The 288358-nt window shown below is 41.6% G+C and overlaps 3 protein-coding genes and 1 long non-coding RNA gene across 11 annotated transcripts; 2 read left to right on the top strand and 2 right to left on the bottom strand.

Annotated features, from left to right (window-relative positions):
• Nucleotides 1–17540: 17540 nt before the first annotated feature.
• LOC126049149 (uncharacterized) lies at nt 17541–72255 on the bottom strand. 3 transcript variants are annotated; one of them, XR_007509118.1, is made up of 10 exons: nt 66047–72255; nt 65791–65928; nt 62969–63190; nt 43062–43313; nt 42392–42709; nt 41950–42050; nt 39801–39972; nt 39186–39294; nt 35683–39095; nt 17541–19814 (listed from the first exon to the last, which is right to left on the bottom strand). It is a non-coding gene; the product is annotated as an uncharacterized LOC126049149 (long non-coding RNA). The 3 variants fall into 3 exon arrangements; XR_007509117.1 differs by lacking the exon at nt 39186–39294 and having other exon boundaries at nt 35683–35766; nt 38930–39095; XR_007509116.1 differs by lacking the exon at nt 39186–39294.
• A 22503-nt stretch (nt 72256–94758) lies between these two features.
• On the top strand, nt 94759–212168 carry SNTB1 (syntrophin beta 1). Of its 2 annotated transcripts, XR_007509079.1 has the most exons (8): nt 94759–95422; nt 154689–154905; nt 170829–171036; nt 198741–198880; nt 205546–205742; nt 207526–207716; nt 209077–210557; nt 210588–212168. XR_007509079.1 is itself a non-coding variant. In XM_049824792.1 (7 exons), exons 1-7 carry the CDS (start codon nt 94894–94896, stop codon nt 209167–209169), a joined length of 1575 nt encoding a protein of 524 aa, XP_049680749.1. In that variant the 5' UTR covers nt 94759–94893; the 3' UTR covers nt 209170–212168. The 2 variants fall into 2 exon arrangements, 1 of the variants encoding a protein (XP_049680749.1); XM_049824792.1 differs by having other exon boundaries at nt 209077–212168.
• A 345-nt stretch (nt 212169–212513) lies between these two features.
• MTBP (MDM2 binding protein) lies at nt 212514–248612 on the bottom strand. 4 transcript variants are annotated; one of them, XR_007509063.1, is made up of 23 exons: nt 248381–248612; nt 247836–247916; nt 246712–246785; nt 246445–246590; nt 245893–245951; nt 244849–244993; nt 243212–243329; nt 242500–242634; nt 241623–241717; nt 240793–240865; nt 239056–239173; nt 234237–234410; nt 232946–233059; nt 231446–231610; nt 230989–231082; nt 229460–229615; nt 226774–226869; nt 223231–223497; nt 221709–221955; nt 220475–220588; nt 218690–218755; nt 216456–216616; nt 212514–213667 (listed from the first exon to the last, which is right to left on the bottom strand). XR_007509063.1 is itself a non-coding variant. In XM_049824654.1 (22 exons), exons 1-22 carry the CDS (start codon nt 248472–248474, stop codon nt 216581–216583), a joined length of 2667 nt encoding a protein of 888 aa, XP_049680611.1. In that variant the 5' UTR covers nt 248475–248612; the 3' UTR covers nt 212514–216580. The 4 variants fall into 4 exon arrangements, 2 of the variants coding, with proteins under 2 accessions (XP_049680611.1, XP_049680625.1); XR_007509066.1 differs by having other exon boundaries at nt 212514–213170; XM_049824654.1 differs by having other exon boundaries at nt 212514–216616.
• On the top strand, nt 248561–286649 carry MRPL13 (mitochondrial ribosomal protein L13). Of its 2 annotated transcripts, none has more exons than XM_049825000.1 (7): nt 248561–248663; nt 249438–249561; nt 253609–253702; nt 255345–255405; nt 266223–266309; nt 266785–266906; nt 286585–286649. In XM_049825000.1, the coding sequence occupies exons 1-7, from the start codon at nt 248637–248639 to the stop codon at nt 286607–286609; spliced, it is 540 nt and encodes a 179-aa protein (XP_049680957.1). In that variant the 5' UTR covers nt 248561–248636; the 3' UTR covers nt 286610–286649. The 2 variants fall into 2 exon arrangements, with proteins under 2 accessions (XP_049680957.1, XP_049680967.1); XM_049825010.1 differs by lacking the exon at nt 248561–248663 and adding an exon at nt 248870–249051.
• The last annotated feature ends 1709 nt before the right edge of the window (nt 286650–288358 follow it).

The raw sequence follows: 288358 nt of genomic DNA, 5'->3' as shown, positions 1-288358 counted from the left end.
ATGATGTTTTGGTCTTAAATAATACATAGGTGCAGTTCAGAACTGAGAAATGGGGCTTAACCTCCTTAGCTGCTTTTGGAAACCTGACTAGGAAGTCATTTGCATTTTTCACTTTGCATTTTCATTTGCATCATTTGCATTTTCACTCAGATTCTTTCAGGATCTGGCTACGAGGCATTTTTAAACATGTTATCCATGCACCTTTTCACTATGAAGACCAATCCCAAAGCACAGTGTGCCAGGACAAAGGTGCTCATGTTTGCCTACGTGACTTAAAATGCATGAAGATTGCCATACCTGGCTGGCTGCAGCAGGAAACCTTTGCTTTCTGCCTCCATTATCTTACCACGTATTACCTTACTGGCACCTTTGCCATCAGTGCAGTTTCCTACCTATTTCAGGTAGAGGTGAGGTTGAGAGATTAGGCCGCAAAGGGAGTAAGTCTTCCGCTCCATTATGCAGATTTACGTGAAGACAAATGTTTTGAATGCCAAGTTAACACACTGATTTTTATACACAGAGGCATGAAAATGAATAGAGGTATTCTACCTTTCACTTCCACAGCTGCTGTTCAAGCTAGCATGGGGACCTTCATGAGAGAAATGTTTGCTGTGATGATATTGTTGCTCTTAACTAACTTTGAGTTATTGGAATCCTTCCTCTTGTTTCATGGAATGTTATCTCCCTCTGCCTTGCATTTCATCTCCTTTTGTCTGTATTTCTTAAGATTTGCCATCAGCAGCCAGAGGGTAGAATTGTTTGCAGTATGAATGAATCTCCAGTGTTAGTTTTATTTAGCTCTGTACTGCTGTGTATTTAGTCTGATTGTTTCTTTTTTTAATATGCTTTTAGTTTGGTCTTATTATCCAGTGCTTTGTTATATATAACTATAGGTATCATAGTTAAAATCACAGAATCATAGAATCGTTGGTTGGAAGAGACCTCTGAACTCTGTGGTCTGACCTTCCACCCACAGCAGGAGTATCACCAAGTAGATGAGGTCAGCTGTAGCTTTGCCTAACACAGCACAGCACTGAAACCCCTCTAGGACAGACTTCATAACCTCCATGGATAACCTGTTCCACCTCTGCACTACCCTCCCAGTAGAAGAGGGCAGTAGCTTCCCTTGATCTGCCGACCAAGATCCTCATAATGTATCTCAGTGCGAAGTTTGCTCTGTTTGCATTGAGAGTGCAGCAGTGGCTCGTGTTCAGCCTGGAATCCACCACCACGGTCTGTCATTGAGCCTGTCCCTTCCCGAACTACAGCAGAGCAGGGGGTTCCTCCTCTAGATGCACAACTTTTCTTCACTGATCCTCATGGGGGCTTTGCTGGTGCAGCCAACTTTACTGAGGTTGCTGGACTGAGGGGTCGTGTCAGCCGTTCCCCTCAGCTGAGTTTCGTCGCACGTTTGCTGAGGGTGCACCCGATGTCCAGGTTGCTGATGATCCTGAACAAGCGTGTGCCTGGGTATCAACCCCTGGCACACTCTCCCATTACTGATACAACAAGGCACATTGTGAGACTTCACCGTGGTAACCCAAGACAAGATCCAAAGCCTAGTGAGGCAAATGGGAATATTTTCAATGATTCTGCCAATGGCTCAGTGGTTGGGGTCCTTAGATGTGATTAAGCTTTGACTTGCAGCTCCAATCTGCTTGAGCACAGTCAGAAGCATTTTCAAGCAATTATCCTCATGATTGAGCCACAGACAACAGCGTTATAACACATTTGGCCAGAAATTTTACTTCTCTGGGCTAAGGGCCAGGTATTTAGTGACTAGAGGCAACTTGTGCCAAAACACATCTTTACCTATTATGGAAGGTGATAGAATGAATATTACACTAGAGCTTTGCTATTCCTGAGTGAAGTGTAGAATACTCTAAGATTACATTTTGTTCATTAAAGTACTATGTTACAATCACCAGTAAGAGTTTTGCTACCCAGTTAAAAGTGAGAGCAAGACCGCATCATAAATTAATACGGTAACAGCTAATGCATCATATTCCAAAGTGTATTTTTTTCATTTATTTTCAAGAACATGTTGGTTTTAATTCTTCATATGTATGGATAAATCTGAACTCGTATATCTTGCTTGAAGTGATAAAATTTTACTATAAGGAGACATCGTTTAGGCATACCTTTTCACATTTTCCTGGAAATAAATCCTTTTTTTGTGTTGTGAAAAACCTCGTTCAGTGGGGACAGCCCTGTGCTATGCTAGGGACTATGAGTTAGCTCTTCCACTTCAATATTCTCTACACTTAAGCTCATAAGATTTGAAAAGGTGTCTAAGTTTAAAAGAATGAGGCTCTGCTTTTCTGCACGTGAATACATCCATAGTTGTTACTCATTTGCCGTTAAAAGGAGCATGCAGCAGAGTGCAGCAAAACGGTAAATGCCCACTTGCATTGTGAACCCCATTTTGTGTGGTAATTGCTTGACCCCAATAATAACAATCTTTTCTATTCCACCATGGGGGAACAGAGAGAGGGGGACACCTAATAGTGGATTAACAACACGAGTCCTATCAGGGCCACCTTGAATAACTCAGAAACCGAGCCAGTTCTGAGGACAGTGATTTGTTGGGATGGGTCCATCTGGTGGCTGAAATTCAGCTGTGTAAAAGTTTGGCAAAAAGGTCAGCAAAAGAGAGTTAAATTCAGGAAGGAAATCTGACTGACAAAAGAGACCATCCAGATTACATGCCAGAAGACCAACCTGGAGGAAGAAAAAAGAGAAGCGAACCTGCCAAGCCTAGGACACTCTCCAAGGAAAGACTCACAGGAAGAATGAGGTCAGAATTGGAGCGAGGAGTGGGGAGTCTAGGAAAGGGGTCTGTAACTTTTCTAGCACTTTTTTTTAAAAATTATTAATAAAAGTGAATGTGTTTGAGAACCTCTTCTGATAGTACTGCCTGCCTCATATATTCGGCACACAGCTGCTGAATGTGCTGATCGAGAACAGGGAGATAACACAACACAACACTTGCCTTAGGGTCGTGAAGTCCAAAAAGGGCACAAACTTCCACATTCCAAAAACACCTTGGAAACTTGGACTAAGCAAAACTGACCTGGCTTTTCCCAGGCCCACTTGGCTCATGAGTACATGGGCTTCAGCAATGATTCACAGAGCACTGGTATTCATCCAAAGCCAAGCTGTGACTTCTGCACATCTTGTTCTCTGGACAGATACACAATCTACGCCAGTCAGTTAACAAACTGAAAGCATCATTCAGCTCGTTATTACACTGCAGCAAAGTTGGGTGAGGCTTCGTGAACCTCTGCCAATTTACAGCCACTGCGCTCTGGTCCCACTGAGATCACCAGGGTAAAAGATTTTCTTCTATTGCTTCAAATCAGCTTAAATTCTCAATTTTCTTATTAGAAAGATTAACTACTGTGAACACTTGGGCCTGAAGCCAGAAACTCTTAAAAAATATAGCTAAAACAGAATATTTCAGAGTGCTGCATCAGCATCACAGGCAACCACAACCACATTAGCATGTATTCCCCTCTCTATACTGTCTTTTCTTAGAATATAATCTCAACTTTAAGATTTTAGCACTTATTAAGGTTCCCCATAATCTGCTTCCTCAGTACTTTGGTACTTTTTGGTAGTGTGGTTCAAAGGGCCACGTTCTAGACCATAATCAATACCATCACACCAGACTCTTTGCTTTACAATAAGTTTATCCATGCAGGAATGGACATTTCTCAGGACCAGATTGCAGAATAAATCTTGAAAGATGCACTGAGCTGCAGGTATTCTTAAATCCTATTCTGTGGAGCTATTCATGGAGTAAAGGAGTTGAAACTGGCTATGAGTCTCCCAATTTAGTTTTATCATCGGATGAGTGAGGTTGCTTAGAATATTTTTGTTGGGATTTCCTTTTTCAGTTTTTATTTTGTACATTTCCTTTGGAACATCATAAGCAAGGCTGCAAAATACTGCTTATATACTACACAAGGAAAAAATACTCTCCTCTTTGCATATTTTTTCCCATTTTTAAACCATCAGCAACATTAAACTATATCTACGGCATCCAGGTGTTTCCTACAGCAACACATACCTGAGACAAATCTCCGCTCCCACAGGCTGTCACTTTTATATCTGTAATGGAGAGGAAAGTATTTTTTCCTGATCTGGACATAACAATACCATTTTGCGCAATGCTAAAATCTGTGCCCTGGAGAAGAAACAACTGCGATATAAACACCAAACCGGCTGCCAGTTGGCTCTGCTTGCTGAAAAAACAAAAGCAAATCCTTTCCAATGTAATCTTTACCTCAGGAAGGGTAAAAAAAAAAAAAAGACACAACTAACAGCAAACAATGTGAAGTATCCCTATGGTGTACTTTCGAGCTAGCCAGGGAGCAGCACTGTAAAGTTGGTTGTTAGCCTTTCAGATTTAAATACAGAGACTAAATTATAACACTACAAGCATGGAAAAGGAATGCTTTTCCATATTCCTTCTCTTGCCTCTCAAAGGACCACAGAAGCGATTGCCCTTTTCGTTCAGAAATAACCTGCAATGGGCAATTCCAGGCAGGCAGCAAAAGCATCTTGGTTGACAGGTGGTTTTGGAAGGGACAGAAAGTGTTTATAAGAATGATGAATAGCTGAAAATAAGGACATCGGTGCTGAATATATTTAACGGATTTTCCTTCTGACCAGCTCCAGGCTGCCTGTGACAGCTGAAGGACGCTAGGTGTACCCTCTGTCACCTTGCACCCCGAGGCCACTCTGATGTAAAGCAGAGTTCGATTTGCTGGACAAGCAGGAGATACCCTTCAAACCCTGCTCCTGACACTGAGCTGCTGCTGCTGTGCCGTAGCAGGATGAGGCCATTCATCCTTAACGCTTCCTGTGGTGGAGTGAAGCTAAAACCTGGCCTGTGAAACATGATGCACAAATACACTTGCACCCTGAGGGGGAACTTGCAAGAAAATTTCTTGGGAAGTTTATCTGTTGCGACTCAGTGAAAAAGTTAGGAAGAGGAAGCTTTCCCCGCTTCCCCCCGCTCCATTTCATAATCTTTTGCCTCCTTTGCTTTGTTTTCTTCATATTTGTCATAACAACAAAATTAATGATGTTCTCTTTTTCCTTAACAAAGAAAATTACTTTTTTTTAACAAAGAAAAGGACTGTGAAATTAGATCTTGACAGATGACTAGGTCTTCTTCTGTACAAAGGGGACACATATGGCTAGTAGTGATTTTTAAATAAAATCTCATTTGAAAGATTGCATACAAAGGGGAAGAAAATGCATATTTTCTTTGAGTTGAATACCTTTTTTTTTTTTCTTTTCAGGCACTTCATTTCTCTTTGTGTTTAGCAGGGAAAAACAGTTAGCCTCTCTGCAAAGTCCTGTATAGGCCATTTAAAGCTGGCCAGAGATAGTGGGAAAACCAAGCAGAGCAACACCAACATTGGTCTGCAGTTGCTCGGGGCTTGACACCTCTCTGGTCCATTGCTGCAGCCTGGCAGGAGGTCCAGGGACCCCTGAAAGCTTCAAGCACCAGATGATGGAGACAGAGCCAGAAACCCAGCCCATCAGTACCCCAGCTACTGCTGAACCCAGAAGAGCAGCTGACAGAAATCAGCCTCTTGGGGCAATCTCATTTTGAAAATATAATTCTTCATATACCATGGTTTGGGTTTGACAAATCTAAAAACCTCCAGAGAATAAAAATGGTTTTCCCTAGACCTATCCCAACTGACTCGTACTTTTAGCTGTGACACAGACATTGACATACATGCTGGTTTTCTGTCACAAGCAGCAAGAAGTCTGCTGCCTCTCCCCTCTTCTCCTGCAGCTTTGTGTTATCATTTCCACCTTTTGGGGCCTCTCTTAGCAGGAGATTTCCCATACCTTAAGGAAAATGAATAGATAATATCAACCCCAAAATAATGAAAGCAAATTAAACAGAAGGTGGCACTCATCAGTGAGGTTCAAAACAAACCGATGATTCACGTCTGATACCTACAGCTTGAAAAACATTTTCAGTGAATCCTCAGAATAAGTTATGAAGACAAGACTCCTGACAAGGTCTCATTGCTGAGGGGATTCGGCAGCAATATCAGCTTAAGGAACTTCATTTTCTCTCTCACAAAACTTCTTACAACTCTTCTGATTTCAAAATAGTTTTGGAAGACATGGAAATGCCAGAAATGGTTTTCATTGGTAATTGTACCCTAAATACCTGTTGCAGTGATGGACTTGCTTAATGTGAAATAGCCTGTCACATGCAGTGGTGGATACTATTCTGCTGTATATTCATGCATGCACCCGGTTTCCTTTTGGAAAACAATTTTTCTCACAGCACTAGCTGGTCAGTCAGCCACTGGCCTGAGTAAAGAGCTTTCTAATGTCTTTAAACAAAATTGCATGTAGATTAACTCAATTTAAAACAGAAAAAGGAAGAAAGAAAAAAAGGAAATTGCTACCAAGGCCTCAAAGCTTTTGTTTTGTGCGAGCCCATTGAAGTCATTGTTGCTCAATTTTCATCAGGTTGCCTGACAGGGCTCTCGCTGCAGTGTGAAGCTAGCTATGAACAGGCCGTTTGAGGCAGTTTGCCAAAATTTTAAATGCCACAACAATCATTAGTGCAGTTGTGAGTGGGTAAGGTGGTGGTGGTGGTGGTTATGAGCCCTTCCACTCTCTAATATGGTTCATATGCCTGTTGCATCAAGGGGATTCATTTCTCCCTTTTGCAGATTTATACCTATCTGAGCAGACAGAACTAAGGACCTTTTTTCTTTAACCTTCTAGTTCTACTAAACTGTCCAAAATCTAAGGTACCTCTTTATTTTCAAAGTGCAATGAAAAAAAATGGACAAAACATAAAAGAAACTAGACTTTGCATGGCAGTATTCAGACTACATCCACCTCCTTATAATTCCTAGGCCACAGAATCACACTTATCTCTCCGGTCCCCATGCTTACACCCCAAAGACCTGCAGAGTTTGGTTAGTGAGGCTTGAGGTAGTGGTGGTTGTGATAGCCCCAAGTGTGCCAGGAGAACCCAAGGAGACTCTGGCCATTAGAGACCATGGCACAGTAAACCCCTGCCTTGGAATTAAAAGCAAATTCATAATTTCTTTTTTTTTTTTTTTAAGGAATTAGGATAAAGAAATATCCTGCATTTAGGAAACTACAGGAGGCTATTCAACAGCTGTTTCCTACTGGGAACTTTAATCTGATTGAAAAATTAAAGCATTAAAAAAATAACATGCAGATATGGAAAAATGACAGAATTGTGGACTTCATGACTTTTCTGCTCTTATGGCATAGCCTTGTCTGGTTGTGGTCACTTGAATGCAATGATACAGAGACAACCTACTGCGAAAACATGAGTATGACCTCAGTGTTTCTTCTTAAAACCTTGCTGAAGCAGTCAAGTCAGCTGGGCAGCTCCAGTCAGCCACAACTGTACTGTGTCTTCCTGCAGAGCCCTCGCACCTTTACTTACAGACATTCAAATGGATTTTGAATTTCCCCATGAGATGCTAAAATTTGACATGTTGTGACTTGTGAGCACCAGAAAAAATGCAAAACACTGCATTTAAATGGCATTTCTGAATTTGATCTAACTAGAAGAGAGAAGTGTCAGAAAATCTGCTCCTAGGAAGCTTATGTTCTCTAATCCTGTGAACTCTGGAGGAACATCAGAAATTGTGAGCACTTTTACAAACACTTTTCTTCCATGTTTTGGTTACATCTCACGTATTCGTTATACTTGAAGTCCATTTAAAGACTAGACTCTTCCTCTCCCTCCCATGCTGTGCTCCAACCCCTCCTGCAGCATCCATGGGCTGACATGTATCTACTACCCTGGTGTCATGCACTGAGGTAGAGCTGTGGTCTCACATACCACCACCACGGTCATACTCAGAGCAGTCTGCTGTCAGCTCCTGAGTCAGCCACATGGACAGAAAATGGGTGAGGCAAATAGACAAAACGATGCTTACAGCTGCTCCAGAGTCATCATCTTCTGTGCAGTTTATGCCTAACTGCCACGACATTGTGCTGCACAAGCACAGGAGAAAACATTGCTGAAACTTTCTAGCACAATGCATACTAACGTAGAGAGCTATGAGGAGACAGGATCACTAGGGTCTGCTGTGTTTTCAATAGCATCTGAGTGTCTTCCATGTACAATCAGCAGTAAATTCAAAGTTCCTGGTGGACTTCACATAATCAGCAAAAATGTTTGGACTGGCTAAGGTATTAAAAAACTTCCATCTGTACAGACTTGATTCTCACTATCTTTCACTGGTGGAATATGCTTAGGAATTTCAAGATGTGTGGTGTGATTTATCCGCTGCAAGAGTTGTGGGGGTATTCACTAGTTAACAACAATTTATTTTACTCCCATATGGAAGAATAGAATTTGGAAAGAGATAAGAGAAGGATGATCTCAGAATGGGGCCTATTAGAAGATAAGGATCATGAATCCTCATTCGTCTCCTAGGAGATTTTATTCAGACCTGCATTTTGGATATAACTCACAGAATATGCATAAAATTAGGGCCAGTCCCATTGAAGGAGAGGAAGAGGGAATTGGAGTTATATCCCTGGAGTAAAATTCAATCGCTCTGGACTTCTATAGCTTCATTGTACGTGGCAGTCCCAGCCATCATTGATCCCAGCAGGAAGGGGAGGATGAGTATTTCAGAGCAAAAGGGGAAAGAAATCAAATCCAGATAGAACAAGATCACACATTTCCATTTGCATCTGTATCATCTTTGAAGTTGTGGTTGCAATTATTGAACGGAGATGGCTGGAAATGTCTTTCATACCAAAATGACTTGGTTGCACTGAGTTTCTCTTTTAGCATGTCAAATCAATTAGCTGGTGTTTGGACAATGCTTTGAAAAGAGGAAGCAAGACATTACGTACACACACACACATGCACATGTGTATCTCCACAACCTTCTGTGCAATTAGTATTTGTAAGAAATGGAAATCGATGTTTTAACTAGCAGAAGAAACATACAAAGCAGATATTTAAGGCTTAAGTTAGTTTGCGGATTTTATTAAACTTAGCAGAACAAAGAAATCAAATCACTTCTGAAAAAAAAAAACCAAAAAAAAAAAACCCAAAAAAACAAAAACAAAAAAAAAAAAAAAAAAAACAAAAAAAAAAAAAAAAACAAAAAAACAAAACAAAACAAAAGGAGTGAGATCAATATACTGAAAAAGAAAGGATTTTGAAAGTTTTCACTTTAAACCAAGTTTAAAATTATACAGGTACCAAACTAAATCTGCAGCTCACTACAGCCCACTACAAGCATTGGGAAGTAATGCCTGTGCATTTTATTTCATCCTTCCATTGTGTTATATCAAGTTGCAAGTCTGGTAGTACCAAGGCAAGTGTTGCATTTTGCTTTACTAACCATGTCATAGTTAAAAATAAATGGCAGCTTGGATAACTATTAATCCATATGTCAGCACAAGTCAAATAATGAAAGAAGAAATATGTAACAGTTCTTGATGACACCTACATAGATACCTCTTTTTTCCCCTTCTCTTCTCTCCAGTTTCATCACCATTCACCACTGGCTATGTAAGTGGCAGAATTTAGCTAGGGGAAAAGTATGGTGAAATTTTAAAAGAATAAGATGCTGTAGTGCCAGGTTGCTCCAAAATAACTTCTGATTCAAGAAGACTAGGCAGATCTTTGAAATCTGTTACATCCAAGGTGCTCTTGGCTGGCACACTTTAGTGTCTTCTATTGTAGGTTTAAACTAAACCTCTGGCTCCAGTGTTATTCTATAATTTTCCGTAATGCTCCATCCACTGGGATCTATAAAGCTACTCCTGTCAGTGCAAACACATATATAGAAGGAAATCGTTTGTCTCTTCTGACAAATCACTCTAGGCTGATGAACATAAATTAATAATTCAGATCTCAATCAGAAAAAAAATTATTACCTTGGAGTAATATTTCTGCACTTTCCCAATTTGATGTCATAATGACAAATTGTACTGAAGATACAGAGACAATGACGGTGTGCCTACTAGAGCTAGCTGGAAACAATCCCCCTCCGTAATGTACACACCTCATACAGCCGATCCTCAGCACCATTTCTCTGCTTGTCAGCTCCTGCTAGGCACCACTACAGGCTAATGCAGAGAGCCCAAGGATGTTATTTTAGTTCTTCTCACTTTGCCATCCCTCCGCATGACACTGTTTTTACTAAATCATATTTCATTAATTTATAGTTTCAAAGAGCCTAGGGTCCCCAATGGGATCCCAAGGTATAACTGCATTAACTGCCAACACAGAAAAGAACAGCTTCTCCCCAGAGACCTTCTAACGAGCTAAATAGGAGACACAGGATTAGATGGAGGAAGATAGATGTTTTGGGTTTGTGTGGCGGGGTTTTGGTAGCGGAGGAGGGGCTGCAGGGCCGGCTCCTGTGAGAAGCTGCTGGAAGCTTCCCCGGCTCCAAGTCGGGCCCACCTCTGGCCCAGGCCGAGCCCATCAGCGTCGGTGGTGGCGCCTCTGGGAGAACAGATTTAAGAAGGGGAAACTGCAGCAGAGAGGGGAGTGGAATGTGAGGGGAACCCCTCTGCAGACACCGAGGTCAGTGAAGGAGGAGGGGAGGAGGGGATGCCCCCCCAGCCCGTGGTGAGGCGGCAGGCTGTGCTCCCCCAGCCCATGGAGATCCACAGTGGAGCAGATGCCCACCTGCAGCCTGGGGAGAATCTCACGCTGGAGCAGGTGGGTGCCCCCCCAAGATGGCCGTGACTCCATGGGGAAGCCCTCGCTGGAGCAGTGTGGTCCTGAAGGACTGCAGCCCGTGGAAGGGACCCACGCTGGAGCAGTTCATGAAGAACTGCAGCCTGTGGGAAGGACTCGCGTTGGAGAAGTTTGTGGAAGACTGTCTCCCGTGGGAGGGACCCCATGCTGGAGCAGGGGAAGAGTGAGGAGTCCTCCTCCTGAGGAGGAAGGAGCGGCAGAGACAAGGTTTGGAAAACTGACCTCAACCCCCATGCCTTGTCCCCCTGCGCCACTGGGGAGGAGGTGGAGAAAACTGGGAGTGGATTTGAGCCAGGAAGCAGGGAGGGGTGGGGGCAAGGTATTCTAAGGTTTGGGTTTAATTCTTATTATCCTTGTTTTGATTTGATTGGTAGTAAATTAAATTGATTTTGGTTTTTCCCCCATGTTGAGTCTGTCTTTTGCCCGTGACCATAAGTGGGGAGTGATCCCTCCCTGTCCTTGTCTCGACCCATGAAAATTTCTTTATATTTTCTCCTTCTCATCCCACCAGGGCCGGGGAGGAGTGAGAGAGTGGCTTCATGGTGCTTTGTTGCTGGCTGGGCTTAAACCACAACAATAGACCAGTGACTGTGAAGTGACAGTGGGACACCATGAGCCAAACTGGGCTGATCACAGACAGAAATCACCTTCTCAGTACTGGAATGCAGATAGTTAGGGGAGATTAGGCCAAGAAAACCTCTAAGAACAAAGACAAAATTGCATTTGATGTGACAGAGAAGTAGCAGAAGAGAGGAAAGAGAGGTCGAAGCTATGGTTTAGAAAAATGCTTTTTGCAGCAATCATCTAGATAGATATAAATGGCCCAAAGCTAAAAAAAAACCCAACACTGTACCCAAAGTGCTATCCAAGTTCTGCATGACCTGAACTAAGCGTAAGGCACAAACCTTCAGCATGTGATAACAATTCCTTCCTCTATCCAGAATCACTTCAGAGATGCAAACATCCCCTTTAACACTTCCATTACCACACATATTCCATGTCAACAGCGGAAGCATAATCTTAAAATAAACATGGAAACGTCCTTTTTCACTTGAAATACATGGACAGTGGTGCTTTCAGCTGGAGAAGTCTTGTGACATAAAGGGACCTGTGAATACTCAAACAAAAAAGACTATGTAGCAGACAAGTGAAAGAGGATATTGATAGTACTGTTATCACCACAGTGAAGTGATTTAGAAGGCATGAATTTAATGTACCAGCTGTTCCATTTACTTTTCCTGCTTTCAACACAGCACACATAAGTGAGGACACTGGGGAGCTGTCTTGTCCTGCCCAGAACAGGAACAGGTCCTGATCTATGAGCAAGAGAAAACAAGAACTCTGATGACACTGAGCTAGCTTGCTTTTCTTCTGGTGACTGAGTCTCCCTTAAACTCACAGCTCTTCACCATGACCTAAAGAGATCTTCAGAAAAATGAGCACTTGCTCCAAGTGCTCAGTATACTTCCTGACTCACACAAAAGAGCCTTAGTGCAAACAAGAATCAGGACTGTAAGTGCAAAGCACTTTACTTGGCAGAGTATTTCTTATTTTCAGTGCGCATCAATGAAGAACCATATTATCTTGTGCATATTCAGCACAGGAAACAATCTTCAAATGGCCAGACAGGTGCCAAAAGGAAGTAACATTATTGCCCATTTTGAGTCCAGACAATATATATGGTCCATCTTTTACATCTGGAGAGGTATCAGGTTTATCATTTTGGTTTTCGTTTTGCACTTTGTGGCAAGAACTATCAAACTGAATTTATGAGATAAGGATGAAAATGAATTTTGTCCCATAGTTACAGCTGCGACGTAGCTGGTATCAAGGCTGTGCCTGGGTGCACACCCTGTGCTTTTAGGCATTAGTTCCCTGGGTGGTCCCAGAGCTCCCAGCTAGTCTCTGTGGAGGTGGCACAAGGGACTGATCTGAGACAAGGTGATTGCCTGAGCTCCCAGACACCCTCACAGCAAAGCCTTTGCCTAAGTTCTGCAGGATGTGTCAAGGTGGGAATTTTGTGCAGTCCCGGATTGTTCATCAGACGGTTCCTGCTGTGCCTAGACCATTTGACAGGCTCTACTTGTGTGCTTCAATGTGTTATCATCTTGGATGGAGAATCTGGCCAGGCTGGGGACTCCTCCAGGCAGCTCCTGCTGTAGAATTAACCAAAGTGTACACAGAGGTTTGTAAATAGTCAACAGAAACCATTCCTGTAGGTGCAGAAAGGGTCATGTAGGGCAGTCTTTTGTACATAGCCAAGACAGAATTTGTAAGTACTTTACTACAATCTATAGTGCTGGCTCATGCCTGTCATGGAGCGGTCATGTAGGACCACGACCCAGCAGGATCACATGAACTGAGCAGAAGAGTGGTTCAGGGAGTCTCACTGTCCAGCTGCAGATGCCATTGCAAGGACCCTCACAGCAGAGACTCCCACCACCTTCTAGGCAGCAACTGACCATCTTGTTCAACAGATTTGTTTTCTCAGGTGAGTGTTACCCTGTGTAAAGATCCCAATAAGTCAGTTTGGCAAATGCTTCATCCATGAGTGTCAGTGTAACAACCTACAGTCATTCTGCCTGTGCCCACTCTCATCCTGGCAGCCCCAGTGATTCCCAGGAAGGGCTGCTTTCCCTGCCGCCTGCTTTGCACAGTCAAGCTCTACCAGACACCTCTGCAACAGGGCAAAAAGTATCAGATATCTTTCTTTTGCTACATCCTTAGCAATTTCTACTCTTACTTATTCTACAATATTTTATGTACACAAAGTGTGCCACCCAATCCACTCACTGCCCCTAAACTCACAAAAATAACCATGGAAAGACATGTATTGTGGAACTGAACTCTTAACTCTAGCTCTGTATCTGGTCTGAGTTTTGAACAAAGGTGATTACTGCTTTTACTGAAATTTGATGAAAGTGTTTATCTACTTTCTGTATTCATCCTGAATGAAAACATACAGTACTATTATGCAAGTTTCACCCAGTTCCATGACAAAAATTCAATGAAAAGCCCAATACAGAATTTCTTGGCCAAATTACAGTTAACATTATGCTGTTTTACTTTACTGTATTATTCTATTAGACAAAGGATAATGCATCAAGTTGAAAAATTAACGACTAATCCTGAATTTGTTTGGCAGCTTTAGCTGGAACATACCAAAGGTGTTTGTTGTCAACATTAGATCACTATGGATTGTTATTCAGGTTAGATACAGATGCAATTCATTGGACTCTATTGTATAGGACATGGCTGCCCAAAGCAACATTTTAGCTAAACTAATGCAGTAAAAGCCAGTTTGCCAGTGGAATTTGCTTGTAAAGCAACAGGGTAAGAGGAATTCTTTTGTGAAGTTGTCTTTGCATGGGAGGATTAGGTTCACCCCACTCATCTCTGCAGCAATATTAAAGGCTCCCTGTCCAAAAATCTATGCTTCTCCAAAGCTCTCGCTAGCCCTCAGAGTCTGCAGAACATAAAGCTTTCCCAGAAATATCTTTTTGCCATCACACTTGCTAATTACAGCAGTAGTTTCACAGTTAATAGCTGTATAGCTGTATGTCTATTGCCATGGCAGTTCTTATCAATAGCTCAGTGGTTCCGGATCTGTGTTACACTGTCCAGCATAAGAAGACACCAATCTTTTAAATGCTAGTGCCATTAAAAAAAAAAAAAAAAAAAAAAAAAAAGGCACAAGTTTCTCTAATGTTAAGGTTTAAAGGACAAATATACGAAAACTCAGTACACAAACATGACATAAGTAGCACAGAAATACCTCATCGATGACTGAATTCCTTCTGAAATGACATTCACATAACCTTTATTTATCACCTGACATCAAAATGACTGGCTTCATTTTTCTCTTAGAAGCCACTGTCTAATTTAAAATCCATTTCTCACTGTTTCATTTTACCTTTTAGAGGGTAGTCACACAAAAATAAAACTGCCAATTAATAAGATCCTACATAATCTTTTTCTGATATCTCTAGACAGCATATGTATCTTATCTTCCTGAGCACTCTGCATCTATTATAGGAGGCGAAAATCCATATACCTTCAGAAGATCCCTTCCTGTATCAGTTAGTGTAAAGTCACAAATATTTCAAAAAAGAAAGTAAAAAGAACTGGGATCTGGTAGAAATGAAGCAGCATAACAAGACCTAAAGCTCTGTCCCATGAAGAAGACAGGAACGATATCAACACAACTGCCACCACCACCCACATACTGAGGGAGTGTACATACTTTTATAACAATACAACTAATCACTGCAACAGCCAGTTGACCGACAATACTGTAATTAATAACAGATGATCACACAAAACAACTATCGCAAACAAACAAAAACTCCAGGGTGCTTGATACATGTAGCTTTAAAAGAAGCTTTAGAATAACTACTAACATGCCATGATTAGTTCACCATTGAATTTTTTAACCCTTAAAGGATAGCAAGCACTAAGCCAAAATGAAATCTAAGAAAATAGTTACCTGATTTTTCTTATTTCATCCTTGTAGGAAGTAATTTTCCTACCTTGAAGAACTAGTCAAAATTTTAATTAACAAATGAAGCATTCTGCAATGTGACAAAAACAGGATCTTTCACATTGTTTAATGAAAAAGTAAATATCTGCCCAAATAGCAGGTTACAAAGGAATTCACGCTGGATTTAAATTAGCAGCAGATTCAAAACATGAACTCTGAATTCTCATATTTTCCCCATGGGTGCTATCTCCACTGGACCATGCTCTGTTCTATTGTCCTTATGTTGCTGTCATCTCTGGTTTAGACCAGAAATTTCATCCTGAAAATAAGCACCTTTTCCGCAAAAATCACTTCTTCATATTGTTCTATTCCCACACACAGAGGTGAAAAAAAAGGAAAAGAGTATTGACTTTATTGATTTCACATTGCAAAGCAATTTCCTCAGAAAAATCTGACTAGTTCCTAGAATTAGTTCACAGCAGGTGATAAAATAGCATCATCACCATTAACTCAGGGTCTTCCTCTGGGCTTAGCAAGCAGCCTGGAAGAAAGTATACCCTTTTATAACTAAGCTATAAATCATCAAGGCAGGCAGCTTGGTAATTGTTCACAGCTGATCATAGAAACTAGCTATTGCTCTGAAGAAATAGCAATTTTGTATTACTAGAGAAACAAAGAAAAGGGAAAATTTTTTTCTAAATATAAGGCATACGATGTGACACTGTGACTTTATAACAGTTTCATACTGGTGTGACTGTTTATGTCAGCTAGCTGACAGTGGCATCAAACTGGTATACTCTAATAAAGAATGACCTAATAGAAAAGACGCCAGTAAGTATGGGGAAAATCATACACCGGCAACGTAAACAGTGGCATACAGCAGTTAAGGGAGCTGTTGTAGGCTCTACCTTCACCCCGTTACTGGTATCCAACCAGAAATCATATGACCATTTACTAGAGTCAGATTTTGTTATGGTCATAGAAGAAGGGAAAGGAGGTCCTCCTCCATTTTGTGCACCAGGACACAATGTGTCTTTGTTGCTGATGGTCATCATAACACAGGATGACAGCACAGTAATGAGTTTGAAGCACAGACAACCCTGCTTATGGTGCAATTCAAAACCATTTAAGGCCATGGTGGCCAGATGTCCCTGCATGGTCCTCATCTTCCTATTTCTCTAGCCCAGGGGCATGCATCTCCTCTTTAAAGGTGCTTTCCACACCTTCATGCTCCATCACTATTTATTGCAAGTGAAGGCTCAGAAGTGTTGGCCTGGAAAGTGCTCTCAGTCAGACATGGCTGAGTGCGTATCCTTGAAGTGTGTTTCTCAGCTATCACACTTCCTTCTTGGTGTGGAAAGTGCAAAACAGCTCTCAGGAGCCGAACTATAAACTTTCATGAGCTCATCAGCCACTCCACTAACTCTTACCTTCTTTCCAAATACAGGTCAAGGTCCTGTGCCAAAAGTCCCTTTTGTTTGCAACTCAGTGCTATTTAAGTTGGAAAGGGAGGACAGAGGGGTATCCACACTATAATATATGTTGCTGAAGAAAAGGGTATGAGATGAACTCAACAAAGACTCAAACATTCCCAGCCTCATGCTAGCATGAGGTTTTATTAGTACAAGGAGAATTTAAATTGGGAAGACTCAGAAGTTCTAAATGAAATGTTAAATAAAGGATGTGAAAGCCAATCTCTCTTGTGCAGTATGTTCCTGCATGGTATGTCCTTTCCTCATATTTGCTCTGTATTCCATCATTTTTCAGCACTCTCTTAGCTTGAATAAGAGTCACACAATCTTCTCTGTGTCCCTAGGAAAATTTCCTCCTCACAATCCATTTGGCCCAAAAGAGTGCCCCTTCTCCTGAAGGCTTTCCAGTGCTCCAGGAACATTAAGGCAAATAGGAAATAGAAAACCCCACCGCTGCAGGCAGCACCATCTTCATCAAAGCATCCAGAACACGGTACCTGCACAGGAGGCTGCAAAACAGCATGTGAAACAGCTACAGCAAACGTGGCAATACCTTCTTTCTAATAGCACCTTCACATCATTTTAAAGGACTGTAGCCAGCTATTTCAGAGGTAGCTGAAGGACCACTTTCCTGGGTTCAGTACAGAAATTGAGATAATTTTACATTTTACATGATGATGAAGCTCAGATATGTTGCCCATTTGCAGTGATTTAGAAGTCACTAGGCAGGAATGGACACCACTTATATGTGCTTGTCAGAGACAAATAAAGCTTGCTCTTAAGGAAAGAGAATTACCTAAGTCACATAATTTCATAGTAGTTTCTGCTACATATGCAGGTAATTACTACTTCTCAGCTGACCTGTAGTAACTTGTTTAGACCATGGTAACTTGATCACACATCTAGGTCTTTACACAGCATAAGAAGTATGAAAAGGCTTGTAATCCTTGCTGGTATAAAAGTGAGGAAAAACTACAGAAGTCACTAACACAAACATTCAGGAGAAGTATTGAAATTTTACTCACTCTCTCATTGTTCCCCAAGCAGGAGCCTTGCAATGACTACATCAGGATGAAATTAGGAATTTGGAAATTGTACAGTGAGTTTTTCAGAGAAAAAATGAGATGACGAGAGAGATGGATAAGATCCAGTGCTATTAGACAGTAAAATAGGATCTGCAAACATATAGCTCTGTAAAATAAACATTGAGAGTGTCTGAAAATATATGTGGCCAAATTAGACCCATTGGCTAAGCACTGAAGGAAGTTTAATACAGATAAATTATTCTTTCAGAAGACAGGCTTCAGTAAACAGGTATACTTACAACTAATTAAAAATCCAGTTACACAAGATAAAAACAAATAGAAAAAAACCTACTACTATTCACTCAAACAGGCTCTGCAGAGCTGAAACGATGCCCGTTATGGAGGCTATCTGAATGCTGTCAGTGTAAGCAGTGTGCCATGTCCTAGAATGGATCCCATTGCTCCTCAGTTCCTACCTCTTTCCAGATGTTCCCCTGACTGCTCCTTCTGGCATGCTGTAAGGCAGCATTCACTCTCTGCACTTTGTCTTGTGTGCAGCCACGGTGAGCATCACCCAAAGTACCCCTTCGCGCTTTGCCTCCTGCCCAGCTCACCCTGATGACCCAGCAAGCGGGGCAGTGGGCTGTAAGCTTAGCTTGTCTATAGGAAACTTTATGGGCAGGTGACTTTAGGTGGAGGCAGCACTGTGTTAAAATAATATTGCTCCTGATAAATAAGCTGGTAGGTAATTCAGAATTGTTTGGAGTATTTGCCTGATGTTGCACTGGGCCATGTCACTCAGGTGCCACAGCACACCTCAGGAGGCAGGTCCATCCCTGCCTCTAAGGAGTTTTCTGCCTGGATGAGGCTGAATGAAGGTGGTAATGCCCAAGCAGAGAAGTTGACATGGAGGTAGGAAAATGTGGCCACTTCTCAGGTTGACTCCTTTCTTCAACTCTGAAGCAAAAGGGCAAGCATCTACTTGTGGCAGGTTGGAAACAGCTTACAGACAAGTTTTCAAATAGACTGGACATATTTTAACAGCAAGGATAACTAATACCTGGTACAACGTATCAAGGCTACTGGTGAATCCTCCCCATGTGGGAATTTTTTTAAATCAAGGTTTTTGTAAGGGGCAGGCAAGGATTCAAAGAAGAATTCTGTTCGAGTGGACAGGGACCCACCAGCTATCCTCGCTGGTCCTTTTGGGCCCTCCCGGCCATCAAATCCAAGAAGCTGCTTAACATATTAATGGCAGAAGCTCCAAGATTGTGGCTCGAGTGTGGTGTCAGAAGAGCTGAAGATTCCCCTGCAGCCCGTGGGGAAGACCCTGGTGAGGCAGGCTGTCCCCCTGCAGCCCATGGAGGTCCACGGTGGAGCAGATCTCCACCTGCAGCTCATGGAGGACCCCACGCCAGAGCAGGTGGGTTTCCAAAGGAGGCTGTGACCCCATGGGAACCCCGTGCTGGAGCAGGCTCCTGGCAGGATCTGCGGATCTGTGGAGAGAGGACCCCACTCTGGAGCAGGTTTTCTGGCAGGACTTGTGACCCCGTGGGGGACCCGCGTTGGAGCAGTGTGCTCCTGAAGGACTGCACACCGTGGAAAGGGCTAACATGAAGTTTTCAGGGCACTCCCAGTAGAAAGGCAGGTGGGTTCAGACTGGTTGCTGACAGGTGGAGTGGCTTGCAGAAATATTCCTTTGACCCCCAAAACTCCACCCAAAAGTTCAGTCCTCGAATCCCATCCTTCCAGCTGCTCACATCATTCTGGCATTTGAGATAAAGTTTTTTCTTCTCTAGGGACATGTCAAAGTTAGCCTCCTCCCTCCTTTCCTAGTTTTCTCTCTCTTTATTTTATTTAAAGTTCCACTTTGAGATGTTGTTTTCTCCAGGACAATCTACGGCTCCATCTGGCTGCGCCGTTTGACTAAACTTCAAAATGAAACACACTAGGCTGGAAATGACTTCCAGGCTCTCCAAGAATCAGGTGGCTCCAGCGCATTCAGGGGACTCTGGCTAGGACTGAGTCAGCAGAAGCACCCGCGATTCTTCCTGGGGGGAGTGCAGCTGCAAAGCAGAACACAAAAACAAAAACACCAACAATAAAAGCTTCCATGTCAGCCAGCTGACTAATAGGAACATTTCCACAGCACAGAGGACACTCTGCCCTCATTTAGAGTGTCCAAGAAATGTGATATTCAGCAGGTCTCCGTAACTACCATGTAATACCTTTGCTGCTTGGTGTTGTTTTAAAGACAAATGAGTAGGTTTTTGCTGTTACAATTAAAAAGAGGTCCTTAAAAGTGTGGGAAAATTGTATCTTTTCCTCTGAATTTGCAGAGAGCCTGAAAGCCAACCTTTGACATGTACAAGCAGGTCCTTTTTTTAGTTAAGTTTAACTCAGATACCTCGATGACTCTAATGAACTTTTGAGTCCCTAAGGGGAATCATGTCATGAAGACCGACACAAGTGAACAGCATTTGGTCTTGATGCCTTGAGAAGAGGAAACCCAGGTGAAACTTCTCTTTTCTTACCACTGAGTACTGCCACTCAGCTTGCCAACAGAAATATTATTGCCAAAAGAGACAGAGTTGCCACAGGACAGCTCATGCCCCCAGAGACTTCAAATCAAACCTAGAAGTTCCTCTGAGCTAAATCCATACTGGTGTGTGAATAGCCTGACTTTTTGGACATAGGCTCAACTTTGCCTCTTTGTCCCCACTTCTTGCTGGGGGCATCTTACTGCCCCTTTTCTTTTCTTGAGGAATTCTGGGGGGAAATGTGTATGCTTAGCTCTCTGTTTCTTTCCAGAAGCAGAGTAACTCTGCTAAGGCATCATCCTTTCCTGCCTCCTTCTTGATCTGCCCAAAGGCCAGGCAGCCAATCACCAAGTACACAGATTCATCTTGGACCACCGCATGGACGAGTACTTCATTCTCCAATGGCAGTAGTCAGAAAATGCTCATATAAATCCAATTATTTTTCCTCCAAAGCATCTGAAAGCCCCAGCACCTATTCACCAGACTAAAATTTCATATCACATTTCATTATTTCTCCCATGAGAAAAAAACCACCAACTGTTATGGGTGTCATAATTCCTGTAATTCCCAGTGAAGATCATCAATAAGTCAGTGGAACTCATGAAAAAATACATATTAATAAAATCATTGGGCTAACCAGGCTGTTGGCTTGCTCTGTCCAGAGAAAAAAGAGATTTCTGTGTCTGTCTCCTCACAAAACATGTTTTGGCTTCACCTGAGCTGATATCATAAACTACAGGGTAAGCCACTGCAATGATGAGAATAAACAGTAGATCCAAAGGACTTAGGACTGCAAGTGTTTTGACTCTCCTCTGTATTGCTAAAACAATGCAATTTCTTAAAGCATAAATTCTTTTACTGTGTCATTAGCAAAACTAAAATTTATTGACTGTCATAGGACTATCTGCTATTCTGCATGTTACGTGCAGTAGAACTGAAAATATTTCAAAATACATGTCTCTGGATTAAATTCCTTTGTGTTGTATTTCAATAAGAATATTTAATTATTTACTGTTCATACTATATTCTGGATGTTGTTAGCAGAATAATAGCACATATTCAGGCTCCTCTGAGCTGTATCTGTCCCAAAATCCATTGATGGCACTGTGTGTTCTTTGGTCGCAGTTACAGAACTGTACAATAAATTACTTGGTTGTAGAAAACAAGCAAGTTAGCCTACTGCCTAAGTTTGAAGTGGGTGAGAAAAAAACAAGGCTGCAGCACAAATGTTTGTTCAGCTCCCATGGTTTTTAAAAACATCGACCTAAAAATGAGGCGTTTGCACTGGAAACAACAGCCAAACCCCACAACAGAACACAGCATACATAGCGGTCAGACTGCGTATCGCTTTCTTGCGAGGTCATAACTGCAGACTGAGGGAGCCAACATCTGTAATGCAAGATAGATCCCTTGAAACACAAATGGCTTTGGCATATTTTAGGAAGAGAGAGACATCTCCTGGATGAACTGTAAATTTGCTATTCACTCTTCTGTACACTTAATAACACATGAAGAAAGTTGCAATTATCTGCAACATAGTGGTATGCTAGGTAAGAGAAATTGTCCTCATTCCATATCTTATAATTTCAGATTAATTTAAAAGTACTGTGTCATTGATATCAAGGGCAAAATAACAGTGTGTCTACTAAGAAAAGGAAAACAAACTTTAGGAGCATGGCCTTAGTACCCAGTGATAAGACAGGGAATTAAAATGTGTTTTTTTCCAGACCTTTCTTTTATAAACTCATTTCACTGCTTAAACTCCAAAATCCTCTTATGCGTCTGTAACTTCTTAGATTACCAGCCACATCATATTGCTATTGCTTAGAGCTAAGTTGGTTTCCCCTTTTATTCAGAATAAAATTTATTATGCCGTATTATGCATTGCTTCTCATCTTTCCAGTACCTCACCAGTTTCATGAGATGCAGAAAATGAGTACAAAATCTATTACTACGTTTTCTATTAGTAGCAATTCCAAAGGTGATATGTGAAGTGTTAGCTATGCAGTTCTCTAAATAGTATCAGATTGCCTGAGTGTGAAGTCTCTGGCTATTGCTCTTTCAGAAGAAGAATAGCCAGTGTAGTTCATCTTTATGGTATATTTTTGTTCCTCACAAGGAATTTCCTAGATAAATTCTCAGTGACACAGAAGCTAAATCACACATTTGATACAGAGGTAAGGTTGTTATACCTTATCCAGTTTTCACTGGATATTTTGTTTCCTGGTGTTATGTTAAGATAAAAAAATAAAATCAACTTTCTAAGTTTATCAGCAGTTCCTCTTAGAGGAATAGAAGGGAAACAGAACCAGTAGACTTTCTGTTGCACAGTGAACAAATGCCTTCTTCTGTGACTGACTGCCCCAAGAATCTCATATGGATCCTTGAAAGGAAATCCTAGGTCCATGCCCTGTCTGAATTGCCTGGTCTCATGGCCAGCATTACTGCAGAATATGAAGGCAATATTAACATTAGGTCTGGAGACAACCAAGGAGCAACAGGGAGAAGTTTTACAGCTGTGTGTGGTGATTACTGCAGCATTTCCAGAGGTTTACACTGGAAAAAATGAACAGCCAAAGACAGATGGACAATGAATGGAAAGTCATCACTGATCAGTTGTGGACAGCAAGGACTTGCACCCAGATCCCTCCCACCAGGCTTTAGATACAGAATTGAGATGCTGCACTTAAGGACCCTCAAAATTCAAGCTATCATTGTAGGCAAGGGAGACAGAGACATGGAGACAGAGACATGATTCAGCCTATCTATGTACCAACTTGTCTCCCTGAGGTGCACTGGTGTGTTCAATCATCCTCCATTGACACCCCCTTGCCTTCACTGGGGATGTAGCCTGGGAATCCTCCTTCTGCATTAAGATACTTCAATTACACATCTAAATCAAAGTATGATATATCTCAGCTTTTGCTATCAATCCAGGAAAAAAGGCACACAAAATGCAGTGGCAGTAACAGCTGCAAACAAAAAGCTATCGCATCTTTCTTTGACGTTTAGGTTGATTTTAATGTTTCTTTATACTGCCAGGTGATACCATTCCTTCACCTCAAAAAGCATTCCCTAAAGCCAATGATTAGGTAAAAACATGGTAAGACTAATGCAGTGCTAGTCATACCACTCATCAGACCTGAGTGAATCTGGATTCTAGATGTTTAATGTATGAAGCTGTTTGCAGCGAGTTCACAATATCATAGTGGGAATAATTTCTTAAGTAACAGCCTATTTTTCCAAGTGCTTTCAAATGTATGTGCAGTCTCAGATTGCTTTGAAATTTTCTGTACCTAATCAAACTTCCAGTTAGGCTTCACAGCCTTGATTTGTTTTTTTCAATGACTTCCCAAGATACATTACCCTCTCAACCTATTGGATATCAGTTTCCTGCTTATGGCTTAAATCTCTGCAGTTTAATCACCCCCTAAGCTTTGATCTTGGCACTCACTGCCACTCAGCAAAAGAAATATTTAAAAGGTCATAAATGCATTGGTTGCAGAAGATGACTTTCCAGTACCTCTTCGTACAAATTGACATGACAGAACCAAGACAGTTTGTGAGACACTGATTTCAAGGTGGTGTGTTGCAGCCTCTGAAAATTATATCTATCTGTGAACTGACAGTACAATTCCTACTCTGCCTGTATCTGCATCCTTGTAAATTCTGGCCCTGGATACACCCAAGCTGATACACCCAAGCAAGGGACTCAGGCTAGACCCAGCTGCCTGCTTGTCACCCAGGGTCCTGAAAAACCCCTTTCTTCTAGCCCTGTATGCAAAACCAGGCTTCAACACAGCAAGGCCATGCTGTGGAACACCAATGAGACATATAATCCTTTTAAGAAGCTCTTGGTCCTACTGATTCCATTACCTTGCTGCCATTAGTAAACAGGGGATTTACCCTCATTTTAGAGAATCCCAGAATCACAAAATGCTTGAGGTTGGAAGGGACTTCTGGAGTTCATCTAGTCCAATCCCTTGCTCCAGCAGGGCTACCTAAAGCAGGTTGCCCAGGACCATGTCCAGATGGCATTTCAGTATCTCTGAAGGTGGAGACTCTACAAGTTCCATTTATTGGTTTTGAAATAAGAGGTTATTTTAGCAAGGACTGTTTCCATGTTTATGACCTCAGGAACATCTGTACCAGCACAGCTGAGAGGGCAGTTAATTGCAACAGGGAGAGAAAGACAGTAATGTGTAGCCAGTAGGCAGGAACTTTTAAAGCTAGCTTTTTCCCCAGCGTGTTATTTAGCTACACTATGAGTCTGAATGGGAGCCAAGTTCCTGAAAACAACAAACACACCCTCTGTCCAGGTACAGAGGTGGAGTTACACAGAGAAAAATGTGTATCTAGGAGCCTCCAGCATGCATTCAGCCTGTTGGTACTGCAGGCTGTGACCCTAAGCATTTCTAGAGGTAAGAGAGATGATGGGAGCATCTTGGGAGGGAAGGAGTCAAACTCAGGAGGGACTATTCTTTGGGCGCAGTGGCTGGAATGAGCAGGCACCAAGAAATCTCTCTGTCAGTATGCCTTAGCTCTTCTTCCCACCTCAGTCTCCCTAAGAATCCTCCTGAAAGAAGAGGACTTGGAAAGGAAAAAGAAAGCCCAGGGCAGAGGTGGGGAGTAGGAACGGAGTATCTAGTCCTAGCCCTTCCCCTCTTTGTTGCTGATGCCATCAAAAAGACTAGCTTCCCTTGCAGCCTGTCAGGTAGAACATGAAGCAAGAAGGACTCCTCCTATGAATCACAGTAAATTCTTCTGACCCCTCCTCCCCATCCAGTTTTTTGCAGCTTTCCAGTATATGCCCTTTCAATGAAATTAACATCATTTTTATACCAAGAGCAAGGTACATCTATCTTTGATGCACAAAGTAACTAGTAGTTTTACGTATACTTTACTGTGGGGAAAAACCCAAAAGACTGACTCATTCCAAGAGTAGGCAGAGCTGAGGCCATACATCAGGGCAATCGTACTGTAACTCTACCTTTTTGGTTTTCATGAGCTTGAAATCATGACCTGGCAGAGCACAAGGCAGCATGAGGAAGTACAAGGCCAGTATAACTCCTGGCTATGTGATATAGCAGCTGTTACTGAGTGTGACGGAAAAGGACTTAACTACAAGGTTCAAGCAAACGACTTATTTGAACTTCACTTACAGACTTAACACGCCACTATTGCAGGTTTTACAGATACAATGGAGGAATGCACTATTGCAATTTTTAAGGCAAGAGTAGTACATTATTACAACCACAAGCGATTCACAGACAACCACAAATGCATTTACAAACTTAAAGCATAAACAATATTCACTTACGCCTCCAGGTAAGCACTCTCAATCCCAGGGAAGGTACCTTGACTGGTGTCCCGATCAAGGGGGGGAAGGGTTTCCTTCACAAGCCAACTGTATAGCTGGAGAAGTGACTGCCCCCCATTTCCAACCTCAATCTTAGAGTTTTTATCCCCTGACTTGTGGAATGGTGTGTATGACTATGTCTGAGTGGATTATGATATATGCCTAAACGGATTATGTATATCTGAGTGGAGTTTCCCCTTACCTTTCCTTTGCTGGTCTGTGATTGTTTGAATGCACAAGGTTGTCATTTGAAACTGAAGCTGAAACCATTTTTTTTTTTTACCTTGCTTCCTCAGGTAACTGAATAGTGGTTGGATTGAGACTCAGGACTACTATTATTAAGGGATTTCAAGGCTCAGCTCAGGTTTTGGTTCTTTGAACAGTGCAGCCACCGCCCTGTTTAGTTTAGGGTTTATCCGACAACCCAGGCCTAAGCTGTCTACACAGCTCCCTGTGAGTCATCTCCGCAGAGAGACAGGGCCCCAAGGCAACCCAAGGCTGAGTCACTTTTGTAACCCCCTGAGCTGTCTGTGTGCACTAGACATGGTGAACCTCGTTTGTGAACTATGAGCCGGACAATCCACACACTGAGTCCAGGAAAGAGCTGCATCATCAGGCTTGGATTCTGCCAAATTTTCCAGGCCTGACCCTTCTTTTACCATGCACAGGTTGATTGCTGGCTTGCCAAATACATTTGGTCTTCATGGATATTCCTTTATTGCTAAAGCACGTGCCATGGTTTAGTCAGACAGACAGTAAGGGACAGTTCTTTGTGGGCACAAGTGGTATATTTACCCTACAGGACAGAAAGGGCACTACCTACTACATAGAGCTTTTTCCCTTCCACTTTAGCACACCCCCAAACCTTCCCAAAGTCAAGATTCATTTTTCTGCAGTGGTCCTTTTCCCTCTATTGTAGAGCTCCCCATTCCCAATAGCTCTTGCACTATTCTTCCTGGCCCATTCCTGTTGCTGCTATTTACCAATCAACAAAGAAAAATCAAGGTCCCAGATACTGCTCACTTCTTATCCTTCCTCCTAGGACTTCAGTCTTTTTAGATCTGTTCAGTTGTAACAGTCCTGATAGCAGTTTTGCTAACTGTAATGATTGTTGGTTTGGGGTTTTTTTGCTAGAGGAATAGAAGTGTGAAGGAAGTAGCAGCGACACATGTGGTTTGCTTTCTTGCGTAACCATTTATCATTTGCACTTTATGACCTTTTTGATTAATGTTTTATTCTACTTGGCTTGTAAGAAGTTGCAGCAGTTTCCAGATTTTATGTCTCTATATGCCATTAAATGTCATGCTGGCTTTCCACTTCTGGGCCTGATAATGATGGATTATGGTAGCAAAGCCTCATAGTGAATTAATGCATTGGCCATATTGGCTTGTAATTCTTAACAGGCCTGTAAATGGAACAATCTTGTTTTTCAAGACTCTCTAAGTGACAGGATATTTTTAAACATTATACAGTCTATGGGATACTATGTACGTAAGTTTCATAAAGCCATTATATGGGACTGCCACATTTTTCAGAACTCCTGGTTATGAATAGTCAAACCCTTTTCTCTTCTCTCTGGGAACATACAATAAAAACTCATGTTCTAAAGGACTTGTTGTCAGTTATTTCAGAGTCAAGCCTGGAAAAGTCCTTAATACCAGAGGTCCCATTGCTTTCAATGGTCAAGAAGGATATTTGGTATTGCTCAGGATGGAGAGTGGCAAGCAAATCTCTTTCCTTAAAGTGCTGTCAGATTTCATCCAGATGTGATGGAAGTTCAGTCATCTGGAAACCACAGTCCTGACCACCTATAAACAGTAATGCTCTCCTAACACCTTTTGCAAAGAGATAGATTAATCTCAGTGTGTGACTGTGACCCTATTTTTTCATTCAGGTTTGTACACTGAACTGACTAGTTTGCTATATCTTACAGCATGACTTAGCACACCGAGTACTGCACTAAGTAGATGGGCTTAGGCATTATCAATGCATTGGTATTTTAATCCATTTCCCATGCAAGCCTCTTTGTCCAAGTGTCTTCTTGGAGACTAGGTAGAGTGCTAATTATCTTTAAACTCAGAGGTTTGATTTCCCCCTAGCTTTCTCACCAACACTCATTCTACACACGTCTAGAGTCATCGGTCACTAGGTTGGGCCAGACGAGGACAAGAGTAGCCCTACTAAGGTAGTTGTGCTACTACCACCCCGTGAGAGGTGGGCTGTATAGGATGGTGGCTGGTTTTGCAGGCAGAGGCAGGTGGTACTCCAGAGGCACTGCCATCATTTCTGTCATCCACCCAATAGCAGCAGGAACAGCAACAGTTATTAAACACTCGTGCTCCCCCGGCAGGAATGACTGAGGCCCAGCCCCTTGTCCTTGTAAAATTCAGAAGTCTGAAGCCAGCTTCATTCTCCCCATAGGCAAGCCCTGACTCACTATATATAATTGAAACCATTCTAAGGAATATAGTGTTGCAATGAGAAATAGCATGAAATATTTTACCAGTAACACTGAATACACTTTTCTGAAGTAGTCCCTCTGGTAATTTTGCAAGGGCGTTTGCTCTAATCGAGGTGATTCTTGGGCCTGGTTGCACCCAAGGAAGCACGCTTGGACATTTGGCTCATTAATTTCATTTCATGAAAAAAATGGCATATCACATATCATAGAAAGAGAATATCCCTTTCAAATCTGCTTTAGAGTCCATCACATAACTGAGAAAATACTTCATGGGAAAGTATTTCTTGAGGCCTAGCACTTTCCACCTAGGACCAGCAAAATCCCACTGAAGCTGATGTCACTCTGAATTGATAAAGGGCATGTTCAATCACGAAGCTACAGTCTCATCACTGAAGCCTTCCTATCACTGGCTAAATCTCTGGACCGGCTGCTTTAATTCTGCCTCATTGCAGTGGAATCTGCTTTCCAGGCTGCACTTTTTTCCTAACGGCTCTTCTTTGCTAAGTGTTAGATACAAAGGATCAAGAACAACAGAAACCATGAAGGAATACTGCCCAAAGCCTGTTCTGGCCAAGCATGACCTGAGAATTTGACAGGTTTTCTGGTAGATGTTAACTACTTCTTTTCATTGCAAACTCACGGAAACTGAAATAACAGTTTTCTACTTACAAACTGCTCTCATTGGACAGTAAAGAGCAGTGTCCGCATCTGTGTGTCAACAGCCTCCTGCTCCTGAAGCAAGGTGTCAGGCGGTGGCTCTCCATAGTGCCTCTCCAATGCCAGTGTCAACTGGCTAATTCAAAGCTGTGGAACCACACTCATGCAGCAGCACGGATGTGGGCTCATACTTCCCCAGCTACTGTGCCACAGGCACAACATATCAAGAGCTTATTTCTGAAGTTGAAAAATCTTAGTTATTTCTTTTAACTTAACAGCACCTTGGAGCAGGGGTTTCAGGATACCCTTGACAAAATATAAATAAAACCATGTGACGAAATATAGAAGAACAAATGCAATAGAAAGAAAAAGAGAATTGATCACAACCTTGAATTTGATACACAGAAACAATGCCAGACAATGCTTAATATATCATCATGAGTAGGACATAAGAAGATATTTCTTTGTGCATTTGTCATGTTTCCATATATACTTATCTCTATGTTATACATAAGGGATCTGTGATGCCCAAGTCATAGAAGAACCATGAGTGTAGTAGTTACAAAAGCATATTGCAGAGTCGCATTTGTTTCTATACTGTGCTCCAGGCTTTTGACTGGCTTTCTAGTTCAGTTGAATGCTATATCCACACCTAGCCAAAGCAAATAAATTAAGCTGTGCCCAAGCCGCCTGTACAGAACCATCTGGAAGTCTCTCGAAGGTGTTCCCTTGTGGGCTTTTTCTGCTCTGGCTTTGTGCCAGGATATAAAGTATTACTGGACAGATCACCTGCATTTCATGGCACTGCACCTGGGTACATACATTCTGCAGACCACACCTGACTCTGCACAAAGCCAATTTATGTCTTTTCATCTGCAGCAAATTAAGCCAAAGACTGGATAAACTGTCTGCTGATAATCATATCTTAACTGTATGACAAAATGCAATTACATCTTCACTATTGATAGCCACCAGGGACAGAGATGGAGCTATTTGGTGGTATTGGGTTTCAAAAATGTTGGTACTTGATAATAACAATCTTATTACTTACTTTCCTATGTTTGCTTTTGTTGATACAAAGTCAAAAAATATCTTTGAACCCCCAGTAGGCTGTCTTTTTCAAGGATATTGAATATAAAGAAGCACATACTAAATCTCAGATGTAATGTAGCTCTAGTCCAGGTCCTAGTCTTTTGAAGAATCAAATATTTTGGAAATGAGAAATGCCACTTTATACCAGAGCATGAAACTGCAGGTTTGACTCCTTGATAAAATGTGACTATCCAGGTGTGTCAACATTTCCCCTCTGCCTGAGGCAGGACCTATCAATTCTCTGTATCACAGCTGCCCGAGTCACTTGCCTAGACAATAATACGCGTCATATCTGATTTAGTTCACATTCACAGTTACATTTCTGCTTCACTGTTTTGGACAGGCAACAGGATACCTTTGAATAGAAATTATGACTTGTAGTAATATATTTTTGCAGTTATTTGGGCAGTTTTAATACACAGTGTCAACAAAATTGTTATGTACAGGACAGAAGAATAAATTCCTCATTTTCTCAAAGTTTCAACCATATGCAATAAATCTTTCATGGGAGTCACTAAAGTATCTGTCTCCACGGTGTCTCAGTATAATTTAGAATTATAGCATGGAAATTAACTAAGCAAAGATCATCTCACTAACTGCTGATTAATGCCTTCTCATTGACAGTACCAGCACCATCAGGCACAACAGACATTTAATATTATCACCTGAGCAGTCTTAACCAAGTTTAGCAGAAGCATTGCAAAATCTCCATCCTGCCATCTAGAGTTTCTCAACAAAAAAGAACACCTGAGCATGCAATAATTCAATAAGATTAATTTATACCTCATTATGAGTCAAATCTCGGTGTATTTTAGCAGTTTTCTTAAAAGGAGGCACTGGTATTAATGTCCACAGAGTGAAAGACTTACTCCCACTGTCCCTTATGGAAAGAATCATATCCACAGGGTATTAAGATCTCTGACTACTACAGAAACCTTTAGAACAACTCTGTTTACCAAATGGTAAAGAAAATGGCAAAGATAGAGCGCTTTCTATTTCTTTTGTGGGTGAACACAAATCTGTGAGCCCAGGAACGAGGACACTGAAGTAAGCTTGGTCTCAAGCTTTCCCAAAATGCTTACTTTAGAAATTTATTTAGTGGCTTCTATTTTGTTTTTAATGCTAAGTGTACAAAACAGTCAGAGAAGCAGGGACTGGAACTAAGGTGTCTCTCTGGCCACATGATTCTCGTGCTGTTGGCAGCATTTCAGTCTAGCTTCAGCAAGACTGTGAATCTCTAAGATGCTCATTTGAACTTAGATGGTATCTGCATATTTAAACTTCTTAAGGCTGAACAAAGAATAGAAGACAAGCCTTCCTCCTCTGGGGTGTGTACCGTAACTACTAGGTCAACATATCAGTGTCAGGCATAACAAAACATTTTAAAACGGTAAGTCATTCTTCTACATCCAAAACCATGATTTAGACCTCAAAGTGCAGGAAATGCATTGGACCTACCAATGACAGTCTCATACAGACACCTAATTCATAACCCAGGGGACAGACAGACAACCTCTCTCCTGTCTGTTGGTCAGTTTAGATATCTGCCCACCAACTGGGCTGTCTACTGAGACTTCAGACAATTAACTTTCCTAGTTGCAGCAGTGACATAGGCACCTAGCTGGCACTGGACAATTCTGCTCTGAAAGCAGAACAGGTACAATTCAGGGAGGTGTTTGTTATAATAACAAATATTAGCAGAAAAAAGATGAAAGTATATTTGGCAAATCTTAATGCTAAGCTTCCTTCAACCAGGAGAACATACCTCTCAAATTTACCAAGACTGTCAAGATATATGTGGCCTTTTTTATCCTCCCCATTCTTCTGCTCATCTACCAAACTTGGATGCAGATGTGCTTTCATTATGTTGGACTCTTTTCCATTGGCTTTCCAGTCTTTGTCTTCTTTTCTACTTTGAGTTCAGCCAAAATCCACCATAAACTACAGCGTTATCAGCTGGGGAAAAGTCATGTGGTATAAATGTGTTGATGGCTCTGGTGACTCTATCACATTACAAATCAATTTGCTTCACTCCTGGAGTTGAACCATTAGAGCACCAAGCCTAAAACCCCTACCGTCAAATGCCTCCCTGAAAGGCACATAAATTTCTTATGCACTGCTAAAACGTTATTAGTCACAAAGTGATTTTAAAAAATGGTAAATATGTTTTACAACATGCATGGCACTTCAGTAAGATGCCAATCCTTTGTCACAGACTCAGTCTGCAGATTTTCGTGCCATTTTGCATTTAAAACTGCAAACCTGATCACAAGCCAGCAGTGGTGGGGTTGTGACAGAGTATTTCACTGCAGTCAGTTCCTTCTTTCCTATTTTCCTTCAGTCTCTGTGAGGTACTTACCTATCATCTCCCACTGTCATCTGTACGCTGCCTACAAAGGCGAGGAACTGTCTGGTGAGAGATCATCTTTGTATTTTGTATTTTTCTGTGTTTCTGTACAATACCTAATCCATTTGCTCTTGATCTCAGAATCAGATCCTTCTCATTTTCCCAACTTTTAGCCAAGCTCCAATGTCAGAAACAAATGCATATAGTGCTTTTTCAGTTTCTTTGAGCTGAAGCATGGTCTGAACAAGAATTCTTGTATTGTGCCTTAGAGAGTTTTGTGCCTGACATTTCCAGCTGGCTTCCTATCCAAATTCCAGAGACACCTAGGGCTGCTGGGGCTGCAGGATCAGGAAAGGCCAACATACATTTAGCCTGGTGTGGCTACAGTGCTAAGTATGGCAGCTAAACAAGCTATTTAAGATAGCTGCCAAAGGTCTACACTAATACCTGACTCCTTATCAAAGCAATTATCTTTGCTAAAACTGTGTCTGTCTTTTCCTGCCACCTTGCTGTAAAGGAACATAAACTTTTGAAATACCAACAATGAAAGTTTCTAAGTCTTTCCTTGTACCCCCATGATAAATGGGGGACGGGGGGATTTTTAACAACAGTCTTCCAGTGGATTGATGTTCCTCAATCCCTTACATGCTTTGGAAATTCTCTTTCCACCATGGACAATATGACAAACTGACTGAAGTTTACTTCTCCCTGTTCCTATTCCTCTGCCAAATTTAAGCTGTGTGATATGCACCAAGTCCATCTGAGAAATGCTTAGAAGTATTATCATATGGTGGCATGATCCCTTGGAAAAAAACAGAAATTTATGTTATAGCATATTCCTTTATAATTTTCAGCATATTCTTCAGAGAAAATACACATCAATACGTTTATTCATTTCACTTCTTTTCTTCCGACACCATTTAGCAGAGTTAAAAGCACCATTATTTTTTGCAGCATCTCCAGTAGAAAACATACAAACTTACCACCAGTGTTTCCCCACAGCACAGGTGGTGAAACTTGACCCTGTCAAAATTTTGTTCGCTCTCCAGCTGATGTCTATAAAAGTTCTCTACAGACAGAGCTAACAGAATAGACTCAAGTTTCCCACATAAATCTGCCCTTTGTGCTTTGGCATACACTTCACGTTTGGGTCTAGGTCTGCCAGATGAAAGGGTTGTACATATTCTGGCCCTTTATGTGAGCCTGGTATGGCCAGACTGAAAATCACATGGGAAATTAGCATCTATATGCTTATGAAGAAATTGTGAAGCTCTGGGCCAAGTTGGGGGTTTTTTTCCTCCTGTTCTGTCAGTTTGTCTGGTGTTACCAAATGAAGCAAGCCTCTTCTGCAAAAAGAAGCTCATACAACTTTCCAAATGAGGAAAAAAATCTCGGTCAAAACGCAGGGTGAATTTGTAACATCTGCAACAATCCAAACAGGCCAAGCATAAACTGAAAAGCAAGCCGTGGAATGATTTATACTACCACATTGTTGCTGCAGAGGACAAAGAAAGCATGTCCCAGCAGTTGGCCCTGTGAGGAAAGGAGGTCACAGATCTCTGCTCATACTCTGGTGGCCTCCAGGAAGGGACTTTCCTAACGGTCCGTGTCAAACAGGAGATCCCAGGCAGGTCACGGAGCCTGTGATGAAAGCTTAGCAGCACGCCGGCCTTTCAGGAATCACAGTAAAGGCACAGGCTTTTACAAAAGCTCTGCCACAGCTGGGCAGTGAGTTAGCTGGACTCCAAAGCTGTTATCCTGCCGATCGCAGCCGTTCTCAAAGCAGCGGTGGGTAGCGTGTGGGAGGTCACTCATGCCCCCCCAGGTGGCCCTCAGAGCTGTTTCTGGCACAGCGATGAAGGACCAGCTAATCTTTAAGCTGTGGTACTTCCCACTGGTGGAAGGTCAGGTGAGGACTATTTTGGGGGCTTCAGAAAACCCTCTGCTAACTACACTTGTCAGGTGTTTCCAGGGTGTAAATTCCCCTAGAGCTCCACTTTTTAAAAATGCCACAACTTTACAAGAAGTAATAAAGTTATAGGAGAACAGAACTAAGCTGCAATGGTATGCCCAGAGGTATAGCACAGCATGGGCTGCAGGCAACGAACACAGGCTAAATACTAGAAAGATAAATATACCATTATACCAATACGGTCAATAGTATATATGAATATAAACAAACAGCTGCAGCCATTTGTCCTAAACAACCTGATATTCCACTGACTTATTAGGTGTCCAAGTGCAAAAGCTACAGTGGCTACAAGGGCAAAAAGGGAGCGATATTAAAAAATAGCCTGGAAGAAGACTAACGGGATGTGGATTTTCTCCTTTCCTTTATGAACATAGGTGTGTTAGAACAGGAAAAGTGAGAATGGAGCCTTCATATAGGGTGCTCCACTTACTATACGTGAGGTGGGACCGGTGTTTTTGTGTAGTAGTATTACAAGGCAAAAATTTAATTTGGTGGGAAATGACAGGAAATTACTAAAAGTCTTCATTCTTTATGGGTAATTATGTTTTAGTTCTAACTTCGTGATTTGGAGGAGATTTCACTTTTGGGGGGGGAATCTCTGCAGTCAGTGTTCCCACTCTGATTAAAAAAATTACACAGAAAAGTAAATAAATAAGTGGAGTCTTGTTTAACTACATGCTGAAGTATCACAGGGAGAATGTTCCTTGTGATTAATGGGTTTTGGCCTGCTGAATACTTCCATTCAACAACTTATCAGCACAACTTGCTGTCACTTTTCTCTGCATTGGTTTCAGATGCATATGCAAACTAATTGCCATGTAGAACAACAGCTTAGAGTGCAGAAACTGAGACTGTCTAGGCTAATTCAGAAAGTTCCATCTAGTTTTTACATCTATTTTTTAAAAGAAAAATCTCACTGTTGTGAAAACCCTTCAGGTCCCAGGGAAAACGTGTTTAGAAAACTATAAAGAACATTTTAAGCCACTTTTTCTGCAAGGAAAAAAAAAGCTGGAAGTTTAAAAACTATCCTGTACCCACTGTAAGGAAAACAGGAAATTAAATATTGGCCACAAGATATTTTTCCAGGGTTTATTGATGTAAGGGTTTTAACAATGTGTTTAACTGCTTAACGCATTCAGCAATTGTTACCATGAAGCTTCTGCTTTTCTGTACAGTATTTGCTGCCCCCACTTTAGAAGTCTCCACATCACAAGGGGTGTAAAAGTTCTTTTAAAATTTAAATTATGCTTATTAAAACTTCAGAATTGCCAGGAGAGCCACTGTGATGAAAACTCTCTTATATATTTTTCCAAGAAGATTTACAACCTACATCAGACACAGCGCTCAGCCATAAAATCAAGTGAAATGTGCAGACCTGACACACTTCCTCTGTGCAACAGAAATTAAAATATATATCCCATGAATGTTGTCATAGTAACATGTGGGAAACATTAAAAGAAGTCAACATGATGAACAGGTATAATATATATTTCTCTAAAATCTTACCCCACACATGGCTCATAAATCATCCAGCTTGAGTCTGTAGTAGAGAGATGTTCAACTTTCCATCCTGTGGCCATACTGTTCCAACTAACAAAATAAAAATAAGTGCTGGAAAAAATGACTCAACGTCAACTGGGTCTTACAGTCTGCTCAGTAATAGAGATATACAAACTTAAAAACAAAAACTAAAAAAGGCTGATATCACTTTTACAGTTTCTAAATGGATGCTCTGTATATTGACATAAATAGAACTTACTTGTATCTTTAAAATTAAACACAAGCACAAGGTTTGCAGGGCTGAAACTTAAACAAGTACTTTAAGCACATCTGGGGCAATACGTTTCCATGCAGGCTTTTGGAGCCTTCCATATTCCCTACATCCCATGCTGCACACTAATGGAAATCACTGTGAGTGCTTCTTCCCCCTGCATTACGGACTACTGCTACCTACCATTTGGGATGACAACTTCCAGCAAGGCCTGTCAGAAAAGGTTGGTGATCCTAAGCATTTCTGGGTTTGGCTGTCCTTTCTGAAATGCCATAAAGCTGGCTATTCACATGTATATCTGCAAGGTTGCTCCTGCAAGAGGGGAACTGAAAACCTGCAGCACTTGAAACATTAGTGAGCAAATCTTTCCTAAATGGTTTAGCTAAAGGATTTGTTTCTTTAGAAAGCCTTGGTCTAATTAGCTGTTTAAAATTTTCCTTTTTTCATAAAAGCCCTGTGGTTCACCCACCTGGAAAATGGAAATAAAAAAATTAGTCAAAACACCTGTACCCTAGCCTTATAGGGAGTTTCATATGGTCCTGTAACTTCAACAACCATCAATACATTGACAGGATCCAGTTGGGGTCTATAATGCCCCCTTCTGGAAATTAAAGCCCACTACCTATCTTCATGCCTAAAATAATTTAGTTCAATTTTAATGTATTTTATAATCTATATTGAAAGTAAAATAACTCCGTACAGTCAATTTACATAAAAAATACTTCCTAGACTATCAAGTGAATGAAAGATTTTAAAATATCCAGCCATTATTTCCCAGGCTGTAACAGTTCCTAAGAAGCGATCAAGCATTTGACACATATACACAATTATTTGCACAGCTTTGTGGAGGATACTTTGCATATTATTTGATGTGTAATGATAGTTACGACATTTTTTTCAGTTTTTAAAAAGCTGTGGGGCTAAAAAAAAGAAAGGCAAAGGAAATAACACCACCAGAGATGCAAGAAAGTAATATAAAAGGTCTTCCTTAAACCGACTGAAGTCTGGCTGTTCAAAGCTGAGCATGAGAATCCAAATTTAACTCACCCCGTTTGAGTTAATGTCATTTTTACAGCAACAGAAGGGATGGGGTACGCGAGAAAGGTGTCTGGGCTACCTCCATTGGAGCTAGTGGCACAGCAATGGAGTATCCGCAACATGAAAATCTTGTGGAGCTGCTGACCAGGCGCCGGACCCAGGACAAGGGAAGGTGGGCACAGCCCAGGCAGGTGTGGGGTCAGGAGAGGTCGGTACTGGAGTCATACCAGTTATAGCCCAGTGGCAGGCATCTGGGGGATTTACACCAACCTGGGGAGTGAGCTCACAGGTGATTTTGCAAGGAAAGGAGACACATCTGAATTTTCTTTCAAATGGGAGAGGAGAGGACGATCCTACGTTTGTCCAAGAGCAGCACGGTTACGCTGCTGCTTGCTTGTGGCGCCAGTAGCATTCAGCTCGTATCGTATCCTGAATGCACAGACACCCCAGAAATCATCCCAGGACTACCGGAGAGTTCACCTACTCTGTCTGGGAATTTTAACACTGACCTCGGCAGGGCCAGGAGGTCCGTTGTGCAGAAATCAACACCGGTCAGATCAAGACCTATTTCATCTGGTGTCCTTTCTACCGTAGTAGCCATCAGCAGATGTTAAGAAGTGTTTAAGGGTATAAAAGCTTAGGAGTATAAGAAGAAGGGTTTTTGTAAAGATACTCCCTGCATTGCAGTGATCAATTTTCTGAGCAAAACCTTAATCTTCTTTAAGAAGTTTTTAGCTTAAGATTGTAATATTTTAATGTGACCGAGCATCTTTAGATGACCTGAAAGGCCATTTTCCCATACAATACAAAGATTGCATGCAGCAGTCAAAGAATATTATAGAAAAAGTCCCGAGTAAAGTATCATCTCAGGCTTTTAAACATGAGCTTAATATCATTTTGGTCTCTCCAAAAAAGGCATATGCTAAAATAATCTGTAAAATAAGTTTGCCATAAAGTTACTATGCTTCTCAACAGAGAGACCTGTATTTCTATTCACAGTATTCTTTTGGAGTTTAAAATATAAATTGCTTCTGCTGGATCAATATTTAAAGAAAAAAAAAACACCAAACCTCAACAATTTTCAACGTAACTACAAGCCTTCCTTATGCTTTTCTGTAGCGTCTTTTACCATAAGAGTTTAATTTCATGGATGGTCTTTCAAAAAGGATTATTTTTGCTTTGGAAGCACACTGTTCTGCTGGTTTGTTTACTGTTTTCTTTATGCAAATGCCTCTGAAGAATAGGGCACTTCACAATGTTTTATATGAAAGTGCAAGTCTTTCATGTGGTCCTTTTCCTATATTCTCCAAAAGAATCATCTTTTCCTGCCAATCCATATTGAAATGAAATTATTTCCTGTGAATTTAATTATGTTGAAAGCATTTGAGCGCAGCACTTTTCTACCTATTAAAATGAAAATCCTAGAAGACCACATCACATATACGTGATCCAAACCATTGAGCCATATTGATTTATATAATCTAAACTGCTTTACTCTATTTTGAATGCTTGTGTGCATTTTCAACAGGTTTACATTACTCCTTTGCTTTTCCTTCAGAAAGCAACAGAGTTCTGAAACCCTAATTTTGATTCAGCTGGGTATATTAGAAAAAATAGTAAAATGTAAGGCATCTAATCACTGGGATCTTACCCCTTGTTGCAAAGCAACCACAGAGTTTGGAGAATGTCCAGTCTTAAAATTAATGAGTGAGTGTGATCCACAGAGAAATAACTTTAACCACAATTTGGCTAGACCTTAAAGTATGCATTTTTATTGTTTTTGGCATCTGGAGCCATATTTCTAATGGATTCACTTCCCTTGAGATAGGTAGTGAAAGGAAGGTGCATAGTCCTAAACTTGAACCTTTTGTGGTTCCTTTGCTTTCTTTTCTGAGATTTAAATAGCATTAATTACATTGTAACTAGAAAAGTCAATTGTCTTACAGTCTGACAGCATTTGGTTTTGTTCCCAAGATGTGAGTCCTTGTGCTAAGAAGAAATTACATTCAGCTGGGACCTGTTCCAACACTGACAACAGCCTTGGGATCAATGCTGTAATGGCTTTTGGCTCTCACTTCCCTTGAACGTGGCTTGTGTAAGCTCAGAGAACCTGTTGAACACAACACAACCAGTACCTTAAGCAGCCATTGAAATGAATCAGATGCAAATGAAGAAATCAGAGTAGTATATAATAACTAACCTGGTGAGGTCTTATCCTTCTCTACCTGATGGACAGCAATGCTGAGAAGGTGATACCTGCAGGCAACCACCATGCTTTGCTCTCCCTGTCGTTTTGTATTGCAACATGACTATGAAAACATGGGGGAGACCTCGGTGACCAACATGTTTTCCATGAGAAATGGACTGCAACCACCAAACTAACACGTAGGGAGCTAAGTGGACCTCTTTGCATTATTGCCCACCAACCCTGGCACTGGATGGATGAAGTTTTTTCGTTTTGTACAGCTAACAGAGCCATGCAAAGTACGAGGCTGGGTGTTGATGGGACCCGTTCCCCAAGCATCTACCGCTAAGGGGCTGCAGCAGATGGCAGAAGATGGGACCTGGGAGACCTGCAGCACTGAAGTCTATATGTGAAGTAGCAACCCAAGGCTCTCCAGTACTCAGTGGTGAGAAATGGGCACTTTTGGGGCATCATTCATTGATTCAGATATCAATTCAGGATGAGATGAATGACACTCAAAAAAATTACTATTTACTACTACTGCTTACTACAAATTGCTATTTAATACTGTCCGTAAAGAAAATCAGGCAGTGATCTCAGGCCTGTTCTTACATTCATTTACTCACGTACATCTCTGTTGGGTTTGAGGAATCTCAACCAGACTTCCCAGCAGGTGTTGTGGGCTAATTTTAGAAAACACATCTGGAAGGCAGGCTTTTCTGGGTCTACTTTTCACCAGCAGGGAAATCATGGAAGTGGCAGGCAGGGGTTTAGAGTGACTAGAGAGGGTTAGGAGGTCTTCCTGTAACAAAAAAGAAATACAGAATAAAAGCCTTCAAGAAAGCTACACAGAATAAATTCAGGGAGCTGGCAGTTCACATCCTGTAGAAATATATGGAAAGGAAAGAGATTTGGCAAATTGGTAATTCCATATAAAAATAAAGAAAACTAAAAGCATTGGAATAAAGTATCCTGAGGCAATGAAAAAAAAAGCAGAAAAAGCAGAGGAAACAAAAGAGGCACGCAGCTGAATCAGAGGTCTTCAATAACCTGAAATATAAAGAGGAACCAGACAGCAAAACATAGCTCAAACAGCTAAGGACAAGAATTAAAGCAAAATGGAAGCACACAAAGACATAAAAATCAACACAGATGCAAGTAATGTAAGAAGTAACAAGAAAACATTTAATATACCGATTAGATAGTCAGAGGAAGGTCGTGGAAATGGTCTTGCCGCTCTCAGTAAAAAGGGAAGGCCAGGAACAGAAGATGTCAAGAAACACTTAATATCTGTATGGCTTGACTAGAACAGCTGGTTTTCACCAGACAGCAAACCCATAGTCAACCACTGCAACTGATCTGGTGACACACTAAGGAAAGAGCAAATCAGGGATTGCTCAGATAATCAAGGATTACTTAGATAAATTAGGTCCACATAAGTCATGAGTGATTAGGGAGGAGCACACATCTGCTTCGTCTGTGCTCTGAGCTGGTCCATCACACGGCACCTGCAGTCTCAGCAGTTCTGCGGGTTGATTAGCTTGGTGTGAGCCCAAAACCACAGAGACCTAAACTTGAAAACACATCAGCCCTCCTGCTTCTTCTTATCAAATGCCCGAGAGGGAAAGTGTAAATACATCTGTTCTGGTTAGTTCTACCTTTGTTCAAAAATTCAAACACAAGCAGTGCTTAGAAACCGCAGACAAAGACAGCATAAATAGATGATAATTTCCTTATTTCGTTCAACACTGCAAAACTGTCGCTAAGCTTCACTACCTGTTTAGTTAGAAAGCCCTGCTGTGCTGAAAGCCCTCCGCTCAGCCACCCACAAACTGTCCTGGCCCAATATAAGCTGTCGGCAAGCACGAGTATGGCACAGGTCATGGCCAGAGTGCTGGAAAACTTAAGAATGGGGATATTTACCTAATATGGATATTTACTGTATTGGAAATGAAGAGTTTGGAGTTTTCAGGTAGCTTCAGCTCATGCTGAATATAGCAAAAAGCTTTTTTTTTTTATAACTATTGCTTCACTTACTAGGTGCATTTCATATAATAGGTTCTTATTTTAACAATATTTGGGGTAGCTGTTCATGTGACTCAGAAATAGCCGAGAGTGCTTTTTTCCAAGCAGAGCAAATGAAAGCAACAAACTTTTCCCTCTGCCAAATAAAATTGCCCAGTCTATCAAATCCTTCTTTCTGGACCAGTATGAGGGGAAAATTCTAAGCTGGAGAAATAATTTAGGAAAAATTCAAGGCCTTTTTTGTTTTCTAAAGATGTAATAATTCATTTATTCTAGAAATATATCCTCTGACTTCTCCATCTAGTACAGAAGAAGTATGCAATTATCAAATAAGATTAATTCATCTAAAATTTGTAAAGGCAAGTCCTAAACGAAGAAAGTGCCAGGCTTCAGATTGCCCTTGTCATATTAAATTGGCCTCCTTCTGCTGATGTATCATGGTACGATATTTAATTACGTGATTGCCTACTATCCTAGCAGCAGGATTGATGCCTCATGCAATTTCCCATGTGGATTGTATTAATAGTTCAATATATTGTAGACATAGCTAGAAAGATCCAGTCAACAAGGCAAAACAAATCTATAATCCACACAGAATCCTCACTAGAATCTGCAATAATGCACAGTGAAAGCACAAGACTGATGTCCTTGTCCTTAAATTTTCAATGAATATATAATTTGGAATTTCAGAATTATGATTTCTATGAAATCTTGAGGCATGTACTTTGTGGAAAACATGAAATAAACATTTCACCTTGAAGTGGGACCATGAAGGAACACATAGCCATGAAACATTTTCCAGGTACAAAAGTTCCATTAAGGTTAAAAGAATAACAAACTACTCCCAGAGTCTTTCTGGAAAGAAAAGAAAAAAAATCACATTCAGAATTTTTCCAGAAGTTATCTAAAATAAAGCAATTCAGTATAGAATGTTAAAACAAAACAGAGTGAGTATCATTCTTCAATATCTGAGGTGTTAGGGCATACTGGCATTTTATACAAAGGGGAAGGAGACAAATCTGACCATATTTGATTTTTTTTTCCCCCTCTCTTGATAAAGGTTCATGCTAGTACTTACAATACTAAAGGTTCATACCAGTACTTGTGAAGTCCCCCAGATTACTCAAAAATAATGAACTCATCTTCATTTTTACAATTTGGAAGGGAAATCAGAGTAAAAATTCAAAACTTCAAACCATGAAGCTCAGGAATTCAGAACAGTCTTCCCTGGTCTTCAACGAAGGCTGCATTTTCTTCATGTGATGTTTTCCTGAGAGTAGAGTGGCAATTAGCATATATGTTGAAATGAAAACATCCTCTACCCATCTTATTGCATCCCTTTGGCAGGAAAGAAATTTTAATGAAGTCATTGTGTATCATCTCTCTGTGCCCAGCCAACCGTGCTGGGATCACTCTTGTCTTTTCTGCCATTCACATAATTTCTTTTTTTTCATCAGTATGCTGCCAAACTTCAACCCTTGCCAGGGTAAGGAGAAATGAAGGTTGTTCTGTACCTGTGAGAGAAATGAGAAAGGGTGTGGCATCTGGGAGTATTGCACAGAATAGGATGGGGACCCAAGGGAAAATCCATGTTACTTAAACTAATTAAATGCAGTAGTTTTCTGAATTGAGCTATGCTATTTCTGCAAGAACCATGCTGCGGACAAAACCCTTTATTTTTCCATCCCCATCACACAGGACTGCTGGGGAGGCATGCCACAACAGGCTGTATGAAAACCTGATCTGTTTGCAAAAGACAGAGATTCACATTACACTACCAGCTATCAAGGATAATTTACAAAGATCTTCAAATCTTTGAAAAGCTAGAGCTTAGATCTTGAGGACAGAAACTGTGACCAGCCTCACCATGGAGCTGGGATGTAGTGGTGCTTTAGAGCTGCTTTCCTTTCTTCTTCACCCAGCTTCAGCACAGCTTGTTTAACCACGACCTTTAAATCTAGAAATGGCTTCTGTGGTGTTGTAAAGGTTTTCTACTGGTGTCCCAGGGACCATCATTGTTTGCTCTGGGGCAGGCTGATGGGCTAACGAATGGGCCAAGGAAATCTTCTGGCAGCATTTGTTGGTAATTGCAACTCCATCTTACTCCCAGAGGACATTCTGAAAAATGAGAAATTAAAATGTTTTAAAGACACACAAAGACCTGTCTTTTGTAAAGGGTATTTTAAAAGTGTTCCAGGCCCCTGTTTTCTCTGGTCTCAGTAATCTGTGAACAAAAGAAATCCAAAATATCTTTAAATATCTGTAATATCTAGAAAGTTAATAAACTATTTACTCCATCATACACATTCCAGAAAAGCTGTCTTCAAGACATTTACATTAACTATCAATTTTTATACCGTTTATTGTTTAGAAATGCTTACTCTTTGTGGATGTTCTCCTTAAACAGGGAACATTTTGTTACCTGTCCTAATTAAAGAAAATCCACTTCACCCATGTTCATTTAATACAGTTTAAAAAAAAAAAAAAAAAAAAAATTAATTTTTTTCAGAACACATTTTCTGAGTCCAGGCTTGTCTTGTATCACATGTCCTAGCAAGAGCAGGTCAGAAAAGTTTTGATGAAATTCATTGAAAAAGCTGGAATTTGAACTGAATTCCTTCAACTGTAACACCTTAAGTTTCTTGAGCTCTTGGTAGACCACAGGCATCGCTGCCACAGAAATTGCCTGGCTTCAGAGAGTAATGACAAGGACTCAATGCTTCTACAAGAAGCTGGAGAGACATAGGCACCTAGGTCTTCCCAGCCCTGCCCTCCAGAGCCAAGACCTGGGTTGATTTGCCCTTGGAGACCTCAGGACTCTCAGGGCCGTAGCTCCACAGCAGCAGGTTGGAGTCCCTTGCATGCATGGCTCCCTCGAGCAGTGCCTCTTGGATAAGAGACATGACGGTGCTCTGAAGTTGACTGCCTGAGAGAGGTGAAGTCCTGGCTCCAGCCAGAGGTCTCCAGGCTCCCGTGTTCTGATCGCAGAACCCGGATGCTGAAGCTGGAAGTAGCTGCACAAGCTCTCCTGGACCATTCCCTGAAAGAAAATCAATTTCTTGATCTTTAAAATTTCACAGCCTACCACACCAGCCTTCAAATCATAAGACGATGGCTCAGGAGCCTGGGAGTGTTGTACCCAGCCCAGGGAATGTGGTGGACCATCAACCTGGAGGACGCTGGATCTTCTGCATTCACCCAACGCTCCTTTCTTGGCAGTAGTTAAAGAAACAGCAATGCCATTTTCTTTCACACCACAGGGCATCTGTGAGCAATTTTTGTTTTCAAAGCTCCAGTTCATTAGATATTTTTGAGCAACAGTTATTATTGTCTGCCAACTTGAAATTCTGTATTTAGGCCAGCTCTGAATAAACCTGAATTGATGTAAAACCTGAGGACTAAGGACATGTAAGTGGCAAAACATATCCAGACTGGCAATGTTAGAGTCATCCTGAAGGCAATGGACTGTGTGTATGGTAAAAATCATGTCTATCCGTTTTCTTAAAGTAATGGATGGCTGTTAGCAATAAATTGGGGTCTCCAAAGTGCACTGAAATTATTTAGAGACCTTTCTTTCCACCCATCTTTCACTTTTAACATCTATTGGCAATAGCAAATGTCTAAATGGATGCAGAAACCAAATCACGTGCCAGAGTTCATATATAGCACAAGCAGCAGGCAATTTAGATTACCAGTTTGGTTATTACTAATAATGCAAAATTGCTGTGAATGAGGCAAATTAAAACACTCTCAGACTTCTCCATTTCATTCCATTTCCTACATTTATTTTGGAGGTGGTTTCTGCTGTGTTTATAGCTGAATCTTATGGATAATTATATACTCTCAGTGTTTAGCTTCATTATTTAGGCACAAATCCTTCTAGCACTTATGTATAATAAGAAAAACTTTATTCACTTTGCAAGTTCAATGGGGCAACCCATTGTACATGAAAGCAAGCATATGAATAAATCTTCAAAGGATCAGAGCCTTAATTTGTACAAGAAGAATTGTATGTTGGAGTAATCTGTTGTTGGTTTAGTGAATGTTAAGTTCTTCCCAAAATACCAGATGTGGGGAAGAATGCCCAAAGAACAAAGTAGACATGACATCACCGAATTGTCATTGTAGAAATAACAGCATGCATGTAGCATAATCCAACATGTGGCAGATATGGACAATTTGATTTAATCTTTTCGTGAAATCAAAGTAAAATTAATGTAAACTGTAGCTAAATAGCCAAGCCATCAGCCAGTGCATCAACTCCATTCTTAAGCAATGGCACAGATCAAAATTCCTTCTTTTAAAAGAGAGTTTCAATTTTCCACATAAAACCAGTTCATTTCATACCAGGATGCTGATCTTGCCCAGAGCAGGTCGCACAAATATTAGTTGAACTAGCAACCTGATTGCCCCTGGGGAGCACTGTTTCAGCCTCCCAACTAGGAATAAAGGAAAATGCTCCTGTTTAGAAGTCATGGGGCCACCATGAACCCCCTCTACTACCAATCTCAAGCTGCTCTTTGTATTTTGCCCCCACCATGTAATGACTGGACGCATCCACTTTTCCTGAAGAGCAAGCTGAGCCCCGCATAGGTACTGCTGAGTCCTGGTTGCCTAAGAGAGTTAGCCACTCTGCACCTATACCCATCTGAACAATTAGTATTGGAAAATGCTTCATCTATTGCTAAATCCTAACTGGAACTAAAATAGTTTTCTTTGACATTAGCCTCGTCTTAAGATTTCAGAGTAGCCTGAGCAGGTTTCATCCTATTTGTGCTGAACCAATGGCAAAGTTGCTACTGGATTTGTGAATGCAGGACCTGGCCCGAGTAATCTCTGTGCTGTAAATTACAAAGGAATGATGCAGTTATTACCCTGTATTTCTCTTCAAATGCATTTTTTTTTTTCCTATTTTAATTAATGAGTTGGCCAACCTCTCTGGTGTACTTTACTTACAAATGCCATAGAGAATGAACCGTTATTGCTATGCCTAAAAAATCCTGAGGAGCACAGTGCGGATCCCTCAGCAGGTACTGATTTCATCTCCACACTGAGCATCAGGAGGTAGACTGGCTCCAGTCCCGAGCTGTCTTGGAAAAGGTGCAGCCAATTTCTGTGTTTCTGGATCCAAGCTGACTCACATAGAAAAAAAGTGTGTGTTTCTGCAACCTTGGCATGGCCCATGATTATATTCAAAATCCATTACTTTGTCACTTGACTATACACCCAAAAAGGTGAATACTGACTGATTTTTCCCAGTACTATTCAGCTCAACTCTATTTTTTTTGAAATTTGTGTAATTTGACAATATTTGATAGTATTTTGGAAGTGAGAAGTAAAAAAGAATGTATTGTAATGATAAGGAAAACGTCTGTTGAAGCCTTACAGCCATCCAAGGTTGTTTGTAGCTCTTTTAAATTTTAAATAACATGCAGCAGTTAAAGTGAAGATTTAAATGATTAATATAATTAAGGCACCAGGGTTTTAACAGCAGTCAGAATAAATTCCTGTAAGCAATGTGAAAGGGGTTTAAAGCCTCTTTTTAAAACATAGCTATATTTATACCTGAAATTTTAACCTCATTATCATATCAATTTAGTTATCTTTTTCAGTTTGGCAAAATATTTATTTACTGCAATAAACAGGAAGAGGCTCATATGTATATGTATGTGATTACATCGAGGGCAAATAAAGACGACTGCAGTCAGAGTTACAGTTCCAGCCTGCAGCCTGGTGGGAGGATCTGCTGAGTGAATTTCCACTTTTGTTTTTTTCTTCATTTTCTTCCCATTGTGACAGTGGAAGCTTCTCATACCACTGGCTGGGGCGTTCCACCTGGGTGAAGAGACATATTATTCTGAGTGGACCATTTTGTCTTTAGAAGGTAAAAAAAAGGCCATATGGGGTGGGAAAGCAGATACAAGCTAGTATTTCTTCCCAGAGTGGTACTTAAGAAGTCCTGCTGTAAGTCTGTCCACAAGTTCATTACTGCAACAGCAAATAATTGTATCTATGAGTCTGCAAACATACGCTTCACCCATTTCTTAATTGTCCCGTAAGGTTGCCTGGGTGGATCACTACAGGTATCCCAGGGGCCACCGTCCCAAAACCTGCCACCAACCTGCACCCTCCTTGGGCTGCTGCCCCACTTCGAGGGCTGCCCGGCTGTCCGAGCTGTCAGTCCTGATGGCCACCTTTTCTGCAAAAAGCCCAGCTGAATCCCAGGCAAACTTCTGCTCAATGTGAAAGCCAAATTTTGTCCAGTTTTCGCATTTCTTTAACTTCATGTCATCCCAGATGACAATTTTTCTGGCCAACATCACCTCCCTCCTCCAAGCTCATACCCAACTGTAGGCGAGGGGTTGCAGTGGAGCACATGAGCGCATCTGCACGCATCTGAGAGCACCTGGCCCCCACAAAAAATCATTACAATAAATGGCTTTCAGAGTCCCTGTGCGGTCTGTCTTGGTCAAGGGCTGCCTAAAATAGCAGCCCCCCCATTCTGAACATCACCTCCATTTCTTTTTGGCTTGTTTTTTAATTTTTGAAAGCTTGCAGATATGATGCTTTCCTTTGGGCAGAAGGCCTGTGCACATGCAACTGCTGTGAACCCATTACACCTGGAAAAGATCTGCTACCTCTGTTTAATTGAGCAATCTGACAAAGTGACTCCTGCAGGGCTTCTCTGAAGATAATGGGAGATTTATTAGTTACTTGAGCGGTAGCAGGATCAGGCCCTTTCACTTCATCAGGCATGTCATCCATCTTCACATGAACAGGCTGACAGGACAGGGATTGAAATTTCACAGTCTGTGATATATTTAGAGATTGTTTAGATTGGATTAGGCTATGGAAAACACTGTGCTGACCAAGATAATCATCCTTCAGATATTGATCTAACCCCTGTCTGGTCTAATTTGTTCTTCCAAATCACATTGCCTGCAGCTACCTACCACTACCTTACAGTAATATTGCAATGACAGCTGCTGGGATCCCTGATTTTTCCTCAATGGAAATCAATGGTGAAACCCCAAATGACTTCAACAGTGCAGGATTGTGCCCTATGGGCCCTCTTTTTAGCACCACATTTCCACTAAAATGGATGCATGTTTTGAGCCACAATGCTGAAAATCAAGCCATAATAACCCAGCCCAGCCCAATAACACAGCGTTTAGCTATCAGGCATAGGCAGGGGAATACATCCACAGAAGTCATACCTACAGTCCTATAGAGTGCTACCTAGACTAGCTCTGAACAAATTAGTGGGAGTCCTCAGGGAATGTGCCAGATTTCCAAAACCACTGTACCAAGGCTGACATGTGTGGCTCCAAAAGGGCTAAAATGTCCCCAGGAGACCATTGTACCACCATGGCTGTACTGCTTCCAACACAGCATTAGCTAGTTCCAGGACAGCTAAGGTATCTCTGGATGGTGCTGCCTTGTCATACTTTGATTTAGACACATTTTTAGACCTTTGCTGAACTGCGTCTAAATATATACTTGTGGAACAACTCCATAACCTGGATCTTCATTACGACCACGGATTTGGAACGCAACTCTGAACGCTTGGGATGGCTGAAAAGGGCACACTATGGGAATGACTCCTTGCAGCCCAGAAAGCTGGGGACTTTGCCAGCAAGGCCTAAGGTGGAATAAGGCCAACAGGCCTCTAATGCTGTGCCACCTTCTGTCAGATATAAGGCAGGCCCAGTGAAGCACTATTGCAGAAAGAAATAGCAAAATGTTATGTTAGCTCTGTAAGTACAACCGGTTTATAGACTTGACATAGCATTTTAGTCAAAGCACATTATGGAAATCAAATGGATCCTTTGTCCTGGAGGGAGACAAGCGAATTAAGTGAACTGAATTTCTTCTAATGCTTTACACACTGCACAAAATAAATGTAAAGCTCTACCAAATCTATACAGATTTGGGATTTTGCAGTATTATAAAAGATTGCCCCCAGGGCAGAACAATAGGCTGCCTGATCTTCCTTCCTAAAATTTGCTGATAATTTGAATAAAACTAGTCTCCTGAGTCACCCTGTTTTTCCTAGAATCCTAGCTCTCAGGTTTAGCAGATCACATAAGAAACTACAGATTTGTTTTTTCGTTTAGTTTGTGGTAATCCCATGAACAAGACTATTCAAAGTGGCAGCCAGGTGTGCAACAGGTTTTGGTGTAATATTACTAGGTGTTTACTGAGGTCCTGTGCTAGTTCCAGAACTTGTGTTCTGTATTTCTTTGTTGCTGGAGGTGATGGAGGGTTTGTTCTATCTTTTGGCCTCCTGGTCCAGTTTGTGAGGTTCAGGGTTCATGTCAGCAGCACACACAGTACAGTTCAGTGCTTTGGGTTCAATAGGCTTCAACAGCTTATCAATAGCTTTTGTTCCAAAACCAGTAACACTTCCCTCAAAACCCTCAGCATACTCCTACCCAGCATTACTTACTCTGAACTATAAAACCCCATGTTCATTGTTTCTGCTTTCATGGATTCCATGACAAGGGTGACATCCTGCCAAAACACAGGTTTTGCTCCTAAAAGCCTTGTACATCCATATAAAAACAGCAAATAAGAAAAGGTAACTAACCTCCTCTTTGGAAGCATTCTTCCTCAATGGCTTGATTTTTGTCAACTCTTGCAAGAGACAACTATTTATGTCGTACATCCTCCCAAAACAGTGGCAAGGAGGAATTGTTGGGGGAATGCTCTAACTAGAAAAAGCAACAAACTGTCCGTATCAGGATCAAGTAGATTTTAGAACTCATTATAACCTTTTTAATAAACCAATAGAAGATTTAGCTACAACACTGGCCCACACTCATGTATGAATTTGACTATGACTTCATGAAAAATTAATGGCAATTAGTCATTTTGACATCAGAAAAAAAAAGAAAATGGAACTCCAGAAAATAGTCTTAGAAAGACAAAAGTTCATATTTTACCAATTATTCTGAAACTGAGTTTTAAGTATATGCTATATTTTCCAAATATACTTGCAATATCCCACTTCTGGTATTTCTGATTCTTAGAATTTTCAATAACATAAATATTTCCAAGAATTTCCTTGATTGGTTCATATATTAATAAGTTCAACATTTGAGATAACTGTAGTAGAAAGTTTTAACTGTACATATAAAAGAAAGAGTGTGATTGAGTTGTAATTTAGGAGATTGTTTGCTGCAGCTAAACAGATAGGATGCCTGAGGACATGAAGCTGTCACAGCAGAGGCAGATACGGACTGAGATCAGAACAGCAGGTGAAAATATGCAAACATCTATCAATATGGTAATAAAAAGGGTATCATAATGACAATGATCTTTCTCCTAACTTAAGCTTCAGTGGGGCTGGTTCTTGTTTTGCTTTGTTCTTGCACCATACAGCTATCAGAGTACTGAGTAGCAAACGGGCATCATCTCCCTCAAAGAAGAGTGTTTGATGTCAGAAATGGGTCTTGCTCTATAGCAAAAGGTCCAGAGTTCTTGATGTGACTAAGAGGGACAGAATTAGATACCCCAATACGCTTGGGATACTCAGTGTGACAAGTGTTGTGCTGGGGAGCTATGCAACGCTTGGGTCAAAGATTTCTGAATTGCCGTCATGCCTTGCCCTTCACCGTTCCGTCAGCCACCTCAGTGTGGTTCAGTACAAAAGGTCCAATGTCCAGCTCCTGCTATTGCCTGCCCAGAGTGAAACCAGACACGGCTCCTCTCACTAACATTTTAAGCATACTCAGGAGCTAGAATCTGACATCTCCTCTTCACGGATCTGACATAAAGCAGATGCCTGTCCTAACTCTGCCTGCCTGTTGGCCCCAGCTCCGGCATGCTTCACTGCTTGCAGCCAGCTCACAGCTCCTCTAAACACACGGATAACAGCCCGGGCCAAGATGAGGACTCCAGTTCCTTGAAGCAGGCACAAAGACACAAAAGGTGTTTGAAAGAGGTGGAGTGGCAAGAGCATGTCACAAGGAGGTGAGGCCACAGAGCCACACTCCTCCTTAGTGGAAGTGCGGTTGGGGTAGGGCGTGAGGAGCTGTGGTCACCAGCTGGAGAAGAGAAGGGGATGTGGCAGGTCCCCGGGTCACGGCATGACCGTGGCATAGACTCAACTCATCCACAAGTGAATGAAGGGCCACCACCACTGGGCCTGGCTGAACAGAGCAGAGAGGTAGGTTTTAGGAGTTAACATCCATGACTAGGGTAGAGACAAAAAAAAAAAAAAAAAAAAATCACCCTGGAAGATCAGGGACAGAGATGGAGAGGTCAGAAGCCATATGCAGGGCTGAGGTTTATAAATACAACCCTTTCTCGTTTCTAGGCTTCTAGATAGGAATCAGATCTGAGCACCTATGGAAGGTGCCCGGGCTGTCACACAACGCATATCACGGTACAACTCTTCGACAGATGACGGCACACGTTCACTGCGGGTTTTCACCCAAGTACATACATTTCACAAGAAGCAGGACTGCTTCTTTCTTCCCACAAGAGGGCCCTGCAGCTTCACTCTCCAGCCTAAGGAGTTCGTGGTATTTAAGGTAGGGCTTGTGAATAACCGCAGTCCCGCGTTGCCTGGAAGAGGCCACGGTGGGGTGTATATTGTCACATACTCAGCAAGGAAATAGTCCTGCCTGCTATGAGTGTGTAAGTCATACTTGTGACTCCTTCCAAGCCAGAGGAGCAGGATTTGAGCCATATCAGGAAAATAAGCCTCTATTAAAGAGAAAGAAATAGTTCTCAGGGCCCCCCCCGGTTAGAGTCGAGAGGTGTGATTACGTGGACCCACTTTCTACATGCTGCGTTGTGGGAGGAACCTGTCTCAGCTTGTTATGTAGAGTTGCAAACAAAAGTAACCACAAGTAGTATAAAGAGGATTGATTTCAAGAAGGCATTTTGCAGTAATGCTATCCGCTGGTGGGATAACAAGCAGAAATGTTAGAGAAGTGAGACAGATGATAACAGCCAGGCTTACAAGCATGTTTCCTTGGCTGGTAGTGCTGACGTGGTCACTAAATAAAAAATGACTGGAGGAAGCACGGTGTAACCCTGACTGGTCCCTCACCATCTCCTGGGGCTCCCTGGGGGAGTCCTTCACTGGGGAGACTGCAAGGACTCCTGCCCAAGTTTGCAGAGAAGAGCACCCAAAGGATATCAGTCCCCTAGGAAAACTCAATCCCAGCATCTTGCAATATGCAAGTCAAAATTTGACTCCTGCTGCAGATCCTAGAGAGGCCAGATGGGAGCAATGTCTTAAGCGGTGAAATGTTGGTAAAAGCTTTCCATTTCTCCAAGTGTTTTTTTCAAACTAAGAGCTGGGTCCATGCCTTACCACAGTGAGCTGTAAGTGAAAACCAGCACGACACATTTTCTCCCTGTCATTTCTTCTCATTGGTGTGTGCTGGCTCTTGCTTTATCTAAACGGAAGCAGGATCAAACTTCAATAAATAAAGTTCTAGACCATCCAAATTAACTTCTTTTTTCCTCTCAAAGTGAACTATTTATACTACTTTTAATACTAACCAAGAGATCCTCCTACAATGATTTTTTTTCAGTGCTGGAAGAAAACCTAATGTCAAAACCCTGTTTCATACTTTATATGTCATATTCTTCAACTATATTCTTCTTTTTTCTCCCTTAACTTCAACAAACCATTAAAAATATTTTTAAGGATGGTTATGACAATTGGAGTCATATACAATCACCTGACATAAAATGCCAACCACAGCTACACCACTAACTCCCGATGCCCTCTTGAGCCTCAGTAATGCTCTTTAAGCAAACCAATGCGATGGCACAACCTCAAATACTATGTAAAATTCCTCTTGTTGTCTTAAATGCTCTGAGAAAGTTATAAGGGAGACTTACAGCAACTTTTTGCACTACAGATCAGAACAGATCTTTACAGTGTTTGCAGAACAGACGAACAATAGACTCTTGAAGAGTAAAACAAGCAAGCAAGCAGAACAGCCAGCTACACTCAATACACATCAATCCCAGGAAAAATAAATGTTTGTACAAAGCTGCACAATCAGTGTGGTCACCTAGAGGTTTTTTCATCATTTGTTTTATATATTGACTAAATCCAAACATTTTTTACTTGAGTTCACGTCCAGATTCAAGGACGACCTTCTGGTTAACTCAAAACAACTAAGGGCTTATTTAGACATGGATGAAAATGGTCACAATTAATAGCTTGTTCAAAGCTAGCAGAAGTAATACTGTTGCCAGACTATCGGTGCAGTGCATTTGCCAACCCTTTTCTGCTTCATTGCTGTACATCAACTATTTATTTTGATTCTAAAAAATGCACATTTTTGCTTTGTTTATCAACGATTGCAATGTTATTGTGGAGACCCCATCTGGAAAGAAGCGGGCTAACAACAGCTCACAATGATGTTATTTTAATACACCATTTGCTTCAGGCAGAGGTCCCTGTTTCTATATAGCTCGTTTTACATCACCTACACTCACCAGTGCTTGTTAAAGGAAAATGAAAAAACCCCACAACCCACAATTCTAAAGAGTTACAGTTCCTTCTTTGCATTGTGGTCCAAATTTAGGAAGTCATGTCTCAACTACCTCTAGTCAGCAAAGAATTTAAGGCAGCATTTGACTCTAAACACTTGGTAATATCCCAATGAAATAGAAGTAAAATATACGCTTGTGCACTGAAGTGGATCATCTATATCGCTACAGTGGGATTTGGCCATTTCAAATATAATCAGCTAATTTAGATTAGAGATTCCCCCAACCATGAGGGGAGAGACATAAATCAGTCCCCTTGGCCACTCATCCAACCCATCTGAGAGCCCCACGTCAGGCAGGCTCAGGGCTTCCCGGACGTGCCCGCCTGTCCCTGGGGCGGCAGAGGGACAGGAAAGCCAAAGCTCTCCCCTCTCCCAGCTGCTTTCTGCAGTGCAGAGGTATTTCTGAGTGTTACCTGGGGCCCCCTCAAGAGATACAGGTGCTGCTGGGGGCAATCGATCCGGTTTATTTGAGACTTCATGGACCTTTTAAAGAATTCATCCTTCTAAAGTATGCGAAAGGACTTCCTGACATACAATCCAGTGAGTTTATGAGTGCTATCCATTTTCTCTCAAGTAAAGTACTGCTTCGCAGAATCTGGTTGGCAGCAGAAAGGACCTTTAAAGTCAGAGGTCCCTTCATCCTAATACCATGTTCAGTCAGTGTGTCTCCTCAATATCTGCACAAAATCCTTTCTGCTTTGCATTACAAATGTCATGCTTGAGGCAGCATAAAGCTAGTGAGGCATCAAATCAAGTGTGGGTTCATAACAAGCGAGTGGAGCTGGATGATATGAAAGCTCCAGAACTATGATGGACATCTCTACCAAGTCCATCATTAGAGCAGAAAGTCACTCACAGTTGGACATGTCTCTGCCTAATGGCTGTACATGGTTATATTCTGCTCAAGGCATTCTTTCTGTTAAAAAAAAAACAGAAGAGCCACGTTAAAAAAATAACAGAAGTAACAGCTTGTTCAATGAAAATGTCAAAGGGATAGCTCTGCTAAGTTGTGCCACTCTCAGTATCCTCTGGTATTTGGGCATGGGGTCATTCCCACGTAGGCAGGCTGCCTCTCACAGCCACTTCCAGCTCTCCTTTATTAGCTTTTTATAGAAAGGACACAGTACAAATTATATGGCACTTACCAGTACTGAATAGAAAATGTAATGGATCACTTATTGGAGCCACGATTTTAATTTGGAGTTTTCTTCCACTATTATATCAATTTTTGCTTCAGGTCCTACTGCTTTGACTAAGATTCAGAAGCCTCCTGGAATAAATGTGTTATAAAGAGAGATTCCCCTGGTCCGTGCTGATGGACTCAGAAAGCTATTAGAAGAAGTGGAATCAATTGGTATTTAGAATAAGTTTGCAAGCACTTCTGCCTATTTTATTACCCTTAGACACTTTCTGTCTGCTTTAAGATTCACTGTTGGTTATTTAGGTCAGGTTTATAAGCTAGTCTCATTCTGTGCTTCTCTCAAGCATCCTGTGAAACCTGTGCAGGATTCAATTTGCTAAAGATTTATGAGTCCTTCCCGTTCCAGAGTCATATACATCATATGGAAACTATTGTGCAATGGAGAGCTTCGAGGTAGTCCCTCCCCAACTGTCTCCAGAACGGCATTACAAACTAATAGCTTCTGAAAAGAAACACCATTAACAGTACCGTAGCCTTTTTTCTTGTTGATTTTTTAAATTGAATTTAGGCCCATTTTGTCTTTGTGTCTGAATGTTTTCTAGCCAAGTCCTTGAACATTACCAGGAAAGCAGAGGAGGGAAAAGATAGGAACTGTTACTTGGTTTCAGCCACTGTGTCCCAGTTAGAGCTAATGGACTGACATGTCCAAAAATTGAACCCCTGAGCTGGTAGTCAGAATATTTGCATGTGTATATTCTAGCCCACTGTCTCTTCAAATGAAGAGGCACAGCATAAACACTGCTTTTCAATTGTTTTACGTCTTGCAACCAAGTTGCTACCTTGCCTGCAAAGAATATACAAACCAAAGAGAGCAATAGATGAACTGCATTAGTATGAGGTTTGTCCAGCATACGGATATAAATCTGTACTAGGGAGAGACCCCCGTACTCAGGCAACAGATCCACCTCGTGCAACAGCCAGCAGTAACCAGAAGCAGAAAGCACATTAGAAAACAGGACAAATATAAAGTGATTATTGCCTGCTCTGCATTACAGCTCCTAGCATTCAGAAGGGTGGTATCCAAACCATTATTTTTAGTAACTAAAGACTAGTGTTTAGTAACAGTGTTTAAACCTCCTTAAATTTGTCTTTTCCCATCTTCAGCTTATACATATGCCTGACCTATAGAAATGCATGTTGCAAAGGAGCTCATAATTTGACTATGCGTTGGGTGAAAGTATACTGCTCCTGGTGTTTTTAAGGTGCAGTTTGCCTTCTAGTTCATATCCTGTGAGGAACAGTGAAGCTCCTTTTTCCATTCATCTTCCTTGCACCACCCAAATTATAAAACTCTGTTATTTTCCTCCCTTTTCCTTCAGTCATTTCTTCCAAGCTGAATAGCAGTAATCTATTTAGATTTTTGGAACATGGAGGATGAGCCAACTGAGAGCTTATGGGTCAGGATTAGAGGGCAGACCAATGTGGGTGACATTGTGGTGGGTGTCTGCTGCAGACCACCTGATCAGCAAGAAGGAGGAGATGAGGCCTTCTTCAGACAACTGGAAGAGGCCTTACATTGCAGGTCCTGGTCCTCATGGCGGATTTGAACCAACCCAGTATCTGCTGGAAGGGCAAAACAAGCAATCCAGTAGGTTTCCAGAGCGCACTGATGATAATGAGGCACCCCTGGACCTGACAGATACAAACAAGGAAGAACTGGAAGGGTAAGTGAAAGTCAGGGGCCAGACTTGGCTGCAGTGACCATGAGATGGAGGACTTCAGGATCTCAAGAGAAGGGAACAAGTCAAATAGCAGGATCATGACCTAGACTTCAGGAGAGCAAACTTTGTCCTATTCGGGGACCTGCTCGGAAGAATCCCCTGGGTATCCTGGGGAGTAGAGGGGTTCAAGAGAGCTGGCTGATTTTCAAGCATCATCTCCTGCAAGCTCAAGATTGGTCCATGCACATGTGCAGGAAGTCAAGCAAAGGGGAATAGGAGGCCTGTATGGACAAATAAGTAGCTCCTGACAAAGCTCAAATGAAAAAGTAAGTCTACAAGAAGTGACAGCAGGACTAGGTAACTCAGGAGGAGTATTGAGACACCCTCAATGTGCAGTGAAGGGATTAGGAAAGCCAAAGCCTGCCTGGATTTGAATCTGATGAGGGATGAGAAGGCAGCAAGAAAGGTACATCGGTAGCAAACGAAGACTGGGGAAAAATGGGCCCACTGCTGAATGGAGCAAGGGACACAGTGACAAATGGCACAGAAAATGTCAAGGTACTCAATGCCGCCTTTGCCTCAGTCTTCATTGGCAAGCCCAGCCTTTAGGAACTGCAGGCCCCTGAGACCAGCAGGAAAGTCTGCAGCAAGGAAGGCTTATCCCTGGTGGGTGAGGATCAAGTTAGGGAACATTTAAACATCTCAGTTTTGGAGATATTCAAAACTCAGCTGGACATGGTCATAAGCAACCTGCGCTGGTTGCTCCTGCTTTGAGCAGGGGACTGAACTAGATCTTCAGAGATGCCTTCCAACCTTAAGAATTCTGTGATAGTTCATGCTTCTAATCATCCTTCTCCACCACTTTTCCAATCCAGCTATGACTTTTCCCTTTTTCTAACACAGTACTCATTGCATTTACTGACCAAGAAATGGGTATAACCTGGACTTACACAGTGGCATGATGACAGACTCGCTCTCTGTTCCTTTGCTAATAATCTCTAAACTTCATTTGCTTTTTCATTCACTGTTGAACTTAAGGCAACATTTTTGCATACCAGGATTCCAAGACAGGTAAGACAGAGCTCATCACTGTGCATTTTAGCTACAGTTGGGGGTTTTTTCCCCACTTACATGTATCATTTTGCATTTACTGACATTAAATTTCATCTGCAATTTTACTGCCAAAACACTCTGTATCATGAAATCAAAAGGATTTCATGACTTCAAAGCCTTTTTTGACTATCCTAAAGCATTTCCTATTTTTCTTAAGCTTTTCTGCCTTTGCACCTTCACTCCTTTTATTGTTGATCATGTAAAGAGTTATGAACAACAGCAGTCTCAGCACATTTCTTTGGGGGTGACCACTGGTAATGCTCCACATCATAGAAGTGATCAGTAGTTCCCACACTACAATTTAACCAGATATTAATAATCCACGAAAGGATGTTTCATCTCGCCCCAAGATGATTTAGTTTCTCTAACAGTCTTTAGTAAAAGACTTGGTCAAAGGCTTTTTGGAAAACCAGTTCAACAGTACCAATCTCATACATGGTGAGTTCTTCAAAGAAATCTGGTAAACATATGCAACACAATTTTCCTTTATAAAAGTTCAGTTGGGCTCTTCCTCAGTTTATAACATGTATGTATGTTTAGTAATTCTAGTCATTCATGTTATACCTCCACCAATTTGTGAGTAGAGATCAGAATTAGTGCTCTGTAACCTCTGCAGATTACCTTAGACCCTTTTAAAAAACCCTGGTGTCACCTTCCTTCCTCTAGTATCTCAAAGGTAACTTCAAACCACCATAAAAACTACATACTATTCCATAGTAAGTTATATTAAAAAGTGTCTTAGAAACAGACCAGTGATTTGTAGCTGAAATGTTGATTTTTTTCGCAAGGGCTGAATCACTTTGTGGATTAAAGTACAGCTTTTAAACTATGAGTCTTCTAGGGCTTTTTTAGAAACACAGCAATATCTCATTGCTCATTTATCAGAGTATTTCAAAACATGTTTTAAAAGCAAAATTAAACCTTGTGAAATCACTGCATCTTTTGGATATAGATAAAATTGATTTTTATCATTGCCATCTCATTCACAGGTGAAGCAATGACTCACTGAAGAGCACAAGAGTCAGTGCCAGAGCCAGGAATAAATACAGACATCCTATCATTCAGCACCTTGCACTAGACATTAGTTTGCATTTTCTTTCCCAATTTATTACACTGTGAGAGAGAAGAAAACTAGAAAGCTTTTAAGTGTGTCCCTGCTTTACAAGACTTTTTCCTATGAACCCTTCCTGATTTTCATTATGACTGTGGCTCATGATAACTATGCAGAAAAAAAATATAAATTAATTCCATATGTATAAGATAGTTTTAATGAAACAAACCCCCATCTAAGAAACACTTCTTTCCTAATACCTAACTGACATTTTTTAATTAGGCTGGCTGACCAAAGTTTACCCACAGTGCTATTCTGGCATATAGTTAATACTGCCAGCAAAGATGCTTTCTGACTGAGACGGTATGAGCTGTTTTTTTCCCAGACAAAGCAGGGGTGGATACATACCTAACCTGTAAAGTCTAGGACAAAATGTGAGACTCCTTGTGAATTAATGAATCTGAATATGGACTAGCAGCTCTGATTCTCATCTCAGTGCAAGAAGGGTTCTGATTAACCTGTCTGGTAACCTATTCAGAAATCTATTCCTACGTGTGTATGAGGTAAAAAGCTTATAACAAGAATTCTGTATTTGCTGGACAAGGATATTTTGCATTCTCTTTGTACAATCATTGGTAACTATGTAGAGCATGTGGAACAAGAAGTAGCCCAGACTGTTTATTTTTTATTGGATTCTTCTCAATTTGACACCAATGAACCATTTATAAAATATCTTTTGGCTTTCTTCATATGTAATTTACCTTGGAATTTCCAGATTCCCTCTTTTTTGTGACAGAAAGCTCCAGGTGATCTGGCAAGTTCCCTGTTCTTCCAATTAACCAGTGGGTATATACAACATGTAGTCAAAATGGATGTATCATGGTAAATTATACCAGCATTTCCAATTTAATATACTGGCCCTTTTCCAAATGGTATAGCAGAACAAATAAATTTCATATCAGATTTCCTTTTTGCCTGCTGTTTACATTATTAACCATAGAAATATTTTTGCCAGGAATAACTGACTGCAAGTAGCACTTGCGCAAGATTTCACATGCAATAACTTGATCCACATAGTACTCTGTGTGGTTTTGAATATTTTCTTACTGTTCAGAGCACCAGAGGAGCTATTGCTTTTCTAATTATTACTGCTGAAAGCCCTGCTCACCAAGAGAAGCTAGGCAAAGGTGGACACCAGCACAAAAAAGGAAATTATTATTAAAAGAGCACTGCCTGTGTACATGCTGTACCCTGCTCCTAAAGGCTTACATTTGAAGGTCAAGAGCTGCTATGTCAAAACCTTTTGGCTTTTTCAATACGAGCAAACACTGCTCTGGTATCCCTGTAATATATACATGGAAAGGCTGCCAACTTTTGCAATTCTATCTCCAGTCTCATCCTATTCTGTATTTTCCTGCCTGAAGGCCCCGCTGCTTAAACAGAGATCTTCCCCAAAGGTTCAGCTTTCATTTCTAAGGTAAGTTTCCATCCCCCATGGCTAGAGAAAAAAGCTTCAAGAGGGAAAACATGTACCACCAAAGGATGGGGACAGATTGTCAACTAAACAGAATTTAGAATATGCTGTTGTAAAATAATTGCTTGATTCTGCCAGGCTGGGTTTGCCCATGCACGCTTGCAGAGCCCACTTGGCATCTGTCAGTCAGATAGTGCACCTCAAAGCGTGAACAGCCCAGAGGTGTCCATACAGTCCTCTTCAGCAATGAACATCTGTCCCTATATTTACAGGGAGATAAACAGATTATCTAAATTATCGTGTAACCTCAGGTAAAATTTGAAGAGCATTCAAGTTACTGGAGATGGATAAGGAATTTCCTCCAGATACCCCGTACCTCCCACTTTAGGATTTTGGTTCATGGCTGTCATGCAGTTGAAAAGCAAATTTTCCAATCACTGCTATTTACTGCATGTTGGCCCTGTTTGCAGAGTAGTTTTGGTGCACGTGAACTAGACTCCTTTCAGGACAAATTAAACCACGCACACACCAGAGTACTCCAGCCCCTCATGGAGGTGGGAGGTGTGACTGGCTCTACAGACAGAATCAATTCCTGCGCACAGGGGCACCATCAGGCCAAACGACAAGACCAAGCCTAGTCCCAAGCAAAAGCCCAAGAACCACACAAAGTGCAGATGGAAAGCCTCACCACCCACTGCTTTACCTACCGATCCTCTCCTACTACTCTGAATTAGCCTCCACCACTAAGAATTACTGATTTAGAAGTGCAACATATTTTGCCATTCTCCATTTAACTAAAAGAAGGCAAAGAAGGTAACTAATAAAACCACAAAACCATGCTGATGCCAACAAACCTTGCTCCCTTTCCCACCTCCTCCAGCCCTGGGGTCGGCAGCTCAGCTGGACTTGCACTGGGAGCACCTCCCTGAAAATCACCCGAGACACAAAAATTCATCACTCTTCTTGGGCATCTCCAAAGACATTAGACATCTCTCTTTAGACAGCTGAAACCAGCCCTGCCTGACTACTGCAACAGCATTACAGCCATCTGGAAAGGAATACAACAGAGTTCTTCCTTCCTCGCTTGGGACTGTTAACGGAGAATGGATAATATTTTGCTACAAAGCCCTTGCAGCATGAGTAGTCATCTGTCCCTCTGTGCTGTATGTCCCAGACAGTCCCCTTCTGCCCTCCTGCTGCTTTATCCCCGCTCTGTGCAGATGTACCAGGTGCAAGGTGGGGGATATTAGGGAACCAGGCAGGAGAGCATCTGAGCCATTAACTCAGATTTTCTCTTCTAACGTCAGAAGATTCAGCCAAATAATTACAGCACGCAGCTGGTGCCTGCTAATACACTTTAAATTTGATAATCTGTCCAGAAGTAAAGAATATTTTTATTCAGTGCAGGATGAAAAGACAAGGCAAGAAAATTGAACGAGGCAAGGTATTTTCAACATGATCTTTTTCATTACTGTGCTTCAGCTCTATTGACTTTAAGACTAGAGCAACAACTAGGCAAACAAAAGACTTCTTTTGCATCTTCAGAAGTTACATAATTTAACAATACTGTCTTTTTTTTTCCTCCAGACTTGCAGAGTCTTAGCAACTCTTCTTTGTCAAAATAATGTCTTCTCTCAACACCAAATTTTCTAAATTGCCCCACCTGAAGCAGAAATATGCCAATTATGTTCTTGTCCTGATTATCAGACAACTCACTGGAATATGTCATACCAAGAGAAATTCACTTCCAAGACAAGCTTGTGTGATGAACATTTTAAATGTAGGTAGATGGATAGATAGATAGATAGATAGATAGATAGATAGATAGATAGATATAAAGGTGTGAAATCAACAGTCATAATAGCAGCTGGGAAAGAGAACACAAAGCAGCTCCGTTCTGGCATGGGATTGGTGCTCAGGGAGGTCCATATGGGCCTCCATGTCCTCCTGGAGCCCCACCTGATCCATACCTGGCCCTCACAGAGCCACTGAAGGCTTCAGCCCATAGAGAGGACACTTGAACTACAGATCCCAAAAGCCCTTGTGCAAATATTTATCCCGTATCTTGGCATGGCTGAGAAATACAAGCAAGTGTCACATTGCCCACTGTACTGATGGGTAAGCAGCATTCAGAGAAACAGAACTGAAAAACAGAAAATGCAGCATTTTCCATGAAAACAAAGACTCACACCTGCACGTTGTGTCCCTCTTTCTGTGTGACATACCTGGGGATGGAGGTGCCCAGCACTGAGAGCCACTTGTGGGGCTGAGAGGAGTCTCTGCGTCCCAAGGGTTCATGCTGGTTAGATGGATGCCACAAACGGAGTTTTGACATCAACTAGCAAGCTTTAGAATTCTGTAGTAAACTGTGTGTATATCTCTTCTGGGACCATCTTCCTTGTCAAATAAACTGGCATGTAGCTGTAGTTGCATGCTTAGAGAATGAACTAAGTGTGTAGAGAGCAAACTTTACTATCCCATTATTAAGGCAGCAGTGTTAAACAACGTAGTCCATCATGAGGACACAGGTCTTAACCTATGGAGAAGAACTAATCTGTATTTAGATATCCAGATGCAAATTGTATGTATTAATATCTCCACTTCATGCGAAGTGTCATGGGGTCATGCTGACAAGCCAGCATGTTGGGGACAGCCCAGTGCAGAGTCACTCTCACAGGAGGAACATTAAATGACAACAAACGAGTACTTCAGCGGCAGCCCTAACGCTCATCCTCCCCAGACTGACCTGCCATGTCTTCAGCTGTTCCTGCTGAAAACCTACAGGACGAGAAGGTGAGGGTGACGCTCGTTTCCCCAGAAGAGTTGGTGGGAGATGCCAGCATGGGGTAACTGGGGGTCCAGCAGATACACACAAGTTACAGGCAGCTTCTGCCAGGTTTCAGTGAGGATATGATGACAATGAGCATTGCCTGTGAATCCGTTGCTTGCTTGGCAAGATGTTCATTCACTGGGAATAATGAAGGAGCGTTGCAAATTATTAGCCTTTGTGTTCAGGCTTAGGAAATGTTTTAAAATAGACCAAAGGGATATTAAATGAAAGTAAAAATTCCACTAAAATATGTGTAATAAAATTGAATCTTTGCATGAGAAAAAGATTTGCGAAGTTGCAGCTATTTAAAAATAGGAGATTTTATAGCTGTTCGAAAATGCTTAAAGCTACTAAGGAAAAATAAAGACATTTTACTTCATTATATGATATATTTAAAGGTTGTTTATTAAATAGTCTATACTGTTATTTTGCGTAGCCTTGCAAAATCATAGGACACCAGACATTACTAGGCACAGACAATCTGTAGGGAGGTAAGGTGACATCTCAAAGCTGCCCAGTTTCTGCTGTAATTATTCAAACCTCAGAGCTGCTCCCGGTTTGAGAGAGCTGCTGACCCAGTGTTCCCCAGCCTTGGAGGGTGGGCCCCTCCTTAGATGAGACAGGGTTTTTTCCAAACACTTTTTATAATGCTTCTTTGAAGCACTTACAGTGTAACCCCCCATTTGCCAGAGATGGTCCCCATAAGGGAGCAGTTTGTGGCACAGATCAGCTGAGAAGTGAAGCAGTTCAAGCTCCTACTGCTCTGATCAGGGACATGAAGTTCAGTGTAGCAGGAACACTCCCTGCCCTTCTTAGAGCGCTTAGATAGTTCAGCCCGCGGAACCTGTCTTTGTGCCATGCCATATATTCTCCCCACCATACACCCCCCACGCACACACACACACACACTCAGTCCTTATCCCTCTTGCAGTACAGAACTTCCATTAACAGCAGGAGCCTACAGAGCTCGCGCTCAGACAAGAAGGGAAAACTTGCAATAGCAAACGCATACACACAAAAAAAAGAGACAGGCAGATGACTGCATGGAAAAATATTTTCCACAAAGGAGTGGTGGGACCATTTGTAACCTGGGGTAATGAAGCTACAGTAGTCAAAAATAATGTGAAGCAAAATTGGGGAAGTCAGATTCACAAGCAAGGAGAAGTCAGGCTAATTTCGCTGATCCTACATGGCATGCAGAGACTAGCAAAGCCCAGCAGGAATACATATATTTTTTAATGAATTTATTCCACCTCACTTTTTCCTTTGCTTATCTGTCATGATCAGAGATCGGACCTAAGGCTATCTATCGTAGTAGATGATATCTTCCTTAGAGTGGCTGAGGTAGCTACGCAGGCTCTGGAAGAGAGCTCTGCACTGCTTTAGGTGTTAGTGATGGGCATGGCACAGATCTTGGCAAGTCATGAAAATTTTAGTTTGTTTTCAAAACGTGCTTAGAAGTGCAGTCAAACGCCATTTATCCAGCTAAAAAAGCTTCAGCTCTCTTGATAGTTCCTCTGCTCCTATTTTCATTATTTATTAGTATATATTACTGGGGTTATAGGAATGCTTAACAGCTTGAACCAAGAAGGAGTTCTCATTATCAGAGGTGTTGTACAAGCACACAGCAACAGACAGCTCCTGCCCAGAGAGCTCCTGATCTGAGCAGAAAAAACAGGCACATGCTGAGAAAGGCAAATTGACACAGGGAGGGAAAGAAGTTTGTTCTGCAGCAGAGCCAGGTGTGGTGATCGAACAGCAAGCACCGTTTTTACACTTAGGCAGAGGGTTTTCAAGTCTTTCCTGCCTTGTTGGGGCAATTTGCATGTAAAAAAATCCCCCCTGTGTTTTCCCACCTGGGACCAACTGTGATCGTGAACATCATTAGCAAGTTGGCTAAATTCCTCATCATTCCTCAGTGCTTTTTTGGCCCAATTTCCAGCAGTATTATGTCATTAATTTGTGTTTGTTGAACAGTCAGCTCCTCCCAAATATTTTTTGAATCTTTTGGCTAGCAGCAGCCAAATTTAATAGAGGGATAAAGGTCTCAACATTATTAAGCTTCTGGCAAGTACTGTAGAAGTACTAAGTAATCAGAGAGAGGGGAGAGACCTCATTAATACCCCCACAGAGAGAAGGACAATACTGTGGCCTCAGCTCCTTTCAGAAACTGGGCAATTCCCACAGAAGATCAGCCTCAAACCACAAACCCTTATAAAATGATTTGTTGTTAGTTCTGCTACTCTTGGGACAACCTGGCCATGGAAATGCTGATACTTGGATGACTTGGCTCACAAAATTGAAAGAACAGAAAAGCCATGTCATGTTCATTGCAAAGTTATGTCATTTTACCTTCTCTCCCAGGGTCCCACCCTTTCTCAAAGAAGATCCCGTGATAAATCCTACTGGCTGCGCTGGGACAAGCCGAGCTGTCTCGAGGCTTTCCAGCCATGTAGCAATAGTTGATTTTTCCCAGCCATAAGGATAAATATATGCAGTCCCTATCCTCAAGAGAGCCCCCAAATTTATTTTATTAGTGACAGCAGAGCTGATTCCCAGACTGTGAAGGAAAAGGGAGGCTGTGGAGAAGGTAGTTCTGCTGGGTATTGCAGAGTTGCAGATGTTTCGGGTACCCACTGGGATAAGTCCATCATTCCCTGCTGCCCAGCCAGCTCTTCCTTCATCCAGCCCCTCCATCAGGAGCCGACCCCCGCTGCCCCGCATGGCTTTCAGCAAACCTGTCCTCCTTTGCCTGCCACGTAGAGGCGGCGGTGGGGCGGTCGCTCCTTCCCCGGTTCATTGTGCCAAGCCTGCCGCCGTCCCTCTTGGCGAGGCTTCCTTTGCCGAAGACTGAACCGGTCCTGAGTGCAATCCCACTGGGAGCCAAGCAAAGAATTTCAAAGTAGAATTTAGCTTGATGTGGGAATACCTGCTCACAGGAGCATATTGCCTGTATTTTGACTACAGGGTGTTTTGGTGTACTCATCGCCATACCTTGCTTCCTTACGGAGCACCACAAAACACATCCTCCACAGTGTGCCGTGGATGCATCCCCAAAAGAATGCTGTAAACACCACATGCAAACCATCTGTCTCTTCCTCCATAGCCAGAAACACTCGGTGTTGGTATCAAGGCTGCTGAACAACTCGCCAATGCTCCCACTATTTTCTCAGATGTTTCGTGTGCAATGGTGAGGCAAGAAAAGGAATGGTCTAAACACGGAGCCAGCTACAAATGGAAACTCCTGAGGGTCACAGAGTTTTCAACATTTCTTTTCACAGATGACTGTGCAAAGCATTTGGTGTAGGAAAGTAAAGCTCATCTTAGCCAGAAAAAGTTATGCCTTGTGGGTGAGGCACAGAAGGACTTTGTATGTGGGAGCCTTTGGGAAGGAAACTGAAGGGTTGGTGTGACTCAGCAGAGCAACAGAGACAAACAGCGTGACCAAAATATGCTGATTTGTTTGAAGCTGCAGCCTTAATGACAGAGAAGGCTTCAGAACAGAGGCACCTTCTTACTGCTTCACTGTCTTGCAATGCTCATTACTTTCCCATCTGTGCAACTGGGAACGTGAAGACCCTATGGCACCAGGAAAATTTTGTGCCTGTGTTTCAGGACAGTGGGACATGTTCTGCACAATCCTCAGTGCAAAATTCAGTATGTGGCACCACCTTCTCAGCTCAGTTGACCTTCCTCCGCAAAGCACTGTCCTCGGCAAGTAACCAGCCAGTTTCATTTCTGAAAAATAACGGATCACAGGTAGGGAAAGGATTATGAAAAAGTAAAGGTGGATGGATTTATTTGTGCAAAACCTGCTCAGCTGGGTATTCTTTTTGGTCTTTTTTGCCAGTGTTTAGTTTGGCTCCAGTGTTTGGGCCAATCAGATGGGCAGTCTGGTAACTCCAAGGGATTTGGAGTGAGCGGTTCCAGCACTGAGCTGTCTCCTAAAGGCAGCCAGCAGAAAGTGAATCAGCTGCTATTCTAACAAAAAATGAGCAAGAATAGAAAGTAGATTTCCAGTCATCCTGCTTTGCAGCAGTTTTGTTTTTCCTTGCAATGGCAGCGGTGATTACCTTATCTGTGCATACCAGCCAACCACACAATCCAGAAAAAGACACCATCCAAGAAATACCCATTTAATAAGTCTTGGCATATTTAATGCAGACCCAGGAAGGCAGGATGCCGCACAATAATATCTTCCTTCAGACAGACTCCACAGAAACAAACACAAACCTGCAGTATGAGGTAAACAAAATTTCGAGGAGGGAACATATAGTAGGAAATGTATACTCTCTGGGAGAGCTTTGCGAAAGTCCTTGTTCCTCCAGTGGGTGGAAGTTTCATTCCAGTCACTGACATCAGATAAACATGGATTTTGGTCTCCAAATCCATATCCCAAGTTTGGGGCACATTTTTGAGTACCCATGGAGGCTCAGGAGATGGGTGTGTGAACTGTATCCTCCTTCACATATCCCAGCTCATCAGGTGCCCCCATGGTATGGCTCTCAAAGAGCTGGGCGACATCTTCCCCCATAGGACCTTCAACTACTTCACATATTTGGCGACTGAAAGTTAACAGTACCAGGGGACATAGAAAAGCTTGGCCAAATAGAGAGAGAGATTATATGATTGCTCTGTATAAATACATCAGGAGGTTAATCGTCAGTGGAGGGAAAGAGCTATTTAATGAAAAGAATATGTTGACAGAAGAGCAAATGGTTATGAACTACCTCTTCACGAATAAATTTAGGCTGGAAATTAGATGAAAAATTCTACTTATTAAGGAAGTGGGGATCCAAAACAACCCCAAAAATGGATGACAGCAATAAAAATCCCAAGGCAGGACTTGATCCATTAAGGAGGGGATTACCTAAAACAATAGCCTGCAGCTGGAGAGGACTGGACCCAGAAGCACACAAGGTCCCTCTCCTTCCTGTGCTCCTATGCTCTTGATGACAATTTCAAGGGAAAAACTAAACACGTATGCTCCTAACTTCTTTCTTATCTCAGTGCTAACCATATGCCCTAAAACACACTGACAGACACTTGCATCTCAACACGGAAAGGGGAGAAACACAGAGAAGTGCTGTCGCAGTCTGAGGATGTGCTGGACCTTTTCCTCCCAGTGGCTGAAGCACAAGTGAATGTTATAACGATCAGAGACCACTGTAACAACATCCTAGAGCAAGCATTTTGATTCCTGATTATTCTTTTTTACAACTGACTACCTATTTATTGAAGTATAGCGCCTGTATGTCACTAAATGCTACTATCATCTCATTGAAGTAGTCATTTTCCTTCTACCTCATTACTATTAATCTTAGTAGGACATTGCATTTCTATTTCTATTTCTATCATTTATATTGCAGTGATATCTAGATGTGCCCATTATGTCAGGACTCCATGTGCTGAACTCTGCACACAAATTCATGAGTGACAATTCTTTCCCTCTCCCCCCAAAATGTCTAAAGCCTATAGGATTTTCTCCATAAACATTGTACCCATTAAAGCCCAATCCACGCAAACAGCTCTGCAACTGTAAAAACAGAAATATAGATATTTCTATTTCATCATGGTATGGCCAAGCAGTCAATTCTCCTCCTACAGCAAAGTGCTGAACAACTCATGTTTCCCACCCTCGAAGCTGCTAGTTCCCAGCAAAGCCTTCAGCAGAGGTGAAGCAAAGACACTTTGTCCTGCAGTGGCTTAGCAATGTCATGCTGTAGCTCAGTGGAGCACAGCCTGGAGACAGGACCACCACATGTTTCCAAACTGTTCATCTGACCTCACCATTTGAGCGATGTGGGAAGAGACTTGAGCCTTCCTGAGCTACGGCACCATGTACCCGAGAGCTCAGTGCACCCACACAGCTCTCACCGCTGCAATTACATACGTTTGTCCTGATTTGAGCTGAACTAGCACAACTTTCATTTCTGGTTAGATCAAAAAAACCCAAAATCATCAACAAATAATCAAATGCTGAGAGAACAGGGAAAAGGTATCACTGGAAGTGAGATTCTCTGTTGCCTTGTATCTCGCAGAGTGTTTCAGGTGGAAACTGTCTTTCTCCCATCAGGCAGTGTTATATACCGCTTTGCCCTGGAGAAAATGACTGCATAAGGTTCAGTGGAGATCTGACCCCAAAATGGCTTGGCCCAGTGGGGTGTGCGAGAAGCCTTTTAAGCAGCCACCTAATCCCACCTGCTATCTGCCATCAGCAGTTTCCTCCCACCTTACTACAGAGGTGAGCTTTAAATCTGAGCTGCAGCTGTACTGTATTTTTACCAGCAGGGACAACCCCAGGGCCCACTGTCATCGGACATCAGCTGCTTAAAGAGAGCATCTTTGAGGAACAGTGTCTGAGACTGAAATAAAATGCACAGATTTCTCAGGCAAAAAAAACCACTTAATGCAGCTCGTCAGGGAGACAGATGGCAGCTTCCCTCCCGACAGGCACCGTGGGGGCTGAGTTTGCTCAACTCCCTCTCGCTGCACTTTGATGTATTCCAGCAGCTGTATGAAATTAATTCCAATAAATTAAACTTCTTGCAGGGACAAATGATCTGGATGAAAACTATAGTGCTAGGGGCAATCAGCCATTTGAAACTCAGTGATCTCAGAGACAGGGAAGCAGCACCCTTTCTCTGTAAAGCCCCACTTGTTGGCTGTATCATTGGCATTTGCCGAGGCAGCCAGAAAAGGCTCTGGCAGCAAAGGAAATCAAATCAGGATCCACAGCTCCTTCTCTCTAACCACAGCAGTGCCAGCCCATTGATTTACAGTGATCAAAAATTAGCCCAGCATATCCAAGGCCTGAGAGCTGCCCCTCCCTAAGCACCTGGAGGAGGCTCCTTGCCATAAATTTACCCAGCCCAGCAAGAGCCACTCCATGACCAACTTCAACAGGAGGAAGAGCAGCTCAACCTATTTGAAACACATGGGTCTATGACTAACATTCAGCTTAATCATTGCAAATTTAACTTTGAGTGCATCAGTGTCTTTACCGCGCTTATCCAGCTGGTTATGTCAGTTGTTCGCTCTGTTTTAGGACCACTCCAGTGAATATGACAATGTACATAAGACTCGGGGGGGTTGAACGATGAAGGAAGAGCATCTGGAGCAGGTACTCGTGTGCTGTTTCTGTGCTGTCAGCACCAATATCTTCTCAGCTGTGCAGCAGGCAACCGTTACACTCAGCAGGGATATTGCTGGATGTTTTTTTCTCTTTAACTTTAGGAGTAGAAGAATTTTTCAAGGACCTGTGCCCACTAATTTCAAACTTGGTTTTGTGATCATAGTAATGTGCCCGAAGATACCAAATCTTCAAAATGGGAAAGAATCTCTATGGATTTTTTTTTAGTATTACTTAATATCAATCTGCATTTTTAAATGTCCTTTCATTTTTCACCCAGATGACCCTTTACAACTACAGAATTGTTTATCCTCTATTGCATGAAGTGCCTCAGATGGAGGATATATTCATTTTTCACAACCAAAATGCTAACGTAACGATAGTGCATGAGGAAGGAGTCAGGCAACTTGGGTGCTGGTCCTCTTTCACCCCCCCCCATAGCCCTGCTTCAGTTTGCCTGTCTATCAACTGGGTGCAAAAAAGTTAAGCATCCGCTGGCGGCATGTTCAGTTCCTGGTTACACAGGATCTTAAGGTTTGTTGACTAAAAGTATTAGCAAGGGCAACAAAGCACTTGCAGCTAAAAGAGAACTTGTTACTCTTTCCTGTTCCTTTCCAGGAAAACTGAGGCCAGTATTCAAATTACTTGTCTTTATGTCCTTTTCTACATGGAGGAAATTTTAACTCTTTCCTTTCCTGTAAGAACTAAGAAAATAGAATTGCTGGGGAAACATGAGGGATGTGCCTCTCAGGGCCAAATGGCCAAATAAAGTAACTTGCCACAGACAAATTTAGCCTAGCAGATCTTTATGGAAGCACCTAAATATAAACTCATGGGCTATTTTTGTTATAATTTATCACCAATAACTGTGTCAGGAGTCACAAGCACAAACCTTTAAGAAGCAGAAGAAGGGGGTTTGTGTATGTTAATGTGGAGCAGCATTTGAACCTGAGACCCTAATGGGGTGTGTCCTGCTTATGGTACCCTGGCCCCCATTTTGCCTCACATTCTGCAAAATAATATAACCCAAAAGCCTAGACCCCAAATTACCGAAGTATTTAAATGGGTCATAATTTTAAGCACCAAATTCTCAATTTCATATATGGATAGGAGCGATGTCCATTTAATCATCTGCTTCTGTAACTCACTCACCGACTGATGGAGGATTTTATATACTGGTATAAAGTGGATGTAACAGTCTTGTTCTCACTCAAATGATCAGAGGTGTCCCTCTGAAATGACCATCTGAATGAGTGTCAGAATAGTCTAACTGCCTGAGAAATGAGGCCCCTGGACTTTGAAGACTTGATTATGATCCATTTGAAATTCTCCAGACTGGTAGCTCAGTCTGGCTGCTCGCTGGAGTGGATTCCTCTGGTACCAAAGGAAACGACTGCCCTTGATGTTGTAGTCTCATACAGTGGATGCAGACACAGGCGAAGAAATGTCAGTCAGAGAGATATCAAAGCTGACACACGATGGGAAACAACACTGCCTGATGATCTCCATTAACAAAGGAGTGTGCCGAGACCAGTGGGTAGAGTGTGCCTGTGCAAACAGCCACAAATTACACAACTAATTGCAGTGCCAGACAGAAAAGCTCTTTGCAGCACTTAGTCCTGTTCCACAGCTTGTCCCCTGCCCAGCGGGGAAGTGGTATCTAGCTGCAAGGGATCACATGCATATGCCCCAAGAGCAATGACACTGAGGGCAACGGGCTTCCTTTCCAATCTTATCTATCACCTCATGATTCCTCTCCAAAAGGACAGGAAAAGGTGTACCGCTTCTGCCTTTTTGTGTTATTCTACTTTCTCCTTTTCTGTTCCTTTGTTTTATCCAATGCATCACCCCAGCAGGGGGAGATTTGCTTACACCGGAATATGTGTTTAAGGAGACATTGTTACTGGTGGGCAAATCTGTAATTTGGAGGCCTCCTCAGCTCCTCTCTCTGAGAGCATGAGTGCCTCCCAGAAGTTATTTGACAGTACATATCCCCTAGCAGCAAACAATGCTGAGAGATATTAAGGATGAAATCCAGCTCTTTCATATCATCGACATGGAGTGGGATCACATGGTGTGCCAATCTGAGCTGCATTTGATCCTGAATCTTAAAGGATTTGCTATTCCATCAAATCTGTGACCCAGCCAGGCTCTTTTAATGTTGTCACTAACACCTACTTGTGTAGGGACATTAAAAAGGAACGAATCAACCCAAAGTGCTTGTTCATTTCCTATTAGTTCAAACACCATTTGTGTGATGTACTTGCCCAGCAGAGTTCATAAACCTTTTCTAATCTTCTGTAATTTGCAACTGTGTTCACAAATAATCCATCTTCTCAGGAACCTGCTAGGACCAGGTTCAATAACGAACTGAGGCTATAGGAACGAGACGTGAGGAGGAATTCAGAGGTGGGATCCAGAGCACTAATCCCAATGGCCCAGCTAATAACTCCTCTTAAGTCTGCACGTGGGTGGGATTCCATGGTCCGGGGCAGCCCAGAGCCTGCTCACACCATGGTCCATCAACCAGGCATTTCTCCTAAAACACCCCACTGGGTGTTGCTCTCCCATATCTCAGGCTGCGTGTATACAGCACTGATGCTCACCGCTCTCTTTTAAAAGATGATGGACACCAGAGGAGGTGGTGTCCCCTGTAACACACAGCAGCCAGGTGGTCAGAGGGGTCATCAGAAAAATAGGATGTCACACAACAGTCATGTTACCCATAAAACCTACCCCTGGCTTGGTTTTCAGATACGCCCCAACATGACACCTCATTTATTTTATGAAGTGTGACTTTTGAATAAAGGTACTGTGAACAGTCTGGGAGCAATGTTGATGTAATTCACCCTCTGACAAACACCACACTTTGCTACTAATAACTCCAGTTAAGGTGGGGGGAAGGAGGCTGAGAAAGAAATTGGAATGTTTGATAGGTTAATCACACATGAAAACAGGGGGATAGGTGGAGATTGAGCAAGAAAAATTGAATCTGTAATTGCCTTTTTTCCACTTAATTACTTTTGGGGTGTAGGGGTACGAGTATCCTTAATCTGTTCTCAACTTGCTGAATTAAGTTAAACAAATAATTCCCAGTCAGAGAGAGAGAGCTTTGAAAAGAGGAAGAAGGAGGGGGAGAAAAGCAGGGGAAGGGTGGAGAGAAAAATCACAGTTTTCACAAACTGTGACTTGTTACCTGTAGGCACTGCAAGATCTTGCCCTTGAGCAACTCCTACTCAATGGCAGGATCTTCAAATATGCAACAGTAGTTACAAGGGTTCTGTAAATCTAGTACAATCTTCCTGCCTCTTTCTTGTGTTTTGCTACACAAAATTACCAAATCTCAGGTACTGAGTCCCGGATGGGATTTAGGGCTAAGCAAGCCACAGGTAATGGGGGGATAGACGGATGGACAGAAAGCCAGAAAAAGTACAGATAGGTGGAGTCCAGTGATCTTTAAAAGGCAAAGTACAAACAGGAAACTTAAACCACTTAAATATTTAATACTAGGTTCCAGGATCCATCATTGAGATGCAAGAAAAGAATTACAGAATTTACTAAATTCAGTATTAAATGAAATTTAACAATAGACATTATAATTATAGAACTGAAAGTGTGGTCAAGGGTTTAAAACTGACCTCAAAATCAAGATTCCTTGATTTCTACCAGTTTATGATTGACCATGTGAAAATCGCACAATGTGATTCAATTTACTGGTTAAAATTAATTTTTTACTCATGCTCTATTCTTATACCTATGTTATTTTGTCCTACCTACTAGAAATATTACAACATTCAATTTATTGAAGCAATCACAGACAATTCAGTGCAAATTCTGCCTGAATAAAATCCTCAGGACTTAGCCATTTTGACAGCCTGACTATGGCATTTTAAGTCTGACATAAAAGCTAAAATTATATGGATGTAACCCATATAAATGATGTAATAGCCGATGCAGGGAAAATAAAGGCATAAGAAGAAACAGAAAAATCTCTGGGCTGTTCTCCAAGAGAATTCTCTGTGGATGAAGCTATTACAGGAAAATAGAATTAAATGTTACAAATACATACTTTAAAACACCAGGAAACTGGAAGAATAGAAATGTCAAAAAAAATAACCGTGAGGTGAAAACATAGAGAAGTACCTGATAAAACCACCTATGCTCTGCTGCAAGTGTGTCCCTTTAGTCTGCCTGTAACTATTGAAACACCGATGTTAATGTTTGCTCCCTGGACAGGAGCTGCAGAAGACAGGCATGTGTGGAATTCCCTGGCCATCCTCGGGGCATCAGCCTGCTCATTTCTTCTTTTTATTTTTTATAGACAAAGTGTGGATTAGTAACTTTGCATGCTTGAAGTTGCCAAATTTAATCCACAGAGCCCTAAATCCGTGTATGTTACACAGCATTACAAAACCTTTCTTCTTTAAATGAATATGGTGATATTTTCATTCCAGATGACTTACAGTAAGTAATTAAAGGGATCATTAGCAAAGAAGTGTACAAAAGTCCTTAAGCCTCCCATGATCAGTCTGCTTTCTTAACAAGTGGAATTGACACTTCCACCCACCCGCCCCCGCATTTAACGTAGATTGTTCTGGGCATATACCATATTTTCTTCCCAGACTCAAAACCAAAACATCAGCTGATCAGATCTGCTGTGCCTCCACCTTGCTTGAGTAACGAGTCTGTCCTTAGAGCAATTTACAGCTCCATCAAGGATTTAACGAGTTACAATTTTGGGTAAACCACGCATTTTCTCTTTGCTCCAATGCAGTATGATCAGCTTTGTGTGTGCAGAAGCTCTTCCAGGCAGGGACGGTCTCCCTAAAAGTATGACCTGTGCATAGCAAATAGGTGTTTCAACACAGTTTGGGCCTCTGGGCACTCCTGCAATGCAAACAAAAATAACCGAACGATCCGCTGATGTGATAATAACAGCGTCTGCTGTTTGCTTAAAATAGATAATTATGGCCTTGTCCTGTGTTAGTGAGAAAGGAATGAATAACCACACTAGCCTTATCCAGCAGCAATACTACCATGTGTCCCTATGCTGTGTTTTCTCAGCAGCTTACCTGCCTTCTGAGGAGCTAGAAAACAATAATCTTACTCCAGTCCTGGTGAAGATACGAAAATCCTACTATTAGTTTGGGTAGTGTCTTCAGAGTGGTTGAACTGTGGAAGCAGCCCCACCAGCTCTCTCCACCAACCTCCACCCTCTCAGCTGGTGACAATCTCGTTGTCACCAAGGAGGGTCCACGGTGAGGTATGGTCAGGAACCAGGCTGCATGCAGGCTTGCTGTGCACAGCCCTGACCACAGCAAGGCACCTCTTCAGGATTCATCCCTCTGAACCAGAGCAGCCATCAGCTCTAGCTTTGTTTTCGTTCCTGTCCCCTTCTCCAGACCTCCTCGTAGGTCAGCTCCCTGCTGCTGCTCCAGCCCTTGTTCAGGTCCCTCGCTCTGCACCAGCTCCAGCCCTGCCTCAGCTCCTTCTTCCTTGAGTTTCTGTCTTGCTTTACTACCCTCACCTTAGGGAACCCCACTTTAGCTGCTGGTGCTGTAACAAATTCATGGTGTGGAGATAATAACCAACTAGCTCCCTAGGTGGAGATGACGCGTGACTGGTGGGGACCTAATGAAGGAAGCATAAGGCTGAAGTGGAATGTTCACTTGTGCATTAATTGCAGCCCTTAGAGCTTTGAGGCAGAGCCACGTCAAGTCAGGTAATCATTTTAATTCCTAAAACTGTGGTTTGGTGAATTACCCTGACCTCCTGAGCAAGTCCAACTTGCAAAATTACAAGCCCATGTAGTATCAGAGGAGGAGAAAAGGGCTCAGTCCCCCCAGGATGTGATGCTCCAGCTCAACAGGCTGCTTAGGACAGTGATGGGGCTGATTTTATGTGAAAGGAGGCATGAAAATAAAGTCCTAAAAAGTAAAAACTGCAAGTGATTTAGTGGCTCAGTCGACAGGTGCGGTTCCCTGCCTTTGTCCACTCCACCATAAAACATGCCCAAGCTCAGCTCGGTCCTCAGCAGAGGACCAACCCAACTGGCATCAGAGCAACTCTGGTGTTCACAGCCCAACACGTGCTGGACTCTTTTGCTGGGCCAGGGCCGGTTCAGTCATCACCTTACAATGCTGAGCTCTCTCATGTGCAACAACACTTTGCTTCTCACCTCAGGATCTTGCTTCTTTGGGTTTCCAGCCTTTTTCAGAGAAAGCTGTTCCCTTCTACTTATAAGGTTGTGGCTGTGTATCAGGATATCATTTATCTCCAAGTTTGCTGTTAGAAATGTTCTGTTCTGCTGAGATGGCATCAGGAAAGAAACAAAACTACAGAAAAGCTGTTTGCAGTACAGAATACAAATTCAAATAACATCAGCAATGAACAAAGCATCGGTGAGTAATGCTAATGAAAAAAAAATACAAGCTTAAAGGGTTTTTATAGTCTCCTTTCTTTTTTACTGCTGTAGGATAATAATTGCTGTTCTAATCTACTAGGTTTACCCTGGGTTTTGTTTTTTCTTTGATTGCATGAGCTTTTTTTATTCCTGGCAATTTAAGATTCAAAAACTAGTTTAGTTAAATGGAACAAATTATTTCAATTGCCAGTCCTGTTCTTCATAAACATTTGCCCATGGCACAAAACCAGCTCACATTTTGACAAAGCTGTCAGGCAGGACTCTACAGGGAAAAAGAAAGTGCGAGGAGCACGTGGTAAAGAGAAGCCACTTCAATGCTGACTGATGCTATGCTTAGCCATTTCAGAAGCAAAACCTTGAATTTGTACTAAATTCATGCATATTTATTAATCAAGCATCTGAGCAGCAAGTGGTTATTGCAGCTGAAAGTCAAACCCCTTTTCCGAAGCTGGGGTCTCCTATGCAGAGGGGATCTTCACCAGGGAGGGGGAAAAAGCAGGAAGGCATGCTGTTGGCGATACGAGAGAATGGCCACGTTGCCCATGGAAATTGCTACACACTGTAGGTTTATAATCTAGTGCTCATTCAGACAATTTCAATGGTCACACTGCAAAAACTCCCCGCAGCAGCGAGGTCTGGCTGATGGGATTTTATACAGCGTTGAGGGGCAGTGAAAAGTTTGAACCATGACAAACTGCATTTATTTCGTAACTCAAGCAAAACACGCATTCACTTCCACTTGACCCTGTCTGGCAAAGTCCACATTGTCTTCACCGAGGGTTTTGGCCAAGTAAAGATTCACCCTGCAAGGTTTAGCTGCCACATGGTGAGGAATTAATGACAGGCAGTTTTCAATGATAAACTCATATAGTTGATTGCCATCTTCCATCCCCATAATTAAAGAGCTATAGGTGTTATGGCTAATGAGTGCTTTAGCATGAGCTTAATTGCATACCCACTCATCAATGAAGTGATCTATTGAAATACCTGTGGAGCAGTGAATAATTTGTCTTCTCTTTGGAAGTGAAAACTCTGAGACATGAAACAGTTCAGAAAATTCACAACCACTGTCAACATTCCTATTCAGCCACTCAGCATGCTAGGTTTTTTTCCAGCTCCCCATTTTGTCCTTCAGGACTGAATATATTTCAGCAACTATCAGACTTTGCATATTGAGGCGAAGGAGAAAAAAGAAAAGAACTGATGTTGTATTATTAGTGTCACTTCATTCCTATTACTGTCTTTCTACTCTTCAGTCTGAAAAAAACCCAGTTCAAACACATTCAGAGCAAACTTTGAAAAATCAGTATCAGCCATGTATAGGCCTTTGGGAGAAAAATTAATTTCTTTCCCATGTTTCACAGAACACATGAGCTTCCTTAGGTGTTGTATTACGACTTCAGAATATCATCTAGAAGCATTGAAAGAGCATTTGACTGATCATCTGGCCTTATGTACATACAAAGTGACCACAGAGAGCATATATTTTTCATAAAGAAAACAATCTGGACATGAAGGAAGAATATCTCCTGGTGAACATCTCACAGTAAAAAAATTAGCAGGGAAATTTAGACACATTTCTTTCCTGCAAACAGGCAGCAGTGTTTATATTTGTTGTCTACCAAAGGCTATTTAAGTAGCTTGTCTAAGAAAATTTGTTTGAGCACATTCAAGCCTGTGAGCTGCTTGCAGACTGAACATTTATTTCTGGTATTCTAGCTCTGCCCTCAGTCACCTAAGATACATCATATTGATTCCTTTCCTGATTGGAAAACTTAACGTCTGCAAACTTTTACTATTTCTATTCGAAACAGGTTGGATTTTGTCACCAACGTGAATTAGAGCTGTGATTAAACAAGTCCTGTCTGTGAGCTCAGGCTGCAGTCTTTCTCACGCGATAGCTGCCACCTGGAGCTTCCTGATTAACCCCTGCCAAAGATGGGCTTCTGAAAGCCGACTTAGAAATCACCAAAATGCCAGCGATTAAACTTGTATCCCTGTACAGACAGCTTTGACGTGAAATAAGGAATGGCACTTACACACCTGCCTTTTACATGCATGAGTTCATCTCAGTGCTGACTTGGATTTCTGAGCAAAAAGGGAGAATATATCCAACACAGACACTGGAGCAGTTTAAGTCTGTCGCAGCAAAAACTACAATACAAAACTGTACAAAACTCCAGCTGAGCCAATATCCTTCAACCCCCTGAATTCATTATAGAATATACATATGCCCAATGCCTTTACTTTTTTAAAGAGAGAGGAAAGGGTACATGTCTGAACCTAAGAGTGGATGCTGATCTGAAATTAGGAGCAAAAAAAAAAGGGGGGGGGGGGGGTGAGAAAAAAAAAATGAAAAGGGAAGTTTCACCAAAAAGTTTCATCTATTGCAAGCAGCAGAAGCAGAGACTGCTGCCTTTGAGATCAGTGGACATGGTTGGCCTTGGCCGGACTTAACACCGAACCCAGAGCACCAGCTGCAAAACCAAGCCTCAGAGCTAGGGTTGCAAGGGGAGTCTGTGAAGGCATGGGGCAGCTGACTCCAGCCCAGCGCCTCCGTAATCCCTTGGGACATCTGCTTGTGGGCTGCTCTGTCCCGTCCTTCCATCTGTCTTTCCCCTCTCTTCAACTCCTTGTGAAAGACCCTTCCTTGGTTCTGGCTTAATAATGCAAGAAATGATCCCTTCAAAGCATTTAATGAAATGCTTTTAATTGCTCAGAGGTTGCAGGATTTCTGGCCTGTAAAAGTATGAAAAAAGGGAAAAGAAGCATGTGACTGACTTTTGACTAACATACGCAGTAGTCTGGGACAGACGCCTCAACCAAAAGGTCAACCAGCGATATTCCTTTCACTTCACTAAAAGGCATCTCGCTAACCATGGCATCCACCACTGCAAAATGTCACCAGCCACGCTGCTGCCCAGGGTTGCGCTGCTAGGTAGGGTGCGATCTGCAATAATAACCGGAAAATAACAAACCCATGGAAAAAAAACTTGTACTTTTATTCTCCGGAGGCTCTGTGAAGCCCATGGTTTCAGCCAGAAGCTGCTTGCGATAGGAGCAGCAGCTGGCAGCTCTTACTTTCTGATCCTGCCTCCGCAGATGGATCGCTGCACAGACCTCAGCGAGCTGCTCAGCCTTTCTGCACCTGCCATTTTTCTTCATCTCTTAAATTTTAATTTTATTTTCTGCTCGCGCTCCCTGCTGTAAAAGCCCTGCACTACCCTGCTCATCCTCATCAGAATGCCCCTCCACGGCAGATGAATATCAGTGTTCCTGTTTCAATAAGATGGAGAAATTGAAGCATGGAAATTAAATTACTAGTCCACAGTCTTAGACCTCTCTGAATCAAAGCAATATCTTTTTGGTTTGTAGAGGTGTCCTCTCACTACAAGATCATTTCTTTCCATCTAGTTCAGAGATAATAATATCTCTGTAACTAATCCCCATGGTTGTTGTGAGAATCCGCCGTTCACTGTGTTGAGAACCTAAAGCAGTACAGAATATATTACTGATTAAAGATGATGACAAAGTCACAGGGAAGGTGGAAAATGACAGTTATCCTTCTTAATTTTCAGGTTTTCATCTGTGGCAATATGCCTCCGTTCTGTTATTTCTGTAGTGCTTTTCTAGAGGTGCTATGCAGGTGGACGCTGCTTCAGGAGAGAAGATTAAAAGACAAGGTGTTTTTCTGAGCAAGGTATGGACCATCACCATGAGAAAAATTTTTAAGAGACAGACAACAGAAATGTATATGATCAAGGGGAAGGGGTAGTGGGAGGATTTCTCCTGCTTTGACCTAACTCAGGACCAAGGTTTCCATAGCCAAGAAAATCCCTCCTAAGCTTTTCTGCCCTTCCCTGCTGCATCCCTCAAGGGTTAAACCACCAGCACGGTGCTCCCGCAGATGGGACTGAATTCCAGGGAGCTTGTGTAAGCCCCTGGGGACCTGAGAAATTAGAGGCAATGGTTTCAAAATCCAGGAGGGCTGGGCTGCATTGAAAGGAAGGGATGAGGGAAGAGGTTGGAGCTCTGATCGGTGATTTTTAGATCCCAAACTAGAAATGACCTAGACTTTCTCCAGATGTCAGTTGGCACCGGGGCCTGCTTACAGCAGCCTGCTGTCCCTGCGGCCAGGGAGGGGACCGGTTTTACCACAAGAGGTTAAGAAACTCAGGCAGCTTTGTGTACAGACAGCTAGCAAGCAAATGTGCAGGATCCGCATCATTAATGTAAATTTGCTTTTGTAGCCAAATGGTGTAAGAATTGGCCTTTAAGCCAGACAGATGGTGTTAAACTTGCCTCAGAGTCCAGGTCAGAAATTTGTCTTGTCTATGGCTAAAGTTCTTGCTGGCAGAGCTATGAAGAATTCATACCCCTAAACAGCACATCTATGCATAGAAAGTCCTTTAATAACAGTAGTAATAAGTTATTTCACTGGAAATTGAAATTCTTTTTTTTTTTTCTTTTTCTCCTCCCTTAGTTCCTACGTATTTTATCATGGCTAAGTGCTTTCTTAGAATCAGAAAGTGTACAGGAACCTTGTATGCACCAGGTGAAGTTTGCCAGTAGAGTTAAACCATGTAGACTTGCAAATCCTCTTAGTGGAGACACAGTTTATAAAGGCGAAGGAGATGTATATCTAAATGGCCTGCTCATAATAGCAAACTCCTTCTAACGTAGACAAAATTACTGTTTATTTTGTTATTCTGATAAGCACTAGCCCATGATAAAATACTGAAGTATTAGACTTGAAGTTATCAAGGTTTGGCCTCTAGTTGCTCTGCCTCTTGAGAGAACAAATCTTTCCAGATATCCCAATTAGGAAAGGTGAAAAAAAGGGGGTAGCTGGAAATCAGGCACCAAAATGAGTCAGGTTCCCAACAGTTTCAGCATGGACGAGATACAGCCTTTCATTGTTTTTGGAAACTTCCCTTTTCCAATTAGAGAATACAGCTGCTGGAATAGTGTCATGACTGTTCAGCAAGTAGCAGGCACAATGTGCAAGCACTTGTAGCATCAACAGGGACCATTGTTCAGAAAATATTGCCATTGAAATATTGTAAATGTGAATAGAATTACCTTCCCATTCATCTTTCCCTATCGCACTGTTTATTTTACTGTGCTGTCTGAATGAAAGCGCAGCTTCTCGTACGCTCGTAGGTCCCCTATCACCTAACAAATGCCTGATTGTTTGTATTTGCTGCTTTTCCCGTCCTCCCTGCTGAGCTTCTAGCAGGGATTTGGGCATTAATGAAACCTCTCCCCAAATTGTCGTTTTCCTGCCGAGAATGTTATATAAGGGCCTATTTCTTCCTTATGTTATTCTGTGCAAAGCCCTTTATATTGCTCTTCTACTCAAGGAACAAAAGAGACTTGTTCGGCAGCAGAAGAGAATCAAAAGAACATATTCTTTCAGGTAATGGCACGCTTCCATTGATCGGTTATCTCCCGTGAACATTGTGTACTCCAGTTCTTGCTACTGAAGAGAGTAAGATGTCAGATCCCAGAAGAAGTTAATCACACTTGACTAGCTACACTCTGCCCTGAATTATGAGTATCATGAAACAACACAAGTTGCTGAAACCAATATTCTTTGATCACTTCATTTCTTTTATAGCCTCAACCTTCCTGCTTTCCCATGGCATTCTTGCAGATTTAAACCGATTTTATCTGTAATGAACAGAGTATCATTCTCTTATTGACAGTAAACATGTATCTCCGTTTTAATTAATTTTAGCGCTGTAGGATTTACAGTACAGAACTGCAGACACCACAAAGGAGGTTGCGTGAGTGTGTGGATGATTGTGTGTGTATGTGATGGAGCTAGGAGAGGGGAGGGGATAATCCTGTACTGAGCTACTATGACTTTTGCCTCTAATGCTGCAGCTTTTTTAATACTCTTGTTTTCATGGGACCTGCAACAAATCCCATTATATGGATGGGAATCTTACAATGGGCTTCAGTGGGAGGTGGATTGGATCCAGGTCGCTAAACAGTGTTGATGGACAGTCAACATGGTTGTATCTATCACTTAGTCATTTTCCAGCATTTGCTAAAAATAGGGAAGGCACAACTGATATGTGCAGTGGAGTGTGCTCTGCTGACCTGCTGTCTGTGAAGAACAAGCTGACTGATGTGGCTAGGAAAGCACAGATCTTTTCTGATCCTATCTTCCCTTCAGCTAACTCCGAGTCACAAAATCACAGAACCTCTGGAGGTCTCTGGTCCAGCCTTCTGCTCAGAGCAGGGTTAGGGCTAGCACAGGTTGCTCAGGGTTTTATCGAGCCCTATCTAGAAGGATGGAGATTCACAGTCTTTCTAGGCCCCAGTTTTAATATTTGACCACCCTTGCAGGATTTTTCCTTCCCTTAGGAATCCTTGTATCCTTATATCAATTTCCCACGTTTCAGATTATGTCCATTGCTTCTCTGAGCACCCTGAGAAGAGCCTGGCTGTGTCTTCTCCACACCCTCCTATTAGGTACCTGTAAACTGTATTAAGAACCCCCTGAGCCTTCTCCAGGCTGAACGAGCCCAACTTTCTCAGCCTCTCCTCTTACAACACGTGCTTCAGCCCCTGACCATCTCAGTGACCCTCTGTGGGACTTGCTCTAGTTTGTTAATGTCTTCCTTGCACTGGGGAGCCCAAAACTGATCGCACTGTTCCAGACACAGTCTTAAAGGTGCTAAATAAAGGGGGAAGGACCACTTCCCTCCTGCTAGCTATGTTTTTGGTAATACAGCCCAGTACGTCATTGCTGCAAGGACACACTGTCCAAGTAGACCCCCAGGTCTTTTCTGCAAAGCTGCTTCCTAGCCAGTTGGCCCCCCACCTGTATTGGTGCAGGGGGTTGTTCTGGTCCAGTTGCAGGAACTTGCATTGACATTTGATGAACTTCATGAGTACCTGTCAGCTCACCTCTCCAGCCTGTCCATGTCCCTCTGAATAGCAGCTCTGCCCTCCAGAGTATGGACTGCTTTTACCCACAAACTCACTGAGAGTGCACTTCATCCCATTAATAAAGAGATTAAACAGCATTGCCCCAATATCAATCCCTGAGATACACCACTAGTAACTGGCTGCCAGTTATTCCAGGCCATGGATCACTAACAATCCAATTTTCCACCCGCCTTGTCATCCACTCATCCAGTCCATATCTCACCACATGGGTGATTTTAGTGACAAGGTGATCATGGGCAACACAGGGAAACCTGCTGTCTGCAAAGATGTATGGGAGAAAATGATGAGTGTTATGGACTAGGAAAGCACAGAAGGGAAATTTGTTTTATTTATGATCTCATATTCTCTTCTGCAACACGCATCTGTTGGACAGTGGTGTCCCCTTCAAAGCTTCCTAGGAAGCCAGAGTAGTATTTCAAGAAAATGAGTATGAACATTGAATTTACTTTTTCTGTTGGGGGAAACCTTCTGAATAATTCCAAGGATCAGAAGAGAAGCATGAATCCTCTGTGTTTCTCAATCACTGAGTCTCAACAAAAGCTGACACATTTTATCCAAACATGTCCACGCACTGAACCCGCAGGCAGTGGGTTCAAACAGAATCCAGAAGTGGTACAGTGACCAGGGCATGGATTAAATTTGCAGCCTTGAGACAAGCTTGAAACCTGAACTCAGACCACCTACAAATGTCTACTGTCTGTGGCAGGCAACAGTCAAGCCCTTCTAGGAAGGACCTTGTGTTATCTTGTCTCCCGGTAGTGCTGCAAGGACAGATAAGCATATGGAAATAGGCCTACTAGGCACAACTCGACAGGGCTCATCCCACTGAAGGAAGGTGAGTTTAACAGATGCATTTTTAGTCTCCCTCCCTTCCCTAACTCATACTTTGAACACACTGAATGGGTTGTCTTAAAAACAATCCCCAAGGAACTCCTGCAGCAAAACGATATAAACAGAAAATTTTGTCTTGAGTTTGCCACTAAAACTGATCTAAAAGAGAGCGCAGAGGTGGTATCCTGTTTCCAGGGTCTTTGGCTCTCATCCCGGGGCTTCATTTGAGACTGTGAAATAGTTTACCATGCCAGGACTTCCAGGCGTCCTGCAATGGAGCCAGAAGCCTTATGTAGTAAGAGCTATGGAATTTAAGTTAGAGACATTCAGGTTTGTCCCATAGTTACAGCTGCGACGTAGCTGGTATCAAGGCTGTGCCTGGGTGCACACCCTGTGCTTTTAGGCATTAGTTCCCTGGGTGGTCCCAGAGCTCCCAGCTAGTCTCTGTGGAGGTGGCACAAGGGACTGATCTGAGACAAGGTGATTGCCTGAGCTCCCAGACACCCTCACAGCAAAGCCTGTGGGAGTCCATGTGGGAATTTTGGGCAGTCCCAGAGATTCTCCCAGGCAGCTCCTGCTGTGCTTAGATCATTTTATAGACGCTATTTGGTGTGTCAAGGTGTTAGCATATAGGATGAACAATCTGGCCATGTTCAGGACTCCCCCAAGTAGTACCTGCTGCAGAACTGGCAAACTTACACATTCATGAGCTACTTCTAAATAGTCTAGAAAATGTTCCTACAGATGTAGAAATGGTCATGTAGAACAGCCTTCTGCACGTAGTAGGGGATAACATAGATAGTTAGGGGTTGTTTTGCTCATAGTTTAAGATAATCTATAGCAGGTCATGTAGGACCCCGACCCAGCTGGACCACAGGAGCTGAGCAGGATGGCAGTTCGGGGAGCCTCACCCGATCCAGCAAAAGACACTGTTGCAAGAACCCTCACAATAGTGACTCCATTTGCCATGTGGATAGTGAGCCAAACATCCCATCCAAGAGATGTGATTTCCCACGCGAGCATTACCCTATGCCAAGACCCCAGTAAGTTAAGGATTTTCTTAAAGAAACAAACACTCTCCATGAGACAACAGATGTTGCACATTTGTTGTGCAGATGTGCAAGACTTGAAGGCTTAGAGCTTTACAGTTCTCTCTGTCTAGACCTTCTTGTCCAGCACTGCACCAGGGATCGTGGGAGCCCTGCAAATGTCAGCAGGCAAGAACCTGCAGAGCTCCTAGACTATCTGCAGAAAGGCACACAAAAGTCCATAGGTCTTGGGTCTTTTGGGGCTGGGGCTGTCTGGTTGTTACAAACCCTGGTGAACATTTACAGCTGTTCAGATTTATAAATGTTCACACTGATTTCAGTACCACTGCCAGCAGTGGGTCCAGAGAGCTTCCTGGCAGTGAAAGAATTTGAATACAGTATTGTACGAACAAAATGTTTAAAAAAAAAAAAAGATCCTGCCACCAAATAATGTTGTTTTTCAGTAAGTTGTAGCTGCTACCCTCACATAGGGCAGAGGAAAGCTGTGAAGCACCAGCAGGAGTCAGACTTTTGACTGCTGTCTAACAAGTGGATCTTCATTCGGCAGCGTGTGGTGCATGTCCCCATGCAAGACCTTCTCCAGGTCTTTACACTGTGCTTCAGGACTCACCCTCCACTGTCCTGGATCGGTGGTACCGATCACCACGTGGGCCCCTCCGTGGGGCTGGAGTTGTTTTGCTAGACTTCTCCCAGCTCTGCTGGTTGCACTTCCCTACTTTTATTCTATCCCAGCCTTAAAATAACATTAAAGAGTGTGGATCAAAAAAACCCCTCATTCCTATAGGCTCAAACCAGCACTATCTTTAGGAATTTTGTATTCTCTGGCCAAGCATACACTCCAATTATACAAGCTTATCACTGCTATCATGAATGCATTTTTACTCTTATAGTAAATGCACAGCAATCATGTTTTTATTGTTTATGTTTTAATAATGGATTGCCACCCAGAAAAAAATGAGAAACACTGCTGTAGGCAACTGGGAAGTGATCCAGAGCTACCCTCCTGTGTGTTCTTGGTGCTGGATTTCAGAGGCTCATGCTTATTTGTCTCAGTTCGAATCTAGTAAGAAAGTTATTCTGTATTTGCATTTGCATGAAGGAGCATATCCTGCTAAAATCACCCCCTTCTCCCCGCTGTGTTTTGTCTCATTACATGTGGTAAAGCCAGATTCCCAGAGGAAGTGTACTTGGTGAAATAACTGCAGTCACTATCCCACCAGTTGTTAAACACATTGTGCAGTTTCTAACACTACTCTCATTTTAACAACCTGATTTTGTTTTATACTAAATAAACCCCCAATACTTCAAAAACCACCCAACCTTTGAAACAACGCTTGCCATTAACAGTGTGTTTCAGTACAGTCTAACTAATATCACCTACTGAAAGACCACACTTCTTATACAAAGATGCAAAAATTTCACCTTCACCATCACCTTAATTTTAAGAAGGATTCAGCCTATTCCATCCTGCCAGAAAATTATTCAATATGTTCCATGCTAAATACGACATTTATCTGGAGCAGTGTGGGATAAAATATATAAAAGTACACCTGGTTAGTATGTTACAGATATTAGTCACGTACAGCAAGCTGCTACCACCAAGAGCTTCAAATCTCAGTAGACCCTTTGGGCAGAAGCAGTGACAGTGGCAGCACTGTCAGTGGGGGCGGGATACATAAGATGGATAGGATAGGATAGGACAGGACAGGACAGGACAGGGACAGGACAGGGCAGGGCAGGGCAGGACAGAACAGCCTGTTCCCTTATCACATAACCAAGAGTGTGAAAAGTGTGGAAAAGCAAATGGGGATGTGGTTTGGCAGTACTGGGTGGTGAGGAAGAGATTACCTCTAGAGGTTCCTGCATCCTCTGTGACTTTCTCACCTTTTAGTTCCACTCTGGATATTGAGAAATGTCATTGTCTAGCTCATATGATGGTTTCCACTAAAGAAAGTCAAACTACTTTGTGAAGAAAGTCAGTGCTGTTGTGCCCATTAATGGATAGGAAACTAGGACACAAACCAAGGATTCATCCACAGCCACACAGCCGGACAGTGGCTTTCAGAGCCTGCTGGCCAGGGCTTATACACAAGAAAACACTGACATAAAGAAAAAAAAAAAACCATCACACAACCAAAACACAACAACAGAAAAAAAACCTCAAAAAACCCTACCAACAGCTATGCCACTTAGCAAATTTCCTTGAGGAATCTTCCAGGCAGATGGGAGAAGTGCTCAAACATTTCTCTTAGGACCCATCGTGCAAAAAGTGGGATGGGATTAACAAAGGATGCTTTAATGTCACATAGCCAGTCACCTAGATTTCAGTGTCAAATACCTTCACAGTTTTTCAAAATGGCATTTAAAGCATCTTTGTGTGTGATTCGTAAACAAGGTCGGTTTCTTTCCAGTAGAAATCTCTGATTTAACAGAGAACTGTGGGTCCATTTTACAATGTTAACAGTGAATGGATCTGTTGTGTGTAAAGGATCTGCTCCTACCCTGCCTCACACACCTTCCCTGCCTTGCTTGGGTCTGGCCCTACTCTTCTTTCAGGTGATTCCTGCCCATGGAAAGCTAACTCAGACTGATTACACTAAAATAAAAACATACTTTCAGTGTTTCCCTCCTAGGCCTGCCTTATAATTTGATCTGGGCAGATAAGCACATTGTTGTAATTCCCCCAAATGTGATGGTTCCCATCTTAATTAACTGTAGGTACTTTGCGTCTTATTTCTAGAGCACAAGAGAAACATCCGAGAATCAAAAATATACTGAAGCTGATTCTCTTTTCTCTGAGATCAGTCTTCCATTGCCCTCCCTGGACTTACTTACACCTGATTTACAGTGCTGTGAGAAGAGAACTAGCAGAGATATCATCTGAAGCAAGAGGAGGAACTAAGCCTTTGCAGAGCTCAAAAGTGAAACAAAAAGAATATGGCAATGCCACATACACATGCAAAAAATATAATAATATTATAGAGGACCTGAAGGTGAGCACTATTATTCCCAGTGTTCCAGTGATAGCTTTGTACTGTCCTGTTCCTCGGTGGAACAGGCTTTCCACCTGTCCACACATCGTCTGTGCAGCACAAGACGTTTCTTTGGAAATCCACTACTTCCCCTCCTATGTAGTTCTCCTATGCAATGAGTGGGAGCAAGATCCCAATTGCTGTTTCGTGGCTCATGTTCATTGCTACAGTGCAGAGCTCAGACGGGCTGCCTGACCTCTTTGCCCTCTCTTGCGATGGCGATGAGGGAGCAAGGCGCTTCTGAAGCACAGAGAATCTGGACATCCCTCCTGCTTGGAGTACCGAGTTGCTGTTCTCAGGAGGACAGGGAGGTAGGGGAGCCTTGCTAAGGTCCTGGAGGACTCCTAGGGAGCCCTTCTCCTCCAGCAGGACCATGCTCCTTCCATCTCTTGGGCTGGGGGCTCCTCTTGGGAGACAAACTTGTGCTGAAGTCGTAGCGTGAGCTTAGCATCATTTTTGCAGGACCAATCTTGGAGAATTGCCTGTTTCCAAATTACAGACTCCTCTCTTCTTTTCCCTTCTGTTCCAGCAGGCCGCCTCTGTTTCCCACCACTCTAACCGGTTGATTTATGGCCCTGGGAGTGGCATGGAAATGGGAAAGATGACCTTAGTTCACCTGTGCCAGGGTACAGCTGGAGCTCAAGGCTACAGAAGGAGCAAACTAGCTTTTCTAGCTGAACTGCTTTGCACAAAGGAAGCAAACACTTCTGGCACCCGCGCAGCAGCACAGCCTCTCTCCTGCTGTAGAGCAGCAGGCTGCAGGCACAGATGTCTGGGGACAGAAAGAGCAGCAATGCTGCAGGAGTTCCTAGGGCAGGAAAAGCCCAAAGACCTCATGGACAGCGTGCTTCACAGGTGCCGCAACATGAGTGGGGTGAGAGGAAGGGCACCTCCAAGTGAGTCTTGCAGTAACGCAAAGGATTTGACAGGTCGAGGGCACAGGGATGAAGTCTTTGGGCTGTGGGGTCAGAACCATGTGGTTGTAACACACAATATGTCAGACCCCTGCAGCATTAAAAAAAAATAGGTTAAGACCAGGAGAGAACAAAATGGTAAAAATGCTTTGATTGCTTTGACACCCAACCAGATTAACTTGTTTCTGATGAAAAGGAAAACCAGGGCTGAAACATATTGCATGAAATCTGGAGTTCCACCACCTTTTTCCTCGTTATTTATTTTATGTTCAAGAATTAACGGCAATGCAAACCTCTGATCTTGGCATTCAAAACATCTTGGGCTTAGCTTAGGGAGTTGAGGCAGATCAGTATGCAAGAGATAAAAAGCTAATTCAAGAAACTGCAAAGTGACAGGATTGAAGTAACTTGGAATGAAAAAGTCAAGAAACTAACACACTGAAAGAGATCTGCAGAGCAAGTGCAGGACACCAAGACAGGAAAACCTCTACTTTGCTGTAGTGTCAACACTGAGTTTGTTGGGTTTAGTTCTTTCTTAAAATTGCTTGAAGCCAAGGCAAAAGTTTCTAAGGTTCTGAGCTTGATCCTGCCTATTTTAAAGTAATTTTAAGGGTAGCAGGAACTAGCCCCAGATCTGTGCACACAAGAAAGCTGAATGCTTCCTGGCATCCGCTTCTGCGTTCACTTGCACCAGAGCTGCGTTTGCAGAAGGGAAACGTTCCTTTGCAGCCTGGCCCATTACTGCCCAGCTGTGGGAACATTTTCTCTGTTTGCCTAGCTAACATGTGACTCGGGTAGGTGAACATACAGATTTCATACACACAGTTCCTTCATGTACGCACAAGTAGGTTCCCACTTTGAAAAACTGAATGCATAAAGTGTTTGCTGGCAAAAAGCTATGCATTAATTTTATTTTTAAATGCCATGATGTGTGTAAAAACTTGGATAGCTTCAAAATAGGAAAAGAAAAACAATGCTTTCATAGTTTTGAAAATAACCCATAATGCAACCTCCAGGTTATGAAGGTCTTCAGGCATTCTTGACATCTTCATAACCCCACCAGTACCAATGAGTAATGATTGCTGAATACTGACTTTAAAGCCAACAGGCTCCCTCGACACGGAGGACAGGGTGGATTGCTCGGGGTGATTAGGCGGGTTGCCAGCCCCCCCCACCAGCAATGCCTTTTGCAAGGCGTGACACCAGCCAAGCGAGAGGTCCCACCACCATGCAACAGGGACATCTGCATCAGGGTTGGAGCCTGTCCTGTTGCATCCCAGCATGCGTAGACATAGGAGGGGCTGCCGTGGGGGAATGAGTAGGGTTAGTTCAGGCACGTTCCTCAGAAGGACTTACTTAAACTTGGCTGCTGCAGTGTTTGGGATCACTGGAGGAACTGGACTCCCTTCCAGCTCTCTCATCACTTGTCGGGTTTCCAGCACTGGGCTTCCGACACTGGGCTTCCTTCCTGTCTAGATCCGTCTGCTGAGCTGGTCGGTGTCAGGGTAACAAGACGGGAATGTCATCATCCAGACCTGATTTTGTCTAACTTCTGTCATCTGAAACATATTCAAGGATCACAACCCTGTTTCCAACTTAAAGGAATTTTGGATGAGCTAGCTTTGAGCTATTGTTGCTATATGGTAATGCAAAAAAGGAAGGAAAAAAGCACTAGAAGGGTTCAAGTGTCTCCCAAAACCCCTTCAAAAATTACATCTCTGCTACAGAATGGCACAGACAGTCATAAAGAAGCCACAGCTATAGAAAGGCTCTCTTGTGTCCTTACCTTCCCTGCCTGGCAGCGGGGTGGGAGCTGTGCTACCTGCGCTGCTGCCTGCGTGGTGAGCTTGTATATGTGGCCTTGCAATGTTTTTGCTGTCAGAAGGCCAGTTTATTTACGTAAGACATGAATGATGACCTCTTTGCCTGAAAACAGGAGGAAAAGAACCAAGAACAGGCAATGTTCTGACTCCATCTCCAGTAGCCCCTCTAGTAAAGCTGAGCATGAGGAACCTCCTCAGCGTCACCCTGACAACCCTTTCGGCATTGCTTTTCCTCTATTTTTGTTCTTGTGTGCACGCACGGACCACAACCCCCTTCCCCTTGCTTGGGCACTCAGGCAGTGCCTCAGACATTACTGCTGTGCTTCTGACCTGGACATGCTTTGGTGCTCCTTGTCCCAGGAGGCAGTTTCTGTGTTCTCCAACCCCCTCACTTCTTCCAGTTCACTGAATTGCTTCTTCCATGTAGCCCCTCGCCTTTAGCTGAGCCCACAGTCCCCCACAGATCAAAGACCTATTCAACAGCACCTATTAGCATTATCTCGCCTAACAATTTGTTTATACAGCATGAGTGAAAGGGGACCTAATCTAGTTCAGGCTTTTACATGCTGCTAAAATAGAAATGGCAAAAGATGATTGTTTGACTTGTTTAAAAGGGTCTACTTTTCACAGCAGACCCTTTCAGAAGGGCAAGTGATGGAAAGAGATTTTTGCTAAGCTTTGTCTGCACTGGAAGCCTTTCTAGTCACTAGAGATGGGCGTTTGGAAGTAGTGATTGCCCTGCCCATCCCACCGCACATCCCGGCTTCCTCGCAAATAGTCACACTGCCATTGCAGTGTGGGTATTTGCATATAATGTCAGAAATATCACTGTCAGGAGAAGTTTATAGCTGAAATTAGGAGTTTGCATTCTGTCATGCACTGGAAACCACTAGGGACCAGCAGCTGTCTTTGGAGTAGCAGTTTTCTCTGTTGCAAACCTGAGCGTTCAATAGCTGCACACCCGATTAAACACTTGTTTTCATCTTCTGTTCCTGCTCCTGCTGCAGGAACCTCTATTTCAGAAACTACCCTTGCAGGTGTAGTTAGCAGACCTGAGGCAGGGCTGAGGACAGTAATGTTGGCAGGGGTACCAGCAGAGAAGTCTCAAGTTCAGCAGCCAGGAGTTGCTTTTGACTTGGGGTACACAAAGACTCAGGGTACACAAACACAGTTACGAGCTTGCACTCCTAAGACAGGGAAGCACAGACATCAGGTATCAATCACACTGTCTCCAGGCGGGGAGACAATCTGGGAGACTGTTTGCCTTGGCCCTGCGCCTTAGCATCTCTTACACTGTCTTCTTACTACTTTTATTTTCAAGATTAAAACATCACCTCTGTTTTCTTACAGCTCCAAGGTGGGAAGGAGGGGGGAGGAGGAGGCAATGAAAACAGCTGTAAAGACTTTTTAGTACCAGGGACCAATATATCGGATGCTGACCCTGGGAAACTTTGTTATTTACCTCTGCTGGAATGGGAAAGGAAAATAGCTGGAACAAGCACAGCTCTCGGATACATGCGGTGCAATTGTCTATACAAGGCAGTTCCATGGGAACCCCACCGGAGAACCAGACACACTCAGCAAACACGGCCAAGTGCACAGTGTGCCGAAGGAGAAGTGTGAGGCATTAAACATTTCCTTTCCTTTCTCTATTACCTTTTGACAACAGGACAGAAACCATCTGAATATTTTTTTCCTTGTAAATTTACTGAAATGTCTTTAAAAAAATACTTGGAGACACATTTCCATCAGCAGCAGCACTGATACTTTACTAATTCATGAAGAAAAAATATGAATTAACTGGTAAGAGGTGATCCCTTGGGAAACAGAGATGCCTGATCTTATAACTCAGCCTGGTCACTTGGGCTCGGAGCTACACAGGAATGCGAGTGCTGTGACAGCCAGCATCGGAACACCCATTTTTTGCATGCCTGTCCATTCCTTCCCATCCTTCTCTCACCTACCTGAAGTTGCTGGAACTGAACAAGCGCACTCATTCACTATGCCTGGCACCTGGGAACGGGACTGAAAGAAACACCAACCCAAACATCCAGGGTGTTGCACATGAGCTACCTAAATTAGTCAGTGAGAAATGCTGGAGAAAAGGGTGTGTTACAGCCTTGTCCTGTCTAGGGCTTAGGTGCCTTGTTCAGGTTTAGCAGGACATGCTTCTTTTCACTCTGGATTCACAGCTCTGAAAATTTAATTATAGCTTTTCACCTTGCATTAATTAACGTGAGAAATGAAGAGCCCTCTCTTCAGTCTGCTTTTTCTCTGCCCACCTGTTATCCTCGAATAACCCATCGCCTCTGGGTTCCCGCTCTCCCTAGGCACAGGGTTGCATTCCTACCGGGGAGGTGGGACCCGCGCACAGCCTGGGTGAGGCTGCAGACGAAGCAGGGTTGAGGCCTCCTTCTGCCGTCTTTCAGATGGAAGGGGATACGTTTTGTGTAGCCCAGTGCGAGGGGCATGGTCCAAGAGACCCTACTAAACCAAAGCAAGCTTGTCCCCGGACGATCCCGTTATGTAGGTCCCACCCGCGCTGAGGAGGTGAGTCCCAAGCTGCCCAGCCCGCATTAGCCTGGGGTACTTGTGCGTACCTGGCAGCAAAACCCCCGTGTCAGAAATGAATAGCATCGCTTCAGAGAGGACCAGGATGCCACATTTAGGGACCCACGTGACTCACGTGGCCGAAATGAATGGGACTAATAACACCACTGGCCACCCCAACCTCCCCAAAGTGTTGCTCCCACATAACACCACATGGTCCAGAACCACTGGGAGTTTCCAGCCCAGCTTAGGAAGGAGCCACAGCTGCTCTGCAAGGAGCAGCCACAAAGGCAGTCCAGCAGGTGCTTGGTGCCTGTAGAGTCACATCGCTGTGGGGCAGCACCCCCAGGCCCGCCGGTGGCATCTCCAAACCGGAGATGTGAAAGCTTTGTCCTTGCCGGTGCCTGAGTTGGAGCCTCGAGCCCCTCATCAGGCACCGAACGGCTTCCTAGGAGGAAAGCGAGCGTGGGAAAAACTGCAAAACGGGCAAGGCGGCCTCCACGGGCCTTAAAAATTTGTAATCAACGGGCAAAGAAAACAGTTTCAAAACGTGCCAAAGTATCCATGACGATCACTTGCCCCCTTCATCCTCCAAAGCCGTGAAACAGCTTGGATTCTACTTTCACGCAGCCGAGCTGTGACTACCTCTGTGCCACCTCCGAGTTCTGATCCACTTCACGAAAACGCCTCTGGGAAAAGCGAAGTTGCGCTTTCGCCAGCGCTTCTCCGCCGCCGGTTTCCGTCGCCTCCCCGCGACACCGCGGCGGCAAGCGCAGACGGCAGCTGCCGGCGGGTCCCTTCGGCGCTGAACGCCACCCCACCCTCGGCTCGGAGAGGGGCCCGGTCCCCGCGATGTGTCCGTGGGAGGGGCGGGACACCCCCGGCCGCACACAGGCACACGCACACCCACGCACCCACCCAGAGGCGCGGCGGCAGCGGGCGGCGCCGCCAGGTGCGCCCGCCCCGGCGCGGCCCCGGGGGGGCGGCCGCGGCTCCTCGCCCCACCCCGCCGCGCCGGGAGCTCGCCGCCCCCCGGCTGAAGTCCGGTGCCGCCGCGCCGTGCCGCGCCGCGCCGCGCCGTGCCGGGGGTGCCGTCACTCGGCGCTTCCAGCATGCTCCTAAGATGGCGGTAGCGGCGGCGGGCGGCGGCGGCGGCGGGGGCGGCCGGGCGCAGCGCAGCGGCTGGCTGGAAGTTTTGGTGCGGGAGCGCTGGCACAAAGTGCTGGCCAACTTGGGCGGCGAGGCGCTGGTGCTGAGCGGCGAGGAGCGCCCCGACGGCGCGGCCCATAACGGCCTGGGCGGCGATGGGGCGGCGTGCCGCGGGGCCGAGGGCGGCGGGGGGACGGCGGCGGTGCGCACCGCCTTCACCGACCCCCCCGAGCAGGTGCCCGAGGCCGTCTCCAACAAGAAGCGGTGCGTGAAGGTGCTGAAGCAGGAGCTGGGCGGGCTGGGCATCAGCATCAAGGGGGGCAAGGAGAACAAGATGCCCATCCTCATCAGCAAGATCTTCAAGGGGCTGGCGGCCGACCAGACCCAGGCCCTCTACGTGGGCGATGCCATCCTGGCCGTCAACGGCACCGACCTGCGGGATGCCACCCACGACGAGGCGGTGCAGGCGCTCAAGCGGGCCGGCAAGGAGGTGCTGCTGGAAGGTAGGGGCCGGGGGACTGGCGGGGACAGCCCGGCCGCCAGCACGCCCCGGGGCGGGAGGCTTCGGGGCGGGTCGGCTGGGCTGCCGGAGAGGCGGCGGAGCCCGGCCGGGGGGGCGAAGAGGTGCCCCCCCCCCGTGCTTCTCGTACCGCTCCTCCGGGCGGCTTTCCGGCGGGGAGAGTTTATTCCCCCCACCCCGAGCCGCGCCAAGACTCCCGACGGCGTGTGCCTTGCGGCCGTGGCCCCTCGGGAAGGGGCGGGCGGGCTGCCGGGGAGACGGGCTTGAACTTGCCGTCCTGCCGTCAGCCGCCGGAGCCCCCCCCCCCCCCCCCCCCCCCGCAGCCCCGTCCGTGCGCGGCCGCCGGAGCCCCCCGCAGCCCCGTCGGCTCCGCCGCTGAGGGCTCACGCTGGGAGCCTGGCCCACCCCCGCCGGGGCGAGGGATCTTCGGGATCTGCCGCCTGGACAGTTTCGCGGCTTTTCAGCCCTAGAAAGTGGGGGTGTGTGGGGGGGGGGGGCGTTGGGTGCCGGGAGAGGAGGGGTTAACGGAGTAAAGGAGCCCCCTTGGGCGTAAGCGAAGGGCTCGGGGGACTTTTCCCGAGCCAGCTCGAAATGCCCGAAACCTCCGGCTGTCCAATTCTTCCTTGCCCCCCCCCCCCCCCCCTTCCACCACCCCACTCCCGACTAGGGAAGAGGGGGAAAAAGGCGCTTGAACGAAGCTGGCGGTGCCTCACTGACACGTTAACCATCCCCGCGAAGCGGCGGCTTTCGTTTCCTTTCTCAAGGGTGACCGAAACAGTTTTGTAAGAAGTGTACTGCCTTAGAAACGGAGCCCGGAGTTAGGAGCAGACGTGGTGTGCGTGGAGGAGGCACGGAGGCAGGGTTTGCCCCCAGCATGGGTCGGACCCTGGGGAGACCCTGAGCAGAAGCAGAGCCAGGTTCCCCGGGACGGTGAGTTCGTGAGGAGAGAGGCGTTCACAGGCGTTCAGTCCTTGTCTCCTCACAAGGACTCATTTACTCGCTCCACCTGAGAGAATGAACAGCTTCAGAAATGCCCTTGGTGCATGTTTGATAAAGTGATTACATATTTGCCCCAAAGTTCATTTAACCGGAGGTCAGTGGCATTCGAGGCATGCTGCTGCGCCTTCTTCCTCTGTGCCGTCGCCTTTGTCCGTGCCACGGGCGCTTCCACCTCGCTGTGCCTGTAGCCCTTTCAGTACCACTCATTTTTTCATGCGTGTCTTCTGGGTGCTTACTCGGAGGAGCAAAAGGAGGTGCTGCTGCCAGTTAGGAGGTGCCGCTGAGGATCAGCCATGAACAACCAACTATGGCATAAAGTCACAGAAAAAGTTTGAAGGGGAGGGAAGGTGAAAAAATGTCATCCGCAGTAGCGTATACTGAGAAACCGTGTCCACATGACAGTGAAAACTGCGAAGGAGTTAGTGCCCCGTGACTAGTGTCCCGTGACGATTTAAGAAGCTGAGGGCAATTGCGTCTCCCCCTCCCTGCGTGCCCCACGCTGCTCGCAGGACCAAACTGCATCTCGCCCTCCCTCGCTGCAGCCGAAGCGCTTGCGAAAATACCCGTGAAGTCTTGATACGAACTTCTCGCTGAGGTCTGAATTGAGGCTGTTGCATCTAAATTCTGTCACTGCTTTGTTTGCGCAGTTTAAGGGCTTCCTGGGGTGCAGGCCAGGCAATGGCTGACCTCTGGTGTGATCTAATGAGTAACGTATATAGCGCTTGCAACGGTCTCCCTCCCCCTGTGCAGTGCCTGCAGTAACAGCACCTGAACACGCTCGGCTGTGCGAGTCCTAAAAACCCCTCAGCCTTCCTCCCGGTAGGAGCTAAGATGAAGCTGTTTCAGCGTGGACTTAGCACCCTCCTTCTCTCCACTCCTATCGTCGTTGCAGCTATTTTCTTGCATTTCTTTGCTCCGTGAAGGCTGACGTGCCTCAGTGGTTGTTTCCGCGATTGAATTCGTAATTCCTAAATCGAGAGCGTATTTCAGGAGCCATCCCTATGTAGAGTTAAAATATTCTGACACTGAACTCGGTATTTTGTCCTGCCTTTCTCTTGCTATTTCAGTGGAGTAACCAAAATGAGACTTGGCCCCAGCATTGCCCCGGGAGGCGCTACTCCTTCAGCGGGGAACCTCTCTACATGAATGGCTTGTGTAAACAGGCAGTTTAAAACAATTCTCCGCGATTCAGTTTCCCACTTTGAAGCTCTTTCTTCAGCAGCACGGTCTAAAACAGTCCTTTTATTACTAAAGGAAGGAAAATCCAGAAGTTTTTTTTCCCTTTAAAATAAAGCAGGGAGAGCCTTGATTTTCCTTTCCTTCCAGACAATAGGAATTTGCCATTTCCTGACTTCTTAGAGAGTTATGTATTGCAAAAAGCAGCCTGCGCTGGGGCAGGGCAAGACCCCTGTGCAGCTCCTCTCTAGGATCTTTCTCCAATTAACAGAGCAATGCCAGCATGTGTTTCCAGGGGCAAAAGGTAACATCTGTGTTTTCAGGGAGATTCTGAGACTTGCTTGTGACTTCCAGACCAGGAAAGCCGAATTTGCAAAGGCATGGCAAGGTGCAAAGCATGAGAGGCATATTTCACGGTGCAGCAGCGCTGTGGGTATTGCCCGACGCGTTGTGCGTTCCTGGAAAGGGTCTTACGGTTGACTATTTCCTAGAGGTTATCGGCAGTGAAGATGTGGTCAGTATGGCTCAATATACCCAACATCAGAGTGCTGGAGCCCGTCTGTTATATAGTGTCCTTCCTAAAATTGCCTGCTCACTGAAATGAGGCATTTCCCAGCTCAGCATTAAACTGTGGTCTCTCCTGCATTCCTCTGGGGGGAGGAGGGGGGTGGAAAATCCCTCCCCGGCCCTCCGCACCGTGTGTGGGTGGCAGGGCTGGCACTGGGGTGGGTGACAGGGGAAGTGGAAGGTCTGTGAAGAGCAGAAGGGATGGGGTGATGCTTCATTTTAACACTTGCTGCACTGATATCGGCTGTGAGCTGGTAAAAATGGAAATTGTTTGCTGAAGGGTTAGGGGTGGCCTAGCTGCAGTAGCTGTCCTGGTGTGGGGTGGAACAGCTGTAAAGCCGGGTGGGAGAGGTCCTACAAACAAATTTAATAGGCGTCCTGGGTTGTTCTGTCCTCTCATTTTCCACCCTGAAGGGCATCAGTCTGTTGCAGTCCAGCTACTAAGCTGAAGTTGTACAAATCAGTTCCTTTGTACACGTCTGATGTGTGGGGTTGGCCAGGGTGCCTTGAAAGCAGGTAGGATTTGATAAATGGAAGGGAAATAAGGCAACAGGCAACACTGTTTTAGGAGGAGCTGTAAGGCACAAGGTTCAAGAGGAGAAGGAGGTGATGGTGAGGAAGGACTTGAGCCCTAAGAAATCCTGCTTTCTCCTTATCTGCAGGGATGGACCTCTTCTGCCTGCAGGGTTTAATTTCCTGTGAGCTTTCCGTCACAGCTTGGGCGTGGGTGCAGGGGAGCAAAGCAGCCAGGGAGCAGGGCCAGGGGAAGCGCTAGCATTGGGCTTGTCGGCCCTGGATGGCTTCTCAGGTGTTCAGCACATCAAGACTGAGCTTCTTGCCGGCGTTCAGAAGCGCAAAGGATCTCCCTACGTGAGAGAGAGAACAGCCTCCTTGTACAGCGTGTATTTGCAGGCATGGAAGGCAGCTAAAATTGTCGTGACAGATATTGTTTGTACATATAATTTCCCTGTGGTTCTGTTAAATTGGGTCTTCTTAAATAAGCACTTTGGAAAATCAAGCAGCCCCTCTTGTGCTGTGTGAAGCACATTACATTCAAGTGACTCTCAAGACACAAAAGGTGTTTGTTTTTATCGGAGCATCCTAGATGAGAGCAGTCCCTTGGCATGCTCTGTAACCGAGCCGGTTGTACTTCACTTGTATTCTCAATGAAAAACTGAAGTAGTCTGCACTCATGTCAGACAGGACCTCTCTGCACGATGCCGGTTTTGGATGTGGAGAAAAAAAAAAAACCACATTAGTGTATTTTTTGCTAGCTAGCTGCATGATATTTTTTTAGATTGCATCACTTCCTAACTTGTTAAGAGCGTGCAGATGAGCTTCTGATGATGATGGTGGCAGGTACGCAGTGGGAGAAGGAACGTCTTCTTAGTGTTGCTAGTTTCTTACTGGTTTTAAGTGATTCTCAGTTAAGCTAACGCACTCGCAAGGTAGGGGTTACAGCTCCCTTGAGAAGTGGTTCTCGCAGCCTCTCTGGGTGTGCAGAAGTTTCCCACAGAGAGGCAGCCCCCTGCGTAGTGAATTTTAACATATGGACAGTAGGCTATGGTCATCTTCTGTAGCCTTCTTGGGAGTAATCCACAGCTTTAAAGCAATGTAAGAATAAGCGTGGTGCAGTCTGTACTGTAGTAACATGTATTATTTTCCAAGCAGTATTTCTGTAAGAATTGTAAGAATTCTCCCCTTCCTACCCTTTTAAAATTTTCTTTGGATGAAGCACAGCAATTCTACCTGTGTGTGAATTACGTGTTGAAATAGTGCAAAATAGGCATGGGCTACTTGTTGGCTGTATTTTTCTATCTTATCTGTGTTTTTGTGTTTCTTTCAGTAAAGTAGTGGCACGGGAGATTTCTGGGGGTTAACAAAATACAGTATTTATCCAAGAAAGTGTTGCAAGTTGTAGGGGAGAAACAAGGCACAGGGCACTTAATAAGTGCCTACGTGACGTAACTACTTACTACAGTCAGGGCTGTAAATCTCAGTGATTGTGAATTGTATGCATAGTTATTCCTTACACTTCCAGTAAACCTATGGAGAAAACACTCTATCTTTTTTTTTTTTCTTTTTTCTTTTTTTTCTTTTTTTCAATTTTTTTCATTTTTTTGCAAATACGCAGTTAGGGGAATGCTTTGGATTTACGGGCTATACTGCATTTCATAGCCTGTGTAGCTGCCCTTGGCACACATCAGTTTGAAAGTGAAATTGAAAGGGAAAGGAGCATCTTATTCTCAAGAATACCAGGTCTAAGCAGTCCCTGAGAATCTCAGTTTTGATTGTTTCAGCTGCCTACAGCTGATGGGGAAGCTTAGGAACACTTGATGTGTCTTTCATTGATTAGATTAGATTACAGGCTAATTTAACCGTCCAGACAGTCTGTATCAGCTTTCACAGATAAGAATCAGTACATCCTCTTTGCAGTAAATCTGGTACAAGTCCTCTTTCTCAGTTACTGTAAAGAAAATAAAGCAGTTGTGGGCAACACATTCCTGGATTTATGTGACCAAGTGCAGGGTTCCCCCTCAACACCCCTGCCTTGGAAATCATTTTTCCTTAGGACTTAGTACCAGCTCATTAAGGGTGCTTAGAAAATTAAATATGTCTAGGGATCTGGGATTCAATTGCGCATACAGAGTCTACATGTTAGGTATCATTAGAAAAAAAAAAAAAGCATTTTAAAAATCCCATCAGTGATTCCTTTGTGGAAAATTAAATGGAAAATTTGGTATAACTCTTTGAAGAATCTTTAAACCATTACACAAAGTAAAATTGAAAGCCGAAGGCTTTTGCTATAGTTAACGAAACAGTGTTTGTATCTTAATTATGCCATGGCAGGTGCCTTTTCACTGAAGGCTAGTCCCACCCGCCCAGGAAGGCATTTTCACACAGGTGTTCACTAGCGGCACTGGCCTCTCTCTCCCCATCCCTGCCACCTGCTGGGTTTGGGTCAGAAACACTCGCTGCACGTCCGTCCCAAGGGAGCTGGTGAGGAGTCTCTGTAATTCAAACCAGAGTTTGGATGTGGGACAGCCCAATACAGGTGCTGATCCCAATAGGTTGATGGTTTCAGGTATAGGTTGGGAACAATTTTATGGGTTTTTTACTTTCTTAATCTCACTGTTTTTTATAACACATGGTGTGGAGCTTCTCCTGGTAGTAATTTATCTGTAAATTTGACTGCATTTCTGTGCATTCAGAGTTTGTAAGTGTTGGAGAGTTTACCATATCAATTTGTAATCTGTTCCAGTGGTCACTTCCAGGCTTTAAGAACACATTATTTCCATTCCATTTTTCTAATTTAGATTTCTGATCATAGGATTATTTTGTACTTTATTCTGCAAGATTATGTTGCCATGGCTACTTGTTAGAATTGGTACAGCTACTTCAGTAGAAGGGAAATTGGAGGAAACAGTAGTTCAAGAGAGCAACAGCGTACATAAATGAACAAAATATGATGGGAACAAAGCTGTCCCAGTACTGCATGGGAGACTCAGGCTTTCCAAGCCTGAAAATTTCTTCAAGCATCTCAGAAAAATAGTTGGTGAAGAAGGGATGCTAGCGGTGTTTCTCGAACATGGAAGAAAAATCTTTTAACTATTTATTAGATAGGGTTTGTGAGTAGCCTATATAACACAGTTTTGCTGGCCTTGATGTGGTGGGTGGAGGTGAGCGAGATTCATCTCTCTTACCGCCTCCTGACCTCCCATTGGTGTCACTACAGCAGCTGTAGCTGGTGTGAAGTGAGCTTTGCTTGGCTCAGCCATGTCACCTCTCCAAACCTTAAACTATGTCGAGCAGAGAAAAATACTGCTGTCAGCATAAGCTGTGTCTGTGCTAAGGGTCTTTGCCAGGACATCTGCACTTAGAGCAATCAGGGAGAGCATCGTACTGTTGTGGCGGATTAGGAAAGAGCTAGCACTCTGAATAGTAGGAATAAATAGTCTGTTTTGGCAGGGGCACAAAGCTCATTGTAGAGATGGGAAGGAACATCAGGGGAGTGGCAGCATTCGATATATGCCTTGAGGAGCGTCACTGCAAGAAGGGAGTTAGAAGATGTTGGAGGTGAGGCATGGCTGATTTGGGCTGGAGAAGTTTGTGGGAAACTACAGGGTATGTAGGAAGCGTGGAGTGCTACTTGTCACTCGTGCTACATGTTGGAAGGTGTGTTATGAGCCTCCTTCATGCTCTTAAATAAGCGGCTGTCAGCTGCTATTTTGCAGGACCAAGAAAGCTGCTCTATGAAACTTGGTCTCCGTGCTTTAAAAGTTGGCTGATGGCCCTGCCTTCTGTGCCTTGCACTTCTGGAAGAGAGAGGTTTCATTGAAATTATGCCCTCCAACATCTTTCAATGTCTCAGAGTCCAGCAACACTGACTGAGTAATGAACTAGGACACAAAAGTTTTTTGCCTAACTCTGCTTGCAGGAGAAGTTGGGAAAAGGCAAAATTGGTTTGTCCATTATCCACTTAGCTATCAAAACATATTTTTCTGCAGAACATAAGTTAACAAACTTGCTTACAAAAGGTTTAATCAACTGTGACTAGTCCTTCAGATTGCTTCACCACTAGATATTGCCTTGCTGTTGGGTTAAGTTTGTTCCTTCACGTAAATAAAATTAAGGCACATAATTTCTGCGTAACTCTTTGGCAGACCTGAATTTCCAACTGCTGCTACTGCACACTTCTGTTACAGTCTGGCTTTAATTTTGCCTGTCTAGAACTTGAACTACTGAACTGGTTACGGCTTTCACTGCACATATACTAAGGGCACGACAGAGTAGGTCACTGCCAAAGTAGCAAATCTGCATTGTAGCAATTGGGTAGAATGGAGTTCTTAATTGTAAGGAAATGAGCCAGAACAGTAGATGTGGAGAAACTGTCTCTGATTAGAAATGATTAACGTACAGCACACTTCTTCTAAAAATGTTGTGCAGCTTTTTGCTGAACGGTTGGAAGTCGTGCTTGTTGGCACAGCTCTAAAAGTCATTGAAACTAAGGCTGTGGCTATGTTTATTCCTCACTGCTCAGGGGTGTTTTCATCTAAAGATGACACGTATTTGAGCAGTGAGTCTGCTTCAGGCAGCACACAGATGAATAACTTGTGCGTGCGTGCATCTGTGTGAATAGCTTCAGTTCACTTTAATGGCAGGCTACAAAATGGTCAATTCCCGGTATGGTGTAGGTATCTGAGAAACAGAATCCTTTCTCCAAGTATCTGAAAGTTAGGGACATATCATAACATAAAAATAAAATTAAAAAACTTTTTTTTTTTTTTTTTTTTTAGAAAGGACAGTATCAGAATATAAATTCTCTTCTGGCAAAGCAGGCACAACTTAACTGATTTGCTCCAACAGATAACATGACCTCATGGGGCTATTTATCAGCCTCATGTGCCCTTTCAGGGAAATAGGGTCATTAGTTAAGCTTTATGTTCCATTTGCCATAGGCATATTCTGCTGGTGCGATACCTATTTTGGCTTTTAACATGATCAGGTAGTTATGAGAGAGTATTGAAAGCTATACCATGGAAATAACGTATCTCCACTCCTGCCTGAGTTATTTCAATAATAGCTGTTTCCAGGATGATTTACTATACTAACAAGTGTGTTTTAACTGCCAGTGGCTCTGATTCTGCAAGGGAGCAGGAGTCAGCTGTGTGAGGGTGAGGATGCTAGAGAGGTTTAGTGTCATCCAGCACCTAGCTTATGAGGCTGCCTTAAGCTAATAGTTTTAACTCAGACAGTGAGAGTTTATCTGTTTATCCTGGAATTTGGGCTTTAGTCACTGCAAAACAGCCTGTAAAGACAGAGCTGGTAGTGGGGCTGGCAGGACAGCAGTGGCAGACATGATTCGCTTCATAGCAGGCAGCTTCCCGTTGGTCTTACTCTTGCTGGGCAGGAGCCAGTGGGATCCTTCTCTTGCTGATGTGAAGCCAAAGGAGGGATTTAATTATTGGATGTTCAGGAGTATTTTCCAGGAATGGGGTAAGATTTGCCCTCAGTTCTTGCTGCTTGTATTGGGTTCGCGTGGTAATGTTTTGGTAGCGGGCGGCTACAGGGGTGGCTTCTGTAAGAAGCTGCTAGAAGCTTCCCCGATGTCTGACAGAGCCAATTCCAGCCGGCTCCAAGACAGACCCGCTGCTGGCCAAGGCTGAGCCCATCAGTGATGGTGGTAGTGCCTCTGGGAGAACGTATTTAAGAAGGGAAAAAAAGTTGCTGCGTGACAGAAACTGCAGCTGGAGAGAGAAGTGAGAATATGTGAGCAAAACAACCAGAAGGAGGGGAGGAGATGCTCCAGGCACTGGAGCAGAGATTCCCCTGCAGCCCGTGGGGAAGACCCTGGTGAGGCAGGCTGTCCCCCTGCAGCCCAGGGAGGTCCACGGTGGAGCAGATCTCCACCTGCAGCCCGGGGAGGACCCCATGCTGGAGCAGGGAGATGCCCAAAGGAGGCTGTGACCCTGTGGGAAGGACCCGCGCTGGAGCAGGCTCCTGGCAGGAGCTGTGGACCCATGGAGAGAGGAGCCCACGCTGGAGCAGGTTTTCCGGCAGGACTTGTGACCCCGTGGGGGACCCACGCTGGAGCAGTGTGCTCCTGAAGGACTGCACACCGTGGAAGGGACCCACGTTGGAGAAGTTTGTGGAGGACTGTCTCTCATGGGAGGGACTCCACGCTGGAGCAAGGGAAGAGTGTGATGAGTCCTGCCCCTGAGGAGGATGAAGTGGCAGAGATAACATGTGGTGAACTGACCATAAACCCCATTCCCCATCCCCCTGCGCCGCTGGGGCGTAGGTATTGAATCTGGGAGTGAAGCTGTGCCTGGGAAGAAGGGAGAGGTGGGGGGGAAGGTGTTTTAAGATTTGGTTTTATTTCTCTTTGTTACCCTACTATGGTTTGATTGGCAATAAATTAATTTTCCCCAAGTTGAGTCTGTTTATCCCATGACAGTAATTGGTGAGTGATCTCTGCCTGTCCTTATCTTGACCCACGAGCCCTTTGTTATATTTTCTCTCCCCTGTCCACCTGAGGCAGGGGGGCATGATAGAACGGCTTTGGTGGGCACCTGGCGTCCAGCCAGGGTCAACCCACCACACTGCTTCAATTCTTTGTGGCTTTTTTTTTTGGTTTGATTTTGGGATGGTTTTTTTTGTTTTTGTGGGATTGGGGTGAGGTGGGGGGTTGTTGTTGTTTTGGGGGGGGGTATGCTGTGGACAGAAAAAAAGGCTTCCAAATTACCATTGTTTCCCAAAGAACACATTGTCCTTGGTAACTATCTGCCCCTTTTGACTTACTTGTCCTGTCTCACGCAGTGGCAGACTCTCCTGGTACACAGCCTTCTCCATAAGCAATGAGTGGCTGGGATGGAGGGGTGTCTCCAGAGAACCAGCAGGATTCCTGTAGGATTATCTACCGTATAAATACATACCTAGGCACAAACACCTTAAGATGTATTTATGTACATACTTCTATAACGAACAGCCCCATCAACAGGCATTCCTTGTTTGGGGCTTGACCTTCAAACGTGCTTTAGGCCAACATGGTTGTACCAACTTTAGGCTGCTGGGGCTTTGCCAGGTCTGCAGAGGCTGAGCTGGTGCCTGTGTTACCCATTGGGTCTCTACGCTGTGAGGGCAGCATGGTGAGCTGTCCTGGCATGGAGAGGCTTTCTGTACTGCACCCCTGGAAAGCCTCTACCAGAGCGGGGGATGTAGCTGGTTGTGAGCTCTGTCGAACGAAGTCAGGAAGATGTGCTTACTGCAAGAGAAAGGGAGCCAGCTTCAAGTTGGAATGGCTTGGATGATGACAGCAGGCTCTTCGTGAAGAGCTCCGGGTGTTACTACTGTGCTTTGCCTGAACTAAACCCATGTAGATTTCAGAAGCTCAGGTAGATGGCTGGTCGAAAGGTTAACATAGCTCAAATTCTTCAAACAGCTGAGGAAGTCCTGAGCACACTGGCGGGGAGAGACACAAGCAATACTTAAACCTGCCAGCAAACCTCAAGGTGCTGCAGATGCCACAGCAAATCTGCTTGAGGCCACTGTTGCTCTCCTGGGTTTTGCTGCCCTCTTCTTTGCAGGGGGAGCAGTTGGGTTGCAGGCTGATGCCGGGATGTTTGTGGATGCGGCTCTCCTCTAGCCCTGGGGAGGAAATGTGTATTCCTGCCTTTAAAATCAGGTAAAAAAACCTCATAGTAACTTCAGTCTTCTTCATGTTTGTGGAACGCTGGAGAACTGTCCAGCCAAAAAGGCGATAAAAGAAAACAGCGTTTTAATTCAGGAAGAATGCAAGTGAAGGCAACTAGTTTTAAAAAGTTCCCAGTCCATTCAGTCAACGGCTGTCTGTGTAAATCAGCCAGACCTAAGTGATGTATGAGCGCAGGTCATAAAGAAAACACTGCAGTAACAAACTAGTGGAATTTCCACTTAACACATTAAAATCAACCCTGAAAGGCTCCATTAAGGAAAGCCATAAATTGAAGTTCTAAGAGATGGTGTATAAAATATCCCTGAAACCAAAAATGATCCTCTGTCAGTTTTATGTTTTCCTTTCACTGTGTTATATCTATTTTATTAAGCATGTGGGATAGACTATCAAAAGAGCAGCACTTTGTCTGTGAAGCCCTGAGGAAATAAATAGTGAGTCTGGTCATATTATAAATTTCATCCAATAAAAATAAAGTTAAATTGATTCTGGGCTTTGCCTGTGTAAGGACTTCTATGCTAGGACCATTCTGTGTTGATCTTGTTTCATATATATATATCTTGAACTTTTCTGCTAGGCATACCTTGAAAGGTTAGTATTTAATGCTTGAGTTTTCATTCAAGTGCTGCCAGAGCTTTCTGTGTATGTGCATAAATAGTATTAAGACCTTAGAAAGGTTTCAGGGTTCACTCTCTTAACAAAATATTGAGGAACAAATACCTTTTGGGTTTTGAGGGAGGAAAGGAAGGGTGGACTTAAAAACACACAAGTTTCTGTGGGAATCTTTACGATGTTTTAATTTGAAATGGCATTTTATGTTTAAAAAGAAAGCTATTTGCTTTCAAAAGGCTGACTGGAACTTGCATTTAAAAACTTTTCTAAGTAGAATTTTCTGTGTGGAATAGCAGAGAATTACCCAAAATACCTTCTCCTTGTGGAAAATCTTTGCAATCATTTTACGTTTATCAACAGGAAATTTTCATGGCCAAAAAGTTTTGACCAACTCAGTGCAGTAGTTTTTTCCCATTTTGTTAAAATATGTAGTTGATTTCTGTAAGTGCAGGTATTTATTCTGTTCTTCAGAAACTTTAGACGTGCTGTTCTCCTTAATTGCTTTGTTCTGTTACTTTTCTATCAATATGCATATTGTACAAAGTGGATAAGGATGTATATTTGGTATGAGCCAAGACAGATACGCTTCCAGTGGAGAAGTCACAAGTGATATATCACATGAATTCCTGTAAGACAGTTACATTTGAGCTTTTCAGTTAGTCATAGTTCTGGGGGTACACTTCCTTGTTGCTGTGAAACTCGCAGTAGAAGCCTTAAATACAGAGGGAAATGAGGAAGAAACTCCTTGAGTCTCTAAAACTTGCCTAAAATAGCTCTTCTAGGTGTAATTTTAATATCTCCTCAAAGTAAATTAAATTGGCCCACTACCTTTTTAGCTTTTGCTGTATTAAAAACTTCCTGTAGAACTGTATGTGTGTGAAGGAACCAAGAACTGTTCATGAAACCATAAAGGGTGGGAAATTATCTCTGCAGGGGAATATGTGATGCATTACTTTGTTTCTTTATTTTCCCTTTGCTTTCTTTCTATTCACTATTGTGTTGGCTGATGTTGGTTAGGAATGCTTTTAAATGTTGCTGTTTAATTCCAGAGCTGACCTAGCCCTGGTGTAGGCACAGCTATAAATGTCTATCAGCAATATTACATGGGCACAAGGTACCAGTGGGTACATACATACGGTGTATGCCCTGGGCCTGCATGCATGTTGTACATGCATTTGTACATATCCAGGACAGAATTAGTTTGTTGTCAGTGGTATGTAGATTAAGTTAATTGTTCTATGAAAATGGAAATAAATAAGAGTCTTGATTATACCTGCACTGAAGGAGTCTCTGGGTGGATTCATTTGCTGGAGCACTTCACAGAAGGCTGCACCTGCAGTTTTGGTTTTTCTCAGGGTCTGTGTTCTCCGCCTGGACCCCACTGTCCATGTCTGGCTATTTGTGGCGGAGCCTCCAGCCGCGAGCGGGCGATGGTCAGGCTGGTGGGGACAACCTGTCGTCTGCTAGAGAGTGCCAAGAAAGGGGAGTGAATGTGGAGCAGATGGTGGGAGAGTGAAAGCCGCCTCCTCTTCAAGTTGGCCTGAATTTTCCCATTGATTTCAGTGGAATTAGGGTATTTTTTAGCAAGCAATATTGACATAAATCACTGATGGGAGAAAAAGATGCTGATGCAGCTTTATCCTGTCTCTGATACCTACTGCATTAATTCTCCTTTAAAATAATATGGACAGATCTTTGGTCCTTACTGGAGCCACTTCGCTGGCTTCCTGCGTGGCTAAAAAGACCTGCTCGTAAGTTGAGGCTCTATGTTATATGCTGCTTTACTGTGCTTACCAAACCTGACTCCATACTCCCCCTCCACAACCCTTTCGGCTTGTCCCTACTCCCTTCCCGCTCCCCCAGAGGCTGATGAGCAAAGGCATTGTAAAATATATGTGGGAGTAGTTCAGTCTCCGAATTCAGTCATTTTGTGCAATAATAATTGATTAAACAATTGTTGTTTCTTAATCTACTGCTCAGCGCTAATCATAAAGGTTGAATAATTTGGCGCAGTCGGATCTGTGCCTAAGCTATGGGTCCTCGTCTCAAATTAGGAAAGCATCAAAATGTTACTCCTGCAAACCTCCTGGGTTTCTCTTAAATTCCAGGGTGACAGATACTGTATCAACAGCTTTCCAAAGGATGTTTTTTTCTTTCTTGTTCAGAGCTAAGCTCTGACCTCTGCAACAGCAGAGACACACTAAAAATAATGTTTAACCGGAGCAGGAAGCAGTCATTGTTTTTGGAGACAACAAAAATGTAGTTTCAGGTGAAGGCTGGTTTGTAGAGTTATGTTTTCTCCAAAAAGCTGCACCCAGCAGAAATTTGACCTCTTTCCTGTTGAACGGGAGGCTTGTAAGTGCCCTCCTGCTCTCCCTGGAGCACTGTCAATGCGTAGATCATTCTCCAGGAGAAATTAGAGTTTGCTGCTACCTTGATGCCATTGCAGTGTATAATGCCAGACTGTGACAGTCATCAGAGGTATTCCGGATTTGCAGAGTACACCAAGCCCAAAGCCTGTGCATGTCTTGCCCCTGACCCAACAGTGCAGTGTCTTCTACCCCGCTGATTTTTTCTGGATATCATTCTCCTCCTTTCTGGCTTCTGTCTGCACTGTTTAGGATATGAGGCAACATCAGTTTGCTGTTTGTCAGCCAGATTATGCAGGAAAACCTGCAGTTGTAGCTGAACAAGTAATTGCATAATCGTAACAGTAGCTTGCTGACTATCCCGGCTGGCTGCTTTGTGTATTTGAACCCTGGCAGATCCCTGCTGGGGATGAACGCTGTGTCGGGGCAGGCTCCATCAGCTGCTGATGGTCACCTGGCTAACAGCCAAACCCGATGGTTTTCTTTATCTCTAAAGAGGTGCAAAGTTGCAACCGCAGTTTTAAGCGTGACAGAACTGGTATCATCACAAGGTGGTACATAAACTGCAAGCCTGCTGTTTTTTGTGTCTGAGGTCTTGGGAGAATTTGGGCTAGCTCAGGAGCCCTGAGGTCTCCAGGCCTGGAATGCAACCCAATTACCTTGTGTTTTTTTCTCTTTTAGATACGACATCATTAGAAAATACAGTGAGTCGAAACTAACCCGATTCTAAACCTGTAATCATAGCTTTGGAAGAGTGTTGCAAAGAAAGCTCTTACAGTATTACATGAAGAGTACCTAGTTAAAGGATAATAACTGACTCAGAAAAGTTGAGCGAGACACAGCTCTGCAATAATAACCCCATGCTTTTTGAACATTATTTCCTTGGTAAATGCTAGGAAAAAAAAATAACGTGAGTCTGATTTGACAGGCACTTCAGCTGCAGTGCCGCCAGCATCGTCTCCTCTGGGGTTCAGTTCTGGCTGAAGGACCCCCGTGGTGCAGCCTGAGCCCTCTGAATAGTCCTGCCGAAGGACTCTGTATGAGCCACGGTGGCCAAGGAGGCTGGAGAAAAGAGGGCCTGTTAGTCTCAGCTTGCTCCGGGGGGAGGTCTGCTTCTGTCCCAGAACCACCTCCGACCACGTCCCTGTTTAGTGTGGAAGGTGATGGAGCCGTGAGGGGCACGGGCAGCCCCCCTTAGACCAGCCTTCCTCGCGGCTGCCTCGTGCTGGAGGATCCACATGGCTGGTTCCACAGCTCCTGTGCACAGTTACTCCCTGGAAGTGCTTGCAAAGCAAAAGTAGGTCACACTGTCTCTTCAGCCTTTAAATAAATATTGTATAATAACAATATATGAAAATAACAATATATGAAAATAGATGAAAGTACTCCACTTTGCAGGCTGAAGCAGGGTGGGCAGGCAGCAAGGTCAGGCAGAACGCCCTATCCAGCTCTCTGCAGTGTGTGTGTAGGCTGAAGTTCCGTGTGTATAGGCTCCTCTCTCTATGCCCTGCTCCAGTAACTACATATATGAGAATGACCTTTGCATACATAACACGTCTTAATTGATTTCACTGAAGCTAAGTTTGGGTAAGGCTACCCAAGATGAAGACCCACAATTTTGTTTTTCCTTTCTTGTGGGCACAAGTGCTGACTGCACTATATAAAGCTGCTTGCTGTTGAGCCTGTCACCGTTCAAGGTGAGGAGGAAGAGTGTTCATGTTTTTATTAACATTCCTCCCTCCCAAGCTACGCCGCACCAAAACAAACAAGCAAATGGTAACGATTGCCAAGGAGAGAAGAACTGTTTTGCAGATCATAGCTTTTTCTGCTGGAAAAAATGTAGCCATGTTTAACTTACTTTTAAAGAGCGGCAATGTTGAATATACAAATGAAACTCCAATTTACACAGTTGAGATTTTCATGAGTGCTTCACACACACAAGTACTCTCAAAGTGCAACATTTTGAAATAATGACATTTGCTAGGAACAGTCTTTGGGAAATGGGACAGTGCTCGCGTTTTTACCCTTCCCCCTTCGACGCCAGCCTGTGTCAGGCTAGCGATGGGAGCCAGGCGGGAGGACCGCGGCCAGCTCTGAACAGATCGGCCTTTGTGTCCCCAGCACAAACGTCCCTCTTCTTTCCGAGGGAATGGGCAAAACGGGTTCTGACCCAGCACGACCGGCTGTTTGCGGCTTGTCCATCAGCAGGAGGGAGACAAGTGCCTCCTCTGTGTCCCCGTTAAAACGCTGCTGCAGAGCGAACTGTCGAGCAGCAGTTAAACAGTTCCAATCTTTATAAGCCAAAGTTTAACATCGGCCATGAGGTATTTCAGCTGTGTCACAAGATTGCCCAAGTTGCTCTGCAGAGTATTTCTCCTCTGGTTAGCGGCTCAGAGCTGCTTTGCTGCCCTGGAGCACCGAGCGGTGCAGAGGTGTCGTGGTGCCCAGCAAAGCCACTGCTGGTTGTTTCTTTTTTTGGCAGCTTAGGTCTTCAAGTGTTTAGTAGGAATAGCCCTTGTGGAAACAAGTTAGCAATGACAAAAGCCAGTAATAACCTCTGCCACTGTTTGTTACTTTGGAAGGGGTGCCCTCGTGAAATTTAGGAGGAGAGCTGGAGTTGATGTAGAGTCTAATTCTGCCCTTTTCGTTTGTATGATGCCTCACACTGCATCTATCCAAGTGCGTGGTATTTTTACTAGTTCTAAGTAAACTCTGTTCAACTTGAGTTACTTCCCAGGTCCCAAGAGCTATTCTCAGTTTTTCCTGAGCATGGTGGAGCTTGCAGCACCTCTTACCTTCAGCAGCAGAGAGGTGGGATGTCTGGGACTGTAGTTCTGGGCTTTGCCAGTGTTGTTGGTATGGCTCCTTTGGCTTTATCTCAGTTACCCCTCAGAGGAGGAAGAGGAAGACATTTTAAAGCCCTTGCTATCCAGAGCACCGCTCAACTACTGCATCACCTGGGATCCCCGCTGCCTGTCCTCACCACTCAGCCAGGCACATTGTAAGCTGCTGAGGTTCATCAGGCTGTACCTAACGTGTAGCAAAGTGTGGAGTGTTTCCATCAGCAGGGCCCACTCTTTTCACACCCTACCTGCCGTGTAGGGAGTGTGTTCTGACTTCTGTGTTTGCTAGTTTTGCTCCAGATCCTTCTACCTCAGTTAATGACATGGAGCCGGGCTTGGGACGTGGGCAGCCATGAAGCTGGAGCCTACAGAAAATGAGTACATCATCTCCGAATGTTCTGTCATTTTATTTGTAGCAGTGGTGATGGACTGTGAGAGGTGGCCCCAGTGGCTGGCAGCCAGGCTAGGCAGTATTATTAATGTCTAGTAACACTGCTTAGAAATCAAGTGCTGAAAAAGCGTTGTGCTGGAGACAAAGTCCATTCTTTGTTCCTCTGGCTTGCTTGTTACAGGCTGATCCTTCTCTGCTTCTCTGTGGTTGTGGTCTGGGCTGGGCTTCAGCAAATAAAGCCAAGCGAAACATGTCTTTTCTGGCCTGGTTAGCTGGCATGTTCGCTTCTGGGTCACGGTTTTTGATGTTTGTGCTGTAGAGGTAACAACAGAGGGGAAATGTGGTCGTGACGCCTTGGCGTGTGAGGTCCTGGGGTGGTCTTCCCTCTGGGGTGGAGGAGCACTGAGGCAGCACAGCGTGAGACTGGATTGTGGCTGGGATGCTATCATCACCCACCAATGTTTATTATATCCCATGGAGCAGGAGGAAAGATGCCCCACTGATAGAATCCCAGTACCACAACTGCCAGAGAAATCTGTCGTCTTGGTAGTTTCAGACCTTGCTGGGCTCCTCGGCAGCATCCTGCAGCCAGACTGCAGACCGGGCTTTTAGGTAGACTTTAATTTCCTATCAAGAACTATCATATTAATGGCTTAATTCTATTTTTAAAGGAGCTATGAAGGGGACGTCATTGTTTTAGCACTCAGAGAGTGCAAGAAAGAGCCCTTTACCTCCTAAATTTTTGACGTTCTTGACTAATTGTGAGATATGCTAACAGGGAATGTGTTTTAACAAGGATGCAGAGCTAGAGGCCACATGAAATTAAATTTTAATCTAGGCTCCCGTCAAGCTGTAAAAAGGCATTTGACTTTGTTTTGAGGGGTAATGTATGGGATACAGTCTTTGCTCTTAAAGGAACATTATCTAATTGGTTTGGGCTTTTGGTTGAAAGGATAAATCTTTCTCCCTTTTCCTCTTATTTTATTTTTTATTTATTTATAAAATGGTCTTGCTTGTATCTTTGAGTGCTTCCTTTTGCTGGCTTTATACTGTGCTTTTTTACTGATTGTGTAGTAGCCTTTGCTATCCCCAAAATCTTAATTTCTAATTCTGAGCATTAGAAGGTAATAGGCAGAGAAAGATGCTTGTGATTTTGCTTTTGTTTTCCCCTTTCTCGGGGGTGTTCAGACCTTTAGAGAAGATTCCTCTTACGTTAGGCATTTAGGCTGTGCTGAGCATCCCTGCTCTCAGGATGGACAGCAGAGAGAGAAACAGTCTGAGTGGTCCTTGGGAGATGCCACTCTCCCTCCTCACTTACTACAGGGATACTAGCTTGGCTTCTAGTTACACCTCTTAGGTGATTAAAGTTATGTGACATAGATCCCTCCCTTATAATGTTTTTCCAGCTTTTTCTTTGCAACCTGAGGACAGTTCTTTATTTCTCAGTTCTCACTCAGTTATGTAGTTCTCCAGAACTGGGGATTTTGAGGGAAACAGAGAATTTGTGCAGAGCAGGATACAGTCCAAAGAGCAAGAAGTGCTACATATCTTTGTTGCAGGTAATACAAAAAAAGCATATATATTCTTTGAGAATATTAGAGTGTAATTGCATTGTACGCTGGCCTTGACAAGAAACTTGCATAAGAAAAGCCCATCCCTGTGCTGCAGTGCACCTCTTTGTGGTTGCACTGATTTAACTGTGTGCAATGCCATGCAAGAAGCAGGGCTTTTTTAAATTACATGGGCTCCAGAAAAGATGTCATCTCTAATGCTTGGTTTTTGGGTGATGCAGTTTACAGAGCAGACTTGGAAGCCAGCAGAAGGGAGCCATGGACTCCAGTGTAAAGGCAGGAGAAGCACTGAGGCTGGAGGAGAAACCCCGTGAGGTGGTTTTGTCACCGAAGCCAACGTGTTGTGAAACTGCAGCCTGAACCGAGCAGGACTTTCCTGCCCTCCTCCTGGCCTCGGCAGCTCATTCCTGCTCCTCCACCCGAGCTCTGACAACTGCTCCCCTGTGGCCATGCTGCGTGTTGGGGTGCTCCAGGTCCCCAAGTCGGCTGCCTGGGTGGCAGCAAGGTCAGGGGAGGCTTGAGTCATTACAAGTCCCTTTTGGGGGACAGCTCACGTTTAGATCCGTGTAAAGCCATTGTGAAACTGCACCCATCGTGCTGAGGCTTGTCTTGTTATTGTCAACATGCAGTGGATGAAATCGGGCCCTGGTGAAATCAACTTCAAACACTCAGTGATGGAGCAGGGCCAGGATCACTCTTAGTGTTGCTAACTGTGCTACAGTGGAGAAAAAACCCCACCTTTTACTTTGGAAAGTGCCAGACTTATGTGTGACAATCTTGAATTTTCAGTGTTAACTGTGTCACCTACAAGTTAAAGCGTGCTTCTTACCTGCTTTGTATTCTGCGTATCCCAGCTTTTACATAACCTTGTGTTGCTGCATAAAGGATTGATATAAATCTTTCATACAGGCTGTCTCCTGGATTGCGTGTGGGAGTGGGAAATTCTGCAGAAGTTAAAAGTACCTGTCCTGAACAAAGGCTGGGTTGATTTGATAGCAAAAGCAATGATCTTGCAGTTGAAGTGAGGAGCAAGAGCCAGAAAATTAGACACCCCCCACTACCTCTGATGGGCGAGAAGAGGGACAGCTGAGTCTTGTGGTGCCCAGGAGCAAAGCACAGACTCAGTGGAGAATCTGGAGTTGTGCATGTTTAAGTGTTCATTTGGATTAAGACAGGAAGAGAGGCTGAAGTGCAGAGCTTTACTTGTATACACCTTGCTTAGGGAGTAAATGCATCTTATTCATGAATGGGTTTATTACAGTGTAGGGATTGGCGCTCGGAAGATCTCGCGATGTACGGAAAGAGAAGGGTTAAGGGAGGCGGGATGACCGACAGACAGTATATAAGGGCGTGACGCAGTTGAATAAACGCCATTTGCAGCATCCTCATATTGGTGTCAGTGCTCTGTGGCCCAGGGTATGGTGGACCCTGTGCCGAGTCCCACGGGGTGATCAGACGAATGTCTACATTACAGATAATCCCTTAGTTTCATGCTCTTGCTAGCCATGCATAGACATGTCTTAAAAGCTTCCAATTCACTCTATTCCTGGGAATGCTGAATTTGGTCCATACGGTGCAGCTGATCACACTTTAAGTGTGGGAATCCTGTGATTTTTTCAGTGCTTGCATGGGTCTTAGATCTAGATGACTTGTTCTGTGCGAAATGCAGCCACTCTGTATTTACTCTGCCTTGAGGCCACTTAATTACGTTGACTCTCCTACCCATTTCACAGAGCTTATAGCTGTTTGAGTTGCTTTCTGAGCTCTGCAACCTTTCCAAATGCTCTAGTTTATTTATGTAAGATTTTTTTAGTATACTATTTCTTTCTGTATTCAGTCCCCATCCTAGTAGTAACCAATTTCATTTTTTTTTAACTTGTTGCTTATTACTTCTGTTATTTATGCCTTCTTCCTTCTGAGTCTTGGTGACTCCAACCTAAGTGTGCGGGTTCTTTGCACCTCCACCAGTATTTTGTTCCGTTGTATGCTCTTCCAACATTATAATTCATCTGGCAATGCTACTCAGAATACCCGGTGTTTGAATGCTTGAAGACTTCCTTTCTTGGAAAAAATATTTTATTTAAAACAAAAAATTCAGAAAGCATCTCCAGAACTGTAAGAAGCTTATCTTCATTAGCTAAATTAGAAAATTGTGAAGTGTTGCAAAGATATGAGAAAAAAAACCCAAACCAGAAAAAGTTGGGATTAGCAGGCTCTGAAAGCTCTGAAAGGATCTTGGGAACCTGAGCCACTACTCTGTGCAAAGCGGTGGTGACCCTTAGGTTTGGTTGCAAGACTGACTGCCTCAGGCCTGCAGGATGGCTTTGCATTTTCTTATTCAGGAGTTACAACTTCCTTCTTAGCATGAGACTGCCTTCCAGGTCCTTGCTCTGGCTCTTCCAGGAGATAGAGCGGTGCAGTGTAGAAAAGCAATTTTGCATCATCTAGAGACTTTCGTGTATTAATCAGGGGTGAGTTAACACATGCTGGAGAATTTGGGGTGTGGCTGCATTATGCTTAAAGCTTTTCTAAACGGTTATTGCTGTGACACTGACCTCCTTCCACCCCCAGCTGTGTGTCCCTGTCTCTTCTTTGTGTGGCTCATGTAGCCCTGAACTGTCCCTTACATGAATATGGGTGGTTTTGCAATCAGGCAGGGAGTTGGTTCACCCAGCTGAACACGAGGAGTGTGTTTACATGTTGTTTCATCAACAGGGTGAAAAAAGATTCCCTACCCGAGCATCTCTCCTGATGTCATCGCGGGCTCTGGCCCTGCTTGCTTTGTGGCCAGTTACTGAATGGCACCTGACTGCATCCCTTAGACTTGGGCTGGTTTATATGATCCCGTTTATGGTTCCCCCCCAATATAGTGCCCTCAGCACAGCAGAGGGGGTGGCAAACAGTAATTCATGGATAGGACTGAGAAGTTGGCCTGGTACTTCTTAAACCTGCTAGAGAAATCACGATTACATGCTAACGAGTTTCAGCCTGCAGCTGGAAGGCATGGTTTGCGAGCAGCCACCGAACCCGTCGCTTTCAGCGGCAGCAGCCTTCTTCACGTGGTGATACATTGTTCTGGTTTGGTGGTTTTTTCTTTCCCCTTAACTGATATGTTTTAGCGTAATATCAGGTTATCTGAAACTTTCAAATTCTGGGAAAGTACAAGAAATAAGAACCATTTTGTCTGAAACAGTGACTAACTCCTTTTTGGGGGGGGTATTTAAATTAATAGACATGACTAAAAAGCTCTAGAGTGGGGAGGCCCTGGAAACCCCTTGCTGCCAATAGCCCAGATGGCATCTCTCCAAACTCATGGTGTGGGCAGACAGACGGCGACACCTCATGTGTCCCTTTCTGTGCCATTTTATCCTGTTTTTTGAGAAATACGCACAAAAGCTTCCCCTTCGGGAGAGGACTGAACTGCATCAGCCCTTTTCAGAGATGGCCTCAGCACGGAACTGGCTGTTTTCTGAGGTTTTCTGTGAAGACACAGCCAACAGTGAAGGCAGCAAGCCTGGAGATCAGCACGGCTACATGAGTTCCTGGGCTTCAGGTTACCTTTTAAATATCCCTAAACAGTGTTGGGCAGAGTGCCCACGAGAAAGGACACAGTGGAGGCAGTCAGAAAACCTTCAGGGAGCTTTGCGTGTAGAGCAGATGAATGGTGGCACCGTGTCAGTTTATCTTAACACTCGATACAGTAAGATCACCTTGTTTTCCCCTCCTCTCTCTCCTTGTCTTCTCCTCATCTCCTGGATCCCCAGTGGCTGCTGTGAGCTGCCACCGTCCCTTTTGTTCAGAGATGCTGTGGGGTGGTGCTGGTGACACCAGGATGGAGAGCATGGCCCAGGGTGAAGGTAGAGGACCAGACTGTATAGCTGTGCTTGATGCACCCGTAAGGGCAATTTTTCTTCTTTCCTTTTGTATGTAAGCATCAAATCTTTCATGCTGCATCTCTACATGTATTCCTGTAGTTGTTCTTGCTCTTCCAAGCTCTTTTACCTGGCTCTGCAGGTGAACTTCTTGAGACCTCACAAGCATTTATCTGTCATCCTTCCTTCTCCCTTAGACTTTAGGTTTTTTCTTTCTTTTTTTTTTCCCTTTAAGCTAGCACCAAGACCAGGTGCCTAGGCCGCAATTTTCAATACAAATCTCTTTTTCTTTGCTTTCCTGAAGTTGCACCCCCCCTGAAAAGCGACTTGGGCTGACCAAGGTCTGTGCCCTTTCCTGGAGCAGGAGCAGCTTTTTGGCAAAGACTTTCTTAGCTTGTAAACTTTGTGCATTAGTTACAGAAACTCCTCACTCAGTTTTAGTGGTGGGGCAAAGCCAGGTCTCAGCTTTAGTGGGGGCAAACCCAGGTCTCAGCTACACCTTTCTCAGCTCCTCGGAGAGGTTAAGCTATTGAAAGTTCAACGCTTCAGAGCCTACGAGTTTTGCACAGGACAGAGGAGGTGGGAGGATTTGGCATCTTTCTTGCAACAACAAAAGCAGCAGGAGGTGCAAAATATGAGTTTGAGACTCAAAACATGTTTTTAATTTATCCCAAAACTAAGCAAGCTGAATCTGGAAAGGAATTAAGGCATCTGCCTTAACTTATTTTGGCGAAAGTGTAAGCCCTCTTTACACCAGTAATGTTCCTGGAAGAACAGCACGGACCTCAGAAAGTATGGTTTCGTGTGCCATAGCAATCTGAACCTTTCAATTTTGGGGTGCGCTAGCTTAGCAGATATGCTAATAAATGTGTCCAATATTGAAATCTTTGTAAAAGTTGATGTTTACTCCTGCTGATAAATCTAGAAGTCTCCTCCTTAAATGAAGGTGCAGGTAGAGAGGTGGTAAATGTACTCTTTATACAGGGAAGTGTCTCTGAGAAAACAAAAAACACATCTCCAAAACCAGCAGAAATTAGAGATGAGGAGTCATCTGCCATCTAATCCGGGGGACCTGCCAGAGCACAGCAGTGAAGCTAGCAGCCCTCACTTCAGTTTAGGATTTTTGATGATTTATGCTTGAAAATACTGTTCTTAATTTCCATGACAGAAGAATACCAAGTTTCACAAATGTTTCCAATTCACACATAAAAATAGAAAAATGGAAATTCTTACCATCTACTAAAGCTTCAAAGGAAGTAGTTATGTTTAGTTAATTAGTTTTGCTGTTTAAATATCTACAATCCATCCTTTCCTGGCTTATAGATTTAGCAAAGAATCTATTATGGAAACGGATAGCCTGGAGGGAACATATCTGCCCTGTAAACCCTTTTAGCTGATCGGTATTATGAATGTATGTGAAATGTCAGCTTTGTTCACATGCAGGAATAAAGAATGCTTTTCTAATGTGCTTTCTCTTAATCTGGTGCTTGATCAGAAGTTTGGCTTCACAAACCAAACCAGTAGAGAGGGTGAACAGGAAACAGTGTAGAAAACAAAAAGGAGCCAAAGCATGTTCTTTGCAAACTATATGAGGCTGATGCCCAGAGAGTTTAGCAGTAAAGGCGTACAATCAGGCTAGCCCACCGTTTACTTCATTTGATAGGTCTGCATCTGTGAAATACTCTATGAGGTGAGCCTTCATCCTTGTGCAAGAGGAGCCCAACGATTCTCTGTTTGCCTGTTCTCTGCTCTCATGTCTTCTGGGTCACCATTGTTCATATATTTTTTTTCTGGTTCCCTCTTCTGTGTGTTGCCTGGTGCAGTGTCCTCATCGCAGCAAGCCCCCACTGCCTCTTCAACAGCCAGACATGATTAAGCAGCCTCTGGAGTTTGGGCAAGTTGCTTGCACAAATGCATTGGAGCTGGTTTGTTTTTTTTTAACTCAGAAGCTGAACTGCTTAAAACGCCTGTTATTTTGGCCCTACACCTTAAGTTATGAATTTTCTTGCTATTTCTGTTCTATATTTGCTTCACACTAAATATGTAGTCATCTGCCTTTCACAAAACTACAAAAAGTGCAATTTAAGAACCCAATCCATATTTGAGGATTGGGTCCATTACAAGCTGGCTAAGAAAACTGTCCTCGTATTCAGAGCAATGGTATTTTCTACTCTTTTTCCCCCTAGTATCTCAGTTGCTGAAAAAAATGGGGAGAGTGTCTCCATCAAAGCAGCATATTACAAAGGCAGTACTAATTGCAGATTGAAGTTGTGCGTACAGGTGTTTGTGCACTTGCATGCACAGTTTAACATCTCTGAAGCTGAGCAACAGAAATTTGCCCCCTTCTAAAATCAGCAGTCACTTTCAAAGATGTGGATTTTAATGGCAGTAAAGCACATTGGGGTTCTGTGGTGGAAAATGAAAGCAAGAAATAAAGTCCACAGAAGCCTTGCATCCACTGGATTTTTAATAATGAAATGATTCTTTCTTAAATTGCAAGGGAACAAATATTACAGTTCATTTCAATGGGATCTTTGAATATGGTTAGTGTTAATGTACTTATTTGCTGTAAGAATGATTTTTTGGCTGCATCTTTTGCAGAAGACCAATTAGATTCCTTCGAATGCACTAAGACTGTAGGAGATTAAAAATAAAAACCAAAATCATTCAGACAGTTTTGTTCTTGTTACATATATGCAAACATAAGTAATGTATGGAATTGGATTTATGCCTATACATTTTTAAACATTTTGGTATTTGTTTGGATGGTTTGGTTGGTTTGTGTGAAAACATGTGCACTCTTCAGGTAGGTAACTTCATGGGTGAATAGGATTTTGTCCATTTTTTTCTTGTGGCCTCCTAATGGACTGCTGGCAACATGAGACCCCAATTCCTTGGCAGGTTGAGTGCTCTGAACTTCTAATTGAAACACCTTATGGGACTCTTCCTTATTTGTGCAGCTATTAAATTGAAGCAAGTTTCGAACAGTTGGGCTTTTGCAAACATCCTCTGTTTACTCAAGAAAAGTTTTTTTTGGGAAGGAGCCCATCTTTATGTGGGGCTACTAAGGGTATTGACATTTCGATCACTTTTACGGCAGCTAGGAGAATACTAATTGCAGGACCAATATGATAGATTTTGTCAGTACTTTTTCATTACTTGAAGTAATAAAGGCTTATTTAGGGCCGTAGGTGGACTAAGAGAAAAATGCCCTGCCTTGCAATAGTTTTCGATGCTGCTGGGAGATGCAAAGTGTTTTGTTGACCCAGGCCAGCAGACAGACCAGAGATGTATTTTGTCTTGATCTTGTTATTGTGAAGGTATGAGATTACCTCTGAGAGGAGGAGAGCTAGAGAGAAAATTAGTCTTGGGGCTTACTCAGCCAGTCTATCTCCAGCTGAGTCATTTATATTTGTCAGTATAGTGTTGCCTTGGGGAATTTTTTGCACTTGTTAAAAATAAAGACAAACCTCAGGGGGGTGGGGAGTCTGGACAGCATCGCATTGGGGTGTGGGAACAGCGTGGGCATTTGGCCTCCTTGCGACATCCTGTTTCCCCAAGTTATCACAGCAAGTTTGTGCTCTTTTTTCCAGCCTGGCTTCCTGCGTCCCTCCTCTCACCATGCCCTCCCGCCTTTAACTCTTTTTCTTCCTACCTTGGCTAGGTAGGAGGAGGACTTGACTGCTGTGTGCGAGGCTGCTTTTGCTGCTGTTCCGTGTGGAGCTGGAGGACGGAGGTTGAGGTCCTTGCCTGGTGTAAATCCAGAAAATGGTGGCTGGGTCAGGCCACTACTAAAGCATAGGTCCCTGGGGGAAGGGAGATCTCTTCCTGTTGGCATCTCGTCTTTCGGGGGGGGGGGACAGCAGTTGGCGAGCATCCCTGGAGGACATCAGTGAGTGAGGGCTTCACCCCTGGCCTGGGGTGGGGTGGGCAGCCCACCTCCAGCCGCTGGACACTCTCTGAAGGACTTACATTGGCAATGTGTAGGAAGTGTGCAGGGCTGCTGATGATGAGCAAGCCGCTTTCCAAAGCTGCGGTGAAGGGTGTCCTCGTCCTGCAGCTCCCCCTGGGCTGGGATCACCCTTAGATAAAACCATGTTACAGGTTTGTTCCCATGCATGGACATAAACATCCATGTGGATATGGCTGGACGTCTGCCACCCCAGGATCCTCTCTCTTACGCTGGCTAGTAAGCTGGTCTTTAGGGGGAAGAGTATAAAAATCTGCCTGAGGGTGAGGTGCTCCTTCCCTTTGTATCCCCCTTCTGCCTCTGGGCAGTTGGCAGCTGGGCACTTGTGGAGCCAGGCGTTGTACCCCAGACACTCTGTGTCATAGCCACCACCAGCCTAACCCCCATGGATTTGTCCGAAGTCTTTTTTTTTTAAGCCTTGGAATACCCAAAGCTATGCCTGCAATATGTTGCAGCAAGCAAATGTATTACATAGAAAAAATACTTCTCTTTTAAGCCAGCTAGCTGATAATTTCACAGCATGCTCATTAGTTCTCTGGTAGGAAAAATGATGAATACTCATTGTTTTCTCTGTCATTTCTATCACCAAACACATTTTTCAGCATGTCCTGGTATATTTAGTCTCCTTATATGTCTGGAAGCTGGCACACACTTAGAAGCATCCTTTTCATCCTTCTCGGTGCCTTTTCTTGTTTTTCCAAATCCTTCCTCAGATGGAGGGACCAAGAGTGAATGCAGTGTTGGAGATGTGAGTGTACTGTCAATGTGTTTCTCCCTCTTGCAGTCCCTGGTTCTGATGTTCTCTGAGCCTTTTCCGCTATCACGTTTAGATTTCTTCACTGACTTGTAATAGCTAATGTTAATCGCATCAGTAACCCCTTACGGGACTATCCTGATGACCATCCAGATTGGTTTAAAATAACCTTGAAAGATTTTTTGTCTGGCATAGGACTGGGAGACAGATAGCATCTCCATGAAGAGCTGAAACACCAGTCTCTGGCAGAGGGAAAGCAGAGGGGATTAAGCATCAATGAGTGAATTTGACTGTCCTGTGAAGAACTGCTGCCAGCTCTGTTTGATAGACATGCTAGAAATAATACATTTTTTTTCACTTCAACCCTGGAATAACTTCAGTAGCCACGGCGTAAGGGATGTGGGGAGGTTTTCGGAGTTCTCTGTGACTCCCTGATGTACTTCTCTCAGTGATTCCCCAGCTCAGCCCTTCTGTCTCTGACCAGATCCTTAAACCCTGACACAGACCCATTCCCTGGTGATGTGGCAATGTGTTTGTCCTTCAGCTGTATTTGAGCATCTAAATTACACCAGGAAGAAGCAGCTCTTGAACTCATTGAGTTGCGCGGCACAATTTCACCCTCTGTGTCTGAATTTCATGGGGGACAAGGATGGAGTCAGAGGGATCTGAGATGAGGTGAAGTCCTTCAGCAGACAAATGGAAACCCTCCAAGTTGGGGGCCAGGTCGTGAGGGCTGCCGTCTGCTTTAACCTTCCAGCTGATTTCCCACTACAACCCCAAGTTCAATGACTTTAAGGGTGTTTGCTTCAAGCCTCCTACAACTTTTTTAAATGAATCTCTTAATCTAACTGGAGGGAGGAGGAGGAGATACAGGGCTGGGAGTTGACGGGGAAGAGCAGGACGGCCTCTCTGGAGGCCCAGGTGTGTGCGGAGGCTGGTTGTGTGAAGTTCCTCATTGTCTAATTGGAACAGGATTTTTTTCTTATTTTAATTGAACTTCTTTTGAAAACGCAGAATTAAAAGAGGCCTCCCCCAAATTGGCAGCGTATGCTTTCTGCAGAAGTTTTAAGGAAACTCAAACTGCTGAAGTGATGCTGGTTGCTGGCTTAGAAACCATACATTAATCAGATGCTGAGAGCACGTCACATTTAGGGTGGCTGCACTATATAAAGTCCTGCTTTTCCATTTGTCATTGGATCCTCATTGCCATCCAAGCAAAGAGTGACAGAAATAATGAATTTTAATAATTAGAATATTTATCCTATATCTGTTTATCTTCTTACAAGGAGAAATGTACCAAACGTAATGCCACAGTAAGCAGCTGCATGTCGATATATTTTGATAATTCAATGCTCGCTGTTAGAAAACTTCCTATCCTGACTTTCTATCCTAACAATATAGGATAAAAATGTGATGTTCATTTAAATCAAGGCTTCCCACTGCCTTCATTGCACCAGTGCCTACGCCAGCCTCTTCCCATCTTCTCAGCTAGTTGAGCGTAATTATCTTTAAGCTTGTGAAGAAACCATACTACTTATTTATTTGCAAGCTCTCTCTGGCTTGGACTAGTTTGTTGGTTAGTAACATCCCTTAATTAACGAGTAAGCCCTTTGGAGAGACTCACCAGCTTATCTGCTGCCTAACTTCTGACCCTGTCTGGCAGCATGGCCTATCCTGCTTGGGTAATGTTATGTGCCCAAAAATCTGGTGAAGATTGGGAAGTTGGCATCCAAATATAGGGAGGAGGAGTGTCCCTTCTTCAAAGTGCCCATAGTCTAAATAAACAAGACCAGCGAGGGAGAGTGGGAAGTAGCACAGCATATGCACGAGTGAAGCAGTATGTGCTAACACTGTGTTAGCTCCGCAACTTTTATTTTATTTTTTTAATCCTCATTTTATGGCTTCGCCCTTGAAGTAACAGACTGCAGGAGCCCACCTAGCAGCCGGTGCTCCAGCTGCAGCTTTTATGGGAGCAGGTAAGGCCACAGGTAGTGCAGTGCCTGCAAACCAAGAGGCGCTCACCCTTCTCCTTCTCGTTTGGCTGATGCATGCAGCACATCTCTGCTTGCAGCGCCTGGGACTTTGCAGAAGAACCAGGTGCTTCCTTTTCTGTTCAAGGCACGTGGTGGGCTCATTACTGGGCAGACTGCATGCCAGTGGTCGAGTTATCTCTGGGCTGGTTTTTCCTCCCGCCTTTTACCTTTTTAGCGATTACAGAGTAATGGTTTGAAAATTGCGTATCCTGAAAACAGCCCTTTTCCTTGTAAAAATGCTAATGAGAGAAACTTGGAAATAAGCACTCAAATCCCTGCTCTGGGACATTCTGCAATTGCAGCAGGTAAATATACTCTTCAGATGCACTCTCGGGTATTGAATAAGGTAAAACTCACAGCTCTATTCCATTTATATTTTTCTCTATATTAATCCATGTAATCTTGCTTTTACTCACAACTGGCAATTATTTTTTTCTTCATGGGAATCCTACTGTGCTGGTGACCATGGCTGTTTTGGGAGGGTCTGTTCAAAAAAGAGATTTGGGTGTTATGAGGATGATCCATGTCCCAACCTCATTCCCAGAAGACTTGTGAGGGTGAATGCAAAGCCTGGCTGAGCAGAGGACTCAGACTAAAAGGTGCTTGATTGTCCGTCCTTGCAAACAGTGCTAATTTGACAGCCCCAGAAGACGAAAACTTTTACCCAAAGAAATGGTACGTTATGGTACAGTCTTTAGATTTTCCCTTTAATGTACTGGAGACGTCGTGTCCCCTAACCCAAAATGTATCCCTTGTTCAGTTCTTGGCACACTAGCAACCTTAAGAGCATTTGGTGGTTTGGTCGTGAAATCAAGAATACAAAAATCAAGCGTTCCACTGGTGTTTGAAATTCAGTCCAGGTCAGCAGTGACTGAATCCTGTTATCTGATGGTTGTTCAGTGACCTTCGCTAATTAATAGCTCGTTTGGCTTCCTGGTAGTTCTCAGTGGATAAATACCTACGTTACAGGAGCTGCTCATTTGTGATACTTTTCTGATTTGTCTTGGGGTGCTGGGGTGTGTGTTTTGGTTTTCTTTCTCCACCCTGAGGGATTTTACCTGTTTCATGTTTTTGGAGAGAAATGATCATTGAATCCAGTTTTAGGAATGGCCTCTCTATATGCACTGAGCCATAGCGAGGGCTTGCTGAAGTGCTGGTTACATTAGTAGGGAGGAGCAGGTGTCTATATTAGAAATGTGACAGCTAATGCAAAAATATCATCCTGCTGAGCACAGGAGGGGTGTGGGACGGTACCAAACCCCAAGTCATAGGCTAAGGAAAGTTTAATTAAAGTTATGGTCAAATACGCTGTGCTGGCTTAGAGGCAGCTCAGTGGGCTGTGTCAGACAGAGAGGGCTTTTTTTTTACCTTTTCTTTGGACAGGACCACACTGGGGATTTGATTCTCATGCCCTTTTTCCTGCCAGTTGCAGACATGCAGCTTTTTTCCTGTCTTTTTGAACCCAGGAGGTGGCCAGATGTGCAGGTCCTCTTCCAGTCCTGTTTGCAGCCTGTCTGCTGCTGCACCAGCTCCCTGCTCCTAGACCGCTTGCTGGATTATTCAGAGCACAGAAAAGCCCTATTGTCGAAGTGTAACAGATTATGTAAGGGTGTTGAAAGTACACCCTCTAGCATTTACAGTCTTTCAAGTGTTTAAAAAAAATAATAAAAAAATACAGGCTCGCTGGGTTTTCCTGCCAGGGCCTTTTGTATACGGAAAGGTAGGATCCTTGGTAATGTTACGTTCTGCCCTCCCAAAAGGTGAGTGGCTAAGCAGTTTCTGCTGCATTGATCAGTGGTTTCGTATTAAAAAGAAAAAGAGATAGGTTCTATTACAGGTGCTGGATAACTTGGACATGAAACACTTAGATCTGGAATGGGTTGACAGATCATAGGCTTTTTATCATTTTTTTGGGACAGACTGGAAATATGAAAATTAATAAGAACTAAGTCTTCTTTTCTTTTGCCCATAAGGTTTTGTAGGAAGTTTTTTACCTGGGTATAGAATTTAAAATATATTTTAATTCAGCCTTGCGGCACAAGAACTACATGTTGTGTTTCCAACTGAGAGACGCAAGTTTAGAAGCAGACAGACTACTTTAGTACCACCTGCCAAAAAAATATAAAATAATAATAATAATAAAAAAAAGCCCTTCAAAACTGTTTTAGTCATTTGATTACCTGCTGTGTATTTAATGTTTTATTCATTTCTTATGCACAGTCTTTCTTTCTCAAGTAGCAGGTGATTCTACTCATGCCTTGGCTGCAAATTAAACTGCGTTGGATTTTGGGGTCTTCTATCACTGTTTGATATATAATCCTAAGGGTTTTCCTATGAGCTGGTAACAGTAAGACAGCATCAAGCTATCTGTCGAAATGGTCCAGTTCTTGCAGGCTGCATTACAGGCATCGTTTTGTCAGCAGTATGAGGCCAGATGGGCATGATGAACAGTAATCACAAAGTCAGAGTGTCTGTGGTGGCCATAGATTTTCAAAATCACAGCTGTGCCCTTCAAATTTGTAGGTCTTAGTGGATGGTGATATGCAGTTTTTAATGTGATTGAGGGGAAAAGAAATCCAGGAGTTGTGTGTTGCATGGAGGTCGTGTTTTGCCTGTATTACTTGGGCATGCTTGTTTCTCCCTCTTTCCTGCTTTTCTGTTCATGCTAATGAGATGTAGGTTCAGAGAGAAGAATCTTACCTGGATAGATTCACTGCATATTCTGGCAATTTAATGCTGAGGAAATTTAGCGCTTTTGTCATATTACCACCTAATGGTTGCTGTAGAGCTACCATAACATTTTTGTACCTTGTGTACCTCAATAATCTAATATCCCAAGGTGAATTTTTCAAAAGGATTGGAACAGCAAGTCCCAGATCCATGGTTCCTGTTCCCTAACAGTCTTGTTTTGTGAACTCAAATTATTCAGTCGGCCTCCTTGTAATCCACTTCATCCATCTGTCTTGAGGTGAAGATTCATCAAGATGACTGTAACGAAGTTTGATATAATGAAGAACAATCCAAGAGATCTCCAGAATTAGACTGCCAAAAGCCAACATTTGGCATGTTTTTCATCCTAAAGAATGTATTTTGCTGTTCGCTTTGCCTTATGTCAAAAACCTGAGAAGTTTTCGGGAAGACTTTCATGTCTTGGCTGCAAAAGTTTCAAGGAAGGTCTTCAGTATGTCTGTTTATTCTGCACATCTTCCTGTACTTCGGTTTCATATTAAAGGAGACTGTGGCCACCACTGAGCTGCCAGAATGACCTGATCAGACTGAATTGAGTAAGTACTGGATAGAAGGTTTTTGAGTTTTGATTTTTTGTTTTGTAGGTGAATATAGTTGTCATTTTTGCTTCAGTAAACAAATAGTGTGACTGAGCTGACTGATCTATTTAAAGTTTATTCTAAAAATGACTGTCTGGTCTGACTGATCTCTAACAGAGACAACTGAAAGAAAAAAAGAAAATCCTATCACATACAACCTAAATGTATGGTACAAGACTTGTACTAGACCTTCCTGATGGAAATAAGGAAAGGAACAAACTTTCTGCAGCTGATTTATACAAACTGGTATATACAGTTTATACATCTGATGTTCTTCCTGCTTTGGGAAATAGCTTTTAACATTGTCTTGCTTATTTTTGTCCTTATTGCAATGAAGACAAAGTCTTCTAATTTTTTGAACACAGAATTGTCAACTGGCATTGTCTTGAGATAAAAGTATACTGGCATATCTTACTTGGGTCAATATTACATTAGAAATTACCAGCAAGCTCTAGACCTGATACCTTCTGATATCCAGGAAACACTTGGCTTGCAGCCTGCATAATTCAACAAAACTTTTGAAAATGTTCAGACCAACTCAAACATTTTTTTTCTGTTTGTCGTGCTGTTGACCAGGGTTTATTTGCTTTTCTTTTAAATCTGGGTTTTTAAAAAAAGAAATAATTCTGCAGATGAAAAGAGAAACATCAGGGACAAATTTAATGGCGCAAGCAAAGCAAAAGCATTTCCTGAGCTATTTCATTGCATCTGGTAATTCTTTGCATAATCTTCTCTTCAGAAATCTTATCTAACCAATGGTATCCAGGCAACATGTTTTGAGCCTTTAATCTTCAAAATCCACAGTGTGTGAAACTTAAAAATTTCCTACAGAGTGGATTAGTGGTAGAACTTGATACAAATGCAAACAAAGCAGACACTCCTCACGGCACTGATCCAGGGTCCAGGTTGGAGCCATGGTCAAAAGCTCCCTGTGCCCTTGGCCGAAATACCCAGATCAGCTCTGGGAAAAGTGGGAATGACCATGGGTGTGTGTCTCCTCTACTTACCTTAGTAGCCAGTGGATACAGACTTCACCAAAGTCCTTTTTTTTCCCCAGTTCTACTTTTCCATCTCTGTGCTGAGGAGTTGGGATTTGCCAACACTTGCAGTTCTTAAGGCTTCAAATTGCCTGTAGTTCATGTTTTTTAATTTTGCAAGTTGAAACAAGGGAAATTCCAATTCAATATAAGGTGGAAAATCTTCAGAATGTGAGGTCAAACACTGGGACAAGTTGCCCGGAGAGTCTGTATAATCGCCGTCCCTGGAGGAATTCAAAACTTGCCTGGGCAAGGCCCTGAGCAGCTGGCTCTTGACTTTGAGGTTGGCCCTACTCTGAGCGGGGGCTGGACCAGGCGACCTCCAGATGTCCCTTCCAACCTACAGCTTTGTAACTTTTTGTTCAATGATTAATTAAAATCTTCTGAAGGCTGGCGAAATGAGTTCAGGGCAAGGAAGGTAAATGTAGATTCTTTGAATTCATTTATCATTACTTTTATAAAAATTTGAGCATCTCACTACCAGTCAGAGAAGATGTTTTCAAAGAGGCACGCATGAAACATATAGGAGGCAGACATTGGTAGAAGGCAAAGTTTCTTTTTTTGGTAATTTGCTGGTAACCACAGAATATTACTGCAAATAGTGCAAAGCCAGGGAAAAAGACTAATTATCTTCCTGGAGGAACTTGTATTTGCTGTTTTTATTCAGCCTTTTCTTGGGATTGGAAGTGTTCCGGTAATTAGATTCTGTATGTCCAGACCGTTCTTTATGTCTCTGATTTTGGTAAGCAAACCCATGCCTGGCAGCAGCCTGCTCATTGTACGTGCTAGCAAAGCCTGTATCAAGAGGATATTCAAAGTCTTTAATCTTGTAAAGAAGTAGCTTACAAATGCATGCCCAAGAATTCCTGCATGAAACGGCAGCATTTCCCTGCAGGCTCGTTTGTTCATGGCAGCTCAGCTGAGTTCTTTCAGCTCTGGCTATGACAAAGTTCTTTGTATTAGAAACATATATGGCTATTTCATGACCTTCTCTCGGATTAGGGTTTTTTTTTCTCTGTGTACACCAGTTTCATGTTATTGCCTTTGTATATATTCAGGGTGACTTTCTTAAACTGAAATGTTTAAGGAAGGAGTCAAAAGCGGACCATATTGAAGTTATAGAGTTGCCTATACTGTTTAATAGTACCTTCTTTCTTCCACCTGGACAAGGTGATAAAGTCTTTGTTAACTCTGGGACTGAATTTGGCCTTTCCTTCTCTCTTAAATCCCTTAAACTGAGGAGTGGGCAAAATTCAGTCATCTGCTGACTGATCAGTCATCAAATGACAAATCAGTAATCAATGACAGATCAAATGACCACACTAATTAGCTGTGTAACTCTGGGTGGCTGTAGAAGTTGGAACGAGGTAGAAGGGAACCCAGGGGCAGAGGACAGGCTGTCCATAGTCAGCTCCTAACAGCTACAAAAATAAATGTGTCCCTGTAAAATGGCACTGCATCTGCCAGCAAAAAGGCTAACCAAAACGGAGAGGATGAATTAATTTTGGTTCAACCTCACCAGCCCTATTGCATCCTCATAACTAATGCTTGGTCAGCTCTGCTGTTGTCAGCAGGGCTTTCGGAGAGAGCACCAGGAAGGGGTGCACGTTTTGATTTAGCCAAGGCATGTAGCTCTCTGTTGGAGATTAACTGTGATCTTGTTTCTATTGTAAGCAAGAGACTGTCTCAATAGAGGGTCTGTCTGGGCACAGAGCGGATTTGCTTCATTGTTGGAACAACTTTCGGCCCCTGAATCTCTCCCCTGCAGCTACTAAATAAATTAGTTGAAGCTCTACATTTCTGACCATTATTTTTACCACCCATCCTTGACTGAGATTACGGCAGAGAGGTCAGTGCCCTGTTTTTATTGCCAGGAAGTACGAAGTTTTCTATGCAAACTAAAATACGTTCCTTCGTGCTCTGGTCAGCTTAGATCTCTATATGTTTTTGCGTATAGAGTTGGAAAATTTGGGATTTTCTTTTGGTTTTATTCATGCCTGCTTTAAGGTAAATTTTCTGTATATTTCTGTATAATTTCAGATTTTTTAAACAGCCATGTATCTCTGACATTTGAAAAGTCAAGCTGTGTGCTCTCTCCTTCTACATACACCTTTTAGCATTTGGAAATGAAGACCCCCCAAAATAACTATTGGTTGACAATCCATATAAATGTGCCTTGCCTGCAGAAAACAAGTACTGAAAGACCTCAACACATAGCTTTAACTTTTAACTTGTACCTTGAAATTGTGCAGAGAGGACTGGAAAACATGCAGCAATGTGAGCCTGGGGAATTAATGTGATGAAGACCTTGGGCATAGGTGCCAGTTGTCTAATGTAGCTGTTCAGAACAAGGTTCCCATGTGGACACTTGAGTTTTTCAGAGGGTAAGTGAGTTGACTCTGCTTTGAGGGTACAAGTTGTTACATTTGAATACCAATTCAGACTAAATTCTGAAATAATTGTGTTCCAGACTAGTGCTTGCAGTAGAGAAAGTTAATTTGTAATAGCTGAAATATTTTTACATAGGGAAAAAGATGGTTCAGTTTCTCCTGTCCAGTTAAGACTAATTATTGTAATTTTACCATAAAAATAGAGTAAGGTGGTAGCTGATTCAGTGATGGAGGAGGGTTTGGAGTACAGTACAGGTTTTAGCTGTATAAGTAAAATCCCTTTATTCTTTTAAACAGAAGAAAACGCCACCTAAAACACAGACAACACATTATCTAATTACTGTAACCTTTTTTTTCTTTTCTTTTTTGGTAGTATTAGATTCTGAGTTTAATTCTTCCTTGAAGAGAATCCTCACTGTTCAGTGCAAATGCATGAGTTCTTTAGTTTTAACTGTAAAGCTCTTTGCAATAAATATTGGTGGCAATAATAAGAGAAGTTAACAGTTCAATTTGCAGAATTGTGTTCGACTACCCTGTGTTTTGACAGCTCAGCCTTTAGTTTTAATTCTTGGTAATTTTGTTGAGAGGTGTCACTGGGTGGAGCAGTGGAGTGAAGGCAGTCAGAGGCTGAAAACTTGACATCCACCCATGGGCTGGTGAGACTGCCTAGCAGTTGTGTTTTGCCTGTTCAGCTCTTGGGTTATCAGGAGTAAATAGTACGTTGCTGGTGCGTCACTTACAATCTTTGATTTGTGAAGACAAAAAGCAGGACATTTGAAAATCCTCCGGCTTCCATGAGAGATTTCCAAGGAGAAGGCAGCATTGATGTAGGGGCTCTATGCGACGTTGTGGTTCCTGGACCATCCAGATGCCTGTTGAGTGGTGTAGTATATTGCTTGGTGATAGGGATATAGTGTTGTCTAACTCTGTTTGAAAAAGCAGAATACATAGTTTATTCTTTGATGGTCATGATCTTTTAAATTTATCTTTCTATTTAGTTTTGCCTCACACAGATAGTAACTTTAAAAGATTACTCAATTTCACACCTGCTGAGAAAACTGAGTCTTTTTTTTATCATCCATTCCTCATTGTCTGTGCAAGATAGCATCAAAATAAACCTGCCCAGAAGAATTCCAGAATGTCTCTGTCCTATCTCTGCCTATCCAAGCTCCATGTTAGAAACAGGGTAATCCATACCTTTGATTTGGAATAGGCTGGGGGAGGGATGGGAAAAGGAGGATTGATGGGTTTGAGGTACCTTTTTTAAGATCCATTAGTTGGGACTTGTGAAACATAATGAACTGCCTTGCCATCTCTGATTATGGTTTGCAGTTAAAAGAATAATGTATATGCATGTGATTTGGGTATGGTAATGTAATCAAAAAAACCTTATGGAAACTCCAGAGCATTTAATTTACTCCTATTTTCCTGTCTCCCAAGTCTTTGCAGCACCACTTCAGCATTTACAAATTATAATTGGATGATATGACCTTGGATTTAAAATACTGGATTTGATGCAAAATCAAATACAGGTTGCTCAAGTGGAGTCTCTTGGTCTTCTGGGTGCAGTTCATCCCTCTGAACTTTAGCTAAGTGCTTGACGGCTAACTGAGACGAGATCCTGACTCTTCCTAGTTGTTAATAGAGAAAAAGAGAAAACCTGGCAGCTCCGAAAGCCGATTTCGTCCCACTTTACAATAACTGCTGCATGAATTGCCCTCTTGAGAGGTCTATTTATCTCTGTGAACTATAGAGAATGCCAGTTTCTAAGGTAGTAATTTAAGCTCAGTGGATGCCTCTCTTTATGCCACATTGTTGGCTCTTCTCTTCATTTTAGATTTTTAAGTTGTGTTAGATCACATTAAAGGCCTCCTTCTCCCCCCAGAATTCTCATTTTTAGTCATTTGATTTTGCCAACCTGATCACCAAGGGAATAGCAGCAGCGCGTGTCTACCAAAAGCTAACTGTGCCAAAGCAGCAGAGACAATTAAATCATCTCCTGAAGACTTGGGAGCTCAGCCAGCGCCTGGTTTCTGCTCTACAAGAAGACTTCCTTGTATTTTTCGTCTTAAAAGACCAATGTCACCATGCTTGGTTAAACGTGGGGATTGATGACATTGGTGACTTGAATCCTGTAGCGTGTTAGGGCCAGCTGCAGCACTGGATGCTTTGATGCCCAGCTATTGCTGTGCCTCTGAACTGAAGGGCACTTCTAGACAGAAGGGGTTTTATGGCTCTTCAGGTCTCAGTTATCTACTCCCATCAAGGGCTCCATCTGGCCCAGTCTGGAGCATTGCAAAATGGGGATGACTCTTTGTTTATGGGTACTTCTGGCAAGGACTTGACACAGGCTGAAGGCAGCCACATGTCTTATACAAGTCAGGCTCTTTGAATTGCAGGGGAACAAGTTCCTGCTCAAACTGTTGTTTGGGGCTTGGGCTCTCTCTGTTAATTCTTTGAGGAATCCAATGTTCTCATCTTTTGCTGTTCTCGTAGTTGGACTTCCTGCAACAAAAACAAAGTCTGACAGCCCCTAATTCTGGGGCTGGTTTCCAGTGAATCCTGTTTCATGGTTGGTTGACTTCTTCATCTAATTAATCAACCAGAAATATTATAAGACTGTGGTGGGAACTCATGCCTTGTGAAGATCAGAGTCTAGGGGCAAGAGTGACATTTGTAATGTCCTAACACAGGAAAAATTTTGCTGAGCTTTTATCTCTCTTTACCAAAGAATCTGCACAGGGGAGAAAATATTTCGTACCATTTCCCTTGTATAAATCTTCTGGTGTCTACGGAGGGTTTGCCATAGGTTATTTCCTTTAGCAGGCCATTGATAAAAGTCTACTCTGCTGTGTTTGAGAATATATCTGCCAGTCTCTGTCACCTTCGATCAAAACTGATCAGTGAATGCTGTTATTAGGAGAGGCTGATAACAGTGTGACTCCACAAACCCTCCTTCCGTGCGATACCAGCTAAAACAAAGACAAATTTCTTGCCATAGACCTTCCTGGCCATGCAACAGCAGCTTTTGCTTGCTGTGAGGGCTGCAGTGCTTGCTGTCTTCAATGAGGAGTGGGGCACCCTGTGGTGCCCCATCGCTGCTCTCTGCCGCGGTGGTGGACCTGCTGGTTATGGACAGTACAGTACCCGAAACGAAAGGGAAGAGAAGAGGACCTTGGCAAGTTGAGCCTTACGCAGCGTAGCCACATGCGTGGCTGCTCCGTGGCCGATGAGGGAACAGCCTGCCGTGCTCTGCCGGGATGTGACGGTTTCCAGCTTCTCCGTCATCACTGCTCTAGCATCTCACCTACTTTCTGCTTGTGGGACAGCACTCATGATTTCTTGTGAGAGCAGGTGATTTTAGGGGTTTTATTCAATCTTCCCACTGTCAAGTGTTCTCCCAAGAGAGTATGTCACAAAAAATACTAGTTTTTCCTGTCTTTCCGCAGGAAATCTTGGAAATCTTCACCAGCAGCACCTTGCACCTCTGTTAGACGTTTTAAAGTCTGACTTTTACACTGATGGCAGTGTCTTTTTGCAGTAAGTCTCTGGATTTTGGGTTGTACACCTAAGACTTTCCAGCGTCCTAAATACCCAAGACAGTACTCAATTTCAGGGACAATTTTAGAGCAAGGCCCGAGTTGCCTCAGGTAATGCAGTTTTTCAGTAGCATCAGTGTTTGTAAGATTTGTCTCCAGTATCCCTTTTGCTGTCACTGTCACAAATGACACATCAAACTGTCTTATTTTTAACTCTTAAAAATCAGATGGCAGCCATATAACTGAGCAGAAGCTACTGCTTGTTTGCGCACGGTATGCAGGTTTGTTCTTACTAGCTGGCTAACATGGACTGGATTTGATTTCTGTGCCGTGAGTCCCACCGTCCCACAGGATTTATGCTGAGGTAATCAGTGAAGTAGGAGCTCTGTCCAAGGGGGCGAGGGATGAATGATATTGCAGCTGAACTTAAAACAAGCCTTTGCGTTATGCTGTGCGTCGACTTTGCACTCCGTGACATGACTTCTTCTTTACTGCAAATCATACTTTCAGTGACCATATAGGTTTGTGCATCTTTATTTTTAGTATAAACAAGTTAAAAGACTGTTTTGTGTTTGAAACCTGGGGGGTTTACTATTTTTAAATTATTTTGAAATAATTTAAAATATTTTTTTAAATTACATAACAGTTTTGTTTATTCCGAGTGTTTGCATGGAGAAGGTAAATGTGATTTAGGAATGAATCCCAAACCATTCCTAAAAATCTGCACCTCTCTCTGCATTGTAAGAAGAGAGTCAATACTGGTTTGAGTATCAGATTAAGTTTCCTTGACAAAGTAGTTTCAATGATACATATGTACTTCTTGAAGTTGTGTGTAGTAGTTTACATACATGGTGAGAGAGAAGAATTAAAATACTTCCCTTAGCATGGCGACAGTTTTCTGCTTCACTTTGTGTAGATAACAGAGATGCCTGATAGGTAGGGGGAACGAACCACATAGCATGGGGAATTGGGTGGGAAGGGAATGTCTCCAGGCATTTCCTAAACCTGGAGTTTCCTAACTTTCCACAGTAATAAAATGTTGCCTATAACAGTATTCCCCGTATACAACATGCTTCATTTCTAACCTCATAAGTGGACAGTAACTTTTTCAGATGGAGATAAAGATCTCGCCTTTCAAGATAGGAATCGAAGTCCTGCCCACACCATGTCATGCTGTGCCACAGTTCTGCAGCTTTCTTAATTTAATGTTTGCTTTGCAGCTGTGTGTGTTGGAGGCAGAAACCATAGCGTAGAGGCTGCGATTCTGTACTTTCTCATCTTTAAGTAGAAGGTACAGTTTGAAATGGCTTATTCCTAAAATGGAGTGCATTTACAAGAATGTATTACTTTTATATAGACTTTTCAATTTTTCGATCTGGTTATTCTCAGGGTAAAAGCTGAAGAACATGTTTTCTATGGCTGAGATTCCAGGTTTATAAACTATGTCTAAGGTCTTTAAATATTATGGATATATTGATTTATTTATTTTGATGATGAGTAAAAATACACATGGGAATATGCTGGCAGAATTTGGTCGTGTAATTTTTCTCTAACACACTGAGAAGAAATGATCTAAACTTTTTTTTACTGCAAAATAATTGGAGCCTCTGTGTGCTTATTGGGCTTTTCTAAGAGAAACAGGTTTTGCCATTAATATTGTGAAGAATTTGAATTCAGACATTTGTTTTTTTCCTCACTGGGTCAAAACTAAGAATATAAAAAACTCAGAAAAGTGTCCTCCTCCCATCCTTCATCTCCCCTGTTCCTCCCTCCAAATTTACTTCCATTAGATTTAGGCTGGATTTTGTTCTGGTTTAGCGAGTTTCATTCACCGTGGTGGGAATTGGACCCCTTCAGCAAGAGCAAACTTTATCCTCTGCTATTTGTCACAGGAAAACCAGGTAGCCTAAAATTAATAGTCTGAATTTTGTGATGGACCATGTGGCAGTTGACTTTATGATGCAGAAATGGAAATTTAATGTCAAGCTTCTGTTTGTTCTTATTTATTTTTATTTTACTCAGTTATCTGGAATACACATAATATCCCATGGAAATGCTCAAGGAAGAGCATGAAGGAAGCTGGCCAGGAGTAAGAGCGACGGTCTTGGTATCACCTGTGTTAGAAGCCAGATCATACCGTATTGGCATTGCTTGGCGATGGGCTGATTGTACTGCACCTACACTGGAGGAAAAGCGAGGTTCGAGGAGCGTGTGTGGAGGCTCTGCTGTGTTTGCTGTGTAGTGCGCTGCTGTTAAATCAGGCCTCCTGATGGCTGTTTCCAAGGAGGTACAATATATTGTCCAAGGCTTGAGGTGTGTTTTCCTTCCTCCTGCCTCTCCAGCTTTCGGCGGGGTTGCTTGGACGGCTGTAGTGCTTGCAGCCCAGAAGCAAGACAGGCTTTTTTTCATCCTAGCAAACATCAGGATCGTATCCCTGCAGTGCTGGGCAATGCAGAAGGAAGCCGGAGGAGACAGTGCTTTGCTTGAAGAGATCAACATTTAAAGACGAGGTGTGTAACTGTTGATGGGAATAAAATAGGGATGAGAGCTGAGAATAATAGTGGAAGACGATGAGCAAGCAATTACACAGACTTAGTTTTGTGGAGTTACTCAGCCCTGACCTACCTAATTGGTTGATCACAGGAAACAAATCAGACAGTAAATAGAGCTAATCTCTGTTCTTTCCCGCCTTAGCGGCTACCAGCTGGGAGAGCCCTGTAGGTTTTGTGGTAGAAGCAGAGCAAAGGACAAAGGGGTGTCCTTAAAAAGGAATATAGTCAGGACATCATAAGCAAAGGACAGTAGGAAAAGAACATTTAAATCAAATGCTGGTTTGAGGCTGCAGAAGGACTGTAGAGTATGAAATAGTGCATTGTGTAGGAGAATAAATAGGAAAAAAATCAGTGTTTCTGTCTCTATTTCTGATCTGATATTTCTGTATGTGACAGACGACTGGAACACGCAGCGTTAATGAACGTGTTGCTATTGTGTGAGTAGTTGGGGCTTTTCTCTGGCGTGCCCAGGGTCCAGGGTGGTGAGCAGGAAGGCCTGAGCGGACCCGGGAAGGGGGCACGCACGCGCGCAAGCTCCGGTTCCTCCCGCTTGAGGGGCAGCTGTTGAGTTTAAAGGAAAACAATGGCGCTTCTAAATGTGATAGCCCATGCCATAGGAGCCTGCTTTTCATCACAGCGCGGATTCAGATGCTTGACTTCAGACAGCTGTAACTGCAGCACGGGGCTGAGGGGGGACAGGGACGATGGGGCAGGTGCTTGAGCCTTCCGTCCTCGCCTCTCCTCCGGGGGAGGAGGAGGCCCTGGTTCTACAAGAACATTTTAGGAGATTTGGGAAATGGCTTTTAGTCAGAAGTGTAGGGCTGAGGTGGTAGCACAGCCCATTTTCCCCTCAGCCCTGTCATTCAGGAGGATCTTGTCTACGGAGAAGACCCTGGTCACACATTTTGGGGTAAATATACCTGCTTGTTCTTGAGCTTAACGGGCAGGTGTCAGCCACACGCTCCTGGTGTATATTTAAAAAACTGATTATTTCTGATCATAAGAAGGAAACAGCAAGATCATTAGAGGTGCCATAGGGGTGGGGGGGATGCATGGCTCAGAGAGGAGCTGTTGGTGGCCCGTTGGGTTAGTCTTGCTGGAAGGTGAAATGTGGCTTAATTGCCTGAAGTTTTCTGTTGCTGGGGGTTTTTTTCTTCTCCTGAAGAACCTCTTGAGCTTTCCATCTTCTGAGCACAGCAGGCATCTGCGCGATTACTGCGGCATGATGCAAAGAGACGGGGGGAGAAAGCATCGACTGGGGGATCCTGGCAAACATTATTTAAACCGTTGGAGAAGTGCGGCAGATTGACTCCCCGACCGTCACTGCTGATAATGCTGCTCTTGGAGTTTGTCAGCATTCCAGCTTCACATTTTTATAACCATTTAATTACTGCCTGTATTGAATATAGCTGGAATTCACCATTGCAGCTAACTCTCTGGAAGTGTACTGTAGACTATAAGAAAGCGGAGAATATCAAGCAGGCAGCCAGGCTGTAATGAGTTTGCTCATCCTGTTAGGTAACGTCGCAGTAACAGTCCCAATAAGCATTCTGTTTGCTCTGTGTTTGGATTTTTTTGTTGGGTTGGTGGTTTGGGTTTTTTTTTTAGGATACTGTGTCCTTCATTTGATAAAGTTTTCTTCTCCATTAGATCCACAATCCCTTTCTAAAAAATGTAATTCTAATTACACATATTTTGTCTTTTACTTTCTTCTAGCTCCCCGTGCATGACAGAGGGGTGGTGATGGGCCGTGGGCACGGGCACCTCGTTGCCGTTTTATCAGAGGCTTCCCTTTGCATGGAGGGGTCGTGGAGCGGCGCAGACCTGCTGCCGCAACTTGATCTGACAGCGCTGGGTGCTGAGCTGCTGTGAGGTGATCTGAAAATACTGATGCATAGCGAATGCTCTGAATGCTGTAAAGGGATTTTGTCAGGAAGGCGATATTTCTGTGCAATGGTAGGTAGTTAGAATTTCTGGCATGAACGTGTTGGCGCCGTTCACCGTAATGCAACACATAGCTCACGGGATGCTTCTGCCCTTGCTGCTGTGCTTTCCCACGGGGGCAGCTCTTCAAGCGGCAAAACGCAGCCCGGGAGCTTCTTGCAGCGCCTGCCCCAGCACAGGGTGCTGCTGGGCTGGGAGAGGTGCTGGGATCCGGCGTCAGCTGCTGCTCCCTGTCTGCACGCTTGGGCATGGAATAAAAGGGGAGCGGGCGAGGGCAGCCTGGCCCGGCAGCAGTGGTTATCTCTGTGCCTCCTTTTTTCCCTCCGCCTCCTCCTCCTCCTCCTTTGCGGCAGAGTTTAGAGGCGGCTGCTGTGCGAGGCGAAGGGTGAAAAAGGAAGGTGAGGTGTTTTCGGCAGCGAGGGGAGAGGTTGGCACCCGCTGGGATGGGTGAGAGAGGGAGGCGCAGGGTGGGGAGGGAGGCGGGGAAGGGGCTGGGGCAGATGCTGGCGTGAAGTGGGGACTGCTGCGGATCGGTTCCTGGCAGAAGAACAAATCCAGATTTGGTCCCAGGGTTTGGGGGGTAGGACTACTGTGATGAGGTAACAGCTGCTGGAGGAACGGGGAGCCAGAAATCTTTAGCTATATAACAGCACCCTAGGACATGGCGTACGTTGAGGAGATGCATGTACATGTGCATATATTTGCAAAGGTCTCTGTACTACTGTATTGGCTTGCGTACATATAGTTGCTCTGTTCCTACTAAATTATCTCCTTAACACTGTCGTTGAAGAGGGCTTTCTGGTCATTGATCATTAATGTCACTGCTTGCTAAGCGCAAACCCTATAAACTGCAGAGCGTGAGGCAGGTCTAGTGGTTGTAAGCTAAACTGAGGTGCAGGGTTTCTGCTGTCAATCTGGAAGAATCCAATGAGTCTTCTAGTCCTGCCTCTGAAGGAGATGATGATTTGGCCCTTTGGTGGGATGAGACAAGGCAGTGCAATATAAATGGTGTGAAAAATGTCTTGAGGAAGCTGAAGTGACCTAGAAGCACTCTGTTTACGGACACGTACTTCGGAACTGGTCTGCCCTCTTTGCAGTTAATAGGTTTGTACACTCTCTAATCTATCACGCATTTAATAAAAGAGTTACAGAATAACCTTCAGTTAAACAAAGAGTGTATACAGCACTCCAATATTCTCAGCTCCTAACTTCTGGTAACTAGTCAGCCATTATTTACCCACCCACGGAATAAGTTTCTGACACTTCCTATGGTAGAAGAGGTGTAAATTATCACAGGCATACCTCTGCCACCAGCTAGCTTAAAATCGTCTCCTAGCTCCCCATCTTCTTTTCTTAAATGTAATAATCAACCAGGCAGATTGGTGCTAGGGTTCCTCAAAAGTTTTGCTTTAGATTGTCAGTCTGCCACCAACCTTACGTCAGCCTCTGAAGGCCTCTGCAAGGGGAACAACTGCAGAAGTGGTCTTTAAAGAGTCGGAGATGAGCACTGTATAAATACTGAATTGTCTATCAGTTTCTGACATTTGCTGAAATCTAGAGTTTCAAAGTTGTCCTTTAAGAACTGGAGCACAAACCTACTATGGCAATAAGCCCAAAGGTCAGCTTAGTTAGGTGAGTGATCTCTTCACAGATACGTCGATGATATTCGGATGGTCTTTGGTGTGCAAGATGAGAGAAGAGTCACCCTGACTGCAGAGAGACAGACAGGCTGGTGTTTGTGATCTGCGCTGGGGAATGGTCCTGTACAGCTGAAGTAAAAACTTTTTTTCCAGTGGTTCCATTTGGGATATCTCTTGGTGAACTGGAGTTCAACAGCTACTCATGCAGCTACCTGCTGGGATTAGTTTTCCTCCCACTTCCCATTCTTTCCCCCTTTATAGACTATTCACATCTTCAGCTTTGACCACTGGAGCTGGGCTAATTCCCATTGAAGATGAACCCAGTGACTTTGGTAGAAGTTGTAAGTGACCCTGAGATCAGAAGCTCTTTGAGGCAGAAACTGTTCTTGATTTTTTTTTGCTGTGCCCATCAGTGCTGCTTTAAAAAAAAAAAAAAAAAAAAAGCAGCAGCACTGATATCATCTGATTGTGTTCTCTGCAAGTAGCAAGAGAGACCTGCCCTTGAACTAAATAAAGCAAACAAGCCTCAAGCAGATAGTTATCCCTGTTGTGTATCCCCAAGCCTTTGTAAAAGCGTAGATGATGTGGATGGGAATGCTGCGCTTTCAGCTCCTTTTTTCAAAGGTACTCCCACACTGGAGCATAAAGAAAACCAGTTATGCTAATGGCAAGCATGAACATACACCATCCTTTGCTTTCAGTCTGCCTTCACCTCACAAGCCTGTTTACTTTTGCAATAGAATTATTCTCAGGACTTACAGGACAGACATATAGGGAGGGGGTTTTTCCCCCTTTTGTGGGAATTGGCCTGAACATGTGAGGCCAAGCCAGTGAGTGTGAGGTTCAGCAGAGCTGCAGTTAATCTGCACATGTATTGAGGAGTTTTCTTTGCTTTACATGTGCCTCAAGTCCAGTCCCCCTGTCCATACAGGCTCTGGCGAGCATCCTCATTTGGCTAGGTGCTCCCAGTTGCTTGAGTTGTCCTTGGTTCAGATGAATGCTTTTATATCTATATCTATCTATAAGCAGAATTCAAGCAACAACTCCAGTGCAAAAACCTTTTATGCCTGAGGTGGTGTTGAAAGTTTAAGTCTTGGTGGAATCCCTGCATGGGAAGCAGCAGTGATAACACAGGGAAAATTCTTGCCACTATTAATTGCAAACGCATCCTAGCAACTGTATCACCCTACTCGTATTTCCTTTTCTTCCTCATGTTTTTCCAGTGTTTTTACAAACAGCACCTGCTACGGCTGTCTCCGTTACGGGGGAATACAATACAACTGTAACAACACTGGCAGATACATGCATGATTTTTACTGTAGGCGCTTCTGCCTGCCTATTTCCTTGTCATGTCCCTATTGTCTCTTAGCTTGTACTTGATTTCTAAGCTCCTTGGGAGGGGACCAGCTTTTTGTTCTGTGTTTGCACAGCATCTGAGGCTGTCATGCCCCGGTTCATCACTAATCCTGGTAAGTGCTCCAGTAGTACAAATGGCAAATTTGAGATACAAACAAATTAGCATTCTTCTCACCGATTAAACAAATGGTTTTCTCTGTGATGATTTGAACCGGAGTTGCATTTCATTACAGCCCTTTGAAGCTCAGCTGGGAATTGCCAGTTTCTTTTCCAGCCTCTGTTATCAGCCTCCCATACTAGTTGACCAAAAAGTACTTGGCAGGCAGTTTGCAGACTCTGAAAAACAATAGGTTGTACTATTTTAACCTGGCTTTGACCTAACCTGGAACAGTCAAAACTGGCATTTGGCATAGGGAGCAAATGTGTTTTGATGGGCTGAGTCAACTGCACTTGCTGTTCAGCAGCTGCTGAGAGCAACCTGTGTCTGTCTTGTCCTACAGAGAGGTGGGGGGACCACGCTGGCCCCAGCATCAGCGTGGTACCAGGCGAGTCTCAGTAATTCTCTGTAATAGGGTTTGAATGAAGCAGGGAATTACTTTGCCCTTAAATTGAAGATTAATGTGATTTTTTCTGGGACAGAAAACATTGCTTGTTTTCTGGAAGGATAAAGTGTCCACTGAAACAGGATTATATTTACATTATTATTGCTGGGCGATCTGTGAAATAGGCTTTCTGTACTACAGTAAAGAGCCATGACCCCTCTCAGAGTTATCTTTTAAGCTGCATGCTAAACCCACGGGGGCTTATGGCTCAAAGCTAATGGGGATTTAACTTCTCACTGAAAGGAATTTGAAGCCTAACCCTATTTAGATGCTCTTTGCTCTCATTGATTAAATGCCCAGTCCACTGCAAGAAACCTGATGGAATCATAACTGTATGAATTTTCCATCTGACAAAATGGATGCTGGGGGACACTCCATGCAATATTTATTAGAAAAGGAGTTTGATCTTAAAAAGACATTTATAATCAAAATGTCAATTCAAAGTACTATTTTGTTTGTAGAAAAAGAAATTAATTTTAATGAGAATGTATTTTTCAGAGCACCCCACAAAACCATTTCATGGAAAAAAAGATCAGTTTCTGAATTCAGGATTTTTATGAGGATTTTCACTGCTTCCCTTGTTCCCTGTGTTCACCAATTCATTTCTGAGATCCTGTCTGCAGAATAGTTTTAAATGATGCTATTTAAAAATAATAAACCTGCCAAAAAAGAAAAGAAAAAAAAAAAAAAAAAGACTTTCTTTTCACTACCAAATTGCATTATGCACTGGAGTTCCAGGAGGACCATATTCCATCAGGGATCATTGACATTTTTAAAGATACAGTAACTACAGCTTCTCGGGGATGAGAATAGAATAACTGTCATCTTGGTAAGAGACTTCGAGCTGCAAACAGCAGCACATGATGCCATGGTCCTATGGCAGCACAGCTGGGTTTCAGTCGTGGTCTCTGGGTGCTGCAGTTCTGAGAATTTCCTGTGCTAGAAGTGCTCGTGCTTTCTGAATACCTTTTAGCCCGTGCTAATGATTAGTGTGCTTATTCTTTAATTGTTGTAGTTTGTTGTTAGGGTTTTGGTGGTTTATTCCTAGAGAAAAAAAGCAGTCCCTGCGATGAAAGGGCTCCATTGAAATGGAAGCCCAAGCACTGAGGCACAAGGATGTGGCTTAATGTTTCATTGTCCTTCTCTTTTCATTGCCTTTGCTGGACATACAGTCCTGCTTCCTCCACCCCTTGAAATACAAGGGGTGGTGTCATGTGAGGTCTGGTCTCCCTTCTAGTGCCTCAGCGAGCAATCTGTCTGCTTCAGGTGGTTTTCTCCTAGCCTGTAGACCAGCAAGGAGATAGGTGTAGAGCCAAACCTCATTCCAGGTCTGCCACACGCCTCCTGGGTCATCTTGCAAATGTCTTTAGGTGGAGAAGAAGCAGTTTGAGACTGTACTTGGACTTCAGAACCAGGCAAAGGTGGTCTTGAGCTATCATTATGCCACATTGAAATAAATAAAAATAAAGTTGCTACATTATGCTCACCTCTGATCAGAAAAAAACATATCCCAGTTCCCCATGATCAATTTAGGGACCAACTTGGGTTTGTGTTTCTTTTTTTCCTTAGTTGTATAGAAGTCTTAAGACTACTGTACAGATTTTCTTATGTCTTGTGAGAGCAGCTGTTGTGCTTCTCCCGTTGAACTGTGATGGCGTGGCAGCCCAGAGATGGTACTTTTTGATGGACCGAAGTGATTCCTGTGGGCTCACAGTGTAGAACTGACTGGCTGCTTCTCCAAATTTACCAAACTTGGTTATTCCCAGTTTAAATGAGAAAAGGAGAGAGATGTAGACAGGCACATGGGCATTTATAGGAATTTTCAGTCCAACTCACTGAACTTCAATAGTGTTCATATTATACTTATCTATCTGTCTGTATTTATGTAACTGTATGCATATAGATGTAAGTATTAATAATCACTGGCACTTGAGTGTTCTGGATATGACCATTGGTCTCTCCTGTTGGCAAGGCTGCAAACTAAAGGATTCCTAAAAATAAGGACTTGTGTGGTGATCTGATGGCTTTCAATGGATAGCCAGGCCACAGGAGATAGGGCAAGTTCTTAGCTGAATGAGTGCCCTGAGTTTGCTCATTTTCAAAGCTCTTGGTGGTGTCCAGTAAAGAATGAAAATCATGAACTTTGAAATTTTGCGAGTGATTGAACCCCTGCTCTTCAAAGTAAATGCTGGGGGATCTTGGAAGGTCTTCAAGGTCTTCCCATAGGGAGAGGACTGTAGGCACTGTGAATCCGATTTTTACTGGCACTGGGATCCCTTCGGGTTGCTTAAAAATTAAAAGCCCTAAAGAGGCAGAAATTAAGTTTAGTGCTGAGAACTCTGTCGCTGACTTACTGCATGACTTTGAGGAAGGCATTTTAACTTGCCTGTGTCAGTTTAGCCATCTGTATAACAGGTACAATCACACACAGCACAATAATTTCCCTCAGTGAGTGCCATTTTCAGTCTATCCTGTAATACTTAATGATTTGTGTGACTGCTGAAATAACAGCATGCTCTAAAACCATAATGCCCTTATGTATTTTTCACATAATCACTAGTGGTTGAAATATTTGTTCTGACACTTGAGATTACTCATGTAAATAGAAAAATTACAGCATGCTGGCGATGCCAGACACCTTGAATTCCATCTGAGCATGTGGGTGATTGGAGAAGGATCTATAAATACTAACAGAGGGGGGGGAAACAACAAGCATGAGCAGTGCATGAGAAATTCTGAATCAACTTATTCCTGAGATTTAGATAAGAGATTTTAAAATATAGTAAGTCAGTATTGGGTAGGAGGTGGTCTTTAGGAATCTGAGTACTGCGGGTCCACTGAAGAAATGTATTTTGTTCCACTTCCCTGCTTTACATGAAGCCACATTTTTCTGTTGTACTTTGAGTAGAGTTACAAGGAGTATGATGACCTAGTCCTAATACCATGTGACTAAGACCTCTTTTTAAATTTTTTTTTAACTTATGAAGCATTCTGCCTTGGAGACAAGCAGAAGATCCAGTTTGATTATCAATGAGTGACTCAGAGGTCCCACAAAGCTTTTTCTCAAAATGTGACTGCTATTTTCCATGTTCAGCTCCCAAATTGCCTGTTTCAGATGTTATCCACTTCCATTATGAAAGATTTGCATAGTTCTAATTGTATAGTTCATAATGTCACATAACAATGTAGCAAATGAGCTGTGTCACATTTTACATAAAAATGTAGTAAGTTACGTAGCTACTGCTTGCAGGTTTTGACAGTAGTCTTTTTCAATTTTTAGTTTATTAGATAAGGGACACTTGTGCAATGTAGCTGCTCCCTGTTCTCCACTGAGTAGTGTTTCTTTTGAGTACAAGCTCTTCAAGATAGCATCAGTGTCTCCTTCTAGATAAGCTATAAGCATCTCCTTTTAAACCAAACACTGCACTTCTGGGGTTTACAGAATATTTACAAGCTAAAATTTGTTTTTCACATTATGAAGAGAGAGATATGTCTGCATACGGGGAAGTATGTAAAGTTTTTGGAAGACAGATGAATAGCTTATGGGATCTTGCCACTAGAATTCATGCATTTATCATTAGTGACACGTCAAAAACCAGAACTGAATAGATCCAATTTATTGAAACAGAAACTTTGAAGTTTAAAATAAACTAAATCACTTGAAGGAAACTGGAACACATTCAGTGTAGTAGGTATGAGTAATAGGAATTATAATGGGAAGTATTGAGTAACATCAGCTGTAAAGAGACTGTCTTTAGTTTATTATTAATTTACCAGTTTGAAATTTTTGTGTACCAGATTACTGACAACCAGTGGCTATTTTTGATCATTCCATCAGCTCAGTGCTAGCAAGTATCACGTACTTAGAGCTTTGAACCAGGCTAGTGATCTAGCCTCAGGTTTCACTGTGATTGTGTGTGACACAATTTTGTGTCTGTTTAGTTTCCGTTAATCTGTTTTGAACAGAAACACAAAAATCTCACCCCGGCATTGAAACTGGTCCTGCTTCCTTGAACGTGTGTGCTGTTAGCCTCAAACATGGACTTTATTATTAGAACCTGGTAATGTAACTCATCAAGGAGCTGAAAGGGGATCGTTAGCAGTGTCCAGCTCCAGGTGACATCAGGCAGAAGTGGGTGGGAAATGCTAACTGCATGCGAAGCTTCCAGGCTGTCTAATATAGACTGGAGGGGAGTAAGTTGTGTGCTTTGCTCGTGCTTGCTCTATGCGGAGTATAAAACCGTGGCTTTGTGGAGGAATGAAAATGGATTAATACTTACTAGGTTTTGCAGTTGACAAAATTGATATGCTACATAAGATAAGAAGGCATTTAAAGCCCTCACTCCCCAGAAACATTTGCACTGAGGAAACTCAGAAAGGGTTGAAGAAGTGTTTATTTACTAAAGGGGAACATGAGGCCTAGGGAATCAGTGGCTGAATCAGCCCACATCATAGGCAATGTCTCAGGAAAGGAAACTGAGGAAAAGTAACTCTCTGAAGAATTTTTGGTGTGACACAGAGGCATGGGATGGCCTGGCAATGTAATCCCCAGGTCCACAAGTGCTGACATCAGCGGAAAAGGGAGGTCCCTGGTGCAGGTGGGAAGGAGAAGGCATCCGCAGGGGCTGCCCACGGCTCCTGCCAAGACTCAACGCTGAGTTTCCTCCTACAGTTTCTTGACTTCTAAGACATCTTTGGTGGCAAGTTACGTTTTTTGAGACCTGCTATGGATAACACAGTGTGGCTGCTCAGTGTGCCCTATTTGGGTTATCAAAACCATGAGGTTTCACAGGCTGCACCCTTGCATGGCTTTCTGAGAGCAGCCCGTTTTCTCCTGTTTTCTCCTATATGATGGGGGCCTGGACATGCTGATCCCTCAGTCTTCTGTCTGGACCACAATTCTTCTTACCTTATTGACAAAGAAATTCTCTTAACCATGCAAAATTGCTGATTGCAAGGTGCTTTGAAGAGGAACTGCCTTCATTTTTGGGGTGCAAGCGTGTGATGGTGCTTACAGCACTGCTTAACATTGCTCCACCTCTTTTATAAAAGCAGCTGCTAATTTAAAGGGACACTGTGAAGTGTTCTTCATATTTTTAAAATGCAATTATTGATCTTTTTCAAGGTCTTATTTGCAGCTCACTGAAAGCTTGAACTTGAAGCCTGGTTGCTTACCAGCAGCCTTTTGGCACCCATTGCTAACACCCTCCCTTCAGGTAAACTTTATCTTAAAGGTGTGATTGTCTCCTGGATCTTTCTGAAATCACTCTTTCAAAACACTCATTCATGTCTTTCTTATAAAAAGTATAGTAAGTGTGTACATTGAATGTATTTTTAAAAGGATTTTAAAAACAGCCTCTTTCTTACCATTTAGATCCAAGCCTGTGTCTTTAAGGGATGAAGCAACATACACTGAATTCAGCTCAATTAATTTAAAAACAGCAGAAAATGGTAAATTCAGCTTAGTCTCCCTATAGTGTGAGAAATGGCCAAAGCATAGAGGGGATTTGTATTCTCACAAGGTGTTTATTTTAACTAATTTGTATCATCTCCCGGAGGCAGAGATCTGATGCTCTTGGCAGATCAAGAGGTTTACTATTTCAAATCCCTTTCAGCACGGGGGAAAGCAGATGATGTTAATGGATGTTACTTGTCTGAATGTAGTAACAGATGTTTCTGTAGGAAGTGGAGTGGAAACACTCACAAGCAGGATTGTTGACTGGTTTTTGGTTTATGCCCATATTAAAGCTGTTGAAAGGGTCATGCGACACATCTTCATAGATGATCTGATTCAGAAACCCTTTTCTTGAAGCATTTGGGTCTTAGTTTTGATGAAGGCACCAGCAGCTGGACAGATTCTCATCTCATTATTATACACACGTCTTCACTGTAGGGCATGTGGTTTCCTTGAGTTTAGTGGAACTTTGATCTCTAACATAAAACCTAGCAGGCGAATTGTGGTATCATGATACTGAATTTATTTTAATACAGTCGACCTTCCTCCAGCTCTGTTAATCTCAGTTCCATTGACAATAGCTTAAAATACTCTGCATTTATGTTGACATTACTTGGGTACAGTTTATAAATCTTATGGCAAGACTTCTCCTTTCAGTTACAACTAGCTTTGAAACCATTTGGGGCATTTTGGTTTGTGCCTTACCTAAACTGCAAATTCTGTGTTTTAATGTTTCATCAAGCAAAATGACAGAACTGTGCTGAGTGGTTGACTTGCTTGGCTGATCTGCCCTTCTGAAGGCCACATACCCGCAGTGTTTACTTATAGGTTTTGCTACCATCCACTTTTTTTTTTCTTGGGACAGTGTCACTTCAGCAGCTGTTAGATGGCTCTTGAGTTGATAACTTGGACTTGTAGTGGTGCTATCTACAATCTCAGAAGTGTTTGTCTTCTTTTGTTTCCTCCTTTCCAGGTGGGAACGGCCTACCAGCAGGTTGGGCCCTCCTCTAGTTCTGCATTAGCAGCTCTTCTCAAACCAACCAAGAATCATTTTTGCAAGAAGAGTTTTTGTATGCCATGCTGCCCGCAATACTCTTGCAGGTGGTCTGGTGTGCTTGCTTCAGCACAGACGAGTCAAACAGCCCCTTCATACTGACTAAGCTGATAAAAGCAATTGATCTCATCACGTTCAATTTGTGGGCTTGAGTGACTCCAAAGGTTGATCCTTGTGTGCAGTCTTAAAAAGTCTTAAGTATGGTGGAGGACTGGCCTAGCTTCTCCTCTCTGGGCCATCTTTCACCCTGGCAGGAAGCAGACCAGATGAAGGTGGATTTATGGGAACTTTGGAAACCCTATCTTTTTGGGGTATAGGTATCAGTAACATTAGCGCATCCTTTGAAAATAGCCTCGAGAGGTTTCTGGGTGATGTTTCTACTTACCTTTGGTAGTTGTCTCTGAGTTAGGAGAGAACGAATGCCCAAAGAGGAGACTCTGTGCTTTTCCCCTGCAAAGGGGAATTCCTTGATCATCTTTCTTCGAGCAGATTTGGGTATGTTTTTCCTTTTGCTTTCATATTGTAAACCTATACATCCTGTTCCTGTAGTAACGAAAGGGCTGGCTTCTCTTCAGTGGTCTTTGTCTTCCCTCCTAGGAAACAGTTTGAATGTGTCAGAAGAGTTCCAGTTCCTCAGAACTGCATCTGGCCAAAAACCTGACCAAGTTGGTCTGTAGTATTGCTCTCATTAAAAGCCTGCTTCTTCCTCCCAAAGAAGTCATCTGTGAACAGTAACAAAGGATTAATTGTGGAGACTTGGGACTTGGCAGAAGTCTGTATAAATGAAGTGCTTTTTTGGAAGCTACATTGCCTGTCTTGCAGATCAAAAAATAAATGCAAAATATTTCAATGTGTATCAGTGGATTAATTCACTTGATTGCCACTTCCCTTCCTCTTCTCTTTGTGGGGAGGGGCGCTCCGGAGATTGGAATTTTAATTGCTTGACCGCAGTTTCTTATTAGTGGTGCACCAAAAGGGTACGGATCATTAATTAGTACCGAATATAAGGATCTCTGAAGTTGAGTTATAGCATCAAATGGATGAGTTTAGACAACTCTCGACTGAAATTACAGTCTTTCAGTAAATTGAGTTATAATAATGAAACCATTAGAATTTTTTCTCAGTCCCTGCATGTTGGTTTTTGTATTTGCAGAGTACATTCTGGTGGTCTTAAAGGATGTAGCATTTTTATATAAATATATATTTATACCTTTGTATACCTTTTAGACATACGTATCTGTTCTGAAGGCGCATATATATATATATACATGCCTATAGAATTGTTACACATAATTTAGAGTTGTTATACAATGGCATGCCTTATTTAATTTTATTAAATGTTTTGGGGGTTTAATCCATTAGGTAGTTTCATTTGCAATATATAAAAACAGTGTTCTCTGTAGCCACTCTCTTTTTCAGTCAGTACCTGAATTTATGCTACTGTATCCAAAGGGAAGTCTTGCTCTTGAGTGTAATGATCTGAAAACAGAATATTATCCACATTATTACTTTAACATCCAATAGTCTGTATCGTATTTCTTCTGGTTTTAAAACTTGATGATGGAAGTGAATTGTATAACTTCAGTTATACATTAACTGTGCTGCATCCAAGATTCTCAGATAGTGCAGTGTGGAATAGGAATATGCCTATAATACATACTGGTATCAACTTGTTTTCTACTTTGTGGATTAAGCACTGGTTAACGGACAGACTGCAAAATGTAGACACGTGTGGGGTCACCATTAATTGATGTGTGTGTAGTAGGGTTACTGGTGCATTGGTATAAAACAGAGTGTTCTGCAGTATTTGCATCCAGAGTTTAGAGGTAAATAGGAAATAATTGCTGATAAAACTTATGAATCATCTGAACAGCGTGTGCATTTTTTCAGCTAAGTTCATAAACTGGACTTTGGTTATGGACACGGAATTATGGATGTTGATGGGGCGAATGGAAAACAGTGGCTCTGAATTTTAAATAATACAAAAAAATATATAAATGAATCAATTTCTGCCACCTGTTCCACTCCCATATTCCATTTATACATTTATATGTATCCACTTGGGGACTTTTAAAATATGAAACACATTTGAATATGCAAGAGCCATAAAGTCTGGTTTGTAAAACCCAGCAGAATTCAGCGATGAATCTAGTGCTTGTATTTAGTGGGAAGTGGGAAGTAATTAGTATAAAACTACAAAAATCTGGGTTTTTTTTTTCCACAGAAAACCTGTATTCACTCTATTTTTTAATTCTCCTGTAGAATGTTATAGGAAGATGGTGTTCAGCAGTTTACCAGTATATTAATGAGTCTTTATTTATGTAAGTCTCTGGGGCTGAGCAACCATCTCCTGTTGAGAGTTCGTAGAAACTAGATGTCTGGGAGTTCAGAAGTTGGCAGGAATTTTCATAGGACATTTTTCCACGAGGTAATTTTCTTGGCTTTTGTTGTGTTTGAGACTCAGTTTGTGGAAAGAGGGTTGTGTTTCTGCTCTCTCCTCTTGCTCCTGCTTCCTCTTTCACAGGAGTTTCTGAAACAGTGCAGCTGCCTGCCATGAATTCACCAGTGCATCACATGGAAACTTGGCTTCTTGGCACATGGAAGGGACAGCTCTTTTCTTCTGTCCCTGCCTCTGGGGAATTAAATTCACATTTTGTGTTCCTGCTTAAGTTTAGAGCCAAATTTTTCACTTCAGCTTCCTTCCTCCCTCCTGCCCCTCTCTCCTTTCCTTAATTAAAAGATGCTCAGGTTGAATGCCTATAGCTGCAGCTGAAAAAGGATGAAAATCTCACAGATGAAATAATAGCTACACTTTTGAGACCTGGACCTTTATTTAGCATCACATTTGCTGGCATGTCACTGTAACGGTGTTCAAAAGCTGACTGGATTACTTTTTTCAACAGATTAATTGATAAGCTCTAATTTTAAAGGGAACAAAATTTTGTTTGCAGTCAAACCTGATTTTTACAGTTTTAGTTGTTCCTCCCATCTAAGTTTATGACAAAGTCATATTTGCTCGGTGTAAACAGGAATAGATAGATTCACCACATCTGTATGTGTTCAGTCTCTCCGTTTCCCAAAGGCTATGAGGACATCCAAACTGAGATACTGACTGCTAAAACCAGTGTCTGTATGACACTGGCTAAAACTGCTTATTTTCAGCACCTTTGAACATCAGGTCAATTATGGAGTACCCAAGGATGAACACTGATTTTGAGAGTTAGGTGGCACAGGTTTTTAGATAATGGACTCCAAAAAGACCAAAAAATCAATCTCAACACTTTTTGCCTTAAATAGTTTCTGGAAACCTGGTAGAATCCCATGCCAGCTCTTCCCTGAGCAGGGAAGAAATTAATTTCAAAATTTACTTGGAATAATATGGGGCAAAGAAATCAAAACAGCAGTGTTGGGTAGGACAGCATTTCTGATAAATCACAAATGATCCTTCTCACAGAGGAATATCCTGTAAAATACCCAAACACAGAAGTCCTTATAATTGAAGTTAACAGATTTTTTTAAAAAGAAAAGAGGAACGGCAAGATGTGCACTAAGGTGTTTTAGAGAAAACGTGGCAATAGATGCTCACAGAGCCTGGAGTCCAGTTTTGCACAGGTAACGCTCTTGGTAAAGCTGTTATGAAGTGCCTTGAAAATATTGCTGCTGAAATTACACACCTTATCTTTGGTTTTGACAGATACATGGTTGTTCTTCTCCACTCCTCTGAATACTTCCATTGCTTTCACGTTGAACTTAAAAACTTCAGTCTGCTTTCCCTAATTTAACCTCCTTCACCACAATGCCCTTTTGTAATTTGCCCATCTTTTTGTTACTCAGTCATACCCAGCTTCTTCAGCCAAGCTAACACGATGATATGCACCATTTCCTTGAAATCTTCTCTCACAGCATTTTAATAACTTCCCCAAATAAGTTCACAGTGCTCCTGCCCTTTCGGTTCATGTCATCGCTGTTTGAGTCATGGGTATAATCAAGTGGCAAGAGCCAGTTAGGCAGCCACAGCTGTGTACATTGGATATATATGTTTAACCAGGGTGCTTAAATGTGAGGTCTTTTCTTGGTTGAGCTCTGTCAGGTTTGTGAAGAAGGACACCGGCTGGCAGATTTGCCTAGCACATGAGAAGTAAAAGCAACAGTGATCTTGAACTGCCAAAAGAATTCAAAACCAGGGAAAATGTTGCAATATTTGCCTGCATAAAGAGGGGACTATGAAATACGAGTGTAAAAGAGGTACTGATTTTTGCATACATTAAGATCATTTGGGAATCCTACATTCACTTTTCCTATCCATACTGGAAAAAAGCATTGGAAGAGGCTGAGAAGAGATCCAATCTGACACCGCCACTCTCATGAAAGGCTCAAACTCAATTTTATCTCCCCAAGAGAAGGCTAAGAGGTGAATTAGTTTTTGTTTACTCCATATATATATGTACAAGTAGATCAGCTAAAACTGCTTCCCAGCAAGCAGAAGTAGCTGTCAAGATCAGTGGCGGGACACTGACAAGCGTGAACCAGAAGCAAGATGTGAGTTTGCAGCACTGGGAGTATCACTGGAACATTTTAGATAGGGGAATAATAGATTCACTGTCACTTGGTTGAATGTCTTTCTTAAAAACTTCCTTATACCTCAGTCAGCTCACGGCTTCTGTACATAGGAATTGCCGCACAAGGACTTATAGCCTGTCAAGTAGAGGTCAGATGGCTCTGCTGGCCTTACACTAGCTATATGTTTTTATTTCACCTATTCTGTTCTTTTCCCTCGTTTTACTCATTGCACCGTACTGAGATTGGCAGCAGTCAGATCTCCATCTTCTGTATTTGTGCACCTTCCAATGCTGTGATGCTGGACAAGTAGAGACAATAACCAGCGCTGAGGGTTGATCCCAGTTCGAAGAACTCACGTAGGATGCAACTACTGAGTATCCATTTACTTACTGCTTTCTTTTTTCTTTTTTTTTTCTTTTCCGTAGTGAAGTACATGAGAGAAGCCACCCCCTATGTGAAGAAGGGCTCTCCTGTTTCAGAAATTGGGTGGGAGACGCCTCCCCCCGAATCTCCCCGCTTGGGTTGCGCCTCTGCCGACCCCCTGTCGCAGCTTTCGCTCTCCATCCACAGAGACAAGAAGACAATACCGCTCAAAATGTGCTACGTGACGCGCAACATGACGGTGTCAGACCCCGAAAACAGGTGAGCGGGGGATTTGCGCAGGGCTGCATTTTTGCCTTCGCGTTGAATTGTCGTTGACCTTTTCAGCATTGGGTTTGGTGAGCAAGAGCTGGCAATGGGCTCTGGCCACACACGGCCACCCGGTGAGGGGCAAGCGATCACCGGTTTGGGAAGGGTGGGTGGTGGTGTCTGAGCTGTGAGGTGCTGGATTCAGCTTTTGGGTTGTGCTGGAGAAACTCTTCAGTGCAGTAATCCAACATTTTTAGTAGAAATAGAATCTCAGGGGTTTGTTTTCATCCTGATTAAGTGTCTGCTTTTGAAGGAAAAGACACTGTACACACTAATTGGTTACATCTTCTGGGCTGGCATAATCCAATTCCACTAAACTGCATTTTCTTTTCTTTTTTAATGAATATTATTTTAAGAATGGCCTTTTTTGTCCATTCAGTTCTGGGCATTAAAGTCAAGAATAGGAGAAAAGTTCCATTTACGAAGCATTAATGGGGAATTTCTATGACTTCTTGTTTTTTTTTCATAGCGTTAAAAATAGGATGAGCTTTTAACAGCCCTTATTTATAACATATGTGGAACAGCTGCACCACACCAGCACACTCTCTGATCCCTGCTCTAACAGCTGCTAATAAAAAAGAGACCAGTCAAGTCAGTAACACAGACTGCTTCTTCCATCCAAATAATGGCCTTTTTGTTTTTCTGCAGTGTGCTGGCTTGCCCAGAAGCTGGGTATAATGCCTTTGATTCTTAGCACTTACGTATAGGCATAAATAAAAGTTAACATTTTCCTTTGCAGAGAAGGATAAGGAGAAGAGGGGAGAGAAGGGGGTTTGCGGGGGATAGGTTCCCCTGTAATCTCTTGCATTGCAATTCAGAAACTTTATCAGTATCTGTGTAATTTTCCTTCTTTCTTTTTTATATTTGTCTGACCTTCTTTTAAGGGTGTTTTCCCTCCCTATGCTTTGTTTTTTAGTATTGCTCCCACCAAGTGGTTACTACCATAGGCAGTGATAACTGACCACTACAGAAGTGCAACTGTAGAACAGGAATTACCCTAGCAGTCTTTCTCAAGTTTAAATCAAGATGGTTATTGGTATCGGCCACTTTTTTTCACATACATCTGTATAGTTTAAGATGTTGAGGTTTGACAGCTGTATCGCTAGCCTGAGAGTTTGTCGTTCTCTCTGCCATGGAGTGTATTTTAAAAATACCCATACAGGTCGCATTGTTTGAATCAGCACAATGTAATGATGCTTTACACGTTGGCTTCGTTCTTTCAACATTTTTCTCTTTTTTTTTGACTGTACTGTAGTTCTCAGCTTCTGTCACTCTCCTGGTCCTCACTGAAGGTCGGGAGGACTGATTCAGAGGGACACACACTCATTGCTCATGATAGTTCTGCAATGGAGCTGACTTTTTCGAAGCGTGCTGCAAGTATGTGTGTTCTTAGGTGTTACTAGGAAGTAACATGTGGGAGAGTCATATTGCTTATTATCATGGTTTTCATTTTGTGTTGCTGTCATTTCCTGTGGAAAGAGTGACTCTGATTGTTACTGTAGTCCAACACAGTGCAGTGTACAGCTTACACTGGATTTTTCCATCCAAGCACACAGTACCTCACAGTCGTTCTAGCTGCAGTGGAACAGTGGCATCCCATTGATTCGCATTTTTACTTATTTCAGGGGTTTTTAACTATTTGGAATACTGGAACTGATCTCTCCCAGTAGAAATGCTATTACAATGTAGTGACCCTTTCCCACTGGAATATATCCCAAGATAGTAATCTGATTCCACAAAAATAATTTGATCTTCCTTCACAGCAGAGCCCAAACCATGTCCTTACATGCTTGTGACACTTCCGTTTCATAACCTAGTGACCTGACACACATAGATCTTATAACTGATGGTGTCACTTTGCTGGATGGCTTTAGGAGAGCACTGCTGGCAGGCTGCCAAGGCATATGCTGGCTATTAAGGGGCTCCTTTGGACTATAGCTGAGCTAATTTTCATCTAAGACCAAGCATGGACGGAGAAAGCATGAGTTTTCCAGCGCACATACTTCTCCAGTGCAGGCTGGAGATCATGTCATAGCAGGGTTGTGGGACCAGGCTGAACTGGATTTATGTTCAGCATGGGGAGATGCCTATGTTAAAGAGCCCAGAAGGAAATACCTGCTTGTTGGCACTGAGTCACCTCCAGTTCTTAGAAAGCTGGAGTGAAATGTGGTTTTCATGGGAACGGAGGAAGTTTTCCCACTAGAGCTGGTAGCCCTGCATAAGATTTCTGCTTCTCCTTGAAGACTGGTCCCAGTTAAGAGAAACCTAAGTCTGTGTCTACTCTTCAATGGTTTGGTGAGCCTGTTATTTCAGAGCAGGAGTGAAGTTTGGTGCTTTTAAAGCCAGCAGTTCTCAGTTGTCTCTTTCACCTAACCTGCCTGTGGGTTCACTCTGAAGGAGGTAGGGAATTGTCTTGTCTGTCATCTGATTAAAAAAGCTGCGAGATACCAAGGAGAAGATCCTTAATACAAACCAATGCCAAATGTAGTTTGTTGGAAAATATTTTTAACAGTACAAACACAGCAACAGGAGAAAAGATGCAGAGCATCTTAGTGGCATCTATGTCATTCTCCTCTAGACACAGGGGCCATTGTTACATTTTAGGCTGGAAAAAACTAGGTTAAAATAATTACTAAAATCTGTTGTTGCCTGCATTTTTACTGACAAGAGTCCTTCTTGGTGGCAGCACTAAAAGGTTAATGCCAGGCCTCATGAGGGAGCATCCACTCCCAAGGAAGGAACGTGTCCGAATGGTCACAGCTAGTAATACCAATAAGCAGTAAATCTTACTGCAGTATAAAAAGCTTTTCATCAATTTCTGGTGATGATATTAAGGAATAGGAAGAAAAAAAAAAAGAAATAGGCCTCTGAGGTGAAATTTGTTCTGTTGGTGCTTTTAAAGTCTTGGAACATAATACAAAGGTACTTCTGTACATAGCACAGGAGACACGACTTCCCTGGAGGAATGAAGCTGTGGTGTGTGGACTGAAAAGGTTTTCTCATCTGCTTTTGAAACCACCCTAAAATCCTGCTTGCACTTCATTCAGCCAAACCCAGAAGGTGTGGGCCTGATCCTGCCAGCACTTAGTGTGCAGAGATCACGTTTTTCCAGTGGCAGGACTCCAGAGCAGTGTGATCCTTACACGGAACTTCAGCAGGGATCCAATCTTAAGGATTGAGTTACTCATTGGCAGGATTTAGCCCTCTAATGGGAAAAGTTTGCTTTGGTTTTGAAGCTAGGAAAAATGAGCCAAGACACGTTCCCAGTAGCATGGTGCCAGCTGACAGCTGCTTAGAGTGGCAGTGCCGCAGCGAGTATAGGTGTAGTTCATAGACTTCACACCAAGGACACGCAGAGAAACAGATAAGGAATTTTCCTTATCTGTTGTCCATTTCAGGGTTGGACTGAGAATTACAATCAGAAGGTAAAATTGAGCAGGTACATTTTAAAGGTGCCAGAGGAACTGGCTGGTATCCATTCATTCTGGGCTCTGAGCACTGAGCTGCATCTGGGAATTACCTGAGCCTCCCAGGATAACAGGGAGGTGCAACACAGACTGAGACCTGTTTGCTCCAAAGGCAGCTATAGATGTAAGCTGCTTCATTACTTTGATTATTTTTTTTTGCATTGGGAAGCACTGATTCACTGAAAGAAGTATTTGCAAGATTTATTGCAAAGCTGTCACTCCCCAAACTGGTTCCTTTTTCATGAATTCTTTAAAAAAAAATTTTCTTACATTATTTAATAACATGTCAGTAATGCACAGTAACGGGGTCAGTGAGATTTAACATTTTGAATTGTAGTGGGTGAATAAGCATGCAATTTATGTAAGCATGAAATATCCCTGTGTGATGCTGAAATGGCATTTCAAAATCTTAAATATAAAACAATTCTAGTGAATTTGGATGTATTTACTTCTGTTACAATAAGGCATGAAAACAAAAGTTGAAACTTCTTTAAAACAAAACCTGAGTTTCAACCAGATTTAATATGACATAGTAAAACCTAGTCCTTGCACCAAAAAACTCGAGAGATGAATGCTGATAACAAACGTAAGAAGTTAGCAGAAGACTGTGAAGATGAAATAGAGAGACAAACATATTTAAGTAGAAGTCAGGGACCTATGACTCTAGTTAAGGACAGACTGCCCAAAAGTGGACTTCCTGAATGTTTTTCTGATGCAGTTTTGGCTGTGAGGCTGATCGATTATTTATATAGGTGATGTCTGGAGTACTAGTAGAAACTCCATGCCTTTTCAGTAAAAGTCTATGACAGATGTCCGTGTGTAGTTTGGGACCTGCCAGCACTCCCAGTTTCACTGCTGATCCAAAGCACAACTATTTTTCTTTAAAAGCACTACAAGACTTGGTATGTTCAGACTGGACATGAGGAAGCATTTCTGTACCAAGTGGGTGGTCGAACACTGGAACAGGCTTCCTGGAGAGGTGGTCGATGCCCCAAGCCTGTCAGTGTTTAAGAGGCATTTGGACAATGCCCTTAATAGCATGCTTTAACTTGGTCAGCCCTGAGCTGGTCAGGCAGTTGGACCAGATGATCACTGTAGGTCCCTTCCAGCTGAACTATTCTAGTCTAGCCTAGCCTAGCCTAGCCTAGTCTATTGAGGAATGAAGGACATTTAGCTCCTGCACCTCTTCAAGCTCATGCTGGTGTAATTTAAGGGTGGTGGAGGGGGCAGGGAGGCAAGTATTAGGCAGTAGAGAAGAGTCTGGGTGTCTTGTTGATGAAAGCGTGGGCTGGCTCTTGCCTCCACCCTGCCTGTTTCCTGCTTGGTAAACAGGACCCTACTCTGATGTTGCCAGGCAAGAGCAGCCACTGGTATACAAAGCAAAGGCTGGATTCTCCTCAAAGAGCAGCATGGTTTAGATGTTCAGCTTTGCAGCCTGGGTTTTTTCCCCGCTGACGAGGGAGCGGGTCCCCCAAGTCACATACCTGGTGTGGGGCTCGCAGAGGGCAGGACACTGCTGTGGAGAGTGACCATGGTACTGAGAATGGCTGCTCTTGCAAAGCATAGGTCCCATCTATCTTGGGTTTTGCCTCTTGCCTCTTAAGAGGTAGTTTGATAATGCTTCTACTGGTAGAAGCACAGATGGGGTGAGGTGCTGGGCAAAGACTGAGCCCTGGACCCAGCGCTAAGGAGGTGATGGACCGTTTCCATCACTGTCCTGGCACCACTGCAGCATGCTGGAGCAGTGTCAGCCCTGGGTGGACACCAGCAGTTCTGTGGGGCTTCCTGGGGAGGTGGAAATCTTTCCTTCCGAATGGATGGTACAGATTTAGCAGGACTGGCCTTTGGTTTAGGAAACTTGGGTTTTTTTCTGCTACTGTGTGTTGTAGGTGGGCAAAAGAAAGAGAAAGGACTTTCATATGTATGGGGGGTAGAGCAAAGGTAAAGATACTATAATAGGTGCATTACCAGTATAAAAAAATCCCCCTCCACGCCTCCCCAAGGAATTTGTGCCTTGCTCCTTGTGCTGTTATTGAGCTGCTCTCTGGCTGTAGACAAAATCTCTGTGAAATGGAGAGACCGTACTTAATTCACAGTGTTGTTGTGAGCTACAGCTTGAGATCCTTGGATGAAAGGCATATAGCACTTCATTATCATTATCGGTACAGACATGTTTTACTATTTGAATATCAATAAGTTCTTTGAAGAAGTCATTGAGCCTGCTAGAGTCAAAGTCCTGATTTATATCAAGAATTTTTGTTACTCTTTTTTTTTTTTGCTGGTGGGCTGTGTTTATTATCTGTTTAGATTACTGTTAACTAGGGAAGAAATCAACAATCCAACATGAAAGTAAAGCAACTTGAAAGGATGCAATTCAAATCCAGAAAAGAACAAAAATGACAATAATCAGGGTGAAACTCTGGTTAACTCTCCCCGCATCCTCAAACCACCCTGTTGTGCTATGCTGCTGCAGTGTGCACAGGCTGTTACAGAAGTATGATCTACCACTGTGAAGCCCTTTACATCCTTGCCCACAAAGGGTCGTGAATTTAAGATCAAGGTGAACATGGGTTTTTAACCTTAGCTCCCAACTATTTTACTGCTATGGATCCAAATCCTCCTTTTATGTAAAGTTGGATGTTTCTTGTGGTGTTCTTGTTTGTTTATAGTAGTATAACTGCAAATCTGCCCCCAAAATCTGCTCTTTACTGGAAGGGATGAACAAGTGGGCGGCACTTGAGATTTATCTACTCTTCTCTCTTTTCAAGCTGAGAAAAGTTAGGTGATATAGCTAAAAAGACATTTGCAGCTTCTCCTTCAATACCCTGAGGGCAGGAGAGGGAAGAAGTTGGGCTGTGGGGAGAGGAGTGGGCTAGTGGGCTGGATGAATGGCTGGGCAATGGGGAAGGCCTCCTCCTCCTCCTCCCTGATACATTAACATGTCCTCTCTAAGAGTTGCATGGCTGTGGGACCCTCCTTGGAAGCTGGGGTCAATGCATTCAGGGCTAGGGTTGTCAGATGAGAGACCCGTAAGACTGCATTTCTTCTGCTATAACAGAATTTTGGGGCAAACCATTAACTGCTAGAATTAATAACTGGTTCAGACTGGGCTGTCTGACAGTCCTCTGTCATCTACATCATCTGCTTTTTGGGCAGCTCTGCTGGTACATTTTGGAAGCTGCAGTCATCTGTCTTGGTAAGGGGCAGTTTTCCAGCCCTGTAGGAGCCAGAGCTCTGAAGCCTCTAGGCAGAAAGGATGAACTTTTTACTTTGGTTTTTTTTTCATTATTAGGAATAGTTATTTTCCATCATTTATGAAACTTCCCACCAGCCAAACAGGTCATCAGTTTTGCTCTGGGTTGTATGAACTTACGTCTTAGCCTCAGTTTCTTCTCAGCCTTCTTGGAAAGCCACTGAGATCAGAGACCTCTGTAGGACTGTCCCTTCTGTAGAGAGGAGCATTTTGGTCTCTTTTGAGTCAAATCACCAGGTAAGCTTTTTGGAAGAAAAAAACCCCTGCCAAACAACCCAAAGGCCATTTTCTGCAGAGCAACCTCAAGGGTATTCATTTATACAAAAACTTCAACAAACTAGGTTGAATTTTGGGTGTTCATTTACTTTTATTTAATTCAGTTTTAATTTTTGTTCTGTTAGATCATGTTAAAATAGCTTTCTAATGTCCTAAGGACCTGCTAGTCTCTGGGCAGCAGTTTGAGAAGTGAATTGCTGGGGGAATGTGTCAGGATTTGGGGAAACGGTGGAAACCCATGAGTTTTCCTGCGGGGTGTTTGAGATACTAGTGTCGAACTGGATAGTTATGGCACATTGTGAATGACCTTCAATCCGTGCAGGTCTTGGTGAATCTGGGATTACTCATGTTTCATTTTCTTGAAAAACAAGTCGCATCTTTTCCCTGACATAATGACATGGGGCCTTCTCCCCTCCCCACCCTTCTGGGCCCGACAGGCAAGCTCCTGGTGTCCTTCCCATCTCCAGCACAAATCGAATAGGAATGGGCAGAGCTCCTGCACCGGTTACTCAAAAAAAGTGTCCATTCATGCATGCAGATATGTGAGTGTAAATAAAACTTTGTGTATGTGTGTGTGTCTATGTGTGAACGGGACCGAATGTGATCTGACAGGAATAAAATATGTCATAGTGAGTGGGTGGCGAGGAAGGATGTGTGCGGTGTGGAGGTGGTAGTAACCGAGGCTGGCAGAATGCTTTCAGCTGGATTTTTGATTAACAAACTTTTAACCAAAGTTTTATTTTCTGTGAAAATATTTAAATACTGAGTTAATGGAGAAAAAAGAAGGTCTGCTGGTGGGTTTTTGGGTTGTGTTTTGGGGTTTGTTTTTTCAGCTACTGCTTCAGTTAGGGGAGTTTGAAAAAGTCGAAGAATATTGATTTTTCCAACCAGCTTCAACTGTAGAGGATTGAGCAGAGGAATAGAAATAAGGGCAAAGGAACTGGAAATTAATCAGGGGAGGGGGAACAAGAAGAAGAAACTGCCTTGACAAATGCATGGAAGGCAGGCAGGAGAACAAATTAAGAAAAGGTGATGGAGAAAGAAGCCAACCAACAAGGCAAAGTGAAAACCAAGAGAGTGAAAACTGCAGGAGACTTTACTTAGTGAACATTTTTGCAAAAAAGAGAAAGATCAAAGCACTGAAGAGATGGAGAAAGAGAAATGCTCCAAGAAATGTGTCGCAGATTAAAGGGAATAGAAGAGCTGTGTTAGTGCTACAGGGCAGGACAGAGGAGGGCAAACAGTTAATCATGTTTTATGTGTGTCTGTATGTAAAGGTATGCAAGTGCTGACATCCCAAGCTGCCCCTAAATAATGTTTGACAGCAATTTTAACACCCCTGAGATCTGCCAAACAAAGAAAGTTGATATGCAAGGGTTTCAGTTTCCTGCTGTGCTCCTCGTCCCTGCAGTTTTGTGTTACGGCGTGGAGCCAGTGACAACCTCGAGACCCTTTTTCCTGCCTGGCTGTTGTCCTGTTCTCAGTGCTGGGCTTTCCCTCGCTTATCAGCGGGTCTGCAAATTGGATTTCAGTCTTACAGCTCTGATCTGGCCTGACCTGCCGTTAATCAACGAGCAGGATTTTCAGCTGGTGTTTTTGAAGCTGCTCCCTCCTGCAGCTTGTGTAGTCACTTGTATGGCAGCAAATTGCAAATTACAGCCACAGCGTGAGCCTTGGGTGGTGGGCTGACATTGTAGGTGCCGCAGCTCAGTGTTGGTAGGTGCTGAGGCTGCACTTTAGTGCTTAAGTCGTACGCAGAGACATGGCTATTTTAATACCCTGTGGTCACTTCTAGCTTTCACATGCGTTTCTGCTGATGGAAATTCCTGTTTTCCTGTAGTAGGAATCAGGGGGGGTTATGCTGAAGTTGTTACTTCTCATCACTTACAGCTTTTCCGTCAATCTGTCAGTCTCTTCAGTGGGAAGATGAGTTTACTGCCGGTAGTGAAAGTGCTGGGAGGTGACCCATGCCTGCCGTCCCTGAAGAAGACGGCAGTATCTCGGGGAGGTCGGCTCCCAGGTGGTGCTCTCTCCTCAGCGCTCAGAGGCCAATAATCGATCCAGAAGGAATTTGTGGTTTTGCTGTCATGGTCGTTGAACAGTCCAGCTTCTGTTTTGCTTTGCTTGGCAACTAGGTAGTGATCCCTGGGATTTCTTGATCATGGAAGCCAAAAAGTAGGTGTATAAAATAATGAGACATTGAGAAACATCCTGCTAGATGAGGTGGACCTGCTGCTTTTCTCTTCCAGCAATACTTTCTCCCGTGACAATTCATCTGCAAGACAGAGCTAATCTATCATCAGCCCTGCTCATTTGTCCCATTTCCCTGTTAGTTTTCATCCATGCTCATGGATCATGTCCCCTTCTTTGTCCTGGGTCCTACTACAGCACTGCCTACCAGCAACAGCAGCAGTGGTCTTCCTTCTCAGAAGACATCTAATTCTTCTCCAAGCCCACAATATCTTATTTCTGCAGCAGCATGAGACTCTCCACCCTCGTCTCATCTGACGAGGTCATTTACCACTATTACCAACTACAGTCAGGTGCTCTTTGCTTAGCCAAGACGCAGCTCCAGCTGCAGAAGGTTGGCTTTGATGCAAAAGGTGCTTTGAGGTTCGCTGTGGCTTTGTTAGAGGTGCAGCTTTTGTGGCTGAAAGAATGTTTTTTTCCCTAGCATTAATACGCTCCCTCTTGCTGTGAAAGAGTTGCTTCAGGGAGCTGTGGTCAATGTATTGACCACACCAATCACAACATTTTCTGGTCTTAAAGTTTCAGACAGCATCTTTTAAAGATTAAATCCAATTCCTTCCGTGCCTCTGAAATATTTAATTTTTTTTAATTCATTTTTTTTCTTTTTTTTTCTTTTTTCCCGAGTAGCTGACCCCACTGGTGCTTGAAACAGCACTTTTGCCATTATTTGGTGCTGAATCCACTGTGAATAAGGCTGGACTGTGTATTCCTGTGTTACCGATATTCAGCACTATTACAACCACTATATAGAAGAAAAATTCAAGAAAGAAACAGATAAGAGGTCTTTTGGGCAATGCAGAAAAGGAGTTCTGCTCCTTAAAAAACTATTTTTAAAAACTGTTAAATGACTTTTGTAGTTGTTCTCAGTAAAGAAGGCAGCGTGTGATGTGCTTTGCAGATCGGTCAGCATCGGCACGCAGCAGTGTGAGCAAGTCCGCTACAGAACCAAATCCTTTCATTACTTGCATGCAGCGCAACTCTGCTGATATCCCTTTTATTAAAGCACAGCTGGCGGCAAATAGAAATGAAATCAACTGTGACAGCTCATTAGTGATATATACATCCTCTGTTTGGACATCAGTCTAGTCCAGCTCCCAAGAAACGACTATCTACATCGTTTTTTACCACTGTAAGTCGAAAGTCAGCAACTAACTGTTAATGCAGCGGATACCCTTGTGACAGCGAGGGGACCAAGAGAATTTCACATAGAAAAAACTCCACTTGATTACCAAATAGCACTTGCTTGGTAAAATTGCTTTCACGCACCTTTTAGGTGCGTCAAATGAAGATGCTTCTTCAGTGTATGCTGGGGAATTCATTGCAAGCCTAACAGTCTATCTATGGAATATTTTCCTTGCAGACTAAACCCAATGTTTCCATTGCTTAATTTTAACATGTTTTATTCCTGGTTCATCTCCTGTTGCTGCATGTAGAATTGAAAAAGAAACTTAACAGAGTTTTTTTATATTTTATAACAGAACCTACAACTATTTAAATATGATATCTGATTGTGTTCCTCTAAATCTCCCCTTATGCTGGAAAGGCTCCAGTGTTTGTACACTCGGAAATCAAATAATTACTTACTGTTTCATGTGCAGACAATGATGGAGGAGGTAGAGTGAGCAGTTTGGCCCTTGATCCCTTTTTAAGTTTGCAGACTCAGTGGCAGAGTGTTTTGTTCCTGGCTATGCCGGTGCAAAATCAAAGTAGCGTGATGGACTCAAATAACTCTGGCTCCAGCTTATCATTAACTTCAAGGGATTTACTCCACACTTTAATCAGTCACTGAATGCATAATCTGACCCAGGAAGAGGCATAAAGTGTAAATCAGTGCCTGATTTGGTCCTGAGCCAATGCTGGTGGGAGAAGTGCTTTCAATAGATTTGATAAAAGGTATTTCTTAGATAATGAACACTCCTACAGAAAGAGGCCTTATCAAATGTGGAATGAGTATGGTCTATCAAACATTTGCTTTCCACTTCTTCTGGTCCTCTGTAAAGTAAAAACTCTGGATGATGAAGCAAGGGAGGGAGTTTTCGCCTCTTACATGCAAGGTTATGGCATTTGGAGGCACCGGGTTTTGTGGCACCCCCATGTTCTGCAGATAGAGAAGGGGATGCTGAAAACACTCCTCGGCTCAGTGGGACTCTTTGAGAAGGAGAGAGAAAATTACTCTTTTATTATAAGGTTTGCCAAATGATCTCTGAGAAAATGTGATATCATTCATATGCATTGCCAAGCTGGAGAGATGCCGCGCATCTTGGCAGCCATCTAGAGCTAACATATAATCCCTTTGGGTTGGTATAGGCTTTATCAGAAACAGCTCCATATGCAGTATTTACATAACTGTGGTGGAGTGTGAGAATAAACACAGCTGTGGCATTGCCCTAAATATTTCAATTCAGTGGGGAATTAAGGGAACTTTATCACTGAACTGCAGATAACAGAAGTCAGTAAGCGGTGGTCAGTTTAGCCAAGGAACAAATCAAAGCTACAATGGCTGGACTTCTGGAAACATTAAAGTGCTTTAGTGTTGGAGTTTACTAAGGTCACTGGTATTTTTTTGCTTTTCAAAAAATATGGAAATGCAATCAGTCAGCTGTTATACAAAAAGCATCATCCAAATGGACTGGTGAATCAAAGCAGTGTAGACTGAAAGGCAGAAAAGGGAAGAGTTTATAGGGACACAGCGCTTCCAGCATCTGATTGCGGTCAGAGCCCATGGGTTTCCGGGAAGATTTTAAGTTTCTTTTAGTATCTCCATCTCAATTGACTGCAGAGACAGGAGTCCTGGATCTTTAGTGGAAATCTGCAAGCCTGGTTTCCTAAGGATAGTTTAGTGCACCAATCTTATAGCAATAGCCAGTAGCAGAGTTCAGGCAGTTGAGGATTTAGACTTTTGTCCTTAAGGTATGAATAAAAAAGATGCCCTACCTAGCAGCTTGCACAGGAACAATGCTCGCAGATGTATTGCTTGGGCTGGACCAGTGCTGTGGATAAAAGGACTGAGTTTCAGGGCTCTTAAAGCAGCATTCATTCCTGTTTTGAACTCGCTTTTAAGAAGTGTAGCATGTATTGACCAATCTTCCTGTCACTCAGCTCAGGGCGTGAGGTAGTCTTTATGCAGTTTACTTTATGCAGTAAGTGCATCACCATCAAATTTTGATGACTGACAAGCAGTCCCCAAAATAGCCCCATAAGAAGTCACTGAGGGGTGACATTTTGCAAGCATGGCTCCGTATGTGTGTGTGCATATGTATACTAGAATATATACATTGATGGGCTGGTTTTGGCTGGGATAGAGTTAATTTTCTCCACAGTAGCTTGTATGGGATTGTGTTTCGGATTTGTGCTGGAAACAGTGTTGATAACACAGGGATGTTTTCGTTACTGCTGAGCAGTGCTTACACAGAGCCAAGGACTTTTCTGCTTCTCACCCCACCCCACCAGCGAGCAGGCTGGGGGTGCACAAGAATTGGGAGGGGGCACAGCTGGGACAGCTGACCCCAACTGACCACAGGGATATTCCAGACCATAGGACGTCACGCTCAGCATATCAAGCTGGGGAAAGAAGAAGGAAGGGGGGGATGTTCGGAGCGATGGTGTTTGTCTTCCCAAGTAACCGATACATGTGATGGAGCCCTGCTTTCCTGGAGATGGCTGAACACCTGCCGGCCGATGGGAAGTGGGGAATGAATTCCTTGGTTTGCTTTGCTTGCGTGCACGCCTTTTGCTTTACCTATTAAACTGTCTTTATCTCAGCCCACGAGTTTTCTCACTTTCACTCTTCCTATTCTCTCCCCCATCCCACCCAGGGGGAGTGAGCAAGTGGCTGTGTGGTGTTTAATTGCTAGCTGGGGTTTAACCACAACAACTGATATCACAGTAGAATGTGTCTATATTAGAATATACATAGTTTAGAACCCCTTAAACAGAATTGTTAAGAGCTGTCTAAATGTTCATTATTTTAGAGGACAGAAATCTTGTCCAAATGCTTAAATAGCCACCATCAAAAAGTACACTTTGATGAAGGCCCAAGTAGCAAAACACATGTTTGTGTGTTAATCCATTTGCTTTAAGTAAGAATTTAAGCATTTTCCAAATTGCAGGGAAGCACGTTGCCATTTGGAAGCACTTTCAGCTCTGGATAATTTATTTTTAAACCAAAGCCTGCTACAACTCTAACTTAAAAAGAAATTACACAAGTTTGCTGCTGTTCCTTTGCATCTGAAAAAGCAGCACATGCTTCTGAGTCTTTATAGTCCTTGTTCAGCACTTTTTTTATTGCACAATATGCAACGACTTTGGAGGTGGGAGTTCTCTTGTAGAAACCACAGGCTTTGTAAAGAACATTGTTTCACACAATCCATACAGTGAATTAATGTTTTTCAAAACCAGCACAATACTGCTGTGCTGTCCAAATAATTTTTGTCTTTAAAAGAAGTATGAAAATAGGAGGTGGAGTGCAGAAAATCCTGAGCACTGCTCCTGGCTTGTTCCCTGCCTTGTCTGGGTTATGCACCTTTCCACTTTTTTGGTGGTGAAATGGGGATGCTGTCACTGACCTCATTTGTAAAATGCTGTGAGATCTCCTGCCAAAAAGTGCTCTGTAAGTAATAAGCAACATTTCCCTGATTACCACAATGTACTTTGAAAAGCCAAGTCTGTATAGTTTGTTTCCATTGGTAGCTGCCTACAAGAAGAAGTTCAAACTCAAGTTCGTACGGCAGTGGGAGGGCAGTGTTTCTGATAGAAGGACAGACCAGGGTGTGGTAGCTGTGTATGGTTGTAATGATCATCTGACACAAATGGTTAAATCATGACTGTCAGGGAGACGGCTTTTTCTCACAGTTCAGAAAAAATGAGAGTGTCTTTGGGAACGTGCCTATCTACAAACATAGTTTTCTTATTCACCAGACCTGCATCATCTGACAAGGAATTTTCCTTTTGGTACCTGAAGTTGAATCCTCGGTGCATCCCGGAGTGGCTAAATAAGAGCCTTTAATTTCAGACAGTGCTGGGCTCCAGCAGCTTTACTGAGGAAACATGCGTTATTGTGTTTGCTCAGCGCTTTCTGAAAAATTGACCCACTTTTTAAGCTATCCAAACAGTGATTTAGGACCCTGCACAGTTCATCTGCTGAGTTTGGAAAATCATGACCTTTTCTATCTTTAGAGCAGTGTCTACATGGAGACCTCCCCTTCCCAAAATGGACAAACACGAGACCAGCAGTCCTCGCTCTCCAAGCCCCAGAGAGCTGCGCAGATCAAGTCACCCTCTGTTCTGGGTTCTGCTCTGGTTTAACCAATTAATTAAGACCTCTTAATTGTTAGTTAAGCTCCAAATTGCAGGATTTTCTAATTGCATAACAAATATTTGCATTATAGTAGTGTTTTGAACCTCAACCTGAATAAATTCCACTGAATTGATTACCCTTCTGCTACAGAAAGGAGTCGTTGTGTGTCCCAGAGATCGGGCAGCAATACACAGGACAGAAGTACGTGCTTAGGCTCAGGTCCCAGGTCAAATTTGTGTCGGTAATGTTCAGGGGCAGTCACTGTACGTCTATAATGAAAAAGCACAAATGTGATACGGAGTTGAGTGATGGGCAATGACCAGGGCTTGGTTTTATAATTGCTACATTAAGACTATTACTTTGTGGGTTATTTAATAAATGTTCAAGTACAAGTGGCCCACAAAGCTATAAAGAGCACACAAAGCACCACTAATAACTAATAACTTCACTGAGAACAGAGCTGAAATAGCTGCAGCTGCCTCTCAAAGCATTTTTGTTGTTGTCGTTAGCAAAGGTGCTGGCACAGGTCCCATAACCATGATGGACAGGATTAATTTTCCTGAAAACTGTGTTCATTTGTGCTTTTTGAACCACAGTGGTAGGGTGGAAGCCCACAGGATGTTCTAGTAAGCATGGTTTTTTGGGGAGAAAAAAAACCAGTCTCCCCAGGAGTTTGGAAAACGGTAAAAGATGCCTGCCAGCAGCAATCATATGGTTGCGGTTAGCGCTTTCTTGCTGCTGCTGTTAGCAGGCTCTAAATGGAGCATTGAGGGGGTTGGTAACTCCTGGAGAAGGCCAGTTGCGGTGGGCTTCTGGTTGATGCTTAGTGGTGTCACAGAAACCACAGCACAGTCCTAAGAAAGCTCCTCCATTTGGGATGAAGGTGGTTTTCATTTAGCTCTTTATGTGTAAAATAAACACATTGAGAAACTCCGGGTGTGCCGTGATACCGAGCTAAAGAAGGCAGCAGCTTATCCCTGGCTTCTCTGCAGTCGTCTCCCGTGCAGTTCTGGATGGTTGCTCTGTCGGTGAATGTTAATGCGTGGATGCTCCTCTTGTCTTCATAGTTGAAACTCCTATTGACGTGCTAGGTGTGGGGTTGCATCAACACTGGGAAATCCCCTTCTCAAGGATTTTACTGAAATGCCAGTACAGGCCTAGTTTCAGTTAAGATGATCCTACTCCATTCAGGTGTTATAAAGGTAGGTTTTTAATGTAATGTAAGTCTTGACATTCTTCTTTTTAAATGATTGCTAATGCTATGCAAGGTAATAAATTTTGCCGCCTAATGGTATCTGAGTGAACATAACGTTTTCCCCACCCGTTTTTCTAGACTCATTGAAGTTCATTCACCTGATGCCAAGCACACCGTGGTGCTCAGAAGTAAGGATTCGGCTACAGCCCAGGCCTGGTTCAATGCCATCCACTCCAGTGTCAATGAGCTCATCCCCAGGGTGATTGCAGAGGTCAGAGACCAGCTGGGTAAAGCGGGGATTGCTGGAAGTCGAGAGATTAGACATCTAGGCTGGCTTGCAGAAAAGGTAATGAAAACTTTCTTATTTTCATTTCTATGCTCTCTCTTTCTTGCTTGCTCTTTGTTCCTGAATTCAGCCTTGTCTGGAAGTGGAGAGGCTAAATGAGATCCTGGGTTTTGATTTAGCTTTCCATGAAGACCTTTCTTTTCTTAACGTGCCAATTTTTGTGATTTTTTAAAAAATCCAAAAAACTAGAAGGTCCCCTGAGTCTTCGCTTCTCTATGCCAATTAGCAAAGACTTTCCTGAGAGATGAAAAGTCTCATGATCTGTCAAGTTCAAGCATGAGACATGAGTCACAAAAACTGACACCAGCCTCAAGCTCCCCTGCCGTTATGTCTCCTGTTCACGTATATGAGATGTCACCTTCCTACTCCCAGCCTGGGAAGTAACCAGTTACTTGGTCCGCGGTCCACCCTTCTGCTGTGCCTGGCCACAGGAGCTGGACAAGGTCACGAGGTGGTGTCCCCCACGCCTGGGAGCTTGTTCTTTAATTATAACGCTGCATTTGAGCTGATCTTTGTAGAAGGCCGAGCTTGCAATTGCAGCTCTTACCCTGTGTCTTGCACAGTTTGAGTCTCAAAATATTTTATGCCACAGGGAAAAGCTGGTGTTCAGCTTGAAAGTAGTTTGGGATCTATTGACCTGTGGAAAGCCAACCCATGAATGCACAGGGATGGATTCAGTATGAGATGATCTGGTTTTAAATCAGTAGCCTCAGAATTTGTTTTAGGCACCGTACCAACTGATAAGCGTGGATTTGCTATGGTAACAGCATGAGGATTGTGCCTAGACATACCTCCCATCCAGATGTTGCCTGGGAGGCCATTCAGAGCATCTCTGCCTCTCCAGCTGAGGTGTGTGGAAAAACGGCCACTATGTACACACTGCCCTTTCAACCTCTGCATCCAGCACGGGTGTGGAAAGCTGACTGCCATTACCCTGAAAAAAATACTGTACGTTTTAGCTCTATTTGGGGTTTTGTGGATGAAAATATGGGAGCCACAGGTGCCATATTTCTATCTAGCATGCTTTAAGAAGGCACACGATTAATTTTTAGCAAAATGTGGGTCAGTCCACACCACTTGTAGTGAGGCAAAGATTGCAAAACCTTCTAGGCAGATTTTGTATGTTTTCCTGCCCCTCCCTCCAAGCTTGCAGAGTGGGGAGGACAGCACAACTCCTTGGCTTAGTACTGTAGAAAATGTGGAAATTTGAGGAAAGAATTTGGGGTTAAAACACCAAAGCATTTGTAAGTCAATTTTAACAGTATTAAATTGTACAGCTGTGGCGTCTTTAATATTGTTTTTGCTTTTGTATCCATTTCTATAAACTTACAAAACGCTGTATATAAGAGGCTTTTTCTGTTGCAAAATACTGTCCTCTGAAAGGGTAACTGCTCTGTAGCAGAACATACAGACCTTATATGTAAAATGTTCACAGGTCATTTTAAGCAGACATATGGCATGCTTCTGGTTTATTAATTTCCTCTCCTTACAGTTAATATACAATATCCTGTTCAGACACTTCTTTCTGCTCTTTTTTTTTGCCTTGTGGACTAAGATCTTATTTCACGTTACTCACTATGGACCCGTTCAAGGTCCTGCTGAATTTAGTGGTGAAACTTGTGTTGCCATTAATAGGATCAGGCTGTGGCTCTGTGCACGTTCCAGTGGCTGCCATCAAGAATTAGCCTTGAGAGATTTGCAGTGACATTGTTACCCAAAAGTCAACATGTTTTTTTCATTAAACTAACCATCCAGAGCTGTGCAATAGTAACAGAGTGAGGTCAAAAGTTCTCAGCTTCTTCTCATGTTGGAGACGTGTTGAAAAGTAGAGAAAACCACTACATGTGGTAAAAAGCAACGTGAAATTGCTTTTATTTTGTTAATGGACTGTGGGCTGTAAAGCCTCGTTGAAAGAAAGCTTACCTGAAGTGTGGGAGAGGAAGGTTTATATATGCAAACTGTATATGCAGTGTTTCAGAGGAGGTGTTCAAGGCAACTAGGTGAGGTGCTGACCACAGGGGATTTCCTAGATGCTTCTCATGCAAAACCTGGGTTTGCCAGTGGTGAGAGATTAAATTCTGCAGTGATTTTTGGAAGCAAACGGGGAATACCAGCTTTCTTCTCCTGGGGTGAACTTCCCTACCACATCCACTGCTGGCTGGTTTCTAAACGTTGGAGTTCAGAAAAGGACCTCATTATTAGTAGCCACAAAATCAAACATGTGCCTTGTATTTCTCCTGATATTACCATTATTTTTTTTCTCTGTGATGTTTTGTGGCATATCTTGCTATTTTCTCAGGGACTGCAGAGGGAAGAAATCTGAACTCTTTTGAAAAGCATCTTAGACTGTAACTTTTAAGACAGTTTTTATGGCATTGCATTATGTTACTTACATAGCATGCTTATCCTTACAATGAATTCTCAGCAAAATGGAATGACACTAAGTGAGGTGAATTCCTCTGCTTGTTTGGGGAATGCAAAATGTAATCCCATAGAAATTTCACTGTAATTTGCTGTGATTACTCTCTGCTTTCATTAAGCTATTTCCTGGTTTGACATTTTTTATATGTCTCTGCTCTAAACTTAGCTCTAAACTTCAACCTTTATGGTACTACAAAAATAGATCCATTAGCGGAGCCTCCCTCAGGTGGGTAACATTAAAATAAATAGTAGGTTATCTAAGGTACTATGCAATTGCATGCTAACAGGATTCTTCCACCTTCACTGAACTTCCCTGTGAAGACAGCCCTAAATTTGTGGTCTTCAGCATGAAACATCCATCTTGCAGCTCCACCATCAGGTCCCTGGCTGTGCCCTGGGGTGGGCAGTGAGGGTCTGTCAACAGGTAAAGCAAAGAGGTCTGCATCACTTTAAGAAAGCAAACAATCACTGTGGCGTTGTTATAGGTAAGGAGAAAAACAGCCAGAAGCAACCATTAGCGATGCCATATTCCCTCTTTTATTAAGGCACTAACCTTGTCCTGACCTTGACCTTATGGCAAGGGTTTCTGAAGCTGGCCGAGGATTAGGGAGTTATATTAGTCACCAGCATCCTAAAACTTTTCTGTAACTAAGAGAAATTTCACGTACCGGTTTGTAATGAAGTGTGCGTGCTCCCCACCACCTTTTCTTTCTTGTATCAGCAAGATCTGTGGGGGTAACGAGCATGCTAAGCAGGAGGGCCCAGCTACATGTGGGTTTTAATCTTTTCAGGTCTTTCCTTTTTTAATGCTCCCTGTAAAGATACTTTTAGTGGCCAAAGACAAATAAAGAAGTTAGTAATGTCATCCTAACTGAGGAGCTTTTCCATGTATGTGTTAATTGCCCCTCTTCTTCCCAGGAATCCTTTAAATCCTCGTAGAAATGTCTTTTCCACCTCTCTTTCCTCCCACTTTTTTAGACTTCAGCACAGCCTGCTTTTCATCTCATGCTTATCCACCTACTGTTGAGTTCCTTCGTGAGGAGCAAATTCAGCTCTTGTACTGGAGAGCTAAAACATTGAGGAAATGGTAGTTTATTTTATCACTTTGTAATGTCTGTTCCATTAGACCAAAATATCCTTGGCAAAAGCTTTATCTACCTTTTTGCCTCTGATGCAAACACCGAAAGGTGTTCTGGCAAAAGCGGTTTTGCAAAGGTAGCTTTTGCCAATTCAGCAGTTGTCCAAACAAGCAAAAGCATGACTGGTTTCAGGGGAAGCCGAAGCTGTAGCCAGGTGTCAGGCTTGTAGCTGGGTCAGTTAAAAAAAACACCCCCTAAATGAAACCCCGAGCTCTGCATCTCTCCCTGTCCTCGTTGTGCCAGTGACTCTTTAAATGTAGAAAAGAAAAACTGCTTCTGCAGCCGGAGACTGTTCTCCTTTCTGGATGTCAAATGTCTTACAGGCAGTGGGCTTCTTAAAATTATCTCAAAGCTCCTTTGAGAAACTTAAAAATAGGAGTTGCTACAAGTTGTCTTTTATAATGTTAATATTTGAAGCTGCAGAAAAAGTGCCTCTCTGGGCTTTTCTCACTAGATCTTAACCCAGCACTTGGTTCCTGCTCACGCTGCTCTGCCTGCACAGGGTAAGTGTGTCGTTGCTCCCACAAACCTGGTGTGGGGATCAGAGGGGAGAAAACACCCGATATTGGAGGGGAAATAACCAATGCGGCACGGTGAATTGGAGTTGTTCTTCAGCTCCAGACACTATCTCCGAAATGAGAAGTGTGTTAATATATTACAGGCTGTTCAGTCTCCTCAAACCTTAGATAACCATATCATTGTGTTAGAGCTGAAGTGCGAGGCATGTCACAGCAGAGTGATCTTCTTCAGTATCGAGCCATATATTGCAGTATTATATTTATCTTCCTGCTCTCGCTCTAATTCAGAGGAGGGAATGATAACAGCAAGATTGTGAGCTGTGCAAGCTGTCCAAACAAGATTTAGGCAAATGACATGGGAGTGTATTTGATATTTTTTTTCCCCCAGTATGAAATGAAAATGTTTCTGGTTTACCATTTCCTTTGGAAGTGTGTTCACTGGTTAGCAAAACAAGTAGACAGCAACAGAGCCACGTTGTTATTCTCATCAGAGGTAAATGGATGTTCAAAGAACAGGAAAAAAAGCTTCAATCTTAAAATTTCATATAATTTCCAAATTGTAAGAGTGAGCTTAAAAATGTCTTTGCACGAGAAAACCACCAGCCCGCCACGTAGTTAAAACATTTTGCCTTTATTTAACATTGTGAATATCTGATTTTAACCACCTTCTTGTGAAGCACAGCAGCTGCTAGGCAGCATTTAAAAAACCCTGGCATGTCCATGGTTGGGGCTGCTGCCATCCCCCTTAGCTCTCCCATCACGGTGGTGGCAGTGCTTGTCTGACCCTGAGCCGGATCAGATAGTTCTACTGGTAGAAAACTTATTACTTTTGGTGGGGTAGCATTAGCTTTCTGCAGGTTTTATGACAGATGCAAATCCCAGTGCAAGAGTAGTAGTGGGAGCCTGTGGCAAGAGGGAAGGGATTGGGAATCAGGGCTGCCTCGTTAGGCAAGCGTATAACTCTTCTTCTGGGCTAGCTGCCTCGTCAGACTGCACAGTCTGAACCAGAAACATGTTCAGGAATAAAATCCGGGTTATACTAATCCCCAGGTCTTTCTTCAGGCCCTGGAAAGGACCATTGCATGTTTAGGCTGAAAGTGCAGCGAGCTTTGGGTTGTACTGGGTCTTAACCCCAGTGCAAATCAGCGTATGGTTTAACCAGATGAATAACTTGCTAGAAACATGGGTATTTGCTAAGAAAACTGTTACTCAAATGCCTAATTTCTTTGCAAGGAAATTACATTGCTGTAGTGTGGTGTCCTTTGCAATTTCTAGTCTCTGCAGGGTTTTTTTTTGTTCTTTACTTTCAGTCTCTGTTTTCTTCACTAATTATCTAGGCATGTTTGGAAATACTATACACCTGTAACGCCCAGGAAGAAGAGCAAGGCAATTTGGTCCTGGCCTCCTGTTTCGAGTGGTTGGAGAAAGACCCGATTTCTCATATTGATAACATACAGCTGGTCATAATCTTAAAATTGATCTGACCTGTTGGAGATTACACATACCTCAAATCGGAAAATCTTCTGTGTGCCCTAAATTAGAAATTGTACTTTTAAATCCCAGCTAATTACTTGCTGTGGAGCACTTACATCCAAATGAAAAGTCCTGCTTTTGCCCTGTGTCACTTAACCTTGCAGCTTATTAATTCCGCAACTTATTTGTTTGCTTTGTAAAACACTACAACAGAGCGCTTAATTACATTAGCAGTCTTCATTATCTGGGATAACGATCAGACTGTTCTTAGGAAAGACGTAAACCTGAAATAGCATGTGAAGAGTAATTTCCTTTCCCAGCTTCAGCGAGGTTCCTTCACAGGCCACTTTCATCAGCAGTAACATTGTTCTCTTCTTGCTTTAGGTGCCTCCAGTAAATAGATATATTAAGGAAAACCCAGGCTGAAACCAGCCATTTCATTCACCATACTGCGTTAAAGGCTTTGCCAGTCTTTATCTGTAACACACGTGCTATTTCTTCCCATGCCCATGAGAGCCAAGCAAATGATAAATCTAAGTCAGGCAGAAGTGCGCAGTGCAAGGGGATCGAAAACAAGAGTAAGTGTAAATAAATCATGAAAACTTATAGGAATATGGTGATGAATGCATGAAGGACCTGAGCTTGAAAGTCTGTGTTTCTGCAGTACAGTTTGGTGGTTGTAGTGAAGGAAAACCTCTCTATCAGATAATTATGGAGCACAGTTAAATAGTGAGTGAGCACCGCTGAGCCTGCGGTAGCCTTCAGGTGTTAAATTATTCTTGCAGAAATAGAGCTGAAGTGTAAACTGAGGCCCTGCATGTCCTGTTGTCCTTCCCGTGAGGGCTGCGTTAGTTCTGGCCGGATCCCAGCGGAGGTAATCACATCCGCTCTCCCTCTGCCTCAGTTTTGATCTAACCGTCCTAACAACGGACTTAACTTCTTCCATAAAATACAGCATGTTACTCTTGCTGTTCTAATGAGCCCCAGGAATGATGAGAAAGTTCCTTTTTAATGTCATCCCGCCGCGGAGTTTTATTTAACTTCTCCCTTCCTGCATCAGGAGGAATCATGAGCCCGGAGACGCGACTCCTGCTCTGGCAGCTGTGCCTGCATGGGCAGGGGGGGACACGGACCGCAGGTGGGATCCACGTGGTGGCCTCTGGCTCTGCTGCGAGAGGGACCTCTGCAGATGTCCTGCCGACAAACCCGGGGCAGGGTGTGAGAGGGGAAATGATGGGCTGTAGCTTGGAAGGAGGAGAGGATGCCGAAAGGAAACCTCCCCACCTTGTGGGAGGTCTTTCTCTCAGTTCCTCCAACGTGGCGGGGTGGTGGCTGTGGGAGGACGTCCTGGCTCCCGCGGCATGGATGCTTAACTCTTTCTTCTACATAACCCGAACCTGGACTGCTGCTTGGCTGGGCTGGATTTTGCTGGATGAGGGACTTTCTAGATTTTGGTAGATGAGGGATTTTCTTCCTAGATCTTGCTAAATTTTCAGGATATTAGGCCTCTCCATCTTGCACCTTGGCAGCTGCGGTTGGATGTGTCCATAAGGGTCCACCTCCCCTTGCGCATGTGCCGGATCAGCTCACCTTTCAGGGCTTCGCGGGCTTGAAAGCGCGTGTTTGAACACATTTGCAGTCAAGTTCAGTTGGAAAAAAAGCAGGAAAGATACAGGTATGATGTGAAAGAAGGCTTTGATCGCCTTCCTTCAGAAGCAGGTGAAAGGCCTCCTTTTTTTCTTTTAGCCTCTGACAGTAAATATTACAAGAAAGACAGTGAAGGAATTGGGGACAGTGATGCTCCTTGGTTTTCAAATGTGATGTAAATGCAACAAGAGCCTCTCCTTAAAACATGCGTTGCATAAGGAAGCAGAGACCTCTCCGGAACCCATATCCAGCCCTGCCGTCAGTGGGGAGCATGGGGTGCCCTTCCCAATTATTAAGCACCAGCGCAGCTGGTCTCCCTCTGCCTCGTGTTTCTGCCTCCTTCTGCTGGTCCCAGTAGGAGGTCAGCAGTGGTGGGGTGGGAAAGGGGAGTGCCTGTGCTTGCCCAGCTGTGGGATGAAGGGCGGGAGAAGTCGGTTGGGGAAGGTGTGGAGCCCATCCCGGGTGTTCGGAGACGCTGTGGAGCGATGTGTGTGTTATCTGGGATGGTGAGGCTGGCATTAAGGCAATGCTTTGGGGCAAACCTAGCTGAAACAAAAGAGCAAGGCAAATGCAGACTGAGCGGTAAGAAAGCCCTGAGCATCTCCCCCACGAATTGCGCTGACCCGAGCAGCGTTGTGGAAACCCAGCTCACCCTCCAGCACCTAGATCCCGCTTCAGCTGTACGGGACAAACAGATTTATTCTTGCATCCCTTGGGCTGATCTACCCTGATTACGCACCGCTCTGACACGGTGGGCACTGAGAAACACAGTGTTTTGCAAGAGCTACACCCTTGCATTCTGTCTATTTGCTCTTTTGTCTGCATTATTCTGCTTGCTGGCTGCATTTAAGAAGTTTGAAAGGGAAGAGATTGTCTATCTTAGAAAATCTTAGCTTTTCCAGACGTTAAGTTCCCATCAAGCTGTGTTTTCTCTGTTCAAAGTTACCTTGTTCTCATTTGCTGGTTTTGTCTCCTGAAGTTAAAAATCACCTTCAGGGGAATGGAGGGGCCCATTAGGGGCGTGTTGACCTTCAGGCTCTGCCCTCTATGAATTCCTCTCACCCCAGTCATCAGGGGTTTTTTTCTAGCACAACAATACTCCCATTTCAGCTTTTTGATTAATGGCATGAATAAATAGATTAGAAAGCAGCAGAATAGGCCATAAAAAAACCCCTCTTCTCTCTGCCCTGCAGCCCTTCTCCCCCCAGGACCCTCAGCTGATCCCCATGGAGAAGTCTCCTGGCAAAAGCGGAGCCGTTCCTAGTAAAAATGCCCTAATTTAGAGGAAAACATTTGGGGTTTTCCCTGTCTTTTTGCATAGTGTTGTGCCATCCTGCTTGCCCACTCAGCTTGCAATCAGAGGTGTGTTGTCTCTACCCACAAGTGCTTTTAGGACAGATGAGCTGGTTAATGTTTGAGGGGTGTTGCGGAAGAAGAGAGTATCACTGCTGATACAAGCAGAAGCAATATATGCCTGTATCCTGTTTTGCCAAACAACTGTTAACAGAGAAAAATAAACAGATTTTCTAAAAATACCTTGAAAAGAAGCTGTGTTCTCTGTTGGAAAGAGGGACTGACCTTTAGAAGAATAGGAGAGTTAAAAAAAAATAGTGGAGAGGGAAAAGTTATGTGTGTTATAATTTTCAGTGTGGCAAGACATTTACTCAATGCAGACTCTACAAATACAGTCCAATTTTAATCCTCAACCTCTGTTTATGTAATAGGTTCCTAAGGCTATTAACGCCAGACTTTTACCTTATTATTGTATCCTGGAAAAATAAAATTACACCCATAATACCATGACAGCCTTTACAAAAATGTGCCATTAGACAATTACATTGCAACACACCAACTCTGGAGTGTGCAGGGAAGTATTTCTCATACAGCCCAGTTGTTGTATCAATAGCATTTTCAACACCCTTGGTTACTAAGGAAGAAAGAACATGATGATACCATATGTAAAATAGTATATTTTGAAGTACTGGTTTCAGGGCCTGACTGTGGCAAGAGTGCTTGTGTTATGAGTGAAATCCTCATAAGAACTGTACTTGAAACAAATCCACAACTGAAAAGGTTTCTTGTATCATTCCTCTCCTCTCTCCCACTCTTAAACTAGTGTCTGTTTTATTTTAGTTATTTTAAGACGGGAAATGTTTTGACACTGGAGTTTTAACTAAAAGAAATAATAGTGCTGATGAAAAAAAAATCCTTTTATTCCCTTCGCCCAGATCCTTCAGTTCTGAAGATTTATTTCTGCCTGCAAAGTTATCCTCTCTGCTTAACTGGACAGTAATTGATAGTGTGCATCACGGTAATTAGTCTAACAAGTCTCGTAAACCCCAAGCCCCACAGGTACCTTTAAGCTCCATGTTGTCTTTACTGTAACGTAAATAAAAGCTTTAGGAAAGGACTGGAGAAAAAAAAAAAATTGATAGCAAGGGAGCCTCCTTTCCCTCTCCAAGGGGTTTCCTCTTCTTGTTTTTAATGAGGCCCATATTGGTTGTCATTTGTATCTTCCCTGATGAATAGTTTGGAAGAAAAGCTTTCTCTGTGCACAGCAAAAATTGTGCCAAGTTGCTGACCTTTGCTTTTGGTGAGACCTCCTTTGAGTCTCCGTCCTAAGCCCAAACATATTGTTGGATCAATCATGTTGATTTTTGGCTCTGAGAGTAATGTGCAGCTAATGAGTTGTACGGTGTACACATTAACCTCAGACCCGACAGCGCTGATGCCAGGCACGTAGTAAAATCGTGCTGGGGCTGCAGGAAAGACATACAGTGCTGGCATCTTAATAGAAGGAGACAATTAAAAACAGTAGAGCAGTAGCACAGGTTCACTGATTGTGGGATGTAGGATTTAATCAAAGCAGGAAAAACAAACCATCTTCTGTCTGTTCGGAAAAAAAAAATCTCAACACCATAAAGGTGCTTTATGAACTGTGAAATAGAGAGGAAAGCCTGAATGTTTAAACAGTAAGATAATGATTTTACTACCAAAAGGGAATCTACTTTGGGGAACAGCCATTGAATAACATTAGATTTAACCTTGTCAGAGATTAGCATCTGATGATTATCATGGCATTGCAAGGAATTTGGGAGCATTGCTATATTTTTTTGATTAGTAGATACCTTATTTAGCAATACTTCAGCAAAGTTCTCCTGTCCTCACAAGTAAAATTCCTAAGACCAATTGTTGAATTATGACAACCAGCCAGCATCACTGGTTTTGAAAGCAGCTGTTTCTGATCAATTCCAAAAGTAACACTTCCCTCGAAGAGCTGGATTTTGATCTCATTTTACAATTGTAAATCTAGGGAGAGACAGTATTTTGCTAATCATCCCCATGGAGAGAGGGACAAAAATCTCAACATGCACAACATTCTTCTCCTGGCTGCCTTCCTCACTTGAAGGACTAGGAAAGGAAGGAAGAGTTGCACAATGACTACGTAAGAAGGCAACGTTTCCAGTTTTAATGTAAGCCCTAAATAACCAGCTGCAGGGGACAGAGAAACAGAGACAGAATAAATGTGATTTCTGCAGGTCACACACAGTTTTATGTCCTCCTTTTTGTGCAATGAAAACTGATCAATAAAGCTGAAGGAGCGTTACTGCTTCACACAGAAAATCTAGTGGAATCGAATGGAAAAACCCAGAGTACACAGAGATGCAGTCTTTGGTGTTCACATTAGACTTTGGATGCAAGATAGGAAAGGGACAGAGTGAGAAGGGGAGTCAGCGGGTAGGAGAATCCAAACCAGGATCTTCTGGAAGAGCAAAGTATGAGTAGATGTATGAGAAACTGCCCCATCCTTGCATTGTTCCTAATAGAGTTCCCCATACATGCAGCATTACCAAGGCCTGGAGAGGGTGGAGGTGAAAGAAGTGAAGTGGCCTCACATTGACATTGGGGACTTATCCTGTCAGACATACCGTAGGGGTAGAGAAATTAGGTACTGTTGTATTACACCTGACCTCATGGCAGAACCTGTTGGAATGACATTGGATTTTTTCCAGCACTAGCACAGCACACAGAAATAACGCAATTTCAACATAGATGTGGTACACCATCCTTAGTAATAACCACGCAACAGGATCCATGGAAAACTCTGTAGTCCATTTTAGAGCTGCTCTTGCTGAAATGTCTCACGGAGTCACATTTTTTTCTGGTCTAATAGTGATGTTAAGTATTTTTCTCTTCTAACAGCTTAGGTTTTTTCAGAAAAGTCGGTCAGCAGCAGTAGAGTCACAGGTATAACAAGCGATAGAAGTTAAACTTACTGGACATAGGGATCAGAAGAGTCAGAAGTTGCTAAAAAATGGTAGCACTTAGATGTCACGCTGTTAAGAAGAGTGAGCCATCTTGTCAGCAACTCCAGCAACTTCAGCAAAAGCACGCCCATTCTTACCAGCTCCAACTGCAAGACTGTTGAGGATATAGATGGATACCCAGGAACATATTTTTTTAAGTACTGGGATTTCCACCCCCTCCTTTGGAAGGGCATATCGGGTTGTACAGTGCGCCTGTTCAATAGTCAGGGTACAACAACGGGGCTCTGGAGCCAAAGGGGCTGTTTCTTTGGGTGTACATCAGACGGAGTCTCGGTGTGGGGGTTTGGACCTGCTGCCCCCAACATAGTGCTGTTGCTGTTGAAGACAAATGGACTTACCAAAGGTTTTCTCAGATGTTATTCGGATTCCCTGAGTTCCAGGTGCTCGTGCTGTAACAGTAGCCCCGCTGGAAGGAAGCACCTGGGTTTTAAACACTAGATACTAACGACTGTTAGCCACAGTGAAGATTCCTGAAACTGTGTGAACATATTGTGTTATTGTTGGGGCTTTTTTTATTTATACATTTCTGCTGAGCAGATGCTGCTGCGCAAACATTAATTTGTTGATCTTGTGCTGAAAATAGTTGCAGACATCGGCCAGAGTAGGCTGCCGATGCGTAGTACGGGTATAGCTGCTTTTGTGTTGCTTCATGCTGGAAATGTCAGTGACGTTTATGGAAATGGCTCTAAAAAGTTCACGTTGAGGAGAAGCCTGCTGTGGAAATAGAAGATTACCTATTTGCTTATGGAATTAATTTCTTGTACATCATTATGAAAACAAGACTTTTATGGTGTTGTCTCTGGCCTCATCTCATCCTGTGAGGCTTTCTGCAGGGCCCTTCAAGGAGGGAATACATTAAAATTTTAGGTTTAAACACACATATGTGTTCATTCCACTTAGAAAATGCTTATTCTTGCTATGTTCTTTGGATCACTGAATCATAGTGTTAAAGAATACATTAACATTCTCCCACCTAAAATTTCAGAACAGAGGTTTAAATTTGCATGCCCAAAACTGCAGGAAGATGTTAACAAGGCAAAGGGAACTGGTAGAGATGGAAGAAGCTGGAGGTATTGCAAAGAGGAGCAGTATGGAGAGGGATTGCACAGTTGCACAAGGTAGTGTGAGAACCTGTTATGTGATGTTTTTGTCTTGAGGGCCCCTGCTTTTGTGGTTTTTGGGAAAGCTGGTTATTGAGGACAAGCTGACTTACTGCGGGGTTCTTGCTTTGTTGTTGCAAGAGTTTGAAATGAGCAAGAGAGCAGCACTGATTCTGGTGGTGATTGTTGTGGTTAATAACATAATATTAATAATTATGTTCGTATGAGAGGGCCTTGGGACTAGCTAAACCTGGAGTGCCATGGTGCGAGATTGCAGCATAAACAGTACCAGTAGGAGCAGACCCTGCTCCAAACTCTGACCATCTGAGTAGGCAAGGTAGAGGAAGGAGGAAACATGGAACCACACATCAGACGTTGTGTCTCTGCTGTGATTTTTGTTCCTGTGGGACATAATCCAAATGGATGAGTGCAGAAAGACGAATAGAGCTCTGGAGAAGGGAAGAGTGGGACAGCACTGGAGGAGATTGGGAGATGAAGCGGAGCTACAGGAGCCTGTGGGAAGGTGACAGTGGAAGGAGCAGCCCACTGATGAGCTGCAGAGATCATTGGGTGCAGACAGGTGTACAAATTGTTGAGTGGGCTGGAAGGTGTTGAAATATCCCCTGTTGGCAAGAATAAGACGAGCCTTCTCTGAACCTTTCATAACCCTGTAAGATTAAGTCTTCACAGCTGCAGGGAGACCTCAAAGAGAGGAATTTTAGCTTCTCTGTCTTCTTTCACTTCAGATTGGACAGAGGGGCTGTTTCCACTCATCGAAGGTCATGTACCTCATCAGTTTCCATTAGCCTCGACAACGTCAAGTAAAGCCTCAGTCTCTAGCCCCTTCAAATAACTTAGAACAGCTGCTTGGATATTTGCAAGCGCAAGCAGAAGGAATGGGTTGTGGTTATAGGATCGCATCCAGGAGAGTGAACAATTTTTAAAACCGTTACGAGGAGCCAACAACTAACTGATAACGGTCATGCACCTGTAGCCCTGCGTGGAGCTGCAAAGGGGTTCAAAGTTTTGGAAGCATTGCAGGCTGCTGTACTAAAAAAAGAAATATTAGAATACCGATCTCAGAGGTAACACAGATTACAGACCGCTTTTCTAGTAGGGAAGCAAATAGCCGTCATGTTGCCCTGTGTCAGCCCCAGAGGTTATTGGTTTAGTGCCCAGGATTCAGCAGCAGTGGAGTTTATGTGCATGTGCAGATAACAGCAAAGCAAGTTTGGTCCAGATTTCCTCGCTCCCTTCCTCTTCTATCACTCTGCAGTTCTCCCCTGGCATTCCTCATCACTGATTGCCCCTGCTTCTGATTTTGTCTGGGTTATCTGAGGATCCATGTTGTCTGAGGACATGCTTTTGAATAAACGGTACTTTTAAAGGGGTGCTGGTTATATGCATGAAAATGTGGTAATAGCTAGCCTGATTTCCATCTGGCATAATTTAGGAGTAAATCCATTGACGTCAGTAGAACTGAATGGATATAAATATAATTGAAGTCAGGTCCTGTATTTTTAAAGTTAAGCCCAGAAAACACTGTAACTAACTCTCCCCCCTCACTTTCTTTTCTCTTTCAAGCCCTGCCACAAATATGAATGTCTTAATTGGGATTTAATCTATTTCTGCCTAGTTTAATCAAAGATCTGTCAGTAAAGAATTTTACGAGATACAGAGGTGAAGCCCTGCTGACCCCCTCCCTATCTTTAGAAAAATCTCGCTGGCTGCTGGTTCTGAAAAACCTCAGCAGCAGTTGTTCTTTTTTCCCTTGGTCAGTTATGTCAAGCAGCGTATCTGTAGCTATGTTTAGTTCTAAGCACAAACATGAAGCAGAAATGGAAGCTTTTTGGCAAGCAAAGAACATGATTTTCAGCTCGTTCACACAGAATGGTGTTAATTAATAGATTGTTTTCTGACAAATAGTTAATTGTGCCTGACTGTTTTCCATATGGCTAAGGAAATAAAAAAGCCAATGAGGACATGGTATTTTAAAATCCAGAAATTTTGGTATGCAACCACTGGTATGATATCTAATCCTGTTTGCTATACTTCTAAAATGGGTTATATGAATAATTGCATATGACAATGTTACTGAAGTACATGGTTTCCAATTTTCTTTTTGCAGTTTTATACTGGTGTTACCCAACTGAGTTAAAATTTTTTATATCAGTATATGTAAGATGTTCAGGCCAGTACACTACAAAAGAGATCTCAATGAAAAGGCAAATATTTATCTTCATAGTAGGAATAAAACTGGAAGAAATAATTTGTAAAATTTCCCTGTGACTTCAGTGCAAATACGTATCTAATACCAAGGGTAGAATTAGGTGTAGCCACTTTGATAATATTCATACGTGTTTGTCCTCTTGGGGTTTTCACTTTCTTGTAGCGGCAGAAGTAATAGCAGCTCTATGATGTTCATGTTACCCTCAGCCATTTCTTGACTGTAAATGGCTGGCACTTGCTGGCCAGGGTGATTTATTAGCCCACAGCAGGAAAGAGTCTTCCATTGATGAAATCAGCTGGTTCATGAGATCTTGTATCTCACGTGCCAAAAATCATTTATCTGCAGATATGTAATTTGTTAAGAGATGTGAAAGTCTAAAGCTGTTACCGGGAAGTTCTTTGTTTTATTAAATTATGTATTTCAGGGATAATTCTTAAATCTGAAACCTTAGTTTCCCATCCTGGCCCCAGGGAGATAACCTGTAGCATGCAATCTGTTTATGCTAGCTTTGGAAATTGACTTTATTCCTCTCAAGTTTTTCTTCTAGAGGAATGTTCGGTTCTCAGTAGAATTGTCCTATGAGTAGTTAAATGCTGTGATTATTGCGAAAATATGAAACACTGAGAATTAGAACCAGATAAAGAGCATTAGCTTTCAAAATTGCATAGCTTATAGCATGTAATTTGCTGATATTTGTAGGATTTGGGTCTGTAGATTGATGGCCCTAATTGTGTATCTTTTAGTAATCCAGATGAAATAACATGGCACAGCACTAAATCCATTTGTCCTGTGTGGCTAATTTAAAACTCAGCATAGATAACTGCCAAGTAGAAGGTTCTTTATGTTTGTCTTCCTCATATGGCTTTCTTGAATATTCATAGTTTCTACTAACACATGCCCTTCAATATCTGCTACATTTTTGTTGTAGATAGTAGATTAATTAAGAGTTGTTGCCATAAACCCCTGGGTTGTGATCTCGTCAGATCTTGTAATATAAGCAGTATCGGGTCTGGGAAAGTGATGCCTCTTGAGAAGTGGCAGGTCACATCCTGACCATAGGTCCAGACCTCATAGCTTGAATACTTTTACTTTAGGGATATTTCTTCTTCTACCATCTTCTGAAATAAAGAAGTTTTATGAAAGCTGAGCTCTCATTTTTAGTGTAGATTCCTAGCCACAGAGAAAAGCTTGAAACTATGGAATGTCAGCAAAGCTGAAAGTCTTGGTGGATCAGCAAGAATTAAAAATGTATTTTAAATACCAAGCAAACCTCAGACTGATTTTCAAGCCCCACTTGACATCCCCAAGGGACCTTTGGAGGGCTGGAGTTGGTAATACTGATTTCCTATTAAAGCTGCCTTGTCAGTTATTTTTGCAATGTTAGGGATGTGTGTGCATTTCTTCATGTACCAGACAGGTAGTGGTGACAGCTGTCCAGAAAATCACAGGACCAGTGACGAACTGCAGTTATCCTCTAGCTCTGAACTTTCTCCTGCATTCTTCCCACTTATCCCTTTCCTCTCTGACCATCACTCTCCTGCAATTTCTTTGGCAGGGTTAGAGTAATGACCATCTTAGACATTTAGCTAAAACCCCAAATTCGAGCTTTCTATTAGTCTCCCAAGCACGTAATGGTACCTGACCTCACAGTATCCCCAGGACCACAGTGGCACGTGCTCCAGCATGGGCAACAATTTCCTAATGGTGAAGCTGGTTAAGGATTACGATAGAGTAGCTGGGGATTTCTGTCAGGGAAGGTTTTACAGAACAGGCTAGACAAATTTTGGGAGCAAAGTCTGTCCTTTCCTGAGCAGAGGCTGAATGAGTTGATCGTTCAAGTCATCTTTCAGCCCTCTTTCTGTGAATCTAAGCATTCACCTTTCTGAACAGTGACTGGCTTAAGCTTTCTTTGAAGGCAGAAAAAGGATATTCTCAGCTTTTCAGTGGGGAAGGTGGCACTTTTTGATTAGATCCTAGTTGTCTTCTTTACCTGTTCCTTAGAAAACTAACAAATCCAATATCAAACAGAGCTCTCTGAAAGGGCAAAGATGTTAAAATTCAGCTTTGTCCTGGTTAAGGAGTGAAAGAAAGCAAACTGGATATTAAATGGAATAACTGTTCATTTCCTACCTTCACTGGCACCCTGGGATCCACCAATACTGAGATCCACCATGAAAACCTACTGGATGGTCTTCTAGCTCTCCATACTGGTTGCCAAGGTGTAGCAAACTGGAAACCTGTTTGGCAGGCAGGGGTCTCTTGGAGCTCAACTGGGTTTCTGGGGTAAAAAAATATATCTTCCTGCCCATCAGCAAAACTTGAATTTGATAAACAAATTCTAATGAAAATTACATATTTAAGTTCCTTGTTTTCCCCAGCAAGAAAGGAGGTATACTCCTTGAGTATCTTAGATAGCTTGTGGAGGTCTGTCACTGTGCTGGCAGAGATAGACACTTTCTGTTTCTATCCATTTAAAAAAAGATATGGTCTCAAATAATTGAATGGCTTTGAAAATGACAACCAGGTGAATAAATAAATCATAAAAAAGTCAAATATAGGACCTTTTGTGATAGATCTTTACTTAGGCATGTAAATAAGTAGGTTTGGATTCCAGATTGTGACTAATTTTCACCAAACTTTTCAGAAACCTGTGGCTGCTCCACATTTTTTCAAAATTAAGCCAAATTATTAAGGATTCTACTTGAATCTTTGCTTTTTCAATAAAGCTTCCAAATATTTCTCAGCATGTTCAAAATTCCAGTTGATGAAGCATAACATATAGATTTTATCAGTGTTTTTCGAAGAGAATACATTTTTGTGCCAGGCGTGTAGTGAATTCACTCATTTGCTTGAGGTCATTAGTTGCATTGCAGTCCATCAGTATTACTGAATATTGATCAATGACACAATAGAGTGAAACGACACAGTATTCTGGACTGTCCTTGAGACAACATAATAACAATGACAAAGAAACATCTTGTTCTCTCTGTATTGCTCCCCTACTATTTTTTCTTCCAGCACTCCTGATTTATAACGACCCTTGGGTAAGGCAGTCAAATCTGTCAGTCTTGAAAAGGTACCCATCATGATGGACCATTATTTCTGAGACTGAATATTAGGAAAGACAACATGATAGAGAAGGCACAGAACATCTTCTGGGACAGATTTCAGTCACTCTAGTTTTAATGCAGACATTGATGATTACCTGTCCTTCACCAAACAGACACTAATAATTTCAGATGGCATTTTACATGTTTGAGCCATCATTAAAAACTGCAAGCTGCTTTCAAATCAAAAGTCCACCTCCAGCATTCACATTTGATTGGGTGCTGTGGACAAGTGTTCTTGAGTCGATGATTAGAAATCCATGCACTTTTACTGAATTGAAAGATGAGATGTGTATATCTTTTGAGGTAATGGTATTATTTATCCTAATCTGGTGCCCACTTGATCAGCTGAAGTCAGATTCAATTGTAAATTATAGGCTCTTTAGAGACAGTGAGTTGAAACTATGGTGTGTTTACATTGATCCTGCTCCTGTACAATTACCATTATACTCCACTGATGATGATGAACTCCCTCATAAAATGCTTCACCTTGGCTTGAACGGAAAACTCTGGCATATAGCAACCTGCAGGGTATAGCAGAGAACAGTGGTTGCTCTTGGTATCCTGGAGCATACCCAGGGGAAATGAGTTTTCCCCATGTCATGCTTTAACCCCAGCTGGTAACTGAGCACCACACAGCTGCTCACTCACCCCCCCCTGCACCCAGTGGGATGGGGGAGAGAATCAGGGGAAAAAGTAAAACTCATGGGTTGAGATAAGAACAGTTTAATAGAACAGAAAGGAAGAAACTAACAATGATAATAATAATAATAATAAAATGACAATAATAATAATAGAATTGGAATATACAAGTGATGCACAATGCAGTTGCTCACCTCCTGCTGACTGACTCCCAGTTAGTTCCTGAGCAGCGATCTGTCCCAGGCCCCCCCCCCCCCCCCCCCAGTTTATATACTGGGCATGACATCACATGGTATGGAATATCCCTTTGGCCAGTTTGGGTCAGCTGCCCTGGCTGTGTCCACTCCCAACTTCTTGTGCCCCTCCAGCCTTCTTGCTGGCTGGGCATGAGTAGCTGAAAAATCCTTGACTTTAGTCTAAACATTACTTAGAAACAACTGAAACCATCAGTGTGTTATCAACACTCTTCTCATACTGAACCCAAAACATAGTGCTATACCAGCTACTAGAAAGAAAATTAACTCTATCATCCCAGGCGAAACCAGGACACCACACCACTGAGTGACAGTATCCGTTCTTGAGCAGTTGCACAGGAGATGTGGTAAAGCTTCCAAAGCTTCCCTTCTCTTTTCTTGCCTCTGACCCAAAGTCATTAACAGGTACGGTCTCTTCTTCTGGGGCTGACCCTGATGTGCAAAATGGCTCCATGAACTGAAGATGCAAGGCCATGCCATGGTCCTTCTTAGTGTTTCCTGGGGCAAGCTTGGCTTACTGGAGGAAGGGGACTGCTCTGTTTCAAAAGGGAAGTTCAGTGATTTTCCCTTAGTAATAGGATTATTGTTCTTTGAGGTCCAGTGTTTATTTTGGAGACAGCACAGCTGCTCATCTCTCACAGAACTGAGCTATGTCTTGGAAGTACAGGTCATCCCACATTTTAATTCTGTGATTTTTATTTAAATATTTAATAAGCTTCAGGCAGTTTCTATCACCAGCCTTTCTGTGATATGTTCCTGAGACACGTTTCCAAAAGCAAGTTTACAGCCACCCTCACTTGCAGTCTGAAGAGCCCAGACATCCCATAGGTAAGCCACGTATACTCAGAATGCATGAACACACAAGAGATGCAAAGGTGTCTCCTAATAGCATCTTCACTTTTATCCTGAATGTGTAGAGTGAGTGTGCTGGAAAAGAGATACTGCCTCCACTTTGCAAGCTTTTTGCTTTTATATGGTGGCTTTGTGCTTATCTCCACTCTTCAGGCTTTCTGTTCATTTGTTCAATCTGTATAACTGGTTAGAAAAGCCGGAGGTTAATGGTCTTTCCTTCCCTTTTTTTCCTCCTTCCCCTGTGCCTCTTATATAAGCAATACTTAAAATATGACCTCTTCCAGCACAAGTTTGTTCCCACTCAAACTGGCTTTGAAGGTCAGTTGAACTGTAGCTGGCCTGTCCACTATCTCTTGATCAGCCTCAGTTGCCAGTGCCAGCTGGGCTGTTCTGACCTTCCCATGTGTCTGACTTGCCTTCTGTCTCTGTCCTTGTGACTTACAGGTTAGGCAGGTCTTTCTTGTCACAGCCCATGAGTGATGAAATGTCTTCTTCCCTTCCCTGCTCTCCCTTGACAATTTCTGAGAAGCAATAAAAAGGAAAGGAAAAAAAAAAGATAGCAAAGTGCAGGTTTTTCTACAGAAATCATTTAGCTCAACACTGTATCTTCCCAGGAGTGGACCTTTGCTGTTTGCAAAGCCTTGCTATCATAAATTACCAGTACTTAATTTCAGACAGTGCTCTCCTCTCATGGTCTGAAGAAATTGCTATAGAAAAAAATGTGTTTTACTCAGAAAGCATCAGAGTACTTCTTAAAACACAGTAGAGTTCCTTTCACCTTCTCTAAGATGAAAAGCAGCCAGTGTCTTTAACAAACAGTGTGGGGCACTTACCATCTCCTGTGCTCTCTGCCTTTTTACTCTTCTCTGGAAAGATTCCTGACATTATCAGAAAGCTAGTCTCCTGTCTCACTGCAAAAGAGCTCTTACTTGTGGACTTTCAAATCTCAACCATGCATAGCAAAATGATCCTGGGTCACGGTAGAGGTTTCTAAAATAGATGAACTACCATTTTTTTCCTTTTTGAGTCCCCTGGAGTTGGATTTCTGTGTATTTAGGTAACCAGTTTCTGTGGACCCATGGATCAGGAGAAGAAAGAGAACACATCAGGTTTTCAAACTTTTTTCATGTAGTTGTGAAATATATTTTTACTTAAGGTATGTGGTACAGTGAATAAAGTTTATGTGATGCTGGGTTTTCTACTCCCTTCCATTCCTTATCTTTTGCAAGGAATCTACTGCAAAGGAAATCCAGAGTGTTGAACTCTGCCAAGTCAGAAGGATCAAGGATACACATTTTATACAGCTCTAAATGATTTAAGGTACAAGGGAACTACACATCATCCTGCAAACCCTTAAGCTGCGATAACCATTTTGTGTGACTACTGCATTCATACTGATGCAACATTCAGGCGGCACATATGCATGAAAAACTCGATGTGTACAGACCAACTTTAACTCAGGGGCAACCTAATGATGGCTTTCTGATCCAGATCTGGACTTCTCCTTTCATTTTTTTCCAGTGTTTTCATAGACTCACAGAATAATATAGGTTGGAAGGGAGTTCTTGTGGCTCTAAGCAGAGCTTGCTTAGGGCCTTGCCCAGTCATGTTGTGAGCATCTTGATGGGTGGACATTTCACAGTCTGTTCCAGTGTTTGACCACCCTGACATACTGAAAAAATTTCTCAGAGTACCCAGTCAGAATTTCCTGTGTTTCACCTTGTGGGTGTTGAATCCCATGCTCTCATTGTGCACCTCCGAGAAGAATTTGGGTCCATCCTCTCTGCAGCATGGGAGACACACAGCCTTCCAGGCTTGTTTCCCAAGGTCCTAGTCCAAAACCTAGAGTCATTAGAAAAAACTCCGGTTGACTTCACCGAGCTCTGGAGCAAACCTCCACTACAAAACTGGGATTGGACATTCTTGTTTGGCTGTAGGGAAGGTCTCAGATCACCTGCCGTTCTTGCGTGGGTGAGTACAGAGGGCCGAGTGCTTCTCTTGACATTTAGAGGTATTTGGATCTGAGCCAGAGCTGTTTGAAAATCCTATTAGTCCAGAGAGTCAGGACATTGGCTTGGACATATTGCCGTGCTGACGTGGTTGACTGTGTTACTTTTGACAGAAGTTGGCTTGTATCTTGTCATTTTAAAGGATATTTAGAAGGAGTTCAGGCTTGAACAGACCTGTCTTGAGAATGGGTGTCCTGTGCGTACGCAGCAGTGCCTGTAACTGTAGCTGTCAGAGTACCCCTGAGCTCCGCTCGGGAGAGCAGGAGAGGTGGATCAGCGTGGTCCCTGCTGTGGTTCCCACCTGACCTGCGTGGGGGTGCCCTTTGGGGGGCTTTTGTGCGGGCACTGACTGTAATCCAGATCTAATAATGGCACGAGCCACCTTTGAGCCATCATGGAGGTCAAAGAGAGAACAAAACCAGACACATTTTCATTAGCTTTTTTTTTTTTCCTAAACAATGTGCACATTGTTTCCTGTTTAAAACTACAAAGTTTAGCAGCAAAACACATCTCATCTGCGTGTGGCGTGGGAGGTGTTGATATCCCCTGCCTACGGCTGTCACTTACACCCACTCCTGCACTGCAAATTGCCTCCTGTCAAATGAGCTCACAGAATTACCAGCGTTGTTGCCTATGCTGGAGTTTGCATGATGTATTTCTGCATCACTGCTGTTTGTCTTGAAAAAATCCTTTTCAGTCCCAGCTGTTATTTTCAGGAACTGACAAGTAGGTTTCTGTAAATGAATCAAATTTATTCTGAACATGGACATAGCCCTTCATCAAAAGACTATGAAAAGGCAAGAAATATGTAGCAGAACATATCCCAGCCTGTGCGGAAGCTGGTTCTTGTCAGCACGGAGAGATTTTAAGTGAGGGAGGAGGGAAAATAGCAAGAAAAAAGTTTCAAAAAACTATCTCTTCGTTGCTTCTCCTGCGCTCTGTGCGAGGGGATAGTGTAGCTCTGGGATTTCGGAGGGGGTGATGGAAAAGGGGGTTAAACCACTTACTGTAAGCGTAAACTTGCTACCTTCACAGCAGTTCTCTGAAAGGCTGTATATTGGATACTTGCTGCAGTGGAGTCTGCTGGCAATATATAATTTGTTTACTAAAAAGGGAATGTAATTGAAATGTCCCTTTTGAGTTAATGAAAATATAAAACAGCTTTCCAGAGTAGACTGAGGCCTCTAATTTAATTATCTGTGAGCCTCATAGATTAAAAGTATTCTTTCATCCATTCCTGGCAGCCTGAAGTAGATGAATAACTGAAATTCAAAGAAAAACCTTAAGAAAAGGAGACCTGGCAGATGAAAGAGCAAAGGGCCAAACCGTTTGTAAAAGGATTTATCTCTACGGAGATGCCCATTGTCTTTACGGCAACTAATTGTATGTGAAAACTATTAAAGATTTGGAAGCTGTGATACCCATTAAAGGGGTCAGGGAGTCCCCGTCATCTGCAGGAAAAACCAGGCTGGGTCCTCTTCGAAATATTGTTTGCTATGTATCAGAGGAATTAGTTACTCTTTAAGGGTACATTGCAAGCAGTGGTCTTAAGCACATGAGCAGTTGCCAGAAAGCCAGCAGGAGCAGTCGTACAGGTAGCGTTGAGCTTGCTACGTCGTTATGTGCAGAGTCAGTCCTTCATTCTGCAGGTCTGGCCCTAAAGCAAAGCCTGGAGCGATGCTGCCCCACCACTGCAAAGGCATCCAGAAACAGCCAGAGCTCAGGTGCATCCTTGGTGCCGTGAGGTCTGGTGTGTCCTAACGCTTCCTAACCCTGCGTAAGCCATCTGCTTTCTTCATCAAAGCACTTTGGCTCTTGTGGTAGCCAAAGGTTGATGGACAAGTCTCCATGTAGCTGCTGAAATACAGCAGCCATTCTTGTGCAGTTTTGTCCACCTTCACACTTACGTCTGTTCCTGCTGTGTGTGTTACAGCACCATCTTGCAACCCCAGCAGAGGCCGTGGTGTCCATATGGAAATGCAGAGCATTTAGGCTGACTTTGCAGAGGAAGCCTATGGCCGAGCAAGATGTGAATGCAGGTCTCCTCTGGTGTCATCCCAGGCCCAGCCATCATGGTGTTACATGCAAAAAAACCCAGGTTTCATCCCTGCCATACATGAAATATTTTCTGAATTTGGAAAGGTAAACCAGAGAGGTGCATAGAGAAAAAAAGTGGGGTTTGCACTTCATGGGGTGAGTATGTGAGGAGCAAAGAGGTTTGCGTGTAGCAAAAAGGATGCTTCACCGCACTTGGGTTTTTTTTGTTAGAATATGTTCTCCCTTTTCTGCTTTGTACTTGAAGACTTTGATGTAGAGGCACAGTGTGTCTAGGGAAGAAAAAAAACAAGTTTGCTGCTGGTATAAACATTTACAGCTTCATTGACTTGAAGTGGAATTTCACCTGGGAGTATAAGCAGTGACCTCAGCTGAGATGAGCAGAGCATGGAGAGAGGGCACTGGTACTTGTTGCTTAGAGTTACCTGAACAGCACCCAGAAGACCAGCAAAAAAATTTGCTGATTTGTTTTATTGTGGTGGGAGGTTTGAGGAGTACTGATTTTTCTTTTCTCTAGTTCATCTAGATTTGATCTAACATTTTTACTTTGAAAAGGAGTTTGAAAAGTTTTTTAGAGTGGATGGTGATTTTATTTGTCTGCAACACAGATCAATGCACTTTGAATTGTATGTGCAAGTGGGAACTGGAGCAAAGAAACTGTAGCACAAGTGCCAGAATTCTGCAAAATTCTGGCTAAGAAGCTGGCCCTAACCATTGTCTACAATGGTGCCTCTAAAATCTATCTCAAATGATAATTAAATTTACTCTTAGAGAAGTATTTCATGTTATCTTTATGATATGTCAGATTTTAAAACCTTTAAAACTTGAAAAAATCCTTCACTTAGCTGCCTGTAAGCAGCATGGTTTTTGCTTTTGTTTTGTTATTTGCTATTATATTCATGCTTGGTACGACACTTGCTTGATCTGGATTAATTTCCCATGATGATTTGTTCTTAATGTGCCCTGTAGGCTAATGGTATATTTGCAGCCTCTCTTCTTCCTTTGTAAAATTTGCTATTATCATTTACGGGACAGTGTGTTCTCTTTGACACCTTCCAGAAATGCCAACTGCCTGTTGAACAGCACGGCATCAGCTGTTAAAGCCTGATCCAAACCCCAACAAAATCAGGGAACAGTAACGCAATTCAAGGTTTTTAAGGCAAGGCAGTATCTTTTATTAGATCAGCTGTTACAGTTGGAAAAAACCAGACAAGCTTTCAGGCACACAAATCCTTCTTCAGGTCTGAAATAGCAGCAGTATTGCTTACACCAGCATTCCTTAGCAGTGAGACAGCTATGGTCCCAAGGTTTAAAAAAATGTGTTTAAAAATGTGTGTATTGCATGGCCCTTCTTATTGGGGAGGGCTTTCTAGCAGGACACAAGCAAATATTGTTCTCCTCTCTCCCCTTCCCAGTATACACCGTACAAACAGGGGATACATCCTACAAGGAGGGGTAACATAAGGTCACTTACACTTGAGAAAAAGTCTTCAATACCTTATGACCAAGCCACATCTTCTCCGTAGTTACCCTGCTGTTGGGAAGGACTGGGGCAAGGCTGCGGGCTTTGCTGTACGGGTGGTGACTGCAGGATCCGCGCTGGAAATTCTGGCTCCTGATGCTTAGGGCTGTCCAGCAAATAGCTGTGGGACCAGCTAGCAAAATGAGGCTTATTCCCTTTCTTGTGGTTGCTTTACAGGGAAAAGTGTTTCCCAAATTTTCTGGAGTCACAGTTGACTGACCAGCCACCTAATAACAAAGCTTGTGATTGAAAATGCTACACAGGCATGATGGTTCTGCAGAAAAGCTGTGAGCAGTTTCCTGTAGTCTTTGGATTGCTTGTGGTCACAGAATAGAAAAAAAAAAAGAAGTAACAGCCCAGTATGCTGCCTGCTTACTCCTCCAGAGTATGGATATGAACATCCTGCTTTTTCATCTTATGATACCCTTCATATTTATCTTCCTTTTTCTTTTCTGGAAATCTTCAGAAGTGTGTACTAAAATCTTTCGAATTAAAGAACACAGGCAGGTGCTCAAAAATTAAATGTTAACATTAACCGTAACATTTATTAAATGTTAACATTAACTGTAACATTTACTTCTATATTCCCATGCTAGGAACTGGGGTGTTAGCTGTAGTTAATAACTGAGGTATTAAGAAGCTGAGGATGCTTTTTGCTCGTATGAATATTCCTGTGGTACACGGGCTGCGAGAACTCTGGATTTTGCATTCTTTCTGAAGTGTATTAATTCTGTTAATTATGCGGCTTCTCTATTCAGCCCTATTTGAAAGTGAAAGGTTGCATTTCAAGAAACTGTCACCACAAGAAAATTGTAAATAAGTATTGATGCTTCTGAAGAAATTAAAAGGATGAACCATTCATGACTTTTAAGTTGATTAACACACAGACATGAACAACCAATGAGCAAGTAATGTTGTAAACAGGAATATGATTATTGGAAAAGCTTAATTCAGAAGGAAAAATAACTCTTAAAAATTATGCAAGCCAAAAATCTTAGTTTAAGATCTGCTTTGGGCATTGTTGTTCCAGTGCAAAGCTATCTTACAGCTGTCTTTAAAGTCCTTAAAAGTTTAGAAATTTGTGGGATCCTGTCTTCATATAAGATACAAGCATTTCAAGTGTGGTTCTCAATCTGAATCCATCGCTGAAGACACATCGTACTTAAGGATCCGAATCACCATTTCTGGCTGTACCGCTCCCAGCCTGGCCAACCTTTGATTGATCCCTTTTATATGTTTCTCCACTCAGTGATGTGCCCAGTGACACATGCCCATGGCAAGTAGGCTGGCATCACCCATAAAACAGCCCAGACAACTGCTTCTCTTTTCCGGAGAAGGTTTTAATGGAGGAGTCATGTAGACAGTCAGATTCTCTGGTGAATCTCAGAATTTGTTACATTCCCTTTCGTACCCAGATGAGGTGTTTGGGTTTGAAAGCATGTCTGTGAGTGTTACTGCCTAACGGGGTGTCTTTTTCTTTATGCGCACCAAAAGGAAAATGATGAATTTGTGAAAGAGAAGAGCTTCCTTCTTACTTGAAACTAAGACCTTTTCATATTCCCATCTATTTGAAGACACTTCTGTGCTGCCAGAGTAGAATAGGTAAAAAACAGGATCCATACTTGGTCCCCATAACAGTAATTGTGTAGCCATGTGGACTACCGCATGGCTAACCTACAAAATACAATTCCATGCCTGGATTCTGCAGCCAGTAAAGGGCTTTGATGCCCCAGTCTTTAGACATCTTTAACAGATGGGTTTGAAATGTGGATGCAGATCTATCACTCAGTCAGTGCTTCAGATCAGCCCCATGTTTAGGTTGGATCTCTTTATAAATTGGCACTTGTAAAACTGGAAGAATGGTATGAAGGAAGGAGAAGCAATGAAAACATGAACTGCTGAGGAAAAAAGCATCTGCTCCCAAACCACTATTTTTTACTACCTGACACACTTCTTTAATAGTGATGATGTTGCAGCTTTTTTTCACTCCTGGAAATAGAAACAGCAGCAGCAGTGTCCAGCACTCAGGTTAATGTGCCAGCTATGCCTGAATGGTGCACGTTATAAGTACACATTTAAGGTCCTTTTGTGCATACACAGCTAAATAACAGCCAGCTCTGTCTCAGTGTTCTTCCACTACTGCATTTATGGAGTAGCCTGTAGTAGGGGAAGGCTGCAAGGAGGGCTAGAGACAGCACTGCTGATGAGAGCAGCAGATGTCATTGCACTTTACTCCATTTCTGCTGCAGCTGGTTATAAATTCAGGTGGGAGATACCAAAAAGCCAAAGAAGTAAAACTCTCTTTTGTTCATTATCTTGTCCAGGACTTGACAAGTTCATATCATCAGGCTTTGCACGATGGTAGCTTTGTCACTTGTTGTTTCACTGAAACTTTGCTCTCTTTCAGGTGCCAGGAGACAACGAGAAGCACTGGAAGCCAGTGTTAGTGGTCTTGACAGAGAAAGACCTCTTAATATATGAGAGCATGCCACGGATGAAAGAAGCTTGGTTCAGCCCTCTGCATACCTACCCCCTGCTAGCCACCAGGTACGTGTGCTTTTTTTATTATGGCCCCTTCAAGAGTGGTGGGAACGGCTGAGTCAGCCGGGAACAGGTATAGCTGGTGCATAGGTATATATCACACTAGAAATGTCATGGTTTGAGAAGCAGATTTCTTCTTCAGTGGGCTGATGTGCTCACCTGTACTCCTCTCTTCTCCTCTGTTTCAAGTTCTGGCCAAGGCTAATGGCCAGAAGCATACCAGATGGGTTATGGACGCAGCCATTTGGCCTGGATCCAGAGGCAGGAGTGCTGAAAAAGCCAAAAGCTCGATCTCCTGAGATTTCTATCTCAGTGTGCAGACCTGAGGGCTTGGCAGAGGCGCTCAGATTTCCAGCTGCTCCTCCAGGCTGAAAAAAGTGAAATTGTTGCTCTGAGTTGGATGTGCTGGTGTGGCAGTTCTGCACCACTGGTTTGGTGCTTTCAGAGGATTGCACATGTGATGGAGACACTTAATTTCACCATGGCTTCTGTTCCTGCTCTAGCAAATGAATTCCTGGCTTTTTTAGCTTAAAATGGTGAGCTTAGAAGACGCATTCTTGAATCTAGGTTGGAAATAACCATCTGCATTATTTTGAATGTATCCATCAACACTAGTTCAGAGAGAGCTTTCCCGTGGTTGTCTTTGTGCAGTGGAAACTGTCTGTGCTTCTTGATGTGAATCTTAATCACGTTTCTCTGCCAGTATGGTCAAAGGGCTTGAGAAAGAGCTGCTGTTCCATTGTTTTGGCCTTGCTACAGGCCTCTATTATACCATTTTCAATGAGTTCTCATTCAGAAAGGCTGGTTGCACATGGGCAAAAGCAGTGGGGCTCTTACTGCACTCTCATTAGTTAATTTTTGTTCTTGGTCTTTTAGTTCTCTCCCCAAATGAACTGAGGCTTTGCTGCTAAATCAGTATGTTAAAAAAAAAATTAAGTTGGTGAATTACACTGATGTTTGTTTTGTCCCAGTCTACCTACCCATGATGGAGTTTTCAGACTTGCTGGGAAGCCAGCTTCTAACTCATTCTTTGTTACCATAACATGAGGCGAGAACCCCAAGCTTTGTAGCTTGCAGCCTGCCGCGCAGTGCGGTGGTGAAGGTTGACAATTCCAGGTGACAATTCCCAGTGAAAACTGGGTAAGGTGTTGGAGCCAGAGGCTGCATCCAGGTGTGTCACTAAACCTTAAGAGTTCGTGAAGCAAGAGCACCCCAGCAGAAGGTGATGCATCTCCTCCCCACTGCTTCGGGGTGTCGTTTGTACATGGACCCGAGTCCTTGTCCTTAAAGTGACTGGAGATCCTGCAGTACACCCTTCTCCTTCTTGTCCACACGTCGTCACGTGTAAAGACAGCACTTTGGTGGGCATCGCCAGCCCCCATCATCAGTGACCACCAATTTACCGCATCAAACAGTCTTAAGTCCTTGTCTTCGAGGGCCTGTTATTAATTACTTTTTCTCAGGAGTTCAGATCTGATAGCAGACCAGTTTGCCTTGGGTGGGGATAGTCATCTCCCTGTCCAATGGGATTCCCGTATGAGTAGAGAAGCATCAGCCGTCAGGCTGGAGGGGAATGAGAAGTTGCTCAGCACAGGTGTCAGGCTGCTGAAGGGTCTTTACAGACTGGGAAAGTGGTCAACTGCGCTGGTTTGGGGTGGAAAATGAGTGACAAGATAGCTGTTCTGCCAGGAAGCACCTGGAAAATACAGACAATCATCTTAGGTTATAGCAGAAGTGTTGCGTATTGGGCAGGTGTAGTAACCCTGCCTAACTACAGAGCATGAGTAAAGCTTCAGGTGATACACCACCTTCATGTGAGGCATTGCACTTCCAAAAAGATGCCATTTAACTGTGGAAGGTCTAGAAGAAAGTAATGCAAATCTAAGACCTAAGAAAGCACTGTCAGTAGGGTAATACTTAAGAAACCTTAGTTATTTAATCTAGAGAAGTCCATGGAAAATACATCAATAGTTTTCAAGTATGAAGATGAGACACGAGGAGGACAAGGCAGCATGTTCTCCAGGTCCCTGCTGGATAGGGGAGATTTGGGGTAGGTCCTGGGAAAAAGTTGTTGTGTGGGTGAGGTACTGGACTAGATTCTCTAGGAAAGGTGTGTGATCCTTATCACTGGGGACTTTGAAGGACAGGTGGCACTGTAACCTTCAGGAGTGTGTTGGCACAGTTAGCCCTGCGCTGGGAAGCGGGATGCGTTGGGTGACCTCCTGAGAACCATTCCAGTCCCATCTCTGTGATTTCTTACTAATATAGCTGTGAATTTAACACTCAGGTAAAAAGACAGCAGATATAGAGAATGTGACATTCAGAATGGAGTTGCAATCTGATAAATACATATAAATACATGAATCCCCAAGGTGAGCAGATTATATAAACTGACAGATTCCCTAAATCATTACACCTACTGTTTTGGGTGATTTTGATTAAAACCCTGCAGGATCCTGGTTTTATGACCTGTCACACTGAGTACAGTTATACCAAAAAAATACACAGGGTTTGCTGTTGGTATTGACTTCTGTGTTCATTCTCAGTCAGTGATTACCTTCCTCGTGACGGGTTTTTTAATCCCCTCTGTGCATTGATCAGTGCAATTTAGAACTTTTCACCTGGAAAGTTTGCAGACCACATGTTGTAATCTTGGCTGCTCCCATCTTTCAGATTTTTATGAGTCCTTGGGAAAACATTTTTGCTTAGCTAATGCATATTTGAAAAGCTGCTGAAACTGGAAAACTTCAGTGCCAGATACTGTACGGAGTCATGCTTAATCTACCCGAGACATAATGAGCAGAGAAAATTGGAAAGTGGTAGAAGGATTGCAATCTTCTTACAGTATTTTAACAGCAGAATTTCAACATGCCCTTTTTGTTTGTTGATAAGTTTGCCTTCAACCTATGGGTGCTATTAAAACCTAAAAATACTTTCCAGTCAGTCTTTCCCAGCTTTGTGTGGAATATAAGTAATAGCTCAAATAAAACTGAGATCAGGAGATTTAAGTTGTTCCTTTAAATCTCTGCACCAGGAGGCACAGGAGCTGGCTCATAGCCCTGACTCCAAGGACCTTTTTGTCATAATCTCTGTTTCAGTGTTTCCTTATACCTGAATAACAGTGCCTCCCTCCAGCACGGGAAAGGGGCTTAAGTAATTACATCTTAAATGTTTGCAATCAAATTCCGTTATCTATCATAGCCAGATATGAAATGAAAGGAAAAAAAAAAAAGCAGCCCACGTTGGACTCTGATTAAAGATCAGGAAAGTAGCTTATGTGTAAACCTGAGGTCTGTAACCACAAAGTATTAAAGCAGTTTGATAGTTAATGCCATGGAAATTTGGGGAAGGGGTTTGGGCACCGATTAGCCATCTGTGCAAGTGGGCAGAGGGGCAGGTGGAGAGCACTGGAGTCCCCAAGCACCCGAGGGAAGGTGTATGAGGTGCTGTGCAAGTTCTCTGCTCATCTTCTTGGGGCAGTGAGAGTGGTTGTGGCTCCCTCCATGCAGAACTCGGATGAACTGAGAGCGTGTGCATAGGTTTCCAAAGAGTACAGCCATTCCAGAGCAGATGCTACGTCAGGGTAAGGGGTGGTTTCAGCGTAAGAAAGGTCGGATGATAGTGGCTTTCTACTAGGTTGAGCAGCATGACTGTTGATGCACTTGTATCATGGTCTCTTCTGAGATGAATCTTGAATGAGCAGCTGAAAGCTTGCTTTGAATGTCAGTGCTGTTTTCACTGTCCTTTTTGAAGAGGCCATTAGATTTTGCTGTTGCGGTAAACGGCTGAAACTCTTTTCATAGCATTAGGATGAGAAGCAGGTCCCAGTGCATCTCAGCCAGCACCAGCACTTCAGGTTGGATCGCACCCATCTTGCTATCATACGTTTGCAAAGAATAATGCTAAAATGGTCCCCAAAACATAGAGAGACAAGGGAGAAATTCGAGAAGATTAGAAGTGCCTCCCTGGCTCTCTGGAGCATCCGAAGAGTTGCATTTTACAGCCGCTGCCTGTTACGTACGTGCTGTGCAAACAGGCTCGATGGTGACCAACCTTCTCCTGCCCTCTCGTGGCTCTGGCTGCTCCAGGGAAGCATGCTCAGGCTCCAGCGTGCTCGCAGGCATCTCTGAAACCTCCACGGAGCCCAGTAACCTTCAGGGGTTGTGGGTGAACATTACCAGAGCCGGCTCTGGGGTGCCTTTTCGGCTCTGGGGTGCAGCATGCACCACGAACACATCCTAGGAGGCGGGGGTGAGGGGAAGCTGTCTGTGAAGTTTCTAAGACTATTTTTTTTGCCTCTCAAGGTATTCTTGTGGCCTTTAGCATAAAACATCTTTTATGTAAATGAAACAGGTCACGTGAATGCAGCTTTATTAAAGCTTGGGAATCCTTTGACCTGTACCCAAATACATCAGTACTGGTACATAAACACTATCAAATGTTCCCCTGCATATTTGTCTAGTTCATATTTAACTGCATGATTTTCCAAAGCACTATCTGGAGTTGTATGATAGAAAAGGATTTTAAAGTGAGACTGAATTTTTAATAATGAGGGCATAAAGGAAATGAGAGGGCAGGCAAGAAACAATGTTCATGTTGCATGTGTCCACATACTTTAATTTGTGAAGTGCATCTTCATTCTATCTATATGCTGAAAAACCTACAGTGCCAGTGCTATGGATAAAGCATGAAGATGTAGGGGAGTGGGGGTTGGATTTGAAAGGAAATAAAACATTGGAACCATCTGTCTGTCACACATTCAGTATCACAAGTATTAGAAAACAATTTTTAGCACAGCTGATGAGCACTGTGTAAAGGAGAAGGGATGACCCAGGGAAAAGCTGGAATAGCTTTATTTTTACTGACAAACTTGATGTGATTTTCCAGGCTGCTTTCACGCAGTTGCCCCAGTAGCAGAAGGCAGCATGAGAGCGGTGGCCGTGACTGGCCAGGGGCAGGCAGCAGCAGAAGTCACCGGAGATTTCAGTTCCCAGTCTCCTGCCTTAATTATCAAGATGCAGCTTCCCCTCAGAGTTTGCACTTCCTAATGCCAAATGAAAGTGAATTCATGTTTTTGGGCTGTTTGTTTGCTGCTGACTCCCCAACTGCAAGATCTGCCCAGGGTGCATTTAGGAGACCTTGAATATCAAAGCTGAGTGGGGCATTGACGCAGCCCTTCTAGGGGCAAAAAAAGCATTTGGGGAGAGTGGTGGTGCCTCTTTGGAAGAGGCTTTCCTGCCCAGACATGGGGCAGGGCAGCTCTGACCAGGATACTCTGCATCTTGCCTCCCGAGACCTCCTAGGACTATGAAATCAAGGCAGATGCTTAAAATCCAAAGAAAGTTACCACAAACCTGAGCATGAACAAATCTTGCAAACCTTCTAGCGGGGTATGAAAGAGGGATGCATCTGTTCGGCACAATGTGCATCCCAAATGTCAGCATGTAATGCCAGGGTATTGGGGAAAATTTCAGATACCCTATGGTAGTGGTTTAATAACTGAAAAGCTAAAGTTGTGCTTTTTCTTTCCTTTCTGCTTTTTTTCTCCATTAAATAAACATCTCTGATGGCACACTTCTACAGTGTCAGCTAACAGGCAACTATTCTTTCAGATGCAAAAACAATAATTTGAGGGTGAATTAGCATTCAGTAGATGATTAGTATAATCTAATGTTTTATCCTTCAGCACAAGTATTCTACTACCATGCTACATACTTACTCTATAGTCTCATAGGAAGTATATTGTTTGGCTATAGAAAGGGAAACAGGAGACACAAGACAGAAATAAGGTTTTCAGAAGAATTTCATTTTGTGACTCCCTCTGAGGGTTAGTCTCTGGATCTCAAAGAGTGATGAGCTCCTCTGGCTTATTCTTTTCAGCTGAATCAGTGTCGTGTCCCTAAGTGAATTCTGTATTCACTGTCCATACTTTTGCAGGGAAAAAAAACACCAAAAGGGCAGTCTTAAAGAATAATTAAATATTATGAGGTGCTGATTTTCTCACTCAAAAATATTCCTTGCAATTAGTGTTTGCCCAGATGAACAAACCTTTTTTGGTCACAGGAGAGCAGCTGTTGATGCCAGGCAAAAAAATGTTAATTGCAGCAAAATGTGAAAGAATTTCAGATTACAAGTAGCTGCAACATTTTGCATTTTACAGGTTCCTTATGGGAAAAGTATGCACAAGACAGTACTTCGGCATCTGCCTATTTCACAGAACTTCTTACTTTATCCGACAGCATTTACCGTTGAGTTTGTCTGCAGATGTTTAAGCTTTATGGCAAATGCTGCTTGACAGTGGAAGTTGGATTCAGCTGCCTTATCTGAGCGAGCACTTGTAGCTGTGGACCAAATGCCATCACCACAGACCAGTCAGTGATTTCCCTCACTTCCTCATCCAAATGGGTGTTTTGTACAGTTCATTAGGAAATTTTAAGACATCCCCATCATCACCTGCATGTCCAGCTGCTGCTGTACTCGCTGCCTTGGACCTTCACTCTTCTGAGTGTCACCAGGAGTCACTTTAGGCTCAAATACAGAGGAGATGCCTGTTCTCATGCTCTGAACCACACGTGTTTAGGAAAGGATAAAGCAGAGCTGTGCTCGGGTAGGGATTTTGACACAGTGTGCTCTGTCAGCGTGATAATCCAATGATGTGTTTTCAATTGCAGGTTGGTCCATTCTGGCCCAGGAAAAGGCTCACCGCAGTCAGGGGTGGATTTGTCTTTTGCAACCCGTACCGGTACAAGGCAAGGGATTGAAACGCATCTGTTCAGGACAGAGACTAGCCGAGACCTCTCACTGTGGACGAGGAGCGTAGTGCAGGGCTGCCACAATTCTGCGGAGCTCATCACAGAAATCACCACATGTGAGTAACGTCTGTGGCACTGCATCTCCACACCTCCTCGTGACCCTCATGGGTAGCTCAGGCTCCTTCTGCTAGAGGTGATTCATTTAAAAAAATGTGTATATTTAGGACTCTGCATCTAAAATATTGTCCCCTTGGTTTCTGAGCCAGTCCCAGCTGGTGTGGTACCTGTGGCCTGCGACACAGTCACTGTCTTTCTGACTTTTGGTCTTGTTTTCGGCTTGTTGTTTCAGACACAAGTCTGTAGTCAGCCACATAGGGCTGAGTGTCACAGAGGAGTGATCGTCAGAGGTTTGTCCAGAAACCCACAGAAAAGAGCATTTGTCTGAGATTGAGGAGACTCCTGAGAGCCTGGCGGGAGTTTCTCCTGCAGAGGGAGGAGGCAGAGGAGGAGCGGCACATTCACAAGTGTGAATTGGTCATTTATTCACCCAGCACTGCACACTCGAGAAGAGTAAAAAAAATACAAACAGTCCAACAGCCACATTTTGATGGCTAGTCATTTCCCTTCCTGAGCATCAGGGTGTCACTTCTTAGCACTTCTGTACATGCAAAATCGACTGGAATGAAAGTAATCGGCTGCAGATGCTCTGGGGTGATGCCTGGTTCGGCGAGGTAGCTGCTAGCCTAGGGAGGCTTTGAGGCTGTGCCTTTCTCTTGAGTGCCCCTGGGATTTGGGAGTCCTTCCCCTGCTAGCCCTACAGCTGGTGGGGCTGTTAAAGTTGAACGTTGTCTCCACTCGTTGCCTAAAAACGTGGGAGCAAGAGCCAAAGCACAAGTCCGCTCCGTGGCCGAGGGCAGCTCCAATTTCCCGAAGCCATCAGGTGCTCCGGAGCTCAGGGAGGCCTGGCCGTGGCCTGCCAGGCCCCGTGCCCCGCAGGGAGCTCGGGCGGCTTTGCGACGGCCTCTGGTGTGGAAACCAGATGGACTGTTCAGTGGGGACCACCTTGAGGGCATGTCCATCTCCTCGGCTCAGTGACATGGGTGCCTTTCTTTCCAAAACAGGAGGAGGGCATCAGCCCCTTCGTTTATCGTGGTGCTTTTATCCCAGTGCCAAGGACCCTTCTTGGCAGACCTGTTCAGGGGAAAGTAGTGGAACAGAGAATTTGGGAGGTGAACACCTGAACTCTTCATTTTTTAATTTGGATCACGGCCTACGTTTCTGAGCTGAGGGGAAGATGCAGACTTTCTGCTTGCAGTAGCTATTATATACAATTATCTGGGCCCTTTTTCAATTACCACAACACTAATGAGGACTCAGGAGTGTCTTCATCTTTGTCAAAATACTTTAGGGAAACCCTTTACAGCTTCTAATTTTCTCGTGTGTTGTGCGCCGCATTTATTGATTCTGGCTATGTCTGTCAGACATAAGGAGAAGAGTAGCTGTGACTTTGTCAAGGTTTGGAAGGAGGAAATGCCAGCCTGAGCCTTCTTAAACTTCAGTAGATTGTTTTTGTGTCAGCATGTAGATGTATGCCGCAACATGAAGAACGCAGCGAATAACCGAAAGGCCTGACACCACTACTGCTACTGCTGAGCACAATTTTAGTCTGTGTGTTTACACCCTAACTAACAAACCTTGCTTGGACCTTGCACAACAGAAAGATTTCTGTTGTTTTCCCAAATCTGCAGGTTTACAGTTAGAGCATGATTAGCCTGGTTTTAGGAAAGGTTAGTTTCCGCAAGTAGTGTTGAGATTGAATGTAAAATGCAGATATCTGCAGCCAAATAGAATTTATTGCTTTTAAGAACACTACAGACTAAATTTTGTTTCCTTCTTCAGCTTGCACATATAAAAGCCAGGAGTGCCGTTTGACCATCCATTATGAACATGGATTCTCTCTTACAACTGAACCGCAAGATGGTGCCTTCTCTAAGACAATTGCACAATATCCTTACGAAAAACTGAAAATGTCCTCAGATGATGGGATAAGGATGCTTTATTTAGACTTTGGAGGAAAGGATGGAGAAATTGTAAGTACTGTGTTTAGCAATGGGATGCAGATTACCATCCCTTTGGTGTCCTTCAGGCTGTGGGGGTGGAGAAGCACTAATGGAAGTTAGACTAGATGATCGTTGTAGGTCCCTTCCTACTGCATATTATATTCTGCTCTGTTCTATTCTATTCTAAACAGCTGGCCAGTACCAGGTTCCAGTACCAGTATTTAGACACCGTTTCCTAGTGCAGCATGACAATCTGGCTTTAGAAGGAAATAAACTAAAAAGAGAGAGAAAATGGTAAAACCATGCAAGGAGGGATGAAAGATTTCTTACATTTAGAACAAATTGTATCTCTAAATAGCCAGATGTTAGAATTTTTGTATGTATCCATTTAACTTTTTAAATGATTGTGGGTGGAAGAACTTAAGAATGAGATATTATTAATTCCAATGTACACATAGGGACTTTGTTATGACAACAAGCTACATTTTATTTTTGAACATCTAGTTGCTGAAAAAAATTGAAGACTACAGATGTAGTGCAAACTGTCTGCTTAGACCTCTAAGTTAGCTGTCGCAATGCCTAAAAATAAGGTGCTTATTCCTACAAGCAGTTTAGATACCATAAATTATGCATGTAAACATGGTCTTTCCTGCCAAATTTTTTCAGCAGTTCCTGAGCACGTGGGGTGCCTAATTCTTCACATCACCTTTGATAATATATACTCTCTGAACTGCTTATTGTTGGGCTTTCAGAAGGGAATTTGTTACTAGCTCTCAATAAAGTCGACTGGTGGAAAGGCAAATCTGGTTTGTTTAGATGCGAACCTACTGTTGAACCTGCTGGTCACACTGACAAGTCTGTCGTGCTTAGCAAGGATGTGGTGAGATCATCTGAACTGTGACTATGGAAAAAAAAGTCTCAGTTCAGTCTCGCTGCCAGCTGTGTGAACAGAGGAGCAACCATGCAGCATCAGCTGAAAGTGCAGTATCCTGGCTTCAGCTATGACCAACAGCAGATGCGCTGGGTATTGGACATAGACCATCTGACCACCATCCCTGGTCAGAAACAGAGCCTGAAAAGATGGAGGGGTTGAACCTCTTGGGAAACTGCTTGCAGCATCTGACTCCATTTTCTGCTGCTTACCCAGGTGGATGCAAGCCCAAAGGCACCAGGATCCCATCTGCTCTCAAGATGCTTATTACTTACTTTCTGTAACCTAAATATTTGCAGCTGTATGCAAAGGAAAGACAGTATGTTGTAATAAAGGCTTGTTATTAATAGAAGCCTGTTCAAAATACCAGGCAGCAGTTAATCAAGTACTCCGTAAATGATCGCTTATTTGAGCTGTAATCTAATAATTCTCAACTTGGCTTCTTTCTGTACTTTTCAGCAACTGGACCTTCATTCCTGTCCAAAACCAATTGTGTTCATCATTCATTCCTTCCTGTCAGCAAAGATTACAAGACTTGGCTTGGTGGCATAAGTGGGATACATCTGTTTCTTCAAAGAAGGACAAAGCGACCATACTAATCTGAAGTACAGTCAACAGCAGCAGCCCATACCAGCTAGCAGCGTACACCAGCTTGGGGTTCAGTACTGGGTGTTGGTCATTTCTGCAGTCTTCCAAGGCCCAGGTTTCATTTTGATCAGCTAAAGAGGTGACATGACAAGGAAAACAGTGGATTTCATTGTAAATAACGGGATTTTAAAATCCCATATGAGACAGTAAAAGCGTGTAGTACCATACATGTAAATGTTTCAGAATCATAAATTGTGCCTATTTCAATGTACTTGTTTATATAGAATAAGTAAAGGGCTAAGCAGACAAGAGCGGGTGTTGGTTGTGATGCAAGCTTAAAGATTTTTGAGTAGAGGTTCTCCAAACAAGATTGTCCCACCACCCAAACGTAAAATATTTTTTCTGTTCTAACCTGTGCACCGCTTACAGAAGATTTTTCTCTTGGAGCGCTGTCAGAACCTCTTGCTTGAATACCCAGCAGAGCATGCCAATATGCACCTTTGAGTCAGATGCTCTAAAGCAATAGAGCTGTGGTCAGTGAGCAGCCGGAGGGTCCCTGCCGAGGGGCACTTTCAAGTTAAATGACGAAGACATCTTGTGTACGTTCCTAGCGATGGACCCAAAGCAAGACTAGCTATAGCGATGTATTGGGAGCCGGCTGTCAGTGGGGTGTAGGTAGGAGTGTCCCTTGTTATTGAACACACAGGATGTATTTTTACAGTGACTTCCCAGAATGGCTTAATGAGTTTCAACTACGCAGGATCCCCAGCTCAGGTAAAAGTTACCTAAATCCATGCTGAAGCATGACCTAAGCTTGTGCCAGCACATTTCCACAGTGGTTTTCCAACAGAAAGCCATGCTGAGCTTCCTGTCCTCCTACCCCTACGGTGTCACCCCCTCAGCTCTGACAAGGCTGGTTGTGTGGTCTTCATAGAAGAACAAATGTGGGGAAGGAGGAAGACTTGATTTTTTGAGACTTTTCTAGATGAGATCAGAAAAATTATTCAAGAAGCTCCACAACAGTGAGGAAACACACCAGGGCAGGAACATGAGCTGTGCTGCCAGAAAAGCCTTAATATGGAACTGCTCCTGTGAGCATGACTTGGCAAGTTCAGCTTTATTCCTTACTGGTGAAACGCACGACGCTCACCTCCGTACCCATAACTTACTAGTTCCTGTTTTGCACCACAGCTTACCGTTTTAAGTCAAAACATGCGAATCACTGAGTTTCAGCCTTGTTCACAGTTACATTGGGTGCAAAGCAGGCAGCAGGCAGGAACACTGACCTTCATCATCAGAGATGATGCACACAGCTTGCACCTGGAACTACTAAATTGTCTTAATGTGGTCAGGTGGGAACTAAATTGGCTTAACGTGGTCAGGTGGGAACAGGGAACTACTAAACTGGCTTAACGTGGTCAGGTTGGGAAGCAGAACAGGGATGGTATTTATGTTGCTCTTACTTTGCAAACAGAACTGCTTCATATAGGGGTGAGATTTTGTTTGCTTTTAGACTTTTGCCCTAAATTCATACTTTGAAGGACAGGAACTGTACAGGAAGTAATAAATCCAAAGTTTGTGGAAGTTCACTTGTCATATTACAACACTTCTTTTATTCTTGAGAAAGCACATTAAGTTTCACCTTAGCATCACTTGGCTGGCAAAGAGGAAAATTAAAAACACAGTTTGGTTCCATGTTGCTTTTAAGCTAAGTCTTGAAATTTAAGTGTAAGTCATGCTGTTTATTCACAGTATAGGAATTAATTTGTGGTGGTTTCCATAGCTATCTTAATCATTGAAACTAATTAAAAAATTAAGATGATGGGCTGAATCCACAAATACAGAAAATGATCATTGAAGAACAACAGCTAAATCGCCATTTGGAAGAGCAGCCCCACTCCCAGAACGTCCCACCAGTCAAGAGCAAGCCTGGAAGGGGATTCACCCAGCTGTGAACTTTGTTTTTACTGTCATGGTACTTGCACTTAAAAATTAATTCCTCGTGTAAATTCACAAGGTAGGAGATAACATGTTACATAACTCTCCAATAATTTCCAAATGGACTTTTCTCATTTAGCAACCACTGCCGTTCACTTAACTTTCTGTGGCAGTTACTTGGGTGTCATTTGCTTTGGAAGCTTCTAGGAGAACGTCTTCTGAGAAGCTGAGAGCAGTCGGTACGCTGGGGGGACTGGGTCTTTGAGTATGGACTCACATCACATCGTCAAGTAAACAGTTGTGTGAAGTTTTTAAAAAGCGATTCAGGACATTTTTATTGCTGTTCCAAAGTATAACTTAAAAATTTGGACACAGGCTCCTATAAAAGTTCCAGAGATTGAAGTGAAAACTTGCATACAGTGGGGTAGGTTAAATACATATGTAAACTATACTGCACTATTTCCTTGTTCCTTTAATACTTACAAATCACTGGAATGTTATACCTAACATGTATGTGCATTGTAAATATTACAAATTCCTATATTAGTACCAACAATTAAATGACACAATATGTTATCTAAGGTGCTCAGTACTATATGAAGTATAAATGAATAACTAAACAGTTTGCAAAGGAAATTCATATTATATATATTTATAGAAAAAATAATGATAATTACAGATGCTATTTCTTCATTTTCAGATTTTGGACTGATTCATATTTGGATGGGATAGACAAATGAAATATGAACCTACTCCACATTTATAAGAGTATAGTGAATATTTATATTTTAGAGGAAAAGAATATATTTAATAAAGTCATTTATTGGATTTTTGTGAGGTGAGGTTACTTTGTACCCAAACAAGCTGTTGCAAAGGCTGTCCTTTGGTTTTGGGCTGGGGAAAATTACACTTTAAACCTCAGTCATTCTGTTAAAAATTCAGTTACTTAAGAGAACATTCATCGTATTGATGGAATGACTTCTAAAAATTTAAAATAATAAAAAAAAGTATTAATGTACTGTCAATGGTGCATTGGTGCTTCTATCAAGTAAGCTCGGTGTTCATGTGGCAATGTTGATGACAGGCTGAAAGCATAAGTATGCAGTTGTTTTTTTTTTTTTGCTGCTGGCATTTACCGAAAGGCCAGAGGGATGTTCTGGGCAAGGTTGCTCAGACTCACCTGCTGAAGTTACAATGCTTTCTCTCTTGCTTATACTTAACTGGGTGGTTATAGAAGTCTTAAAAAAAAAAAAAAAGCAGAAATTTCTGCTCGAGCTTCTGCATTCAAGGAGTAAGGCCAACATGTGCCTTGCTTACCTTATGAATGGTTATGGAAAAAGAGATGGTTTTCTTCCTTTCTACTTTAATTCTTAACTTAGTGGTCCAAATAGAAAAGCTCACTGTGGGAATTTAAGCCTCTTCTTTCAGTCTGATCTGAGGTATGGCAGACCAGCTGCATGGAAACCCTACAAAGGGATATTCCCAAGTTCCACTCTTTTCACAAAATACTGACTGTAAATGGAACAGTCTGATCAGAAAGTTTGTATAGCAGCTTCACTGTTAAAAAGACTTGGATACATATTGGAACATACATGTTATTGGAAAAATGTGATACAAGGTGTTTGTTAAAAAAAAATAAAAGAAAATAAAGCTGAGTGTGTTCAGGGAAACATACTGCGTTTCCCAAGAGTCTTGCTCTTTAAATGGAACTAGCATCTCTTAAGGTACTTTATAAATCGGAACGCAACTCTTTACGTGCTACCAAGTAAATGGCTACCACGAACATCATTAGAATTGGTCATTTCCAAATAACGAAACAAGTGCTTTCTCCTTCTGCGGAAGGTAAGTATTGTTTCTTGCCACAGGACATGGAGGCATACTCCATCCAGCTCTTCACGTTCGGAAGCACAGCTGATTTGAAGTATAGGTTGATCTGATTTCCATCTGCAAGACTTCTCAGTGCCCTCTTACCCATGTTTAAAGGTTAATTGGAGCTTCTTCAGTTTCAGTGGAAGCAGAATCAGGGCCTAAACAAATGATGTGCCCCAGATTGTTATACTATCATTGATTGGTAAATTTATCTTATTTTTCATAAGAGTCATACTGGTAGGTTTATAAATAGCTGTTTACTGGGACTATTACTATAGTATGTATTATATATTACTATATACACACACACTATTACTGTATATACTATTACTATAAAGTAATTGGGAATTGTATCTAAAATGGACACTTCTGAATTCAGTGGTGACTTTGATTTTAAAGAGCAGATAATAATATACTAGCAAAATTTCGAGAAACTCAGCCTGCTTGATATAAGCGAACCCCTAGGTTAACCAGGGCAAAAGTTTAGTTTAAAAGCATGAGGGAAAAACATTAAATTTTTAAGTAACAATGATAACAACCTCTTGTGAACATACCAGCTACTTTTTCCACAAAGGATTAGCTTTTCAGTTTGTCTCCTTTGTCAGAATTTCTGTGCTTGAATTAGAGGCATTAGAAAACAAATCCCCAGGGAGAACTGTGAATATGGAAAAGAGAGTTTGTGAATTTGGAAAAGCATTTGTACCCAAGTTAAGTTCTGTGGTAGCCCAGTGATATTCATCATGCAATTGCTGTAATATTACAAGTAATCATATCACCAAGTAATCGCAACCACATCAGTGTTGTCTTACCCAATCTTGTATAAGCATGTAACATGGATTACGGGCAACCCATAACAGTATATTGGTCAATATGACTTATATCCTGACTTCTAAAAAACATGAAAGCAACCGCCCAAAGTATGCATAGGGCTGACTGGATTTTGGGTTCAGCACCCACAAACAAGAAAATAATTTGAAATTCAGAGGCAAAGGGTGATGTTACATTCTGTATCATGTAAGCTACAACATGTTACATGAGCTGTGGGAACTCTCAGTGTGAGGTCTTTGAACTACGACACGTGTAAGATGATTTGGTTTCGCGCTGTAACGGTAGACCAGGTAAAATTATTTTGCATGCTTTTTTGTAGGTTAAGAGCATGGACAAGGACAGTTATCGCAGCTCAAATGCGGCACAGTGTTAAGCCATGATAATAAACTAGCTATCGCTTACCCTAAAAAACCCTGCAACGTAGTAACAAAGAGTAAATGAGACATGGGCAGGATTGTATTAGTTCAGCACTGGGAATCATGCAAACAAACAATACATCAAAATGCTTATGTTTCCCTGACTGCTTTCCTGCTGATTATTTAAGGCTAGCCTTTGAATCTACAGAATTAATTAAAACAATAACCACTGGGTTCTACTTGAAGTAAGATAGTTAGTATTTACATCCAGGGCTCACTATGGACACTATAGAGAGGTAAGGGAGGAATGAGACAATAATAAAAAATAATTTTAAAAAGCACCTTTTTACAGAAGTCCTTCTACAGATACGTGGCAGATAATTTTACATCAAGAAAGCCCATTAAAGAGTATTGATTACTTTCCTGAAAGGGCTTTTCTTAGTTCATGGCAATTAGCCTCAAGTATTTTATGTAATGTAGAGTGTCTGTACTTTTGCTTATCAACTTCTGAATAATATATTAACTACAAAGTTTTTGTAATCACAAGTTTATAAACCCCCCCAAAATTAAGGAGGAAATACAACTTTCAGTGGCTTTAGTATTTGGACGAAAGTATCAGCATTCAGGTTGAAGAGATGAGATTGTAATAGCTTTTCTCTCTCTATTTGGAAGTAGATACTTTATTCAGTATTAAATGTTAATGAAGATTAATGTCTTGATTAATTTCTTCTTTTCTGTCTTGAATGCAACGAAATGTGAACCATACACAGTAATAGATACATTGGAGCAATTTCATGCATGCACTTATTAAATAATTATTTAAATATCTACCTTCATTGCATTTCTATTTCATCAGATCAGTAGAACCGGGATGCTATAGATGTGTGGCATTTTGCAGACAAATGTAATCCCGGTCCTAAGTAGTTGTGTTTGTCCTGGGCTAAGACGCCCATTGTACTCACTAGAGCCCATTGTCACAGTAAAACAGCTACACAGCTTTCTTACTGAGGCTCTGAGTGCAGTTAAAACAAGTACACACCCACACAGAAAAGCTCTTGTAGAGTTCAGGAGAACAATACACATTGGAACAAAGGAACAGAAGAGTTAAATGCAAGATCCTGTTAGGCGCGGAAAACCGCCTTAGGGCTTGGCTTTACACAAAATAGAATTAAGCAAAGAAGAAATGTCACAAAATCAGGAAGGCTCTTTAGAGAATGAGTAGATTTTACAGTATTAAGTCTAACCTACACATGGTTTTGTTCAATTACTTTTTTATAATACTACATTTTGTTTATATTAGTATTGCTTAATCCCTTTTTCTTCCAGGAGAATATAGCAAACAATAACACTGCATCTCTCTCAATTTTAATCATTAGTTTATATGATGAACAGGAAATCCTTACAGTGAAAGCTGTGAAATATATTTGTTTTGGTAGGAACTCCTCCTCTCAACATAATACTAACTTGAATAATTACACTCATACAAGGCAGGTACATACCTGAGACTTAAGCAAACTGAGGTTGAATTTAGTATTTCACTATGCCCACAACTCAGGTAGAAATTATTCTTTCCATTATATTTTATCATAGCATGCCAGCTCTTTCACAGTTCTCACAATCACCATTACTGCTATATTCTGATTTTCTCCTCCCCCATGAAAAGAAATCTCAGAACTCTGTTATGAATTGTTTCTAAGGAGTGTTACAGAGAGTACACATGAAATGATACCAGAAATGCAGCTTGTAAAACAATGATCCTTTCTTTAATGGGACCTTGCATCAAGTTTCAAAAGACATGCTTTTTTTTTTTGTTGTTGTACTACAACACAGAGATAACTGTGACTCAAATTCTAATTATGTTTGCTTTCACCTGCAGAATAGGAACTGTTCTTAATTATTCTATAAAATGTCAACAGTCAACGCTGTAAACAGCTGTTTATACAACAGCAAGTAGTAATAAATAGAATAGAGGTCTTAATGCAAAAAAAGGTAAAACAAAGTAGTTTTGTTATTAAAATTAAATCTGGTGGGGTTTTTATTCACATAAAAAACAAATATACGGGTTGAAAAACATACAAAGCTTTATCAAACCAAGTCAAGCTATATTCCTTTTAACAATGAAACATAATAAATATGTATATATTTATAATATAAAAACTTTTTTTCATTTGAATTTTCTAAAAAATTAAAACTTTCAGTATAAAAACTTTTAAAACATGCTACTGTGCTTGGGAATTGAGTATACATAATTACGCTGACCAAAGTCCTTCCGGTGTGTAGATATGTGTGCACCTGTGTTGGGCAGTATAAGGCTTTTCTTAAAACTGGAAGTGCTCTGTCTCTGCAGTTTTCAGGACGATGTGAATAGCACCAGTTCAGTACCTCTACTTGCCAGTCTTCTCCAAAACCCATTCAATCACCTGGGAAAATAAATAAGAAAACAAATTATATATGTAACTACAGATCTTGAAAGCAACTTAAGAACATCTCATACACTCTATCAATTCTTTCTTTATCACCACCTTTATCACTACCTGTGTGGTCTTTACTAAACAGGATTTAAAACTAATCCATTCAAAAGGAGAAAGAGTTGTTAATAAACTGAAAGGATACAGCATTACCCAAGAATTGTATTTAATTTTACAGAATGCTTTGTCTTTAGAAAAAGGCATTTTTAGATTCCCTGAACTGAGCTACTTCACCCCACTCTCTCCATGTACTAGCAACAAAGGTGCACACACGATGCTAAACAGCTAGTGTTGCCAGCACAAAAAATTCCTCAAGCTGTAAAACAAAGGATAAAGAATAATTTGTACACTGCTGTATCTGCCACCATTATTACTGCTGTTTCCCAAACAGGGTAGTTGTTCAGACCACTGACGAGTCCTGGGCAGTCATATTTCTTATAAAGTAGTTTCAAAGTATTCTCTAATAGAGGGAGAGGTGGCCAGCTTAAGAGATGCCCAATTTTAATGCCTCTGCCAACAGCAAACATACATAAAACTACCAACTGGCCTCCTGTCCTGGTTTCAGCTGGAATAAAGTTAATTTTCTTCTTAGTAGCTGGTATAGTGCTGTGGTTTGGATTTAGGATGAGAATAATGTTGATAACACACTGATGTTTTAGTTGTTGCTAAGCAGTGTTTATACCAAGTCAAGGACTTTTCATCTTTTCATACTGCCCTGGCAGCGGAGGCTGGGGGTGCACAAGCAACTGGGAGGGACACAGCCAGGACAGCTGACCCAAACTAGCCAAAGGAATATTCCATACCATACTATGTCATGCCCAGTATATAAACTGGGGGGAGTTGGCCAGGGACACCGCAGCTCGGGGATTGGCTGGGCATCAGTCAGCAGGTGGCGAGCAATTGTATTGTGCATCAGTTGTTTTGTATATTCTAGTAGTAGTAATAGTATTTTCCCTTCCTTTCCCGTCTTGTTAAACTGCCTTTATCTCAGCCCACAAGGTTTTTTTTCTGATTCTCTCCCCCATCCCACTGTGGAGGGGAACGAGCGAGCTGCTGTGTAGTGCTTAGTTGCTCTCTGGGATTAAACCATGACACCTCCCCAGGCAAAGATGGTGGTGAGAAACAGTGTATCATCACAATATCCCAGTTAAACACCAAACATCACAACCCATGTAGTTTTTGAAACCTCATGACCTGTATGAAGCAATTCACAAGAGAACACAGTACAGAACGCAATAAATACTGCTCTCATAGAATAAATTTTGTGGGGATCTAGCAGTTTTCCTTAAGAGCTTGGTTTTCTTATTTAACCACCCCAGTCCAAATCCTTCCATTTAATTTATGATTTTGAAAACTGTACTGTAAATATGCATGATACTTTTTTTTTTTAAATCAGGGACTCACTTCAGTCTGTTTTTCATTATTTAAATCAGTTACTTAATTTCTGGAGGACAGGAGTATTTACTCCTGCTATTTACTCTGCTACTGTTAATGTAACTCCCACCTTAGGCACAACTAAGCTCATCTGGTATCCCTTGTGCTTACAGTTATTCCCAAGATTAAAATTACTAATTTTCATTGCTTCTTTTAAGAAATTTATTTCCTTTTATAGATCCCTTTATTGCTTCCTAACCTTTGAAAAGAAATGTTATTTCCTCCAACACAAGTAAAGAATTCCCTAATGATCCAGGCTTCTCTCAAATGAAGAAAAATCTTGTCTCTCTTTTTTTTCCCCAGTGATGTGGAAACATTTAATGCCTTCGTTTCCATTTTTCACTCTGGCATATCATATTGGCAGCTATAACTAGAATACCATCTAAAACCTGAATATCTGCAACTGGAAATTTTGCCATGGGACTACTGATTGAAAGTTTTTGTGAGATCAGAGAGCGAAATGAGACCCACAGCCATAGGAATGCATCTCTTCCTCTCTTAAAGCTGAGGACTAAACTATCCTACAGCCAAGCTGCCACAGCTACATTTAGCCTTGGCTAGTTACAGGAACAAGTAAACAAATGGTCTTACCGGTTTAGCATTGTTATTTGCCGTTTTCTTCATTTCATCAAGAAGTCCTCTAGAAGTTTTAAGATCCTAAATATGAAACACAAAGCCACAGAAATAAGCAAACTCATATGCTCACTCTAATTTGGATTATAACAGCCCTAATAACCAGAGAGGGTGTTACCCTTTTATCACCTTGTTCAGAACCACAGAAGAATTACTTGACTGGTTTGGGGTTTTTTAAAAAAGAAATAATCTAATCTATTCCAAGGGGTTGCAGCTTTCTCTATAGAAGTTCAAACCTAGTAGTCAAGTGTACGATTGAGTCACACTTTTCCTAACCTTCCACACACTTCCAGAAATGAAATTTTTCTTAAATGATATTCAAAGTTCTTACATCTTGACTGAAATTTTATTTCTATATAAACATGGAAGTCAACTGTTTGGTTAGATTGCAATACAGAGTTCTGGCAAAGAACAGTGAAGAGGACATACAGAAAGAAAATCAGTGCAAGAAAGGAAAAACCTAGAATGGCTTGTCTGTATTGCAGTCCAATTACCCCCACCTAATCCACTCTCCTAAACAAAGCAAGCACGTAACTTTGGCTAAAGAGAAAGGAAAGCTAAGAAAATTCATTTACTACTTGTCTCCAAAGAAAAATGATACCTATGAGATCATGCTCCTGAAGCATACAGCACAGAAAAGGATCTGAAGGGCTCCTACAGACTTGGGGCTGCAAGATGCTCAGGAGAAAAAAATCCTGCTACAGCTCTCTCTAGATCAGCTTTCTGAAGAACAGAAGCACTGCAGTACTCTTCCTTTTGCTTTTCTACTTGGAATGGAACTGTGAACCCATCTGATTTACCCTACTCACTCATCCCTACACACAGCCCTTCCTGATTTTGGATTAGATCATCTTCCTTCAGGGAATACTTTGGGGAGATTTGGGGAGTGTTTACAGAATGCCTGCACAACTGCGTTCTAATTACTGAAGAAGTTGGTGCTCATCAGCAAGATGTTCTAATTGTCTGTGTAAGCATTCAGCCCTCTTCAATTGCAACTTCATTTAGCTTAAATCTCCTTTACTGAAGCTGACTAAACTGAGTTAGTTCACAAATACTGGTGGGCTAAGTGCGTGCAAATGAACAGAAACAGCAGCTCAGCTTGTGAGCAATGGCTTTTAAACACTCTGTACTGTAATTTAACTTGATTTTGTGCCCTAAGTAACATCAGCTCAAGCCTTGACTTACAAAGTCTCCTAGGTATTGTGGAGAGAATTCTCATCCTCTCCTAAAAATGAGGTTGATGCAATTCTACAGGGTACTACCAAGTCAGTATGCGTTACATCGTTGTGCACATCTATGATGCATTTACAAGGACTTCTGTGAGCATGTCGGGGAACTAGAATTTCTGAGTCAGTTGTGTAAGCTACTTATTGAGCCAATAGCCTTAGAAAAAGTGAGAAGCTGAGCTATCACAGCTAGGGCTGGGAGATAGCTACAACAGCTAAGGAAGCAATATAGTATAAGCATGACCACTGCTTTAACATGTTATCTCACACAGAAGACAACTGCTTTATAAGGCTTAAAAAACTAAACAAACAACCACCAAAATATACTGTAAAACTAGCTTCTGCATTTGGCAACAAGTCCAAAGGCTTATCCACACACTCTATACATTACTAACACGCCACTAGGAAACATTAGCTTAATCAAGTCTGAATATCACACGGTCCATCTCAAGTTTTATTCAGGAATGGATTCACTTGACTAAGAACAACCATCTGTAAGAGCATGTCTTCTAATTACCTTTAAGTAGAACTTTGATATCTCAAATAGACGCTGGCTACATGATGCAAAGCACTTGTGATCCTCTGCAATTCCATGTTTTTGAAGAGTCTTAGCAACCACCTCCTTCAGCATCTTGGAAAAATAGAAACACACGCAAAAGTTCATCCCAATTATCGGCATGAAAAATTGTCCAAGGGAAGAAAAAAATAAACAAAAAAACAAACACCAAAACGAACACTGTATCTTTTCTGATCTTGCCTCTGCCATTAATCCATCGGCCAAATGCCATCAACCCACTGACCAAATTTGGGCAGAGTTATTAACAATCTATTTCCATTTCCTTCATCTCAAAAAATTAAGGGAATGCTTACATGACAAAGCAATGTAATGAATCAGTGAATATTCACATGGGGCTTGGAAGACAGAAAAAAACGTGTAATGGCTTGGGTTTTCACTTCTCCATATATATATATTACTTTCCTTTACATTGATATTCTCATTTGACACATCCATACTGAAAAACAAAATCAGACACTACAGTCAGATTAGAAAATTTACTCTGACATTCTTTATATCAGAGATATTTAAACTTTGCTGTAGGTCTGAATGAGTCACACCAATTTACACTTACTTGGGTCATCCCAACTTGCCTTTGACAGTACAACATCAACATTCATGCAGTGTCCTCTCTAGCACCCTGGGATAACTTTAAAATTAGTATCACCAAGCCAGAAACAGTTTTGTGTACTTTATTTTAAAAGTGGCATTCCTAATATATATGGCTATTAATTAAACATTATTGTACCGAAGTATTTAAGTATTATCTCAATTCATGGACTTGAACAACTATTGGAATATTTTTTTATTCTCAGAATAGTCTGTTGTTCTACAATAGCTTTGACCCTTCTGGCACAGGTATTTCTTTGTTGCCCTTAGATTTTATATTAATTTTCTACATTTCATAACTCTTACTCATTATATCCATTCCCACCTTTTTTATTCCTAGTTATCTCTTTCAGCCTTAATTCCCTGGGCATGATATAATACTCCTTACATACTTTTTCACTCCTTGTTTCTGCTGCACTCTCCTCAGTGCCTTCAGGATTCACTTACGCAAGTGAACAGAATGAAATTTAATAACAACAAAGAGGTGAAGACAGTTCACTTTCAGTTAAAACATTCAAAAAATAAAGTCACATGGAAAGAAGTTAAGCAGATGCTTTTTCACTAAGCAAACAACATAGACCTTTACCCTTGTATGTTTCTGGGATCTCGATTCCTTAGCGGGCTTTGAAGTCTCAGATTCGGTTGCACTTATGCAACTCGCTGAGACAACCTTAGTGGTTACTTTGTGAGGTTGACCAGGCTGTTTCAAAGGCATCGAAGCTAAAGAAACTGATCTTTCAGAGCGCTTCCTCACTACAGCAGCTGTATAGTGATTCCCACTACTTCTGCTTGCCTGAGAGAGGAGGGAATCTGTACTCTCAGATTTGGTTAGCCTGGAAAGAAAAGAAAAAAAAAAGATAAAAAAAGATAAAAAGAACTTTTAGATTTTGTACTGACTCTTTTGGTGCCTGCCTTTCTGCTATAGAGGCTGCTGCTAAGAGTATTAAGTCCTGTACGTTCTTACAAACAGCATCTGAAAACGGCAGACAGGATTCTATTACATAACATTTTTTTGTATTAGAAGAACACTTCACTGACTGATTTGTTCTCTGATACATAGACCCATTGCACCTCTGATTAAAAAAAATCTAGAAACAAACTGAAGAAAGAAGATAACTAAGAAGCAAAACTCTTTGGAAGAAGAGGTAGTTTGCATATGGACCCTTTATCTAGATAGCTAGGAAGAGTAGACTTTGATGGCCTCCAGTCTCAGGATAAGAGAAAGCTTCTTGAAACTATCCAATTTCTTTTTGCCCTACAGGAATGTCACAACTCATCTTTAACTATGAGAAGTTGAGCATTACAATTCTATTGGAACATTGTATTCCTTGATCCCTCAACTGTAAGAGCATCGGTAATTCCAAAACTCCAATTTATGAAGTGCTAAGTACAATTGCATCTTCTTTTCCAACTATTCAGTAAGCTGCAAAAAGACACATATATTCCTAAAACCACACCTCTGTTAAAGGCTTACTGTGATTAGACTGCAAAGGGTATCAAACTGGAAGGAAGGAAGAAGTGAAATATTACAGTAAAAAGTGAATTCAGAAGTAGTGTTACATAGCAGTTACTTTTTATTGACTCAAAGAGTTTGCATCTTCAGAGTGAGGACAAGGTACAAAGGGAAGTCTTAAAAACTAGACTTCCAGAAAAGACTTTAATATACAAGGCTGACAATAAGTTTGAATTTTCGTAGGTCATCTTACACCAGCAGTCCTTTGGATTAGGAATTCAATTATTCTGTTTGTACAGTGCTTGGCTTTCTAAACCTTTAGTTGTTTATTTGTACTGCAACAGCACTGACAGCTTTGGTTCTAGTTGAGGCTGTCTGTCATCTTTTCAAAGGCACTTGAGACTTTGCAAGACACAACCCCAAATCTCTTAAATAAAAGTTGCCTGTGCTGCATGGTTTTGATTAATCTAATGCTATCAATGAAAGGTCACGCTTGAGAAAAAAAAAAAAAAGAACCTACAGAAGAGGATTAAACAACTAGAACATTTGTCTAGATAGCTTCACTAAAAACATTTCAAGATGAAAGAAAAGATGCATTTCACAAGAGACTACTGAAATATTTCATGCTAAGGATTTATTTTATTCAGTGCATTACCTTTTCTTGGGATAAAAGCAATCCAAGTCTTTTGATCTGCGTTTTAGCCTTGATGCCTCTGTTTTGAACTCACTTTGTAAAGACTCTCCATCAGGGACACTTCCAGGCTCTGACAAGACTGCAGGGGATGGGAGAGGGCTCAAGACAATCGGCACAGGGCAGCACTCTTTGGTGCAAGTAGTCTGAGTTTCATAGCGAATAAGACGAGTTTGAAGTTCAGCGTATCCCACATCTCTCTCTAAGGCTCTTCTGTTATCTAGACAATATCTAAAATTGTAATTGGTGAAAAATCTGTGAGAGGAAGTCTCTGCTTTATTACAATCAGGAAAAAAAAAAACCCAGAACAACTTACTTTTGACAATCATATAAGCTCCAAAACTCTTTTTGTTTGGACTGGTGTGTTGTTCTGAAAGATACCTTAAAACAGCCCAGTAAATTAACACATGCCTGATGGATTTAGCTATATTTACGTCTAACTCCAATGAAGAAGCTGAATCATATACTATTTGTAAGTCTTTACCCTATGGTCTTACAAATAAGATTTCCATGGACATTAGCAGAATTTTTCCCTTGAACAATTAAGTGATGGATTAGGATGCTGACAATGCATTTTTTGCTCCTTACAGTCAGCTCTGTTACATTTGTATCACCAGTCTCTCTCTATTTTAGATTTTACTGTTTTTCAGATTCAGTCTGTACTTAACAGATATTACCCCTGTTAACATTCTAACCAGTGTGAAACTCAAAAAAAACAGCAATGAGGATAACTCAGAACCCAAATACATAATGAACCCAGCACACCATAATGGATACAGTATCTTCAGACCTCAGGTGTTGAAAGCATCCACCAAAACTTTGAGACCCAGAAAATATCAGGTTATATTACATAAAATTATAAAGTCTAATATGATAATACGATCATACAATATGCCTCCATTTCTTCCTGGGACAATGCAACATTCCTAGTCAAAAAATCCCCAACCAAACCAAACCAACCAAACAACTCAAGATTTCTTCAGTGCATATGCCGTAAGAGAATCACATAGGAAACTCCTGAAGAAAACGTCCTGAAGTGCAATACACATAATTTGCAAGTTATGAGTACTGCAGGAATCCCAAAATGCAATGATACTGACATAATTTTAGGAAGAGCCAGGTTGTGCCAAAAACTAGGTTGTTGTGAGATTGTATTAACTGAGTGTAAGTATGAGGAAGACAGGGCATGGTAAGTGTTTTAAATGCTATTTAGTATAGATTCTTTGCTAACTGCAATCTTCTGGAAATGCAACTTTTAGCTTTGTCTAAGATAAGCACTGCTATATGAGAGTCACATTTTTTAAATGCTAAAAATACAAAAGTGTCACTGAACAAGCACCCAGCTTCCTGTTGATTACAAAGAATCAACCAAATCAAAAGAAGAAACTGTATTAAATGAAGTGGAGCTGCAAGAGAACAAATGAACACTGCTAACTTAGTGAAATATACTCATGAGATTACAATACAAAATGCATCTTAACTAACTTTTCTCTTGTGTAAATGATTTCCAAGATTCCCTGCAACAGACCAATGTTTCATCGCCCAGTAACTTGCATTACCTCTACACAGGGAAAGACAACAGTATTATCAAGTATTATTCCATCCTTTTCTTAACAAACTTTCTGAACAATGTGAGCTATCTCTCAGCCCACCCTCCAAACTACTTAGCAATGTTTCCTACTCTTAGAAACTCTAGACATATTCTCTACTTTTATCTCGTAACACAGAGACACGATAAATTGCTAGATCTGATTTTTCTGGAGTATTTTCATATTCAGGGAGAAAATCACTTTTCTAATAACAGACCGGTGAATCCATTTCTACAGCTGAGTAAGACTTTCCACTAGAAATAAATTTATTATCTGATAAGAGTAAGTTCTCTTAACTTACAAATTTCAAGGTATTTAATTTTCCTTATTTATATTCTCAGACCTCTGAGTAATCACATGCCCTACAAAGATAAAAATGTTTTTATCTTTAGAAGTTAAATTGCCATTTTACTCACTCTGCTTTAACGGCAATTACTTTCTCCTTGCAACACAGGATTCAAGTGTTTGGCACAGGTTCATTACACCAGAAATTTGATTTAATCATAACTGCTACTCCTGGTTTTGTTGACAAGACTTTACTTCCAAATATAAATACAGCTATGCAGATGGAAACTGCAATCACAACTGCATGGTACAAAACACATCTGCTCCAAAAGACCATATGATACTCTTGCTACAATATATTCTGGTTGTACAGCTGTGGGTTCCTCCCTTTCACAATAGTTTCTACCATCTCACTCTACCTCTTCCCTCCCTTATTGCTAGCACATTCCCCTTGTAATATTAACATGCCAGAGTTTCTCTCCTCTCCACAATATCCAGGCTTCCCTGTGGTCTCTACCCATCATGTTTTGCTATGAGAAGAGACAGCACAAGCTGTGCGGTGCCTGATTTGAGTCCCCATCCACGCTCCCTGCTGAAGTCAGGCTGGTCAGTAAGCTACCACATACCAACAGACAATGGCCAAGTGCTTCCTTCCCACACCTGTGAGTACAAATCTGCATTTCTCCAATCTACCTAATTGCCTCTCTGTGCCTTTCATTACAAACCTAAAAAGGCTACCAGGTTCATGAGTTATCACTTAGAAAAAGAGAAGAAACAGATAGCTGAGCAGATAGAATGACTGCTTCGCTTCCCTAGAGAATGTGGCTAAAATCACCTAAAACACAGGCTTAACCAAACTATTTGTGCAGTTGATTAGCATTCTGATAATCTGAAAATGTGATTTTAGGAGATGGCAGAAATTTGCATGAAGACTGAACTGCCTATGCTGGGTATCCACTGCATTTCTTAAAATATACTGTGTTAAAACTAAGAGTCTGTCTACACGGAAGAGTTATGCTGAATTATCTACTCTAGTGTTTGTGTATGTCCTTTTCCTCTTCTCCTCAATAACAAATAACTAACACTGGCTGTCTGGGACTGAATACAGTCCTAAACATATCAATCCTTTTGAAGATTCTTACCACTAACACTTGCCTGCTGGTGTTGTTTTCAGGTTCCCTGAACAGACAGGTAGCTTCACAGCAGGTCTCAAACCTCATGACTATCAGTCTGAAAGTGCCTACAATTTAATATCAAAGTAGAAAGTATGTATGTAGTTCACACATGTGCTGCTCCAGGGACTTGATATGTACTAATGAACCCTCTTCCCCATGCCACTTCTAATTCTGAATTAAAATTTTCAGACACACTGAGAATAGCTACAGCAGTACAACTTAGAAAAAAAAAACTTAGAGCTTTTTACATTACCATCAAGGCAGGAGTGTTGCACTTTAAACCAGTGAATAAAATAAAGGTAAGAAAGGGAGAGGTGGCATGTGCAAAGTTGTTCCAATGAAGGAAAAGAATACATAAAGCTTTCCATAATTAATGTTCATTTTGCTTGAAATGTTTCTAATTATACCTTGACTGGAAGCCGAAAAATAATTTTGGGAAAAGAAGCCAGGAAACTTACTCAAGTCCATGATAATGGCATCCAGCTGCTTTTTCAAAAGGCAAACCTCTGAGTTTCCGAGGAGTAAGCTCTGGTGTCAAAAGGAATGCATTTTCACTGAAAGGAAAAAAAATACAGATCTATTTTAACGAGTTACAATCAGGATAAATTATACTTCCAGAAGTCAGAAACAAATGTCTTGACATAGGAAGACCAAAACAGCATGTCTTGTAGCTAAGCCCCTGGGATACAGCATCAATAGAAAATTAAATCTTTATTGAAGTGAGAATTTAAGTTCAACTAACTAATACCTGCTGAGCTATTATTATTACGGAAGCTCCTAGACATTTCAAGCAGTTTAGAGGTCACTGCTCGGAATAATTTATTAATAAAATCAGGCAACTGTCACCCCATTTCACAATGGGATACTGAGTAGTAGAATGAATTGTGAGGAACTGTGAACTGATGTCCCATTTCTCAATCCAGTGCTATAATCAGTGAATTTCTTCCCTTTAGCTTCAAGTTGTCTCACCTAACAACAACAATTGTTGTCTCTACCTTTCCGAGGCTTTGTAAATAACCACTTGTCTCCTGTGAGGTTTGAATTCCAGCCAGTAACTGTCTGCAACTAAATCATATGAATGTATTTGAAAGTATTTCAACAGAATAAGCCATAGAAAGACAGACAGGAGCTTGCTGCCAGATCCTAGCATACTCTGTAAAGTCACATAACATTTATCACTAAAGGGAAGAGATGAAGGCAAGATATAGCAGTATCTGAAACTTACACATTGCTTGAAGTTTTATCACATTGACTGTCTGCACCATTACCACTAGAAGAATTATCTGGGAAAAAACACCCAGGAAAGATGTGATACTGAATCTAGCAAGATGGTAGTTTAGAAAGACCGTCAGCCAAAACTCTAATCTACCACGCCTCTAAGCTCAAATGTGGAAAACAAGTGAAAACACCTTTAATTCACCAGTCTGTCATAAAATCTCTTTTTTCCTTCTGTTGATCAGGAAAATCTTTGGGTCTGTAGTCACTGTGCTTGAACATCTACTGTGCAAAGCTGCTAAACATTGCAGAGAATCTAGTCAGAGCACCTGCCAGCAGGGGCGAGCAGCTAGGAGTCCAGCATTCTGCTGGGCACAACAGTAGCAGCAACCTGGTGTGTCAGAAACGGAATGATTCACCATCCCCCAGACAACAATCTAGCTATGGATTTTCAGAGGTTTTCTGGTTTCTTTTTGGACTAAGCAGAATACATACGTACAGTATAAGTCATTGGCAGACCTTGTAGCCTTCAAGCAAAAACATTTAGTCTGCTTTATCATCTAGTATCTTGATTTTGGCTTTATACTTCCCTTAGATATCTAAGATGTCTAAGTATTATGAGAGTGACTCACATTAATGTACTACAAAGCAAAGGTTTCATCATCATACTTTCTCATAAGTGGCAGAAATCCAGGCAAATCATTCTAGAGAATCAAAGTATTCTATGCTATAAAGATTCCCTGGAGGCTTTTGAAAATTCAGTGATTAAAAAAACATTTTTGTAGTGAAAAATTATTCACTTCTTTCCCACACAACTAATTGGAATAAAAATATTGTACATTATACCCAAAATCCTAAATCATCTGTAAGAACTCTATAGGAGACTCTCAACCTTCACTGCCTATTTTCTAACTTGCTTGAATTCTCTGCTCAGAACATATTTAGGTTAGTTTCAAAACTCCAATAAGTGTTTTACAGAAATCTCCAAAATCCTACAGAACCTTTCCCCCTCACAAGCATTCTTAATTTATTACATATAATGAAGTTTAAAAAAGGACTGAGGGCTGTATCCAATGATTCCATTATATATTCTATTATTCAACATTAAAAAGGTCAACAAATATAACTCTAGTGACTACAAAGTTTGTCTTGCTTACCTAGCAGGCTATGACAGACTGCACAAATAGCACAGGCTCTGCTTCTACAAACACTATCTGTTTCTTATATAGGTTGGCCTTAACACTAACAGATGTTCAGATCCTGAAAATTATTCCATTAACTCCTTGTATCAATCTTCCTGCTGAAAAAGTAGTGGTTAATACACTAAGACTTAACAAGCAGACACACTAAGGGTGAATACTTGCAAAGCAGTCAGAGTAGACAAGCTTCCTTTAAGCACTTTACCACATAAGAATATAGACAGGAATGCTGGGCCAGCATGACATGATACACAAACAATTAAACAGGCTCAGCTATTGCCTTTTTTTACACTTCTGTCTTCCCACCTAGTATCCCCTCCACTGAATGAAAGAAATCATACCAGTTAAATTAAAGTTCTGCCACAGTAACTTCTGCTTTGCTAGAAATACTTTGGAAATGGACACGTATGGTAGAAGCAGCTTGTAACATAGCCATGGCAAAGGTCTACTGGCACACTTTTGTGTATCAGGTGATTATTTTGTTATTTAAATGCATAGAACCAACATCATCATCTCCAGCCATTTCAGATTCTGAAAGAACTAAATAGCAAAACTGACTGAAGGACCGTAACAGTTGATTTCACTGGCAGGCACATGATGCAAGGATGTTGCAAGTTACAAACTCAAATCCAGTTAGGCCATTCTAGGACTTTCACTTGGTCGTTACTCACATTCCCCTACATCAGTTCTGAGTATGGTCTTCAGTGGTTTTAACATGCTTGATTCATACCGTTTGGGAATTTGTAGTGGCTGAAGATCACCAACTGGTAGCCCTTCAGGTGTGAAATATTTCAGTAATTCTTTAGCATCGAGCAACGTCAATGACTCCCGCTGGCTATCTTTATGCCCCAGCAATTGCTCAGATGAATGTGCAAACATAGAAACTCTGAAAAAAGGAAAAGAAAGACCAATCTAAGATTTTTTTTTTCTTTCCAATGTAGTAATCTTCTTGTATTTAAAAAAGAAGAAAAAAATCATTGCTAGTATGGAGCAATTAAACGTATTTCCAAAGTAGAATGAACAAGGTTGCTCCTTGAGAACATTTGCACGAATGTTCGTGATAAAGTATATTGATGCAAATTCTCTACCATCCTACTGAAGGAAGTAATTTCTTCCAGATTTTAGAGCTTGGTTATGAAATACAACATGGGAAGAATATTATTCATCCCATTTTTCCATTTATGGACCTGTAGAATCAAAAATTAATTCCCATTAAAAAAAAAAAAGAGACATAGAATATGCAGCAGAGGAACCATAAAGCCACTACTGCATGCAACTCTCAACTCTATTTTTTTTTAATGTCCTCAGTCATAGCAAAGTTCTCTCTTTCTACTGTTAAGCAACATGCTGACCAGTTCAGAATACAATGAAATAAACGTGAACTGACTACGAAACAGAAATGTCCTTCAGGAAGCTTTTCAAAAGCTAATCAGAAGGAAGAACTTTACCTGTTTGAGACAAAAGCCAATAATAATAATACCTATGAGAAAGCAGAGATCTAAGGTGAGAATTTGACACGCAGAACTCCAATCTAGGCCATGGTCAACTATGGTATTTGAAAGACAAAAATAGGATGGAAGCGACTAAGAAAAAGGCAGTTGGACACCTGGCTCCAAAGGTCTGTCAGCAAACATGTTAAGACCTAGCAAAGATCATTAAGTCTTGTATAAAGTGAGAGCTAAACTGAAATCAATAGGCTGTACTGTGACACACAGGTCTATAGGTTTTACTTAAACAGCACTGAAGGAAAAACAAAACTAAACATAAATTTCAAACATAAAACCAATAGGATATTTTACTTTAAAATTACTTGAGACCTGATACTAAATAATGACTATTTAGGAAATATAAGGAGATTAGAAACACATTGATAGATGCTGACAAAACCTGCTGCTCTATCTTTATTATTTATTCCCCAGGGCATGTTGGCAGAAAAAAAAGCTTTTGTGTTTTTCTACTATGGCTACTATTTTCTAGTAGTGCCATTTTGGTAACTTAGTTTTGGAACTATGGTACTTTTAGCTAATAACTTTCAGTTGCGTTTTGTCAATAAAAATCAAAACAATGCTACTTTAAATACCAAGAAAATACACCTTTGGAAATTGACAGAAACTTAGTTTTAGCCTTAAGCAATGTTTTCTCTGAAAGACTATCAATATATTTGAAAACAGTTTACAGAATGGCTATCAACTTATACGGTTCCTCTAGAGTGATGTTCAATGGTCACTGCAAAGAAAATCTCCAGTATTTAACCATTACCTCATTTTTTGTTTGTTTTTTTCAAAGTTTTCCAAATTCTGAAGAACATGTCTTTCTGGCCACTCCAATGGATTTGGCTCCATTAAGTCAGATTCTGCAAGAAATACATGGTGGGTAACCCTTAATAGAAATAAAGAATCTTATTCTTTAAAGAACTATATATATGTATATATAAACTCCTTTATATATATATAAGTATATAAATATAAGGAAAATCTGCCTGGTGCTGTGATCAGAAATCTTTTCTGCATAATTTTTTGGCAAGGAAAAGGAGGGAAATAGTTAATGCAAGGTTAATTTTGGTTTGCAAAAAGGCCTAAAAAAGCTACTTTACTTTTCCTTCTATTTTACCCTCTTTTGATAAAAGACTCTCCTTCTTTTAGTAAGAAATTGACAACAGGTATGAAAATACATCAAAGAAGAATAACCAGTCTATTTTCTAAATAACGATACTTACCAGAAATCACAGTGCATGACCTAGTCTTATTTGCAACCTTCTGTAGACCAGGTTTAGGTAGACTAGTGTTGCACAGGTCCAAAAAACATTCTCTTGTAAGTTCTAACAAGTTTTTAAACTCATCAGTAGAAATAACTGGAGGCTGCTTGGTCAATTCCTTTCTCTCTATAAAAGGAAAGAGAAAGAAAGAAAAGCTACTGCACCTGCTAAGCAACAAAGAATAGCTGAAGCCTGCTAAAAACGAACCAAACAAGAAAATTCCCCACCCCAAAACAATAACACAAGTTAATCTGAGACTTACTATTGTACCCTTAAGCAAAGCATGGGTGTTTTATTCCATAGGCAAGTGAAAAAACTTAGCAGTGAGAATAGCTGAAATCACATGTGAATCACCTTTTTACAGTCCTTTAATTTCTGTATATGTGCATTTCTGAGTATATCTAGGTTTGAATCCCCAAGAGACAAACATCTGGGCTTGCTGAGCCTAAACATGAAAGCTCCAATCTGCAGAACCTCCTACCCACCTATTTTTACATGTTGCAGGAGTGTGGCTCCAATATAACTGATAGCCTGTTCCAGTCCCTTTGGTCAGAATATCAAGGGTCAGGTAATTCTGATAACATTTAGGATGACTAGCAAATCCCAACTGCTCCTATTCAGTCTATATCCTAATGGAAATGGGCAACCCACTCAAAACAAACTAAAACACAAGCTCTAAAGCAGCCCCAAGCTCAGGGTTAAAGTAGACAGGAATCTGAGAATGACTGCAAGACAGGTGGGGGGTAGAAGACAAGACTATCAGCAGAAATCTTATTTTCCTTAAGCTGGTATTCTGTTAATGATAATACACTTAAATTATCTTCACAGTATGCCATTTTCAATAATCTAGCCAATCACTCAGAAGCATTTTTTGTTTTAATTGAGTCTCTGAGCAATGGACTTAGGCAGAAAAAATCAGGACAGTCAAATGTACTTCTCTGCAAAGTCATGAAAATCTACAGAGGATGACCTTTCAGTTATTATTATGAATGATGTATCATAAGTGTAACAAATCTCCAATGCATACTACTCATCTGCTGTTTAAGGCTTTTGCAAGAAAGCATAAAATAAAAACCCCTGAAAACCCCAAAACAGAATTCTTATTTTTGTAGAAGGCACATCCAGCAGTAAGGGTTTTAGAGGAAAAAAAGCATTAAAAAACCAAAGCAGAGAAAAAGCCAGGTACCACAGAATTATTCCAAAACTATGCTCAAACATTCAGAGTATTAGTGTAACAAACACCCACTAACTTTAAGTTCAGCGTTCTCTTTCCCTCAATACTTAAAAGTCATTATCTGACATACAATCATAGATATACTACAGAAAGTTTATTTTTAAAGCTCCACATCTTCTTCACAAAGTGATCAACACACTTTGGTTTTGTAAGGTGAGCTGTCACATTGAAATAAAGACCTTTTAAATACTAGTTTGAGAGCTACCACTGCTCTCCCCATTACTTACTGAGATATTCCTTCAAGGCAAACACTTGGAGATGAGACAATTTCTTTTCTCTCTGTACAATCTCCTCTCCACAAAAACATGGCAGAGACTTGATAAAGTCATCAATACAGAAGCCTGTACAGATTAGGATAAATTCATTATTAAGATTCCCTCATAGGACTTTGGACACACCAAGTCATTACATCTTAAAAGAAGACATAAACACAGCAGATAAACAAATTTCATATTCAAAAGAAACAACCAGACTTTCGAATACGGCTAATTATATAAAAAAAAAAAAAAAAAAAAAAAGGCAATTAATTACAGTTGAACACCAGGGGGATAACGTGCAATAGGGGTCTGAAAGTGCAATAGGGGTCTGAATTTCTGTACAAAACCAATATAATGACAACACAGTTAACATGACTGACATTTAAAGAAGATAAAAAGATCCTAAGATTGATACCAGGAAAGAAAAGTTTTCTCTCAACATATGGTCAAGGACTTTCAGTCTTCTGACACCTTACTAATGGGATTTTAATTAGGACAAATGGTAAGCAGTCAGTCATATCGCACACGGATTTAGTTTCATAATAAGGAAATAAGTGGGTAACATGCAGGTCACTGTGCGCTTTTTCTTTGTCAGTGTTATTGAGAGCAAATACACGAATTAGCAGTTATCTAGTACATGTAGTTGTAACATGACAACTACTCTTAATAAATGTCTACATACATGCTCTTACCTACTGGAGCAGCTATGATAGGCATGCTAGCTCATACCCTAACCACTCTGCAGTAATATGGACATCTGCGAAGTAACTGAAGACATTATAATGAAATTCAACTTGTCTGCTGGCCTTGCGGTTTTTATTTTAAATCATCAGTGAAATAGGCTTGTCAACAGACAGTTCCTTAAATTTTAGGCATGGGCTGTTCAGTCTTTACACCAACAATACACATACTTTTTAAACTTTAAGTTTTTTCAGATTTGATTTGCAATAATATTACTTGGATATCCCTGTAGTTTAAAACATTTTACAACTAATCACAGTCATGAGAAATGACTGACTACAACTTTACGTAGTCAATTTAAAAAATATGGTAGCAGTAAATTGTGTGAATAAACAAGCTCTTACTATATTTTTTATCAGTTTGACAAAATATTGCTTAAAGAATAGATACACTCATTAAAATGTAATATTCCCCCTTGTCTTCTCCTTTTCAACACAGACTACAATGAATAAAAGGAACAAATAAATTTTCGTAGCATTTGCGTGCATTCAGGTACTCTTAAATAAGTAATAACTCTTACTTGACTGTGTTTCTTCTGCTTTTGTCTTTAGCTTTCCATTTATTGCAGCAAGAGTGGCCATACCATTGATCTGGCTAGCTGAATGAATCAAGGTTGCTTTACACCCTCCGGAGCCATTGCCTTGTAGCAAGAAATAATATCGGCAAGATTCTCCTTTCAGTTCAATTTCTGGAACTTAAAAAAACATCAGGACATAACTGTGAAACACCCTCAAGAAAACAGCTTTAGAACAAGCTATAATCCACCATCAAAATCCTATCGCTCTCTTCTCTTCTGTGAGAAACCTTCCTAACACCTTTTTAGGAGACACACTAACTACAGCTGGTGTTTACCCCTTAAAGAGCTACAAGCTGAAGAGCATGCAAAAAAAAATGAGCTACAGCAGCAAAGATGAGTTGGACTACACTGCTGGCTTAAAGCTAGCATGTTACCAGCACCGAACTCCTGTGACTGTAGCAAGGGCCACCTTTCTAATGCAGGCTACAAAGCAGATCTGGAAACTCCAACCCCCAACTAAGAGAAGTTCTTTAATTGGTCTTAGTAAAAGGCAAGCCTTTAACGGGGAAAGTTACATTTCTACCATGAAACAATGAAGAGTTAGGGAAACAGTGTCCAATACATATATTGATTATAGAAGGTTCCATTCTGCTAGGTAAAACCAGGCTTTTTTGCATATGTGGATTGAAATAACGGTGAAGTGTTCACTGCAACATACATCTGTAGAAGAAAAGGAAATACTGTACATGCTTTTCCCAAGGAAGCTGCATTATTCATTAGGAAGTTTCACTCGCTGCTTTACACTTGTGCATAGCTTAGGTGAGAGACAAACACATTCTATTTTTAAACACTGGCACAGAGTACGCAGTTTTGAAAATAAGTTAATGTAGGACTTGATATTAACAGTGAAAGGATGGGTTTGCTATCTTTTTACACAGAAAACATTTTATAGCACTTTGGTAGACGTAGAAATGGAAAGAATGAATACTTCTTGATGTACTAAGTTTTAAAAGTCAAATCACTTAATTTCATAAGATATTTGCAGTACTGTTTCAATAAATAACTCAAGAAGAGCTTGACGTTTTCTATTGGGTTTGTGTGGTGCGGGTTTTTTGGTAGAGGAGGAGGCGGCTGCAGGGACAGCTCCTGTGAGAAGCTGCTGGAAGCTTCCCCGGCTCCAAGTCGGACCCACCTCTGGCCCAGGCCGAGCCCATTAGCGTCGGTGGTGGCGCCTCTGGGAGAACAGATTTAAGAAGGGGAACCTGCAGCAGAGAGGGGAGTGGAATGTGAGGGGAACCCCTCTGCAGACACCGAGGTCAGTGAAGGAGGAGGGGAGGAGGGGATGCCCCCCCAGCCCGTGGTGAGGCGGCAGGCTGTCCCCCACAGCCCACGGAGGGGAGCGAGGGAGCGGAGGCCCCCCAAGATGGCCGGGACTCTGTGGGAAAGCCCGCGCTGAAGCAGGCTGTGACTGAAGATCGGCCCGCGGAAAGGACCCACGCCAGGGAAGTTTGTGAGGAACTGCAGCCCGCGGAAAGGACTGACATTGGAGGAGTTCATGAAGGACTGTCTCCCGTGGGGTCCCAAGCTGGAGCAGGGGACAAGTGAGGAGTCCTTTCCCCCCTGCCCCCCCCGGAGGAAGGAGTGGCAGAGACAGCCTGTGATGAACTTGTTGCCTCAAGCATTCAAAAGACTGAGTAACAAATAAGAAGGTGGTGATAGCTTAAAGAAAAAAACTAAAACCTGAGAAGTGTGGTATGCTTGCTATTCAAGGACTGTTCAGATTACGGTACTTAAGGTAAAGCTTATCTAGTTTAAGATTCTGCTTACAATAGAGGATGCTTAAGGAGTGTTTGGATAATAGTCAAGGCACCAGGTAATGCACATTTCAGAGTCACAGACTTGCTAATTAAGGACATACATCCTTCTTCCCCATAGAGAAAGGAGGAGTTGGCCAGAGAAACAAAGACACTGGTGTCTTCAGACGATGCATGACCATAAAAGGACAAAAGGAGTAGGGGCATTCTTCCCCAAAGGACCACCAAAGACCACCACGGACCCCCACGCTGGCATAGGAGACTCTGCGATGATTGCTCAAGAGAACATGTCATGCTTGCTCAACTTAATGAATATGCAATAGTTAGGCAGAACATATGTATTATATCGGCGTGGTGATTCAACTGTAGTGTACAAGTATGGACTGACAGCTTTGGAAGGTGTGCTCGATTTGTGGAAATCTTCCACCTTGCACCTGCACAGAATAAAGCCATGTCTCCTCTCTAAACATACTTCGTGTGTTTTGGGAATTACTTTCTGATCAGGTAACAAACTGACAGCAACCCCCATTCCCTGTCCCCCTGCACCGCTGAGGGGGAGGAGGTAGAGAAAACTGGGAGTGGAGTTGAGCCAGGAAGGAGGGAGAGGTGGGGGGAAGGTGTTCTAAGGTTTGGGTTTTACTTCTCAGTATCCTTGTTTTGATTTGATTTGTAGTAAATCGAATTGATTTTGTTTCTTCTCCAAGTTGAGTCTGTCTTTTGCCTGTGACCATAAGTGGTAAGTGATGCCTCCCTGTCCTTGCCTCAACCCACGAGCTTTTCTTTGTATTTTCTCCTCCCCATCCCACCGGGGTTTGGGGGGAGGAGGGAGTGGCTTTGTGGTGCTTTGTTGCTGGCTCAGCTTAAACCACAACATTTTTATTAATATTACAAATTTTTTTAGTAACAAATATGAAGTATTCCACTGTTTCTTGAAAAGTTTAAGTTGGAGGGGGAAGGGAAGAGGCAAAATCCCACTACCTCGATATATAAATACAGGGAAAAAAGGAGAAAGACAAGAACAAGAAAGAAAAAAAAAAGATTCCAGACACATTTTCACTATTGTCCTGCTCCCTGTTCCCCTAGTAATTTGAAATATTTTCCTTTTCCAGTTTATCTTGGCATCTCAAAGCTGATACCCTCAGGGGTAAGCTTTTATTTCTCATTTTAATCTTAATTAGTGTTTAAGAACAACCAATTCAAAGAATTACACCTTCCCACAGACTGAAGAGATTAAGGATTTGCAAATACTTAATATAGTCAGATTAGTCGTAGCCACTAAAAAATAAAGTTTTCAACTACATGAGCAAATACGTTTAAATGGCCATGTTTCTGCTCCTATTCTAAATTTTGCTCAAGAGGCCTAATAAGAACCTATTGTGTACTACTGATCACATTATAGTTAATACTTTCACAAAACCCTTCCACTGGAACACAGGACAAAGGTCGTGCAGACACTGGGGATCTTGTGCTCATTTGACTGCATCGCAGAATCTCTCCAGTATAAATGCTGCTGCTATGATCAGCTCTATAATCACACCCTCTCTGCTCTACCACCTCCAAACACACAGAGATCATTTTAAATCTATATACTGTGTTACAAAAGGTGGCAAACTAAGCTACATGAGAACAGAGGACCAAACCCAAACAATATGTAAACAGCATGTGGCAATACTGGGATAAGATTATGAGGCTGTAATTTGGAAAGCTTGAGCTGTCCAAATTTGTGCATCATAGATAGAATAAATCACGCTTTCTAATTCGTAGGACTTGATTAGAGATTCTGCTTCGGGGAACCTAGGGTTGAGCCTAAGAGGAAAAGCAGTGCCCGAGGGTGAGTGTGCGTGTGTGGAGTCGGAAGGGGCACCCGTCAGCTCCCTGAAGTCCCCTGAAGTCTCAGTGGTGTGCGTGCAACTCCTTGATTGGTGTGTGAATGTTTGGGCAGCAGTTTATCCCTTAACTGCCAGCACCCACTCCACAGAATTAAGCTTCTTGCCCTGTTACGCAGCTCTTCCTAATTCCTCTCAATTTTTTATGCCTGTTCCAAAACCTAAAAAAATATCAGTCTCTCAGCCATCCTCATCTGCATAGTTCTTTACAAACGCTATCTTCAATTGGCAACAGAAGTCACTGTTCCTTGGAATCTGCATGAATTATATATTAGACCTCTGTATACACAACAAAATCACGTAAGGCGGCAGAATCCTACATCTTGTCCTGTCCTCGATAAGTACTTTAAGCACTGGGCTATCACCAAGCTCCGTTTAGCCTGATGTTTTCAAGTCCCTACAAACCTCAGTCACTACTTGCACAGTGCCTACACTCACAGGGCATATATACTGGCTGACTGAGAAATTCCACCTGGTCTTGATCTGCACTGATTCTGTTGTCTCACTTTTTGACCAGAAATTCTAAGCATTGGCACAATGCGTAACAGGAGTTGCCTGCCATCAGTACAGCCCCATGAGGAAGAAGAAGCACATTCTCAACCACTAGTTAAGCACACTGGCTCTCAGGTGAATGGAAGCATCCAGCATTTCCTGATGTTCTGTATTTTCCCAAGGAGAGGTTGACATTAAATGCAAGTGCACTGAAGAATCTCTAGAAATGCTTAACTGAGAAGGGAAGCACCTAAGTGAAGCACACTGGATTTCCATCTGTAGAAACAAACCTCTTTGCCCATGGATTGTACCATCACCTTAGAAAGGTGTGGGAAAGCTGGATCTTAGCTGACAGATAGGACACAGAAATGTGTTAGAGGAAATGCGTTGTTTCCCTAAAGCTTGCCATGATGTTATTATCAATTTTCCTCTACAACAAGTCTGTGTAGCTGAACTTGCATTCACCAAAACGTTTTGTGTCAATGAAGATGACTGTCACTAACTTAATTTCATTGGAGAAAAAAAGGGCATCCCAAATGTATAGAAAAAACCTCACCACATATATACATATATACACGTACACTTACAACTACAACAAAATATACCTGTAGTCATCTTCCTTTTACCTACCAGTAATGACTTTGGGTTTCCTAGCCATATATTCTTTCCATTTCTTGGTACTCAGCTGGGCAGGGGATGGGATCACTACACTGCTTACATTACATGGCAATGTAAACAAAGCTCCCACCTAAATAATGACAGCAAATACAATACATGCAATATTACTGAAACCTGTTTTACATTTCATTCTTGAGCTACTGATTTGGCATTATTTCAAATACAAGTACAATACAATACTGAAGAAAAACGTCTTTACTTAACACTTCTGTCATTCACATCAATTGAGATGGAACAGCATTTGACACAGAAGCTGTAAAAATTGTGCTTACTTTTTGCTCCAGTTAAGAGAACATTAACTGCTGAATTTCTATTTCATACATAAAAAGCTATCTGTTACCTATTACAAGTCTTTCAATAATCTGGCTAAACACACTTTGGTAAAGTAGTATCCTGAATGAAAAGAGAATCCAAAGATAGAGTTGGCATCAGTGACTCTGCATTCCTTTGAAAAACATGTAATTTTTTTCCTCCCTACATGTTATCCTCTTCAGTTAATCAGATACTGGACTATGTTTATATCTGTAAGTAAATTTCAGGCCAATAAGCACTAATAGAAAAAATGCATAAGTATTTGAATACTCAAGCAATAAAACAATGCTTTTACGGCCATTAGAAAAGCCTACAAATGCATAAGATTTCCAGTAGTAGACTGAAACAAAAAAATCCCTACAAGAAATTGTTATCTTGAAAACATTCAGTTCAACATGTGCAGACTCTAAAAAGTAGCCTGAGAATGCGTTTTAACTGTTTTGGCTTTTTCTTTAAAAGAGCTAGTAGAAATCCAAGCTCTTAGACTGTAAAAGGTATTTGACCAAATGTTCAGTATCCTCCTGTAAAATGAAAATTACCTGTGATATTTACCAATATAAAACTATTCAAAAAAATATTTTTGGTGCAACATTAGAAAAAGGACTTCTTTCTTTTCTGGCTAAGCATAATGGAGAATGGAGTGGCAGGGGAGAAAAACGTTACTAAAAAACCTAAATAACAAGCTGAAGATGAAACATACAGCCTGATAATGGAACACTGTCTCCGTAGTAAATAAAGAAGTTATTCATTATAACTGTATGAGCACTTTTACATTGCAAGTTGTTTTGATTAGCACATATTTATTTTATAAACACTAAAAAAACCTTTCCTAAACAAGCATGCATTACCTTAAACATTCAGGAAAAACATCTTTAAACTAATGAATAATCATACTGTTATTCCAAGTGAGGTGGGGTGGGTGGGTGGGTGGAAGTAGGCTTGTAAATGTTTCAAGAACTCTTTTTATCCAAAATCAGAATGGAAAAGCAGAATATGCACATGCAAAATAAAAAAGCTTACTACTTCAGACTAGCTAGATACATTTTGTAGGCTGCACACATGCCTGCGTTTTGCTAAAAAAATAGTTAAATTATGATAGCACAGAAATTATCTGTCAGGATAGGACTAAAAGTTACAAAATGTTTTAGGAGATCGAAGCTTAGCTAAGGTAAAGAGAAAAACATTCAGTGGGCTTACAGATTGTCAGGACCTGCGTAGCATGAACCTTTAAAAGCCAAATTTGCTTTAGAACTTTTGCTTTCAGAATTGAAGCAGCTTACAGAAAGACTAGGTTTCAAAATATTATTCTTGTGTCTTTTGTGAGAAATATATGTATCTTCATTTTTCTGCTATACCTAAATATAAAGAAGTTTTTACCTTTCCAGAGAGAGAAGATATCTGGTCCAAAAGCAGTGTAGATGTCTCCTTGATACTCTTTCCTGCCAAGCTCCTGAACAGAACAACTTAAGGAACCTCACCTTTCCAAAGAACGATATTTTACAAATCATGTGACATCATACTTCAAATCAGGACTGCAAGTGTCTAATATTTGATACTGTAGTACCACAAATATATGAAACTCACCTTTCCAGGCAAAGTGGTACAACTTGGAAATGTTGTATGAGGAAATACACCACTGACATCTTTAATATAGGCAGGCATAAACAGATATTTATATATTCAAAATCTTGGCAGACTTATACAGCCTAAGCTACTATTGTTACACCAAGACTAGTACCAAAAGTGCATACATTTAAAACAAATAGGAATATACCTTGAGATCTCTGCAGCATACATAACTCCTCTGCTATTCCTTGCCACAGATTTTGCACTACACAATGAAAACATGATTTGTGGAAAAATGTTTCTATATTGTGTAGCACACTATATGCATTAATGAGTAAGGCTTGGGTTTTTTTTAAACTTACACAGTAGTTAATATTTCTCTATTCTTTCCCCACAAATAGCATACACGTCAACAAAGTGTATGTGCAATAATATAAAAAATAGCTGGTTATTGTTAGTGTAATTTAAATTTCAACATGAAAAAAATCCACTTGTGAAGAATCACTATGACTATTTTGGCAGGCTAGAATGGAATGAGCCCTTGCCAATCCTCATGTGTTGCTTGCATGGGTAGATCCTGATTGTTTTCTTTCTGCTATAGACTATTATCAGTAATAGTTTAGATCCTTAAAAAAGGATACAGCTCGAATTCCAGATCTGATATAAAAAAGGAAGGTAGATCAGAGAGCACCACCATCTGTAAAAATTCTAGTGCAGGACCATAGTAATGAAAAACCTGAAAAGAGATCAAATCAAAAAATCTGTAACACTATATACGATGTTATCTCAGTAGAACTTCCTCAAGTGTTTTGCTGCAGGCATTTGCCTTACAAATATATCTGAAAGAGGTATAAAGGAATATAAAAACATTTCACAATACCATATTAAACATAATTATATAAAAAACAAAGAAGGTATTTAATTCTGTTTAATAAAGCTTACTTTCTAGAACATCAACCATGTGCATCAAATGGGTTGCAACTCTTATTCAAAGACAAAGAAAAATAAGATCTACCAGGAACAGACAAACGCAATCCAAAATGTACATATTTTAACAATGAAAATAATAATCGCTTAACTGATACTGGTTTTCATAAGCACTCATTTTTGTTTTCATCAATAAATATAATTCTGGAGTTCCCATCAAATATCTACTTCCAGTGGAAAACATGAAACAGTAACAGTAAGTAAAACAAACAAACAAACCTTTTAAGTAGAAAAAGCTAGATAAATACAGAATTTATAAATAAATTACATACTTTGAGTATTAAGATTGAATAAAGTCTCAATTTCTATTTGAAAACAACTTTGGTATCGCATTCCTAAGAACAAACAGATGAAGTTTTAAGGACCTGTTTTGAGAACACACATGAACAAAGGAAGCATTCCTCAATCTTATGCAATCATTACTTTTATGTTTAGCTTTCAGTTCTACGGTTTCCCCAATTACTAATTTTCTCAGGAAAGTAAAACAGATGAATTCTAGTGGCTCAAAGAAAGATCAAGAATAATACTTGCCTCTGGCAAAGCATCAGTATTCCTCGATTGTCGCTCTTTTTTAGCGGCAAAGCAAGAACTTAAATGTGAAGTGCTGAATGTCTTTGCTGAAGTGCTCTTCATACAAAATTCTGGAAACCTAACTTCTGATCCAAACTGGGGGAGGGGAGGGAAGAGAATAAATGTGTCAAAAGAGAGAGAAAATTTATTTCTCTTCAGCCAGTTACTTGTATTACTATTTTAAATAATAATTATTATTTTTGTTTCCAGCAGATCTGTAAAACTAGGCAGAAATATTAGACTTAGATAACCAACTACTATATCCAAAACCTTAATACTGAAAATGTAAACAATGTCTTTCACAATGACAAAGTTATCAGTCTTGGCAGAAAATTAGACATGTGCTTGCAACAACAACTCACAGTTACATAATGATTTTCAATAGATAGAAAACAATCTAATTTTGAAAAAGAAGTTCTAAGGCAAGTATTTTGAGGAGAGCATCTGGATTTCTGAAATTCAGATCCTGATGCCTTGATCTCATTTATCTTTTCATCATGCTAAAAAGCAAGTTGTCCTCCCACCCACTCAGATATGATGCACATTACCTCTGTCACTACATTGTCAAAAACAAATTTGGCTTAAAGCATAAAATGCACTGTACAATATATGCTTTAAACGATGTACACAGATGCTTTAAAAAAATAACCATAGCTGAAAAAAGTTACTTTACCTTTCTTTCACATATCTGAATCTTTCCTCTCCAGAGTTCTTTTAAATCAATAATATTCATAACATTATCTGAAGATACAAAGTCTGCTGATAGATAGTCTGCAATCTTTTGCCAGCTCCTGTAAAAATAAGGAAGAATTAATCTTACCGAATTTACTATTACAAATTAACATGCAGTGCAAATTGACTGAATTTACCTACTTCCTCTTAGCACTGTATGGTCTTGTGTATGTTAAGAAAAACATGTACAGCTTTATATTCCACAAAGTGAAAAATATTACAGAATTGCTGGTTCAGGCTCTGTAAAGGAAGTTGTTCATATGCTCCATGAATGTGACAGCAAAGAACTTTGTCAGACATCAAATAAGACTGGCAGTGGCAAGCTGCAGACATACCATAGTAAGGTTGGGTGCTAGAAGCTGGAGCAAAGCCAGGTAGCCATCACTAGGGCCATCACTGGCCAATCTAGATGGTTTGTAGTTAGCCTTGTAACTACATGACTGCAGCACAAGTATTACCCAAATTCAACAACAACAGAGAGAGAACAGCCAGTACTTGTAGGTCCTACTGGCCGTCTGTTTTCTGAAAGAAATCAGCACCATCAACAGAACAGGAAGAATAAGTGAGAGAATTTTCATCAGAGAACCTGTATGCCCAAATGGCCACATTTTACATAAATGCAGCAGAAAAATGTATTCAATCAAAAGCTGGCTGCACAGGAAGACATCAATGAGCATTGAAAGCAAGCGCTCATGGAAGTCACTGCAATAAGTTTTATCTTCCTCCGTATACCTTAAGTACTATATAGTCGGTATATTGCTTATTCTGTCCAAGGACTGACCATTCAACATTCTAAACAGTTTTATTAACTTAGGATTAAGCTTAACCACATATTCTACGAAGGAAACTTGAATCTTTTGGGAATCTTGGAGGGGAGGGGAAGTGGAGGAAACCTTGCCAAGTTATTCAATATCCACACAATAATTTACTGCACAGGAGAAAAAAAAAACCAACAAACCGCTCTGGTTTACACTGAGACATATCATGGCCTACTTATGTCAGTTAGAGGAGGACAGTAAGGAAATTACTGGACTTAATTTCAAATTGAATTAATAATTTCAGTGTTAAGACTCTTCAGAAGCATACAGGAGTAATTGAGCATTTATACTCCTATTTTCAAAAGGGACAAATAAGACACTCTTTTTTTCCTCCCTGAAATGCAATACCAAAGGTAATATAAAATTTAAAGTAAAACCAGCAGTTATATATTCATTTTACAAAAACTGCAAAACTACAATCAATACAAGTTACTATGTAGCATAGTACAACTTTGAGACATCATATGCACACTGAAACCACTAGTGATGGCAAGGAAAGAGAAAGTATTTTACCTTCTGCTCTCATAGAAATAGGAACTTCAGTGGACTTGCTTTTTTGCCTGCCCCTCTGGTTAGGGCATGTATTTACAATAAATCAGCAGGAGTAATTCCTCCCCTCAAATGATAATAGAAGGCAAATCTATGTATTTTCAAAGTATACATGTAAAGTACTCAAGACACTGTTTTATCGTAAACCACTAACATATACTAATACAAAACAAGAGTGACCTTGTTTATAGACCTAAAATAAATGGCATACCCTTTAGAATCATTTGCTGCAATAGTGATTTGTGCAGAGTGCCATTCTCTCAGGTGTTTCAGGGCACCAATAGCAGGTAAGCAGTCTTTTAACTTGGGTCCATCTCGTTCAACAGCCTGCAGTATTACATCAACCATTGCTCTGCCTGTGAAAACAGTTATATATGACTCAAGTTGCCATTATTCAGTAAATGATTCAGTTATTTAAAGATAGAAAAGTACTGATTATCACTGACTGCACTAAAATGGCCTTAAAGATCAACTTCAAGTCACTTCAGCAAGATCTAAAACCATTTTCCCACATTTTAGCTCATCTCTTACTGTTCCTCTTAGATTAACACAAAATATTTTGCCATTCACTCGGTTACAATGGTTCTATACGTTTCTCCTCTCACTCAGTACTGTATTTGACAGATCAGAGTTGTCTCCAGTACAACTATGCTATGTCATTTTCCTTCTTCCAACACCTCTGAACTACTGTTTCTCATTCTTTCCGCATTCAGTTCCTTTGCTATCCCAAATCAACTACTGCAACATTATGTAACCCCAACATGCAAGGTGATATGCGTCTCCAGTTGACAAAAGCTGAATCCAGAAGTTCTGATCTATGTTCCTTCACAGCTTCATGGCTCCCACCCACAAGCAATCAGCTGGCAAATCAGATGTAAGCCTGATGTCAACACCTTCCATTTTTTTCCATAAAAACTTCCTGTGGTTGTATGTTGAGTTTCATATTGCTTACTGTCTACTACTACTTTGGCGCCATTTGAGATGGAAAAATTAATTATATAAATAGCTACCTTAAACTCTACAGAAATACAGCCTTCCAGAGAAACAAGCAGCAAACTAGTCCATAAGCTGATTTGCAAGGCCAATCATGCTCAGGTTCCTTAAACTACTTGCAGGACCTGCACACAAGTTAATTCAGCTAACAGACTAACATCCTCTGAATTTTTCTGTTTGACTATGATTTTACCAGCTGAGTTTTTAGAGTAATAGCTAACAAGAAAAAGTCAAATAAGATTGCTTTTTGAAGACAGATTACCTGGGGCAGGCAGTTTATCAGCTAACTGATGCAGACTTTCTGCAGCTTCATCATAGATACTGAAAATAAAGAGCAACGTGGTTGGAAAGAAATATAAACAGTCATTTTGAAACAAAAAGTTACAACACAACTAATGAATACTACCTAGTGTAAGTATCTTAAATCTTTAAAATTCTGCACAAACATACCTAGGCAATGAGATATACTTATGTCCCCTTTTACTGAGCCAGAAGTAGGCTAAATGACTTCAAAACAATCTGCAGTTAAACTGGAAGTAAGATTTAAGTCGGATTAGCAAGAAACCTCTTTTTGTATATATAACCATCAGCTTTTAGGAAACTGTTCAGTTATTCTATAAAGGAATATCTATAGCTAAAAAAATTGAAGCTATGTTAAACAAAATAGAATTATTTTCAGTAGTAGTAGGGGACTGTTCATAGTTAACTGTTGCTTTGGTAATAACTTTTACTTCTTAAGCTTTCTTGATCCCTTGGGTTATTACTGTTAAATGTTAGATCACTATACTTTCAGTAAAAATAATAATATGCATACTCAGCCATAGACAGTGACTCTCTACTGTTATTGTCATCCTCCTCAAAATTCTGTATGGCTCCCAGGCATTCGTCAATACTTGTTTGGAGACAGTCTTCATTTTTCTGTGTGTCAAAATTTATTTCCTCCCAGTCAGAACTGCAGAACTAATCAAGCAAAACTAATTAATTAAGCAAAAAGAACTTTGAACATCACACTTTTAACTTGCACTAGAGACAGGCAGACGGTTGAGGAACTTACATTCTGGGGGGGGGGGGGAAGTCTTACCTGATAATAACCGCATATAACATGACTTGCAAAATACCATTTCTTTACACCTGGAATACCAGCCACTGAACACGCTGCAAAGAGATAATACAATTATTTAAAATAATCAATCCACTACAATCTATTCTTCCTATTATAATGAACAACTCTGTTAAAAGACTCTAAGTGAGTCATTTAATGTGCCACAATGACTCGAGTTCTACTTTCCTTTGGCATTATAATTAAGTTCTAAACATATTAAGGTGTAGGTTAAGTGTCTTGGCAAGTGTCTATCTATTACTGATCCTCTGACTGTTAATAAGTAAGAAAATCTTTGACCTCTTCTCCATTCTGGGCAATATTGCTCTCCATTTGCAGCAGTTGTATCAAACCTGAACTAAATCACAACTTTCATAAATACGGTTTATGCAGTTCACAAAATGAGATACTCTCTCAACATTTCTATGCAATAAAAAGCACAGAAGTTGAAAAGAGCTTAACATTCCCATCTTCATGAATTTTAACAACTTACAGTGGTTTCCCCACATGAATCACAATTATATGACAGCTGTGACAAGATGAGCCTTAACAGCTCAACACTAGATACCAAACCAAGTAAAGAACTAAGACAGCATTTTTTAACAAAAAACCCCAAACACCCAGCCCCTAAAAGTAGTAAAGCAGATCTTCAGAAATCTATTTTAAGATGATAAAACCCTTTAATAAATATTCATGGATTAGGGTTCTGAATTAATACCCAACAGACAAATATTGCTTCCGCTGAAAAAAATTCGAAGACATCACAGGAATAATGAAAATATCAAGCTGCCCACTGACATGAGAAATAAGCCCTTTCCTACTCTTCCTTGCTAAGTTGTATTCAAATTTGTCAGCCTTTCAAAACTCCTCTCTTTCATTTCTTGTGTCCAAACTATTTAATCACCTCCTAACACCTCAGCTGCTGAAATGACATCAGCTCTCCACAGAAACAGTAGCAGCAGGAGCAGTCCCACCTGCAGGTTTAGGCACACTGCAGAAATTGGGTTTCCTTACGTTTCTGACTTGTTTCACCTAGATCATAAAACATGCCTAGGCCAATTCCTTGATAAAATTTGCCTGACCTTACTGCACATCACTCTATTTACCTGGGAATGTGCTCACGTCTGCATTTATAGATGAATTACAGCTTGCTTTCAGGAACTGATAAAGGGTTGCAGCAGCCCCAGCTGGAAAAAAAAAGAAAAAAAAAGTTTTTTCTTAAAGCTAGTGAATAACAGAAGTTAAATCCTGCTTTCTTGCAAATACAGCATAAAGTTCAGTTAAAGCTTAGTTTTAAAAGAAACCTGTCGACTACAGATTTGCAGGAGTTTTAAGAAGAGGAATTTTGTAAAGTCCTCATTAAAGTAGCGCACGTCTCAGGAAGGCTCCACCGAGTCATATAGCAGCGTCGCAGCAAAACACAAAACGCCCTAAACTTCTGAGAGTTTAAGCCATTAAAGACTTTTAGCCCGAAAGTTTAAAAAAACGGGGGGATTTAACGAGGTAGGGATCCAGAAGAGCCGGCGGGGCCGCAGATCCCAGACCACCGACCGTAAAGAAAAGCCCTCGTTAAGCGAGCTCGGTCGGGCCCCGCGGCAGGCGGCTCCCCACACGCCGCGGCCTCCGGGCCCCCTCCTCCCCGCGGCGGTACCTGCTCCGGGTCCGCGTCCGAGCCCGGGTCCGCCCGCCGCAGCACCCTCGCCCCTGCGCTCCCCCCAGCTCAGGAGCAGGACGTAGCGGTCCATGGCCGGGCAGGGACGGGGACGGGACGGAGCCGCCGCCGCTCCGAACGTCCCGCTCAGCCGCCCTTGCGCCGCCCCTCACAGGGCAGCGCTTCCGCTTCCCGCCGGTGCGGCGGCCAAGGGGCTCCGTCTTCTCTTCCCCTCAGCCGCGGCGGGAGGGCGGCCATGGCCAGTTACACCAAGGCGGCCCAGGTGAGCGCGGCCCTCTCCCCCTCGGGCCAGGCTGTGCCGGGGCGGCCGCTGCCTCCGAGGGCAGGCGGCGGCGGCCGCCGTGGCGCAGAGCGCGGCCGTGAGGGAGGGAGGTAGCGGGCGGGCGCCGGGACGAAAGGACGATGGGCCCCCAGGGGAGGGCCGGGGCGGCGGGCGGCCTCCTTCCTTCCTTCCCTCCCTCCCTCCTTCCCTTTTTCCCTCCCTTTCTCCTTCCCTTCGTCGCGGAGCGCCCGTGCCCTGCGGTGTTGGCCCCGAGGGGCCGGCTGGCAGGAACCGGTGTCGGTCGGTCGGTCGGCGTGTGACTGACCGAGGGACGAGGCCGCCTGCTGCGGGCGGCTCAGGCCGGTCGTGTTCCTGAAGCGGCGTCTGGGTGAGTTGTGCCCTTCGCCGTGGAGGGAAAGAGATGTTGGGCGTTAAACGGCCTGCAGCGGTTTTGCTGCAGTTCAGTTAGCGGTAAAGGAAGCTTGCAGCAGGAGATGTTCGTTTTTGAAACAAAACCCTCGGAGCTGGTAGCCTGGCAGTGTTGTGTTATTACTGCTCTGTACGTTGGAAGCACGTCCAGCGCTGGGTGTATCGCCGTGTGGGTGTTTTCCATCTATTTAAAAGTTATTTGGGGGGTGCTGGTGTGGTTGAATATTAATATTTTCTCTAGTATTTTGGGGAGTTAAAAAAGTGTTGATTTATTTAGAGAAGCTAGATTTACGTGCTGTAGTGTGTTCTTTTATTGTGCTAAGTACTACCTCTCTTTCTCTTTAGCAATGGGCTACTTTTGCCAGAGCCTGGTATCTCCTCGATGCGAAGATGCAGCCACCAGGAAAAATAGCAGCTGCAACTGTAATCAGACTTGAAGGCAGGCATAAACCTATTTATCATGCACTAAGTGAGTAGCAGATAAAAGCAAATTTGCTTTCCTTCACTTGTATTTTTCTTCTGATTTCAGTTTTAAAATCAAGCCTGATACTTTACATTTTTCAATTATTTATATATTATAAATGCCTTTGTTTTCCTTCTCATCTTTTTCTTTCATACCCCTCTACAACCTTATGTCATTGTCTTTACCAATCCATATAAAGCTCATTATGAATTCATAACTTAGTAGCTGAATTACAGTGGGTTGCACTTTTTTTAAAAAAAAAAAAACCTTGAACTGTGTTTCACTGCATGTAGATGTAAAGATTTAATTTGCAGTGCACATAATGAAACACTGATGTGATTCTTGATTAGATTTTCTGAATGCTACCTTTCAGCAGCTGCACAACACCACAGACTCTTGGAGTGGTTCTTTATTCTGAATAAAGTGCAGAGAAGTCCCATCTTCATGAGGCAGTGGGCACAAACTGAAACACAGGAGGTTCCCCCTGAACATCAGGAAACTTTTTTTTTTTCTTTTTTTTTTTCACTGCGAGGGTGACCAAGAGGTCTCCATCCTTGGAGATATTGAAAAGCTGGTCCTGCTTGTGCAGGGGCTTGGACAACGTGACCTGCGGAGGTCCCTTCCAACCTCAGATATTCTGTGATAATGAGGCTGGAACCTGTCTGATTCTTAAATGGGAGACGTAATCATTGTTGAAAGATACCTTCAAATGAAAAAATCGTTTTGCTTTTCTGCAAATTAGAAGATTCAGCAGTAAAGATGTATCTGTGATCTTGCTCATTATTTGTAATACTGCACTGCCTGTCTCATGGTGATAAGCATTTTATAGACAATAAAAAGGCTGTCCCTCATATTGATGGTACAGTGTCTCCTGTAATACTCATGCAAATTTTTCAAGATACATTACTGAAACATAAAGGAAGCATTCAACTTTTCTCATACATGTAGAGTGTAGATACTAAAATTGTACTTGATCTGTTTTTCATAATAGAAGGTAGTATTTGTCATATTCTAAAGATGTTTTAAGTACCAGAGTTCTGCTGTTGCAAATTATGTCTTATCCACAAGATGTCACTGGAGACTAAGGCTGTCTGAAAAATAAAGCAGACGCTGAGAGTAAGTGTTTTTGGCTGTCCTGTGGGAAAGATCTTTGATACTTTTATGTCCATGAAGTTATAAAATCCTGGAAAGTCATTTCAATGATAACTTTATTTTGTCTAAAGTATTCTATAAATCAGTACCAAATGCATTACACCTGAGACTGACATTGATAGGTTAGTACTCCTGAGACATTTGATACTCACTAAGAGAGCAAAGTATGCATGAGTTTGTAGTTGGTGTACTTAACGGTTCATTTTTCTTCTCCCCCCCCCCTCCCCGCCCGCAAGCTAACAAGAAATATTTTAGTGTCTGTGAGAGAACAGTTCCTTAGACAGAATAAGACTGTGGGGATTTTTTTGTTTTGCTTTTAATTTGGTATCCAGATACCCTTCCATAAAATCATTATTTATTTATTGTGTTGAAAAGTACCTGGAGCTGAATTTAAGCCATGGCTAGGGAAGTAAAGAAATTTGACTTCCTGTATATTTATTTTCTCTTTTAGGTATAATCTTTCATTATTCTACAGTCTTATATTTTTTAGATGCTGTCAGACCATATGCCTTAAATGTGGGGATGCCACCTTGTTCAGGAGGTTTGAATCTGGATTTGTAGGTTTCTTCTGCACCTCCCTTCTCTCTACCCTCATCCCCTCGCGTCCTGTCTTTGTGAGCAGCTTCACAATACAGAACCAAAAATAGTGGGCCAGGTTTTTAAAAAGTTGGGCAATCCGTTCTTTGTGTTGGATTGTGAGCAGGTGTAGGTGAGGCACTTCTGTTGCTTGGGTAGGATTTGCTGCTGTTCTCTGTTTCCTCAAAGGCTGGGTTAGATAGAAGTGTCCTGCAAACCCGATCTGTCCCAGGTGTTACTCTAGATTGCAGTGTTACTTTATAATGGCTAGAAGCAGCAGCTAAGACTTGTCTTCTAATGAAAGATTTGGCAAGTAGTTTGTCAGTCTTGTGAGCTAACAGTTGAAAGTACAATGCCTACCTTTAATTACTGTTTAGCACTTAATTACAATGTGTGAGGAAAAATGCATGCACCTGAAGCATGTGTTTTTACTGTGTGATGGGAATCAGTGAAGATATAAATGTACAGAGATGTAAAATGGATTTACAGTGGCAGCTTAGTTTTATCTGAAGATGTGCAATGTATATGCTCTATGTAATAAATTGCATATACCATAATGTAATAGAATACACTGGCCTTGTTTTTGTGCATTTCTTCAGGAAAACATAATTCTACAATTCATAAAGGAATACTTCGATATTATAGCATGAAAATAGCCTAAAGGAAGAGTTTTCTTCTATGGTATTTTGTGAATATTTTTCAAAAGTAGGAGGCAATTGAACTGTGTTTGTGGAGATGGTGAATATTTTTGCTTCCTTCCTATTAAGTGCAGCCATCCCTGAGGTGATGGGAACAACACTGTTTAAGGATCAATGGAAAATAATGTACTAATTGAGAATTTTGAAAGAGACATTAGCTATCCATAAATTCAATCTACTTTAAAAAGAACAGATTGCAGTCATTATTCAGGTAGCATGTAAGTATCTTGGTTAGTTTTTCTCCTGGCTCTTTATTATTCATAATTGATCTATTGGTGTATGAAATTGTTAATTCAGTGTTTATTCAAGTAGAGAACTGTTGGCAAAGATTTCCTTAGATGAGCTTATTCTGTAATCTTCCCAACTGAAAAAAAAGGCACAAAGTCCAGTGTCAGTTCTGTGAAATTTATTTAGACATACAGTGATTTTGGAACTGATCTGTCAGTGCTGACAGGCTGCATCAGTGAAGATGTTTAAATCGTGTTTGCACTTTAGCTGTACTTGAAAGTAGAGCTATAAAGGAACACAAGATTAAAAAATGGAAGAAAACTTAAATAAGGTGTGAAACTTGCCTTGATTAATTTATATGCTCCTACAAAAAATGCATGCTCAATTTATGTCTTTCTTAGTGTAGCTTTTTTGTTACGTACTCAAAAATGTTTTGATAAAATGAGCCTATTCAAACACTTACATTATTCTAATATGGTAATGCATATGAGAGTGAACTTTGGACAAATCATTTTTCAATTGATTGAATGGGTGGTTATAGTTTACACAGCTGATCAAGATCATTACTTCTGAAATGAAAAATTACATCTTTTTTCATATTTTCATCATATTTTTCAGATAGTATGGGTTTTATTAGCACCTCATTAGTAAGGAACATCTGTTAAAGTAACTGGTTTTGGCAAGGTATTGGTGATAGATTATAGACTTTGCACTTAAAAAAACTTTTGATATGAAAGTTGCTGCTATAACACTAAACATATCTGTATGTGCTGTTACATTCACTTCTGCTTGATTGATGAAAATGTGGGGGGTTTTCCCAACAGAGCTGTGCTAGGTTTTTTGTGGGGTTTTTCTCCCCTACACCCCCCGATCTTTCTGTTTCTTTTATATATTTAGCCCGAGGCTCTAATTATTTAACAGAATTATTTTACTTATCCAGAATATTCAGTCCTCCAGTAAAAGTTGGTACAATTTTTATGAGAAAACTAAAATTAAAAAATACCTAGGATAGCTGTTTAGAACTAACCTTTTTTTATTCTGGGTTTTTAGAAATACAGGTGCATATGCAGCGTAATGTGTTGAATAAAGTGATGCGCTTGCCTGTAAGCCAGATTTCCAGATCTTAGCTGAATAATTGCAGTGGTTTAATTATCTCTTCTGATGGTATTTTACCTTCTCACCTGCCTTCTAACCTGACAGTACTAACAAAAATAATAATTATGGTTGGTATTTAAGTGCAGATTTGGATAGTATGACTCAAAAAGCTCAGATTTTTAAATATGAGCTTTATGAAATATGTATGTATGTGCTACTACATATGTATCGCACACTTTATAGTTATTTTGGTTGATTACTCCTATCATTCTTTTAATATTTTCCACTAATTTCTACCTTGTAGGTGACTGTGGAGATCACGTTGTCATAATTAATACAAGACATATTGCCTTCTCTGGTAACAAATGGGAACAGAAAGTATATTCTTCACATACTGGGTAAGCTTTGTAATAAATATTCAAATGAGCTAGTGGTAAATTTAATGTCGTATTTTCTTAATAGCTGAAGTCTTTTTTTAGTATATTGATTCAAAAGGGAGTTCCTACTTACATGTTTTGTGGTTTGTTTGCATGTATTATGATGTTTAAAATGATGCAAACCTTTTTCTTTTTTGTTTTCTTTTGGGTTTTTTTCCCCATGGTGTATGTTGTTAGGGAAATAATCTGACTTAAAAGTAGTCAGAGCAATTGCATAAGTTAACAGATTTGGTGAGCCGGATTGTTTTGTGTGAACCCATGAACCTAATGATCAGAACTATTCTATTTAATAAGCAGTAGAAGACATTCCAATTGGCACTGCACATTTAAGATATATACAGCTGCCAACTTCAGTTACGTTATCCTACCAGTACCTATTTACCTAACAGTAAATATCAAGATTGATATATTATTGAATCAGAGGATTAAAAAAAAAGAAATTGGAAAAATGAGTGAGAAATGAGATGCTCTTAAGATACACTGATATATACAATAGTGTATAATATATTATTCTGGCAGACATAACGTTTACAGATGGAAGTACAATAACCAATTACAGACGCTGTGGCAATAATCAGTTCAGTCAAATAAGAACAGTTGCTCCTATTTTATACAGTGACAACACTAGATAATAATCTCTAAGTGTTAAAATGTATCCACTTGGGAGATTAATAAATCACATTGAGAAAGCTAATTTTGCTGGTACTAATGTTTCAGTCCTGAAATTCCATCGCTGAATTTCTGCGAGGTTCTTGTTCAGAGTTGATGGAAATGAATGTGCTTTTTTTTATCCCTCCACCCTTATAACGTCTTAAAAAATTTTCACTAGAAACTTCTGTGTAAGTTTAAGCACTTGCTTAAGTAGCTAAGTTGGTTTTGAGCAAGTGAAAAGAATTGTAGAATTAAAACAAATACTTAAATCTCTGCAGCTCCTTAAGTGGACATGTTTTAATGATGTTGGGTTTATTTTTATTTCACTTAGGCAGATACCTAGTAATGCAATTAAATCAAAATGAAACCCAGCTTTAGCTGACACCCATGTAATTTCTTGCACCACTGTATCATTCATTTAAAGTATGTGTGCTATGAGTTGGTGCAACTTCACCATATCACATAGACTTTAAAAAGATGGATGCATTGCAGTGTAAGTCAAATTTTATTACTGTAGATATGCCAAATCATGCCAAAGTTTATTTAAAATAATAATAAAATAAATACTGTTCAAAGTGGTTGTCTTGTATGTCAGCCAGACTGGTTATGTGCCTTGATCATCTTCAAATATTACCAGTTTTGCATATCTTACTCCCATTGTATTGTGTAGCTGTGGTGGTGTATTTAATAAGCAGTTTTATGTCTATCTGCTTGTGAAACACAAACTTTTCAATACTCAAGTGAATAAATAAGGAAGTACAAATGGTGTTAAACTTGCATACTTGACAAAACAGAATCTTTCTAATACTGTATAGTCAGTCTCATGAGAAAAACTTCCTTTTTTGAAGGCTTATAATACCAATACACTGATGTTCAAGATGTACTGATATTGGTGTTAATATCATGCTTGAGCACATAGCATTAAGCCTGTATGTTTGTTCTGTTTTTCTAGCTATCCTGGTGGTTTCAAACAAGTGACAGCAACTCAGCTCCATTTAAAGGATCCAACTGCTGTAAGTGTTTCCTGTTCTTCCCTTTCATCTGTAAATCTGATTTGTTTTCATTTACTTAGTTCCCCTAAACAAGTTACCTGCAGGTCTAAAGCTAAATTACAAACGTTCTGCTAACAGCTCTTAGAAGGTTGGCTTGTGACAGTGTTTTTGTAAACAGCAGGTTTTGAGGGTTAGATTATAGGTTCATGGTTCTTCTATGCTGTCCAAATGAGCCAATCAAGTTCATTTGCTTCACTCGTTTTCGACTGATTCACTTGCTTTGTGTTTCAGAGGTCTGACCTTTCTCACAAGGGGAGTGCCTGAAGTTAGACTTAGCTAAGTTGTACTTCATCTTACCAACCCTACTACTTTTTTAAAACCCAGCAAGAAAAATGCTAATCTTAAAAATGTTAGAAAGTACACCTGCCTCTTTCTCCCAGTAAAATTCAACTGTAGGGTTTGTTAAATGATTTTTTTAAAAAAAAAACTTTTCTACAGTGCTGTGTGTTCATGGCCTGTGAAAGAATTGGAAATGGTGATTACATTGAACTTAAGCCTCTTTACTAAATTTCTGTATTAGACTGTTATTAATTCTGCTGAACATCAGTGTTGATATGTTTGTTACTGATTAAAAAAACAGGGTGCTAGATATGAACATTTTGGGATGTTGACTTACACAGTTACAAAATTACTTTTACTGGGGTTTTGAATGGTCAGCCTTGGAGGACTGAATTCTTTAAGTATTAGTGTTTCAGAACATGATATGAGGCCCACAGAGATTAACAGTTATCTATGTTTATTTTTGACTTTGAAATGCTTTGGCTGGGGTCACCTTATGCATAAACTATAAAAATGCTTCTTTCTTTTCGTAGAGGAATTTTATCTGCTGTAAAATTCTTGGGTTTTGTCAATGACTTTCAATCTATGATGGAGAAGTCCTGGTTTGTCCCAAGACTTTTTTTATGCAAGGTGTTGTACAAGTACTCAATAAAAAAGCAGTCCACCACATGAATTTGCCTGGTTTTCATTTTAACTTATGCAATTTCTTCCTTTATTTAAAGTGAAATGAAATCCCAGAGTTCAATGTTTTCTGTCTAGAATTTTTCAGAACCACTTAAATGCTAAATGCTTTTGAGAACCGACTCTAAGATAGTTGTAATTCCTTTGGGAATTACTGGTAGTTCCATGACTAAAATGGATTCTTCAACCTTTTTCATTTGAGCTTCAGGCAGACGCTGTGCACTGGGAGGCAGTATAACACAATTTGTTTGTTAGGGCCTGAGAACTGGATGTTCTATAAACTACCTTCTGGCATTCATTCATTCTGAAATACCTCTTTTCTTGCCAGACTCATAGATGAATTTCTGTGCAAACAGGGGAGGATTAAATGCATTGCCAATAACTAAAGCATTTTGGACAGAGGCTCAGCAAATGGTGATGTGGCTCAAGGCTTGGTCTAATTTAGAGAGAGAAGGGTTTTTTTAAACAGAATTGTGGAGAGCCTTCAGCAATTAACTCTTTCATTCTATTGAAGATGAAGTGTTTGGATGGCCCTCTCATGAAGATGACTCATATATTTTTGTCATAATCAATAGTAGTGGATGATAGCTTGGCATAATATATTCTGTATGTGTAGCTCTTACAGGTTTTGACTTGCAAGTGATTTTATGGCTAGAAACATGTATGTACTAGTTGAATTGTTTTGGTGTGAAAGACATTGGGGTATGACAAAGATGAAAATTATGATGGTGTTTTGTTAACATGTTTTATTTTTAGAGCTGGTTATTAAAACCTGAAGAACAGTTACTATAAAGAGAGCAATGCCTAGCCTAAGTAGCATCTGGATCTTCAAAATATGATCTAAATGACACATAATTCTTGTGGAGACTTTTATAAATTGCTTTATTTGACTTCTTTGAATCAAAAAGAGACCTTTTTCTCTTTTAATCGTGTTAAATTCAAATCCTGTGAAGCCAGTGGAATTGGGTAGGTTGTAGGAAGCAGACTGTATCTTTCTGTGGAAACAAAATCTTCATTCTGTAAAGCATTGTTTTCATCCTGGAGGCTACTCCTTTTTCTCTGCCCATCGTCCTGTTGTCTCCTGCTAGCTCATCCTGGTAGTGCTTCATTACATGAGTCAACATTATTTTTTGAAATAGTGCTGTTACAGAAATTAAGGCATTCAATTATTGGAAGAGAGTACTTCCAAGGAAAAGGATGTTGACATAACATCTTGTAAATTTGTGTGGTGTTACACACAAGATTTTGCAATGAATATGACTATTTTCAGTATATGTAAGAAACAGATTAAAGCTTGTAAGATTCCATGAGTGTGTGTGTATATAGTAGGACTCCAGTACTGCTTAGCACTGTCTTTACTTACATACATCTAAACTCAAACATAAAAATCCCCAAGATAAATATTTTTGCATTACAGTTTTGTTTAAACATAGTTTCTAGTATACAGAGAGACTGGTTTTAGGAAAAAATGGTACACAGCTAAAAGCTAATTAAAAAGGTTATAATGAGTAATTTGATGCCAAATGCTATCATTTATGTTTACGTGGGAGGCTGAAAGTTATAAGTATAGTTGTCAGAATTTAGACATGTTTACTGCAGTATGGTTAGATAATCCTCCTTGATCATTTCTAGTTTCTTCATAAGGTACCAAGATAGGGATGGATGGTGATCTGATATTCTCACTTAATGGAGGTTGACATCATTTATCTATCTTACTAACTTGGACCTTTATATTCCTTGCAGATAGGAGTTAGTGCTTCAGATGGATTTTTGCTGAATTTTGAACGTGCACATGCATTTTTTCATAGGATTATAGGATGATTAGGTTGGAGAGAACCTCAGGAGATCTCTAGTCCAACCTCCTACTCAAAGCAGTGTCAGCTATTAGGTCAGATAAGGCTGCTGGGGGCTTATCCAGACTGGTCTTGAAAACCTCCCATGGCAACAATTTCCAATCCTTGACTTCTTTTCATAGTTGAAAAGAAAAAGAAAAAAAAAAACAAACCAAAAACCTGTGCCTATTATAAGTGTTGAATTTCAGATGTATAATTTTGTGCCTGAGATTGACAAAATATTACTCTTTTTTTCCACTTCTAAGTATCTTTTATGTTAATACAGGGCAGTGAATATGAAAAGAGGTCTGCATAGTTGATGTTTTGTATAGAACTTCATAGAAGTTCCATGTTCATTGTGCCAAGTTTTTCAGCACTTTGGAAAAAATTGCTTTTATGGAAGGGTAAAAATTATAGTGTGTTGCCAAAAAGATAGCAATAGTAAATAGTCTAGCACATTTTTACCTGTAGCACCTTTGAGTTCCTTTGGGAGGCATGGCGAAGGCAGTGTCTGTGAATCTGTTTAAAATTTCTAGTATTCTCATTTGTCTGCTCTTCTGGAGAAGAGCAGAGAATAGCTCTTGTGTGTTGGACTTGGCCAGGCTACTTTAGGAAGTGCTTATTGACGAAAAAAAGAGCTTCTTCACATTTCAGCCTTTTCTTTCTCTGACTTAGATTTAGTGTAAATTCTTGGACCACCCATAGACGAGAGTATTAAAAATGTTCTTTAGGTGCAGCATAGCAGCTTGTTGCTGTAGTTTGAAACAGCCGCTCAGTTCTTTAGGTTAATATAATACTAATATTCTGTATGCTACTACTACTCCCTTAAGATATGTATTAGCGGACAACATTAATTTCTATTGTAGGTTGCTAAGAAAAATCTGTTTGAAAGGTTTTGTGTGTTTTGTTTGCCAAGGGAGTCTTTTGAAAATGAAGGAAGCAGGTAAACCTTTTTAGTTGACATGCGGGTGTTTGGAATGAATAGAAGTTTGGGGTTTTCGTGTTTGTTTTTACTAAAATTTGCAGAAGTTCTGTTTAGTTGGAAAAATGCTTATAGGCATGAGACCAACACTTTAAAAATTAGGATTCGAAGTACTTGGTGTGGGAAGACTAAAAGATGTGCTTTTAAATCTCACAGATTTGAGAGGGAGCAAAGATTATCTGGAAAAAACTTTCTGGAAAAATCTTACAGCTTTTAATTAAAATACCTGCAAAATATGTTGACAGATCTTATCTGTAGAACCAGGTAGTAATCCTGTAAGGACAAAGTTTTCAATCAATTTTTATTCTATTTCTAATTTTAAAAGTAGGCAAGACTTGTCTTTTTTTTTTTTTTGGCTGCATCAGAAACTTCCCCCCAAAAAAGAAAAAGAAGAAATCATGTTTGGCTAATACCAAATGCTCAGTGAGAGGATTGACCTTTAGGTATTCAGAGGCTGTATTGCCTCTGACAAAGAAATAATGGGCAATAATTGTTCAGAATGAATATTACCTGCTAGGGGAGATTATTAAGTGAGGCAGGGTGACTCTATGGAAATATGCTGTGAGGAAGCCTCCAGGGCTGTCAGGGTTCTGGTTTGTTCAGCTGCTGGCACTGATACGAAGGGGCTTAAAATGTTCTAATTCTCCTTTTGAATGCTCTTTAGCAACCGCTTGCACGTATAGACTTGCCATTGTATCTGCATAAGAATGATCTCTTGAAGAAAAGCTTGGACAGAAAACATGGTTAAGTCTTGCTGTTGGTATTTGAAAGCCTATTTTCTTTGCATCACTATGGGATAGTTGATATAATAATACTTACATATTAAAAGTTGGTTACTGAAACACCAGATACAGCGTTTTCTTTTATTGCTATGGAGTAATGTTTTTTGATTAAGTAGAGCACAACTTCAAAGTCTGGATTAGTAGGCACACAGAAGTTAGTATAGCATGGAGAGGTGAATATTTTTATGGAACCTGCTGTCTTAAAACCTCTAGGTGCTTTAAGTAATTCTTAGAGCTGACTCGGTCTTTTGCTTTGTAGTAGACAAAACTAAATACTTCCTTGTTTAAAAAAATGTTAATCCATTTCTTACTTGAATTTGCAAGGCACTGATACTAATTTAAAGAACACATTAAAATTCTAAGTTTTTTAAGTGCTGAACAGTAGTGGAAAACAAAATGGCATGCAGTAGAAGTTTATGTACAAATGATTCATATGGCAGTATTAAGTACATTCATTTTTGCTGTACTACACGTACAACTGTCAGAGGTAGAAAGGTGAAGCTCTTAGAATGCTTTTATAACACATGCGGTGAAAAGAACAGTATCATATACAGGATAGAAAACCAAGAATTGGTGAAAGGAAGATGTAGTATCAGGCTGTACCTCTGAGTAAGTGGTTGTGTCTCCTGAAACTCTTCTAGGTTTTTTTTAAGTATGCCCTGTAATTAATCTGTTTGTTTTCTCTGGGGCACTGTGTCCTTCCCATGTTCTAGAGTTGCTTCCTGGTGATTATTGGACTTAATTCGGCCATTAGGGTAGACTTTCTTCTGGAAATTTGGCCAATTATTTTGTGCTTCTTGGGACCAGGAGTGGTATTGCTCTGTTGATTTCCGTCTTTAAAGTATGTTTTATCTGGCAAAGAATCTTTTTCAGAACTTGGTCTCCATCAAGCATAGTCTGCATCTTGCATATGAGCCAAAGCCTACCACAAATATTGAAATGTTCAAGCTTCATACAGTGTTTCAGATAAATATATTTTTTAATTTGTTCATACTCATAAAATGTTAGAGTGTGTAGTAAGGGACCGAAAGTGCAAGAGTTTTACTAGAGCTGCATTCTCTTCTCCTATATTAGCCCTGTAAATTGAAAAATAAAAAAGTAGTGTCATAAAACTGTGATTAAGAGCATGTCTATGCTGTCAGTATATAAATTAGCCAACTTGGAAAAAAGGTATTGCAATATTCAAGAAGACAATTGTGACTACAGCCAATAGGAATTTCATCATTCAAAAGAAATTAGGGCAGACAGCATTCTAGTACTTTAAAAATCCCCTAAATGGTAATGCTCTGGTGGATGTTAAGGGTTTACACGTCTCATGGCGAATGTCTTTACCTGCTGGAGAAAGTGTCATGGCCTTTAGGAGTGAGTATTTCTGAAGACATGGAATTTTGCAGGTTGCTACTACTAGAGATAAAGGACTGGGGAGAGGAGGCAGTGGGAATCCATAACTCACTGAACAAACTGTTAAACTGTACTAATTAGTTTTAAACTGAGATCCAGGTTGCAGTGAGAACTGTGGGTAGGTAGACGACTTTGCCAACTTGAAATCCAACTGAAATCCACCTCTCGCATAAAATTAAGCTCTTGTTCTTTTAATAGTTCAAAATAAAAATAATCACATAGATTATTTTTATAACATAAAGAATAACATAAGAATAACATAAAGAATAACATAAGAAAGAATTGTCTTTTATTAGAAATGTATTACAAACAGATAGAAGGATTTCTATTTTTATTCCTTAAAGAAACAGCATGTTCTATTGTGTGTTTTCAGGGAGCATTGAATCTGCGTTTGGGGTTTTGCATAAGCTCAGCAAAAGACTTCTTCTTGCAATTCCATAGCTTATTATTTAGGGTTGGTGTATTTTTAGTAAAACTTGAGCACGTTCAGGTAACAGGAGAGCCCTTACGTAACACCCTGTAAATATTGCTGATTGAATCTGCCTTTTCTGTTACCCAACCTTACTAAAGTTGCAAAAGCAGTCTGTACAGCTTCAGTTAAGCCTGCACTTCACTAAATTATTGACTTGTCATCACACCAAGCAGAGTGAGGTTCTGGCTGTAGGCAGAATTTTGGGCAAGGAGCTGGATGTAAACTTAGTCTTTCCAGGAGCTGGGATTGGATTTGCTTTGGCTCGTAGAAAAATCTTTGAGGCAGAAGTTACAATGAAGGAAGCTAGAGGTTTTCCAGCTCTACCTTCTCTGTCTTAGATCCCTGTATGGCCTTCTGTTCTACAGTTGGACTAACTACCTTGAAGTTAATAATAAAACTACAGTACAGGGCTTTGCTTAGTAATACACTTATTTGGCTTTATTTTTTGCTTTATTTTTTTTTTTCCTTCTTGACCAAAGTGGATGAGCTTCAGGGGTGGGGTGGATGTTATAAATCTGCCTTTGATCTATTCCAGCAAGGAAATTATGATCTGCTGCAAAAAGCAAGGGTTTGTTCCCTCTTTGCCCCTACAGTGAGTTGCTAGGGCAGGGATTATGCATGCTCAAATTCAAGGTTGTTCTTCCTCTCTCTTGTTCTCCGCATGGGTATAATGTTTTCAGGGGGCTCAGACATTAAAGGCTCTGTGATGACCACAAAAACATGCAATTAAAAAATGAGCTGTTTGAAATGTCTACTTGGTGAGTTAATTCAGTTTCATTGAAACTCCAGAACGGGAGAGACTAACAATGAAGTCCAATTTTCTGCTCTGGATCAGGCAGGGATTTAATGTCATCAGTGGCATAGACAGTAGGATCGAGTGCACCCTCAGCAAGTGTGCAGATGACACCAAGCTGAGTGGTGCAGTTGATTGACTAGAGGGAAGGGATGCCATCCACAGGGACCTGGACAGGCTTCAGGAGTGGGCCCATGCAAACCTCATGAAGTTCAATAAGGCCGAGTGCAAGGTCCTGCACCTGGGCTGGGACAATCCCCAGTGTCAATACAGGCTGGGGAATGAAGGGCTTGAGAGTAGCCCTGTGGAGGAGGACTTCGGGGTTACTGGGGGATGAAAAATTGGACATGAGCCAGCAATGTGTGATTGCAGCTCAGAAAGCCAACCATATCCTGGACTGCATCAAAAGAATTGTGGCCAGCAGGTTGAGGGAGGTGATTCTGCCCCTCTACTCCACTCTGGTGAGACCCCACCTGGAGTACTGCGTCCAGTTCTGGGGCCCCCAACGTAAGAAGGACATGGACCTGTTGGAGCAGGTCCAGAGGATGGCCACGAAGATGATCAGAGGACTGGAGCACCTCTCTGATGAGGAAAGGCTGAGAGAGTTGGCATTGTTCACCCTAAAGAAGAGAGAACTCCAGGGAGGCCTTATTGTGACCTTTCAATATATAAAGGGGGCTTATAAGAAAGATGGAGAATGACTTTCTATCAAGGCCTATAGTGACAGGACGAGGGACAACAGTTTTAAACTGAAAGGGGGTAGGTTTAGATTGGACACAAGGAAGAAAGTTTTTTACATTGAGGGTGGTGAGACACTAGAATGAGTTGCCCAGAGAAGTTGTGGATGTCCGATCCCTGGAAGTGTTCAAGACCAGGTTGGACAGGGCTTTGAGCAACCTGGTCTAGTGGAAGGTGTCCCTGCCCACGGCAGGGTGGTTGGACTAGATGATCTTTGAAGGTCCCTCCCAACCCAAACCAGTCTACGATTCTGTGATCTGCCTGGCAGTGAAAAAATGGTTTGTGCTTCATATGAGGGTGATTTTCCTATTGCAGATCTTGCAGTAATGCACTTCTTGCATGTGTGAGAGGGCATGGAAAGCCAAACAAGTTACCGAACAGTGTGGAGATTGGCAGAAGTACCAAAGCATACCTTGGATGATGCTTATTACACTGAGCATACTTATCTAGAGAAACTATTATTGAATATATAATTATCCATGATCATTCATCGCCCATTACCATTCTCCAAGTCCTGCTTTCATGTTAGTCTGTCATCCCCAGAGGTTGTCAGTTGTGCAGCGACTGTATGCAATGTTGAAAGTATTTCTTCGCTGTTTAACTTGAGGATATAAATCATTCTTTTCCAGCGTGACTTTTCAATAAGCACATTTTTACAACTGAACTGTTCTCTTTGTAATGTGGCTAAAAAAATCGAATCAGATTCAGCAGGCAGAAGTATCTACAACCAGAATAGACCAGCTGTTTGTCTAGCTCACTGATTTGTTTCAACAGATGTCTGTGTCACATGCTGCAGAGGAAGATGAAAAATTGGACACAAACATCGGCTGTTTGAAGAAGTAAAATATTTAACAATGTTCATTAAAGTATTTTAAAGTATCTCTTTTTATTGGAGTGAAATCATTAAATAACTAGCTCTGTGTACTGGTAGGTCATAGGTCATATGTTGGACCACATGTATGTACAATTTATCTAAAGAATTAACACTGGTTCCCTCACAACCTGAAGTTAAAAGTAATTTTTAAATAAAGAAAAGAATCTCCACAGTTAGGCAGTATGTTGTGATGTCTCTGGATCTGTTGCTTTAGATCTGATATATTTTGATCTTTTATTGGCTATAAGGAAAAATATTGGGTAGAAAGGAAAAAAAGTGTACAAAATTAAAGTTGTTGATGGTAAAAGGGCTGTTCACATGAGCTGTTGTTAATATCACTGAGTTTTCTTACATTGTTATGGTGTCTCACTTGAACTTTAATATTCAGTAAACTAGCGAAGGTTTGTTTTCTATCTTCCTCTTGCCTTTGTCTAAGCACATGATATAGTGACCTAAATAAAATGTAGTATGCTGTACAAGCATGAATAGTTCTTATCCCTAAAAGCATTAGTTTTCATCTTTGTGTTTTAATAGTTGCTTAATAATTTTTATTAGAGAAGGTATCAATGCTACGGATTACTCTGCCCAACCTGATGTATTTCTTCTATCATCTTGGTTTATTAGTTTTGTCCACAGATCTATGGTACTGGCTGCATAACATCTGAAAATCTTAATGAAGTTGAGGCTTCTCTAAATGCTTTCAGAGTTTCTCAAGGCATATAGTATATGTTTTATGAGGATCCTAAGACAATGTTACTGTCTGTTATGTGGCAAAATGAAAATAATACTGGGGCCAAACTATCTTGAGTGTTCAACTTCAGTATCTGAGTAGAATGCCTGCAAGTTTAAAAACTAGCACTCTCATTAATTTCACTTGTAACAATTAATCATTCTGTCTTAACTACGTGGTTCTGACTGGGAACTCAGTATTAGTGATTGTCCCTAAAATTTTGGTTGAATTCCTTTAATTTTATAAAAAGAAGCAAGTTTGCTCAGTACGCTTTTCAAAATATCTGGATGCCTCGGAGATTTGTTTGTGCTTAGTGCACTGCATTTCAGCGTGGCTTATTGACTTCAGTTTAACATTGTGCTAAGAATGCCTGGCTAGTTTCTGATTTGGAGCTTGTTTATGTCTGGGTGGCTTAGAGCCAAAACTGCACATACGTCTACCCCTAAATGCTTTGATGTCCTTTATAAAACCCTTTTTGTCTCCTACAGTTGCATGCCTTGTTTTACATTTACAAATGTTCCCTTTCTGGGTGAAGTTCATAACAATGTGTTTTGTATTTAAATGACAGGCATCTCTACTAGAGTTCAAGAGAAATCCTGTTGAATATTGTTACTTTTCAATAAGCATCATCTAGTGTAGATGTACAAATTCTATTTGTTCCTGATGCTCAGAAGTGAGATTGTTCATCTGGAACTGATACCAAGGGAATAAATTATACATGTGTATAGTATTTTCGTGATGCAGTGTCTTGGTATGTCAGCTTTGCTTAAGATGCATTAATTATATAGAAGTTTCAAACACAGCAAATTACAGTGTTAAACTAGATGCTGAGAACACTTGGTAAATTTGTTAGAGCCTAATTTTTTTCCTCAATAATGGGTGTATATAAGTGTGCAATACAATATGGAGTTAACATAAGCTTCTCAATTTTTTTCAAAGTTGAATGATCATGTGCAATTATCCACAATGCTAAATATAGCTTTTAACTTTCTAAGCTGAAATTATCTATGTGGCTGTTATAGTAAGTATTCCTTCTTCCAAAACAGTAAGTCTAGAGCACCTTCTAAATGTGGTGCCAGAGTTGTTCAGCATGGAAGAAGTTGACTGAAAAGAGGTTCAATGACTAGTGGAATGGACAGAGGGAAACCCAGCTTACCTTTTTTATTTTATTTATAGCCTGTCTGATTATTTGTTGCCATGTTATCTTTCCTCAGATTGTTAAACTGACTGTGTATAGAATGCTTCCAAAAAACCTTCAGAGAAGAACTATGATGCAGAGGCTGCATCTGTTCCCGGAAGATGTGAGTTGTCATGCAGTTACATTTTCATTTCTGTGTGATTTGGAGGTGAAGAAGGAGTGTTAGCAATAGCAAAACTCTTGTTTTAAGAAGATAAATTAAGACAAATCAAGCTGCTTTTTATTTATATATGGAGAATCATATTTAATAGCCACTGATGACCAAACACTTCACTTTTTTGAATCCACTTAAAACTTTTACTCAGAACCTACACATTAACTGCAAGACAGGGAAAACACACAAAAAGACAAAAGCAAAATGGTGTGCATCTTTAGTAGTCATGTAATACAATCAACCCTCATGATATCGTGTGATACATGTGATTGTCTAAGACAAGCGTGAGATTGTCTTCTGTATTTCGATCAAACACTTAGCACGAAGAATGCAGTATTGTTGACAAATTTTGGTCTGGATTAGGGGGGGAGTGGTGGTGTTTTTTAAACAATCAGATAGCTAAGACTGTTTCCACCTGCCTCAGGTTATTCCAGAAGATATACAGAAGAATCTTCTTCAAGAGATTCCTCAGCCACGTGCAGTCCCCAAGAGGTTAGATGAATATACACCAGAAGAAATTGCTGCCTTTCCGAAGGTTTGGACTCCGTAAGTATCTTAGATTTTTTTTTAAAAGGGTACTTTGACTGAATATGTACTATACAGACTCTCACATTATCAGTAAGAAAAAAAAAAAGGAATTATTTTTCTCTTCATGTCATCTTTTGGGGAGGGAGAAGAGGTTACTAAACCAAAGAATGGTCATATTAGAAGGGAGTGGTTGCTAAGTTTTTTGTATTTCTGACCTTTCTTTTAATGAGAAAAGCTTTACTTAAAATATTTTTAACACTTTCCTTCATCAAAATGAGTTGATTAAAACTTGAATAAAAAAATTCATTAACCTTTTTGAGTTGTATGTACTCTATAATACGTAACTGTTAGCCATAGCCAAAGGAAACACCATGTGGCTCTGTGAGGGAACGATTCATTGTAAGGGGGGGAATGCTTCAGATTTTCTCCAGAGGAAGGGAAAGAATTCTGCTACATTAGCCCTTGGAGAGTAGATCTTTGGCAGGGAACATACCATGTGTTTATTTTGATAAATAGTTTCTTTTCCTTGTGCAAAATCATTTCCACAGTAGTTGTGTGGCATATAAGTGAGTATTTGTGGTTTGCTTTACACCACCACATGCAGCATTGAGTCAACCTGCTTGTTAAAATAATGTGTTACGTTCAGGACATTTTCTGATTAGTACCAGTATGATTTTTCCTGTGTTTATTTTGAGAGTCCTATTCATGCTTAGGATCCCATTACAGTAGTCAACAGAGAAATTAATTTTGAAAGATGGCCCCTTTCCTGAGTATTCTAATGAAATTTAAGAAGAAATGTAACACGTAGGGAGGTGGGGAAAGGTGTAAATAAACTAGCACCAGGACCAACTTGGTGGTCTATCTCCAGTTAGATTACTGGTATTTCTATTTCTATAGTAGTGTTTGAAAGGTTATGCTTCAATTTGTCATGTAAAAAAGTGTTCCTGTGTACTTAACACGCTAATCCTCAAAGATAGACCTGATATAAGTCTCCAATCTTATGTCATCCTGTTGAGTAATTCCACTGAACCAGTTGTTAGCTGCGTGTGGACAGAGGTCAGCTGTTGAAATGGTAGTAGCAGCTTATTTCTCATGAGTCTGCTTAAGATACAGTCTCTCAGGTGTCTTGACAGCTGAATGATCACAGGATGGTTGAGGTTGGAAGGGACCTCTGGATGTCATCTGGTCCAACCCCTCTGCTCAAGCAGGGCAACGTAGAGCCAGTTGCCCAGGACCATGTCCACACTGCTTTTGAATATCTCCAAGGATGGAGACTCCACATCCTTTCTGGGCAAATTGTCCCAGTGCTTAGTCACTCTCATAGTAAAAAAGTGTTTCCTGATGTTCATCTGGAACCTCCATTATTTCACTTAGTCTTGTTCAGATCAACAGGACTGGACACTTCCTGTTTTTACAGGAGTATTTTATAGGTTCAGTGTACACTTTCACATCCAGCAGGTTGCAGAACACCATTAGAAAATGATCTGCAGCAACTATGTGGTTTAGATTTGTTGCTAGTAGTGACTGGATAGTAGGAAGCCTTGTACACTAGAAGAAATCGTTGTACAATAGCAAAACCAGTAACCTTTCAAACAAAGGAAGCCTTTAAATACAAAGAGTGGGGGAGTTTTAAGTAGGAAGGTAAAGTTAGTCTGGAGGAATAAAACAGAATTTGAATTAATGAAGAGAAAGGGAAATTCACATAAGAATAATACTCTTAAGTGGTCTATCAGTAGAAGGACAAAGCAAATAATTTTTAGTGCATGGCCAAAGCTGCTGGTATACCTTTAAAGGGGGGCCTGATGCTTTTTGCTTGCTAAAATTAATATTAAAGGATTTGGGGGGGGGGGGGGTTAAGTAAATTAAACATTTTAAGTTACAGCATGTATTTTCTCTGCATTATAAGGCACATGCAAATAAGGGTATTTACCCTTCATAGGCAGCAGAGATATGTGGACAAGAGATGTAACCTTTCCAGAAGAATAGTGGTAATAGGATAACATAAATGAACACTTGAGAAGGACCTTCTTGCAATTCAAAAGCACAAAAGAGTGTGCTCCTAATTCCTTTTATGGGTCAGCAGCTCTCACTGCTTAAGCCAGACAAATGCAATTAAGAAATCCCAAGAATTATGTAGGACAAATGTCTGTATCCGTTTTGCATATATTTATAGGATTTGTATTCCTTTGAGGGGAAAACTGAGTAATGGTCCATTGTTCTGTCACATGTTTAACAGAAACCAAAATATTTTTTTAGTGAAACTTCTTAACATTATTGGGCTTTTGCTTGCAAGTCCTAATAATAATAGGAGAAAATTAGTCTGTGACATTTATCTAGTCTTAAGTGAAAAAGCATGTGTAGAACTCTATTTATGTATAATGTGTATTTATGCTTGCACATCCACACACATACTAGTCGTACAGAGTTGCATTGATTTTTCAGGTCAGAGACAGGATGAGACCTTTCATTTGTGGAATGTTTTTCCTCTGCTTTTAGTGATTGAACTTGGTGTGAAGCATACGATATCATGAGGGTTGATTGTATCACATGACTACTAAAGATGCACACCATTTTGCTTTTGTCTTTTTGTGTGTTTTCCCTGTCTTGCAGTTAATGTGTAGGTTCTGAGTAAAAGTTTTAAGTGGATTCAAAAAAGTGAAGTGTTTGGTCATCAGTGGCTATTAAATATGATTCTCCAGATGTGACTCATGGCTTGGGAAGTTGTAAATATTGATGTATATTTATCTTGTTTCTTTTTCTCTGTGCATCTGCCACTGAGATGATGGAGCTTTCATGTGACCTAGAAGGGCAGATCTTCTATGTGTATAGTAAATAAATGAGCAGTTGCTAAACAGCCTGTCTTATGATAAAATTTGAAATTTATTGGATTCTTAATGCTGGGCTTCTTTTAAGTGCCAAAGGCAAAGAGCTGTGGGAATTAAGCAAGTAGGGTAGAGTATGATCTGGAGCCTTCCAGATGATTGGTACCAACTTGTGCTCTTCTGCTGATTTTCAGTATGTAGAGTTTAATGTGGTTTTTGGTAGGAAAATTTTAAATATTGGGTGAATGTTATTTAGATAACATGTAAAAGAAGCGTGTTCTACACACACAAAAAAGCATGTTTATGTATCAGTATCTAGACACTCCTTTGTGATAGTGCTTGCTTAATATGGGTTGACTTAGGCTTTTATTCTAAAATAGGGGAAGGGCATTGACAGCATAAAAAAAAGAGCATTTTGGAAATTACTTGGGTTTTGTTGTATTTCTCCTGTGTTCTCATGAATGTGGTTAATACTTTCAAAAGCTTATTAAAAAATCAGTTGTAATTAGGCTCCTGATCCTAGATGATAGTAAAATAAAGTCTGTGTCCAGTATTACAGTCTCTGTTGAAAGGGAAAAAAGTCCTGCAATGCTTTAAGCCCTCTTCAGAGTGGAAATAGGTAGACTGATTTTTTACTTTTTCTAATCTCTATCAGTTATTCACATTGCTATGTTTGTTTTTATCCTCACTACTGGATGGAGTTTAAAATGCTGAGATCTCCTGGTTCTTAGAGATTTCAGTGGATATTACCCCTGAAGAAATTTAGACTGTACCAATGACCAGAATTCTACAATGCATTAGAGTAAAGCTGATAAGCCTCTCATGGAGTATGGTATATTATACTCTTGTATAACTGTCTTTAGTACTAATACTATAGTCTTGCTTGAGTTCATTTCCTCAGCACTGGGCCACCTTAGCTGTGTTGACATGTAGGTGTGTGTGGCAGAGGACAAGTAAGCTTGATGCCATCTAATTTAGTCATTGCTGTCAAACTAAGTTTCCTAAAAGCTTCATGTTAGCATTGAGAAAACTACTTGAGCGTGTTGATTCTTGGGGAAAATCTGCAGGTAAGAACACTATTTTGAAGCTAGATTTGAAGCTAGAATTCCCCTCCCATCATTTCCTGGAATCATTCCCTCTGGAGGAATTCCAAGCTCACAGAACATGTATGCATTCCATTTTTTTATATTTCTCTCCTCCACAATCTTGTCCTGATCAGTTTTCAGTGAGTGCAATCTGTATACAGTCTTTTTACTCCATGCCAGTTACAGAGGTTGGGGAGTGCTGCTGCCTTAGAAGCCTTGCAGCTGATTTGGAGGCTTTCAAGTGGGAGGATCATAGTGCTTCTCCTGTGGGTTGGGTGGGTAACTCAAGTGGGTATTCTGGTGAGAAGAACCAGGGCAATGGGTGGACCTGAGAGGAATGGAATAGAGGGTCTGAAATGAATGTGAGAGAATGCTAGAGAGGAGTGGAGTTAGTGGCCTCTGGGTGGGGTAGGGGGAAACAAAGGGGAGTTAGGGAGAACTTTAACACTCTGAGTAGAGAGACTAGGCCAGAAGTTTCCCTTCAGTCAGCTACTCTAGCTAGAGCCACTTTTAAAGGCAGGAGGAAATACCTAACACTGCTATCATACCTTTGCTGTGTTGGACTTTAGTCCTGTCTTCTTTTCTGCTCTCAGGAACTGGTTAAGTCCTAGCAGAGGGATCAAGAATGAAGGTGGTTATCTACCATCTCTCCACTAGCTGCAGGGCTTATTGCTGTAGTCGCTGTTGTAATTTCAGCTTCTTGTCCTGGCCTGCAACCAGACCATTGTGGATGTCAGCTATTAGTGTCAAATAGATGAGTTTTAGTTTAACCTTCATGTCACTTCTCTGGCAGTTTTGATGTTGGGCAGAGTTTGCAATTTGAAGTAATGGGAAAAATAATAATGCTTTTCTTCCTGACTGAGAGAATAAATGCATTATGGTGATTCTCTAGCACTCAGAGTACTATGGGGGGAAGGGCTTAGTTGTGAAATAAAAGATACAGAATTGAGCAAATTTGATAAAGTAACTTTCTGAGGTGATAAGTAAAACACAGAAGTCTGTAAAAGGGGGATTAAAGTGAATTGTAGTGGTCACTGTTCTGATTAAAATGCCAAATGAGTGTCTGAGAATAGACAGCTTTGCACCAAAGGCACTAAAAGAAAGGCTCCGTGAATATCCAGCTGTAATAGACTCTATGTTCTGAACTCTTTCAGTGTGTGTGAGCCCATGGAAGAAGTGGTGTTTGCATTACTCCTTTCAAAGACTGTAGAAACAATAAAGATTTAAATGTTTACGTATTCTTTAATGATGTCACTTTTTTAGAGGTGTATCGCAAAAAGGTTCTTTTAAAAATGAGTCACAAAAGGGACAAAATACTGTAGACAGCTTTGTTCAACAAACCAAAGACAGGTTAGTTAAAATATAATTGTATAAACCTGATACTCTTTACAGTTTGTGGTGTATTGAAAAAACAGCTACCTGACATGAAAATTGTTTAAGAAGAGTTTTAAATGTAAAGGGAACATTAGTTGGTGTTTAGAAATCCAGATATTGTAGGAATACATGTGTGTCTCAGAATGCAAAACTGACTTTCTATTTGAATTCCTCATCATTTTATTCTTTTCCAGCCGACAGGCTGCCCAGACAGGTTGTGGAATCTCCAGCCTTGGGATGCTCAGAACTTGACTGCATGAGTTCCTAAGCAACCTGATGTAATGCTGAAGTTAGTCCTGCTTTCAGTGGTGGAGTGGTGCAGATAACTTTTTGGGGTCCCTTCTGATGCAAATTATTTTATGGTTGTTTATATATGATGAAAGTAAACAAACATAGATAGTAAAATAGATTAATATTTTAATAAATTGTGTTTAAGAACCCCAATGCATAGGTTGCTAGTACTGTTAGTCCTGTTTGACTTTTGCTTGAGCTATTGTTTGTTACTCTGTACTAGGGTCTTAGAATTCTAGGTGAGAGCACACAGTGCTAAAATGAGTAGCCTTTTCTTGTCTTCTGTGTCCTGCATTTTAGGATACAAAAGGCCTATATGTTTACTGTTCTGTACTTTGGTCTGTGAGCTTCTGTAGAACCTGGAGATAGCTTCCAAGCAGTAAGAGTAGTCCCTACAACTAAAGAGAAAATGCAGTAAGAGTAGTCCCTACAACAAAAGAGAAAATGAAGGGTGTAGAAAAACTGTTAACTCAAGTATTTTTTTTCTTCTGATGGTTTTAATAAGTCTTCCTGCCTTACATGACTTTTGGTTTTAATTACTATTTATCTTCCATGAAGTTCTAAGCCTGGTGACCACTCTGTTTAACAAAGGATAGAGGTTCAAAAGGAGTTAAATTCCTCTGAGAGTGATTTTTAAAAAAAGGAGTTAGAGGGAGGCACTCTTTGTGGAACAGCTTCTTTCTATGGGGAAAAAAATATTTAGTTGATACTAGCCTGTTAAAAGTACCTGTATCCTTTAATGGAAAAGAGCAAATGAAAAGCATAGCTTGTGTAAATGTATGTAAGGCTATAAAATAGAGGTAAATACAATTACAAGAAAATTATTCTTTAAGGTTTCACATTAAAACTTACTGCCAAGAAATGTCCCTCACTATATATAGAATAGCCATAATACAGATAATGGGGAATGAATATAAATTACTGAATTTATATGAGAAGTTACTAGTATTAGGAGGAAAAAAGCTTTTTTCTCTTTAATGTGAAGTAATATGTAAATAATTTTCATTCAGAACATGAAGAGAACATGCTCAGTGCTGCTAATGATCTCATTGGACTTTTTACCTATATTTTGTATCAAAATGTCTTGCTATAGATGTTCTTTCAAAGGCTGTTTTGCTGTTAATTGGAGACTGACACACCATAGACAAATATACGATACCCAAGTGGAACGCTGAAACAGAAAAATGTTTTTTAAGGAAAGCACAGGTCTGGTGTGGAAACCTAGCAAATAGTTTGTTTTTCAGAAAGAACTTTCCCATCACCCCTCCTTCCAACACAGCAGACATCAAGCAGGATCCTGCTCTATGAAAGTGGAGAATTAAATGTCAGCATAGTTCCAGTGTGAGAGAGTTTCTTTGAGCATTCTTTCCTTTTATCCCTAACCTGAACCAATTGACTTCCCAAATTGTGTAGAGCTCCTCTCTTAGACCCTTGATGGAGAGGTTTGAAAGAAGTGTGGTGGAAAACCATGTAGATACAGGAAAGTTAAATTATGTCTTTTCCAGTCACTTTTAGAGGGGAGAAAGATCAAAAACTAGTTCCTTTGACTGCGTTTGATTTTGTAGCTTCTTACCATGAATGAAACCATTATTTCAAGTGTGTTTGAAGTTTCAGGTTGTATGTCTTTTGAATGAGTTTTAAACAGAAATCATCACAGAATTTGCCAGTCACATATGACTAAGCAAACAAATCTGTTCTGTAAAAGCAAGGATACATCAGATTCATGTGTAATTTTTCCTCTTATATACCATTTTAAAGTTGTTTAACTGTCTGGGTATATATATGTTTTTAGACAGTTTTAAAGGCAGGAAATTGTTTTTGAAGAAGTATTTAAATAAGAATGTTACCAAATATATGGAACAGCAGCTCTGTGTTGTTCCAGTTAGATGGATGCATTCCTGAGAGTTTCCCTTAAGAAAGCAGAGCTGTCTGATGTCCAGGAGTGCACTCGGGCTGGTGCTGGTGTGCATACTGAACGCCTGTTCCCCTGCCAGCCTCAATAGGAACTCTCCTCGAGCCAGACAGCCTCTCACTTGTCTTTCTGGGGAAAAAGTCCTTGAAAACTTTTGAGGTTTTTAAAACTTGATGTATTGTAAACTCTGACATTTGGTTTAAGAAAACCAAACACCTTTCTAATGTTTGATTTTCTGAGTAACTTGCCTGGTTTCTGGCCCCCATTCGTACATCCTGCTTTGAGACAGGGGTTTGCAGAACCTGGTCTGAAGCCGTAATTTTGTTTCAGCCGAACAGCATGGGCTGGGCTGGGCAGGGTCCCAGTACTGACACTGTATGTCACTCCCATGGCATGGCACACAGGTTCTTGGTAGTTCATGAGCAGTGCTTCGTGGCTTTGAAAGCAGAAAATCACAATGTTCTCAGAAAGAAAAGTTTGTAGGTGATGAAACACAAGCATGTCGGATACCTAGGAACCGGAGGTGGCTCTTGATAATCCCTCTTATACATCCTGTGCTAATGATATGGTGGTTGTAACTTCCACTTCCAGTTCCTCCCTAGCTTTGGGTTCCTTAAAGCCAACCTCGGGCAACCTGAAGCCTACTGCTGATGTTCCTAGCAAAGAAATTTGTAGGCATTGGTAAACAGGCTTTTGGATTAAGAGATCCTCTCAGTTACAGTGCCCTTTCTGTTGTCTTACAAGATAACTGCAACAGTAGTTGTCTTGCCCAATTGTACAGTTTCTAGTGTAAGCTCCTATTTTTAGTCAAATTATTTCTGGGATGTAGTAGTAACAGCCCTGAGGAAGCCACCAGAGATATCCTGGATATGTGGCTGAAATGATGTTATAAACAGTACTTTTCTAAATGTAAGATGCTGGCAGTTTCACTTCATGAAGTTTTTTTGTCTGTTAACTTACTCAGATTACAGGGAACCAACACCAAAAGACACTTGGCATTATATTGGATACAAAAATGATCTTTGGAGTATTTCCAGTGATGTGGTGTGTTACAAAGATTATAACTTGTAGCTAATACCAAGTTTGTAAAATGCTTTTTGTTCTACAATGAAATATAACATATAATAAGTGAAAACTTGGGGGGTGGTTACTCCAGCTATATGGAGAAGCTCAGAAAGAAAACCATAAAGATTTCCTCCAAAGATGGTGAGGTCTGGAGCATTTTTTATAAGGACCATCTCAAGTTTATTCATGAGCCTTTAAAAATTCTGCACTGAAGTAAACATACTGTAGCCATCCTCTTGGTTTCAGCTTAGTTGAAGAGTATGTCTGCAGCTTTTTGGGTTTTGAATTGTGTTTGTAGTGTGCCTCGTGTCATGGTGTTTGGTTCTGATCTTGGGCTGTGGGGTGTTTCTGTACTAGGAATAAGTACTGCTCCTCCAACTTGAGTGCTCATCTTCTCTCACAAAGCAGGGCTGGCATCTATCAGTGTTCAGAGAAGAGGTAGCCAACACAAACTTCTGTGAAAGACTTGAGCCAGTCTTACTTTTTCCTAAAAACAGAAACTCTATAAATCAGGAAAAAACTATCCTGCCAATACAGCCCAATCCTGTTCCAATGTACTCTTCGAGGAATCCCTCTGGAAGTTCATTTTCTGTGGCTTTTTTGGTTCTCAGTAGGAATTCCAGTGACTAACTGGAGATCATTAATCCCCATTAAAATCTGGGAAATATAATTGGTAACTTTCTTTTATAGTAAGGCCATAAAAAAATCTCATGATTTTTTGTAGAATTTAACAGAAGTCTTGAAGGTAATTGGGTCTCACATTTCAGGCTACCATAGCTGGATCTAAATTCCTGTGGACAAAAAGCCACACAGTTAGATACTTGAGAAGCAAATTGCTCTTCTCTACATTAGGTTTTAACAGCAGGCAGCAACTGGGTGCTAATCGAGAAGGGTCAGTAGCTTAAACATCTTAGAAATCTGACAAATTCATGTTTAGATTGTTTAGCCTATTAAAATGAATTAACTGGCTTTCTCTAGCATTGATGAAATACACCAATGCTACTGATTCTCTTTAGTTTACACTGCAGCTAAAACTCAAGTTGAAGGTAGAGATTTAATAAATGAGTAACTGGGTACTTTTACTTCAGCTGTCTGAAGAGGCTCTCAAAAAGAAAGTTCCAAAGCTGCTTTTCCTTTCCCCTAAAATCTGTTGATCTCATATGAGAGAATAGAAACTACATTAATGGGAATTTGACAAGTAATATGAGAATGGTTGTATATTTTACTGTTGAACTACTTGCCCAGATGAAATGAGAATTAGATTATTTTTTTAATTGTTCTTTTATAAATGTCTAGATTTGGTTTTTTTCACTTTTGGTGCTGACACTAAGTCTGGAAAGCATTTCACCATTCCTTTACCCACTTCTTTGTTTATTTGAAGAATAACTTAATTCTTTGGACAAAGCCAAGTGTACAGTGCTGTTCTTTCTACAGTCCTACAGTTCTTAGCAGAATACATCATTTAAAGAAAACCTTTTCGTTTGCAACAAGCATCATCTTGCTGAGATGAAGTTTACATGTACATTGCATTGGTTTAACTTAAGTAATTTTACAGACATAATTCATATAATTCAGGTCAAAACCTGAGATTGACAGTAATTTTTAAAGAGCTTAGTTCAGTATTGCTTAATTTGGTTTTAGGGAAACTGGGGTTGTAACCACTTTATTTTAAATAAGCCATTATTAGTTTCACTAAGAGTACCTAAATGCATATGAGCATTGGTTTAGATAATTTGATTTATGTACACTTTTTAAAAATTAAAACAGGTGCTAGTTTTATGTAGAAAAAACCCCAGGCTGCAGTCGAGGACCACAAAAGATTTATCTTAAACTTTGTATACACAGAAAAGGGTTGGTCACTATAGCTATACTGGCATAACAGTATCAGTAGAGCTACCTTTTCTGACTCTGTTTTGTTACTAAGTGCAGTTTCTGTTACTCTTGTTTATTCTCCAAGTGAAATAAGTTACACTTGTAGAAATGCTTTTTAGCTGACATGATAGTCTGCATCAGAACTATGCCAATATGGAAAAGGTTCTTTTGCCCCCAAGCAGAGCAAGAAGTTCACGGTTTACAATAGGCCAAGGTGGTTATTGCAAATTTAATGATAGTTTAAGTATCATTAGCTGTTTCACTGATTATTTTACCAGAGGCACAGAGCTACCCTGGGGTAGTAGGTACATCTTGAGTAGAAAAATGATGCAACTCCCCCCCGCACCGCCCTGTTCCAAACTCGGTTGATATTTGAGTGTAACCACATAATTTGGTTTTACAGAGAACGATCGCCATGCCTAGTCCTTGGTTTTTGATTTACTAGTGTGATTAGTGAAACAGAGGAAATGTGTTCAGAAATCCCCTTCAGCTGTAGTGCACTTACCTAATAGCTATTGACTTTGGCACAACTTGCGAAGTGTACCTGAAAAATATATGTATGTATTCCTCTTGTTTTGGAGTCTACAGTAAATTTTGACTCTTTGTTGAAGTCTGTCTTCTAAGTTTGTCCATAAAAATGAATCTTAACATACTCAAAATTTTTTAGTCATATTCATAAATTAACCTTTAAAAGTATGGCAGATAGACCACAAATTTCATGCTATGTGTATTGTGCAACAGTTTTATACAAAAACAAATTATTTGGAACCTTTTGTTGTAAGAAAAGGCTTAAAAACACCTATTGTTGTTAATAAGCGGACACGAAAGATGAGCCATAGACTTATCCTGTGTAAGCAGCCAACTGTCATCAGTTAGCAATAATCCCACATTCCTGTGATTGTGATTTTCATAAATATGAAGAGCAGCATTACAGTAATACAGATCTAGTGTGCCTGCTACCTCAGAGTAACTGGATCACAGACTGGCTGAGGGCTAGATACTAAGTGGTGTGATCAATCCACAAGATCTTTTCACTAATTGGTCTTCCCGTCTGTTGTCTTCTGTTAGAAACTGTTTATAAACTCTCCTAAAAGACGCATTTATGAGCCACTGGATATCATTGGTTAACTACTTAACAAATTCAGGAGTAATTTAGAAGTACTTTAACACTAATTAAACTACATTTCTTTTTATGTTTTAGTTTTTCAGCCAAGTTTGGAGAGATTTTATCCCTGTTACTTAGAATTCTTGAAGTCTGTTTAGGAAAATCACGCAGAGCTTCTGTAAAACTACACAGTCATCCTGAAGACTTCATTCAGCTGTTTGGGGAACTTTCCACTGTTCTGCAGGAAACAGGGGGGAAAAAGGGAAAAAAGGAGGAAAAAAAAAAAAAGCCAGTGCAAAAAAGTCTTATCATAGCCACCACAGACCTAAAATCCTCTGACATGAGTTACTCTTAAAACATTTTGGTAACTGTGAGTTAAGACTGATACTTTTTTTTTTTTTTTTTTTTTAATGGATAACCCATGCAAATGGGAATCCTACCAGACATAACATTTTTCGAGTAATAGGGAGTGTTGCACAGACTGTGAATGGAAGAGATGGATGTGCCTTTCATACAGGATGGTTATTAATTTTTACGGGGTTTTTAATGCATCTGGAGTGTTTTTTCTCATTCATGGAAGCAGTGAAGTCTTAACAGAATTCTAAGCCTATCCTTTTCAACTTTTGTTCTTGTACCACTGCTTTCATCTCTTTGTCAGTTTATTAGTGTGCAGCATTAGTTAGCCGTAAGGCACTGACCTTTTACAGTGCTGATGCAAGGTTAAATCCTTTCTGAACACTCATTGTTATTGCTGGTGAGATTGCAAAAAGTACAGGGAACTCTGGCTTTCTGGGTCACATTCTCCAATGGTGAGATAATTGCCTGCAGGTGAAGAGAAAAATGCAATTTGAGATCTTCAAAGCTTCCAAACCAGGTGTGCATTGCTGAGTCAAGAGCAGGTATTGACAGGTCACTTCTTCTGCAGCATTGACAATCTTACTCCTTAGCAGAGGCAGCTTTGAAACTGTTAGTTAGCAGTCATGAATACAGGCTTCAAGCACACAAACGACTGTAGTAACTCTGTAAAATCTGGCTTTGTATAACTTCTTTTGAAATGCCTCGGACAATGCAACATAACAACAAAACTATTCTGAGTAGAGAATGTTTATGGAGAGATGACTATCCAGGTTTTTTGAGGTTGAAAGAAGATAAGGTCATGTTATCAAATGCTATTTTATGAGCAGCATGTGGTTGAAAAAATTAGGCAGATGTGTAACTTCTTTTGGAAGAAGAAGCAAGAGCAATGTCTAATATAAATTATATTGTTATAGCTAATCCCAATGCATTTAGAAGTTCTAAGAAACAGAATAATTTGGGTTAAAATATGTAGTTTTGAAGAAGTATTCTGAGCTATTAAAAATGAAAAGAAAATATTTTTTTAAAGGATTGTCTGAAAATAAAAATGCTGTAAAGTGTTGTAAAATAACTTCTTTACATATAAAATAGTGTCGTGTATTACTCTAGAGCCTTAACCTTATTATTTCTTTGAGGTAAGTAATGCTATTTTTCATCTGTCTGCTGTAAGGACTGTATTACAAGATGTTCTCTTGCTTGCCTAGAAATAAGGTGGTGAAGTTGGCCTTATATATTTTTGAAATCAAGATAGTTGCAGTATAACACAAACTGGTGGTTACTTAGATTTGGCCTTCACAGAGTAAGGGCCTCCCCCCGCCCCCCCTTATTTCATTTTATTTTTTTCTGAGGCTGTTTTACCTCCACAAAACATTGCTAGGCAAGGGGAAACATCTTCGCTGGAATGTGCTGACAAGAATTTAATAAAGATGGAACTGTGCAGCAAGTCTGTTCAGAGTTGATGGAAATAAATATTCACTCCAGGAGTTGAAAATTGAACACATTTAACTTTTGGAAGGGGTCTCTGTTTGTCCACTTTGACAGGAAAAATACCCTAGGAAGAGCACATTTCACATCATACTGAAAAAGAATATTAAATATTATGGGGAGAGGGTCGTCCCATCATAGCTGCAACTATGCAAGTAGGTCTTTTTGTACTGTTAGTTTCTGTTTGCCATGTGAGATATTCAGAGGCTGAGGTCATAGCTTCATGAGCATTTCTTCTGGCAAAAAGGCTGGTTTTTAAGTATCATCCATCACTTTTCCTGCCTTTCCATTCTGCTTGTGTAGCAACAGAATAAAGAAAATCAGGGAACTGACCTAGATTGAAGATAACCTTGTTTTATGCAGCTGCACAAGGTGGTGTATGTTAGAATTGGTGGGGGTTGTTACGGAAGCTGCTTAAGTTCTTCTTCTTCTAACATGTTTGATCACCAAACTTCAGTATTAAGTTAGCATAGGTAGTTTAAGCTCCATTTGGAATAAATAAAATGGATCTTTACTTAAAGTACTCTGGGGAAGCCCTGCCTTTCTTTGCTGATTTTAGAGATGACTTGAAGAGACTTTGCTCCTTAGGCTAAAGCTTGCCATCGTGAATTCTGTCTTGAGTGTCTGTGCAGTTTTCACACAGTTACAGTTTTGTCTGAAAAGCAATTCTAACTGTGTCATTGTATTACTGTAGACCAGTTGGTTGGAAAGGACCTCCAGAGGTCATCTGGTCCAACCCCTTGGCTCAGCTAGGGCCACCTAGAGCCAGTTGCCCAGGACCGTGTCCCGACAGCTTTTGAATATTTCCAAGGATGGAGGCTTCACAACCTTTCTGGGTAGCCTCCTCCAGTGCTTGGTTACCCTCACATTACAAAAGTGTTTCCTGATGCTCAGACGGTATGTCCCGTGTTTCAGTTTGTGCCCGTTGTCTCTGGTCCTGTCACTGTGCTCCACTGAAAAGAGCTTGGCTCTGTCCTCTTTGCATTTTCCCTTCAAGTATTTATATACTTTGATGAGATCCCCCTGAGCCTTCTGTTCTCCAGGCTGAACAGTCACAGCTCTCTCAGCCTGTCCTCATCTGTGAGGTGCTCCAGTCCCATAATCATCTTTGTGGCCCGTCATTGGACTCTCTAGTATGTCCATGTCTCTCTTGTACTGGGGAACCCAGAACTGGACACAGTACTCCGGGTGTGGCCTCACCAGCACTGAGTAAAGGGGAAATATCACCTCCCTCGACCTGCTGGCAATCCTTTGCCGAATGCAGCCCAGGATACCGTGTGCCGCCTTTGTAGCAAGGGGACATCGCTGGCTCATGTTCAACTTGGTGTCCACCAAGACTCCCAAAACCTTTGTAGGTGAGTGGTATCTGAAGCATCTGCACATCTCAATTAGCCCCTCCAACTAATCTTTTGAGTTTGTTAATATATCTGAATGGCTCTAATTTTGAGAAAGAGTAAGTCAGTTTTGTGTATCAGTGAGATTTTACAAACTGCTCTGATTTTTTAATCACTAAAAATAACCTGGATGTATAGGGTGTCTTCAGACTCCCTTAAGTATAGCTAGCACATTATTTCTGAGAGTTTAAGTAACTGTTGCATTTGATCCTTAATTCCACCAACATTTTGCACATTCTGTTGAGTGTTGTAGATCCAACCTGTATAGTTTGTTCACAAGTGGACGTTTTATCCTTTATACACAGTGTACAGTTAGCTCATGATTTTCATTACATTCAAATAAGGGGTATGAAAAGAATATCCAGATTCACAAAGCCTTATAATAAGGATGTTCGGGTCCTTTATCTTTAGAATATGAAACAAACTTCTCTGAATTTAATAAATCAGTTGTCCTGTTCCTCTGCTCTGCTGAGCATGTAATTCTGCAGGCTGCCTCTAGAGTCTTCATGGGCCACAGGTAGTTCACAGATCCAGAACATGGTTTAGTGGGCATGGTTGATGGTTGGATTCGATGATCTTGAAGGTCTTTTCCAACCTAAATGATTCTATGATCCCTTTCTTGGAGATCACTCTGTATTTGCACACTAGCATGCTGAAAATAGTTTGTAGTAGTAAGCCAGGCAGAACTGGATTCCCACCATTTTCCTCTTAATATTTTATTCAGAATCTGTAGATATCATGAATAAGTTATAAAGTGGCAGATCAGGAAGTTGAACTTCTGTTTTCTAATCTTGACATCTTTTTGAGAGAATGATGTAATATATTAAAGGATTTTTCAGTGAAGATTGTCTTTATTATCTCACTTCCCATTTTTCATTTAATACTAACAGTTCAGTCTTGTTAATCTGCCTTCAGTTCTGTTTTCTTTCATACTTTGAATAACTTGTTTCTTGAGTAAATGCAATCAAAGTTTTATTGTGCTTGCTACAGAATCGTAAAGTGGTGATGTCACAGGACTGCAGTATTTTTAACTATGATTTATAATACGGCATATGCAACAGTAGTATTACTGTTATCAGTGATGGAGCTTCTTTCATGTTGGAGTTATGGTGGAGGCTAGGAAGACACAAACTAGGTGCATGTAGCTGTGATTTTGATGTTTTAAGGAGGCATTTGGCTTATTTTGTTACATAATAGGACTTAGTTTCAGAAATGTTTTTTTTAACTGCAGGCACATTCATTCCTGATGTTGTACTGTTTCTCTGTATTGTAGACTGGATTAACACTTGCTGAAATTATTACCGTTAATAGCTGTCACTGATCAAGAGATAAGAATAGCAATTATTTTCAAAATTAAGGCAAGTTCATGGCTATTTAGAAATTTGAGATATCTGAGTAGAAAAGCATTGTAGAGTATTGGTTTGCAAAGAGGTATATTTGTGAGATAAATCAGATTATAAAATAGTCTGAACCAGACCTGCTGTGTGTCTAGAGAAAATCTTAGCCTATGTTCTAGGGTTTAGTTTGACCTTAGTCTTATTTGTTGAAGTGGGATACGGAGGAAAAAAGTTACCATTTCCCTGTAAATAGGAAAACTCTCTTGGTCCATTTGATTTCTTCAGCCTTCAAGAGTGTAGGGCTGGCATCCGTATCAAAAGATAATGCTTATGTGGAATACCTTAGTTCTGCAGAATTTTGGGAAGCACTACCAGTTACAGTGGGGACAACTAAGAACCTTTTGTTTTCCATAGCAAAAAATCATCTTATGAACTGCATATATGTTCAGGTTTACCTATTTTGTAAGGTTCAGTGACTGTGGATTGTCAGAATTTTACATCAACTGTATTCCTCTTCTGATAGCTGTGAGTATGGAAGAAAGTTGGGAGAACTTAAGAGATTTAAAATCTGTAATCAGGGTTTAGGACCAGCTCTTCAGTTTCTTTTACTCAATGGTAAAGTATTTGTTAAGAGAGAGAAACACTGAGAGGCATAGCATAAATGGTTGTTAATTTAATTTGCTGAGTATTTTGCATAGAATTCACTGGACTGTGTCTTAATGCTTTTTATATGCAGTATAAAATGCTAGTGGGACAAATATTTTTTTACGTGTTTTGGTGGCAGACATCTGCTGCACAGACTAATGTTGCATATTTTCAGTGAACCCATAATACTTTGCCTTTCAGCATAGATTTCAGAGATGCTAGTTCCCACATTCTGACTCCTGTTTCCCCTTGTCTTGGAGCCTGCTGTCAACATACAGCAAAATTTTTTTTCCCAAGAATGTTACCTTTTTTAAAAAAAAAAAAAAAAAAAAGAAAAAAAAAAGAAAAGAAAGCAGCAGCTATGTGAAGTCTTGCCTTTGGGTGAATTTCTGAGGAGATATCATTTCCTTTGTTCCAAATGCATAATCTCAGTGCTTTGCTGAGGAAGGGCAAAAGCGCTGCCATCAAAGAACACCACTCTTGCATGGATTTATGTCATTTATCAATGAGCAGTTATCCATTGGTGTTCACAAGTAGTTCATAATTCTCTCTGAGTAGACAAGGGTTTTGTGGGTTCATATTCTTCGTCTGACAAAATATTTATAACGCTTTTGGCAAAGGCAGTGTTTTTCAAGGCTTAGCTTTCCTAGTGCCAAGGACTCTTTTAAAAGCAGAGATTGTGGCCTCCAAAAGCCAAGTACTAGTAGGCATAAAAGCCCACTGTGGCAATAGAAAAGGCTTTTAAGAACTTTTGTATTTGTTCACACAAGTGTTTCAGTGTAGAAAATCCTGCCGTTAAGCTTCATTAACTTTGTAAGACTGCAAACTAAGAGTCCAATGTTTTATGCATTTAACTTTTAAGACAATGAGCATTAAGGTTGAAATGCAGATAAAAAGCAAGAAAAAAAATAATTTGATTTTTACCCCAGAACAAAGTACTGTGAGACCCCTAGCTCTGCAGCACTCCAACATAACCCTAGATTGACGTTTTAAATGTGCTGTTCGAAGAAAAATGCAAAATCCTTTGAGCAATGTGCAAGAGGATGAATTGGCCTTTAAAAAAAGAGTAATAGCTATAAGCTGCAAGACAATGATGTCTTTGCCATGCCGCATCTCTAAAATCCCTTGACACTGGTCCACCTGTCTAGGATGGATGCAGTGATAAAACTTCTAAGTCACTGCTGAGAATTTTTCAAAATCCCACTCTCTTAATACACCACAAACTGTAATATAATGAAATATATATATTCTGGTATGCAGAGATGAGATCTGAGTTATAAAACGCGGAATATGTCTGAGTGCTGAAATCCAGGATTCTAGGAAATATGACTTGTCTTTCCAGCACATACTTGCCATCAAATGTTGCGTATGTTCAAGTCCAACATTAAGCAAGTATGTAAACAATGGATATGGTGCTTACAGCAGTTCTTTCATGCACAAAAGATGCAAGTCCAAACGTTAATACAGAATACGCCATTTAAATGGAAAACAAAGAGGCTTTATGATTCCTTACAGCATGAACACTAGCTTGTCTTTATAGTTGTTCTTTAAAATTCATATAATCATCAAATTTTATATGATACAGTTGAAATAGCATAGCCTGAATTCGAGAGTTGCTTTCACATAAGAACCTACAGGCTCGTACAAGAATTGCATGAATGACTTCCCTTTGCAGTGCTATTGGTTGAAAAATGCTAGATCTCCAACATACAATTTTAATGACTAATATTAGGTTTCTGTATGGCATCTCTGCAGCCATCTAAACTCTCTGTCTCCAAAGTAAGCTCCCTGTTTCCATTGCTATCTGCTTTTAATAATTGCACTGATGAACGAAATGAATGATAAAATTTACCACTGTTGTAAATTTAACTTGGTTTACTGTTGTGGCTTGCAGCTTTTCATGTATTCCAGGCTGGTTTTGTTCGACTTCACAGCAAATCCACTGACCCTGTATCCAATTACATGTTTACAAAACCTGTGTTATTACATCTCTTGTTCAATTCTAGTGAAACACAGTTCACATTACCCGTTTTGATCGGTATACGAGAGAAGCAGTCAGAAGAGTCAAGAATAAAGGGCTGCTGTATTTATAACAGGTTGTATTGTCGCAGGCAGCGTGTTTGTGTGTGGGTGCAGTGTGCTGTGAAGAGCAGCCCTTTCATGCTGTGCACACGCGGTGTGCATCCCGGGCCCATCAGAGACCATCGGCCTGCACTGTTTGTTTTCTTAGAAGCGACTGGGCAGAGCCCTGACTTCTCTCCAGGACCTGTTAGGGATGTAGACTTGCATCTAGCCTTCAGACTTAGCATTCTTCTAAAAATCATCATCTAGTCTGAACCTTGTAGTTTCGGGGAGAACGTGGTTTCTGTAGCTGGTGGATGTGTGGCAGGCAGAGGTAGTGACATATGCTTGAATAAGAAGTTGCAGAGGATTACAAACAGCAGTCTGTTGTCTGAGTGCTTTCCACATTTGTTACGCAAGCAGAAAGGATTGCAGACCCTTTTAAGACTCAAAGTAGGTTTTTCTGTAAATCATCGGGTTTAATTACTCTAGTGGTAGACTGTGCTGTTAACTTAAAACCTGCCATCTTATGCATGAATTATTCATTTTTTTAAAAGTGGAGACAAATTAATACTAGTGTTTAAAGTCATAGTGAGACTGCATTCAGTTAAAGATGCTTTTTGTTTTGCTTAGGAAAGTAGGAGTGGCTCGTAAGAAACACCTTGACCAACTAGTCCTGGTATCTGTAAATTCTTAGAGGTTTTAGTAAACTTATTTGATTTGTTCTGTCTTTTTTACATAATCCAGAAAGTACTCTTCTTTAGCACAAAACCTTCAAGCACCAGAATAAGGAAATAAAAATAGATACAGCTGTTACTGTGTCCTTAAAGCAAAGCCACTGTAGGTCCCATACATTTCTTAAAGTGCCTTTTTTTTTTTTTTTTCTTTCCCCAGACCTAAAGATTTTCGAAGGAAGTAAAAACAATAAAAGAAGAAGTGCCATCAGGAATGTCTCTTCTTGAAAAAAAATTCTAACGTGGAAGCATCTGTGCATCTCAGTCAACCCTTCCATACTGAATGTTTTTGACGAGTGTTAGCAAAATTTATTTGGAAAGTTTATAAAAATTACTGTATTTAAAACAGCTAAGAATAGATATTATATTGTTAATACCACCTGTACTCTGTGTTGTATGATCTGGTATTTGTTAATTACATTTGTTTTAATACTATCATTAAAGAATTGCTACATTTTTAAGGATTATTTACATCTCATGGAAACAGTACGTTGTTTACTGAAATGAAGTATCTCACTGTAAAAGCTGCAGCACTTGAATTCCGTGCCGTAAGAGCAGTGAATGATTATGGTCACAGAGCTCCCACGAATGGCACACTGTCAGTAAATGACTGGTGAAACAGGTAATCCATGCTTACACAGCTTGATGAATGAGGGGATGCCAGCCTTAGTTCAGAAAAAGGGTATTCTTCGTGTAGAATTCATTCTTTCTTTGGGGGATGTAAAAAAGCCAGTGGCTTGAGCTGTTTATTACTTCTGTAATAGATTGTGGGGTTCTTCTGAAAGCCTTTTCTAGAACGTGGAGTATATATACCATAAAAAATGAATGGGGAGGTTTTGCTGAATTCATGTCTATGCAGGCCTGCAGTTCCCTTACCTTTTTAGGTGAATATACCCACTCTAGTTACTGTGGTGGTGGTAAGCAAAATCAAACTTATTCCAGAGCCAAATGACATTAGAAAAACACAACTCTTCAGAAAAAGCAGTGCAGGTACCAAATGCACGTGCATGCATACTGTAGTCCTGTTAGAGAAAAGAAAAATATTATTAAAAGATGCATCTTGGAGGAATGAGGAGGTGGTGAGATTTTTATTGGTCATTTTTTATGTCCTGTGGGAGTTTATCTTGCAGTCTTCACCTACCTTCCAGAAAGAGGTTTTTCTGCACAAAATGCTTTGCCTATAGTTTAGCCTGTTCCTTATGACCAAAGAAGTATTTGGTCACTGACTATAATTTTTCTTCCTGAAGCTTTGGCTGTCTTTTGATATGGAATGCCATATTGTGTGCGTGGAACACTGAAAATGAAGCCAAGGGGAAATTAGTTTATGCTTTACAGAGGGCCCGTTTGCTACAGGGAGGAAGATCGCCGCATTTTACAGTGTCTGGAGTTCCTTGGACGCTGGAAGAGTAACGTTTCAGTTCCAGCAGAACTTACTGCTGGAATACTGCAGAGCAGCAAGGACAGCATGAATTTCAGAGGTGATATTGTCTGCTAGATTGCATCCAAACAGCAAACTGTGTTGGCGGGAAATGTATACCTCCAGGAGCTGCGTAATGAATGTAGGCAAGTAATGAACAGAATGAGGACTACTTTTTTATAAAAATGTTTAGTCTGCTCTGCACTTAAATCTCTAGTGTGCTGAATGACAACATCAAGGTTGACTCTCCTCTACATTCTAACTGCTGAGTGGTATTAAATATATTCCTAATACTATTTCATTCTTGATACGGAGATGTTATGTGATTGTAAACAGGAGAGTTGATATCCATAGCGTTCTGTCTGCCTAAGAAAGTAGACGAGCAGAGCACCGCTCCATCTAGGCACAGCTTTTGAAGATGGCACAGCTTTGGACTCACAGTGCCCTTGACCAACTAAAACACCCGTTTGGGGCTGTGCAGTGTATTTTCTTAAGTGGCTCTTCCTCTATAGGAGTA

Source organism: Accipiter gentilis, chromosome 2 (genome assembly GCF_929443795.1).
Source record: "Accipiter gentilis chromosome 2, bAccGen1.1, whole genome shotgun sequence".
NCBI lineage: Eukaryota > Metazoa > Chordata > Aves > Accipitriformes > Accipitridae > Astur > Astur gentilis.
This window is presented reverse-complemented; position numbering and strand designations above follow the sequence as displayed.

Coding starts and splice junctions, on each gene's coding strand:
- SNTB1 (XM_049824792.1), top strand. CDS start 94,894: ATGGCGGTAGCGGCGGCGGGCGGCGGCGGCGGCGGGGGCGGCCGGGCG. Junction 171,037..198,740: donor TAGGCTGGCTTGCAGAAAAG/GTAATGAAAACT, acceptor GCTCTCTTTCAG/GTGCCAGGAGACAACGAGAA. Junction 205,743..207,525: donor CATCACAGAAATCACCACAT/GTGAGTAACGTC, acceptor TTCCTTCTTCAG/CTTGCACATATAAAAGCCAG.
- MTBP (XM_049824654.1), bottom strand. CDS start 248,474: ATGGACCGCTACGTCCTGCTCCTGAGCTGGGGGGAGCGCAGGGGCGAG. Junction 244,994..245,892: donor TGATAAACTGCCTGCCCCAG/GTAATCTGTCTT, acceptor CTGTTTTCACAG/GCAGAGCAATGGTTGATGTA. Junction 218,756..220,474: donor TATCAAAGTTCTACTTAAAG/GTAATTAGAAGA, acceptor TTTCATATTTAG/GATCTTAAAACTTCTAGAGG.
- MRPL13 (XM_049825000.1), top strand. CDS start 248,637: ATGGCCAGTTACACCAAGGCGGCCCAG. Junction 266,310..266,784: donor TGCATCTGTTCCCGGAAGAT/GTGAGTTGTCAT, acceptor CACCTGCCTCAG/GTTATTCCAGAAGATATACA. Junction 266,907..286,584: donor TTTCCGAAGGTTTGGACTCC/GTAAGTATCTTA, acceptor TTCTTTCCCCAG/ACCTAAAGATTTTCGAAGGA.